A 288,358-nucleotide genomic window follows, 5' to 3' on the forward strand; every position below is an offset into this window, starting at 1 on the left:
GTTTTTTTTTCATTCCTTCTACACTTTGCCCCTCCCTGTAACCGTCAACACATCTGCATTTATGACCTCTGGATCATCCTTGAATTTAATCCCTCCACCATCAGTACCATGCCTTCAGTTGCCAAAGCCTATACTCTGGAATTTCTTCCTTAAACCTCTCCACATCTCTTTCCTCCTTTAAGAGGCTCCTTATATCCTACGTCTTTGACCAAGCTTTTTTGGTCCTCTGCTCTAATATCACCTCACGTGGCTTGATGTCAAACTTTGCTGGTTAATCTCTCCTGTGAAGTGCCTTGGGGCGTTGCACTGTTTTAAGGTCACGGTATAAATACACATTTTTGTTCCTTTAATCTAAATCACTTGCAGATTTTTTCCAGATGAGTTTTAAACAAAAGATTAGGAAGAAATGTAACTGGAAAGGCAATACCTTTTCTGACTGGCTGCTATAACATGTCAAAATATTGACAAATTATTCCAAGGCTGGAAGACCACTCAGAGGTCAGTTCATAAAATACTGGAGCTTTGGAAAATGGAAACTAAATCCTTTTAGCCACATTGTTTGGCTTTGGAGTGACTATTAAGTTTCTTGAGACCTGAACATTGAAAGGGCTGATATGTTCAGTTTAGTCCCCAGCATGTGCTGTGCTGTTGGATATGCCATCTTTCCACTGAGAAGTTGAACCGTGTTCCTTTCTATTCTCAAATTGACGTAAAAGATCCCACGGTCACTGTTATGAAGAGGACTAAGAGCATATGGGTCAACATTTTTCCTTTAATCAGATCACAAAAGCAGATTATTCGGTATGAGGAATTTTACAATGTGCAAGTTGATCATTGCTCTGCCTATATTAATACAGAGACTACAATTTTAAAAGTACCTTATTTGCTGTAAAGCATTATCATTTTGGGATATCCTAAGATTATAAAGGGTGCTAAAGAAATTTTTCCTGTTTTGACTGCTCCATGCAGACGTTACATCTGAGGAACAGGTTTGGAGGTACAAAAATGCAAGTTGTAGTGTTAATAGAGGGTAACTAGAAATAATGTGCCTTCATACAGTGGTTTACATGCCTAATGATTCACTCTAAATGGAAATGAGTGATAAATCTTGGCCCAGATTATCAAGATAAACTGAATAGTGCCACAATGCTTTCTGTTTACTCCTGAATGGATGGATGGGGCCTTGATTTAGCTTTCATCTGGAACACCACACCCCTGACAATGCAGCACTGCCCTGGATTTTATTCCCAGGCCTTTGGAATGAGTGTAAACTCAAAAAACCTTTGCCTTGGAGGAGACAGCTCTACCAACTGTGCAGTAACTGACATAGTTTGAAGCTCTTTACCAAGGGATATTAAAGCTACCACAAAATTAATGCACACCAGAATGCAGAAAGTAATTAATCAAATTTAGGATGAAGTAATGGTGTTACCTCAGCTGTGTGGTATGAATAACAGTGACTTATCAGGTTGTGATCATTCAATTTTGGATGCCCTGATTTAGTTTCTCCACAATATATTTTCACATACCTTTATTACTCATGCGTCAGACTGTTTGCATCAGGATTGACTTCGAGGAATGAATGGCAGGCTTTAACAGGCCAGGCTGGATTGAGCCAAGCCTTTTACTGAATGTGTACAGCCATGGTTCATTGGCAGCTGAGCTGAGATGTGTCAGATTTGGTTTGGATAATGCATTCTCCTCAGCAGCCCGGGACAGCTGACAGCCATTCCCAAGGTGAATATCTGACGTTGGAGGTTAACTGTCTCAAACTGTCTGCATACTGAACCAATGACCTCGATTAAAGGCGCAAAGCAAAGTCAATGGCAGGGTCTTTTTTTTGTGGAAATCGTCACTATTGCAAAATTTCATTGTAGGCTGGCTGGCTTACAGTTCATTCAGCACATTATGACATTTTTTGAAGCTTTATAAAGTATGAGCAACTTTGCCTGTCATGAATTGTGTAGAAAGGAACTGCGGCTGCTGGTTTGTGATGAGTTTAAGTGGACTGAATGGTGGCATGATTGGTACTGGTGTTCATTCAGAGCAGCCTAGGCCTTCCATGGCTTAGACACAAAATGCTGGAGTAACTCAGCGGGACAGGCAGCATCTCTGGAGAGAAGGAATTCGTCCCAGAGACGCTGCCTGTCCCGCTGAATTACTCCAGCATTTTGTGTCCATCTTCAGTTTAAACCGGCATCTGCAGTTCATTCCTTCTATCTGCCTCTGCTGTGCCAATACCACAGCATATGTCCGGAGTGTAATAGTGTTGTTTTTGCAAGGTTTTTGGGTGGCAGCGTGGTGCAGAGATATAGTTGCTGCTTTACAGTGCCAGTGACCTAGGTTCCATCCTGACTAGGGGTGCTGTGTGTATGGAGTTTGTACATTCTCCCTGTGACCACGTGGATTTTCTCCGGTACTGCGGTTTCCTCCCACACTGCAAAAGCATACAGTTTTGTAGGTTCATTCGCTTCTGTAAATTGTAAATTGTCCCTAGTGCATAGGATAGTGTTAGTGCATGGGGTGATCATTGGTTGGCACGGATTCAGTGGGCCGAAGGGCTTGTCTCCACATTGTCTCACTAAAGTCTAAAGTAAAGTAACAGCAGAGTATCACATTTCAGTCAGCTGGACTTTCTAAGTCCTTTACCTGAAGTGACTTTGTTGCTTACTGTTATACTCCGGACACTGTAGTTAGCCTTAGCATTTGTTTTAGTTTTAAAATGTGACCTTACTGTGGCACTCATGGAAAAATCGCTAAAACACAGGAGTCCTTAAGCTTCAGCAAGTGAAGCTGGAAAGACAAGGATACAATGAGTAATGCTGAACACTGATTCCAAGTGCACATATGGCTTGATTCCAAGATCAAATGGTTTCTGTTCACATGTCAAAAATGATCTATTTGTTAGGCAGCGAAATGTACCTTAATGTTTAACCAAACATTTTTTCTATTGGGTAACATTTTGTACTTTAATATAAAAATAGTTAAAGAATATTGTTTATTATAAAAATAGATCAGCTTGAAAAAGATTTAATTGTGCAATGGTAATTAGTTAGAGAATGTCTAAGTGTTCTGCTTTGATTGATTGTTTGATTGAAGATACAGCGTGGAAACAGATCCTTCAGCCCAATGAATCCACACCAGCCCATTGATTTGTTCAGACTAGTTCTATGATACCATGTTTTTGCATCCACTCACCACACACAAAGTGCAATTTACAGAAGCCAATTAACTTACAAGCCTGCAAACGTCACACAGAGAGGACGCAAGGTCATGATCAAACCCAGGTCTCTGGTGCTGTGAGATAGCAGCTCACCAGCTGCACCATTGTGCTACCCTTCATTGTATTTCTGGTGAATCCAGAGATGTTGCCTGTCCCACTCAATTATTCCAGCATTGTATGTCTATCTTATGTACTTTTCAAATGTAGTTGCTATCGTAATGTGGGAAACATGGCACCAACTGCAGTCTGCAAACTCCCATGGAATCCAACAATTCACATTCACGTTATGCCTGATGGATTTAGTCAACAATGGAGGGATTTAGAAACTGTGGAGATATTGAGCACCTTCTTGATTGGATACCACTCCTTACAGCATTGGGAGGTCCGTCTGTGGGCCAGATTATAAGCAGAATGCTTTGTATATAATGAACACTATTTTGAGATGTTGATGCAGCTAAAACCTTTGTGGTCTCACAAAATTGTCCTCCCTCTGTCCTCCAACACCATGTGATGGAACACACACAGAGGGATTTCCATCTTTGTTTTCTGCACAAGCAATGGAAGTGGCAAAAGCAAAGCCCAGCCCTGGCAATGGGGAGGGTTTTGTAAGCAAAAAGCAGGCAAATGAAACCGCTAAATGCAAAAGTGGTTGAATCTGCCCTGCCAACAAAAACCCACCTCCTCACCAACTCCATCAGCAGCTTCACAAAAAAGAACAATATTGTTGCTTGAAATAAGAATCATCTCACTCAGCAAATTAATAGGTCACAAAAACATGGTTGAAGTATGAACCAAGCAGAGGGTCAATTTTCCTACTTCTACAATATCCTTAACAATGTACCCTGCCCCAGTGGAGTGCCAATGACACAAACACATATCTAGAGTTTAGGAGCGTTGTCTTCTTGCAGCCCTTGCCAGTGGCAATAATATCCAGCATTGCACCGTTTGCCTGGGATATTCTGCCCTTAATGGATGAAAACCACAAAACATGACAATGGAAGGAGGCCACACAGCCTTTCGAGACCATATCATTTTTCTGCAAGAGTAACTCAGCTAATCTCACTTTCCCACCCTTACCCTAGAGTCCTGCTATTTTTTTCCCTTCAAATACAGATTCAATTCCCTTTTGATACCCTACAGCAAATCTTTCTCCACCATCTTGCCGATGAAAACATTACTGATTTATGTGTAAGGAAGTTGGTATAGTTGCCAATCATCTTAAATCTCTGTTGTATTGTTCATGACCCTTCCTTTAATATTTAATATTTAATAAATTTAATAATATTTAATAAATGGATAAATGTATTTAATAATTGGATTTGTCCTGGTCTTTTCTTTCTTCCAGTTTCCCCCCACCTCCCTCAATCAATCTGAAGAAGGGTCCCAACACAAAAAATAACCCATCAATTTTCTCCAGAGATTCTGCCTGACCTGCTGAGTTACTCCAGCATTTTGTGTCTAATTTAAGAATATATTCTAGGGACTATTTGGAACACCTTTGGAAGGTTGAAGCCATTGGTATCCTTTTCTTTTCAACCTTCTCTGCTCTAATGAGCACAATCCCCACTTTTCCAGACTTTCCCAATTTTGTAGGCCTCTTAGGCTGGGAACATTCTGATAAATCTTTTCTACAATCTCTGAAAAATATTCACATCCATCTTAAAATGCGGTACCTGAAGTGGACACAATCCAATGTTTTGAAAAGGTTCAACAAAATGGCAGCACAGTGGCAGTGTGACAGTCTGTAGAGCCACTGTCTCACTTGGACTTGGGCGGCACGGTAGCGCAGCGGTAGAGTTGCTGCTTTACAGCGAATGCAGCGCCGGAGACTCAGGTTCGATCCTGACTACGGGTGCTGCACTGTAAGGAGTTTGTACGTTCTCCCCGTGACCTGCGTGGGTTTTCTCCGAGATCTTCGGTTTCCTCCCACACTCCAAAGACGTACAGGTATGTAGGTTAATTGGCTGGGTAAATGTAAAAATTGTCCCTAGTGGGTGTAGGATAGTGTTAATGTACGGGGATCGCTGGGCGGCACGGACTTGGTGGGCCGAAAAGGCCTGTTTCCGGCTGTATATATATATATATGATGACTTGGGTTCAATCCTGACCTTGGGTGCTGTCTGTGTGGAGTTTGCACATTCTCCCTGTCACTGTGTGAGTTTTCTCCAGCAGCTCTTGTTTCCTCCCACATCCCATATACTTGTGGATTTGTAATTGATCTCTGTAAATTGCCCCTGTTATGTAGGGAATGGTAGAATTGATAACAGTGTGGAGAGAATAAAGTTGTATTAGATTAGTTTAGAAATAGTGTAAATGGATGATGGATGTTCAGCGGGACTTGATGGGCCGAAGATATGTGACCACGCTGTATCTCACTTCCTATCTCAAACTTCCATGTTTTTATTTATGAAGCACACAATCCCCCATGCTTTAATCAATTTCACAACTTGTCACCTGTATCATTGACAATTCAAAGCACACATTCTCCCCTTAAAATTTAAAGTTGTGTGCATAAATCCCCAAATGCAGACTTGACCATGAATACTGGCATACTGATCAATGTGTACTTAAGTATTGCAGATAAAGTTGCTGACTTTTCGATGAGTCACTAAACCAAGGTCTCAGACAACCTCGCAGGGCATTATTCCAAAGAAGATTGAAGGTCAATATTTATCCCTCACGCCACCACACATAAATGATCACCTGCACTTTTTATTCTATTATTGGGAGCTTGGGGGGGGGGGGGGGGGGGCATTTGACTGTCGATCTTCCAATGCTGCATATATCTAAATGTCTCACTGAATGTGAAACACTATTCTGAGAGAATGGAAAGCACTGTAGGAATTCTGACCCTTTCTTTTTGGCCCTGGCAACATTACTTTTCTTCTCAGCAATCAGCTATATTAGATTTTAGAGCAATGCTAGTGTTATTTTTTTGACTGAATGATATACAAGGCAGTTGTTTAAGATGCAAACGTGTGCAGCCTTTGTCATTTGAACCTTTACTATTTTGGGGGTTTTGACAATGAACTGCATTTTTGCAAAACTAGGGCCACAAATTACCCAGTCGGCTGAATCAGCAAATGCCATTGTTCTTGGGGTCTCACACATTTACTTTTCTTGAAATATGCATGGCAGGTTACTGCAGCTGTGGGGCAGAACCAGGGCAACACATTCCATGGGACCTTTACACGCAGGACAAACAGCTACATATCTCCTCAGCCCACCAGATTAAAATGTATTAACGGACAGAGTTTGAACCTGGGAACATCAGTTAGAGTAGTGAAGTCAATATCAACTCAGTCCAGAAGGCCAAATAACAAAAGCATTCACATTCATTTTGTTTAAATCTACAACAGAACACAAAAATTATGGAGCTGAGACTCCACATTTATAAAATTCTATTGTTTGAGAAAATGGGGTTTTAATGAAGACTTTCTACACTTCGAATGGGATCAACATGCACTAAGATTTTGTGGCACAGTCCTTGATTCTTTTTATTATTGATTTATTCACAAGATGAGTTCCATGCTGGCAAAGCTGGAATTCCATGTCCATCAGAAACGTCCCTTTGAATTGATGGGCTTACTCGATTATTTCAGTGGGCAATTAAGAGTTAACTGTATTGCCTTGGGTTCTGCATCGCATATGGACCAGATCAGGTAAGACTGGCAGGGTTCCTACCCCGAAGAGCATAAATTAACCAGATGGATTTTCATGACAAGCCAATAGTTTCAAGGTCATCATTACTGACAGTAGCTTCATTTTTTCATGTTATTTGACTAAGAATTTAAATTCCCCAGCTGCTGTAATGGGATTTGAACTCAAGCCTCTGGCCATTAGATCACACTTCTAACTAACCAGTCCATTTATTTAAGCACTCTGCTACTGCAGCATATTTACCACATTCACTCTGAAGCTTCACAATCTTCAGTTCATTTGAACAAACCTTTATGATGAGCACTGAGGATGAACATCCTCCTGAATTTTAGCCCACTAGATATATATTCACTGTTTTGCATTCTTTCCTAAATCAATGGCATGTAAATTCCCGTTCCAAAGCAACTAAAATCATTGACTTATAGAAATTTACAGCACACCGACTGGGCTGTCACTGAGTCCATCATGTTCATGATGTGCAACAATAAGATATTGGGGACACAAGAAACTGCAGATGTTGGAATCTTGAGCAAAACACAAAGTGCTGGAGTAACTCAGCAGCTTAGATAGGATCTGTGGAGGGAGTAGATAGGTGATGTTTCGGGTTGAGACCCTTCTTCAAACTCCAAAGAATGGTCCTGACCCAAAATGGTGGCCGTCCAATCCCTCCACAGATAAAGCATGACCCCCTAAGTTCCTCCAGCACTTTGTGTCTGGAATAAGATATGGAGACCTGTCCCACTCTTATCCTGCTGCTTTGTATTTTACAGTAAACATCTGTTCAGGTACAAAATCAAAATCTAACCCAACCGTGGCCAATGTGAATCGGACCACAGCATGAGTGCTTATAATCTTTTCCATATCCATCCAACCCAGAGGCATTTGTAGGAAAGATGAAAGGCTTGCTATACTGTGCACACATTGTTATGGTCGAGAGCAGAGTGCATACGGGATAATAATAAGCAACACTTCAAGAATGGGATGGTCTACTGAGTCAGACCAGCATGCCACAGCCTGACCCAACTCACTCAAATGTTCTGTCAGAATATATACCCAATCCGAAAGTCAGATAAAACAGTTAGACATAACAAATGCCATCGCTTCCTCTATTGAAATACATAATAAAATTGCAGCTCTCAAATATAAGTTAAATTATATCCTCTCAGCTCATATTTTAAGGCTTTTTCAATATACTAAACAAAAACATTTTGAATTTGGAGATAAACCACAGAAATTGCTAGCACGTCAACTCCGTAAATTAGAAGATGATTCTACAATTCATAAAATTAGATCAGAAAATGGAGATTTGCTTAAACTACCTAAGGATATTAATCAGAGATTTTTGCAATTTTATCAGTCATTATATTCATCAAAAATAACAGATACTTCTGCGCAGATGCAAATTTTTTTGCAGGAATGTAACCTTCCTGGTTTGAATGTGAGTGATAGAAATTTACTGGGCGCAGAAATAACTATGAAAAACGTTGAAGAGACCATTAAATCCATGAAAAATGGGAAGACTCCTGGCCCTGATGGCTTAAATAATGAATTTTATAAAAAAATTAGTGGTTTGATCTCACCACGTTTGCAAACTGTATATAGTCACGCCTTTAAACAACAGAGATTACCACAAACTCTGACTGAATCAACAATAATCCTCATTCCTAAAAAAGATAAGGATTCTGAAGACCCTGGTTCGTATAGGGCGATAGCTCTTTTAAATACTGATCAGAAGATATTAGCGAAAATCTTAGCTCAGAGATTAAGTCTAGTTATAGATAAATTGATACATCCCGATCAATCAGGCTTTATAGCCAAACGATATTCATTTTTCAACTTGAGACGCTTGTTTAATATAATTTATTCAAAAAGACTACTAAATGAAGACTTAGCAATCATCTCACTAGATGCTGAAAAAGCATTTGATCAAGTAGAATGGCCCTATCTTTTCTCAGTGATGGAAAAATTTCAACTAGGTGAAAATTTTTGTTCATGGGTGAAACTTTTATATACATCCCCAACAGCTAGAATATTAACTAATCAAATGCTGTCATCTAAATTTCATTTAACTAGGGGTTGTAGACAAGGATGTCCACTATCACCACTTCTATTTGCCCTTATTATAGAACCACTTGCTGAGAGTATTAGATCAAATTCAGATATTCATGGCTATAACACTAAACATACAACCAATAAAATTTCTTTATATGCGGATGATGTATTAATATATATTACAAAGCCAGAAATTAGCATTCCGAATTTATTAAATCTCATAACTCAATTTGGTTCATTTTCAGGTTATAGAATTAACTGGTATAAAAGTGAAATTATGCCAATAATGGAGCATAATCCGGCCATACTTCAACAATTTCCTTTTAAAATTGCCTATGAAAAGTTTAAATATCTTGGAATTTACGTGACTAGGAAATATACTTCTTTATTTAAATTAAATTTTCCTCCTTTACTCGCTAAATTACACAGAAATATCCAATTTTGGAAAATACTCCCTATATCATTAGTTGGTCGTAGTAATGCTATAAAGATGATCTTTCTTCCACAGCTACTATTTCAAGCAATTCCGATCTATCTTCCAAAAAAGTTTTTTTTTTAAATTGATTCAATTGTTACTAATTTTATTTGGGACTACAAGACTCATAGAATAAATAAAAGACATCTATGTAAGTCTAAAATTAATGGAGGAATTGCTTTACCTAACTTTTTATTTTATTATTGGGCGGTTAATATTAAAAATATAACCTGCTGGTTGGATGATTCTGATCAACAACCGGATTGGTTAAAGATGGAGAAAGAGGATTGTTTACCATTCGATATTGGTGCGATCCTCTTAGCTCCAATAAATTTAAATAAAAAAACATATGGAGGTAATCCCATTATACATAGTGTTATCCGTACCTGGAAACAATTAAAGCTTACGTTAAAATTGAGTAAATTATCTGTTTTCCTTCCTATTGCGAATAATCCTTCTTTTAAACCGTCTGTCTTAGATAGAGGCTTTGCTCAATGGAAAAGTTATGGAATCAAAAGGGTGGGAGATCTTTATCATAAGGGAACGTTTCTTTCTTTTCAGGATTTACAGCAGAAGTATGGATTACATGTTAATAATTATTTTAGATATTTACAACTTAGAGATTATGTAAAATCACACATGCAAGAATATAAGTTTAGAGGTCCAGAAACACTTGATGTATGCCTGAATCGACATTATAACTCAAATAAATTAATATCCTTTATTTACAATACTCTCCTTGACACTGACATTCCGTCATCAGAATCTTATAGACGAGCATGGGAGGACGAATTGAATCAATTTATAATGCAAGATATATGGGATGAAAGTTTACAACATGGCACGGTAGCGCAGCGGTAGAGTTGCTGCTTTACAGCGAATGCAGCGCCGGAGACTCAGGTTCGATCCTGACTACGGGTGCTGCACTGTAAGGAGTTTGTACGTTCTCCCCGTGACCTGCGTGGGTTTTCTCCGAGATCTTCGGTTTCCTCCCACACTCCAAAGACGTACAGGTATGTAGGTTAATTGGCTGGGTAAATGTAAAAATTGTCCCTAGTGGGTGTAGGATAGTGTTAATGTACGGGGATCGCTGGGCGGCACGGACTTGGAGGGCCGAAAAGGCCTGTTTCCGGCTGTATATATATGATATGATATGATATACATCAATGTTCATTGAATACTAGACATTCCTTAATACAATTTAAAATAATACATAGATTACATTATTCGAAGACGAAATTAAATAGGATTTTTCCTAGTATCTCTCCTATTTGTGATAAATGTCAATTTCAAGAAGCTAATTTAACTCATATTTTCGTAACTTGTATAAAAATGCAAAACTTCTGGTTGGAGATTTTTAAAATAGTTTCTAAAGTTATTAATAAAAAATTAGATATGGACCCAAAATTAATTATATTAGGATTATCAGAACATACTACAAATTTTACAGTAAGTCAGGTACATTTTCTTGATTACAGTCTAATAACCGCAAAAAAATTAATACTTAAATTTTGGAAAAAACCAATAACCCCCACAATTAAAATGTGGATTACGGAAATGACAGAGACCCTGCATTTGGAAAAAATAAGGTTTGCCTTAATCGACAAACCTGAGTTATTTTTAAAAATATGGTCTCCATTTATTGAATTTTTAGAAAAGTAAATGGGTTTGGCACAGGACTAAAATAATTTTTTTTAATTAAAAGTTGAAACTTGAGTTAGGGGTTGGATGTACAACTGTGGTTATTGTCTCCCGGATCTACTCCCGTTAATTTTTATTGTTAGATCCTTTTTTTTTTAACCCTCTTATTCTCTCTCCCCAAGGAAAAAAATTTTTTTAAAAAAAAATAAAAATAAAAAAAAAGAATATATACCCAATCCAACAAAAAATCAAGGTGTCTCGTGATGTACCACAAACATGGTCATGATGGTCCAGGCTCCATTGCATACCTCCTTACAGGGATGTAATGTTGAGGCTGAATAAGGTTCTGGTCGGACGGCATTTGGAGTATTGTGAGCAATTTTGGACCCCATATGTGAGGAAGGATATGCTGGCGCAGAGGACGTTTACGAGAATGGTCCCAGGAATGAGAGCTTTAACATATGATGAGCTTTTGATGGCACTGGGCTTCTTACTCACTGGAGATTAGAAGGATGAGGAGGACCTAATCGAAACTAACCGAATAGTGTGGATAGAGTTGATGTGAAGAGGATGTTTCCACTAGTGGGAGAGTCTAGGACCAGAGCCTTAGAATAAAAGGACGTTCCTTTGGGAAGGAGATGCGGAGGAATTTCTTTAGTCAGAGGGTGGTGAATCTGTGGAATTCATTGCCACAGAAGGCAGCAGAGGCCATGTCAATGGATATCTTTAAGGTGGAGATTGACAGATTCTTGATTAGTACGGGTGTTAGGGGTTGTGGGGAGAAGGCAGGAGAATGCGGTTGAGAGGGGAGAGAGAGATCAGCCATGATTGAATGGCAGAGTAGACTTGATGGGCTGCATGGCCTGATTCCACTCCCATCACTTATGAATTTGTGAACATAAGAAATGCTTGGCCAATTGCTTTTTAAATGCATTGAAGAGTTCTGTTTCCAGTATATTTTCTGACAGGGAATTTCAGATCTTCACTAGTCCCTGTGAAATAAAATTCCTCACCTCCCCTCTCTACCTTCTACCAATTACCCGAAATCTAACCTCTTAGTTTACTGATCTCAAGGGAATTTGGTCTTTCCTGTTAACTATGTCTCAGACTCACATATTTTTATGCATCTTAGATAAATCTCTTCCTGTTCTAAAAAATAAATAAACCCAACATAGCCATTTTCTGGTCACCATTAAAGTTCTCCAGACCTAGATACATCTTTGTAAATCTTCACCCTCTCCAGTACATGCAGTGATCAAAGATATTAAGATGAATTGTCTAAGCGAGTCTTACCCGTAAAAGGCAAAAACTTGCTGCAATCCGACAAGCTGAATTTGTCAACAGCAAAGTTGAGAGGAACTTGGCCGAAGACTGGGAGGATAGATGTGATAACTAAAATGTATGATTTCCTTTTAAACTGTCTTCTTGCAGTTTATTATGGCTTTTAATCCAATTCATCAGTTATGTCACTGATTCACGGCTGTATTTGTTATGTTTAACCATATTAAGCCATTTACTTTCTTTGCTTTCCAAGCATTTAATTCTGTGAAATTGTAACAATCACTCATTGCAATGATGCTCTGTTCTTTGTCCGCTGCCTACTAAGCACCATAACTAGGTGATTCCATATGAATTACTGTGACCAAACTTAACAGGATGTAAGAGCTTAATCTAAGTCAGTATCAAGTGCTCATCCAGAGGTCTCTGACTTTGCACCTGGTACTCAACTTCCTATATGGCTGAGTGGAAACTCTGAATGAGTCCATAGAAGGCCTAATGCATGTTGTGCTAATTAAAGATCATGCCAAGGGCGACGTACTTTAATTAGCCTGAGGTCCTGTATTTCAGCACCAAGCCAACAGATCATTCGTCGTATCCTTCAGTACACAAATCAGGGCCCAGAATATCAAGGATCACGAATATGAGGTAAATATCAAACATTCGAATCTGCGATTGAGAATGATGGCCTATCTGTTAGCATTTACTGCCTTTACATTGTGAAATTGGTACAACTTTTGAAGTACATACATGCACAGTTAATTATGGAAATCCAGAACATGCTGCCAATGATTTTCCATTCTCCACAGATAGCAACCTCTCCCAAGGCAATCATAGGACATCAGTGATCTGACAAGAACGTCCATGACAAATCTTGATGACGTGAACTTCAGGCATTTAGGAACTATTTAGAACATAAAGAAATGCCTGAAAATGGTATGTTCTAAGAGGTGTAACATAGTTTCTAATGGCAGTCTAAGCCATAATTACTATTTGGTAAACTCTGCAATCCCATGTAAAGTAATTCTATAATTGTACACTGTAATTCCCATAGACAAACATTGTGGATTTTATAATAATGAAGTTTATTATTTTACATAGGTTTGCTCATTATCTTTCACCAACTCCCTTCATATTAAATATGTTACGTGTTCTGTAAAATGTTTAGCGTTTGTTTCTGGAAACAGTCAGTGGGTCAGTTATTTGATGAAGGGGCTTCAACCTAAAAAACTTATTCTGTTTCTCTCTTCACAGATGCTGCCTGCACTGCTGGGTGTTTCCAGCATTTTCTGTTTTTGTTTCATATTTCCAGCACCTGCAGCTTCTAGATTTCCATGCTTATTTCTTCCTGGTTTTCTGCCTGCAAGAGTACTTCAATGTGTTGGGCCACTTGTGTGTTGACCTCACTGGGGAATGCCATTGAATTGATATCTGGTGGTGCTAGGTGGCAAGGAAAGGTCCATGTAACTGAGATGTCGGGAGCCCGACCACTCCGATGCGGGAGAAGACGGCAGGGAAGAGAGAAGACATTCTGGCCTTCCATCACAGTGAGGAGGTGACTGGAGGAGACTCACTGTGATGGATGTTTTTTTTGTTTTATCTTGGTTTTTGTGATTGTGTGTTTTATTGTGTTTTTTTTTATTGCCTCTCATTGTTGACCGTGGGTAACGTAATTTCGTCCAAAAACATGTTTTTGGATGACAATAAAGGTACTTTATACTTTATACTTTATGGCTAGGTCTGATTGGGAGGATTTCTTGAGATCTACATTGCGATTGCTTCAGCACTCTTCCCAAAATCTAACCTTGTTTTTAACTTTTAAATTTTGAGATTTTTTGAACTTTTGCTTACATCGGCCTACAATAATTTTGTTAGCGAGGCTTGATGGGTAGAGCTTGGAAATTATTCTCCACTCCAATCTTCCGTACGGCAATATAAGTTTGCCAGTCAATGCCCCAGGGGTGTTGTTATCCACCTGGCATCAGGGCGAGTGGTATCTTGAGGCAACAAGAGAGGTTTTTCTAGTGGTTCTTATTTTGTGACATAGAGGGAGGCTATTTGACGCATTGAGTCCCTACTGACTCTCAATAGTTTTCCAACAACCTCGATTTAAATTTGCCCATTTCCTTTGGCTATTTCAGCCCATCGCCTCTATGTCAACTCAGAGAGAACTCCCATTGCCCTGTTAGTTTTCGCTGTTAAGCAATTCTCCCCACTTTCTCATCAACTCCTCTCAGATTCCATCTCATCTGAACACTAAACAAAATTTACAATGGTCAATTAACCCACCAGCACATCTTGGGATGTGGAAGAAACCAGATCACTCAGACAAAACGCACAGGGGAACAAGCAAACTCCGCACAGACAGCAACGGAGGCCAGGATTGAACATGGGTCACTGTGAGACAGCAGCTCGACTGGCTGTGCACAGTGCAACCCACTGTTCTCCCTTTTACGCCATGCTCCTGAAAAACGTTTGGGGGTAATTCAATATTGGTGGATCCAAGGAGACGAACTTCCTGAAAGCTACCAAGAGATGGGCACTAATGTAGAAAGCATAAACTGAAGAGTAATCATCTGTGTGATGCAGTCGCAAACTAACACAGAACCAAAGAGGTCAGGCGACTGAATGGATGGTTAAAGAGTCCAGGTGCGAACAACACCTTCTCTTCCTCGCGTCGTTGGAAGTGATTCTGGACAAGAAGGAGATGGTAAGTGCAAGAAACCAGTATCATCACAATAAAAGTGAAATAAGGGAGAGGCAAAGGCTTAAAATGGCGATGGCAGGGATTGGAAGTACTTGGGGAGATTGTACAAGAAATGAAACAAGCTTCAATATGTAAGAAAGAGACAGGGAGTGCACGAGACAAACAAAAGGAAATGGGACTAAAAGTTAGAAGCACGCAACATCTTGTTGAATGGCAGACCATGTTAAGGAGCCACATGGCCTCCCCGTGCTTCTATTTATGACATTCGTCCAACAGGATTTATAGAGCTTGTGTAATAAGTTGGCTGATAGTACAGAGAGGAGAGCTGCTGTTGAGGATCTGCATGCAGTCTTTGCATTAAAACAGTGAAATTGGATGTACTAATATTCTGTGAGCAACCAGGTGCAGATGTCAGAGCAAGAAGAGCTGGGCATTAAACATTGCAGGATAGAACATACGTAGGAATATCAAGAAAGAAACAGGGTGGAGGAGAAGTCACTGCACATATCAGAGGAAACAGAACAGCAGTCTAAGAAAATGGGACAAAGCCATCAATGAGAGAGAAATAGAAAGCAGAGAGTAAGGTAAGAGTGTAGCTACAGGCTCAGTTCCAAGTTCCAAGTTCCAAGCAGATGACTCATCACAGGTTCCTCCTGAGATTACCACCATCAGGGAAGACAGTCTCCAGCTAATTGATTCATTCCACATGCTGCCAAAGGACTATTTATTGTAGAGTTAGCAGTGCCTAATGTCCTGCTGTCTGCAGCGCTGAAGACTTCTGCTCCAGCACTGAATGTACCTCCAGCCACACTGTTACAACATCATTAATCCCTGTGCAACGGGGGAAATTGTCCTGGGCAAGGTAGCATTCCAGTCAGAGGAGAACTTATTCCTTCTCCATGGTCTGTAGGTCCCAACACGAAAAATCACCTATCCATGTTCCCCTACATCTTATGTATAGAGACAGGGGGAACCCCATGATGGGGGGGGGGGGGCACTAAGGATGCCCAGGTAATGCAATGCCTTCAGAACTGCCCTGTTTTGTTTAGTTTAGCTTAGTTTATTATTGCTATGTACACTGAGGTACAGTGAAAGCTTTTAGCAGTTGAATGAGGGCAGTTGGAATGAGATAGGATGTATAAGACAATGTGGAACTCTTTTGTTTTTCTCTGCCAAAGAAAGAGAAGATTAAGCCCTATTAAGGTATTAAGCATCTCTATAATCAAAGGCAAACTGACAGATCAAAGGTTCTTCATTAATCAAGAACCTATCCCAACCGTGTCAGAGAAGCCAATCAAAAGTCTAGGAAGATGTTATGACTAAACTGAAGGACTCTGATCAGGCAAACGAGCTTTGGCAAGAAATCAGCAAAGGCCTGGCGAACATTGACCGATCCATGCTGCCTGGAAAGCTGAAAATCTGGTGCCTGCAGTTTGGGTTACTGCCTCGCCTTATGTGGCCACTAGCCATGTATGACATCACCCTCACAAGAGTTGAGAAGATGGAAAAAACAATCAGCTCTTTTGTGAGAAAATGGTTAGGTGTTCCTCGATGCCTGAGTAGCATAGACCTGTACGGTCAGGGAGTATTCCAGCTGCCTCTCTCTAGCCTCACAGAGGAGTTCAAGTGTACTAAAGTCAGACGACAGATGACCCTGGCAGAATCAAAGGACACTGTCATCCGAGCTGCTGCCCCAACCCTGGCAACAGGAAAGAAGTGGACAGCTAAGAATGCAACACAGCAGGCAAAATCTGCTCTCCGCCCAGAACAACGAACCCCGTTATGCCAATTGCCTTTGTTCGGGAGGGGGAACAAAGGCAACGGAAAATTCCACTAAGCACCAGGTTTGAATAGCTGGAGGCAGCCCAAGTCAAGTCAAGTCAATTTTATTTGTATAGCACATTTAACAACAACCCACGTTGACCAAAGTGCTGTACATCTGATTAGGTTCCAATGGGGAAAAAAAAGAAACATACAGTAGCACGCAAACAGTTCACAGCGCCTCCTCAATGAGCCTCAAACGCTAGGGAGTAGAAATAGGTTTTGAGCCTGGACTTAAAGGAGTCGATGGAGGGGGCAGTTCTGATGGGGAGAGGGATGCTGTTCCACGGTCTAGGAGCTGCAACCGCAAAAGCGCGGTCACCCCTGAGCTTAAGCCTAGACCGCGGGACTGGCAGATGTTGGTGGACATGGACCAACGGCTTACGGTTCCATCAGAGATAGCCATCACCAACTTGAGGCCTGATCTTGTCCTCTGGTTCAACTCTCAGCGCATGGTGTATTTTGTGGAGCTCACAGTCCCTGGGGAGGATGATGTGCAGGAAGCCTTCGAAAGAAAGAAACTGCGATATACAGAGCTTGCAGCGGAGGCAGAACAGCGGGTTGGAGAGCAAAGATCTGCCCGGTAGAAGTTGGATGTCGAGGATTTGTGGCAACATCAACTGTAAGACTGATGAAGGACCTGGGGATCAGCGGACAAGCCCTACGCCAGGCCATCAAGGAAACATCACAGGTGGCAGAGCGGAGTAGCCAGTGGCTCTGGCTGAAGAGGAAAGACCCCATCTGGTCTCCCAAATAAGCCGGCTAGGCTGATGCAGAGGGGGGTGCTTCTACCGTGTGGAACCTTATTAAAGGTCTTGCTGAAGTCTGCATAGACGATATCAAGGGCCTTATCTTCTTGGTTACTTCATTAAAAAACAATCAATTTCATGAGATACAATCTTTCACGTATAAACCTATGCTGACTATCCCTAATCCGCTTCTGTCTATCCAAATGCAAATATATCTTATCCGTCAAAGTCCTCTCCAGTTACTTACCTACCACAGATGTTAGGCTTACTAGTCTATAATTTCCAGGCTTTTCCTTGCAGCCTTTCTTAAATTGAGGCACAATATTAACCACCCTCCAGTCATCTGACGCCTCCCCCTGAATAATCCGTGGCCCATTTTCTATGTTCTAATGGGAACAAAGATAAATCTTCAGATTCATGAAATGGTTTGTGTGACTGTATATTGGACACTGCCACAGTGCTCTCAAAGATTACCTCACCATTTTGACTAACGGTGCTCTTGTGAAGTGTAATCACACTGCCATCTTGTGTTTTATTCTCACCATATTACAATATATTCAACTAAAAGCTTTGTTTAAGGAAAGTACAAGTGAAGAAATAAAAGGGTATTGCCAGAGCCTGATGGCTTTCAGCCCAAGGTTTTTAAAGAAATAATTGGGGAATACTTTACCAACAATCCTCCAAAGCTTTCTCAATTCAACGACTGCCCTCTTTAATTTGAAAGATTTACAAATGTAAAATCTACTGAAGAAAAATGTGAGAGAAAAATTAAACAACAGTCTATTATCCATAGTAGAAGGTCTATTACTAAAAGCATAGTGAACGAAGATTTCCAGAAATGTGAGCTATTCGTGAGAGCCACACGGATTTGTAAGGGGCAGGTCATGGCCGAATTACATTTTTGATGAAGTGACTAAAGTAGTGGACAGGGATGGTTGAGAGGTGTAAATTCCATAAAGCTCCAAACAGCATTCCATAAAGTTCCACTTAAGAAACTGTTTGCAGCGTTAAGCTTATGGAATTCATGGTAAATTATGGTGGTGTGGTGTGGTGTGGTGAAGAGACGACAGGTTTGCACTCCAGAGAAAAGGAACTAGCACAAACCCACAATTATCCCTGTTGGGGCCTCAACTATTCACTATATTGATTAATGGCTTTGATAGAGAATCATATATCCACTTCTGCTGATGACACAAAGAATGGTGATAGAATGTACAGTGCAGACACGGGAATGAAATAATAAAGACATAGACAGACTGAGTGTGCAAATCTCTGGTAGATGGATTTAATTGCTGGCAAATGTTAGGTCATCAACGCTGGTACAAGCGAAGGTAAATCCAAAACATCATTTAACTGGTGAAAAGCCAGGAGTGCTGGCGGATTTAGAGGGTATGTACACAGTTACTAAAATGGAATGGCCAGGTAAAATTGGACTATACAGAAGGGTAAATGGGAAAACTGTGGACCTAGAATATAAATGGAAGCTTTGTTTCAGCTGCCCTGCACTGAAGTATTTTTATATATTCATTCATGGCATGTGAGCATGTAGAGCTAACTCTACCTTAAACTGAGTGGTTTACTCTCAGAAGGTAGTGGAGACACAAGGAAGTGCAGCTATTGGTATCTTGAGGAAAACGGAGTAACTCAGCAGGTCAGGCAGAATCTCTGGAGAATATGGATGGATAGGTGATTTTTCGGGTTGGGACTCTTCTTCATGGATGTCCCAACATTCATGTCCTCCAGAGATGTTGGTTGACCCATGGAGTTACTCGTCCACTTAGTATTTCACTCTCAGAGGGTAGTTATGAGTCAGCTCGGGTTATATGGTCGCACATGTGGACCAGACCAAGGAGGGAAGCAGAAGAACACCAGTGCCGGGCCTTTTATGACAATCTAATATTTTCATGTTATACAAGATTTTTTCATCCATTTCTTTGAACATAAATGCTGAACGGTTAAAACCTCATAAGTTTATCCAGATACCAATAGTATGAAGTGATCACCCAATAGCTCTGGAACCTGCAATTGAGAAGGGATACTGTCTTTGGAAGGAGTATGAATTTCCCCTGCAACATGGCAATTTATTTGGGTCCTTTTATTTCTTCCCTCCCACCTTCCAAGGATCCAAACAACCTTTACAGGAGAAGCAGTAACTCAATTGACCTCCTTCCAACGTAGTGCATGGCCTTCGATGTCCACAATGTGGTCTCCTCCGCACTGAAGAAACAAAATGTGGAGTTGTGACCATGCAGAGAACCTGAGTTCAGTCTGTAGAGTGACCCCCTGAGCTTCCTGTTGCAAGCCATTTTAGTTCATCATCCCACTTTCACTCTGACCTATCTTCATTTGTTGTTGCAATGGGACCCAATATAAAGTTGCAGAACAGCACTTCATCTTTTATATAGTCACATTGAGCCTTTTGGTCTCAATTTGGATCTCTCCAACTTTAGGCAACTCACTCTTTCTTTCTGTATGAGAACTTCTGCCTGATATCATTTTGGCTCCGTTTTTCTCTTTCCATTGATGTAGACTGGATAGCTGGATGCATCCTTGAGCAACACATTGAGATAGTCCTTTCTTTTATCCATCCCTCACCCACCTTCTCTCTGACTGAAAACCAACTTTTTTGCTACATTTTCCAATTCTGATGAAAAATCCTCGAGCACTTTCTCGTTATGCAGAAGGGTCTGAGATTGAGTTTTTTGAGTATTTTCTGTTCTCATTTAGCTTCACAAGAGCGTCATCAGGGTTAATTAAAGCAGTATGAAGTAGGTTTTTAATTTATGGGATTCTAGACCAAGTGGACCCGTTGGGCCCAAACCTCTCCTGCATTGGTGCAGCACCCTCTCCTACCCCCCTCCCCTCCTCCCCTCCCCACTTCCCCTTCCCCCTCTCCATCCCCCTCAACCCCCCTTATCCACTCCTCCCCCCTCCCTCCCCCCCACCTCTCTCTCCCTCCCTCCCTCCCTCCCTCCCTCCCTCCCTCCCTCCTTCCCTCCCTAGGAGACAGATTTAAACTTTAAAATGTGAATAACTTTAAAAATATAATACCGATTTCAATAAAACTACTTGCTTTACCATTAAAGCGATGATGGTGAGTAAGGTGGGCCTAAAATTGTCACGCTATCATGTACCGTTTTGGCTGTAGTTCAATCACAAATAAACAAACAAACAAGTTTTAGTATATAGATAGAAGGCGAGAGGTAATTTGATTGGAGCAACTCCTCCACAGCGTCATCGTGGCACACATTATGGCATTATAGTCAGCATTATGTTCAGCATGCACATTGTGGACCAAGGGGCCGTGGTCTGTAGAGTTCTATGTACTAAGACTCATACAGCATGGATTTCAGTGCAAAACAGTAGACTACCAGTTAGTGATCAATGGTGAGGATATGTCTATTTTCCCTCTGTGATTCATTAATGATATCAGAAAGTATTTTTCCACCAGTGAAATATTTTCAATGTGTGGTCATAATTTAAAGTAGTAAAAGTCTCAGTCAATGGGCATATAGAAAACTCTGAACATCAATAGCAGGGAGAGAGAGGGAGGAAGAGAGAGAGAGGGAGGAGAGAGAGGGAGGAGAGAGAGGGAGGAGAGAGAGGGAGGAGAGAGAGGGAGGAGAGAGAGGGAGGAGAGAGAGGGAGGAGAGAGAGGGAGGAGAGAGAGGGAGGAGAGAGAGGGAGGAGAGAGAGAGAGAGGAGAGAGAGAGAGAGAAAGAGAGAGAGAGAGAGAGGAGAGGGAGAGAGGAGAGGGAGAGAGGAGGGAGAGAGAGGGAGAGAGGGAGAGAGAGAGAGAGGGAGAGAGAGAGAGAGAGGGAGAGAGAGAGAGAGAGAGAGAGAGAGAGAGAGAGAGAGAGAGAGAGAGAGAGAGAGAGAGAGAGAGAGAGAGAGAAAGAGAGAAAAAGAGAGAAAAAGAGAAACAAAATATGAGAGATAGTGGGCAAGGACGAGAAAAGGCAGAATTGAGCAGGAGAAACGGGATGCGGGAAAGTTACAAGAAATGTAACTATTTTCCATTCAATGGGACAAATTGCCTTTAATGTCAGGTTATAGCACACGTTGCTCCAGTTCTGCTCCGTCTTTATATATTATCTTTGTGCATTATGTTTATAGGCTGCTGCAAGTAATAGTTTAATTGTTACATTTTCTGTCCATATGACAATTAAACACTCTTGACTGTTAGTACTGAAATTTTGTACAGAGACTGATGTGCCACTAGATGGAGATACATCACACCAAAAGGATTAAGATGTAACGGTATGGATAATGGCAACACACCAAAGCAAATGGCAGCAGGGATTGTGCATCCATTGTAGAAACTACCCGATGTTCACGTCCTCAGTAATTATACAAAATGGTTCATTTGCACTGAAAATGCCAAAAAGCAGAGGTGGTTTTTGATGGTGATTTACCCCCATGACAGGTCCTGGCTCCACACATAGTACCCCTTTGGGCCCTGAGGGAACCCATTATTTCCCTCTTGCTCCTAATATACCTCCAGAATGACAGAATTCTCATTGAACTTACCTGCCACTTCATGGTTCATATTAGCCCTCCTAATTTCCCATTCTCCTAGATCCTTTATATGGGGGCGGCACGGTAGCGCAGCGGTAGAGTTGCTGCTTTACAGCGAATGCAGCGCCGGAGACTCAGGTTCGATCCTGACTACGGGTGCTGCACTGTAAGGAGTTTGTACGTTCTCCCCGTGACCTGCGTGGGTTTTCTCCGAGATCTTCGGTTTCCTCCCACACTCCAAAGACGTACAGGTATGTAGGTTAATTGGCTGGGTAAAATGTAAAAAATTGTCCCTTGTGGGTGTAGGATAGTGTTAATGTGCGGGGATCGCTGGGCGGCACGGACTTGGTGGGCCGAAAAGGCCTGTTTCCAGCTGTATATATATGATATGATATATGATGGGATTCGGGATATTGTAGTTGCCTACATCTGTCGTATGATTTATTTTCTTTCCAAACTAACCAATAACCTTTGTCAACCCAGCTTTTCTAAAGCTGCCATCTTTGTCTCACCCCCTACCTTCATCCTGAACTCTTGCTAAATCTTACTGTGCTGTAGGGGTCTTGCAGGGGTAAGCCATTTAGAACTGAGATGAGGAAAAACTTTTTCATTCAGAGAGTTGTGAATCTGTGAAATTCTCTGCCTCAGAAGGCAGTGGAGGCCAATTCTCTGAATGCATTCAAGAGGGAGCTGGATAGAGCTCTTAAGGATAGCGGAGTCAGGGGGGATGGGGAGAAGGCAGGAACGGGGTACTGATTGAGAATGATCAGCCATGATCACATTGAATGGCGGTGCTGGCTCGAAGGGCCTAATGGCCTCCTCCTGCACCTATTGTCTATTGTCTATTGTCCATCTGAAAGAATCAGCTTGATGTCCCATCTACTCCAGAGTGAAGGATGGAGTTTTATTCTTGGTCCTGCAGAGAACTCTTGCCCAAGGAGTATGATTACCTGGACCTCTTCCTCTGGTATGGAAATCAGGGGCTGTTGAAGTGGGTCTGAGTCTAACCCCTGAACTTGCAGTGTGACTGTAGGGTGCACTTGAAGAGGTCAGCCCAAAGACCATCGGAAACTACTCTCAGGTCCCTGGTAGAAATGCCAGGAGCTTTAGGGATAGGATTCTGCAGTTTAGAACCTGGGCAAGTGCAGGCCTGGCTACCGATTAAATTTAGGAATGAACCAGAGAGAAAAAGAGAGAATAGCATTTCAATCAAACATGACCCAAAAAGCTTTAGAGCTGATGAAAAATAAACATTTGAAGTGTAATTATTGCTGCAAAATGGAAAACAGTGGAGCTAGTATGTGCACAACCATCTCCCAGAGATGTAATGTAGTCATCAACACTGTAGGAGAGATGTCTGGGGATAACTATTGTCCAAGACACTGTGAAGAACTCTGCTTTTCAACTCAACCTCTGGGTTGTGTCCATCAGAGAGCACAGTTGAGTGCTGGGCTTAAGGTCTCGTGTACAGACAGCACTTCCTCAGCATTTCAGCGGATCCTTCTGCTCATGTGCTGAAGGTGGAACTTGAAACCTTAACTTACTGACCCAGAATAGTGAGTTACCCACTGAACTATGCAGACCATGACCGGAGGAACTCAGTGATGTCAGAAAGTATTCATCCAGATTAAGATTTGAGAGACTGAGACGGGACAAGACGATTGTCTGATTTCAAAAGAAGGATGGGAATTTCAGGACTCTCTCCACAGTTCTGCCTGTGTGGAATGTGGGATAAAGAGAGTGTGAAGTAAATGTTTGTTGGCCAGTTTCTGTATTAACCAACATGCTGGAAGATATTTAAAAGACAATCTATTTTAAGGTATTTTATTTGGTCAGGAGGATGACATTAAGCAACAGTACACTGTGTTCCCCTGTAAACAAAAAGAGCAGGTTTTGTTGTCCCTCGGGAGCAATAGCTTAGGTCTGTTGTAGCACAAGCATTTTGCTTACTCCCTGAGGACTAATGGCTCTGGAGAAAGACATTTGCCTTCTAAACTTTCAGCACTACAATCTTAAGATGAGCTACATTTGTGATCATTTCCAGGTAAAATCACAACCCTACCAACATTAGTCCGTGCAGGTTGGGCCCGGCAGTCTGAACGTCAATATCAGACTATAAGAAGATAACTGCAGATGCTGGTACAAATCGAAGGTATTTATTCATAAAGTGCTGGAGTAACTCAGCAGGTCGGGCAGCATCTCGGGAGAGAAGGAATGGGTGACGTTTCGGGTCGAGACCCTTCTTCAGACTGATCAGTCTGAAGAAGGGTCTTGACCCGAAACGTCACCCATTCCTTCTCTCCAGAGATGTTGCCTGTCCTGCTGAGTTACTCCAGCATTTTGTCGATTTAAACCCAGCTTCTGCAGTTCTTTCCTACACTTCCTGAACATCAATATGTTGTGCTTCGCACTATCGGCACCACATCTCTTGATTCCCTTCCAACTGATATTGGAATTTTCACATTGGACAAGCAACCATGCTCACAAGGAATGCAAGCGGCGGAATAACCAAAGACATATTAAAGGGACCACATTCTGTTTGGTTTCGATCAAAACATCTCATGGACGCATATACCAGTGGTCAAGGTATTTTCACAATCATCTTTCCTTGCTCCTTCATTGTTTGCAGCCTTTTTTATTTCATACCCCGTTGTTTTGTGGATCCTGCTGTGACCCCTCACTGTTCATACCACAACCTGCTGTGGCCTTTGGTGCACATGGTGCAGAGCAATGAGTCAGGTGCAGGACATGTGCTGATGGACTTCTTGTTCCAATAACAGGCAAAATAATGCTTTTCACTGTACCTCAGTCTACCTGCCAATAATAAGCAAGTACCAACTTCCTTCAGTGTGTGGCTAACCAAAGCACAATTTTATTGGCCATTCATCATTTTTCAGGGGGCTCAATCTGGTTCCAATCTTCAATGCAACAACTTTTGAGGTTCATTTTATTAGGTTCAATGCAACCTCTGGATGTGCTCATATTTTCTTACTACATCTGAGGCATCCAATTGTCACGTATGCTGAGATACGGTGAAAGACATTTTAAATAAGTATCTAAGGAGACAGGCTCCTTAGACACTTATTGAACTGCACTCTCTTCCTATTTCTTGCCCCACTAGCGCACAGTATGGGTAGTAATCCTGAGATTACATTATTAGAGGTCCTGTTTATTAACCTTCCACCTAACTCTCTAAACTCTCTTTCCAGGGCATCATCTCCTTTGCTGCCTATATCATTGGCACCAATGTGGACCATAACCTCAGGCTGCTCACCCTCCCCTCTCAGAATGGTTGAATTTTTAAAAAGCTCAAAGTATCAGATATGGTGAAGTTTTGCTCCACTGTATTGCACAGTGTATTGGACTGTGTGACCAAACATGGAATATTGTGAAGAAATCTGGTCTCTCTACCTAAAGCAGAATATAGCTGAGCTGTGAGAGAGGGAGTGCAGAGACATTTCACCAGAATAATTCATGGGGTGGCAAATTTGCTGAAAGGAAAAAGATTCAACAGACTGGTTGCATACTTCAACTCACCATACTTCAACAGATCCAACGTCTCTTGTGTTTATAAGAAGAGATCTCAACAACAAGGATAGATGTGAGACTGGTAGACACAAAATGCTGGAGTAACTCAGCGGGTCAGGCAGCATCTCAGGAGAGAAGGAATGGGTGATATTTCACATCGAGACCCTTCTTCAGACTGATGTCAGGGGAGGGGGCGGGCCGAAGATAGGATGTAGTCGGAGACAGGAAGACTAGTGGGAGAACTGGGAAGAGGGAGGGGATAGAGAGGGGAAGCAGGGACTAATGTTTTCCCTGTCCAGAATCCAGGGTGTCTGGAACCAAGGGTTACAGTCTCATAATAATGGATCGGCCATGCAAGACAAGGAGAAAAAAAATCCTTCAACCGAAAGTCAGTGAATATTTGGAATTCAATCATTAGGCAGGTACAGAAGCCTGAAGCCCATGTCTCTAGGTTCCGGAACAGCTACTTTCCTACAACTATCAGGTTCTTGGACCAACCTACACAACCTTAATCTTACCTCGACAACTGAACTTTATGGGTCACCTCTTGCACCACCATGGACTTGATTTTGTTTTCGTATTGGGTTTGGCATGAAGTGTTTTTGAGCCTAGTCTTTTCCTTTTCACTGTCTTGCAGTTTTTCTGTATCACTTATGGTTTTTGTTTTTTATTGTTTTAAAGATACAACATGGAAACAGCCCTTTGACCCACCGTCCACACCGACCGTTGATCACCCGTTCACACTAGTTCTATGTTATCCCACTATCTCATCCACTCCTTACCATTAGGGGAAGATTCCAGAGACTAATTAATTTACAAACCGGCATGTCTTTGGGATGTGGGAAGAAACTGGAGCACCCGGGTGGAACCCATGCAGTCACAGGGAAAACATGCAAACTCCACACAGACAGTAATTGAGGTCAGGATCGAACCCAGGGCTCAGGCGCTACGAGGCAGCAACTTTACTAGCTCTACTAACTACGCCCTATGTTTGTCAGAGTCTATGTGTCTTTAGTGCCGCTGCAAACAAGATTCTCATTGTATCTGTACCTCACCATGCGTACACATGACAATAAAATCAACTTTACTTATTGTAGTCAAGACAGAAATGGATAAATGATTAAATATTAAGGGAATCAAGGGATGTTGGGTTAATGTGAAAAGTTGTGCTCATGTAAATGAACATCCATAATCTTACTGAATGGGGGAACACGCTAGACGGTCTAAATAGCCAACGTCTGTTTCAATTGTTATGTTTTATGTCCCTTAATTGAGAAGAAAACTTCTCAAATTACACACTAAACAAAGCAGTTAAAGAGAAAAAGCTGATTCCCATCTGCTGAAAATTAATAATGAATTTCTTGTTATTTCCATGATTTTCATAAAATTTCTAATGCTCTCTGAGATTTATGTCATACAAACAGCATTCTCTATCCTCTGCTCCAATCATTATATGTGCATCTGAACAATTTTCCTTTGTGTTTAGAAGTGGATTCAGTGCAATCTGTTGTAATGAAATTTAATCAATGGGAAAATATGAGGCAGGCTATCCACTTAATGAACTCTTGGGATGAGATACTGCATTAAATCTACTCAGAATAAATTAGACATTTTCAGCCTTGGTCTAAAACAATCCCCACGTGATTTGTTCTGTTTCTTGTCTAACTGCAGATTAGCCAGGATGTGGTATATATACTAAACAACAGTTGTCAGTTTAAATTCCAAACTCCATGCCAACATGCTTTGATTTAGTAAAGGAAAGAGTTTTGAAGACAAAAATAGACAAATGAAAATGATATAAATCGCAGGATTTTGTGTACATTTTTAAATGAACATGGAAAATAGCTAAAAACTGCTTAACCGAGTAATTATTCGCTCCATGGCATTGATCTTAAAAGGACTAAGATAAAGTGAGGCATGAAAGACACAAAAACATTTTCATACAGAAGTTGGTACATATATGCTGTTGGAGGAAGTGGTTAAGACAGGTACAAAACCAAATATAAAAAATCTAACAGTCTTGAGCATTTGGACAGGTACATGAATAGGAAAGGTTTAGAGGGACATGGGTCAAATGCAGGCAGATGGTACTAATAGATGGACAGAATGGTCAGCATGTTCAAGATAGACAATAGATAATAGACAATAGGTGCAGGAGTAGGCCATTCGGCCCTTTGAGCTAGTACCGCCATTCAATGTGATCATGGCTGATCATTCACAATCAGTACCCTGTTCCTGCCTTCTCCCCATAGCCCCTGACTCCGCTATCATTAAGAGCTCTATCTATTCTCGTCCATGCCGGTTTTTCTTCTTCAAAAAGAGATGCAATGAATCTAAGTTGATTTGCTTTATAATAATTCTTAAAATTTGGAAGTTTCCATGTCAATTTTTCCAACGATATTCTTGACATCTTACCTTTCCAAAGAAATTTCCGCACACATTTATTTAACTCTTGAAAAAACTTCTGCGGTACTTGTATTGGTATTGTTTGAAATAAATATTGTAATTTCGGAAATATATTCATTTTTACAACATTAACTCTTCCTATTAATGTTATTGGTAACGTCATCCATTTATCAAGGTCTTCTTGAATTTTTTTTAGTAATAATAAATAATTTAATTTATATAAATTCCTCATATCATTATCAATTCTGATACCTAAATACTTTATACCAATTAATGGCCATCTAAATTGGGTTAGTAATCGACATTGAGTATAGTCTCCTTTAGTAAGGGGTAAAATTTCACTTTTATCCCAATTTATTTTATAACCTGATACTTTGCCATATTCTTCCAATCTAAAAGATAGTTTACGCAATGAGTCTAATGGCTTTGTTAAATATATCAAAACATCATCTGCAAATAAGTTAATCTTAAATTCTTCCTGGTTAACTTTAAAACCCTTAATATCTGAGTCAGTTCTGATTAGTTCGCCAGGACAAATAAAGCAGGTGATAATGGACATCCTTGTCTAGTTGACCTTTTTAATTGAAAGGGTGTTGAAGTTTGGCCATTTGTCACTACTTTGGCTTTTGGATTAGCATTTAGAGCTTTAATCCAATTTATAAAGGTTGTTCCTAACCCGTATTTTTCCAATACTTTATATAAAAAATCCCATTCTAACCTATTGAATGCTTTTTCTGCATCCAAAACTACTGCTACACTTATTTCATCCCTCTTTTGTGCCAAATGCATTATACTAAATAATCTAGTTACATTATCTGCAGAATGTCTATTTTTAATAAATCCAGTTTGATCCATATGTATTAATTTTGGTAGATATTTAGACAATCTACTAGATAAAATTTTTACTATTATTTTATAATCTGTATTCAACAAAGATATAGGTCTGTATGATGCTGGTTTTAAAGGGTCTCTATCTTTTTTTGGTATTACTGTTAGGATCGCTGTCGTAAAAGACTCTGGGAGATTATGCGTTCTTCCCAGGCCACCAGGGAACTCAAAGAGATGTGTGATGTGTTGCCTAATTTGTTGAAAGAAGGGGAACAAAATCTTAGTTCTGACTCATTAGAATCCTAAACCGTGGTTTCAAGTTCCATTCTGGAGACCTAATCACAAAGATTGGGCTGACACTCAAATGGAAAGTACTGAGGGAATGCTGCCTTCCCGATGTGCAATTAATCTAAAATAAAAGAGTCTGATGCACTATTTTGAAGAGCAGGGGTTCTCTCTGGTTGCCTAGTGAATATGTGCCCCTCAATCAACATCAGCTTAATTCAAATTATCTGGTCATTGTGACATTTCCATTCGTCACTCAGTCATCTAGTCATGTGGCACAGAAACAAGTCCTTCAGCTCATCATGTCCTTGACAACCATTGAGCACTCATCTATAATAATTCCCATTACCAGCACTTGGTCTTTGCCATTTTATGTGCTTGTCCAGTTACTTCTTCAATGTTATGGGAATACCTGTCTCCATTGCACTCTAATGGCATGCATTCCAGATACCAACCACCCTCTTCCTCCATTCCCTTCTTTTGTCTTCTACTCTGAAATTATTTCCTCTAGTTTTTGACACATTTAAAATGATAATAAGTTTCTGGCTATTTACATCAACCACGTTCCTCATAATTTTGAGTATTTCTATTAGGTCCTCCCTCTGCCTCCTCTACCTCAAGGCTCTACAGTCACTCCTTGTAACTTAAAAGTTCCGTCATAGGCAATCTCCTGGGAATCTCCACTGTACCCTCTACAGTGCGATCAGGCCCTTCGCTTGTGTGAGCATGCAATGTGTAAATTGGCTTTTGTGTTTCCAACAATGCAACAACTATTACATAAAATATGTCTTTGACACAAAAGCATCATAGATCATTCTGTAATCATGGTAGGTACCGTTCAAAAGAAAATCTTTCTATGTTTCAAGGATATATAATCTTTTGGCAACCAGCCATTGCAACTTTATAGAACAGATGCTGTAGGACATCTGCCAAGTTACACTTTTACATCAAGTATTTTTCAAACAACCTAATAATGTTCAAGCAAAAGAGAAACAAAAATAATAATCGTAACAGCAAAGTGAGTTGACACTGAAATGTCCTTACTGAGGGAGTGTTGCATTGGTAAAAGATTACTGATGAGTCAATGTTTTGGTGCAAATATTTTCTAGGATCCTCTGATAGGATCCTATGAACTGCAGGTTTCCATCTTTTTGTTCTACTTCTCTGAGAAGGTGATACCTTGATTACATGGGGTGCATCAATGTTCTCAATCTTCTTCTTTGCAAAGGTACAGTATTGCTTAATTAAAAGTAAAATACACACCCCCAGCTAAATTCCCTTTCCCCTGACTAGTCTGAAGAAGGGCCTCGACCTGAAACATCACCCATTCCTTCTCTCCAGACTTGCTGCCTGTCCCGCTGAGTTACTCAAGCATTTTGTGTATATGTTCAGTTTAAGCCAGCATCTGCAGTTCCTTCCAACACATAGAAATTGGGAAGTTATTTTACAGTGGTACATGATGTTGGTGAAGCCATATTTGGAGCATTGTGTTCAGTTTTGGTCATGCTGCTATAGGAGGAATGTAATTAAACTTGAAAGAGCACAGAGAAGGTTTACGAGGATCCAGCCAACACTGACAGCTCAGTAGGAGTCTGCATGATTCAGAGATCCACCAAAGCTTCTTCTTCAAAAGCTCCATCAAACTTTCTGATCCAGACCAACTAGGACAAGGCCAGTAGTCCCATGGAATATTATCATCCTCAAGTTCTCCTCTGATATCTATGCCACTCTGAAATAAATCTGTCACAAGTTCTTCATCACGGCTGGATCCAACTCCTAGAACTCAGTCTCAACAACTGTGTGGGAAGAGCATCACTGCAAGAAACGATAGGACTGGCACAGTTCACAGAGCCAGTTTACTATTAGCTTCCCTTGAGCAGTTTAGGATAACTAATAATTGCTGGCTTTACCAAAATCAGCTGTTACTCGGGCAATTGAATAAAACCTTTCGTAAAAATCCACTGCGTCACATCAAAGCCTGGAAACTTCAGTGAATTTCACTCCTTGACTGCATTTGACATGGCAATGCTAATGAATACATTAGTATTCACAGATGATATTGACGAAACAATCAGGGAGATATTTTGGGGCAGGACTGGTTTTGAGAAATGTTTCAATAGTTGACTGCATGCAATTATAATAATTTTAAGCTGTGTTTTTATCTTTGATCAAAACATATTTACTACATATGTTTATTTTGCACATGGTTCCAATTAAATGCAATATGTTCTTGCTTGTGATGGAGAGTTGTGGGCATGCATTCCTCTGGCCTGCATTAAGAATCGAAATAACATCATAAACGGGCAAGTGGGAGTTGAATGCTCTGCAGGTCATCATAAAGAATCAAAATGACACACTGGGAACTGTAAATATGCCAAGTGGGTGGCAGAGTGGCATCGCTAATATAGCTGCTGGCTCACAGCTCCAGGAACCCTGCAACCCAGTTGAATCTTAACTTCCAGTGGTGTGCGTGCGGGTTTTGCACATTCTTCCTGTGACTGCATGAGCTTCCACTGGATATTGGCAAATCCCAAAGAAGTGTAGATTTGTAGGTTGCCACTGTAAATTGCCTGCAGCATGCAGGTGAGTGCTAGAATAAAGGCAGGTTGATGGGATTGTGGAGAGCATAAAATGGGATTAGGAGTATTGCAAATGGCTGTCTGGAGGTCAGCACGGACCTGGTGGTCCGAAGGGTCTGTTCCCGTACTGCGTGACACGTTGACAACAAATTTGTAGATCAGCTGCTAGTAGATTAGCAAATGAGTTCCAAGAAGGGTCTCGACCCGAAACTTCACCCATTCCTTCTCCCCAGAGGTGCTGCCTGTCCTGCTGTGTTACTCCAGCATTTTGTGTCTACCTCCAATTTAAGTAAATTGGATGGCTCAGTTTGAAAGGAAGAATTAGGTTACAAGTAGTCTGGGGAATTATGGAGGATCGGAACCTGTGGATCTCGATGAGACTTTAATCCACATAAAGATAATGCAAACCAAATTAGAGGGAGCAGTGTTCAGAATGAATTCATGGAGTGTATCAGAGATAGTCAGAGAAATCAATGAAACTATGTTAGACCTGGTGCTGTGCAATGAGAGGTATTAATAAATAACCTGGTTCTTAATGGACTTGGGTGAAGATTGATCATATCATGGCAGAATTCAATATTAGGTTTGAAAGTGATTTTGTTCAAGGCTACAGATCTAACAAAGTAAGCTATGGGGATATAAGATCCAAGTTGGCTTTAGTGGATCAAGGAAATCTCATTAAAAAGTTATGTCAGTGAAAAGCGATGGCTAATCAATTTTTTTTAAATTATGCTTAACGTACACCAAATTACAGAATCAGACCAGAGGAATGAGATACAGACCAGCTGTGATCTAATTATATGGAGGTAGAGTCTGAATGGTCTCCTGTTCCTTCATATTGTCATTTTTAAATTGTCACAGGATGTTCAGGGTTGTGCTTACAGGAATGCAACACATTTTCATTCCTGCTGGAATACACTGACAATGTCAAGGACAGACTAAATAAATGGTCCTCTTGCAAAAGTACAGGCAGCATTCGAGTTCTGGAAACAGCAAGTTTGAGGCCCTGTGCCTCCACTGGGATGCCTGCTGGGTCCTACATCCTTGTTTTGTCAAAGTGACTTCCTCTCTGAACTGTAGGAAAGACAGACACAAAAAGCTGGAGTAACTCAGCGGGTAAGGCAGCATCTCTGGAGAGAAGGAATGTGTGACGTTTCGGGTCGAGACCCTTCCTCAGACTGATGTCAGGGGAGGGGGCGGGACAAAGATAGGATGTAGTCGGAGACAGGAAGACTAGTGGGAGAACTGGGAAGGGGAGGGGATTGAGAGGGAAAGCAGGGACTATCTGAAGTCAATGCTCATACCACTGGGGTGTAAACTACCCAAGCGAAATATGAGGTGCTGTGCGCTGGGCCTCAATCTGACAATGGAGGAGGCTCAGGACATAAAGGCCAGACTGGGAATGGAAGGGGGAGTTGAAGTGCTGAGCCACCAGGAGATCAGGTCGGTTAAGACTGAGCGGAGGTGTTGAGCGAAACGATCGCCGAGCCTGCCCTTGGTCTCGCCGATGTAGAGAAGTTGACACCTGGAACAGTGGATAGAATAGATGAGGTTGGAGGAGGTGCAGGTGAACCTCTGCCTCACCTCTCTGAACTGTGTGTGTTTAGCAAGAGAGACCCGCACTGTCATGAAAGTGTTCCAGACGGTCCATTGTCCTGTCCCTGTGCAGCCTCCACAGGGTTACAATCAGCAGAACATTACTGATTTGCAGAATTTTATGTGTGATTTATGTATAATTTATTTATTGTGTGTTTGAGTCTATGTGCCTGTGATGCTGCTGTAAGCAAGATTTCCATTGAACCTGTATCTCACCATATTGTGCATGGAGTCATAGAGCTGTACAGCAATAGAACAGGCCCTTCAGCCCCACACGTCCATGCCAACCAACTTGAAATTCTGGAATAGATTCAAAATGCTGGAGTCACTCAGCATTTCTGGAGAAAAGGAATAGGTGACGCTTCAGGTTAAGACCCTTCTTCAGACTGAGAGAAATTCTGGGCTAGTCCCTTTTGCTTGCATTTCTATCCATATATCTGTCCAAATGTATTTTGCAAGTCATAATTGTATCTGCTTCTAGAGTTTTCTCTGGCAGTTTATTCCAGATACGGACTTTCCTCTGAGTGAAAAAGTTTCCCAAAGTTTCTCTTAAATCTCTCCCCTCTAATCTCAAGCCTATACCTTTGGTTTTAGAATCCTCCCCTATGAGCATTCACTTTATCCATGGCCCTCAAAATATTGTACACCTCAATAAAGTCATCCCTCAGCCTCCTGCACGACAAAGAAAAAAGTCCATGCCAATCCAGCCTCTCCCTATAACTCAAGCCCACAAGGCTAAGTAACCTATAACAATAAACACGACTTGACTTGACTTGAGAACATTGATGGATGGTGAGAGGAGGGAGGGGTAAATATGTGCGAAGATTCAGAACGTTTGGAAACAAAAGCTCTTTCGAGTCACGCTTTAGGTAATAGATTATTCATCTGGAACTTGGGAAAACAGGGTGGGAGGGAAAGGAAGACTTTAAGCCTAATGCTTAGGAACTAATGCCTTCTGACTCAAAAGTCATTAGCTCCTTTATCCCCGGGAAAAAAAGAATAGACTCACAAGAATGTTTAAATGTTATGAGAGGTTTGATGGGGTGAAGACAGAAAGACCACATATTCTAATTAAAGTCATAGTCATAGTCATTAGACACAAAAACAGGTCCTCCGACCGATCACATCCACACAAGCCTTTGCACCCACATACATGAATCCATCTACCTAGCTTAGGTTCATAGCCTTGTATCCCTTTGTGATTCGTGCTACCTCAGTGATTCCAGTGGGATTCAAGTTGTTGAAGAATTGGTGATCCTTTACATAATGAAAAGCCAATTTAGCAACCAAAATGTTCAGATGTCAAAAAGTCAGAGTAAAATAAAATTATAGCACAGTGTAGCATGACTTTGCCTGCGCCTAATTCCTTGTTAACGTAATCCAAATCCAAATCACCCCATTGTAACCTTCTCTCCAGCAAGTCCTGTACATTCTCCACGGAACAAATATTCATCAAACTCTATTTTAAATAACCCAAAACAGTTGAATGTTTTTCAACAGAATTAACAAGGATAAGTTTGAAACATTTTATTCCCAAGGCACTAGTCTAGATGATGGATTAGCGTTTACAGAGGGATTGGGGCATTCCTCTGCTTCTCATTAAGCTGAGGGTTCTGTGGTCCTGGGCTGTCAGTGGAGAAATAGGGTACGCAGGGTCAGAATTAATTCAGGCAAGTCCAGAGATTAGAAGATATTTTGATCTAAGGGACTGGGAGAAACAACAGAAACTGGGCTGCAGAGATTCCGGCAAAGGTCAGGGAAAAATAATGTAATATCTAGTTGGGCTGAGAGGTTGAAGGCAAATATGGACTCAAATACATGACTGGCACTATAGCCCAGTGCTGTTTGGATGTGCGGTATGGATGTAGTTTGAGTCGGGGCATAGATACTTAGAATATGAACCATCCATCCACTACATCAGGATATCTTATTGTGCTTTACAATGAATGATGCCAATGAAGAAGGCATGGTGAAGTACAAGCTCCAATCAGCATCAATGGTGGCCAAAGTTGAAATGTTTGAGAGCTTCAAGTTCCTTGGCAACAATATGTTGTGGATCAGCCACATTGAAGAAAGAGCCAAAAAGACAAATCAATGCCTCTAACCCCATAGGAGACTGAGGAAATTCGGCATGTCTCCAATGACTCTTACAAACTTCTATAGATGCACCATAGTAAACATGCTGTTTGGTTATATCACATCTTGGTTTGGGGGGGTCTCTGCCTGAGACCACAAGAAATTGCAGAGAGTTCTGGATGTAGCCCAGTCCATCACACAGACCCGACTCCACACTAATGACCCCATCTACACTTCACGAAGCCTCGGAAAAGCAGCCAATATAATCAAAAACTTCCTGGACATTCCTTCTTCTCCCTGCTTCCATCAGGCAGAAGTTACAGAAACTCGAAAGTGTGCACCACCAAACTCATGAACAGTTTCCCTCCGTTATCAGGCTTTTGAACAGTTCCATCAATCAACAATCAAGGGAATTTTGGACTGAGTTGAATGATTTTTTTTGGAGATACAGTAAATATAGCTAAAGCAAGCAGGTCAGTGAGTGAGAAGAATAGTCTTTCCTGAGTCACAGGCTCCCTTTTCATTCCGAATAAGTCATAGGGCAGAAATAGGCCCTTCAGCCCACCAAGCCCATACTGACCATCAACCACCCACTAACCATAATACTATAGCAATTCCTTTTTAAAATTCTCTTCATGTTCTTATTGCAGAGTTAATGGTTTATTTACCTTTCAAAGTTTCTGGCATGAAGTCCAGAAATTCTTGACAAGGGCACTCTTTTAATACTTGAAACAAAGTAAAAATAAGATTAAGGTTATTGCATTGCACAAAAAAATCTTGCATATAATTCTTATAATTATACTGTAATGGGAATAACTCTCTGCCATGCCTCTTTTTTGGCAGTAATGGAGCATAGCCGCATATCGCAAAGGCAGAACAATGGTTGTGTGGATTTAATACAATGGGGAAGTAATCTAAACAGTCCTTTGTGGCTGTGTAGGAATGACAGAAATGTGTGTTTAAATACCATATACATGCTCAAAGCACAACCCCTGTAGATACTGCTCCTCTTTAAAAAGCAACAGGGCCAATTAAAACCAGATTGAAGAATGTCCCGGATCTTATGGTTACTTCCCTTTCCGAGCCTGTTTGTCTAAAGAGCTGAATTAATAATTTACACAATATGTCCAATATTGGCATGGTTCCAAGTACAGTACAATATACATTGCAGTTAAAAAAAACTATCAAATTTTGCAATGCTGAACCTTAATGCTACATGTCAAAAATATTCAAACTTCTGAATTCCATATAAAATTGTAATTAAATCCATTTTGACCTTAGTTTGCATCTTATTCTGCTTCTATATTTTTAGATGACATGTTTATAGTTTCAACTTTGCCATCCGGTTGAGACATTTAATTAAGGCCTTGTCTCCCATGTCAGGGGAAGTTAAACATGACACTATGATGTAGAGCATGGGAGATCTCTCACTAATAATTCCTGGCACATTAGTTGCACATCAATCAACACCACTAATCCAGATTAACACTTTGGTGTTTGGGACACATTGCTCTTTGCAAATTAGTTGTGAGTGTGCTACCTGAGTGATTACACTACATTGTGTAGGAAGGAACTGCAGATGCTAGTTTAAAGTGAAGATAGATGCAAAAAGCTGGAGTAACTCAATGGGTCAGACAGCATCTCTGAAGAAGGGTCTCAACCTGAAACATCACCTATTCCTTTTCTCCAGAGTTGCTCTCTGACCCACTGAGTTACTCCAGCCTTTTGTGTCTATCTTCAATGACACTACATTAGTTGATAAGGGATTTGAAGTCCTGCATATTTAAAGGGTATGAAAAGGAATGCACGTCTTTCTTTTCCTTGTATAGCTTCACCAGGTAGTCAGAGGGCAAAACCTCCTTGAAAGATGCATCCCCACAATCATCTGAGCATCCATGTCCCATTGCCACCCAGAAAGGGAACGATGCCATTAATCAAATCCATGCATCAGGAGCATACAGCGGCCAAATGTAAAAGGAAGAAGTGCACCACTCACAAACTACCCGCCCTCCCATCAAACATCGCTTGCTTCGCAGTGGGAAAATGTACAGGATCTCCACTGACCTCATCAGTCACTTCGGAACCTTCAGAATTCCACACCATAAACCAAAGAGATTTGTCATTATTCATTCTTGGGATGTGGGGTTTTGCTGGTAAAGCCAACATTATTGCCCTGTTTTTCCTTGAATTTATTCATCCTGAATCAACCACATCGGTATGGATCTTGTGGCAAACATTGGACAATCTGGGTAAAATTAGCAGATTTTCCTTTGCAATACAGTCGTGGACCAGATATGCTTTTAGAACATTCTAGTTGCTTCACTTACTGAATGAATTATTACAAAACAGATCAAGGTCATTTGGCCCACTGGGGTCATACTGGCTCCCAGCCGGGTAATCCCATCAGTCCCACTCTCCCTTCTTCTCAGGAGCCCTGCAATTTAATTCCTCTTGCATACCAATTAATACCTCTATGATATTGCTTTTCAAGGACAACTGATACTTGCCTATTTAAGTATCGATTTAGAAATGAAGAAAGTAATAAAGGGATGGTGAAGAAGTGGATTGAGTGAATCAGAGACAAAGCAGGGGCAGAAAAAGGAATGGGTAGAGGGAAAGGAATTTGGGGTGAAGGGAGGCACAAGACAAAGAGAAAGGTGAAAGAAAAGGTATGAAACGAAACATTAAAAGCTTCTCTGAAGGATTTCCACCTGTAGCAGTTTCAATTGTTCCGTCTCAGCGACTGAGTTTCATGTCAAGGTCATAAATCATTGCATTTAAAGTCTTTTTATACTGCTAGTCCTAGCATTGTGCAGCAGGTTTGATGTATATTTACTGCTGCTATTTTGCTGTTACTTGATATCCACAGGAAATCTGAAGGCAGGCCACTATTCTTGCAAAAGTAACAGCTACGGAGCATAAATTGACCAGTGATTAATGACGATACTCTATGATCTAATTCCCCCTCACCTCCACTAGCCAGGTGTTTTTTATTACTCTTTAAAAATGCAAGGTGAAATATAGAACTGGCTGCTATGTTTCTCTCAAATGCTAAACCATGTGCTTTACCACATGTGTTTCAGGAAATGTTTAACATTACTTTTCCATACAGCTGAAGCCAGGATCTGTTATCCTAATCAGGTCAACTCTTTTCATACAGCATTGAGATTGGTAACCCAAATGGCGAAGAAATTTGCAAGTATATAAATATTCGCTATGTTAAAGGCAATAGCATTTTGAGGTTGGTACTGATTCTTTTCACCACTGTCTGATGTTAAACAGAAGGTTGAGAAGATTGACCCTATGTATAATACATCTGATCTGTTTGGATAGCATGCAAAACAAAGCTTTTCATGTACCTTGGTACAGGTGACAAAAATAAACCTAAACCTAAACAGCCTTAGGATTAAAGGAACGTGGCTTTTTTAAACGTAAGTACTTTGAACAAGAATGCGCTCACATACAAATCAGCCAACAATCAACAACCAGTGTGTAGGAAGGAGCTGCAGACGCTGGTTTACACTGAAGATAGGCACAACATGCTAGAGTTATTCAGCAGGTCAGGCAGCATCTCTGGAGAAAAGGAATAGGTGATGTTTTGGGTCAAAACCCTTCTTTAGACTCCTTCAGTCAATGCATAACCTGACATAATATTTTATGGGCAACTCTTAAATGCCCTGAATGTGAGAACATAAATAGGAGTAAGTGGAGGGCTGTAGAGCCCCTCAGGACTAGTAGGTCATTCAACAAGATCACGTCTAATCCTGTACCCCAACTTCAGTTTCCCACCTTACACTCTGAACGTTCAACGTTGAAACGTCAATTTTTCTCAGTCTTGAACCCTCTTAATACTGAGCACTCTTAGCCCACTAACTGAAGAGAAAGCAAACACTCCATAAACCACAGAGTAAAAATGTTTGTTATTCTCCTCAGTCTTAAACACCTTTATCTTAAAACTCTGCTGCCCTGTTCTCCACATAGGGAAAGAAACTACTCAACATATTTTACACCTGCTGCTTTGTCCTAGGTGGTAGAGGGTGCAAGCTTATAAAGCAATATTGACAAAGCATTGGTATATCTTATACATCTTATACATCTTCAGTACATCTTATACATCGTGTGCACTGTGCCTAAGATGCACCAAAGAGGGAGAGAGTCAATGTTTAATATGGTGAATGAGTTGCCTGGCAAGTTGTCTTGGATGATGTTGAGTGTCCTGCACAGGGGGATGCACACAGCAGATCCTTGATCTGTGTCATGTAGACCATCCCTTTGTCATTTCTGGGTAAAGATGAGCATGAATGCTTTAGCCTTCTCTTTAGCTGTGTCCCCACCTTCTTTGAGAATGGGAATGTTTATGGAGTCTCCCCATCCCGTTAGTTGTTCTACCACCATTGCAGGGTCACAGGGCTTTGATCTGCTCTACTGATAGTGGGAATTCTTAGCTCCATCTCTGCATGTCTTTATTTAACATAAATAAATATGGACCTTGTAGCATCTCACTTTCAGGTGTTCCTGGTACAGATCCGGGTTCTCTGCTGCACTCCTGAAAATGCTAAGATCAGCTTAATGTTGTTAGTGAGGTGACGGATATACTGGACTATAAGATTATGGATTGCAGTGATTCGGAATTCAGTTCACAATTGTAACCCTTGGGACTTAATGGATTAATTAACCGTTTGGCACAAATGGAACTTGCCTGTTTTTCATCCGTTCCAAGTGTGGAATGTTCTTCAACTTCATTTTTCACATTCTATCCTTCTTCCTCTGCACGTCCAAAGATTTTTTTAGTCTCAATTACTGAGCACCCAAAGCCCTCTGTCTTAAGACAATTATAAAGATTCGTAAACATCAGAGCAAAGATGTTTCTCTTCATCGCTGTCCTGAATGTATTTTATACTGAACCTCTGGCCTCTATTCTCCTAATAGGGGACTGCCAAGCGAGGAATCTGCTGTGTGCCTTCCCCTGCAGGAAACTCAACATCATCCAAGGCTTCATTCCAAGCGAGGAATATGCAAAAGCCTTTGGGCCCTGTACACATTGGAAAGCAGTTACTGTCGGAGTGCCAAGCATGAAAGAAAGGGGCTAATCCTTGTAGTTATTGTGGTGGAGCTGACGTTCTTTAAGGGGAGAAACCATTAAAATGTGGTAAGAGGAAGATTTCTCTCAGGTTCCACCCCTCTGCAGCAAAGTTATCTCCAGGTTGATTCAGTCTATATGAGGCAGTGGTCTCTTCTTATAATTATTCTTTGATGCGTTAGGTATATAAAAGCTTCCCAGAGTAGAAATTAGTCCTCAATTGTAAGCACCAATGGCTCAATGCAATAACAGATGCACAAAGGACTCTACTTCTGAAATTTAGTTCTACTGAACTCAATGGGCGGAATGGCAATCTTCTGTGCTGCATTATTCCATGAGTTGCAGATCTGCCAAAACTCAGCGAGGGTCAGGCAAGAAGAGTTCAATTGTAGCAACAAAGAACTGCAGATGCTGGTTTATTCCAAAGATAGACACAAAGTGTTAGCATAACTCAGTGGGTCAGGTAGCATCATTGGAGAAAAAGGATAGGTGACGTTTTGGGTCGGAATCCTTCTGAAGACAGGTCTCAACCCAAAACATCACCCATCTTTTTTCTCCAGAGAATCTAAAGAAGAATCCTGACCCAAAATGTCACCCATACATTTGCTCCAGAGATGCTGCCAACCCCATTGAGGTGCGCCAGCACTTTGTGTCTATTTTAAGAGGCCAATTGGTTGCCAATGTCTCAGCTGTTACAGAACTACCCAAACCAGTGTCATCTGACAAGTTATTCGATCCAGATCAAAGACGTTAAAAGACAAGGACATGGATTTATGCAGTACATTTCACAGTGTCTCACTTCCAGTTCAAGTCACTGTTATAATGTAGAACTACCTCCAGTAGTGCACTAGTTATTCAGTCCAATGTTGCACATCAGGCTAGAACTTTTCACTCTGTCTCTGGCTGGGGATGGGGGAAAGCTTTGGTTTAATAGCTCTGAACGAAGGCAGTTCTAACAATGACATCCATTCAACACTGCTCTGATGTCAGTATAGTCTTTATGTTCACGTCTCCCGATTGAAGCTTGTTTTCATGTCTAGTCCCTGATAGCATTATTTTGAAGAACAATGGCCAATTTTCATCTCTTAACCAACTTCATAAAAACAGATGGTCTGGTCATTACCACATTACTGATTGTGGGAGCTTACTGTGTGTATACTGATTACGTACATTAAATCAGTAAACGCACTTCAGAACTACAAAACTGAGTGTAAAGGGCTGTGGGTCATGCTGAAAGAGAAGCAATAGAAGCAATTGCAATATATTGATTTGGAAAGATGCTGACTAAAATCCTTATGTGAGTAATAACATAGTGAGCACAAAGATTTTGGACGATTCTTGCCGAATGCTATGATTTAGCAGCTGATATGGCTTTTGCCCAACTCTTCCCTCATCCAGTCCCTGAAGCTGTCTGTTAATATGTGTTGAGTAAAAGTTATATTGAGAAATAAAGCCTGTTTTCAAAAGCCCATTTAAAGTGTCTGCATTTATGGAATGTGTCAATCTACTGTGTTCTGTATCCCCTTGATAGATTGGGGATTTGTAGACATGGGGGTGGGATTGGTGAAGGTATTCTGTTTGTTTATTGAGGCTAAATATAGTTTCAATCAAAGAATTATATACATTTACTTGCTTAGCTGAAATACTTTGGAAGAGATGCTACTGGTCAAAGGAAAATCGTGTCAATTAAACAACTGCATTTGAAAAGTGCCCAGAGTGTTTTCAATTAAAATGGCACTCCCGGTATCTGGTTTTGCCAGGCATATGGGATCAATCAGGAAGTTTGTGCTGATGTTTTCTTTGGGAAATGCTGATAGCTCGACGCATGTGTAGCAGCGACAAGGAATCTCAGTTACTCCAGCAGCACTTATTTTAAAAAAACCCGCCCTCTCCTTTACTGCTTCAGTGTCAGAGCCATAAAGACACTTAAAGTTTCATCCTATCAGGACCTGACTCCTCGTGCTGGTCTACAGAGAAAGTGCGGATATAAGAGACGATATCCAGAGGGAGGGAGAGATTATTTTGCCTGAATTTTTTTTTGCAGAAGGATCTGTACCTAAAGCCTGAGAAGACTGAACTACAACTCTTATCTGACACTTACCTGCTTTTATTCCTGTCGGACAATGCGGCAGGCTGCAACCCTCTCCTTACTACTGCATGTTGCCTGCTGTTTGGGTGCTTACGTCCCTTTCTCTTTCCAGAAGAGGTCTTTCTTGAGGAACACCTATGATCTGAAGGGACGCCGCAATGCCTTGGACACTGGAACCAACCGAGTGCTCAAGCTGGGCGCCGTCTTCAAACGAAACGTGCGTAAGCTGAGGGAGAAGAGCGGCAACCTGGACCTGGTCTTCCTCGTGGATGATTCTTCTAGTGTGGGCAATGCCAACTTCATCAATGAGCTGAAGTTCGTCAAGAAGCTGCTGTCAGACTTCCCGGTGGTGCCGTCTGCTACCCGGGTGGCGATAGTGACCTTCTCCTCCAAGAACAAAGTGGTGTCCAGGGTCGACTACATCTCTGCCCCTCAGTACCACCAGCACAAGTGCTCACTGCTCAATGAGGAAATCCCCGCCATCAACTACCAGGGAGGTGGGACCTTCACAAAGGGAGCATTCCAGCAAGCAGCAGTAAGGCATTCTCCAGTTTACCATTCATTCTCAGATAGGACATGGGAGCTAAGCAATTGATCAACCGACAAGAGGGAATTGTAAGGTTGTATAGTAGTTGGTTGAAATGTAATGAGTCTATCAGAGTTGTAGTGGATAAAAGAATGGCCTTTCCATTCAGCAGTTAAATATTTGTCCTAGTAGTTTGATGCTTTTAAGGTTCACATATGTAAAATATTTGAAATTGTGGTTTTTCTATTGTGGAAATATTTTAATTCCCATCTCAGAAGCTATATCCTAGCACATTCACAAACCGCTCATTGAGTTGAATTGGCTCCAGATCTCTACCTCTCTTTCTTCTCTTACCATCTCCCTCTGGCCAAATATTTGGTCACCCTGCCTTAATATCTTCTCATGTGTTCGACTTACTTTGATGACACTCCTAGGAAGTACTCGGGAGATTTTTGCTCTACATGTTGTTATTAATGTTGCCTTGTGTGAGCTGTTTGTGAAACAATTTAGTTTGTGTGTTCAGCAGAGTGGATGTCTGAAGTACCATTCTGCTCACAGAGACTGCACGAGGCTGAGACAGGAGAGTCTGATAACACAGGGTGTGAGTTGCCTCACAACCACAGATTATCTCTCATGCAGATCCAGAGTAAAATGTTGTACACAGTCAAGACCAACTCTTCAAGCAGTTGAATGCTTAAATTAAGTGGAATATAAGTCTAAATCTCTAATTGGGGCTTGTACCAAAGTCTGAAGAAGGGTCTTGCCCCGAAACACCACCCATTTCTTCTCTCCAGAGATGCTGCCTGTCCCACTGAGTTACTCCAGCATTTTGTATCTATCTTCGGTGTAAACCGGCATCTACAGTTCCTTCCTACACATGAAACTGAGGGAAACATTTTACCTACGGCCAAGGTGCAGCATGTTAAACTTTGCATTAGAAGTTTCAAGAGCCAAGTGTAAAGAGTGTTTAAATGTTATGTGCACCAGGACTAGAAAATTGCAATTCTTACTTTCCAGATAGATTAAATACAACAACATAACAGATAAATACACTATAAATAAATTATCAGTTATTCTAGGTAATCCAGATCATGATAGTGCAAGTCAAAGCACGCAGTGCAACCTTACTATTCCATTGTGTTTCATGCTGAGGTAATGTTGCAGTTAAGATTGTGCAGGATGGTTCAAGAGTCCGAGAGGGTCAGTGAGAAGAAGCTGTCTTGAGCCTGGAAGTAATGGTTCTCAAACTTCCTGGTGCTATCTGCCAGATGAGAGCATGGCCAAGGTGGTGTGGGTCTTTGATGATATTAGCTGTCTTCTTGAGCCAGCGCTTCCAGTAGATCTACTTTGATAGTGAGTGGGTCAATACCCATGATGGACTGAGCAATGTCCACCACTTTCTGCAGCCTGGGCATTCCTGGGCATTTGTATAACCAAACCAGACTAATGCGACCAATTAATATGCCTTCTACTGTACATCGGTAGAAGTTTGATGGAGCATTTGGCGACATGTTGGGTGCTCTGTCAACATTGTGCATCCAAGTCTCACAAGAGAGATCTGAGCTCAATATCTAGGCTGACAATAAGCACAGAGTAAGAGTTAATTGTCAGAGGTGTTGCTACTTGAATGCAATGTTAAATTGCTTCCTCCCTCAAATGGTTGAAAAAGATCCTCAAGTAGCAGGTAGTATAAGAAAATAACTGCAGATGCTGGTACAAATCGAAGGTATTTATTCACAAAATGCTGGAGTAACTCAGCAGGTCAGGCAGCATCTCGGGTGAGAAGGAATGGGTGACGTTTCGGGTCGAGACCCTTCTTCAAGTAGCAGGTGACCCTTCCAGGAATTTCACTGCCACCATTTGGATTTTAAATAGGAGAAACTGGCATTTTCAGCATTGTAACAATTGTGGTATTTCATTGATTAAGAAGAACTATAAAACTTTATGGTACTTTATGAGTGCATAGCTTTATTTTAACTAAAATTAATAGGTGGAAATCATGTCTGGCACATTAAATAAATTTGAAACTCCTTGAAATAGTGGCATGAGATCCTTGGTATCCTACACAGAGGGTAAAACAAGGTTTTCCTGAGTCCTTTCATACAGAACACAATGTTTCTAACATTGCAGAACATTCAGTATTGCATTGGACATCACCTTAGTTGTGTGGTCAAAGTGGGATTTGAACCAACTATATTCTTGGTCAAGGCAAAACACTATTCATTGACCTACAGCCAACATTGTTTATTTATATAAATTCATGGAAGGGAGAGGGAATAAGCATTAAAGATTACAATTTAACTATTATATAACAATATAATTGTGGCAATAATACAATATTTCAATAATGCAATTATATTATGGAGTTATATTATAACTAACTAGAACTTTGCACCGACAATTTACTGGTTTGAGCCACAATGAAAGGGTGCCACTTAGGATTGAACAGAGAACAGGACAAGGCCGTTCAGTCCGTCAGTCTATTTCTGCTATGCAATTAGATCAGTGTTTATCTTTAACAGAGTGCCAACTACCCACCTTGGTGCAGTTACCTGTAACATTCTCTCCTGACTTGAATCCATCATTGACCCAAGGTTTGACCAGATGGAGATCCAGATTTTCTTGACCCTTTGTATGAAGCAGAGCATCCCAACATCACTTTCAAATTGCACCCTCACAACCATAATTCTGAATTTCCCTTTACCATTTACAACTTCACCCATTGGGAATACTGTTCTCCACTGACTTTATTGAATGGCCATAACAAGAAGCATGGATTTATAAAACTTTCCCTGTATAAGCACCAATGTCAACATATCTGCAAAGGAGAGTATTTTTCAACCATCCATGAACACACGTAAGGGGGTGTAAGAAAATAACTGCAGATGCACGGTAGCGCAGCAGTAGAGTTGCTGCTTTACAGTGAATGCAGCGCCGGAGACTCAGGTTCGATCCTGACTACGGGTGCTGCACTGTAAGGAGTTTGTACGTTCTCCCCGTGACCTGCGTGGGTTTTCTCCGAGATCTTCGGTTTCCTCCCACACTCCAAAGACGTACAGGTATGTAGGTTGATTGGCTGGGTAAATGTAAAAATTGTCCCTAGTGGGTGTGGGATAGTGTTAATGTGTGGGGATCGCTGGGCGGCACGGACTTGGAGGGCCGAAAAGGCCTGTTTCCGGCTGTATATATATGATATGATATGATATGCTGGTACAAATCGAAGGTATTTATTCACAAAATGCTGGAGTGACTCAGCAGGTCAGGCAGCATCTCAGGAGAGAAGGAATGGGCGACGTTTCGGGTCGAGACCCTTCTTCAGACTCACGTAAGGGAGTGATAAGTAGCTCAAAAGCAGGGCTGCAGTGCTGCCGGAGTTCACTGGAGCGCCGCTCCGGCACCTCTGTAAAAAAAAAATCCAAAATAAACAGCGGGGAATTTTAACAACGGCCGCACCGGCACCAGTGACAGCTCCGGCACCTATAAAATTAGCACTGCAACACTGCTCAAAAGACAGGGAAAGGTTTTCTTTGCACTATACTTGCGAAAATCAATTAGTATTAAACCACAGCAAGAAAGGGATAGCCTTTAAATACATTTTAGGGCGTAATTTTATATTCCCTCATTTACAGGATTTAATATCACCAGTATAGCAAAGGGGATTACAGAGGCATGAGGCAGGAGCTGGCCAAAATTGACTGGAAGGAGGCCCTAGCAGGGAAGACGGTAGAACAGCAATGGCAGGTATTCCTGGGAATAATGCAGAGGTTGCAGGATCAATTTATTCCAAAGAGGTGGAAAGACTCTAAGGGGAGTAAGAGACACCTGTGGCTGACAAGGGAAGTCAGGGACAGCATAAAAATTAAGGAGAGGAAGTATAACATAGCAAAGAAGAGTGGGAAGACAGAGGATTGGGACTCTTTTAAAGAGCAACAAAAGTTAACTAAAAAGGCAATACGGGGAGAAAAGATGAGGTACGAGGGTAAACTAGCCAATAATATAAAGGAGGATAGCAAAAGTTTTTTTAGGTACGTGAAGAGGAAAAAAATAGTCAAGGCAAATGTGGGTCCCTTGAAGACAGAAGCAGGGGAATTTATTATGGGGAACAAAGAAATGGCAGACGAGTTAAACCGTTACTTTGGATCTGTCTTCACTGAGGAAGATACACACAATCTCCCAAATGTTCTAGGGGCCGGAGAACCTAGGGTGATGGAGGAACTGAAGGAAATCCACATTAGGCAGGAAATGGTTTTGGGTAGACTGATGGGACTGAAGGCTGATAAATCCCCAGGGCCTGCTGGTCTGCATCCCAAGGTACTTAAGGAGGTGGCTCTAGAAATAGTGGAAGCATTGGAGATCATTTTTCAATGTTCTATAGATTCAGGATCAGTTCCTGTGGATTGGAGGATAGCAAATGTTATCCCACTTTTTAAGAAAGGAGGGAGAGAGAAAACGGGTAACTATAGACCAGTTAGTCTGACATCAGTGGTGGGGAAGATGCTGGAGTCAATTATAAAAGACGAAATTGCTGAGCATTTGGATAGCAGTAACGGGATCATTCGGAGTCAGCATGGATTTACGAAGGGGAAATCATGCTTGACAAATCTACTGGAATTTTTTGAGGATGTAACTAAGAAAATTGACAGGGGAGAGTCAGTGGATGTGGTGTACCTCGACTTTCAGAAAGCCTTCGACAAGGTCCCACATAGGAGATTAGTGGGCAAAATTAGGGCACATGGTATTGGGGGTAGGGTACTGACATGGATAGAAAATTGGTTGACAGACAGAAAGCAAAGAGTGGGGATAAATGGGTCCCTTTCGGAATGGCAGGCAGTGACCAGTGGGGTACCGCAAGGTTCGGTGCTGGGACCCCAGCTATTTACGAAATACATTAATGACTTAGACGAAGGGATTAAAAGTACCATTAGCAAATTTGCAGATGATACTAAGCTGGGGGGTAGTGTGAATTGTGAGGAAGATGCAATAAGGCTGCAGGATGACTTGGACAGGTTGTGTGAGTGGGCGGATACATGGCAGATGCAGTTTAATGTAGATAAGTGTGAGGTTATTCACTTTGGAAGTAAGAATAGAAAGGCAGATTATTATCTGAATGGTGTCAAGTTAGGAGGAGGGGGAGTTCAACGAGATCTGGATGTCCTAGTGCATCAGTCAATGAAAGGAAGCATGCAGGTACAGCAGGCAGTGAAGAAAGCCAATGGAATGTTGGCCTTCGTAACAAGAGGAGTTGAGTATAGGAGCAAAGAGGTCCTTCTACAGTTGTACCGGGCCCTGGTGAGACCGCACCTGGAGTACTGTGTGCAGTTTTGGTCTCCAAATTTGAGGAAGGATATTCTTGCTATGGAGGGCGTGCAGCGTAGGTTCACTAGGTTAATTCCCGGAATGGCGGGACTGTCGTATGTTGAAAGGCTGGAGCGATTGGGCTTGTATACACTGGAATTTAGAAGGATGAGGGGGGATCTTATTGAAACATATAAGATAATTAGGGGATTGGACACATTAGAGGCAGGAAACATGTTCCCAATGTTGGGGGAGTCCAGAACAAGGAGCCACAGTTTAAGAATAAGGGGTAGGCCATTTAGAACGGAGATGAGGAAGAACTTTTTCAGTCAGAGAGTGGTGAAGGTGTGGAATTCTCTGCCTCAGAAGGCAGTGGAGGCCAGTTCGCTGGATGCATCCAAGAGAGAGCTGGATAGAGCTCTTAAGGATAGCGGAGTGAGGGGATATGGGGAGAAGGCAGGAACGGGGTACTGCCATGATCGCATTGAATGGCGGTGCTGGCTCGAAGGGCTGAATGGCCTACTCCTGCACCTATTGTCTATTGTCTATTGTCTATTGTCAAAGCCTTCACATTGATTTCATTGAAACATTTATTGTTCCTATGCGACTTAACAGGTTAGGTGTATCCTTGGTTTGGACCAGAGGTTGTGGTATGTAAAAGTGGTGTTAAGGTAAACGAACCACCAAAGTTTTATAGAATGATGGAGCAGGCACAACGTGCCAGATAAACCACACATTCTTCTATTTCCTATGCTCTTACATCATACCCGATGACCCGATAAAAGATAATATTGTGCTACACCATGAACACGATGAAGGTGCTTCCACAGTGCTATTGCGAGGCAGATCCAGAAGTTAAACCAGCAATGATAAAGGAATGGAGATGTTCATTCAAGTTAGGAAATTGAGCGACTGGGAAACAGTGATGTTCTCTTGCACACGTTACACATATCCGTCTAGATGGTTCAGTGCATGGGGTTTGGAAGATATGTTGGAATAGTTATTATTTTAACAGCTTTTGCTAAGTATCCTCTAAGTTCCCTGAGTGGGACTTATCCGGAAGAAATCAACAATTATGAGTCAAGAGTGTTCTATTGTCGTATGGCCCAAAATGGAACAATGAAATTCTTACTTGTAGCAGCACAACAGATATGTAAACATAGTATTCTGTAAATACCATTATATAAAAAAACAAAAGCCTGAGTGTGGAACACAATTAACAGTGCATTTCCCCCAGTTATTTGCTTGTTATGTGAAGGAAGAAACTGCAGATGCTGGTTTACATCAAAGATAGACACAAAATGCTGCAGAAACTCAGCGGGACTGGCAGCATCTCTGGAGAGGAGGAATGGGTGACATTTTGGGTTGACACCCTTCTTCAGATGAAGTCACTCACTCTTGCTCTCCAGAGATGCTGCCTGTCCCGCTGAGTTACTCCAGCATTTTGTGTCTATCTTCGGTGACAAGCAAATAACTGGGGGAAATGCACTAATTAAATTGTGTCTATTTGCTTGGTATGTCCTCCATGGACGGCCTTCTCATAGTTTTAATATATGGAGCTTCCAATTATATAATCAAGGAATCTCACAGTACATATTTAGCCCACTGTGACCATATTAACTCATTGAAAGAGTGACCCATTAATCAGAGGACTCATTCGTCCCACATGGTTCTGCAGACAATTTCTCTCCCAGTCGACTAAGAGTGTGCATTTCCATGTGTTGGGAAGAGGATAAACAGGTGTCATCAATACCAGAAAGTAACCAAGAAACCTTAAGGGGAATTGAGATGAAACCTCTTCACCTAGACAGTGGCGGAATCCAGAACTCTTTCCCACAGGGAATAATTGAGGCCAGTAGATACATGGAAAGTTTGGGCTGTAGATTTTCTGCAAAAATATTAGCACCCTTCTGAATGTTACTACTAATTCTGCTTCCACCATGCAATCCACTCTGGATGACAATAGCTCACTGCATTAAAATGAAAGGTTTTCACAAATTCCCTCGGGCTCCACATGGAATATTTAGATTCCATCTCGCCCATAGAACGAAACATCCACCTCATTGAGTCTGTTGATTTAACCAGACATGTTGCAATTACTTACAAGGTTTCAATGTAACTTATTCACTGAGGGTGAAATCTAGGCAATTATGATCTAAAGCAACCCAGCAGAAATATTGCTTCAATATCCCATTCTCGTTATTCATTTCTCACCCCTTGCATTTAATGATAGGGTCATACCTTCAACTTAAAGTTCATTTCATTCCGAGGATCGTTTTTGCTATTGTTATCCGTGAATCCCAATAATCATCGAACCTAAGTTTAACTCTCCCACTATGACAGGATGAAAACTTAATTTTAAAAGTGATATCATAGACTTAAGGTATTAGATAGCAAGCATCTATTAACCCTAAAGGATATAATAACATTTCTTCATAGTCTTGAGTCTAATGATGAGAATATTTTAGTTTAATTTTCACCATAAGACTAAACTGTGAGCTTAAAAGTCAGTGAACCAAATAAAGATTATCGTTCCAATAAGCTTATTGCTTGTTGAGAGATCGATCTTCCTCATCCTACATGTGTACACCCCAAATAATTCATGCTTTGAACTCACTCATTTGGTTTGTTTTAATTAATTTGGATGATGATATTTTCCTTTTATTACTGCTCCAAATTTTCTCATTTTCTACTATAATGAACGGCCTTCCTGGGCAATTTTTGTCCCTACGCTTCATAACCTCAATGCGTCAATCAGTGTTGACGCCAGAGCTTTTTGATTTTCAGTGGAGGTAACGATCTATCTCATCATCTCCAAGAAGGAGTGGGGGAAATGAGCAGAAACTGCTTCCCAGGAGAGGCTTAGTGACCAGGTAAGACAGTAAGAAGGTAAGTATCAGTCTGAAGAAGGGTCTCGACCGGAAACGTCACCTTTTCCTTCTCTCCAGAGATGCTGCCTGTCCCGCTGAGTTACTCCAGCATTTTGTGTCTATCTATGATTTAAACCAGCATCTGCAGTTCTTTCCTACACAGTAAGAAGGTAGCTGGGAACAGATCCAGATGGGTGATGAGACCATTTTTGTAAAGCAACTTGTTATGATCTGGACAGTGGAACCAGTTTCAATGGTAAGTTTTAAAAGGAAATTTAATAAAAATGTGCAGGGTAAGGGAAATAGGTAGGGGAGTGGAATTAATTGAAAAGCTGTAGGAAGGAACTGCAGATGCTGGTTTAAACTGAAGATAGATGCAAAAAGCTGGAGTAACTCAATGGGTCAGGCAGTATCTCTGGAGAGAAGGAAAAGGTGATGTTTCGGGTCGAGACCCTACTTCAGATCTCTTTGAAAGAGCCAGCACAGAGATGATGAGCTAAACATCTTGTAATATTATTCTATGCTTCCCTCAATTTGATTTTATAATGTCTATTCCTGGCACTTCTGCATTTTCGCTGTTTAGTTCTGCTCCCTCAGTGGGGAACCAAATGTAATTCCAAAATAGCTTCACTGACCATAAATCATGCAGTAGCGGATTCCATTACTAATTGAAGACTGACCATAGGTTATGTCATCACCAGTTTAGTTTATGATACAACAGTGGCCGGATTGCTAAATGCTCATTGACCATGAAATGCTTCAGGCTATTATGAGATGATCAACAGTGTTACACAGTTACAATTTCTCCTCGCACGCTTTGCTAATGCTTGCAGCGAGTTAAAGTTTAGCATTCATATTGTTCACCAATATCGCAGATGTACCTTAAATAAAACACTTGCAGCTACCAAAACATTGTCACACACTCCAACATGTGCCTCCCCGCTTTACCAACAAGTACCAGCTTATCATCAAACTAGCGGGATTTGGTGTCAGCATTCATCTCTGTAATTGGATCCTCGACTTCCTGACCAACTGACCCCAATCAGTGAGGATAGGGAACAAATCATCCTCTACGATAATCCTCAACACGGGGGCTCCATAAGGATGCATTCTCAGCCCCCTTCTTTACACCTTGGACACCCACGACTGTGCAGCCATGTACAAATCGAATTCAATTTTCAAATTCGCAGACGATACCACCGTTGTGGGCCGGATATCAAATAATGATGAAATGGAGTATAGGAAAGAGATTGAGAACCTCGTGTCCAGGTGTCGAGATAACAACCTTTCTCTCAATGTCAGCAAGGCAAAGGAGATAGTGATCGACTTCAGGAAGTGAAGCGGTACACATACCTCAGTTTGCATTGACGGGGCCGAAGTAGAGATGGTTGATAACCAAATTCCTAAGAGTCAATATCACCAACAACTTCTCCTGGACCACCCATATTGAAGCAACGACCAAGAAAGCGTACCAGCGCCTCTACTTCCTTAGAAGCCTTAGGAAGTTTGACATGTCCCTTACAACTCTCACCAACTTCTACAGATGCACTGTAGAAAGCATTTTATCAGGATGCATCACAGCTTGGTTTGGTTCAAGACCGCAAGAAATTGCAGTAAATTGTGGATGCATCCCAGACCATCACACAAACCAACCTCCCTTCTATTGATTCAATTTAAACCTAAGGCTGCCTCGGCAAGGCCAACAGTATGATCAAGGACGAGTCACACTCTGGCCACTCCCTCTTCTCCCCTCTCCCTTCAGGCAAAAGGTATAGAAGTGTGAAAACGCACACCTCCAGATTCGGGGACAGTTTTTTCTTGGTTGTTATCAGGCAACTGAATCATCCTACCACAACCAGAGAGCAGGGCTGAACTACTAACTACCTCTTTGAAGACCCTCGGACTACCCTTGAAAGAACTTTTGCTGGCTTTACCTTGCACTAAATGTTATTTCTTTATTGTGTATCAATACACTGTAAATTGATCGATTGTAATCATGTATTGTCTTTCTGCTCGCAACAAAAAAAGCTTTTCTCTGTATCTCGGTACACGTGACAATAAACTAAACTGAACTAAACTACATAAAGTTAAAGTTCACATGCCCTCACCATACAAATATAAGGAGACATTTCTATATTCAAATGGTTGGCCTCAGACGCTTGTAAAAGCTCCATTAATGAAGGTACACAATTCTGAAAATTACAGGTTTTTGGGTGTTGAAACAATTGTGGATTATGAGATCCGGGAAGGAAGATGGAGCTAAGCTTGAGGTCCTAATTGAATGGCAGATCATGTCGACCATAAGGCCTCTTCCTACACTTATTACTGATGTCCTGTTCTTGTTTATATTGACATTACATATCCAGCAAAGGCCATAATTGCAGTTGTCCACATCTGGATTACACAGCTGGTCTTTGCTACTCAAAGGTAAATTGGACAACACTTGCTATGGAGCAACAATGCACCTTGTGAAAGAGTAACAATGTGATTTGCGATCTGTATATGGACCAAGTTGTCTTTTTAGGTATTCTTTTCACTTAATGCAAACAATATGCTGATGGCTTTCTTTTCTATTGATATATTCCATGATTTTTCCAGTTAAAATACCTTCTAGGGTTTTCACTCTTCCTCTCACATTAATCATTTTACACTTTCCTGCATTGAAACCCATTGGCCCAATTGCTTAGTAGATTTCATCACTGAAAACCACACCAGTTTCTATTTACATAGTACCTTTAAGATGTCCAAAACACTCAAAGAACTAGACTGGAGCATTACCAGATTTAAAAACATTTGACTGAGCAACAATAGACAATAGACAATAGGTGCAGGAGTAGGCCATTCAGCCCTTCGAGCCAGCACCGCCATTCAATGCGATCATGGCTGATCACTCTCAATCAGTACCCCGTTCCTGCCTTCTCCCCATACCCCCTCACTCCGCTATCCTTAAGAGCTCTATCCAGCTCTCTCTTGAAAGCATCCAACGAACTGGCCTCCATTGCCTTCTGAGGCAGAGAATTCCACACCTTCACCACTCTCTGACTGAAAAAGTTCTTCCTCATCTCCGTTCTAAATGGCCTACCCCTTATTCTTAAACTGTGGCCCCTTGTTCTGGACTCCCCCAACATTGGGAACATGTTTCCTGCCTCTAATGTGTCCAATCCCCTAATTATCTTATATGTTTCAATAAGATCCCCCCTCATCCTTCTAAATTCCTCAAACAAAAATTCCAATAGAGCTCCAAACATGGAGCTCTATTGGAACAGAAGGCTAAAGGTTTGGTTAAAAAGTGACTATTTAAAAGAGAGATGAATATAAAGGGAAGGGTATGTTTAGACAAGATCTCCATACTTTATATATAAGCACACTTATATACTCTATAAGCATGGCCACTGAGTGAGCATTTACTAAGCCTAGGGTTAATGAAAAAGGTCAGAATCAGAGAGGCCCAGGTATCTTGAGCCTTATATAACTGTGAGTGGTTGGAAGGGGAGATTATGAAGGAATTGTCTGAAGAAGGGTCCCAATCCAAAACATCACCTGTTGGTGTTCTCCAGAAATGCTGCCTGACCTTCAGAGTTACATCTGCACATTGTGTGCTTTTGAGGAATTTTAATTGTTCTCATTTACATTGGCATTGATCCATAATTATAAGCAAGGAATTCCACATTCAATGACTCACGCCAGCTCTCAGTGCAACTACATCTCAACCTTTTAATTCTTAAATCTCTCACTGGTCTTGCATCTTCCTATATCTATGACTGCCAGTGGCATACCCCTTCGAAATACCTGCACTCCTCTAATCCGGCCTCTTGGCCATCAACTGTTTGATGGCCATGCATTCAGTTATTTAGACCTCAAACAAAAAGTCAACTTCTGAAAGAACTCAGGAGGTTCTGATGTTGGTCTCAACCCAAAATATCAACCATTCTTTTACCTCCACAGATGCTAGTTGATACACTGTTTTTCCTTGAGTTTGTGTTTTGCTCCACGTTCCAGCATCTGCAGTCTCTTGTGTCTTCACTGAGGTCCTAAAGTCAGGAAATCTGACCTTCTTAACCTTCCTGCCCCTCATTATTTACAATACTCCATAAAAACGATTTGTTCGATCAAGTTAGTGAAAACAGAGCAATAAGGAAACATTCAGCAGGTAAGGCAGTGTCTTGGAAAGAGAACCCCGGGTAACGCTGCCTCACAGCTACAGCAACGTGGGTTCAATCCTAACCTCCAGTGCTGTCTGGGTGAGGTTTGTAGGTTCTCCCTGTGACTGTGCAGGCTTCCTTTGAGTAATCTTGATCCCTCTCACATTCTAAAGGAAAGCTTGGTGGTTGATTGACTGCTGCTAATTACCTCCAATGTAAATAGTTGGGTGGCAGGAGAAGGCATATGAAAGAGAATGAACTAGTTGTGGGGAATGTGATGGATAAGGTTACTCTGAGAGAGAGCCAGCAAGGACTTGATAGCTCCATCTGCCTCCTGTGACATGCAATAATTTGCTAAAGTCCAATATATTGTGTGTTTGCACACTCTTCACCCGATCCAGAAACCAAACACTATTGGAATGAAATGACCCGGATAACCTATTTCATCCAAGCTTACTCATAATTCTCCCTGGAGTAATAGAAAGTAAGGCATGGAAAGTGGTGTGAAAGTAATCAGTGTTAGCATCAACTGATCATTTGATCATTGCCATAGTGATTTGTGTGGGGGTTTTGTGTACGATCATTGCCTACCCCATTTTCTACAATGACAATATTTCACAACTTATTTTTTAAACAATAAATCCTGGGATGATGAAGCGTGCAATACAACCGCAAGTCTTTCTTTCTCTTCGATGTCTGGCAGCTCTTGTTAGTGGTAATGTTAAACTGCTAGCAGACGAGATTGCACAGTGCTGGATACATGTAGGAAATGTGCTCCTGTGGGAATGTCTGGAAAAATAAATACTCTGAGAGGAAAAGGATCTCAAACCTCAAACATGTACAAGCCAGGCTCGCAGAATTTTGTTTTGAACCCACATCACTCTCAGTTTTCTTGCTACTTCTCTTTATTTGCATCCCTGTTACATGAATTCTCCTGTTGCCCACAGGAGCCAAATCTATATTAGATACTTCTGCCTCAGCCTCTGTTACTCTGAATTGCTAAGCTATCCTCATTACCTTTCCCCTTCAAAGGATCGATTCAACAGCTATCACCCTATCTCTGAACTCCCTTTCTTTTAAAGTCTCCACAAGTTGTGATCCCCAGTATAGTCAAGGCCAATCTGTCCCAAAGGATATTGTCTGCATTCCTTCTGTGCTGTCAAAATCATAAAGAACCGATGGTTACTGCAGTTCATAATCCCTTCTTGTTCCCCTGATTGCTGCACATTTTTCTACATTCCAGCAAGGGCTACACTTCACTTGCTGTGGAGTGGCTGAAAGGGGTTGTATGAACGCAAGGCTTTCTTAAAGATCACACAGGTAGGGCATTCTCTTTATTAGCAGTTCCACTTTTATTCAATGACAACAAGAAACTGTTCTGAGGGATAAGAGGATCGCTCACCACAGATTTACGGTCATTGGCAAAGGAAATGGAGGCAAAATCAGGAAAATGTTCTTCATCCAGTGAGCTATTGTGTTCTGGAATGCACTGCCTGAAAGAATGGTGGATGCAGTTTCACTAGCAATTTTTATAAGGGGAATTGGATAAATATTTAAGTGGAGAAACATTTTGTGGGGCTATGGGGAGTGGGATTAATTGGAGAGTCTTTCACAGGCACAAGTGCACAGATGGTCTTCCTCTCCGCTGTGAAGTAAATAAATCATAAAATCCAATCAGCGTCAACTTAAAACGGTCTGTCTTCTTGTCTAACATCATTCAACAATGATACTTGTGCATAGCCTAATGTGCCCTCCTAAACTGCACTGGTTGACATCCATTTCGAATGATTTTTGTACAGCAAAGTGTTGTCATTAAATCATTCTGATTTATTGTCAACCATTAATCTTCATAACATACCAAGCACTACACTCATGTTGTATTTCATTCCGAAAACATTTATGACTGTTGGTTCTGAAAGCAGTATTTGGAAAATGTGGTCTTGTTTACAAAGGGTCAATCTTGTCAATCACGGTGACAGCAAACTCAATGACTGATCAAGAAACACAGCACGGAATGCCATCAGGTTCACGGGTGACAGACAGCACCACTGACTGCAAATAAACAATCCAGTTCTGAAAATACCTATCCTCCAAGACAGAGTACAGGAACATTTAATGGCAGAGGGAAAAAAGGAAGGTTTGCAATTATTGGCGAGAAATGCCACTGAGCTGAATTGTGGAATACAATGCACTCTCGTTATTGAATAACGTTCAGTGCTACCCAAGGGAATGTGTTTCCAGAGAATGATATCTTTCACAAACTTTGGTTTCTCCTCATTTCCTTCCTAAAAGAACATCCTTTAATTCTGAGGCTCCCACTAATGGAAACAACCTCTTCACATATACTCTAGCCAAGCCTTTCACTATTTTCTTGTGGGCCAAAGGGCTTGTTCCTGTGCTGTACTGTTCCATGTTCTATGTTCATGTTCTATGTTCCGTGTTCTGTGTTCTGTTGTGTTCTGTGCTCTATGTTCAATGACATGGATGGGGTGAATTGAAGGACCAGTTTCCATGCTCCATTATTATGTGTCTATTCCTAAGGTATAATGCATGAAGGAATTTCTGTCCATTGTTCACAATAGGATTGCTTATTGTGCAAGGCAAGGGTATTCACATCTATGTAAATAAGTTTGCCTTCTACTGATCCATGAAATTTATCTTTGATCTTCCAGTTTTCAACTCCACATCCATCATCTAAAGCTATTTCGGGCAGGGCACAGGTGCTGACAACCTCTAGTCCTTGTACCACGAAAACTAAATTCATGGCTTTTATTACCTCACACTAACTTTGCGATTTGGCCTCCCTGGACATCAGCCCCAATTCAATGGAAAACCTCTTGTTCCTGGGACCATGAAGAAAATATTAAAACCAAAAAGCGGGACTGAGTTTTCACCAAAGGAGTATTGTAACAATTCACATGGTACAACTACAAAGAGGAATTATCTCTGACGTATGGTTAATGTTTATATTCCTGCTTACTTAAACATAACTAAAACAAAACAGGTTAGGACATTTTTTCAGACCTTTCAGAAGATGGATCCCAATCTGAAACATCACCTACTCGTGCTCTCCAGAGATGATGCCTGACCCATTGAGTTATTCCAACATTGTGTGTTGTATTGTTTTATGGTCTATGGAGGATTAGTGTAAAGGGGAGGCTGATGATGGACCCAATGGGATGAAGGACCTGTTTCCATGTTGAATGTTGCAATAACTCTATGACCTCGGAAATTGCTTGCTGTACCCTAACCTTGTGCTCTTCCTCCCAGCAAATCCTGCGGCATTCCCGGTGGAACTCCACCAAAGTGGTCTTCCTGATCACGGATGGTTACTCCAATGGCGGAGACCCGAGGCCCATCGCGGCAGCCTTGCGGGACCTGGGAGTGGAGATCTTCACGTTGGGCATCTGGCAGGGCAACATTCGGGAGCTGCAGGACATGGCGTCACACCCCAAGGAGGAGCACTGCTACATTCTGCACAGCTTCGCCGAGTTTGAAAGTCTGGCTCGAAGGGCTCTCCATGAAGGCAAGTGTCAACACCAACCTCAGTTCCCGTCTCTGCACAGAAACTCTCAGGCTGAATGATCTGCATCGCCACCAGAGACTCCTCAAACTCGGCTTCATCTCATCCTATTGGCAACCCCTCATATTCCTTTCTCTCTCATGTGTTCCTCCCACTTCCTCTTTAACCCAACACCTCAACCAGACTCCCCCTGTTCTTGTATGGATGTTTCTACCAAATTCCATCTGGTGGCCTCCATGCTTACTCAACAAACACTCTCACAGCCATGTCCCCTCACTTGGATTTAACTCTGAACACTTTCAGCTTCAATAACATCCCTCCAATGCGTGCTTGAGAGACTTATCCAACCAGCAGACAGTAATCTCACGTGAATTAGTGCTGTGTCCAGAGGCAAACCTCTCTCATTGCATTCAGTCCATAAAGTACTCCATATATGGGAACAAATTGCTGGGTTTGTTTTAGTAGTTCCTGCTTGTGGTTTTATGAGTTGTTAATTGACCACACATTGGGATGTCTATTTGTAAGGGCAGCAGGGTTGCACAGCAATTAGTCCTGCTGCTTCACAGCTTAAACGAACTGGATTCAATCCTGGCCTCGGCTGTCTGTGTGGAGTTTGGATGTTCTCCCTGTGCAAGTGTGTGTTTTCTCCTGGTGCTCTGATTTCCTCCTACAAGGGCGGCACAGTGGCGCAGCGGTAGAGTTGCTGCCTTACAGCGAATGCAGCGCCAGAGACTCAGGTTTGATCCTGGCTACGGGTGCTGTACTGTACGGAGTTTGTACGTTCTCCCCGTGACCTGCGTGGGTTTTCTCCGAGATCTTTTGTTTCCTCCCACACTCCAAAGACGTACAGGTTTGTAGGTTAATTGGCTGGGCAAATGGACCCGATGGGCTGAAGGGCCTGTTTCCACGCTGTATCTCTAAATCTAAATCTAAATCTACATGGAGTGTGATGCCATTTCTGACTTGATAAAATTGTAAATTGTCCCTACTGTGTGTAGGATAGTGTGCAGGGATCGCTGGTCAGCGTGGAATCGGTGGGCCAAAGCTGTATAACATACAACTAGTATGAACGGGTCAACATGTACTCGGTGGGCCAAAGGGCCTGTCTCCATGCTGCATCTCTAAACTAAACTAAACTAAACTAAACTAAAAGTTGCAAGGACTGCAACGAGATATATTGGAAGATCAATAAATTCATCCCTTGCATTTAAGAGATCCATTCAAGAAATTCTCCCTTGGAATGGAAAAAAAACTAACAAAATGTTCAGCTGCTTTTAGTTGTTGAAATAATGCGTGTTGCTCTCTGCAGATCTCCCCTCTGGGAACTACATCCAGGAATCCCAATCTCGCTGTTCATTCCTCTGTGAGCTGGACCAGGACTGCTGTGACGTGATGGCAAGCTGTAAGTGCGGCACAAACACGGGCCAGTATGAATGCATCTGCGAGAAAGGCTACTACGGGAAAGGCCTCCAGCATGAGTGCACAGGTAGGAATATCTGCAGCTTCATGGCTTCCAGTCCTCTTTCCAAATGTTTTGGGAAGCACTGGATGAATCTTTATGTCAGAAAATGTAACTTTTTTTGATATACTATTAGAATTAATCATTCAATCTCCTAAATATTAGGGTCATTTTTGGGATAATTTGTTTGAGGATTACTTAGAATTGCACAGGCCTTGACAGAGAGGAAATCTGCCAATGAAGCCAAGAGTGTTTATTTTTCATTTGTTCAGAAACAGAACAATTAAATTCTTACTTGCTGCAGCACAACAGGCTTGTAAACACAGTACACCACTGATAAAATAATAAACACAAAAACTGGTTTAATAAATAAAAAACCCAATCTAGTACAAAACAAAATAAAGTCCGAAGTTCCTAGTGCAACCAAGACAGTTCATAATTCAGAGTTTAGTTGGAGTTCGTAGTGTTCAATAGCTTGATGGTTTTAGGGAAGAAGCTATTCCTGAACCTGGATGTTACAGTTTTCAGATTCCTATACCTTCTTGTGTGAGGGGTCAATTGAGAGCGTGACCAGGGTGGTGTGGTCTCTGATGATGCCGGCTATCTTTTTGAGGCAGCACCCCCTGTAGATCCCTTCGATAGTGGGTAAATCAGTATCCATGATTGATCGGGTAGTGTTCACCGCTTTTTGTAATCTTCTTTGTTCCTGGGCATTTGAGTTGCTGAACCAGGCCGTGATGCTACCAGTCAACATGCACTCAGTCTGAAGAAGGGTCTCGACCCGAAACGTCACCCATTCCTTCTCTCCCGAGATGCTGCCTGACCTGCTGAGTTACTCCAGCACTTTGTGAATAAATCAACATGCACTCTAATGTACACCTGTAGAAGTTCAAGAGAGTATTTGTCGACCTACCGAATTTCGTCAATCTTCGAAGGAACTAGAGGCATTGATGGGCTTTCCTTATGATTGCATCAATGTGCTGGGTCCAGACCAGTCTTCAGAGGTATGCTCTCCCAGGAACTTCAAGTTGACTCTCTCCACCATCGACCTGTCGATGAAGACAGGTTTGCGGATCCTTGGCCTTCCTCTTCTAAAGTCAACAATCAATTCCTTGGTTTTACTGACGTTGAGAGCAAGGTTGTTATTCTGGCACCATTCAATCAGACGATCCATCTCCTTCCTATACTCTGACTCATCATTATCTGTAATTCATCCAGCAACAGTGGTGTATTCTGTGAATTTAAAGATGGGGTTGGAACTGTGACTGACTACACAGTTATGGGTACACAGTGAATAGAGAAGGGGCTGAGCACACAGCCTTGAGGTGGCTCTGTGATGATAGTTCTCAAGGAGAAAGTGTTGTTGCCAATTCGTTTCAATAGTTTTCTGGTGATGAGGAAGTTAAGGATCCAGTTTCAAAGAGAATAGAATTGCAATTATCAACATTTGCCTTGTAGTCAAACAAAATTAATTTTAAAAAGATGCTGTTCTAAAGGTGCTGTTGTATTAAAAAACAGAGATCAAGAACATTAGAATTAAAGGCATGGCTAATCTTTCACCACAATGCTTCCTCCTCTCCCAGTCCATGCATCCTTTGGCTGGTGCCCAATAATCAGCAGGGCTGCTGTAAGTCAAGGAGGCATTTACCACACCTTCTGAAGGGTAATAGAAATGGGTGTGAAATAGTGGTGTTCTTATCCCATGGAAGAGAACGGAAACATCAGGATTGGATATTCTCGTCAACTCAACATCCACTGAAATAGAAAATTGCAAAAATTCATAGCTCGCTACATAGAATTTTTCAACATCTCACTCCTAACTGTCCTTGGCAATGCCTCCTACATCTGGACAGTCTGGTTTAAAAAAGTTGGCATCGGCCTTGCAACTCTTGTTTGTGGTGTTCAGAGGGCACTGTTATGTGATCTACTTTGTGCGCCAGAGTTGACACAGCGCAATCTGATGGTCTTCCCATCCTGATCAAACATTATCCACAATCATTTGACATAAGCACTGGACAGATAAAGTGCTTCATGTTCTGTCAGTCTTTTCTCTGGGAAATATATTGGTTTGTATTTCAAAAATACCCGGGGACCAAACGTGTTTAACATTGAAGTCTGGTTAACATATAGTGTGCAATAAGCTGAATGAACCTGCTGGACCTACACAATAGGTTTAGTTGAATATTTACCATGTTTACAGCTGAGTCATGGAGATTTAAGGGTAGGTTTATTTGCATCCTGCATATAATACCAACAATATCTTCCATTTATATACAGTAGCGGCTTTGAAGTAGGAAAATGCCCCAAGGCACTTCACAGGAGAGTTATCAGTCAGAGACTGATGGTTAAACACATAAGGAGATATAGGGTCTTGCGATGGAAATCTTGGGCAAAGAGCGAGGTTCTAAAAAAGGGGAAAAAAGTGGAAAGAATTAAGGAGAACATTAATGGTTTAAATCCTTGATAGCTGATGGTATAAATGCAGTGGAGCCCAGAAATGTAGAGGTGTGAGGAACTCAGAGGGTTGGAGGGCTGGAGGTATAGGGCTGGATTCTAGAGTTAAGAATGGATGAGATGGGGAAAAAAAGATGAGAATTTTAAAGTCATGGTGTTGCTTAACCAGATGCCAGTGAAGAGCAATAAGCAGAGAAGTGATGGGTGAGCAGGACTCAATGTACATCAAGACAGAGGCTGCAGATTTCCTTGTCCCAATGTTTGCAGGTGGAATAATGGTCAGTCAGTAATGTGTTGGAATAGGCAGGTGTAAGGCAAGAACGAGGGCTTCAGCAGCAGATGAGATAAATCAATATTACGAAGGTGATGGCATGGATATGAAATCACAAGCTTATGTGGGTCAATTTTAACACCTAAAATTATGAACCTAAAGGCCCTGTCCAAGTTAGGCGTTTTTTAAGGCGACTGTCGTAGTCGTAGCAGGTCGCCGAAAAAACAGTGACTGGACCCCTCCTACGACAATGTCTACGACAAGCTACAAAAACCTACTACCTAGTCAACGTCAATCTACGGTAAGCTACCGAAAACCGGCGACCCAATCGTCGCAAGTAGAACGTCCACCTACGAACGCACCTACGACAACCTACCACCACAGAGACGACAACCGAAGTCAATCTACGTCCACCCGCGACAAGCTACAACAAGCTATGACCCTGAAGACTGAAGACAACTGAAAACAATTCACGTTTCACCCACTTTCCCTATAAAAGGGGGTCAACAGTAGGGTTTCCAATCATTCTGCATCATGACTATTTGAAAGTGATGCCATGAGAAACTACTCTGAAATACAATAACTTCATACATCAATTTTCCGTCAAAATGTCAAGAATTTCCTTTATTGATATACAAACAAATTTTTTTTGAAGGTTGCTAAGAACATACAACAGTGCATACAATAATATTGTAATAAACTTCAATAAATTTCAATAAACTTCAAACTTCAAACTTTAACATTCAAACTTTAAACAGAATACAAGTGCAAAAACATACAAAACCTAACATCATTTATGGACACGTTACACTGATGGATGATCAGATCAAGTCCACACTTGGAATTCGCCGAAGTCAGCACCGGCGACAACCTTAATCACCAGGCGACACTACGACAGCGCCCACATCAGGAGACGTCAAGCTACGCTCATTGGCGTCAAACCAACAGCCGCTGAAAAATTTAATGCCGTCACAAAATCCAGCGATGACCAGAAAAACGCTACAACTCTTTGGGGACTACTCACGACCATGCCCGCGACACCCCGGCGACCGTGCGACGACAGCCTCGTCGCCTGTAGTCGCCTAAAAATTCGCCGAACTGGGACAGGGCCGTTACGGTTAAAACAGTTTCAAACAGTTGCCAGAGAGAAGTTTGGAGTCAGTGCAAGGAAACAGGCTTGGTGATGGGAATGGATGACAACAGGTTTTATCTTCCATTATTCATTTGGAGAAAAAGTCTGCTCATTCAATATTGGTTGTCAAATCAAGAATCTAACAGGGTTAGTGAATGCTGCAACACAGGTCAAAGTAATATGAACGTGGTAAGTACTGAAAAGACTCATGTACAAATACGTCCAAATAAATTGAATTTTCATTTCAAAATTGTTGTCATCATTTAAAGAATACAGAAAAGAGCAAGGGCTAAGCCATTCAAAAAGGCAATACCAATTACAACGGCCTGCGCTTGGACTTTTCAGAGCGGAAGATGGTCCAAATATTACCAATGATTAATTTAGCATAGTTTGGGTACTCATTTGTTAATGGCGTAAAAGGGCAGCGAGTAGAACTCAGAGCTTCCTTTGAATTCTACTCAATTTTAGGGCCTTTCGTTGATTTGTGGATGTAATTATTATTTGGCGGCATCATGACCTTTTACAACTTTGTTTTCTTTCAAAACAAAAGGCTCTTCCTTAAAACTGAATGAATCCTTTGGGAAAGAATACTTGTGAATCCTTCTGCTGAATCAGCAATTGCTTGAGGACAGATGTTCAGGAAAACTAAACATCTGTCCAAATAATGAGGAGATCTCAACCTGCAAAAGCAATTCATGGAAATTCTGAATCAATGATAACAATGATAAAAATGATCCATGATTCAAACAATCACAGATTTAAAAAAATTATAAATCCTGGAAACACTCAATGGATGAGGAAGCATCTGTGGAAAGAGAAACAGAGTTAATAGTTCAGGTCAATTACTTTTCATCAGAACTGGGAAAGAGAGAAAACAAGTAGATTTAAGATGCAGAGAAGGTGGGGAGGGATGGCTGGGGCAAAAGAAATGTCAATGAAGGTAAGGTCATGGTTGTTCTGGGGATAAGTTATGTAGTTTAGTTTTAGTTTGGAGATGCAGCATTGAAACAGGACCTTTGACCCACTAAGTCCACACCAACCATTGATCACCCATGCACACTAGCTCTATGTTATCCCACTTTCTCATCCACTCCCTACACACGAGGGGCAATTTTACAGACGTCAATTAACCTACGATCACGCATGTCTTTGGGATGTGGGAGGAAACCGGAGCACCCGGAGAAAACCCACATGGTCACAGGCAGCAAACTCCGCACAGACAGCTCCCGAGGTCAAGATCGAATCTGGATCTCTGGCACTGTGAGGCAGAAGCCATACCAATTACGCCGTGGTGTCACCCAGTCATTTTGTGGCCGTCTCTGGATGCTCGGTTACTGGGGGCTGTGAGGGCAATATAAGAATAGGGCAATTAAAGAGTGAGAATACAGATTAAGGAAAGTGAAAAGGTGTAAAAATCAGGTTTGTGGTGTATGTCCAGTAGGGTAGATTCTACTGGAGAGAAAAAAAGAGTCATTGCAGATAGATGGCTTAAAAAAATGACAGAGGATATTCATGGAAAAAGTTTGGCATGCAATGAGAGATTTGAATTATTTTGGTCTTATTGTCCTGTGGCAAAGAAATGGGCGTTGAATGTGAAATATTTTCTCTCTATGCGATATAACACAATTCAGTCCTTCCTGGCACTTCATTCCACCTCATCCATCATCATCCATCATCCATCATCACCACGTCCTTACAACCCGCTGCCCCATTCTCCTCGCCCAATCCCACTGTTCCTCCTCCGCTGCCTCTGATCTGCAGATCCAACCCCATCCACCTCTGATCCACCTGAGAAAGCATTAACTGCAGTGGGACACAAAGTGCTGCAGTAACTCACCTAGTCAGGAGAACATGGACAAGTGACCTTATGGGTCGAGACCCTTCTTTGTTCCTTCCCCCACTGCAACCGATGCTCCCCTGACCCACACTACCCCTCACACTCACATCCCCTCTCTGCCACCATCTTTCTAAATAATAACCAGCATTAACCAGTTCCTTGTTTCTTTATTAACTGCAGTTACTGTGTTGTCAGGGAAGTGGATGAGTCAAGATGATCAGCCCTGTAGAGTTCACTCTGAGTTACAGATGAGATGTGTATAAAATCATGAGAGGAATAGATCGGGTAATAGACAATAGACAATAGGTGCAGGAGTAGGCCATTCAGCCCTTCGAGCCAGCACCGCCATTCAATGCGATCATGGCTGATCACTCTCAATCAGTACCCCGTTCCTGCCTTCTCCCCATACCCCCTCACTCCGCTATCCTTAAGAGCTCTATCCAGCTCTCTCTTGAAAGCATCCAACGAATTGGCCTCCACTGCCTTCTGAGGCAGAGAATTCCACACCTTCACCACTCTCTGACTGAAAAAGTTCTTCCTCATCTCCGTTCTAAATGGCCTACCCCTTATTCTTAAACTGTGGCCCCTTGTTCTGGACTCCCCCAACATTGGGAACATGTTATCTGCCTCTAATGTGTCCAATCCCCTAATTATCTTATATGTTTCAATAAGATCCCCCCTCATCCTTCTAAATTCCAGTGTATACAAGCCCAATCGCTCCAGCCTTTCAACATACGACAATCCCGACATTCCGGGAATTAACCTAGTGAACCTACGCTGCACTCCCTCCATAGCAAGAATATCCTTCCTCAAATTTGGAGACCAAAACTGCACACAGTACTCCAAGTGCGGTCTCACCAGGGCCCGGTACAACTGTAGAAGGACCTCTTTGCTCCTATACTCAACTCCTCTTGTTACGAAGGCCAACATTCCATTGGCTTTCTTCACTGCCTGCTGTACCTGCATGCTTCCTTTCATTGACTGATGCACTAGGACACCCAGATCTCGTTGAACTCCCCCTCCTCCTAACTTGACACCATTCAGATAATCAAGGACTGGAGGACATAGGTTTAAGGTGAAGGGGAAAATATTTAATAGGAATCTGAGGAGTAACTTTTTCACACAAAGGGTGATGGGTGTATGGAACAAGCTGCCAGAGGAGGTAGTTGAGGCAGGGACTATCCCAACGTTTAAGAAACAGTTTTGACAGGTACGTTGATAGGACAAGTTTGGAGGGATAGGGGCCAAACGCGGGTAGGTGGGACATGTGTAACTGGGACATGTTGGTGGGTGTGGGCTGGTTGAGCTGAAGGGCCTGTTTCCACATGGTATCATTCTATGACTGTAAATAACTGCCCATATCGCAATTTCCAATAATGCGGACTCTTAACAAAAAATAATTCTTCCACATTTCCTATGAAATTTGGTATTTTCACATAAATTCCATGAGCAAATTTTTATTTTGTTTCTCAAATGTTTTGGTAGTGAGTTGTGAATTCCATAAAGGTGCATTTCAGTCACCCTAACTGTTGTAAAGTTGGGATGCACTGCACTTTACTGTATTAAGTTTCACATCTCACATATGTACAGAGCACACTAACATCTTGAACTGACAACAGCTCAAACAACTATGGCGAGAAGATTTGAATACCAGCCAGCAGCAAATATCAAACGTTTGATTGCACAGTGTGAAGAAGTGAATGTTTTAACATTTAATGGGCTGCCTGCCCCTTTGTGGCTTTTAAGGAGGTGAGTTCTGTGCAGATCACCAATTATCAGATGTCCATTCCTATTGCACATTGCCTTTACAAATCTATTGCATGTCTGTGTTTTATTAAATCAATGGTTTGGAATTTTGCTGTTACAATTTATTATTTGGATGCTGGATCAGAATGATTTAGTTGTACTGCAACACTCTATAAAGAGACTTCTGGTTGATTGATTTACAGGCAGAGTACCTGCAGGCCATAAACATTTAAGCATGGATTACTGAGGCATTTTCCACTCAGTCATAGTCTCAGGAGAAAGATTTGTCCATTTCGAACTGAAATGGGGAAAAACTGATGTATCCACAGGGATATAAAACTTTGGAATTTTATACCCCAATTGTCCCGTGGCTGAGCATTTTCATGATGATATTTCTGAACTTGAATCAGAGAGAGAGTGAGCTGGAGAGTGGGATGAGGTGCAGGATTAGCCCTGGTCTTAACTAAAGGGATGGGGAGTGTGGAGCTGCTGTTTGGTACACTCCCGCTCCTCTTTCTAACATTCTTACATTCCTATACTTTATCATTTCCAGCTGTCTTGTCCTGATGCCATTCCCAATTTGAAAGATTTGCCTTCAATCTTAATAAATCATTAGCTAATTTTCTCCTATCCATTTTCTCCAGAGATGCTGCCTGACCCGTTGAGTTACTCCAGCATTTTGAATCTATCTTAAGTTGTTAGTTAAGTTCAGCTTTCAAGTGTCTACAAAACATTTCTGTTAATTTTAGTTTAGTTTAATTTAGTTTAGAGACACCATTCGAAAACAGGCCCTTCAGGCCACCGAGTCCGCAACGACCAGCAATCCCTGCACACTAACACTATCCTACGCACGCTAGGAACGATTTACCATTTTATCGAAGCCAATTAGCCGACAAACCTGTACATATTTGGAGTGCGGGAGTAAACCAGCGCACACGGAGAAAACCCACAGGGAGAACATACAAACTCCGTACGGCCATCACACTTAGTCAGGGTCGAACCCGGGTTTCTGACACTGTAGGGCAGCAACACTACCGCAGAGCCATTGTGCCACCCTTTTGGAGAAAAAACACAACAACGACTTCTGATGATGCCAGTAAATCCTGAAATATTAGATGAACAAGAACTCACAATGATGCTGTGTCTTTAATGTGGTACCCCACAAAATTTGGTACTGAGTTATATGAGAAATTATTGGGAACAGGCGGTAAAAGATTGAATTTGCTCAAAATTGCTCTCCTGTTGCCAAACGACAGGGAGCCAATGCCCAAGGCTGGCTTCTCCCTCATCTGGTGAAATAAACTAAAACAGTTAAGAGGGGTCAATCTACATATCAGTACATGATACCCTAATTTCCTGGGTTATGCTCTCAAATGGGAATCTCTTTATTCCCTGTATATCTAATGTGGATATCTACAAAACTATGACTGCCAACAAAAGTGCCTGGACAAAGTTCTGGAGAGCAAGAGTTCACTCAAAATCATTTCAATAGTATTCTACCTAGAAATAACAACTTTCATACATAGGGCTAGATAGAAGAGCCATATGTTTATCTATTACAAGCCAAGACCTCTTATTGGTTTTTGTTCCTCGCTGCTGTCATTGAGCAAAGGCTATTGAAGCTCAGTCAGAGAGGTCGAAGGATGCAGTGTCAGGACTTTCCAAACAATGTACCTATGTTTATTCTGAAAATACTCTGAACAAATCACCTTAAGTGGGAAAATATTCTGCACAGAAAAAGATGATCCAAGAAAGCAATTAATCAATTGATCAATCAATCAATCCATCAGTTCAGTAATAGATAGGCAGGCATGCAGACAAACAAACATACAACCAAATAAGGAAGGAAAAGAGAAAGAAAGCTTTGGATTTCTATAGGATAGTTCACCCCCTTGGTAGTTCAAAATACTTGCAGCCATTTAAATAAGACTGAAGTGCTGTTGTGATGTTGGAGAGAGACTTGGTAATTGTAATCACTCAATGGTTGGAGCCATACCTTGTACAAAGGAACATGGTTATGGAGGTCAGTCATTCCAGCCCAAAGAGAGCACTGTAGGAGTTCCTCAGGGCATTTTGAAGATGGTTGGACTTAGGATGGTAAGACGTAAGTGCAACTATATTCAGCTGCTTCATTAATGGCCTTCATTCCATCATTCTGTGAGAAGTGAGGAGGTTAATTGGCAATTGTTGAATGTTCAGTTCCATTTGCAAATCCTCAGCAAATGAAGCAGTTCATGCCTTCATGAAATAAGATCCAGACATAGTTCAGGCATGGGCTGATAAATGGCAAGGAACTTCCACATCATAAAATGATTAGCAATGACCATCTCCTACGAGAGAAAGCTTAACCATCTTCCATTAACATTTAATAACATTGCCTGCCGACTCTTCCACCATAAACATCCTGGGGGTCGTCATTGACCAGAAACTCCAATGGAATTTTAATAGTGTCTAAGAAACAAATCAGAAGTTAAATATCCTAAGATGAGTGACTCACCTCCTGATATCAAACTCTTTCCACCATGTTCAAGGCACTATTCAATATAATTCAAAGGAGAACAATGGACGTGTGCAGCAACAACAACTTACAAGAACCATCCAGGCCCTAGCAGTCCATTTGGTCGGCCCCCATCAATGACCCAAAACATTCACTTCCTCCACCACTCTTGTACAAGGGCTACATTTTAATTTCTCACCTGCATCACTCCAACAGCAGCTCCCAAATGCATGACTTCCACCACCAGGAGGAACAAGGGCAACGGGTTCACGGGTTCATCTTTATCTGCATGTTCCACTCCATGCTGCATAACCTGATTTAAATATCTTATAACTGGTGTTTCATCATTGCTGGCTCTGTCTAGGAAGTCCCTTCCCAATAAGACAGTGGGAATGCCTTCACCTGAGGACTGCAACAGTTCAAGAAGATGATTCACCCTCAGAGTGCAAATTAACCCAGATGATATGGTCCAAGGAATGAAAGAGGGGTGACCAGTTAGGTCATTTTATGGACTTAAATCCACATCCCAACACACAGCATAACACAGCCAAATGGCAGATACTTTTTTTTGTGATTTATTTAAACAAACTACCAATGCTTAATTGCTTTTGTTTTGTCAAAGCATTACCCTATCCTAACTCTCAGGAGACTGACTTCAGAATAGCACTAATATCAAACTCTATAGAAACTGCCATTACACTCTAATTGTAGTAGTAAATGAGAATAAACAATTATAATTCTGTTTATTGTACTCTTAAGGACCTGGCAAAACTAATGCAAACACAATTGCTTCCATTAGTAACTAATCTTCACGCATTCAGAATGCATAAAAATTGGGGTATTTTGTAAGAACATTTTTTTTTAAATTCTGAGATATTATCACAATTTATCTTTTTGTCATTAATTCTGAGGGACAGAATTTCATCCATGCTTATCCCTACAATTTCAATTCAATCATCAGCAATTATTATTGCCAAACAAATTCTTTGTTCCTGAAAATGTACTTTTGCATGCAATAAATCTAATTTATTTTAATATTAATTATGTCAGAGTTTGAAAAACATTTATTTTATACTTATTTTTCTTGACACCTTTTCTTCCCTCCTCACCATTTTGTTTCTATGTACAATTTCATATTAAATTAAATGTTCCAACATATGCCTTCTGGACTAAACTGCAAGGAGGAAAGTATCTTTGGTCAGCGGTGGAAAACCTGTACGAGCATTGATAGCTAACTATCCTCATTGCCTTCTAAATTCCAGTGTATGCAAGCCTAGTCGCTCCAGTCTTTCAACGTATGACAGTCCCGCCATTCCGGGAATTAACCTAGTAAACCTACACTGCACGCCCTCAATAGCAAGAATATCCTTCCTCAAATTTGGAGATCAAAATTAAGATTGTCAAGATTAAGACAGATAAATGTTTAGATTATAATCAAGGGATATGGAGATTGTGAGGAGAAAGTGGCAAGCTTTACAATCATGCATGACCTCATTGAATTGTGAGCAAGCTGAAATGCCACAAAGGCTATTCCTATTTTTATTAATACAGTAGGTTATTTGAACCCCTCCGAGTTCCTGGGCACCAGACTAAGCACAGGAATCTCCTAAGCATTAAGTAAGGGCTTGAAGGCATTGTTAGTATCATTATTATTTGCTTGAAGAGAAACAGGTTTGAGCCATATCTTGCATCATGTCTGGACTAACAAATTAAAGCTTACTTTTGTTCCTCTGATTCAAAGGAAGTATAGCCTTCCAGAGCCAAAGCATTGGGTGATGTAAACTTGCAAGTGTCCTGTTATGAACTTTCTTGCAATTATTGTTCACCACCCAGGTCAATACATATATAATTCCTCAAGATAGCAATAGACAGTAAATCCAACATGCATCATGCAGGGTTGAAACAATCTGTGCACGACAATATCAGCTACAGAACAGTGCAACCATTGCATTTGTGCTTGAGCTGGGATTATTGTTTATAAAGCAAGCTCAGCTGTAGCTTTATTTTCCTATTCCCCCAGCCACTCTCAGTTCATGTGCCTCAACTTCACTGTATTTCACTGAAATTGTCTGGCTTTGCCTTTGGCGGTACAAGCAATAGGTTCGAGTGCAACTTCCGCCAGATGTTTCCAATCCATACTGACGGCAGGACGATGTGTTTTGTCTTGGATTCCTGGAATATTGTGAAATGAGGCAGTACGCATTCCAAGGAGCATGATGATTATTTCATAACTAGAATTCTAGACTATGATTGTAAGTCTGGCAGCAGCACTCAGTGAATGCCGCTTAACCAAGGTGCTTATCAGTAACTTCATCTGAGACTGCTGCACTGAATGATGTTTGAAGCTTGATCAAAGAGGTGATTATCAGTGAACACTGCCTCTTTGGATGGCACAGTGGTGCTTCTCACAGCATTGCCTCACAGTGCCACGGACCCGGGTTCAATCAAGACCTCTGGTGGTTTACGCTTTCTCCTGTGACTGCATGGGTTGACTTTGGCTCCAGTTTCCTCCCATATCCCAAAGACGTATGGGTTTGCAATAATGTAAAGGAGGATAGCAAGTTAGTTATTCTTTATAAATTACCCCTCATGTGTGGAGAGTGAATGCAAAAGTGAGAAAACATAGAACCAGTGTGAATGGTGATGAATGGTCAACATGGACTTGGTGGACCATAGGGCTTCTTTCTATGTTGTATCTTTCAGTCAATCAATTAATCAATCAATACTTTAAAGAGGGAGAACATGAGTGAGGAAAAGGGGTGTTGAGAGGAAATTCCATAGCCTAGGAGCTCCCAACAGTTGAAGGTCTGGCTGCTAACGGTAAAAGAATGGAAATTGGAAATAGTCATGTTGCCAGCTTTGGAAAAGTGCAGAGATATTGGAGAGTAGCACAGGAAGTCATCAACTGAAATAGAGGAGAGTAGAATACATTATAAATTCTGACTTTAATTTCATCATTAATTGAGTACTGCTCTGACTTCATTAATTTGATTGGCCACAGAAGAGAATAGTGCATTTGATTAGAAGCTTAAAAGTAATTGGATTTACCTCTGTTTTCTTGCTTCACACATAATGACGCTAATTCATTTACAAGACATGGGTTTCAATGGCATTGACACTGTTTAACTTCCCATGCCAGATACTGCCATGGAGTTGTTGAATCATGAGTTCCAGTAAATACTCAGTAAAGATTAGTATTTGTGTTGATTTATTATTGTCACGTGTACCAAGATACTGAAAAACTTTGTTTTGCTATCCTGGTGGATCATACCATACATGAATACAGCAGATGATGTAAAAGAGAAAATAAACAGAATGTGGAATGTAATGTTACAGAGATAAAGAAATGCAGATAAAAAAGGTGGTGTGCTGTAGCGTGGTAGATGGAAAGATCAGGAATATAACCTTAGCACATGAATGTGATAACAGAGGGGGCGATGCTGTTCTTGAACCTGGTGTACATGCTATCTAGCTTTTGTATCTTCTGCTCAGCGGAGAGAGAAGAGACAATGACTGTAAGTGGTCCTTGATTATGGTGGCTGATAGATAAAAGAACAAAATTACATTTCCAATTCAGGATGGTCTGTGCCTTAGAGGGGAACTTCCAAGTGATTGCAATTCGATGAGCCTTCTACCTTATCTTCCCTGGTAGTCTTAGTCACATGTTTAAGAGGGACAGTCAAAGAACACTGTTTACAACACTGCCTGAGAGAGTATCTTGCAGGAGGCTGAATCAGCGATCCCATATGTATCGATTAATTTATAGCATTGAATATCCCGTAGTCCATTGTTGATGACCAGGAATGGGCATCACATCATCCAATACCCAGTGTAGTTGACATTATCACCTGCAATATTTTTCCATGCTACAATAATTAAGAACTGTAAATATCATTTCATAATGTTTTTGGGAAGAACCATAGAATCAGTAGATGTTGTGGAACACTATGAACAGAGTGTGGGATAGCACTGAAATGGAACTGTACAATGTCATCAATACTGCTGTTGATGGAAAAGGTACAATGTCATCAATACTGCTGTTGTGTCAAAGGAGCCATCTTTTTATTCAAGACCTTGAATTAACCAACACTCCCTTTGGTGAAAATTAAATTCTCAAATGCAAAGCAGAGCTGAGGAATAATCCCAGGTCTCTGGGCCAATGTTTATCTTTCCTTCATTCATACTAAAAATGGATTACCTGGTCATTTTCTAATTGCATTTTGTATTACTGTAACCTACAACAGCTGCTGCATTTCGAATAATGCTTCGCTGTCTGGAAAGCTGTTATCCTATGATGAGCGTTTGTCGGCACTGGGCCTGTACTCACTGGAGTTTAGAAGAATGAGGGGGACCGCATTGAAACATACAGAATAGAGAAAGGCTTGGATAGAGTGGATGTGGAGAGGATGTTTCCACCAGTGGGAGAGTCTAGGGCTAGGGGTCATAGCCTTAGAATTAAAGGGCGTTCATTTAGGAAGGAGATGAGAAATTTCTTTAGTCAGAGGGTGGTGAATCTGTGGAATTCTTTGCCACAGAAGGCTGTAGAGGCCGTCAGTGGATATTTTTAAGGCAGAGATAGATAGATTTTTGATTAGTACAGGTGTCAGAGGTTATAGGGAGAAGGCAGGTTAGGAGGGAGAGACAGATCAGCCATGATTGAATGGGCCGAATGGCCTAATTCTACTCCTATCATGTGACCTTATCAAAACAAGCCGATTCAGGTGCTATTTCAATTTGAGTCTTAATTTAATGCAAGTCCTTTGAAGGATCTCTGATACCCAACTGCATACAGGACAGGAGACTGCCCAGGCAAACTCATGATCATTGTGGCGGTAGCACTGCAGGGTCTTAATCTTGCATCTCCCGACTCTTCTTCATTGAAAGACCTCTCAGTTTCCTAAGCTCTTCAACGAGTTTGCTGTTCAACTGCTGCAATGTTGAAATATGAATTATTTCATGGTAAGAACAGGGAAATGGTTTGCACCCTGCTATCCCACTGTCCTGGAGGTGACACTTGGTCCTGGCTCCCTGGATCTGGGGGAAGGGGGGAGATGTTTGGAGTGCCCCACGTGTTGGATGAGCTGAGGATGGTGGGGATGGGTGGAGGGACAGTGCGTCCAACATGGTTGAGTGTGACTCATCCTGAGGAAGCTCTTTTCTTCTTCTTGTTGTTTGCATGTGATGGCATTGGACAGTTGTAAATGGCCAGGATGCGCCCATTACCTGAAAGGTGCGTGTGTAATAGGGAAGGGCAGAGAGGAAAGGTGGGGAGATTCCCTTTCGCCACCTGTGCTACTTGCAAAAGTAGTGGTTGTCATTTGTACTCGTCCCCATATATTCAGCCACTGCTGAATTCAGTGGAGTCCAAGCCTCAATAGTGGGTTGGGTCCAAACACTGTCAGATCATGTGGTTAGTACAGCTATGGAAGCATTTGTTTTAAAAGCGGAGAAGGGTGGCGGTAGATTTGCCAGAGTTCTTCATAGACCTGTTAGTCTTGTAGAGCAAATAGCGTAAAACAGTTTCCATTGGTAGCAATTCTGACAACCACAGGTTTAAAAATAATTGCAATGAAAACACTAAACAAATCGACAAAACATGTACATCAAGTTGTGATTGAGGAAAGCAAGCGGACGGTTGAAAAAAAATGCTGGGAGCTGATTCAATTGGAACATTCCAAGGGAAGTGGATAAATACTTGAGGAAGAGGAATTTGAAGGGCTGTGGAGGAGGATGGAGGAATTGGACAATGTTTTCAAAGAGTTGATACATGACCTCTTCCCATGCAGTACAAATTTGTTATACTTTGCACATGAGTTGAAAGCTGTCATTGTCTACTAAGAATGATTCTTTACTGACCTGTTTAATGATTGCTTCCTCTATCATCTGTCAGGCTGGAATGATATTAGTAACTGCCTTTCAAATCAATGGGCAATAATTGACACTGACTACTTAAAGTATGCACTTAAATGAGGAGTTGGTTGAAAACAGTCGCAAATGGAGAAATATGTGCAATCAATCAAGCTGATGAATAAAACATAGCTTGTTATTTGCTAAATAATGTAAAAGTTGAGAAAAATTTCTCCAACTATGTAAGATGTTGGGTAAACATGTTTATCTTAAAATATTGTAGGAATGTTAAGACAGTAGGAGTCTTTAAAATACTGAGCCGTGTAGGAAGGAACTGCAGATGCTGGTTTACACCAAAGACAGACACAAAGTGCTGGAGTAACTCAGCGGGACAGGCAGCATCTCTGGAGAGAAGGAATGGGTGACGTTGGGACAAGATCTCCAACATTTTGTGTCTATCTTAAATACTGAGCAACCTGAGGAGAATTAGACTTACCAGCAGGGGCAGGGTTTGCATCTTAAATTCAAAGCTCTGCAATAATTTGCAGAAGCTACTAGCATTAGAATCACAAATAATACAATTAAAATGAGAATGAAATAGTAGGAGAAAGTAGTTTTGGCAAAGTTGGGAAATAATAAAGAACATATGTAGGATGGAACTGCTGGTTCATACCGAAGATAGACACAAAGTACTGGAGTAACTCAGCGGGTCAGGCAACATCTCTGGAGAAAAAGGAAGGGTGACGTTTCGGCTCAGAACCCTTCTTCAGACTGAACGTAGAGGGGAGGGAGTTGGGGGTAGGAATTGAAGGTAGGAAAAGGCCAAAGTAATAAAGAACCTGGTGGATAAGAGGTGTCGGACCAGGAGATTATTCAGCTCCTTGAAAGTATTCCACAACTCAATAATGTCATGCATTGCGTGTGTTTTGATTTCATCTATCATTTTTGTTCCATATCTCTTAACACCCTTTACCTAACAGCAAAAATCCAGCCATCCCAGTTTTTACGTTTTTGTGTTTCAGGTCAATAATCTTTACATAGAGGTATTAGTCGTGTTTCTGTCTCTGCAGTTGCTGCCTGACCTGCCAAGTGTTTCCTGCATTCTCTGTTTCAGCAACAGCAGGTTTTTTTTTGCATTTCTGGCCAATTCTGAATCAGTGATGGATGCCTGACAGCTGGCAATGTCAGAAGGCTTGTCGCTGTTTCCAGATGTCTCCGTATGCAGCATTTGGAAACAGTTAAAACAATTTGTAAGATTAAATTAAAAAATTATTAGTACGAAATCCAAACATATTGAAATCACTTAAACATACATAACTGATGTAAATTATTTTTAAAGAGTAACTATTAGGTAATCAGAAGTTTGGAAATGGAAACTATTCCCCTTCACTTGTATTGTTAATGATGTGGCCGCACTAGCTGAGGTACAGAGCTGAGAGTCCAGAGGGTGTGAAATTAAAAAATGAATGTTGGTAAAACTCCTCGGCATCTGTGCAGAGAGAAGCAGGGTTCATGCTTCAGGTCAATAATCTTTCATTAGAACTGAGAAATCTAGAAATACGGAACAGCAGATGCTGGTTTACACAAAAGGACACAAAGTGCTGGAGTAACTCATCAGGTCAGACAGCATCTCTGTAGAACATAGATAAGTGTTTTGGCCAGGACTCTTCTTCAGACTGAAGAAGGATCTCGACCTGAAACGTCCCCTATCAATGTTCGCCAGAAATGCTGCCTGATCTGCTGAGCTACTCCAGCACTTTGTGTCTTAAAGTTGGAAATCCAGAGATCCAAATGTTCCTTCCAGGTGAAGCAATATTTCACTTGTTAAACCTCAAAGCCAGTTCTTTATTAATTTTGTAGCAAAGTCTTGGGACTGAAGATGATTTTTTTTCCATACCAGTAGTGTGGGTGAGAAAAATAGGGGAAGGAAATGGGCAAGATGTCTGTGTACACAGATATGAGATCATACACAGGCACCTTGCCCATTTCCTTTCCTCTCTGTTTAGTCCATACTTTATTTCTGCATCCCATTGACAATTACCTCCATTTTTGCCCACAAGACTGATTCAGTGAAACCCCGTGCAAATTTGAGGAATGGTATTTCATCATCCTACAAGGTCTCCTTGTTCTCAATAACGAATTTAGCAATTTCAGACTACCACCCTTTCCAGAATGTTTCAGAACTGGTCAGTTTTAATGAAAGCTATCAATTTGCAATCTCGTTCTCTCTGTACACATTCTTCAGACTCAATATTTCTAGCCATCTCTTTTTATTTTTGATTTCCAGTATGTTGGGTGCTTAAGCGATCCCATTCCCATACTAACCTTTCTGACCTGGCCTCACTCAGTGGAGGAACAGCACCTCATATTTCGCTTGGGCAGCTTGAAACCCAGCGGTATGAATATTGATTTTTCTAACTTCAATTAGCCCATGCTTTCCCTCTCTCTCTCTGTCCCTCCCCACCTTAGTTCTCTGGCTAGTTTCACAGTCCTTCTGATTAATTTTTCTGGTTGTATGCCTCCTAGTCACCTTCCCCTCAGCTAACAATAAACCATTCTACATTTCCTTATCATCGTCTGCTATGATCTGTTGTTTTCACACCTTACCCTCTAGATATCTAGAGGATATCTCTAGACTCCCTCTCCACTGACTCTCAGTCTGACAAAGGGTCTCGACCAGAAATGTCATTCACTCCTTCTCTCCAGAGATGCTGCCTGTCCTGTTGAGTTACTCCAACAATTTGAGTCTATCTTCAGTGTAAACCAGCATCTGCAGTTCCTTCTTACACTTTTAGTTCCAAAATTTCTTTAAGTTCCATTTTCTCTCCTGTCTTTATCTGTCTCCTCCTCATTCTACTTCCTCTGGACTGATAAGCAGCAATGGACAAGTCTTCATTCCCACTGTCTCAGCCAGTACCTCCGTTATTTATATCACCCAGAACCTTTTGCTCTCTACCCTATCATAGACATTCCCATTGCATTCTTTCCACCTGAAACTTTGGTTGATTTCTATCTATTCTCAGTTTTGATGAAGAATTGTTGATCTAAAATGCTAACATTAAATTCAACATTTCAAATAGCCAGCATTTCCAGTTTGTATCAGTATTACCTACATTAGCTACGCCTCTCTCCACAGATACTGCCTGACTTACTGAATATTTCCAGTATTTTCTGTTTTGTTTCAGATTTGGCACATCTGCAGTGTTTTGCACTTGGATGTGAAGTGTAACCTGACCCCTCAGTTCAGTAAGTGATAAAATGCTCCTCGACCAGATGGCAGGTCCAAGACAGAACTAGAGGTCCAATGCATCCCTGTTGCACTGGGACATTCGTGCAGAATTATATCAGATTTTATATCAGAGATCCTCCACTTGAGATACTTTTGAAGTATATTTCTAATCAGTTAATGCAGAGGGCAAAATACCTTTTATAGCTCCCATAAACAGCAGAGTGACCAAATGCCAACTAACCTGTTCCAGTAAATTGGTAACATAGTGGACAGTGAAGAAGAATATCTAAGATTACAATGCGATCTTTATCAACTAGGTCAATGGATCAAGAAATGTCAGATGTGGTTAAATTGTGATCAATTGGAGGGTAAAACAAACCAGAGAAGACATACACAGTAAATGGTAGAGCCCTGGAGAGTGTTATAGAACAGAAAGATCTTGGGGTGCATGTATGTAGCAACAAAGGTAGACGGGGTGGTGAAGAAAGCATTTGACTCACTTGCCTTCATCAGTCAGTGTTTTGAGTAGAGGGGTGGGACATCATGTTAGAGTATACATGACATTGGTATGGTCATATTTGGAGTACTGTGTACAGTTCTGGCTGCCCCTGCTACAGGAAGGATGTCATTAAACTGGTGCAGCGGAGATTTATGACGATGTTTCAAAGTTTGGGTATGAGTTACAAGGAAAGGCTGGATAGGTGGGGTAACTTTTCTCCCCGGGAGTGTAGGAGGCTGCACTTGTAGACATTTGTAAAATCATGAGGGGCATATATGAGGTGGCATATATGAGTCTCTTCTCCAGGGTAAAGGAGTCTAAAACCAGAAGGCTTGGTTTAAGGTGCGAGGGGAAAGGTTTAAAAGGGATCTAAGGGGCAACTGGTGGACATTTGGAAGGAACTGTCAGAGGAAGTGGTAAAGGCAGGTATAATTAGGGCATTAAGAAGGCACTTACATACCTACATGGATAGGAAAGGTTTAGAGGGATATGGGCCAGGCACAGGCAAGGGGGACTAGCTCGGTTAGGCAACTTGGTCAGCATAGATGAATTGGGCCAAAGGGCCTATCTCGGCCATGACTAAAAGGACAAATATTGGGAAGTTGATGGACATATTTGCAAGAAAATAGGTTACAGGTTAATAAATAAGATTGGGATTACTGTAAGAGCAGCTCAGACTTATTGGGTTGAATGGCATTGTTGAAAGTGGCAAAGAAATATGATCAAAAAATTGAAATCACAGCAGAATATGTGATGTGTGATATCACATGGTGTTAGTGCTTCTTTTGAACATTCCCAGCCATATTTGGACTCTTCCCCCTAACTTTCTCCTGCACTCCCACAGTAAATCCAATGATCCAACCTAGGGCCCAGAAGTGTATCAACATAGGACTCGGGGCTAATTTATTGCACCACTCCTCGACCATCAGATGGCCAGAAACAAGGGACGGAAATGTTCTCCTGAATCTGTGAAGCTGCTCAGCCTCAGCGAAGTGGGTAAATGTTTGGCCACATGTCCACTCGTGTGATGGAATAATGAAGTATAATTTGGTGTAGTTCAGATACTGGCCAAGCTGCTGTTCAACAGAGGGTCCCTAGAGCACCGGAAAATACACACCAGGACTATGACCACCCATGATCACCACTGTGGGACCTCTGCACATTTCTTTGTTTTGGACGATTTTATGTTTTTGCTGCATTGCTTTCCTTCGGTCACAGTGAATGAGCCCAAGATACAGATCTGTAATTTAGTGAAGTAACAGACCCTAAGATACTTAATGCTAGGTCTGTTCTGTCATTTATGTTTAGCAGGGATGCAGAGGAAATAAACAGAAGAAGTTCAGTGTTGACAGAGGATTGTTTGCTTTCCCCGTAGGAAAGTATTGAGCTTGGACCTGTTCCTGGAAATAAGAGGGAGCTATTGCGTGCAGATGTGGTCAACACTGACAAGAGGCATGGTTGATCTTGGCATGATAACTCTTGGCTTTGGCAAGGACATATTAAGCGAGGGATCGGCCAGGAGCAGTGCAGTGTGAACCCTAAGTGGCACATAAGACATGGAGGAACATTGTAGATTCAGCTGAGGACACTGCTCGCAAGGTGGAAAAGAAATGAGAAAGAGATGGGAAGGAAGTCATCCACCACTCTAAACATTTGTTCCTTCTGTCACCTGTAACTGCAGTGTACTTCAATTACAGATTCTCCACTTCAACTCACCAACCTATCCTTGCAGCTTAAAAGGAGAAGGCCAACAGTTTCCCTCCAGATCACTCATGATCCTTACTTGAAAATAGATTGTCATAGGGTCATAGAGCCATATGGAATGGAAACATGCCCTTTGGCACAACTTGCCCATGCTGACCAAGATGCATCTATGCTTCTATGCTATGCTTGTACCACATGCCTGCGTTCGGCCCATATCCTGCTGAACCTTTCCTATTCATATACTTGTCCATACATGTCTTTTAAATGTGGTTATAGTACCTGCTTTCACTACCTTCTCCGGCAGCTGTTTCCATATACCCATCACCCTCTGTGTGAAAAAGTTGCCCCTCAGGTACCATTACATTTTGCCCCTCTCACTTTAAACCCAGGTCCTTTGGTTCTTAATTCCTCTACTCTGGGTAAAAGATTCACCCTATCTATTCTCCTCGTGATCTTATATACCTCTATAAGATCATCCCTCAGACTCCTGTGCTCCTAGGAATAAAGTCTTCATCTGCCCAAGCTCTCCCTGTAACTCAGGCCCTTAAATCCAGGTAATATTCTCATGAATCATTGTGCTCTTTCCAGTTTACCGACATCATTCCTATAGCAGGGTGACTAAAACTGAAAACAATACTCCAAATTCAGCCTCACCAACGTGTTGTACAGCTTTAGCATAACATCCAAACTTCTATACTCAATACCCTGCCTAATGCACCAAAAACCTTCCTGACCAACCTATCTACCCATGACGTCAGTTTAATGGAACTATGTACCTGCACCCCCAGATCCTGGATCTCTCCAGCTTCCACCCTCTGCTTCCTTGCCAATAACTATACAGTCGGCTCGTTCTCCCTGGATCCCATGCCATCTAACCTTCCAGACCAGCCTACCACGTGGAACATGATGAAATGCCTTTCTGACATCCATGTAGGCTTTGCTCTCATCAACCTTTTTAGTTACTTCTTCAAAAAACTCAACCGGATTCATAAGACATGATCTCCCATGTACAAAACTATGTCCCCATATCAGCTCCTGTCTATCCAAATGCATATATATCTTATCCATCAGAATTATCTCCAGTACCTTACCTACTACAGATGTTAGGCTCACTGGTTCCTTAATCATTGTTCGGTCTTAAAATGGTACCTCCCTATCCTAATAGTACCGTGGAGCACCTACTCCAAATGGACTGTAATGTTTCAGGAAGAAGGCTCAGCACCATTTTCTCCAAGGCAGCTAGAGAAAGGCCTTATCCGTGACATTTTAATAAAAGAATCAAATGAGGCTGGCATCATTCTGTGCTGAGTGACAGATGTGGTAACCTTTTTTATGCCAGATGTCGCTGTTGCCTTGCAAGCTTGTGAAGACATTTCAGGAGACATCCACTAAGTTTGCATATTCCCTGAACTTTCTCCCACTTACCTGTTTGACCCTGTACTTTGGCATATATTTGGACCCCCTGCTTCTTTCCTCTTCAGTCGCTGATTGTCCCGGCACTGCCGCATTATTGATCTGGGGTTGTGGTAGTTGCTTTGTTATTCCCCTGAGTAGAGTGACAAAGTCATCATTATAGCAATAGGTCTTTGGGGATGTACAGATCTTTAAATTTACTACTTCAACATTGCGCTCAGTTTTGGTCACCCTGTTTTAGGAATGATGTTGTCAAACTGGAAAGAATGCAAACATTGTGGATTGAAGTACAAGGTGTTTCTGTGCTGCACTTTTCTAGGTTCTATGATAGCATCAGAGCAGGAAGAGGCCATTCAGTATCACTGGACTGAATGGTCTATCCCTGTTAGACAATAGACAATAGGTGCAGGAGTAGGCCATTCGGCCCTTCGAGCCAGCACCACCATTCAATGTGATCATGGCTGATCATTCTCAATCAGTACCCCATTCAGTACCCCGTTCCTGCCTTCTCCCCATACCCCCTGACTCCGCTATCCTTTAGAGCTCTATCTAGCTCTCTCTGTTAAACTACATCTTGACTTCATCAATCCACCTTGGTTCTCTAGCCCTCAATATTTAGATCCTTGAAGGTAACAAGAACCTGACTACACATTAATAACAAATTGCACGTGGTCTGGATATTTAGGTACAATTCATATAAATGTACTATTAATATCACATAATTTCAGGTGTATGCGTGTCTGCAAGTGGTCACCTACCTGGGGGTTATGCCCGCTTGAGTATGTTTAACAGCACAGTGGTGCAGCTGGTAGAGCTGCTGCCTCACACGTCAGAGACCCTGGTCCGATCTTGACCTCAAGTGCTGTCTGTGTGGAGTTCGCATGTTTTCCCTGTGAGCGTGTGGTTTTCCTCTGGGTGCTCCGGTTTCCTTCCACATCCCAAAGACGTGTGGGTTTATAGGTTAATTGGCCTCTATAAATTGCCCCAAGTGTGCAGGAAGTGGATGGGAAAGTGGAATAACATAGATTCATATAGAACTAGTGTGAATCGGTGATCAATGGTCAGCTTAGACTCGGTGGGCTGAAGGGCCCATTTCCCTGCTGTATCTCTAACCTAAACTATGGGTACATATGCATGGAAAACCATATACATCCACATACATGAACATATGGGAATACTGTGTGCGTGAAGTATGAGTGGGCATTTACGTGTTCATCGATGTGCATTTGTACCTATAGTTTCTGTGATCTGCTAGTCCAGGGAAGCTGTAAAGTTAGGTTTGCATTTGAACTGTTGCTTTTTATTCCACAGATGTTTGCTTTTACTGGCAATAAATTCCATCTCAAAACAGCCACTTTCCTTCCAGGAAAAGCAAAGTGCTCGTGGTTCTTTAATTTTCTGACGTATTTGCGCAATTAATCAAACTGATAGGATTATACAGATATTGTTGTTGCTGTTTCTGTTCCCTGATGACTTGAAATTCATATCTTACGGATGCTTTTGGGTCATTAATCTGAGATTGTTTTGCCCGAGAGATTTGTGATGGGGATCACCTAACTCTGCTCCCCTTCTTGCATTCAGCAAAACCTTTAATACACAGCAAACAGATGTCCTTGTCAAAGCATGAAAATTGTTGCCAGTAACTGTCACAGCCATAGAAACTTCCTTTTACCATGTCCCCATTATTCCACCGTCCTTTGGACATTTTCAACAGAGTCATATAATTTGGTAGGAAAAATTAAGACTGGCAACATAATATACAAGCACAATTCCAAATGAGTGCAGAACCAGGGAGAACTGTGTACATGTGCAAAACCGGTCCTCGGTTTTATCAACAAAGCTGTGGAGTACAAAACTAGGAGATTATATTCTACCTCTATAAAAAGACTAGCTCAGTTTTGTTCAGCACATCTTGGGAATTATGTGAATTCTGTGAATTCAGAAACAGTTCGGTAGAATAGTTCAGAGATGAGGAAGTTCCATTATAGGAAACGCCAGGATTTGTCTCGTTTGAGAAGGGAAGCTTAGATGTAATTTGATGGAAGTATTAGAAACATAGAAACATAGAAAATAGGTGCAGGAGTAGGCCATTCGGCCCTTCGAGCCTGCACCGCCATTCAATATGATCATGGCTGATCATCCAGCTCAGTAGCCTGTACCTGCCTTCTCTCCATACCCCCTGATCCCTTTAGCAAAAAGGGCCACATCTAACTCCCTCTTAAATATAGCCAATGAACTGGCCTCAACTACCTTCTGTGGCAGAGAATTCCACAGACTCACCACTCTCTGTGAGATCATGAAGTGTTTAGGCATAGCAAACAAGAAAAATTTCTATTGGCAGAAGGGTTGAGAGCAAGAGGATACAGATTTAAGGTATTTTCTTAATGAATTAGGCAACAAGCAGAGAGTTATCCTGACTTTGATTGAAAGTGTGGGGAAAGAGATTTGATTGTGGTTTTGAGAAATGTATGTGGATGGAAACCTGAGGGAAAAAACAATTGCAGGGATTATGTAGAAAAAGTCAGACAATAAAACTGAATGGATTACATCTGCAAGATGCTAGCTTGAGTTCCGCGAGCAGAATGGCAGCTTTTTCACTGTAACATTGTTTAGATATTCATGGGATGTGAACATCATTGGCAATGCCAGTATTTAATGCCCTCTCCTAAATGACCCTAATCCAAGGACGCAGTTAAGAGTCCACTCTACTTATAGGGCAAGTTTTGAATGTAATATCTTGAAAGTCATTAATGGAAGATATACATTTTTTATAATCTGTGCTTTACCATTACTGAGAGGCTTTTTTAAAATTTCATATTTTTTAATTACTTGAATTCAGAATTCCCTTGCTCTCCTGGTGGAATGCAAACTTGGCCCTCTGGACCTAATTTCCAAACTTTGGCTGCCAGTCCAGTAACATAATTACTGATCCATTCTATGAGGTACAATAGTACAGTGATTACCATGTGTTCCAAGTTATTAATGGAACACCGCACTACAATATCTGGATTCTGAGCGCAAATATCCAGCATGGTTTGAATCAAATTAGAACATTAGCATTGTACGTTTAATGAATCCATGTTCCAGTATGGAATACCTTTCCCATTGAAATGAAGATGAATAAATGAGTATCCTGTCAGGAAAACATATAAGGCTTGGAGCTTCTTTAATACAATTCTGCTTCACATTTCTGCAACGATATTCATCATCTCTTTCACCCAGATTATTTGTGCTGTTGTTGTTGTCCCCTTTCCAAATGGGCTGCACCAAGGCCTTGAAAGGGCTGCTGTTACTTGGCCTATGTGATACAATATATGTACCAACTGCGATCACTCTCGCTACATCCAGCAGTGTGAGGCGCCATCGAAGGGCTATCACAGAGGCTGAACGATTCTAGATAATAGTGGCCCCATTCTCTAAAAGTCTGCGAGCCTTGCTTGCAATATGGCCTTGGTAATGGAAAAGTTGGCTAATGAGACAGCCCAGTCGTTACAGGATACAAGCTAGGCTTTTAAGGGCATCACGACAGAGTTGGTAGCGATTCGTACGGTGGCACTTCAGAACCAGCTAGCATTAGACTTCCTGTTGGCTAAAGAAGGTGGTACTTGTGCCATCATTGGTCAGGAGTGTTGTACGTACATTCCTGAATTATCTGATCTCAGTGAAACCTCCAAGAAAAATGTTGGCGCCGATCGACTAGACTGACACCTTACATTTGTTTTCCAGACACATTTTATTTTGCGCAATCTCATTTCATTCATTCAATGTATAATTAATTAATTGATTGATTCATGCATTCATTCATTTGGAACTGTTAGCTTTTATACAGAATTTGATTCTTGCAATCGTGCACACTCTCTAATTTCTTAGCCGTAACAACAGCCCTGTCAACCGCACTGTGCAGCGGCGGGTGAAGAAGGGCTCGTTGGTGCAGACCAATGGCATCGGCATCTAGTTTATAAATGAAATGACACAAGGTGCTGGAGTAACTCAACAGACTGAATCAGTCTGAAGAAGGGTCCTGACCCAAAACTTCACCTATCCATGTTCTCCAGAGAGGCTGCCTTACGTTGAGTTTCTCCAGTACTTTGTGTATACTTGGATATTAACCAAATAGTTCTACTACAAACAAAGATAATACCTCACTCGGTTATAGTGGACAATCGGCAATAACGGACACCATTTCCCTCCCTATGGTCAGTTATAACAAGGCTTTACTCTATATGCACAAGTCCGGTGAGGTACAGGTACAATGAAAATCTTGCTCTAAGCTTTATCATGGGCACAGCACATAGAGTTAGACAGCACACAAAAACGTAAATTATACATCAATTACACAAATTCTACAAGAGGTGAAAAGAAAAAGGCAGCAAAAAAAAACAAGACATTAGTGCAAAGCATAATTAGAAAACAACTCCATGGTGGTGCAAGAGGCAGTCCATCGTGTTCTGTTGATGAGGTAGGATCAGGTCAGGTCGGTTCAAAAATTAGATGGAGTAGCTGTTACTGAAGTTGGTGGTTTGGGACTTCATGCTTCTTTACCCCCTGCCCAATGGTAGAGCGAGACGTGAGCACAGCCCAGATGGAGGGGAATCCTTGATGATAGATGCATCCACCTTGTGGCAGTGCCTCAGGTAGGTGCCCTTATCATTTGGGCATATGCTGTTCCCATGTTCCGCTGACCATTTCCGTTAACAACATAGCTTGAGTATTCTTAAATGTCCTGGTGCTATCTATTTCAATAGCTAACTATAAACATTATATATTCCACAGCCTTGCAAATGTGTGTAAAAGGGGTTCTCCTGCCCCCTCCTCCTCTCTCCCTCTCTCTCTTGCACTTCTTTATATATCTATATCCCATTGTTCCTGACCTCTCAGTCGTCAAAGTAAAATATGTCACTTTGTTCCACCCCTTCATTATTTTGTAATCAGTAATGTTCCAATGAAAAGTAGCACCAGTTACTGAGCTTTTCTCTGTTACCTAAAAACCTATCAGCTTGAATCCGCAGCCATCTGACTCAGAGGCAAGAGTGCAACGCAGTGAACCATGGCTGGCACTAATCTAAACCGGAGCAACTCATTAAATTCTGCCCAGGATCCATAATCAGCAAATTGAACGTACAGCTTTGCAAGATTGACAACAGTGGTGATTGCAAAATCCTCTCTCCATGGTGTTCCTCGTCAACTTTGCCATTTGGGATACAAGTTTAAAGGAAGTGAACGTAGAAAAGTCAGCCAAGATATTCAGAACCTGTTTAGCTTTCTTTCATTGAACACAACAGAACAAACATACATATACAGGCCAAGATTAGAATCAAACTTAAAAGGATGGCACAAGCCTTCAGATGAAACTGGTCTGGAACCAATTAAGCAGCAGCTTTGATCAACATGAGACTTTACTTTCAACCCAGAACACCCATGGCTTGACAGATCAACACTGAACGGGGCACTGGGAACATGAGTTATTTTTTAGAAAGCAATTGTGATTTGTTATTGAAGTTACACAATTTGAAGCAATCATCAACTTAATGTGATTTGGAGTTAATTGAACCGGAATACTTAACTCAGATATAAGTCTAAAATCTAAGTGATTTTCCAGATTAGTTCTGATGAATGTGTTTTATTAGTACAGGCTTTGTGCAATTTTGTTTAAAGGTTTACCAAAGTTTATTGAAGGAATGCAACAAAAGCGCAGGAGAATGGATTTTCATGTACATACCACATTTTATTTTTTTCTGGCTCTCCACATTTAAAAAGAACGAGAAGTAGAGACTTTGTTATTATTTAAGAATCATAGCAGGCATAGACACAGCAAGCTTCCACAAACTGCATTTAATAATGACCAAATAACTATTTTTTAATACACAGAGTACTGGAGAAACTTAGTGGGTCTGGCAGCTTCACTGGAGAACATGGATAGGCAACGTTTCAGGTCGGGACCCTTCTTCAGACTGGTGCTCCAGCACTTTGTATTCTGCGGGAGATTCCAGCATCTGCAGTTCCTGGTGCTAAATTGTTAATGATGTGCATTAAGGGAATAAAGAGATAAATATTGATCAGTCTGAAGAAGGGTCTCGACCCGAAACGTCACCCATTCCTTCTCTCCTGAGATGCTGCCTGACCCGCTGAGTTACTCCAGCATTTTGTGATACCTTCTAAATATTGATCATATCATTGCTTCAATATACAGCGGTATCATGTTTCCTTTCAAGTACACCGTGCAGAGAGGTTTCCAGATTGACATCACCATGTCTCAGTGGTCTGACTGCGTAGCACTTTGTTCTCTCTGTGATAAATTGTCAACCTCTTTTTATTGAACTCAGATTTCTAGAGAAGGACTTGAACTCACAACCCTCTGACTCAGTAGTGATTGTGTCATAATATTGAGCCAGAACTTACATTATGTATAATCATGTAATAAATACTTCTTTGGTATTTTGGATTTCAATTGATTCCTGTGATTTTCCACATAAAGATCAAGGTATATAGTGAAATATATCCTTTTAAAATTGAAATGTATTCATTTTTATTACTTCAAAATCCATTTTATTTGAAACATTAATGAGAAAAATTGTAATAGTGCAATATTAGTTTAGATTTTTTGTGTCACAGTTCATTAAGTTTAAATTGTAGTTAAGAACACAATGTTCACTCACACCTCAAACATAAAATGTTCAGAATAATTTACAACAGGATTAGATTTTAAAATTTTCAATTTGTCTGCAGACCAGTTTTCCCTTGCCTAAACTACAAACAATGCAACCTACAAAGGCGTGTTGAAAGATATGAGCGAAACGCAGGCAAATGGGATTAGCTTAGATGGGGGATATTGGTTAGCATAGATGAGTTGGGCCATAGGATCTGTTTCCGTGCTGTATGACTCTAATTTTGCCTGTGTATGTACATTCAATTCAACATTGATTTTTTTTTAATGAATACCAGCTGGTAACAATGAAAACAAAACAGGGATTCCAACTTGCCTAAGTTAACAGAAGTTAGAAGGATTGTTTTTTTGTAAATGTGCGGTTTGTATGTGAAGCAATTTACATTTACAATCTGTGTTTCTTTACTCCAGCCTGCCCTCCTGGGACCTACAAGCCGGAAGGGAAGCCGGGGGGCATTAGCACCTGCCTTAAATGTCCCGGCGAGCACGATACCTCCCTGCCTGGAAGCACCTCCATCGCGGACTGTGTCTGCAAGCAAGGGTACAGGCTTGTAGATCAGGTGTGCCAAGGTGGGTCATGGTGAGAACATGGCATGAAGCCTTTCATGAGAATAATCACCACAGCATCCATATAATCTTGTACATTGGGTCCAAGGTTGCCAGGTTTCCAGGCTGATCCTGGAATTGTCCTCTTGGGACACTGCTGCCAAACACACCTGGAGGGAAAAATCTAACTGAAACTGCAGAACATTGTGCTGTTATTTAATTTTCTATGAAGATTTTGATTTATGAGTAATTGAATTACTGTTAACTGCAGTATTGTGGCCCAACAAGCAATGGTGCTGTCTCACAGCTCCAGTGATCCAGGTTCAGTCCTGACTCCCTGTGCTCTCTTGTCTGGAGGCATGTTCTCCTCGTGACTGTGTGGGTTCCTTCTGGGTACTGCAGTTTCCGGGAATCTGGAGGTAGGAAAAGGCCAGAACAAAGCAAGGATGGCAATAAATGACCAAAGATGGGTGGAGCCCAAACTAACCTATTGTTGGCTGGGGAAGTGATGATAACGAAGGGATACGGGGATGCGAACAGTGGAATTAGTAGGACTACTAGGGTGGGGGTGGAGGTGGGGTTGTGAGGGGGGGGGGAGGAAGGGGGGAAGTGCGGGAATGCACAGGTTACTTAAAATCAGAGAAATAATTTCATACCGCTCGGTTGTAAGCTACCAAGTGATTCCCTTTCCAGTTGGTTGGGGGTAGTCAGTGTTCCTGCAGAATAAACCAGTGGTGCCTGTGAGTGTGTGGGGCAGTGAGAGCCAGGAGGTCATGCAATTAAACTTCCAGGAATATATTAAACCTTGACAGTACAATGTTGAATTGAAACACCATCAGAAATTATGTTGTTGTCTATAATTTTGCTGATTTTCAATCTGTTGTCTCGGTGTGAAACTATGAATGTGGATCCCAATAGGAAAATAGGTTCAGTTTCATTAATTTTGTCAACATTTTGATAACAATCCAGTAATCAGCAAACACCAGCAATGTTTTATTTGATGCTAACCGGTAGTGGATGGGTGAAATATGTTAACTTTTGTTTAACCAACAATGGATGAGGTAGAAAGGAACTGCAGATGATGGTTTAAACCAAAGATAGACACAAACTGCTGGAGTAACTCAGCGGGACAGGCAGCATCTCTAGAGAGAAGGATCGAGACCCTTCTTCAGACTGAAAGTCACGGGAAAGGGAAACGAGAGATATCAACGATTATGTAGAGAGATATAGAGCAAATGAATGAAAGATATGCAAAAAAGTAACAATGATGAAGGAAACAAGCCATTGAGCTTGAAAAGCTGGTGTGACTTGGGTGGGGGAGGGATGGAGAGAGAGGAAATGCAGGGGTTACTTGAAGTTAAAGAAATCAATCTTCATCCCCCTGGGTTGTAAACTGCCCAAGCGAAATATGAGATGTTGTTTCTTCAATTTGTGATGTGTTGCATTCCCCAGTGTTTAAGCAGTGATCGACGAGTTAATGTGTTCATTTATCTTTTGGACGGTGAGCAGTGGTCGAGTGCCCCATGTTACAGCCACCTCAGAATGGTTTCTTCATACAGAACACGTGCAATAACCTATACAATTCTGCATGTGGAATACGGTGCCGGCTAGGTTTTGATCTTGTGGGAAGCAGCATCCGCCTGTGTCAAACTAATGGCCTCTGGTCAGGTGCAGACCCCGAATGCAGAGGTAACTATTTAACTAAAGATCTTGCAATTAACTTTGCTTGTTATTATCATTTAGCACTGCACGGTTATTATTTGGTTTAAATTACAGGATATCTCCACCTAAAACATATCCGTGAGAGCGACTGAGAACCCCATTATATTACACCACAATAAAGAGAAAGTTTATACTCCAACATTATACTGTGTGTAAAGATCCAGTTCCTTAATCACGTGGCACAGAAGGAGGCCATTGGGCTCCCAGCGCCTGTGCTGGCTCTTCGAAAGAGCAATCTAACTAGTCCCAAACCCTACAAACTGTAGTTTTCAAGTTAAATCCAATTCTCCTTGAAAATCACTATTGAATCTGCTTCCACGGCACTTTCAGGCAGAGCTTTCAAAAATCTCTCAACAATATGCAGAAACCTGGAAATGCAGATGCTGGTTTATACACAAAAGGAGTGGTGGAGTGACTTGGCAGGTCAGGTCTCTGCAGAACATGGATAGGTGATGTTTCAGAGTGATACCAGTTTCTCTAGACTCGCCCCATGTAACTTCATCCCTAGTATTATCTGAACGAGTGTCTGCATCAGCCCTTGATGTCTATCCTAAAGTATGTTGTTTGGTGATGTGCCCAACACACTTTAGAATAGACATCAAGGGCCTGGTACTGATGGAGAGAATGATTAGGATAATACACTGCTGAACAGAATCAGTGATTCCTACAATAGTGATGCCTTTACTGTTGTACTTCATGCTTTATTTATCAAATGCTTTATATGTAATGAGAAAGCCGATGTGTCCCCCGTTCCTCTTTTAAAATGAGGTTAACCAGCATGTGCATATGTGAGTGTATGTGCCACAGATGTCAGCTGCATCTCAGTTTACGTCCCAGACTATCTCAGGGTCAGGAATTCTTGAGCACAAGCCACAATCTACTGCAATGCTGGACCTGACGCTGTTTTATGTGCAGTGATAAATTAGAATGCCAATTATCCTTCCAGGTAGTAAAAGGTGGTGGTAGAAGACTCCAGAGAACTTTTTAAAAAGAGAAATGTGGATTTCTTGATTATGTGCTCTCACATACCACTGAATTTGGTATTATTTGTATTATTTGGCTGTGTGAGGCCCTGCAAACATAAAAGCTAGGAGCAGAAGGAGATTCACACAAAAAGCTGGAGTAACTCAGCAGGACAGGCAGCATCTCTGGAGAGAAGGATGTTTCGGGTCAAGACCCTTCCTTAAGCTCCTTGGGCCCTTAACCTTGCTTGCTGACATGATATAGCTTTGTCTCTATATTCACATTGAGTCACAGAGTCAAATGGAGTTACTCCAGTATGTACTTTGTACATCATCATTTTTTAAATTTGGTTTCATTACTGACAATGGAATTAAATATTAGGTGCTGAATATAAGTGGCCATCAGTCTATTACTGATCATTTGATCCTACTATCCATAAAAATTGTCTAGCCCAACTCTTTTAGAAACTGCACCTTATTAAAGTAATCCTTTTTATTGCGGTTACCGTATTCATACAGTCTCTGGTTTATTTACTGACTCTCTCCTGCTTCTTGTACAGTTCGCACCTGCCCAAGACTACGTAATCCTGAGCATGGATTTATAAACTGCTCAACCCATGACACATCCTACAAGACCATCTGCCGTGTAACCTGTAAGAAGGGCTATGTGTTGGAAGGGAGGTCAAAGCTGACTTGTTTGGCCAACATGCTGTGGGATGGGAGAGAACCAAAATGTGCTGGTAAGTCCAGTGAACAGTGTGTGGTTGTTGCTGAGCAGAGCCATTACTTTTAAGTTTTCCAATTATCACCTGTACCGTCTGCAGATGTAACAGCAGAATTTTGATGAATATCTTTGTTAAAAGATAAAGCCTAGAAATCTCTTCAGAGATACTCAAAAACGAATTGCTAGGAAATTAAAAATTGGTGTAACTCAGTGAAACTATTTTTCTCACATTTCACCTGATCTGGACACCATTAAGGATATCACCTCCTGACCTCATAATGAGATTTGTTATTTGCCTACAAACTTTCATCCATGTATTTCCCCATCCCACTCCCCGCTCAATGTCATCAGAACTGCAACATGCAGATTTCCTATCAAGTGAGGGTATCACCTTTGTTGGCCTGCAAAATGAAAATCCACTAACTAACCACCAACTTATTTTTTTTCTGAAGTATTGAGTTAATGGGCCAATGTTCAAAATGGCTGCTTTGCTCTCATTGAGGTCTTTGATCTTTGCTGATATCTCGCACGAGCATGACTACTCTGCCTGTGGAGGTGGTGATCAACAAAATACGGGAAGGCATTAATAAACCCATCCCCATGTTTGTAAACATGTTTCTTCCTTTGTAGTAATAATTCAACTTAAGAAAGATGGGAAAATTCCGCAATGTGTTACTTCACATAATCATCAGAGTACTCAATGTTAATAAAACCCATGCCAAAACCAGGATCTAAGGGGCTGTGTGTACAGGGTGATTGCTGGTCGGTGCGGACTCGGTGGGCCATAAGAAGTGTTGCCAACTGTCCATTATTAGCCGGGACATCCCGTATATTGGGCTAAATTGGTTTGTCCCGTACGGGATCACCCTTGTCCCGTATTAGGACCGGGGAGCACTGTAGGCCCGGACATTGTAGGCCCGGGGGCCGCTGTAAGCCCGGCAGTATAGGCACAGGCAGCCTAGGCCTGGAGGTCCGGGCGCCGCCTAACGGAGGTTGCATAGCAACCCGCCTCCCGGCATTGGTGGAGCGGGAGCACCTGGCCGCTGCCTGGGTGAGGTGAAGTGGGGTGCGGGGTGGTGATGTCACCTTTTGTCCCTTATTTGGGAGTGAGAAAGTTGGCATCCCTAGCCATAAGGCCTGTTTCTGTGCTGTATTTCTAAACTCTAAAGGCCTGTACAATTTCAGAATATGGTTATTGATCATTAATCTTTTTATGCTAATAAGATTGATAAGCTTTTAACACTAGAGTCTGATAATTAATCTTTTTCCCCTGCGATGCTGCAGTTTAGTATCATTCTTACAAATTAATAGGTGACAAACATACATTTATACTGTCAGACCAGAATATGACATTTTGCATTCAATGCAACTGTATTTTCAAATTTTCGTTTGTTAAACTGTGCTGAAACTAATTGCAAGTTCTTAAACAGAATTGCCATAAGGTAAGCTAAACTCTTCCAGCTCTTTAGGACCATTGAATGAATGGGCACTGCCTTTATAGTGCTTTAAAGTGGTGTTGCTACTTTTTGTCATTTGCATCTCTGATTTGGAAATATATCTTTGTCCTTTTACTGCCATTGGATCTAATTGGTGGAAGGCTTGGGGGTAATTACACCACAAGGATTGCCATGGTTCGAGAAAGCAACTCACTATTCATTACCTTCTCCAGAAGGATTTCCATACCGGCAACTCCAATGTGCTATGTGACAATTTCAAAAAGATTTGTGTTTGTACATAGTACCAGATGGGAGATACAGGGGGAATTTGACAAAATCTAGAAAGATATAGTGTATAACTATCAAGTGAGCGTCAAGGAAGAGAAAGGTGCATTGTGCATTTTGTGCAAAAAAAATGGGAGACCACATATCAGAAAATGTTACTGAATGGGGCTGAGAAATCAAGGGATCAGAAAGAACAGAGATATAAATTACTAAAAGTAGCAACCCCATTTTAAAGGACTATAAAAGCATCACTCATTCATTCAGTAGTAACAGTTCTGAGGAGATGGAAGAACTTTGATAACCCTGTGGTGTTTTTCTTTAAGAATTTGCATTTAGTTTCAGCACAGCATTTAGTTTCAGCACAGCATTACGTAGGAAAAGCTGAAAATACAGTTCTGTGAACTTCACAATTTCTTTTTTTTTTTTGAATAAATTTTTTATTGGAGATAGGTACATCACCTGTTTACCTCTTTACAGTCATACATTTTTAAATTGATAATATTGTCAATTATTATTATATTGTCTCCAATACCTTTTGCCCCTTTTTTTTTTTTTAAACTAGATAGAACTAAAGAAATAGATGAAGTAAAGAAAGAAAAAAGAGAGAAGAAAAATAAAAACAAAAACAAAAACAGATTATAAAGATAAGGAAAAAGTTAGTTAAAGAAGAGTGGAGAAATTTATTAAAATAACAAAAACTTCATTCGAGATATATTCGTACATTTCAAAGTATAGCATTTCATCCATTCTTTAGTCCGAGTGCTAGTCAGGTTCCTGTGCTGAACCATTCTGACCCTTTAAGTAATCAATAAAAGGAGACCATATTCCAATAAATAATTCCTGTTTATCCAACAGGGAAAATCTGATTCTTTCCACGTTTAAGGTCTCCGTCATTTCTATAATCCACATTTTGATTGTGGGGGCCGTAGGGCCTTTCCAAAATTTTAGAATTAATTTTTTTCCTGTTATTAAACTATAATCCATAAAGTTTCTTTGTGTTGTTCTAAATGTTTGATTTAATTCTAATATTCCGAGTATAATTAATTTTGGATCTGGGTCCAATTGTGTGCTGGTTACTTTAGATATTATGCTAAAAATATTTACCCAGAATTTTTTAATTTTTATACAGTTTGCAAACATATGAAATAATGTAGCTTCTAAATGTTGACATTTATCACATTTAGGTGAGATATGTTGGAAAATTTTATGTAGTTTTGTTTTTGAATAGTGTAACCTATGTATTACTTTAAATTGTATTAGAGAATGTCTGGCGTTTAGTGAACACTGATGTATATGTTGCAAACTTTCTTCCCAAGTATCTTTCGTAATTACTTGGTTTAATTCTTTTTCCCATTTTTGTCTGTATAAGTCCGTTTCACAACTTACGTGAATAGCATTAAGGTTTTATCACTATTTTAAAAATCGATTTCCACCTTCCAGTTTCTATAAAATTAATTATATATAAGTTTATATATAATTAAAAAGGTTGTGGTTATTCCAGAAAATATCAACATCTATAGATTAGTGTGAATCTAAAGGGCAACATTTTCACTGAGTATATGGAATGAGCTACCAGAGGAGAGCCATAGATTGATACAGTGTGGAAACAGGCCCTTCGGTAACTGAGGCAGATAACATAACAGTATTTAAAAGACATGGACAGGTACATGAGTAGGAAAGGTTTAGAGGGATATTGGCCAAACTCAGGCAAATGGGACATCAGCTTAGATGGGGCATCTTGTTCAGCATGAATGAGTTGGGCTGAAGTGTTTGTTTCCAAGTTGCATGGCTCCATGACTGAAATGTATTTAAAAGAATTGCATGCATGATATCAGAAATTTAAATATATTCCTTCCAAGGAAGATTAAATGGGCTGGGGTTCCTTCCTCCAGAAAAGAGAAGATTGAGGGATGACCTGAAGATGTTACTAAGATTAATATGATAAATATATAGAAGATGCTGGTACTTTATTTCACAAGATTTCCTTATGTTTAAGGTTCCCGTTATTGTTCTGGTTATTGTTTATGTTAGTTGTTTCTGCATTTCAACAGAAATCCATTGTCCAGCCATACAAAAGACAGATGGTGTGATGGTAATCCCCCACCTCTGCAGGAAAGCTGCAGTCAAACCCGGGAGCGTGTGCCGTCTGAACTGTCGCCGTGGTTACAGGCTGTCAGGTGTCAAGGAAGAAGTGCAATGTATGAGTAATGGCAAATGGAGTCAGAAACTTCACAAAGCCATTTGTCAAGGTATCTGTATGGCATTTTCATGGTATTAAGATATAAGCTCGACTTTTGGAATTTTTAATTCACGTGGGTAACCCACATTGTCCTTTCTTGAATCTTAGATTATTGGTTTAAATCAATTGTTCCACAGATAATAGCACAAAATAGCAGCTCTCTTGAATCTCTAGTTTAGTTTAGTTTAGAGACACAGCATGGAAACGGGCCCTTCGGCTCATTAGTCCACGCCGACCAGCGATCCCCATACACTTTCACTATCCTACACATACTAGAGCCAATTTACAATTTTTACCGAAGCCAATTAACCTACAAACCTGTAGTCTCTGGAGTGTGGTAGGAAACCGGAGCTCCTGGAGAAAACCCACGCAGACACGGGGAGAACATACAAACTCCGTACAGACAAGACCCGTAGTCAGGATCAAACCTGGGTTTCTGGCGCTGTAAGGCAGCAAATCTACCGCTGCACCACTGTGCCACACTAGCCTCTTCACCTCACTTTCTCCCTGACCTAGCTTACGTCACTTTATGAGATTTGAGCCCAAATTTTCTTCAATGATGCTCCTTTGAAGTTTCCTGAGGGTACTTTGGTCTGTGAAACGCAAATTCTGGCTTTCAATTCTGATGAATAATGTTAATGTTTCTTTTATGAAAAGTGCTTGTTCGGGAGAAAATCTGGGTTTACATGGAAATGGCATGTAACAACTGCTAAACTTAAATCTGCACAGGTCTTGTAACTGCAACCTGGCAATCCTAATGACGGTCAGCATGGCTTTGTACACGGCAGATCATGTCTTACTAACTTGATCGAGTTTTTTGAGGAGGTGATCCATGATGATAGGGCGATGGATGTTGTTTATAGTTTTTATAGTTTTTAACAATTGTGTCACCTTCATTGTTATCCATTGCAAATCAAGGAATTAAGAAATCAAGAAATCAAAGGTCCAAATGGCCTCCTCCTGCACCTATTTTCTATGTTTCTATGTAATCCCAGTTTATGATCCTTTTCTTGGCTCAATTGGTATCGCACTAATCTTTAGGTCAAGCAGTTACAGACTCTCTGTCCCTCTCCAGGGAGTTGAGCATGATATCTGGGCTGACACTGCAGTACATTATCAAGAGAGCAATGTTGAAGATAATTAGATGAGAAGTTTAAACATTGCCCTGTTCACTCTTCTGGTTAATAGATTACTCTAGTTAATAAATGAAAGAGGGCAACTTGAAGCTTTCTAATGCTTTTGAAAGGTAGTTGTTCTTGCTTGGTGGGCTGTTCTAATAAATAGTTGCACAGTAAACATAGGTAGCATCAATAAACTATTGGTAAACAATATTGTGATGTGCTTCGGTTACACTATGTTATTCAAAAGATGGTGATTATTTTCAATTAAAATATTTTATTAATTAGATATCGAGCCACCCCAAATCAGTTGTCCCAAGGAAGTCAAGGTGCAAACTTTAGAACATCAGAAAATGGCAAATGCTATCTGGTTGATACCAGAAGCAAATGATAATTCCGAGGATCAGGTGAGTCCGTTTCTTTGTTTAGGACAAAAGTGTTGGTATCTAGTTAAAGCCATGGCTTCATGGATAACATTCTGGTCTTCAAGCCAGAGGGTCTGCAGTAGAAAGAACCTTTTGAGAGGAAAGAAATGCTGGGCATAAAATCTGAGCTGAGCATACTGAGGATACTCAGTCTGAAGAAGGGTCTCGACCCGAAACGTCGCCCATTCCTTCTCTCCTGAGATGCTGCCTGACCTGCTGAGTTATTCCAGCATTTTGTGAATAAATACCTTCGATTCGTACCAGCATCTGCAGTTATTTTCTTACACATACTGAGGAACACTGAGGAATGCTGTAGAATCTTTCACATCTTATATTGATCAAAGGACGTCTTTTAATATTGTTGTAAAAAATCCCACATTTGCCACTGCACAAATGTGTGATGGTTGAGGGCTTCCCTGAAAGCCACTTTAATCAGTGAAAGGGCAGATAAGAATGAAAAGCTGGAAACAAAAGAAGTTCAATGAGATAACTTCGTGGCGAACCTTGAGGTCTGTTGCCTCTTGGCTCCAGGGGCCCTGGTTTGATCCTAACCTTGGGTGCTATCTTTGTGCACTTTGTATGTTCTTCCTGCAACAATGCAGGTTTGCCAAAAGAACCCGAGGGGAATTGGTGGGCATTGATGATGAAAGAAAGTAAGTTGCTGGACCACAGTGAAAAAAGGAGAGGGGGAATTTGATCTGCTGGAATACTCTGCTGGGACCCTGCATAAACCCAATGGGCCAAATGGTCTCTTTTTGTGTTAGAATATGCAAATGTACAAGTATACATAAAATAATCTGATTAATCAAACGTTAACTGGCAGATAGGACTGCAAAGATCTCAAAGGAAAGATATATTGGTCTTGAAGGAAGTATCGTCTAAAGTACTTGGAATGATCACATCACACAACGTAGGGTTGTTTCTTGTGGAAATTCAAACATTTACTAGCGTCCTGAGAAAAGCTTTCAGATCCGTTGGACAGTCCAAGACTAGATGCACCATTGAAAAATTGAAACCATGCTGCTCAGAAGTGAACTTGGACACCTCTACACACAGTATTCCACAAATACAAGTTGATTTCATGTTACTTGGTAATTTCAATCTGAGATTGATTGTCCTGTTAGATAAAAGATACAAAGGCGTTTGAGTAAAAGGTGGGTGTGTTTAGCACAGTCACAAATTAGCTATCTCACGATACAAGAGGCTCAAGGGGCCAAGTGATCTTTTATTGTGCCTAGGTTCTTTATGAAATTAATTATTGAATTCATGTGCTCTGTTGCTCACATTAATCTTTTGTCTCAACTTCAAGGTATTGCTACAAGTCACTCCTGCCGTGATTCCACCCCACCTCTTCCCAATTGGAGAAATCACCATCACCTACACGGCAACAGACAAAACTGGGAACAAAGCAAATTGCTCCTTTAATATCAAGGTTATTGGTGAGTAGGCACTGGGCATGCTTATTGGTGAGTAGATGCTATTAGTGAATACTTACACTTGTGACATGACTCCCTTAGTCCTGCCTCTCAAGCTTCAACATTAGGGCAGCTTTCCTGGTCTCCAGTCTCCTTTCTCTTTCAGGTGACATGGCATTGCAAAGCATGCTAAATGATTGTGCATCATGGAAAGGTGACTGGTTTCCCCAATAAGCATTTGGACTGCAGCTTTGTTAAACAACACCATCTGCACTCCATGAGTTACACAGACATAGATTTGTATTCTCTGTCAATCCCGGGAACCTTCAAATTGAGCTGATAAACAAACATCAGCACATTTGACTGTATTTGGCAATACCATCAATGAAGGCAAATTCAAGTTTTTCTCTGGATCTATTGTAGGGATAACATTTGTGAGATCACAATAATTAATCTACATGCCAAGGACCAGAGAGAGATTTCAAACACAGTCAGGGTTGGAAATAGCAAATGCAGGGAAACACTTGTCACTGTCTGGTTTCCTCACCTTGAGCATCCATCCCCCCCTCCCAATTTACAGTATTTCTCACTGCTTTAATCATACTAAGATCAGCATTACACCCTGATCACATTGGCCTTTCTATGCTTCAACTCCATATTCTTTCAGCTGAGTTTTCATAAATTCACTCCATTTTGTCATCTAAAGGAGTAGGATCAATCCCGGGGAACAACCTCTAAAGCATAACAGAGATGTGCACAATCATGTCTGTAACTGTGCATGTGTATTAATGTCCATACAGCAGAACTAGACCTTCATTCATAGAACATACAAGAGTACAGCACAGGAACAAACCCCATGGCCCACAATGACTACATGAACATGATGGTGGTCATGTGCAAGCATTCACTAATAATTTACACAATGCCAAGATAAACTAATCTCATTGGCCAGTACTTGATCCTCATCCCTCCATTCCCTGTATATCCATGTGCCTATGTAAAAGCCTCTTAAACACCTCCATCATATCTGCCTCCACCAGCACTCCTGGCATTCCAGGCACCCACCACCCTCTGTATAAAAAGCTTGCCCTGCATATCTTCTTTCAGAAAAAAAAATCTCTCCAATCTCTCTTTCGAGCTGATACCCTCTAATCCAGGCAGCATTGTGGTAAACATCACCTGCACCCTCTGCAATGCCTGCGCATTCTTCCTGCTGCAAACTCTAAATGCAACTTAACCATAGTCCGAAAAAGCTGCATGATTCGTCATGATCCATTTTCTCATTTCCCAATTAATAAAGAAGCTTAAAACAAGAATCTGATACATTGTGGACTCCAGACCACAACCTTGTTTCAAAGACAAGAGCAGTTACCAATAGTGAGAAAGTGCTGCACTATTGGGGAAATATTAAAGTAAACGAAAAGCAAATAAATTGAGTAAAAACAACAAACACTGAATATATTCAGCAGATTTTACCCAGGATGTGGGAATCAAAAACCAGAGGACATAGGTTTAAGATGGGAGGGCAAGACTTAATACGAACCTGAGGGGCAATTTTTTCACTCACTGAATGGTATGGAACGAGCTGACAGAGGAGGTACTATAACATTTAAAAGACCCATGGTCCACTACATGGATAGAAAAGGTTTAGTGGGACATGGGTAAAAAATGGGCAAGTGGGACTAGCTTAGATGGGGCTTCTTGGTCAGCATGGACGAGTGGGCAGAAGGGCCTGTTTCTGTGCTGTGCGACTTGATATATTTTTGACTCAATAAGATTAGACAGCATCTGTGGAAAAGAAACGGAGTTAACACATCAGGTTATTGCACCTGAAGGAAACCCACACAGTCACAGGGAGAACGTGCAAACTTCACACAAAAGCCGCCGTGGTCAGGATTGAACCTTGGTCTGGCGCTGTGAGGCTGCAGTTCTACCAGCTGTGCCAACTGTGCTGCCCTTAAACAAGTAACATGAAAGTGGAAACATTCAATCACAATGTAATCAAACCATACGGGACTGGGATGGGTACCTCAATTGAGTGTATTCATTGAAACAGATGAACCTTGTCTCACTGGGACAGATCACTGGTGCGATAGCCCTCAGCTCATGAGCTCCATCTCCTGGATTGATATAGTAATGACTCATGGTAAGACTAATGGCACTGCTTTCATGATGCAGGGTAACCATTTCCCCAAACTATAAGCCTAAAATGCAGAACCAAAGTTGTATTGACAAAACCAAGGCAGTATAAAGAACATCCTGATGTAGGGTCCTTGACTTGACATGTTCACTCTGTCTCTCTCCACAGTTACAAGCCATTCTGCTGAGTTTTTCCAGCATCCTCTGATCTTATCACTTATCCTTTATGATTCACTGTTAGATCTCAATGGGAGTATTGCAGCAAGATTTATACTGTGTATTAGGAAAAGGCACTGAGATTTAATTGAGCGGTTCAAAAGCAGAATGGGTTTTAATATGGAAAATAAAGAGATATAGTTCTCGGTATCAGACAGGCTGGTGACTGGAGGAGTCAAGTGAGTTGAGGATGGGTATTTTAGTGCAGTGTTTTTAACATGATGCGTAATGCACTGGCTAACATTGTGGTGGAAGAAGGGTCAATAAGAACTGGAGATTCTGCTTAGTAACCTTCTTTTGTGCTTCATAAACCATGGCAGTTTCCACACAGCCCTCATTTCCAATGGAGAAACAGTTAGAAACTGAGCAGAGTTTACTTGGGGGCTGATTTGTTTCCATTTTGTTTAGATGCCGAACCCCCTGTTATTGACAGGTGTCGTTCACCACCACCCATCCTGACGCATGAGGAGACATATGCAGCCACCTGGGAAGAACCACAGTTTTCCGATAATTCAGGTAATGTGATGGCAGATCTCAGAAGTTAGGTCGGTTTTCTTAAAATTCATTATCCACTTATCCAATGTTAAAGAAGTGCTCCTTGATTCATGATGGCTTTGCATCAAAGTAGCTATTTCTTGGTCTGAAAGAAGTTGTTGGTGTTGAGCTGGGGGGAAAGGAAGCTGGAGTGGACAACACTTGCATCCGTTCATCCCCAAACGATGACACAGAAGTCAGCACCTCTGGCCCCTCACCTGCCCACTGTGCCAGGATTAGGGGATACACTAGGGCCAGGGCTGGAAGAGGTCAAAGGTCTCCGGTCTTAGGCCAGAGCTTATGGCCCAAAGCCCTTTCATCACAAATGTCTCTACCTAGACCAGCATGAGGTTCCTGGTCATCTCCCTGTCCCAGCCAAGCTATCCCTGCATGCCTGTAATTCTGTGAAGAGGGGATGATCCATTCTCCAAGGTTGCAGTCCAGATGATGAGGACAAATATCGATTCCAGGATAACATAATTAAACAGGAATCCTCAAATGGGCTGCCTTATCCCAAACAGTGAAATGCAGTGCTCTATGGATCAATACTTTCCTTTTACTAATAGGTGCTCCATTAACGATTAAGAAAACCCATTCGCTCGGAGATCTCCTCCCTCGGGGAGAGACAATTGTGCGTCACACCGCAACTGACCCTTCCGGCAATACGAGGACTTGTGATATCCACATCATCATCAGAGGTACATGGCATTGCTATAATTCACATTGTAAACATTTAAACATGTTATATTGCTGTGGTTACAGATTTAAGGTCATGCAGAAAACAGCCAAGGGGGAGATAAAGCGAGCTTTCTTCTGTAGCAGCAAGTTGCAGATTTTGCTTAAAATTGTAGTGGATGTAAGTTCAGTGAGGACTTTCAAAAGGGAATTGGGCAAATACTTAAACGAGAAAGAATTTGTGAGTTCAACTGAGGAAGAGAAGGGGGCAGTATGATTAAATGGTGAGCTGCCTTGAAGAGCCAGCGCAAGTCATGGTAGCCTCTGTCAGATTTCATGCTGATGAAATCTTATGTGTTCCAATTCATGTCCAGAAGCTTGAGATAAAGAAAAAGTGTGAAATTCAACTTTGATGATTGAGATGTTTCAGTAAGGAGTAGGATTTGGGTGGAGAGGATAATGGTGAACTTTGGGTACATGGCATTGGGGAACATTGCAAATAATATAATAGATCAATTATCTATGAAATTATTCACCCATTTTCATTTCCCATCATTGGCAAACTGACTGCTACTGAATGGTCCACAACTGTACAGTTTGTGTTGCTGCCAAACTTGAATTTTGCCCCATATTTAACGTTTTGTGTGCTACATGTTCAATGGATGAGCTGTGACATACTTAACGTGAGCTTACTGATTCATTCACATTAAAGAGGGATTTCCCTGTATTCCCTCGGATCCACTGGAACCATTTGGGCCCAGAAAATGTAAGAATGTTCAGAGGCCAATGCTCCAAACCACCTCAATTCTGCTTTGTACTTGAAACACATGAGACTGCAGATGCTTGAAAATTGAGCAAAAACAAAACCTTTGAGAGAACCTTTGTTGTGGGTTAGGCAGCATCATTGGAGTGAAACGGACAGACTATGTTTCAGAATGGGGCCCTTAATCAACACTGGAATAGAGGGGGAGATAGCTGGTAGAATAAGGTAAGGAATAGGTGGGACAAGAGCTAGCAAATGATAGGTGATCCAAATGAGTAGGGGCTAATTGGCAGATGAGACAAGTGGGGAAAGGTGAGGTGGAGATGGTCACAAAGGCTGGATGTGTTACGTGTGCAAAACAAAGAGCTACAGATGGTGGGGTCTGATAAGGAAGGAAAGTGAGGAGTGAAATGTAGAACCAGAGGGAGGGCTGATGTGTAGACGGGGATGGGGGGATGAGGTGGGGAGATGGGGTGGGGGAACTGGGTACACTCAGCCCTCCACTCACTCAACACCAATCCCAACTTCGTCATCATACGTGATGATAAGGCCAATGCCGTTTTAGTCTAACAGACTGAGCCCTGCCTGGCTGAGGCTGAATAACAACTCTTTGGCGCTTCCACATATCTACTGCATGGTTATTCTCCACCAATGAATCCCAAACCCATCACAGATCTCACCTCCACAACCTCCACCCAGATAGCTCCCTATCAACACTCTGCCCAAGATCCACAAACTGGACAGCCCTGCTAGGTCCATTTTTTTCTGTCTGTTCTTGCCTTAATGATCTAATTTCTTCATACCTTGGCTTTATCTTGTCCCCCTCTTGTCCAGTCCCTTCCTACTTACATCCAGGATACCTTGTGCACTGATCATCACTTGTTCCTTCTGCTCCACTTTATGTTGATTCGTGTTTGCTATCTGGGCATCATGGCCAGCATTTACTGCTGACCATAATTGCCCTGGATATTGGCGGCGAGCTGTTTTTATTTAACTGTTGCAGTCCTTCTAGCTAAGGTGATTGCTTAATGTTGTTGAACAAGAAATTACAGAAATTAAACCTAGCAACAATCAAGGAACAATTTGCGGCTAGAGGAAACTCCTTAGATGGTGGTGCTGCTTGCACCCAAGACCCTTAGCTTTCCTATTGGTGGAGGTCACATGTTTTGGAAGTGTTATTGAAGGTAGTGGACAACCCTCTGCATTGTTGTTCTTGGTAGTTATGCCACAGAACAGGGAGCTCCTGCCACCTTGTCCTTGCGTCATTGTGCATGATGTAAATTCTATATAGAGCGGCCACAATGAGTTACTGAATCCACTGGCAAGGGGTCTCATCAGTTAAACTATTCATCCCAATTGTGCCAAGCTTCTTGAGTCGTTGCAGTTGAATCCACCCAGGCAAGTGGTGTGAATCTTGCTAGGATACCAATAAGGTCAATCACCTATAATCTTGGTTGTTTTCCTCAATAGATACTGTATGTGGAGTACCTTTCACTCCTTTGAATGGAGGCTTCTCCTGTGCTGCAGATGACTTGCGCGTGAATTGCACATTGTACTGCTCTGATGGATATGGACTGGCTGACGAACCAAATGAAAGTTACTATTGTGCTCATGATGGCTTGTGGATTCCATCGTTCTCTTCTGCAAGGCCTGATTGCTCCTGTAAGTGACATTGACTAGGTAGGACCATGGCTTAGCTTCCGCCCATCACATTCCCTTTGAGATTGGTGACACAAATCCATAAAAATTGTCATTGTTATGAACCGCAGCAGTTTTGGTGGAGGATGCTGTTCTCATAAGTCTAATGCAAAGCTCGAATATCATCTGACAGGATGAGTTTTGTCATCAGCTCTGGGAACTGATATTTCTGGGATTGCAAGGGAATTAATCATCTTTTACTGCATTTCCACACAATTTATTGGACAGTGGCATTTGGGATTGATGCTGGGCAAAGTCAACAATCTCTAGATTTTGTGACCGGGGTTTGAAAAAACAAAGAGCATGATCTAAATAAATTCCGCATGAGCAGACTGAAGCTTGGATGGAATTTGGTGAGGAAGCAAGGAATGTAGGAAGGTCGGACAGAACTCCATGTCACTGGGACAGGCAGCATCTCTGGAGAGAAGGAATGGGTGACGTTTTGGGTCGAGACCCTTCTTCGACCCAAAACTTCTCTCCAGAGATTCTGCCTGTCCCGCTGAGTTACTCCAGCATTTTGTGTCTATCTTCGGTTTTAACCAGCATCTGCGGTTCCTTCCTGCACATCAGTGTCACTGGGTTCTGTTTCACTTCTATGCATAAACCTTCAGTCCAGATACAGGTACATCTGCCTGCTCCCTTCAGAATTCTGACAACATCTTAAAATCTTACATTTTCGCAATGCCTTTCACAACGACCCCAAAGTGTTTCACAGCCAATGAAGAGCAGTCATAAATTGTAAGGAAACACAGCAGTCGACTCTCAGACACCAAGCGCCTATGATCGACATCCAGCATAATCGATTAAGGAATGTTGGTCAGAACACTGGGGAGAATTTAAGCGCAGTTTATCACAATAGTGTGCAGCATCTTCTGTGTCGACCCAAGGGAGCAAGAGGTGCCTGCGTTTGTCAACTTAATGGAAGGATGGCACCTCTAACAATCCAGGGCTCCCTCACTTATGAGGGGGAGATGTAAGCCTATTTGTGCTCGTGTTTCTAAAGTGCATCTAGAACCCTCAGCTTTCCACTCTACAGGCCAGGATGCAACTTGCTTTGTCATAGGGGTGTTCCAGAAACTGCTTCTGGTTCATCCAATGTCCATTGATTCCTATTCCTGCTCTCAGGAATAGGAATAGGAAATGTGAGTAAAAATCCCAAAGAAGTAAATATGGGAATGTAATTGATCACCTGCTTCTTGCTGACCAAGATCTCATGCCTGAGATCTTTCAGCCAATTAAGGTCATTGACTTCCCCACCCTAGGTGGGACAGATTGCGTGACTGGCTGGGAAGACAGATAGTGAGACCAGCAATTCAACATGGGTCTGGTCCAATAGATTGTGAGTGCAAAAGTGAGTTTGCGATTGATACAATTAATTGTGAAAACAATAGTGGTGTGAAGAGTGTGCCAGTGACTGCAAATGTGACCTGGTTTGAGGGAGGATGAGCGAGAATTACTGAGTTACTGAGTCTGTAGCAATGGATCAGGAGTCTATATGTGGTATAACCAGCGGCATGGAGTATGAACGTAACTCCATGGATCCTTATACCATCAGTGATCTAGACCAGCTGTGAGGCTCTAGGTCAGTGGCTCCCAATTCTTTTGAGCTCAGGGAACATAGGTATAACAATAATATATTATTATCTCCATCTCCCCTCTCCCAAACACTCCCAGGTTCACCTCCACTCCCCTCACGGCCTCCTCTCCCTTTACGACCTTCCCTCCTCCCCTCTCACACTCTCCCCTCCCCTCTCGGGCTTCCCCACTTGCCCCCCCTGGCTCCTGCCCTCTCACGCTCTCCTCTCCCCTGACTAGCCTCTCGACCCTCATGGGCTCCTCCACTCACAGTCTTCACCCCCTCTTTAACCCTTCTGCTGCCCAGCTCCTGGGAATCTCTCTCTGTCATTTTTCCATCTCTTTCTCTCCATCCCCCCCATCTCTTCCCTTCCTCTCTTCTTCCCCTCTCTTCCCCAAAGTTTCTTATTGGAGAAGAGGGAGCATGAGAAGCTGGAGCAAAAGACAGAGCTGTCAGTGGGAGAATGTGCAGGCGTTGTAGAGCGTACAGAGGAGGTTTATGTGAATAACCCCAGGAATGATTGGGTTAACATATGATCAGCGTTTGAAGGCACTGAGTCTGTGTTCGCTGAAGTTTACAGGGATGAGGGGGGACCTCATTGAAACTTGCAGCACATGAAACACTCCTAAAAGTTTAGTTGTGGTGTAATATAGGAAACATGGCTGCCAAGCTCCTACAGAGAGGAAGGTAAAAACAAAGTAGCTGCCGAGAAGTTTGTCTCTGGTTGGTAGTGCATTGTATGCTTTGCAGTAGCAGCCTGGTTGTGAAATCTGAATCTCCCTCCCTGGTAGTTCATTCCTCTGGGTGATGAATAGATCCTGGAGGAACTCCATTTGGAACAGTTTGAATCTGTGCAGAAGTTGTCCCAGCAATGGTGATACAGGGAAATTCAACATGATTTGCCAATTTTTATATAATTCAATATGATGATCACATTCTATTCACAGCTAGGTTACTCCCAAGTTAAGGAGTATTGCTCATCATATTTCAAACCAGTTTGACAATGGTGATTTTCCCTCCAGCTTTCTCTTCTCATCTCCTGATGAGCTTATTTCCCTTTGGAACAGACCTCTGCCATCCCACAACCCTGACTCAACCAAGTGACTTTTTCCAGCTTGGCCAATATTAGTTCAGTGATTCTGCACGTGGGCTGGTTGGCGGTGAAAGGAATCATCCATGCACTTCATTTTCATCATTCATCCTCCTGGGTACTTTGAACAGATATCACTGGGTGGTGATCAGGAGCAGGACAGCTCAAGGCAATCTCAGTGGGACCTGCCAGTGTTACAGTAGCCCTGGGTTCCATTGTTGTCTCAAGAGACCAATTGCTTACTGGATATACTTGCTGAGCTATTAGGGGAATTATTTAAAGACACTTTTTGTACTGATGTGTTAGCATTTAACTAAATGTTTGACATTTTTGAACCTCTGCAGGGAAACGCCTTGGGAATAATGGCCACAAGAAATTTGAGGTGCAATACAATGTCAACCGATGTGAAGACTTTGCGCTGCTGAACAACTTTGCAAAGGTTTTCAACAACACTTTAGCTGAAATGGTAAAAATAAAAATAAAAATGTTATTGCTATGACTATGGATGCAGTGTGTTTGAGATTATTTTGTATTTCTACCACAGAAATGTTCAGTTGTTGATTGAGTATGTTAAAAGTGGACAGAGATGGATTTTTGGACACTTAAGAGAGTCAAAGAACTTGGAATGGGCACAAGAGCAGACTTATCATCATATACATACAGCCAGAAACAGGCCTTTTCGGCCCACCAAGTCCGTGCCGCCCAGCGATCCCCGTACATTAACACTATCCTACACCCACTAGGGACAATTAACCAGCCAATTAACCTACATACCTGTACGTCTTTGGAGTGTGGGAGGAAACCGAAGATCTCGGAGAAAACCCACGCAGGTCACGGGGAGAACGTACAAACTCCTTACAGTGCAGCACCCGTAGTCAGGATCGAACCTGAGTCTCCGGCGCTGCATTCGCTGTAAAGCAGCAACTCTACCGCTGCGCTACCGTGCCGCCCGGTACTTTAGGGCACAGGATCAACATGGTAGTAAATGACTTCTTCTTTCGTATGTCAACTACAGCAATCAAAAGTGGCTTCAGAGTACCGTAGTTGACGTTTTGCTGCAAATTTTGCCAGTTCTGTAAAGCAGCTCCCACCCTAGTAAATGACTGAATAGGTTAGATGGAATGCGTGGTCATCTTCTGTCTCCAGCCTCTGTATTCATATGTTTTCAAAAATACTTTCCATTGTTTGCAATTAAACAAAGTGGCACGTACCATTAAGCTACGGAGGTCATTTGTTCGACTAAACCTGGTAAGGAGGAACTAGGGCAGGTGAGATAGGTTCCAAGGAGTATCTTTAAAGAAGCGGCAGACTTGGTAAGTTTTCAGGAGGGAATACCAGATACTATAAGCCGAGGCAAATGAAAAAACAACCACAAATAGTGAAAGAAGTAAATCCATGATACATAAAACACATGAATTGGAGAAGGTCAGATTTCTGGGAGAGTTACTTTTTAGTCTAGTTTAGAGATACAGTGCGGAAACAGGCCCTTCGGCCCACAGAGTCTGCCCCGACCAGTGATCCCCATACACTAGCACTATCCTACACACTAGGGACAATTTACAATTTATACCAAAGCCAAATTAACCTACAAGCCTGTACTTCTTTGGAGTTACTGTGGTGGAGGAGATCATAACTACAGGGTAGTAGAAGGGGAAACAGGAGTCCATTGAGCTATTTGAGCACAAGGAAGTGACCTTTGAAAATGTGACTTTATCAGGGCTTTACTGTGCCACAACTGGTTTCCTATAGCCCAAGAAGCAAATTCACTACCCCTTTGTACATAACTAGACTTTTGTTCATGTGGACTGAATGTGACTGCCGAGAGAAACTGAAGCAGGTGTTGGCAGAATTTTTAACATTTCTGATTGCCAAAGTTCTGCAATAATTTTCTTCTCTCTTTAAATGCCCGTAGGTTCCATCCCTGTGTGGCGACAATAATGACATTCAGTGTGAAATAGAGGACTTACCCAAAGTGCAGTGCCTGGAGTACAATTACAATTATGAAAATGGTTTCGCCATCATAGGTATTGGGTTTGACTTTCATACCAATATGGCGCGGCATCTGGAAATTAATGTACGTTTCTGTCGAGTTTACTGCTCTCTCAGTTGTACAACATTAAAAGTTTGCTGGACTGATTTGACCGAGGAGTGTCGCTGATATGTATGGCTGCATATTGGAACAGATTGCTCAAGGAGATTACTGGGCAATGGTTGTGTTAGAATGGTCCAATGGACTGGTGAAAAATATGAATGGCTTGTTGATGTTCCTTAAGTTTATATTAATACACAAGTTCACAAGTTCACAAGTGATAAGAGCAGAATTCAGTCCATCAAGCCTACTCCGCGATTCAATCATGGCTGATCTATCTTCTCCTCTCAACCCCATTCTCCTGCCTTCTCCCCAATCCCTAACACTCAGACCAATCAAGAATCTCTGTCTTAAATATATACATTGACGGCCCCCACAGCCTCCTGTAGCAAAGAATTCCATAGATTCACCACAGATTCATCAGAAAACAGGCAGTTCTGCTATAATGTGTTTCTATAGGCTACTTGGATGTAACGGGACTGATGAATTAAGGAACACTTTGTATTTTGTGGGGCTAAATTGGATATAATGCAATTTTAATTGCAAACGAGAGAACCAATTAAATGTTAGTTTGGAAATTGAAAATTTGCACAAGCAAAAAAAACTGTCGGTAAAAAATAGTCCAGGTGATAAAATACTTTTTCCATGTAACCTCCCTGCAGTAATCAGATACCAATGTCTCTTTGGAATACAGGCTGCTAGTTTCCCCATGGGTGGTTATTGAGATTGGCAAATAATCACTTTTATTAACACTTGTGCAAGAATATATCAACTTAATAAAATAAACCTATTGTTATTAAAAATACCTTTATTTTTGAAAATCCTGTGGGGAAAAAAAACTTTATTTTGTGAGTTTGAAACTATCTCCTCCCTAACCCCCCCCCCCCCCCTTTTCTCCATCGACAAAAATAAATTTTATAACACAATTTTCTTGAGGTTTTCCAGGAACACATCTATTGCAATAAAGCCAAACCACATGTAGAACATAATAGTTTAGGTAATAATTAGTTGAGGATGTTTTCTGCTACATTAAGATTTTGCTTGCACAATGCATATATTCTTTGACTTCCTTTTCCTGTGTTATTAAGGACATTTATTGCACACTTGAAAAAATAACATACAGTTTCGTTGCATCTACTGGTGAATATCAAATGACACAAACAAGATACATGCTTTTGTCACCAGGGCCAGGATTATGGGGAGACAATTACGAGCCATTGAATGAAATGGATTACTCTTATGATGAACCGGACAATTCCCATCGATTACAAAAACGAGCTACCAAGCAGGAATATTTAACTGCACCTCCCAGGATGTCACCTCTGAAGACAAAGAGACAATCTAACAGGAAAATTAGCTTCAATGCTCAAGAAATCGACCAGAAGATCAATCTGGTATTTAACATCAGTGGTAAGTGCAGAGGTTTTATGATCTGCAACACTTGTACATTGTCAGTTCAAAGATCCAGAATAGCTCTAGAAAATCTCGATTTTTAGAAGAATGTGAGTCAAATCAAGAATAAACTAAATAACCCCTAACACCTGCTTTGCATCCTTGGCTGATCCGGAATCTGAAATCCTCTGATTCTTTGTTTTGAAAAAAAAGAGTTGATCACGGCCTTGGGCATGCACAAGCTCTGAAGTAAAGAACACAGAGGATTTATAACCATATGTGTCAGAGACATTATACAATATTGTTCCAGCACTATTTAACACTATCATACAAAATCACAGACAGACAAAATCACACAGCTCGTTGTGGAAAATCCTTGGCAGAGAATGAGTGCAAAGTGGAATGCCACCTGCCAGCAGGTTGTGCTGCTAACTCACAGCCCCTGCAACCAAGGTTTGATCCTGACCTCCAGTTCTTTTCCCGTGTAGTTTATTTCTGGGGTTCCTTCCACATTCTAAAGATGTGCTGGTTGGCAAGTTAAGTGGCGACTGTAAATTGCGCTTGTGTGGGCAGGTAGGAGGAAAATCAGGGCGCAATTGATAGGCGTACAGAGAGATTAGCCAACTGGGAGGGAAGTGAGGGAATGGGATAGATGGAAATGCTCTCAGAGTCAGCATTAATTCATCGGGGCCAATGCCCTTTTCCATAGGTTTGAGATACATTATCTCATACATTTGTAAGGATCGCACTAATAAAACTGGTATTTTTAGAGCACTTCTAATGCGTCTTTCAGGATGTCCCAAAGTATTTTGCAGCATTGAAAGATTGTTGCAATGTTGATACTTGTGTAATGCAGGAAGTGTGGCTGCAAATGGTTGGAACAAGCTGTCAGAGGAAGTGATAGAAGTGGGTATATTACCACATTTAAAAGATTTAGAGAAATACATGAATAGAAAAGATTTAACAGGATTTGGGCCAAACGGTTACAAATGGGACTAGCTCAGGCAGGCAACTGACATGGACCAGTTGGGTCAAATGGCCTTTTTTGGTGCAGTATAAATCTAACTTTAATTTGCTTTCAGTAAGATGTCACAGACAGCAAAGTAACCAAGGACTAAATATGGGTCAGGGCACCAACAATAACTTACTTGCTTCCATGGAGTGTTTCATCCAGGAGAGAGGAATAAACCTCTTTTTGGCCTCTCATCCAAATAACAAGTGTATAGCACTCGCTACACTGTTTGTACACATTTGATTTTTGTGCTAAAGTCCCTTAAATGAACCATCAGCCTCCTGACCCAATAGTGAGTGTTTTATTCACCAAGCCCAGCTACACAACCATGAAGGTGTCAAGAGTCACGGGTCAAGTCAAGAGTGACCAATTGTCATGTGCACCTAGACTTGAACAATGAAATCCTTAGTGTAGTAACAAAGAACTGCAGGTGCTGGTTAATCCTTACTTGCTGCAGCTTCACAGGCACATTAACAGAACAGTATATCAAATAAATATACAATAAAAGATCACTCATACTCGGTAAACCAGACCATGATAGTGCAAACGAAAGTACGTTGTGCAACTTTAGTTCACAGTAGTCCATAGTCATCCACTGTAGTCCAAGTAGTTCATAGTAGTCCATGGTAGTTCATAGTAGTCCATAGTACTTCACAGTGGTCCATAGTGGTCCATAGTGGTCCACAGTCGTCCATAGTATTTAACAGTAGTTCAGTGCTGAGGGAGGGTTGTGCAGGGTGGTTCAAGTACCTGATGGGTGAAAGGGAAGAAGTTGTTTTTTTCTTTCTCGTGTTAGCATCAGCAGTTATCGCCCAAGTAACATGTGAACAGGAGCAGGCCTTTTAGTCCCTCCGATGCACAGTGAGACCACATTTCTCTGAACAAGTAATACACTATTCAAGGGGAATCTGGGTATTTATGGGAAGATGGAGATTGTAAGAGGACCGGACAGGAATCATATCTGTGTTTTTTTGTGCCCAACCTCCAGCCAGTGTGGCAATGCCATCAGATCAAAACGACACGGTGGAATCTGTTAATCAAAAGCGACTTCTTAGCACCTTGGAACATGTGACAAGCCGACTGAAAAGAGCATTGGACAGAGAACCTCTGCGGCAGTTTTCCTTTGGGTCTGAGATGGCTCGATCAAACAGCAGGTCACTGGAGAGCGACAAAGCATCCTTATTCTGCAGACCGGGCTCTGTGTTAAAGGAACGCATGTGTGGTAAGAATTTTTAGAGTTTTAATTTGCAATATTTTCAAAATATTTTAACTTAAAAGATGTAAATACTCATTAAACCCTTGTGCACTTTCTGGACACAGCACAATTATAAGTGCAACTTCAAACCTTTCTCCTTATGACCTTTCATTCTCTTTCTTTTCTTCCCCCATTACCTTTCATCATTTTGATAAGACTCCCAACTCTTCCCAGTGTTAATTTTCTCCTTGTTCTGTATGTCTCTGTCTCCCATGTACACCGTTGCAGCCAAGGTGCCAACCTTTGCATATAGGCTGAGATCAAGACCTTGGCGACACAGGAAAATGCCGATGCTGGAATCATGAGCAAAAAGCAAATTTCCTGAGCTTCATTAGATCAGACAGCATCTGTGGAGGGAATGGTCAAACACAATTTGGAGTCATGACCCTTCTTCATATTGATCCGGACCAGGACCTTGCTCACTAAGGAATTACGAAGGTGCTATGTCATAAATATGGATAGCATATCCTATGAACTAAGGCACAGCGGCTGTGCTGACAAGATTATAGATCCATATGTTATTCCTGCATTGTGATTCTGAATTCACTTTATTTATAAGCACATAGGACGTGTACAACATTGGTAAGGGAGTGTTGGTTCCCAGGCCCAAATTAGCCTGATGGATTTTGTCTACTCCATTGCTAGAAATATGTCATAAATAGGGATGGTACATTCTCGTCACTAAAGTTCAAAGAAGCCCAGAGCTTCCACCACACTGAGTCTAATATTTTACATTTACCTTCCTCAGGTGAATCCCACTGTGAGAATCCACTCGATCTTCCATTGATCTAGCTCCAGTATCTGGTTACTTTTTCTTGCTCCCTTTGTAATAAGTTGGAATTCATCGCTCCATTATTGACAACTGTATTTTCAGCTAAAGTTAGGAATTCCCTACCAAAACTTTTCTGCCACTCCTCCTTCCTTTAAAATCCTCTTTACAGCCTACTGTAAAAAAAAGGGGGCGTGGCTGTGTTCTGCAGCTGCGGCTCACCGGCAGTCTCTCTGTTTTTTTTTGTTGTTTTTTTGTCATTGTCGTCGTTAAATGTACGTTTTGTTTTATTTTTAACTTTGTGTATGTGGGGGGGTGGTGGGGGGGTTGGGGGAAACCTTTTTTCAAATCTCCTCCTCAACGGAGATGCGACCTTTACCGTGTCGTATCTCCGTTCGCGCTACGGCCTAACATCGTGGAGTCGGCGGCCTCCAGCTGGGATCGACCTCAAAGACTCCGGTCGCAGGGCCTGGACTTACCATCTCGGAGGCTTCGGCCGTGGGCCCTGCAGACCGCAACATCGGGAGTTCGCAGGTCCCTGGCTGGCGACCGGCTTTTGGGAGCTCCAGCCGTAGCAGCTTCGACCGCCCCGAAGCGCGAGGTACGATCGACCCGCCCGCAGGCCCTTCATCGCCCTGCGTGGCTCAGCCGCAGCACTTTCCATCGCCCGGTGGGGGCTCAGGACTTTCATCGGCCTGCTCGGCTCGGCCCTGGGACTTTCCATCGCCCGGTGGGGGCTTCAAAAAGTTGGGAGCCTCGATCACCTCGTGGCACCACGGGAGAAGAATAAGGAGGAGATAAGACTTTGCCTTCCATCACAGTGAGGGTATGCCTAGAGCAATCACTGTGATGGCTGTTTGTGTAAAAAATTATATCTGTGTGTCTTGTGCTTTTTAATGTCTACTGCCGGACCCTGACGTGAGAGGACGCTGGCGTTGTGTATTCGCCGCTTTTCCGTCAGGATAGTTTGCCTGTTTGTTTCTATATTAATTGTTTTTGTAAAGCGCTTTGAGCATGCGATAAGGCGCTATATAAAATAAATGAATTATTATTATTATTATTATTACTTCTTTGATATCCTAATATCTCCCCAATTAGATTGGTAACAGGTTTTATTTGATCATGCTCCTGTGACAAACATTGGTGTTTTAATGTGGATGAGCTTCTATATAAATGCAGCTCTTAATTGTACACATGTAAAGAGAATCCCGAAAAATCAAATAGCTTAAAATCATGAGCCTTTTCTCAAACCTTTATATCAAGAATTTGTCTGTTTATAATTTGTTGCATCTTTATTAACGGAATCCCACAGCGTTCAGATAACAATAAGTAAATATTCTTAATTACTGAGATGTTTCATCTTCTGTGGGGGTTTTTTCTCCTTTAAATATGTCATAAAATGTTGACAGGTTTAGGATGAAACTATTTTGGAGATCTAGAAATCAATGCCAGATTCATGATCAACTCTAAATGTTAACTCTCTTTTCTTTCCTCAGCTGCTATCTGACTTGTTGATTACTTCCAGCATTTTCTGTTGCCATCACAGATTTCTAGCATCAGCATTTTGGGTTTTTGCTGATATAAATTAGAGAAGACGAACATAAATTTTCCCCCTATCTCTTATCAGCACACAAAGAACCCATGCAGATTTGGAAAGAGTTCTTTTAATTTGCATCAGCTCTCTTAGATTAAGGAGGAGACTTCATGGAAAAGTGGTCTAGATGTATGTTCTATAGAGAGCTGACAGAGGCTCCAGGCACACTTACTGTTTTATGGTGTCTTAGTACCTATGAACTGCTTCTGCCATCTAACAATAGCACCCTCAAAATAATAGGGAAGGAAATCATGACACTTGGTCATTCTCCTGGACCAATGTAATTGGGAAAAGTTTATTCACTCACATCTTCAGCTGACACAATGTTAGAGCTAATAATGACTTGGATTTACCTGAATAACACTGCCCACACTTGCTGCTTGCAGTCCCAGGCTGACCAGTGCCAGTCTTTTAGATCAAACTGACCCTGTCCTGCACCTGGGATATGGGACCATGAACAGTTGCAGAGTGTTAAGTGACAAAAGCAGTCATATCCCTCCTTTTTACCTTTCCTCCCTGTAGCCTTATTATTACCCCATTATTACTAGTTATTTGAATGGGCTCCGTGTGGCACAGGGCAAATGCTGTGTCACCTCAGCAGAACCCTGCACCATGACATCCAAAAAATCACTGCAGAACTCGGCCAGTGAGATTGGGACACCTGCATTTATGTGCTGAGTTCCAAATTTGTCTATTTACCAGGAAACATTCATTTGGAAAAAGAGGATTCACGATCAAATCCAATGTAATTTATCTGAAACAAATTGTGAGTTTGCAGGCACACAAACACGTACTGTTTTAGTTTGAACGGATATCATTTCAACAAAAACATCCAGTTCTGAATCTGGTGCAAAACTGGTTTAATATCCCACTCAAAATTCCCTCCTTTTGATGTTAAAGCTGAGCTTGGCTTGTAAGAGGATATAAAACCCAGAAATGCACTGATTTGCTCTAGTTCAGTGATGGCTAGGTTAAAATTGTTTTTGGTACTACATTTGAAATAAATTGAATAGGTGCCTTTTGAATGTTGTCTTAAGGTTTCTCTCTGCTCTGTGCAAAATCTTATAGTGAATTGCCCGGTGGGGACCTTTTACTCTCTGGAGCACATGGCATGTGAGAGTTGCTGGATCGGGTCTTATCAGAATCTGGAGGGACAACTGGAATGTAAGATGTGTCCCACTGGAACATCGACTGAGTACATGCACAGCAGGAGCACGGATGAATGCAAGGGTGAGCCAAACCGTTTACAGACACCACCGGCCTGGGTAAACTTTAATTACATAAAAATATAAAAGAACAGCATGGGAACAGGATCTTCAACCCACAATGTCCATGCCAAAAATGATGGCTAGATAAACTAATCTCATCTACCTCCACCACCAGTTCTGACAATGTATTCCAGGACCCACCGCCCCATTTGTAAAAAAACCTTGCCCCATACGTTTCCTTGAAACTTTGCCTCTCTTACCTTAAAGCTATGTGCTTTAGTCTCAGACATTTACACCCTGGGAGAAAGATTCTGACTGTCTAGCCTCTCATAATTTTATCTACTTCTAAATGGAACAAGAGAGCTTTTCCTCCATTACTGGGAGGCGGAAATTTGAACACATTGGTAATTCATGCACCTCACTGATTGTTTTTACGTTGGAAGTGTCACAAACCTTAATATAGGCACAAAGGTGGAGGAAACCACATTCCTGAGTTTTGGATCTTGCCATCCATAACCTCTGAGTGTTTGAACCCTATGTCAGTGCCCAAACTGTGGGGTTCTTTTAAATTCCAAATGTGCAGCCATCACCATGAATTATACCAAAACCTGCTAATATAAATCAGGTTAAAATAATATTATGATGCATTAACCTCGAAGTGCAGAAACCTGTCATCAATAAGTGAAATTCTGAACCCATTCTAACTCAAATGTGGTTTGCTTTGAACTCCCTCCAAATAATTAATAATTAAGTTCTTATTTTCCCTTTTGAATAACCACGCAAAGACTAAAATTGAACACGGATGTATAGATTCTTTGTAATGTATTCAGAAATAAGACTTTTTCGATTTACCTTTTGTTGCCCATTTTGAAATACCTTTGACTTTTTTTCATCTTCACTAGGTCAGTGTAAGCCTGGAACCTACTCTCCAAATGGTCTGGAAACTTGTGAATCATGCCCATTGGGAACCTTTCAGCCTGATTACAGTGCAAAGCAGTGCCTTCAGTGTCCTGATAAATTGACCACAGTGAAAAGAGGAGCTATTGAGGTTTCTGAATGTGGAGGTAGGTCTTGAGCAACATTAAAACATTAGCTCTGGTTCAATAAAAAGCATTTATTCAGCCCCGTCAGAAGCTTGTGGGCATAAGCCCCAGTCCAGTCATCAGTGTAACGGAAACTGAGCTGACTCCTCCTTGGAGGGTCAAAGGAATGTTGCACTATCAGAGCTGCCACCCTTCAGTTGAACTAACTGACCCTTCAAGTGGGTTTAATATATACCATGACATTATTTCATAGAAACACACAGAGCTGATCTATGGGCCAATGATGGTATATAAATCAACATCACAAAAATCTATTACTTGGTCTACCCTGTTGTTGATATTGAGAGCCTGCTGTGCACTAACTGCTGGCATGCTTCCTACATTGCAGCAGTGAATACCTTCATTAAAAGTACTTTAGGTTTATATTTACGTTTACTATTGTCACATGTATCAAGGTACATTGAAAAAAATTGTTTTGCATGCTATCCAATCAGATCAAATAATACTGTAATTAAATACAATCAAATCAATTTCAAGTACAATTGGTAGAGCAAAGAGCAGGATACAGAGTGCAGAATATAGTTGTCAGCAATGCAGTGCATAGATAAAGTCCAATGGGATAGAGACGAATCAGGCAATACCCTAACTTATGGAGGACCATTCAGAAGCCTGATAACAGAGGGAAAGAAGCTGTTCCTGAGTCTGGTGGTGTGCGCTTTCAAGCTTCTGTGTCTTCCACCAGACGGGAGCGGGAAGAAGAAAGAATGACCAGGGTCGGACAAGTCTTTGATATCATTGTAGATGGAGTCGATGGTAGGAAGTCTGGTCTGTGTGATGGACTGGGCTGCATTTGCTCTAATGTATTTGGAATGTCCCAAACTCATGGAAGTACAATGTTAATACAAGAGTTTATTTTTATACAGTCTACAGATTTTTATAGTCTATAAAGACAGTCTTTATACAGTCTAACTCAACCTAAAATGGACATTTCATTTGCCCTCTACCACCTTCCCTGCCTCTTAGACTAATTTAGTTCTGAAAACTGACCGGAATCATTGCTGGTTATTGCTTCCACAGTGATGCCTGACCTGCTGAGTTTTTCCAGTATTTTATGTTTTATTTCAGCTTTTCACATCTTTGATTTTTAAATGCTAATCACATCTGTAAAAGGCAAAATGTCAAATGTTATAAGAATTTGAAACTGCCTGAATTCATCCAGCAAGCGGGTTTAGAACAATAAAGTCATTAATACCCAAGTGACTAATGACAAAGAAAGACTTCGCTTTAATGACATATAATGTTAATTGTCCTTCGTAACTTTCATGTTCCCCTAGTGTTTCCAATGTCCCAGTAAATAATGACTACACAAAGTGAGCTGTTTCCCATCTTCTCTGTGCTCAAACTAGCCCAGTGATGAGAGCCTCTGGTACTGGACAGAGTTGTAACATTAAGAAGCTTCCCTAGGGGGGAGCAAGATTGCATGAAGAGAATATAGAACTCATGGTTTCTGTTCAATAAAGTGAGTGCATTGAATTTTGAAAGCTTACTTTTTCCCATATGCATAGTGCCGTGTGCTGCAGGTCATGTTTCCCGCTCTGGGATAATGCCTTGCTACCCTTGTCCCAGAGATTACTATCAACCCAACACAGGGAAGTCGTTCTGTCTAGCCTGTCTATTCTATGGGACAACCACTGCCACTGGCACCACCTCCAACACCGAATGCTCTGGTAAGGACAAGACGCACTTTTTTTTCCTAAGTTAAATGACAACAGTGACAGGCAACTAAAGTATCCAGTAAACAAACACAAAACAAGAACTTTTTTCTTTCCAAGGTTTCAATTCTGGACATGTACCAGAAACTGCCAGCCTACTAATACCAACACCTTTGGAGAGCAGACCAAAATCGAGAGTAAGTCAGGTGAGATCTGAATAAAAATATTCAAATGCAAGTCACCGCATTAATGTGCTACATTGCATATGATCAAATATGATATGATACCGGTGTTAACTGGATACGTTCTGAAGAAGTAACTTTGATTAACTCCATTTAGAATGGAGATGAGGAGGAATTTATTTAACCAGGGGGTGGCGAATCTGTGGAACTCATGCCACAGATGGCTGTGGAGGTCAAGACATTGGAGTATTTTTAATGCGGAGATTGATAGGTTCTTCATTAGGAAGGGCATCAAAGGTCAAGGTGAAAAGGCAGCCAATGGGGTTAAGAGGGAAAAATAAATCAACCATATTTGAATGGTGGAGTAGACTCGATGGACTGAGTGGCCTAATTCTGCTCTTAAGTTCTTATGATCTTACAGTTTTATGCAACATCTATTTGAACGCCAGAGAATAAAGATCTTTACACAGTAAGTTCTTAAGATCTGGAATGCACTGCCTGAAGGTATGGCGGATACAAATTATTTCATGATTTTATGATATATCGGGCAAAAAGATTTGAAGGTAAAATATTCGCAGGGCTCTGGATTAAAAGTGGGAGAACGCGACTGATTGGATTTTTCTGCAAAGAACTGGCACGGTCTCAACAGGCAAAATACTTTCTTTCTCTGATGTACCGATTCCATAAATCAATGGCTTTGCATCGTCATATTTCATTAAAATTCAATTATCTCTGAAAATATTTTCTCACAATATCAAAGATTGATATTTTGAATATGCCTGAGTGTTATTTGGATTTTGTTGATAAATCCACTTTTATTTCTGCAACCTGTGACCACATATGGCAACATTTCATCTCCTGGCTCTGATTGTCCCATGGGTGCAGGGCACAGGAATTGTTAGAGCTTGCTCCAGAGTCTAAATTCTACTTTTACAAGCTTCACGTTGGTTCATTAATCACTGCCACAAAGTTCTGCATCTATATTGTACCTATCAAAATGTCTGTACATTATAATTCATAGTCAACGCAAAATAGGAAAGAGGGCAGCCAAAGTATGCAAAAACAGGCATATGATAATCTCTAAAACGGGCATATGATAATTGCCAAATAATCTGTTTGTAAACATATTGACTGAGCAATACATCTGATAAGGAAAGCAAGGAGACTTCTTTGACCTTGGAAGGCAGACAGTGCCTCAGTTTAAAAGGCACTACCTCTGCAAGTGTAGCACTTCTAAAAGGCACTACCTCTGCAAGTGTAGCACTTCCTCAGTTCTGCACTTGACATGTCATCTTATGGCTGCCATAATATTCTGGATGCAACATATCCAACCATTATCAGGAGGGCCTATAACAAGACTACTGTCAAGACTAATTTGTTTTCCATATGAAACCAGAAATGTCAAATCCAACTTAGGTTCTTGTAGACAATTCCCATAAAAGCTTCAGGTGCAATCCCTAAATTTTAGAAAAGGAGGACAGATTAAGCAATTTGACCACATGGGAAATGGGGAGGGGGAGGAGGGGCTCGGTGATACAGCAGTTGGTGCTGCTGCCCCACAGCCTCAAGAACCTGTGTTCAATCCGAGCCATGGGTTTTGTGTGGAGTTTGTGTTCTCCCCAGAACCCTGTGGTCTCCTCGAGGTGCTCTGGTTTCCTCCCATGTCTCAACAATATGCTGGTTCATTAAATGGCGACTGTAAATTATCCCATGGTGTAGAATTGTATGGAATGGATGAGCAGGTTTAAGAGAAAATGAGGCACAGAGAAAAAAGGAGGGGGAATCAAACTCTGGGATTGCTCCCTGGGAGCCAGCATGGACATGATGGGCTGAAAGACCACATACTGATTGGCAGAGCCTTGGGCAATGTTGTAGAGCAAGGGATTAAGAAGTGTGGGGACACGGTTCCTTGAGGAATGTCTTTAGCAAGAGGGTGATGAATCAGTGGAATTCATTGCCACAGATGGCAGAGGAGCCCAAGTCATTGGATATTTGATAGGTTCCTGATTTGTAAGGGTGACCAAGGTTACAGGGAGAAGGTTGGAGAATGGCCTGAATCTCCTAATTCTACTCCAATGACCTATTATAAGATGTAAGTATGTATTGAAGACTTCATTTGGTGAATCGAGTACAATAGACAATAGACAATAGGTGCAGGAGGAGGCCATTCAGCCCTTCGAGCCAGCACCGCCATTCAATGTGATCATGACTGATCATTCATAATCAGTACCCCGTTCCTGCCTTCTCCCCATACCCCCTGATTGTTTTATTGTTTTATTTTCCTCTTTTCAATGAAGGAGTTCAATGATTGTTTCCTGCACCCATGTCAACATAATGGAAGCTGTAAAAGTATTGGATCTGGATATGTTTGTGTGTGTCAGCCTGGATTTACAGGTGGGTGCGATATTTCCACACTCCATTTTTCTGTGCACTGCAGACTGAGAAGTATCTCATTTATATGGTGTGTTGTGTGTTAGGTACCAATTGTGAAACAAATATCAACGAGTGTGCCTCAGACCCCTGCCAGAATAATGCAGCTTGCCAGGATGGAATTGGAAGGTTTGTGTGCTTGTGTCAGCCAGGTTTTATGGGTAAGTCACCTCTCATTAATTTCTACCGCTGACATAACAAGAAAGAGTAGATTCCCTGCACAGTTTCAGCCCTGTGCAGTATCTCTGCTGTAGTGGACTTGTTATGTCCTTAAGAAATCACGTGCCATAGAAAATAATGTTACAGGAATTGTTTGTTCAATGGGGAAAAGGGGGTGAGGAACTTTTTTTAATTGGGGAAAAAGACAAATATTTTTCCCAATAGAATTTTCAAAAATAAAAGTTATTTAGCTATAATAGTTATTTTTGTTGCCCCAAGCTAAAAATACTAAAGGCTATTTGCTTCATTTTTTAATAGACTATCATTGCACATGTATCAAGAGAAGCGATTGCTTGTCAATTTCAAAGGCCAATGGGTAAAACTGAAGGACTGTGCATTAAGAGAAAATTGTATCTGATTACTGCAGGGAGGATATGTGATACTGATTTTTTTTCCTAACCCAAGATGGCTTTTTTTTCCCCCTCAAGACAGCATTTTTTTCTGCTTGTCAATTTACAAAGTAACTTTTAAGTGGTTCTTTAGTTCCTGATCACAATCGCATTATGTCAAATTTGCGCTACAGAATCCTGCGTTATAGCAGAGCTACCTGCATTTAGGTTTAGTTTTTGACCAATACCATTGGAAACTATTTTAATGACAATAAATTGGCAGAGATGCAGCATTTATGGTGTATGAATGAATAATCCAGTCCTGTGGTGTCGCATCCCAAACCAAATCTCAAAATATCTCAGCGCAAATGGATACTTAACTCCAAAGATTCACTGCCATTGACAGTACTTGATGAAGCCTGTTCAGCATGCATGACACCAACCAGTCACTTCTTGGCATAATCTTTTTATAATCTTGCATTCTACATTTGCTCAATTCATTTACTACATTTTATTTAAAACATGTCATATTTTCTTAGTAATTGTCTTTGGCAAAGAATCCAATGGTCCAGGAAATCATCTCAGAAGAAAATTCCCGTCATGTTCCACAACATAAATCATAACCCTCCAACAAGAAAGAAACAGGGCTTTCTCCTTTTCTTCTTCTGATGGCTTCATTGTTACATTTAGCATTATATGAACTACTCCCTGCAAAATCCTTTGAAAATGTGAAGACATTGAACGCGGGATAACTGAATCTTTAAAATTTTATTACACTATATTATCAAGCAAACTCTTTGCAAGTAATAGTTTATATTTAAGTCGAGCATTATCCCCTCCATTCCATGATACAAATACTCTATTATTTTAAAATATTTCAATATAATTGAAAGCTATTTTGATATTTCATCTTCTGCTCTTATTTCAAAAGTATGTCCCAAGCTATACAGTATTTCACTGTAAAATATTAATTACAATCTTTAATTTTTATTTCCTTCTGAAGATTCTTCAGTCTGATGGGTTGCTCCATCTACTAATTAATTGTTCCTGGCTAATTTATTATTAAACAGCAATGTTGGAATAGAGGAAATTGGACGTGGGCATTCCACTAAATCTTTGTGAGCAGCTTTCTTTGAGATGATTGGCAAGCCAAAATGTACATGCCAAAAGCTTGTGATTGTGTTTTCCAGGTCAATTCTGTGAAGAAGAGCTGAATGAATGCATCTCCCAACCATGCCTTAACGAAGGAAAATGCATTGATGGGATTAATGCTTATTATTGCAAATGCACTCATGAGTTCAAAGGTAAAATTTAATTCAGTTCACTGCACCTTTTGGAAAATAATTCTTCTGTGGAGAAGTAAGTAACAGTCTATGGTTTATTCAATGATTGATCTGTTTGGTAGTATTCTAAGATCAATAGTGTGCAGAGAATTGCAGAAGCACCAATTATGGTACGTTATTGAAATGATTAGATAGAATATATAGATGACACACCCGATTAAGTTTTTAGATTTTAGTGTGAGAAGTGCAGCCCTTCGGCCCACTGAGCCTGTGATCACCCCATACATTAGCACTATCCTACTCACGAGGGATAACTTACAGAAGTCAATTAACCTACAAACCTGTACATCTTTGGAGTGTGGGAGGAACCCAGAGCACATACACACTTCATACAGACAGTTACGATCGAACCCGGGTCTGTCACACAGTAAGAAAGCAGCTCTATGGCTGCATCATTGTGCTGCCCAATCCAAGTTGGCCCTGCTTGTTTCCAGGCTCCACATTAACTTTTCTTCCACCCAGTGTACACTTCTATTCTTTTCTCCTTGATATATTTATTCAGTTGTTCCTTAAATGCATCTGTTATTCACCCCAGCCACTCCATGTGGGAATGATTTCCACATTCTCCCCATTCCATGAGCAATGTTTATTTTTCTATTGAATTCATTGGTGATTACCTTGTGTTTACAATTCCTAGTTTAATTTTAGTTTGAAATGTCTTCTTCATGTTATCCAACAAAAACCCTTGGCTTCTTTCCAGGGTAAGAAGCCTAACCTGGTCAATTCCATGGCTTTGCAAATCTGGTTTCATCCCTGTAAATCTTGTTTATGTCTGCAATGCTTCAATCTTAGATAACTTTCTGACTGGACAACTTGTACGTATCAGGCTGGCATGAATACGGAAGAACTGCTGACATGTTACCTTCTCTGTGGTTATATAATTCCTGTGCTCATTTTAATTAAGTAACAATATATTTTTACTTCATCACAGCCATTCCAGTTTGATCAGTAAAATACCTGAAAGTAAAATATACTATGTCCATAGAACTAGAATAATTGAAATTTGATTAAAAACTCAAATGGTTTCCTCAGTCCTTTTGAGATGGAAACCTGCCAACCTCACTCAGCCTGGTCCAGTGTGACTGAACCAGTTGACTCTTAACCTTTCAGAGCCCACTTCCTACCCAATGGTAAGTAGAAATGATCAGTATTCTCCACACCATGTAATAGAATAAATAAAAAGGGGCTTGTTTAGCCAACTGAGCTAATATGCTAATATTATGATGAAACGTCACCCATTCCTTCTCTCCAGAGATGCTGCCTGTCCCGTTGAGTGACTCCAGCATTTTGTGCCTATTTTTTGTTTAAGCCAGCTTCTGCAGTTCCTTCCTACACATGTTAATATATATGTTTAGTGTTTCAGAAAAAATGGCATCCTTATCAATGGAACACTCCCTTAAACAACTGAGATCTTTGTGGTCTGGTCCCAGGGGGGAATTTTAACCCACCAGTTTCTGAATTATAGATGACAGTGCAGCCCCCCAAAATGCAACCTATAATTAGAAAGATAAATAAATTCAGAAAGTAGGGATGATTTCTAGGCTCCATTAGGAGCGATTTAATGTTCTACTTTTAATTTCATAAATCGCATTCATTACATAGAAACATAGAGACATAGAAAATAGGTGCAGGAGTAGGCCATTCGGCCCTTCGAGCCTGCACCGCCATTCAATATGATCATGGCTGATCATCCAGCTCAGTAACCTGTACCTGCCTTCTCTCCGTACCCCCTGATCCCTTTAGCCACAAGGGCCACATCTAACTCCCTCTTAAATATAGCCAATGAACTGGCCTCAACTACCTTCTGTGGCAGAGAATTCCACAGACTCACCACTCTCTGTGTGAAGAAATGTTTTCTCATCTCGGTCCTAAAAGACTTCCCCCTTATCCTTAAGCTGTGACCCCTAGTTCTGGACTTCCCCAACATCGGGAACAATCTTCCCGCATCTAGCCTCTCCAACCCCTTAAGAATTTTATATGTTTCTATAAGATCCCCCCTCAGTCTTCTAAATGTGGTTGTTTAATTCTTCCCTATTCTTCCCAGGAGCCCACTGTGAACTGGATATCAATGAATGCCTGGCGACACCATGCCTCAACAATGGCACATGCCACAATGTGATTGGTGGATTTCAGTGTGCATGCCGGCCTGGTTTTCGGGGTGACACATGTGAGGTTAACATCAATGACTGCGCCAGCCTGCCTTGTCTGAATGGAGGGTCATGCATTGATGGTATCAATAACTTCAGGTGAGGATAATTGCCTCGCATGTGAGCTGTAAAGGATTCTGAAGATAGACACAAAAAGCTGGAGTAACTCAGCGGGACAGGCAGCATCTCTGGAGAGAAGGAATGCGTGACGTTTCGGGTCGAGACCCTTCTTCAGACTGATGTCAGGGAAGAGGGAGATACATAGATAAGGAAGTGTGAAGGTGTGAAAACAGGAAAAGGGAATGGAGATCAAGGAAAATGTAGAATAGATCATTGTTAGCTGGGAGAAGGTAACAACAAAGCAAACAGAGATAAAATGTAGTCAGAGGCAGTAAGCCTGGTCAGAGAACTGGGAAGGGGGAGGGATGGAGAGAGAGGGAAAGCAAGGGTTACTTGAAGTTCGAGGTCAATGTTCATACCACTAGGGTGTAAGCTGCCCAAGCGAAATACGAGGTGCTGTTCCTCCAATTTGCGCTGGGCCTCACTCTGACAATGGAGGAGGCCCAGGACGGAAAGGTCAGTGTGGGAATGGGAGGGTGAGTTAAAGTGTTTAGCAACCGGGAGATTAGGTAGGTTTAGGCGGACCAAGCGGAGGCGTTCAGCGAAACGATCGCCGAGCCTGCGCTTCATCTCGCCGATATATAGGTGATGTAAAGGATTCTGAGCGGTTAAATAGGCTGGATGATGAAGGTTTTTCTTTATCTGATGAGCACGAAGCTGGAGGAGTATAGATCAGGAGAATGGGTCAACCATTTTGGATTGAGATGGCTGGGAGGTGAAATATTATCAAAGCATTTTACTTACCTGACATGGGAGAGACCATGATCCGAAAGGCGGTTCTCCCAGGACGAGGCTATCCCATTGAACTGCGGGTGCACTGACGCCTGTGATATCTCCAAATGCTGATACTCGACTGCAAAATTAGTGGTAGCGAGGGACTACGTTCGCGCTCTGGGGCGGCACGGCGGCACAGTGGCGCAGCGGTGGAGTTGCTGTCTTACAGCGCTTGCAGTGCCAGAGAGTGCAGTGCAGTTCGATCCTGACTATGGGTGCTGTCTGTTCGGAGTCCGTACGTTCTCCCCGTGACCACGTGGGCTTTCTCTGAGATCTTCGGTTTCCTCCCACACTCTAAAGACGTTTTGATCACCTTGCCAAATATTCACTCCTGTCGCTCCCTGTTAAAAACAAAATGTGATAAACATTGCTGTAGTGCTTCCTGTGGTCTTAAACAGTGATACAGCAGTACTCAAGCAGTACTCAAGTTGTATATTGAGCTACAGCTGAAAATTTAAATTAACAAAAATAATCGAAGACCTTGTGGTTGGGTATTTCCAGATTTTCTCCTTGTCATCTTCACAGCCTCTCTGCTGCACATGCAGTAAGTAGCTACTGCAGACCACGGCTATTTCCACCACCCTTGCTGTTGCACCAATGGAACTGGAGTAGCTCATAAACTCACTATTTCCTGTTCTTCTTTCTCAGTCACAAATAAGATACGGCATTAGGAGAAAGGGAAGGTTGAAAGACAAAGTAACAAGCAGAGCAAATGGAAAATGCATGACTATCATTGGGATAAATGTGGCTTTAGCTGTGCTGATGTTGAATCCATCTCACGGATATCTTTGTTTCCATTCATAAATATTCGGGAAAAAAAGCTTCTGAGAGCTTTTAATTATTGATTTCTTTATTTAGATGTCAGTGTCCTGCAGGCTACAGTGGTGTGGTCTGTGAAACCGACGTGAATGAATGCGAGTCCAATCCATGCTTGAACCAGGGAGTGTGCACCGACACACTGGACTCATTCATCTGCAAGTGTCCACCCGGCTACAGTGGGACCCGATGCGAAATGGGTAATCTCTTGGGCAGCTCAATTTTATTCATAGTGCATTACGATATCTGACCAAAACTGAACGGTTGCTATGGTACAAAAGCCTCAGAGGTGGGGAGGGGGGGGGGGGGGGGGTGGAGGAGTGCATTGGGGACTGGAGAGATGGTGTTGACTCTGGATCACAAGAGTAGAGGGCACAATGTTGAGTTGACTGTCCATCCAAAGCTGCCTCCTCATCCGTCTTCTATTATTTCATGCCTCACAATTCATTGCCCTCTCAATGTAACTTTCAAAATAAAGAACGGGATTGCGGAGAGTTATGACGTGGAATGAGGCCGTTCTGCCCATTGTTTCTACTCACTGAGAAAGCGCAATGCAGCCTCATCCCATTTTGCAACCTTTGTTCCATACCCTTGTCAATCATGGCACATGTAATGCTCGAACTTTTTAAATATGACGAAGGTTTGTGTCTTCACAGCTCTTCCAAGTGGTGATCCGTCTTCTATCTTCGTCCTTTTACCAGTTACATAAATCTATACCTAATTACTGGTCTTCCCTGACTGGTGTTGTATAGGGTCATAACATAAACTTATTTGGTCTCGTATTCCACGCCAGAGGTGATGAGGAAAAGTATTCCATCAGAAATTGTTCTAGTTCTGAACGATGCAAAGAACAAATGTGTGTAATTGACATCCAACAGTCCCAAATTGGAGTTTCTCAATTTTATTTCTGTTTTAATTTAATTGAGTTGATCTGACTAGTTGGGTGCCGCAAGGCTCGCTGCTGGGACCCCAGTTATTTACAATATATATTAACGATTTAGACTAGGGAATTAAATGTAACATCTTCAACTTTGTGGATGACACAAAGCTTGGTGGTAGTGTGAGCTGCGGGGAGGATGCTGTGAGGCTGCAGGGTGACTTGGATAGGTTGGGTGAGTGGGGAGATGCATGGCAGATGCAATGTAATGTGGATAATGTAAGGTTATCCACTTTGGTGGCAAGAGCAGAAAAGCAGATTATTATCTGAATGGTGTCAGATTAGGAAAAGGGGAGGTGCAACGAGACCTGGGTGTGCTTGTACATCAGTCACTGAAAGTAAGCATGCAGGTACAGTAGGCAGTGAAGAAAGCTAATGGCATGTTGCCCTTCATTGCGAGAGGATTTGAGTTTAGGCCTTCTGCAGCTGTGCAGGACCCTGGTGAGCCCGCACCTGATATTGTGTGCAATTTTGGTCTCCTAGTTTGAGTAAGGACATTATTGCTATTGAGTGCAGTGTAGATTCACCAAGTTAATTCCCAGGATGGCGGGACTGACATTTGATGAAAGAATGGGTCGACTGGGCTTGTATTCACTGGAATTTAGAAGGATAAGAGCGGATCTTATAGAAACATATAAAATTCTTAAAGGATTGGGCAGGCTAGATGCAGGAAAAATGTTCCCGGTGTTGGGGGAGTCCAGAACCAGGGGTCACAGTTTAACAATAAGGGGTAGGCCATTTAGGACTGAAATTAGGAAAAATGTTTTCATCCAGAGAGTTGCGAATCTGTGGAATTCTCTGCCACAGAAGGCAGTGGAGGCTAATTCACTGGATGTTTTCAAGAGAGAGTTAGATTTAGCTCTTAGGGCTGAAGGAATCAAGAGATATGGGGAAAAAGCAGGAACGGGGTACTGATTTTAAATGATCAGCCATGATCATATTCAATGGCAATGCTGGCTCGAAAGGCCGAATGGCCTACTCCTGCACCAATTTTCCTTTGTTTCTATATTTCTATGTAGTTCTACATTGAAACAATAGCCAAATCACCTTTGCTTTCTCATTGCATGTCATCAGATAATTCTCTCATCTTTCTGTAGAGTTGTCCTCCAACTTTAACCTGGATTTTGATGTTTCGGGGATCTATGGCTATGTTCTATTGGATAATGTCTTGCCAACACTCAGTGCACTGACCTGTGCTTTCTGGATGAAATCTTCTGACACCACAAACTATGGGACTCCGATTTCTTATGCCTTGGATAATGGCTGTGACAATGCATTCTTGCTAACGGATTACAATGGGTAAATTCTTCTACATTAATAACAAATAATTGCTATTCTCATTGTTTTCCACCTGCTAGAGAAGGATCAAGGGCCTGTGATAAATCTTTTTATCCTCAAAGATGTGCGCTGTTTGCAATAAATCTGTTCCTAGACGCAAACGTTTTATTCCAAATGCAACCCTTATACAAATTGAATCTGAGACCGAGCCATGAATAAAAAGTTACTCTTGATGTATGATATTGATCACATGGAATGTCGATGCTTTACTCCTTTCAAAATGTGTAAAGTACCATGTAGAGGTTGAAACGATTAGCTGTATTTCTTCAATGGAAGCGGAATGCACAGAAATATGAATTACTGGAAGTACAATGGCAGAAACCAAATGCCACACCATAAAATATTGAAAACATCCTAAGAATTTTATAATATGATCCTTAAGGACTTGATAAATAAAATATTTCCAATCCCCAGCCTTTAAAATATCCAATAGCCTGTCTGTTCTGGCTAAAAAGCATCATATAACAGTGGCTACTGTGTTCCTAGAACTCCCATCTATTTTCATTGAAATCTTATTTTTTCTATGCTGATAATATGTTTTAACATTGTAATACCCATATTTAATTATTTAAATATAAAGTTGAATGACTATTGTCTGATATTAATGCTACTGAATAAAGTTTAGAATTTAGAGATACAGCATGGAAATAGGCCTTTCAGCCCACCAAGTCCACGCCGACCAGCGATCATCCATAGACTTGTTCTATGTTAGGTCACTTGAGCATCCTACACTCTAGTGGCAATTTAAGTAGCTAAAGAAAGCTAAAAGTTGGTGATATTATTGAGGAATGTTGATGATGAATCTGAGGGACAGCGGTGTGGCTTGGGAATAATAATATATTCCTTTATTCGTCCCACACCGGGGAAATTTACAGTGTTACAGCAGCAAAGTGGATAAATAAAAGATACATAAATTATCATCAGTTTATTTTCAGTCAGTGTGTTCTTAGTTGTTACTGTTGACTCGTCTGCTGGGAGCAGTGCTGGTTGTGCAGTCTCACAGCAGCGGGAAGGAAGGACCTCCTATATCACTCCTTCACGCACTTGGAGTCTGTCACTGAAGGAGCTACTCAGTGCAGTGACAATGTCCTGCATGGGGTGGGAGTCGTTGTCCAGCAGCGATGTTAGCTTTGCCATCATCCCCCTCTCTCCCACCACCTGCACTGAGTCGAGGGGGCAACCCAGAACAGAGCTGGCCTTCCTGACCAGCTTGTCTAGTCTCTTCTCTTCTGCCGCTGAGATGCTGCTGCTCCAGCAGACCACTCCATAGAAAATGGCCGATGCAACCACCGTGTTGTAGAAGGTCCTTAGGAGTGCCCCCTAACTCCAAAGGACCTGAGTCTCCTTAGCAGATAAAGTCTGCTCTGGCCCTTTCTGTATAGCGCATCAGTATTTTCAGTCCAGTCCAGTTTATTGTTGAGGAAGACACCCAGGTAATAAGTAATAAGAATCCACCCTCTCGATGTCCATTCCCTGGATGTTCATCGGTGTCGGGGGGACCTGGCCGCGCCTGCGGAAATCTACCACCATCTCCCTGGTTTTCCCCGCGTTGATCCGGAGGCAGTTCCGCTGGCACCAGTCCACAAACTCCTTGATCAGTTCTCTGTACGCCCTGTCCTCGTCGCCCGTGATGAGGCCGACGATGGCAGAATCGTCAGAGAACTTCTGTAGATAGGGGTCTGCAGAGCTGTGCCTGAAGTCCGCAGTGTAAAGGGTGAACAAGAATGGAGCTAGCTCTGTTCCCTGCGGAACCCCAGTGCTGCAGACAACCCTGCATATGCCCAGCAACCATGAAACAATAATTAATGGAGTATCAATAGAGTGGATTGCTTTGTCAATCTGCTTGTCAGCCCGACAAATGGGGAGCATTCTATCACACTCCTGATATGTCTTATAGATGGTGGATAGATTTTGGAAAGTTAGTAAATCAGTCACTAGGCACAGGATACCCATCCTCTGACCTGCTTCTGCTGTTTGTGCTGAATTTGATATGAATTGAACATAAACGATAGGATGTTAGATTCTATCTTGTTGGAAATACTGTGAGTGTAACTTTCCATGTTACCAGCCCTGGTTGAAACATTGTCCAGGTCTTTCTTTGTGCAGAAATGGGCAGCTTCCATATCTGAGGAGTTGTGAATAGAACTTAAAATTGTGCAATTATAAGTAGTTCTCCACTACTCCACTACTCCACTTCTGATGTTGTGATGAAGAGAAAGTTATTGATGAAGCAGCTAATGATGGTTGTGCTAAACACCTGCAATATTAAATGGATGGAATTAACAATTGATTTACAAAATAATTTCTTCACAGCATTCGTCTCAAATCTACCATGCCGATGATATGGTGGAGGCAGATTGGCACTGCCTAAGAGCTGAGCTAATAATTCTTTCCCTTTCTCCCAACCAGTTGGGTGTTTTACGTCAACGGTAAGGAAAAAGTAACTGATTGCCCATCAGTCAATGATGGCAATTGGCACCACATTTCAGTCACGTGGAATAGCACAGATGGAGGAGCATGGAAGGTTTACATTGATGGGAAAGTCTCTGACGGAGGCAAGGACCTTTCCACTGGACAAAGCATTCCAGGTAATATATTAACAGAGTTCCTGCGCAAATGTTTCATTAATAGCTGGTTGCCTTTAAGAGGTTTAATAAAGAAAATGCCCATCTTTATTTGTATACTAGACCAAGTGGACCCGGTCGGCCCAAACCTCTCCTGCATTGGTGCAGCACCCTCTCCTCCCCCCTCCCCTCTCTCCTCAACCCCCCCTCCCCTCTCCCTTCTCCCCCACTCCCCCCTCCCCTCCCCCTCCCCTCCTTTTAAACTTTAAAATGTGAATAACTTAAAAAATATAACACCGATTTCAATAAAACTACTTGCATTATCACTAAAGTGACAATGGTGAGTAAGATGGGCCTAAAATTGTCGCGCTATTGTGTACCATTTTGGCTGAAGTTCACTCACAAACAAGATAACAAACGAGAGTTTTAGTATATAGATGGTACAAGCTTGATAGTGACAAGCAATAGTGCCCATTAGAAATCTAAATGTTGAAATATTAAAATTGCATTAATTCATGTTCATTGCCAATCTTTTTTCAGTGGAAAAATTACATGGAAACATGTAATCGTCCCACAAAGTCCATGTTGACCATCAAACACCTATTCACACTAGCTCTATGTTATCTCACTTTCGCATCAACTCCCTACACACCAGGGACAATTTACATAGGCCAATTAACCAACAAACTTGCACATCCTTGGGATGTGGGAGGAAACACTGAGCACCCAGACAAATTCCACATGGTTACAAGGATAATTTGCAAACTCCACATTGACAGCACCCAAAGTCAGGATCAAGGCCAAGTCTCGAATGCTATGAGGCAGCAGCTCTACCATTTGCGCCAATGTGCTGCCCTTGTTTTTGATGTAAGTTCCATCTGGTTTATTTTTTAGATTTAGATTTAGAGATACAGCGCGGAAACAGGCCCTTCGGCCCACCGAGTCTGCGCCGCCCAGCGATCCCCGCACATTAACACTATCCTACACACCCTAGGGACAATTTTTACATTTACCCAGTCAATTAACCTACATACCTGTACGTCTTTGGAGTGTGGGAGGAAACCGAAGATCTCGGAGAAAACCCACGCAGGTCACGTGGAGAACGTACAAACTCCATACAGACGGCGCCCGTAATCAGGATCGAACCTGAGTCTCCGGCGCTGCATTCGCTGTAAGGCAGCAACTCTACCGCTGCGCCACCGTGCCTATTGTAACCCTACAAAATGATGATAAATTGATAAGTAAAAATTACAACCATTGCCATTCTGCCAGCTTGATCGAAGTTGTGTCCAAACCAGGCAAATCTCAATTTTGATTTAGATTTTTTGCAGAATCCCATAACACAGATTTGTAATTGCCGTCCCAGCCATGAAACTGAGGCTGGAGGTTTGTAACATCTTACTGAACTCTTCGCAATGGGTCACCATCTTGAGGGATATTTGCGGGTTTGGACAATTTTGATGAGAAAGCTACAGCTTTTTAATTTTCTAATGATTTTTAACTTACTACCAAAAAATGACTATCAGAAAGGATACTGGGGAATAACTCTGGGTGTCTTCAAAATAGACCCATGGGATATTTTGTGATCACCTGAGACAGGAGGCAGATCTTGGTTTAACATTCATGTGAAAGGCACCACAGCATTTTCTTGCAACTCAGCTGAAGCGAAAGCCTTGGTTTTGTGCTCAGCTCTCCAGAGTGGGATTTGAACCCACAACATTCTGTTGGGGATAAGAGAACAACATATTGAGCCACAGCTGACAGCATTTCATTGGCAAAGTAAAACATATACAGTGCGATACAACAGATTGTGAATGCGGTGGTTTCCAGCCACTTGGTGAAGCAACAACAATGAAATGCATTGAAACAAAGGGAGAGGTGGTTGGAAGGAGCTTGAAAGGGGTGAGTTTCAAGTGAAACTGTACCAGCCCACACAACAGGTGTGATTTCCCCAAGGTAGCTTCTTCAAGGACTCCAAATAAAGTGAAAACTTTAAATAATTTATTCCCAGCTATTGCCTAGTCCCTACATGAATTATAAGATGATTTGAGATGCCACATTTAGCGTACAGTCACCCTATTGCAGGAAGAATGTCATCAAATTGAAAGGGTGAAAACATTTTTTATACAAATGTTAGTGAGTTTGGAGGGTTTGAGTTATAGGGAGAGACTAGATCGGCTGTTTTCTTTTTCCTTGGTGTGTAGGAAGCTGAGAGGTGACATTATGGAGGTACAGTATATAAAATTATATGGAACATAGATAAGATGAATAGTTTTTCCCTCAGGTAAGGAAATCTAAAACAATGCACAGGTTTAAGATGAAAGGGGAAAAGGTCAAAAGGGACCCGAGGAGTAATGTTTTCACATAGCGAATAGTTTGTATATGGAACATGCTGCCAGGGAAAGTGGCAAAAGCAGGTACAATTATGACATTTAAAAGGCACTTGGGCAGGTACATGGATGGGAAAGATTTGGAGAGATATGGACCAGGTGCAGGCAAATGAGGCTAGCTCCATTAGGCAACTTGATCAGCATGGACTGGTTGGGCCAAAGTGCTTGTGTTTTGAGCTCTATAACTCTATGAAACTTTCTCCCAGAAATGTTGGAAGAACTCAGCCAGTCAAGCAGCATCTGTGGAAAGAGTAACCAATTACCATTTAGGGTCACTGACCCTTCCTTAGAACCTAAAATCTAGCTCCAGTTGAATTCTTTCAGCATTTGTTTATGTTCCAGATTCCTACACCTGAAGGTTTATTTGTTTTCCATGTATTTTGAATGCTGAATTTGTACAACAAGGAAACAAAAAGAACATGTGAAAGTTTTGGTGGCAAGTGTGCAAAAGGATTTAGAGTGGATTATATTGGATTAGCTAAAAACCTTTTTCATGAAATTGAATTGACAACTTCTGAAGACTAACAAATAATTCGTGCTCAATGAGTTGTGTGACCACCAGGGGAGTTCAAAGCATGGTTGTGCAGATTTTACAACAACAATGTACTTTCATGTCGTGTTTGATACAGTAAATATTCCTTTTAGGGGACATTATCAAATAAATGTTGGTAGGAGCCACAGAAGGTAGGTTTTAAGGAGCACCGTAAAGAAAGTGAAGAATTGAGAAGCTGCATGGCCTGGAGCGTTTGGAAAGGAGGAGGAGAAGGGAGTGGAACTCGAGAGCTTAGGGCTTGGACAGGGTAGTCAGAATGGGACCTAGGTGGGCCGGAAGAAGTTACAGCTAAAGAGAGGTGTGAGATCATGAAAGGATAAGTAATATATGATTGAGTACTTTAATAGCTTGACTGACTATTGTCATAAGTTGTTATTATCTCAAGGTGGTTCTTCGAGCAATCCTTCTTCCCTCAGGCTACGTTCAATGTTTTTCATTACCGACTCTTGAGTTGTTTTATCCTGGAGATTTTAACACATTGGTTCTCAACTCTCACTGCCTTGTCCCCATTCCTCCCCCCCACTGATCAACTAACACATGTAGAATTGCCATTTCTCTGAGGAGAGTCCTATGTTTTCCAGGAACCTCAGATTAACTTCCAGAGCCCTGATTTAAACAAAGTCATGGTTGGGGAATAATACTTTTGTGTGTAATTAACTTATCAGAGAGATGGGCTTGGGTTGTTTGGCAGGCTGCTGAGAGGGCTGTGCGATGATACCTCCAGAAACAGAGCAGGCAGGCAAACACTGACAGAGGGGGGTTAGCTCCTCTGGTCTGTATTGCTGTTGGTGATCCATGACCTGATCAGAATTGACATCTTGGTCTTTCCATATCCCTTTATACGTTGGATTATCCTTGATGTAACCTTTCCCTTTCCCTTTCCCTCCCACAAGGTGGTGGAGCGCTGGTACTCGGACAGGAGCAGGATCTAAAAGGAGAAGGCTTCAACCCTGCAGAGTCTTTTGTGGGCTCATTGAGCCAGTTAAATATTTGGGATTATGTTCTGACTCCAGAACAGGTAAGGTATGCTCTGCTGACGTATTTGAAAATTCTCACATTATTATAGCGTTTATCAACTTTAGGTGCCCCAGTGTTTGCTGCAGCCAACAAAGTACATCTGACCCGTGGCTGAATAGCAAGATGTTCTGTTCGATTTTGTAGATGTCCTTTTGAGTGATAAACAAGGGAGAAACACATAAAAGGTGCAGGAAATAGACGGAATATGCTGATATGGATGAAACGACAGGGGTAGGAGGAGGCCCGAAACGTCGCCCATTCCTTCTCTCCTGAGATGCTGCCTGATCTGCTGAGTTACTCCAGCATTTTGTGAATAATGAGCAGGCAGTTTAATCAGGTGCAGTTTACTGGGTATAATGAACGACTGAGTGAAGGGAACAATTGCTTTTGCTTCCCCTGTCCTCAGATAAAGTCGATGGCCACTGCCTGCCCTGAAGACCTTACAAAGGGCAACGTATTAGCTTGGCCTGATTTTGTGGCAGGAATTGTCGGAAGAGTGAAGAAGGATTCCACAAGTGTTTTCTGTGCTGGTAATTACTCTCATTACTCATGTAACACCTTAATTCCTGTTTCACACAAAGGGTTAAAACCCTCCATTCACATATTACCTGCAGCACTCTCGTCCCGCTTCTCTTCTCTTCCAGTTTTCTTCTCCCTTCATCCCCCCCACCTCCCTACAATCAGTCTGAAGATGGGTCCCGACCCGAAACACCACCTAGCCACGTTCTCCAGAGAATGCTGCCTGACCCGCTTAGTTACGGCGGCAATTTGTGTCCTGTGTGCATTAACCAGCATCTGCAAGCCCTTGCTTCTACGTTAAAACCCCTCCCCTATTTTTGCCCACTCCCACCAGCTCCAATTTTTGCAATGTTAAATTAATTCCTAACTAATCAGCTGAAATAAATACCGTGCTTCTTTTACTTGTCGTCATGGTCAATTAACTAACTGAATGCGTTTACTCTTTTTCAAATTACATTCAGATTGCCCTGTGCTTGAAGGATCGCAACCGAGTCTTCAGGTGTCCAGTACTGATTTGAAACCGGGGACAAGGGTTGAATTATCTTGTGAACGTGGCTACCATCTTATTGGTGACAGTCTGCTACATTGTCGGAACTTGGGAGCATGGAGCTATCCAATACCGTACTGTGAAAGTAAGTTGTCACTTACTGCAATGGTACACTAATGGGCAACAGTACGCAGCAGTGTGGCATACATAGATGGTGCCCAGTGACCTCGGTACAATCTTAACCTCGGACAATGTATATGTGGAGTTTTCTTGTTTTCCCTTTGACCACTTGGGTTTCTCCTGGGTTCTCTGGTTTCCTTCCACATCTGAAAGTCAGGTGAATTGATGGGTTATTTGGCCAGGTATGTACGTGAATGGTAAACTCTGGGGGCAGCAAAGGTGTTGGTGCGAATGTGGACAAACTAGATCATAGTGAAAATTAATGGGGAATGGGATTGCTCTGTGTGTTGCCATGGATACACAGACAGAAATATGGAACATTTTATATATTAACTCAAATGGTAGATGTATTACCCAAATGGAAAACTCAGAAGTAAAAAGAAATGGATGAAAATTCAACCGAGGCTACTCCATCCACCATCTGTCAGATGCCCTCCCAAATCACACACCATCCCGACTTGGAAATAAAGGATCGGTCCTATCCTTGTTATTGGGTTTGAATTGTGCAGCTCTCTCCCCAAAAATGTAGGACCATATTCACCTGAAGGATGGCAGCATTCCAAGAAGGCAGCTTCCACCAACTTCTCAACAGCAACTGGGCAAGGCCAATAAATCCCCACATCTCAAAAAGAACTTTTAAAAATTAATGTTTGTCTGACATCCAGTGGATAAAGTTATCTTCCAACTAAATATGAGAAATAATGAAATCTGGTCGCTAACACACGCAGTGCTCTCCAGTTACTGGGTCATTGCTCTCCCTCCCTGAAAAGGAACCATATCATTCACAGGCATTATGGCATGTTTGGCCCTGGGCTAACCTTCAGATAACATATCCGTGCCCCTACTTCCACTTTTGTAGCTCATCTGTTGTTAATCCTTACTCAACACTTTTTAGATCACTGCAACTCATTTCTACCCCCCCCACCCCCATAGTTCTAAATTCTCGGAATTAGATATCCTGCATTAGCTGGTTTTGACTTTCCTTGAATTTAACGTATTCTTTGTAGTGAAGTGACTTTTCCTTTTTGCTTTGTGTGTGGCTTCCAGGGATTAACTGTGGCTTGCCTCCAGCCCTTGACAATGGGAGCTTTACTGCTGAGGACCATCTTTTTGGCAGCGCTGTGTCTTACCTCTGCAACAATGGTTACTACCTGCTCGGAGATTACAAGCTATTCTGCACTGATGATGGAAACTGGTCTGGTGTTGTGCCTGTCTGCCTAGGTAGGTGTGGAATCATTAAATCTTTTAAAATGACAAAACTAATTCCAAGGACCAAATCTTAACTTATGCGCTTCGTGTACAAGAACACCCTGATACCATTGTTCTGCATCATTCAGTAGCCTCACTTCATATAAACAATATTTTGGTCTCCCTACCCAAGTGGGTAGCTTCATGTTTCTTACATTATCCTCCATCTGTCAATATTTTTGCATGCACTTAACCTATCTTTTGCATATTTTTTTGTGTTATCCCGATAACCAACATTTCAACCAACCTTTGTATCATTAACATGTTTTTTCTGCAAAAAAAATGTGGGTCTTTTTTTAAATTCATGAATCTAGCTTAGAAATTATTGATAACTCACGAGTTGCAGCTTTGGCCCATTTATCCCAAAATTTGATTTTTATTAGTGAGACAATCCTCAATTCATTCTAATATATTACTACCAATGCTTTGAGCTCTTACCTTGTGCAGTAACCTTTTGTATGATGCCAATGGATCAAGGACTTCCTGACCAACCGCCCCCAGACCGTCAAAATAGGCCCTCACCTCTCCTCCACCATTACACTGAGCACCGGCTCACCACAGGGCTGTGTGTTGAGCCCCATCCTTTACTCCCTCTACACTCATGACTGCGCCCCCACCCATCCCACCAACACCATCATCAAGTTCGCGGATGACACGACTGTGGTTGGACTCATCTCAGGAGGAGATGAGACAGCCTACAGGGATGAAATCCAAAGACTGGCAGCATGGTGTTCAGTGAACAATCTTGTCCTGAACTCCTCCAAAACAAAGGAACTGATAATAGACTTCAGGAAAACCAGGGCAGAACACGACCCACTCTACATCAATGGGGTCTGCGTGGAAAGGGTACCCGCTTTCAGGTTCCTGGGTACGCACATCGCAGAGGATCTTACCTGGTCTACCAACACCATCACCACAGTGAAGAAGGCACAGCAGAGACTCCACTTCCTGAGGATCCTCAGGAAAACCAACCTGCAGGAGAAGCTCATGATGTCCTTCTATCGCTGCTCCATCGAGAGTGTGCTGGCATACTGTATAACCACATGGTATGCCAGCTGCTCAGAAAAGGACAGGAAGGCCCTTCAGAGGGTCATCACGACGGCCCAGAAGATCATCGGCTGCTCACTGCCCTCCCTGGAGCACCTGTTCAGCCTACGCTGCCTCAGTAGAGCAGGCAAAATAATAAAAGATCCATCCCACCCCGGCCACCGTCTGTTTGTTCATCTGCCCTCTGGTCGACGTCTCAGGTCGATCAAATCCCGAACAAACAGACTTAAGAACAGTTTTTACCCCAGGGCCATACGAGAACTGAACACTACTTTCTGCACTAGGCAACACCGTTAAAACTTTTGTACTTAATATAATTGTATTTATTTGTTTGTGCATTTATTGCATATATGTTTTTACACACCGTCAGGATTGGCTATTTTTTAATTTCGTTGTACTCGTTGCAATGACAATAAATGAATATTATTATTATCCTTACTTCTGGAAATCCAAATGACTATATATACTGGTTCCCCTTTCCCCATCCTGTTGGTTAGAGCCTTAAAGAGCCCTAAAAAATATGTCAAATACAGTTTCCCTTTTATACACTGCCATTCAATCATGGCTGATTTTTCTCTCTCGGCCCCATTTCCCTCTCTACCCCATTCTGCTGCCTTCTCCTCATAACCTTTGAATACCTTCCTAATTAAGAACCTATCAATCTTCACTTTAAAATCACCCACTGTCTTGGCCTCCACAGCTATTTGTGGGAATGAATTCAATAGATGGCTAAATAAATTCCTTCTCATCTGCATTCTAAAGGTACATCCTTTTATTCTGAGGCTGGTCTAGGTTCTCCCATTACTGGAAACATCCTTTCCATGTCTACTCTATCTAGGCCTTTCATTATCTGGTAGGTTTCAATAAAATCCCTCCTCATCCTTCTGAACTCCAGCGAGTGTAGAACCTTCAAATACTCCTCATACATTCACCCAATTATCCCCGAGTTCATTCTCGTAAATCGTCTCTGGACCATCTCCAACACCGGAACATCCTTCCTCAGATATGGGGCTCAAAACTCCTCATAAAAATCCAAATGTGCCTCACCGGCACCTTACAGATCCTCCGTATTACATCCTTGCTTTTATATTCTAGCCCCCTTGAAATGAATGCCAGCATTGCATTTGCCTTCGTTACCGCTGGCCCAACCGGCATATTAACCTAAGATAGACACAAAGTGCTGGAGTAACTCAGTGGGTCAGGTAGCATTTCTGGAGAAAAAGGATGGGTGACGTTTTGGGTCAGGATCCTTCTTCAGACTGAAAGTGGGGGGTGGGGTTAAGAGCTGGAGGCGAGAAAAGACCAGGACCAATTAAGGCCGGACACTAATGACAGACAGGGTAAATTAACCTTTTGGATATCACCAGCACTCCCAAGTCCCTTTACACATCCAATTTCTCAATCCTCTCCCATTTAGAAAGTAGTCTATGTCTTTTTTTCTTCTACCAAAGTGCATGATTGTACATTTTGCAACGTTGTGTTGTATTTGCCATGTCTTTGTCCACTCTCCCAACCTGTCAACCTAGAACACCCAAAGCGGAGCTGAAAAAACTTCAGGGACATTTATTTTATTTTATTCTTCAGTCAGCTTCACATGGAAAGAGTATCAGTTCATTATCCCAGAGTGGTTTGCGCGATTTTGCATTGCATGATTTCCATATTGTGCCATACCACATTGTCATTTTTGATGCAGATTATATTAGGGCATTTTTTTACCCTTAAAGTGACTTTTGAACTCATAAGTTTGAAACTCAGTCATAGCGTCATAAAGCATGGACACAGACCCTTCAGCCCAACTCATCCATGCCAACCAAGTAGACCCATCTAAGGTAGTTCCAATTACCCTCATCCATGGATGCCAACCAAGTAGTCCCATCTAAGGTAGTTCCAATTCAGCCCATATTCCTCTGGATCTTTCCTATCCATGTACTGGTCATTGAGGGAGAGGTAGTTGTCCTTGGCTTCAGGTTACAAGGTTCTCAATTTCCTTCCTGTGCTCTGTCTCATCATTATCACTATGGTATCATCTGTGAGCTTGTAAATTGAGCTGGATTGGTATTTGGCTGTACAGACATGAATGTATAAGGAGTATAGTAGGGCAATGAGAACACATCATTGCGAGGCAGCAGTGTTGAGGATTATCGGTGAGGGTGATTTGTCACCTGCCCTCACTGATTGCAGTCTGGTAGTCAGGATGTAAAGGATCCAGTTACAGAGGGGAGTGCTGACTCCAAGTTCCATGAGTTTGGAGATGCTAGTGCCTTGTGCCTTGTGTCCCTTGTGCATCACCTCACTCTCAGCCGCTAAGTGTTAGTGTTTTCTGTTTCCAGATTTTGATGAATGTGCCCTTGGATCAGACTGCGATAAAAGATCTGACTGCATTAATACTATTGGATCCTACACCTGCACCTGCAGGCCACCGTACACCGGCCATGGAAAAAATTGCACTGGTATAGTTGTTACATGCCCAGTACATTTATTGCCTGTCAAACCTCTCCTGAAACAACAATGAAAATGAGGACCAGGAGCAGTAAATGGATCCTCTCCATTATAGACCATAGTGAACCAGTTGGGTTTTTAACTTTGAGATCTGATCCCACAGTTTGTTCCACAATTTACAAACTCGGTTCAATTGGTGTGATCACATCCTCTAAATTACTAACACCAAAACTACTTGATATTCCTATATATGCAATTTAATTTTGCTTGAATTAGTCAGCACGCACAAAAAGATCATATATTTCCTTAAAAGGCATGTGCAGGGAAAGATAAATATATTCTCACTCCCTGCACAACATGTATTGGATGTTAACAGTTGAAACACCTGACTTCATTAGTTAGAATAGTTAGAATAGTTACGGGCACGGTAGCGCAGCGGTAGAGTTGCTGCTTTACAGCGAATGCAGCGCCGGAGACTCAGGTTCGATCCTGACTACGGGTGCTGCACTGTAAGGAGTTTGTACGTTCTCCCCGTGACCTGCGTGGGTTTTCTCCGAGATCTTCGGTTTCCTCCCACACTCCAAAGACGTACAGGTATGTAGGTTAATTGGCTGGGTAAATGTAAAAAAAAAAAATTGTCCCTAGTGTGTGTAGGATAGTGTTAATGTGCGGGGATCGCTGGGCGGCACGGACTTGGTGGGCCGAAAAGGCCTGTTTCCGGCTGTATATATATGATATGATATGATTATAATAACTATTATGTACTATTTTTATTATTATTAACTATTATTACTGTACTATTTAACTAAACCCACAGTGGGTAATCAATGAACTGTAAATTCACTTCTTACTGAACATATGCAGTGATTCCATACTTTTACAGTACTATCCTAAGAATATTTCATTCCATTTGGAATAGTTGCAATGTCAGTCAATGCCAATGTAGAGTGGTAAGAATGTGGAGCTTGTTCCCACAGGGAGTGGTCGAAATGAACAGCAGAGATATATTATGTGTATCTGGAAAGCCGTGTGGAGGATCTACATTGTGTGAAATGAAGGTGGATGGGGAGGGGGCTCGTGTGGGCTAATGGGCTTTCTGAACTCCGGTAATCAATGCAGAAAGGGATGAGTTCCTCTCATGTTCTCCTTGTGCTATTGCTCAGATCCAGTCCAGTGCAGAGACCCTGGGAGACCTGCTCACGGACTAGCCGAGGGTGCTGAGCACTTTGTTGGTAGTCAGGTGACTTTCTCTTGTGAAGATGGCTACAAGTTGAACGGAACTGCAAATGTCACATGTCTGGAGGACGGCCGGTGGAGTGAGGCAGTGCCACGCTGCCAAGGTACGCAACCCTAGTGCCGATTTGGTAAATATCATTCAGAAAATAGGCTGTGGGTGGTCTGATGAAGGTCATCAAAATGATGAAAAGGTTTGATCGCCTTGACGGAGAGGTGATGACTCCACTTATAGGAAGCCCGCAGCAACATTTATAAATATGTTAACAATTGAAAATAAATTCCTGAGAGAATCAGGATTTCCCCTGCCCTGAATGCAGTGGAACGTGCCATTCATATTTTTCTTACTTCGTGGCTGGTTGATTCTTGAGGTGCTGAGATTTGGGGGATTGGGGATTGTTGGAGAGGATGTTGAACCAAGAATATGATATCAAATTGGCAACATATTTTACAAGCATCCGCCTCCCTGATTTCCTTTCTCTTAATGCCAATTGGAATAAAGAACTGGGTAAAGCTCATTTCACATTTCTAATTCACTCCACAGTCTGCTTCGTTAATCTCTATATTCCTGTATCAACATTACCTCCTGGAATTGTGACACTGCCAGTGGTTATTATTTTCAATTTACAGTCGTGTTATCTTTCTATCCTAGCTCGATCCTGTGGCATGCCTGGAGTCCCAGCAAATGGTACAACTGAAGGCACTGACTTCACCTATAGTATGAAGGTGGTATACAGGTAAAAAGTGTATTTCACTTCTTCATTCCCATCAACTCCTTGTTGCCCTTCGCCAAGTAGAAATTAGTAGGGAATCAAAGGAGAAAGGTCAATCAGTGGAGTCCTACAAAGCCCCGAAGAAGATGGCTGCGTCTCAGGTGCATTACCTCACTTGCAAAAGTTATGATAAAGTGTCAAATTTCCTACCGTTTGCCCCAGTGGTTGTGCATTTAAGTCAAATCCAGTTAAATAGATGAAGGGTTGGAGATGTGAAGGAGGCGGGAGGAAAATAAAAAATGGCATAGAGCTGTTTACAAGCTGTGCAGTTCTATACAATTCCAATGCCGTTGTATATAATGTTTACCAAAGATGTTTTTTTCTCCCCCTCCTTTTCTTCCTTTTTATAGTTGCAATAAGGGATATGTGTTGTCTGGAGCAGTGGAAATCTCTTGTTTAGCTAATGGTAGTTGGAGTCATCAAGCACCTACTTGTGAACCTCTGATGTGCCCGACTCCACAGGATTCAGACAATGGTAGATACATCGTGAATGGCATTTCCTATCTCTCCACCGTTACATATATCTGCAACAGCGGATATCAGTAAGTTAAGTCATGCATAGTAAATTACAATATTGCTCGTTATTAACACTGAGAATAACCTCCTCCAATCCTCCATTGTCTCCAACTTCAATACCCGGCTATTGCTTATTGCCTGTCACACATCAGTACTGTGCCTTCAACTCTGGAAGTCCCCACCAAAACTTCCCTGCTTATCTTACTTTTTCAGTGCTTCTTAAAATTTATCACTTTAACCCAGCTTTTGGTCATATGCCCTAATATCTCCCGATATTTAAACTGAAAATGCTGTAAATATTCATCACAGTGGCAGTGCTTCTGAAGAGCAGAATAGAGCTTGTTTGATCACTGCCCTGTGCCATTGAGTATTGCCAGCAATTTTTGTTTTTATTTCAGATTTCCAGCAGCTGCTGAATTTTACTTTAGTGCAGGTTGATATTAAATGTCGTCCACTAGCCTTCCTGTGAAACACCTCAGGATATTTTAGCATGCTAGAGGTGACTGATAAATATGAGTTGCTTTTTAGTTGTTGTGTTCTTCTCCATTGATATCCAGCCATCCCAAATGCATCACCGGGCTTCCTGAAGCATTATTTTGTGATTCTGCTTGCCGACCTATATTGTCTCCTGGATAGCAGTGCTTCAGTTTGAAATGTTCTCTTCCTTGATTTTCTATCCTTTCCCAGTTTCACAGCTCCCATTCTTGGTAACTTTCTCCAACCCTATATCTCTCTTCATTCTCAGAACGCCTAGAATTCTAGTGCATACATGTCCACAATTGTCATTGTTCTATCATTGGCGGTTGTTCCTTTAGTTCCCTAGGCCGTAAGTGCTGGTATTCTCTCTTTAAACATCTTAACCACCCTTGCCTCCGGTTAAGATCCTCACAATATTCTGGTCATTTGTCTTTTGTGGCCCTGGGTCAAATGTTGCTTAATGCCCTTGTACCTTGGAGATATTTTGCCATCTTTTAAGAAACTTATATAGTGCAGATTCTCAGAACCATTAGGAGATCTGATGCATTGTACTAATATCTCCTTTCGGCCATTTTTTAATCACTAAAGGTTGCATGGACCAGATATTTTAGTCTGCAACGGCACCGGTCAATGGAATGGCACCATCCCTGTGTGTGAGATCATATCATGTGGACCTCCACCATCACTTCCTAGTGCTAATGTTGTTGGAAGCAACTTTACCTTTGGAAGCACCATTGCTTACAGTTGCAAGAAAGGGTAAGACCTATACCTATCATTGTATGCTTCTGTTCAAAATTATATTATTTTCCATCAAAAGGAAGACCAGTTGGGATCATAGGAACAGGATACCATTTAGCTCCTGGAGTCTTTGTTTGGGATGGGCAATATGTATTGACTTTGGTAGCGATGCCCACATTTCATGAATATAAAATCATTTCTGTCACTTTAACAAAATGCAACCTAATGGGCAGGTGCAACTGTATCTTCCTGAAAGACAGTTAAGATGTTCTACCCAACAACTTTCAAATCGTCAATAATCTAAATAGGCTTTGGAAGAAAGCACTGGCATTTATATAGTACCTCAAGATCTCAAAGCAGAAGTTGTTAATCACTAAATTACAGATGTCAGCAGTTTGCTGTTATACATAGACCTAGAAATTCCTTCACACAACTCTGGAAAAACTAGAAACAAAGTACAAATGGGTGGAGTAACTCAGCGGGTCAGACAGCATTGCTGAGCGACATGGATAGGTGATGTTTCAGGTCGGTTCTCTTCAGACTGACTATAAAAGGAGAAATATGTAGGAAGGAACTGGAGATACTGGTTTACACAGAAGATAGACACAAAATGCTGGAGTAACTCAGCAGGACAGGCAGCATCTGTGGAGAGAAGAAATGGGTGCCGTTTCGGGTCAAGACCTTTCTTCAGTCTGAAGAAGGGTCCCGACCCAAAATGTCCTGAGATGCTGTCTGTCCCACTGAGTTACTCCAGCATTTTGTGTCTATAATATGAACAGGAGACCATTAAGCACCTGGAGTCTTCCCTTCAGGATAGTCAATATATGACTGAAGAGTCCCAACCCAAAAAGTAAGCTATTCATGTCCTCAAGAGATGCTGCCTAACCCGAGAGTTACTCCAGCATTTTGTGTTTATGTTTGTTAACCAGCATCCACAGTTCCTTATGTCTGGAAAAACTAGGCTACATGAAGATAGGCCGAATCTGGAGAAAAGCAATACATACCTCTCCTGATATGAAACTTAGCCCCTGACTTTCCAACAGGATTTTAAATCTTCATCAGCATAGGACTCCCCAAATGATGTCAACAATAGTGTAAGGTACAAAGGTCACCTCCAACATTATTTACAACCTCTCTATTCCAAAAAACAAGTATTTTCTTCTACTTTTACTAGCCCAGTTCCACTGAGATGGTGTTATTTACGGAGGCAGTGCTCAAACTATAATCCTTTTTATCACTGAACTCTGTGACCTCCTAGGGCCTCAGGCACAGACTGTCTTCTACTAGGACTGCTTTGTCAGTGGAGTTGAAGGTCACAGTTGCTCTTGGCTCCATGGCCTCAGAACAGGCAGAACAAGTACAAACTTTTACCTGCATTGCAAGCTTTGCCAGCATTTGGGCAATATCAAGCCTGACCTCGTGTACAGAGATTTTCCTGGCAAACCTTTTCCAGGAATACTTAATTGTGTATTTGACAACTGAACATGCCCCTTGCAGGTGCTGTCCTCATCCTGACCAACTCCTTGTGACATCCTTCTACTATCCCTTCTGTTGTTGCAACATGATTGTTCAACCTAAATCACTCTCCGTAGCTGGAAGAGTGCTGCTTCTACTGTACTTTGATCCATTAGAGCTGGCTGTCAAGATAGCAGTTGCAAAGTAAAGTGATGGCAACTGTGAGATTTTGCAATAGATCAATAGAGTATGATTGAGACTAACATAGTTGGGCATTACACAGAGAGACATCACAATGTTTATTGGAAACCTTACAATTGATGATCCCAAATTTTATTGGACATTTAAAAACAGTATTAAGGTGATACTCAACACTGCATGGCATCAATATATGGTAATGCAAATTCAAATCTGTTGTCCCTTGTTAGTGTCTAATTCAACCTCCTTTCTCTTCCTCTTGCTGCAGCTATACTTTGCTCGGTGTGGAGACCAAGCAGTGCCTGGCCAGTGGAGAGTGGAGCCACAGCACTGTGCAATGTGTCCCCATGTCATGTGGCCCAGCCCCAAACATTGACCACGCCTTTCCCGAAACGGGTCACCAGTTATATGGGGACATCGCGATCTACTACTGCACAGACGGGTACAGCATCTCAGGCAACTCTCGGCTCCTCTGTGACTCCACGGGAATGTGGACCCCTCCAGAAGGCCAGGCCACGCCGCACTGTGTGGCCGACTTCTGCAAGAAACCAACATTTGCTCCCCATGTGATTTTGGAGACGGTCGACAAAGAGAAGTTCCTGGCGGGCTCGCAGGTGGTGTACAAGTGTGATGAGGGCTTCATGCTGAACACCTCCATCGCCATTGAATGCACCCGCGGCGGCCTGTGGCTCCCCTCTCCCCTCAGTGTGCAGTGCATCCCCGTGCGCTGCGGGGAGCCGCCAGCCATTGAGCGAGGCCACGTGAGCGGCACCAACTACAGCTTCGGTGCCATCGTGGCCTACAGCTGCAGCAGGGGCTTTTATGTCAAGGGCGACAAGAAGCGAGCGTGCCAGGCAAATGGAGAGTGGGATGGCCGCCTGTCCAGCTGCCAGCCTGTGTCGTGCGGAGAACCGCCTCGCCTAGTCAACGGACTTGTCCAAGTGAGTTCTAGTCTCATTATTAGTTGTATAAAGGAACATGATGGAAAGGGTAGCGTCTGGAGAGAGAACAACAAGAGCTAACCTTTCTGATTAATGAAACTGTAACTCTCTTTCCACAGATGTTGCCCGATCTCTTATGTGTTTCCACCATTTTCTGGGTCCAATTTCCAGCATTTGTTGTATTTTGTGCAGGTGAAAATATTCAAAAGACTGATCTTTTAACATTAGATCTCAGAAGCTATGTAGACCCTGACCTCATTAGGACTTGTCTGGGACTCTTCCTGGGAATGCCAGGTATAGAGACTTTACCCGGAGATGAGAGATGTGGTGAATGCTCACTCAGCCTGAGAATCACCTCTGCTGCCGATCAGGTTGTCCAATCGAGCATGGTTGACTCGGGACATATTTTGTAATACTTAGACAATAGACAATAGGTGCAGTAGGAGGCCATCCGGCCCTTCGAGCCGGCACCGCCATTCAATGTGATCATGGCTGATCGTCCACAATCTGTACCCCATTCCTGCCCTCTCCCCATACCCCCTGACTCCGCTATCTTTAAGAGCTCTATCTAACTCGCTCTTGAAAGCATCCAGAGAATTGGCCTCCACTGCCTTCTGAGGCTGAGAATTCCACAGATTTACAACTCTCTGAGTGAAAAAGTTTTTCCTCATCTCCATTCTCAATGGGCCATGATCAGCCATGATTGAATGGCGGAGTAGACCCGGTAGGCCACATGGCCTAATTCTGCTCCTATCATAAAACATTAGATATGAGTAAACTTACATCAACTGTTCTTGCATGCATTAATTATGGAAGTTTAAAGGGTGTTTTTTTTGTATTTGCTGAAATGTTTTCATTTTCAGTTTGTGAGGAAGCCTAGAAGAAGGGAATGTAAATGTAAATACAAAGCAAGACCATTCAGATAAGAAGTTAACAAACACTTCAACACACAGATTGGCAGAAGTATGGAGAAAAGCATTGGATGTCACCTTGATCAATCATCTTAAATCTGTAGAAGCAATGGGTCTTTATCATCTCATGTATTCAGAGAGAAAATAAAAATGTGTCCATACTTACATTAATGTAATATCTGTTCTTTAACATTTGTCTTTGGAAGGGTCTAAAGAAGGGTCTCAATGCGAAACGTCACCTATCCATTTTCAGAAATCATAAGGTCATAAGTGATATGAGCAGAATTAGGCCTTTTGGCCCATCGAGTCATGGCTGATCTGTCTCTCCCTCCTAACCCCAATCTCCTGCCCTCTGACACCTGTACTAATCATGTTCTCTGGGGATGCTGCCGGACCTACTGAGTTGCTCCATCATTTTGTGTCCTTTAATGTAATAGGTATGCATGTCCATCTTTGCTTTTGAAATTGTTACCAGACACATATGTTTGCTTGCACAGCAGTACAACTTTCTAGCCCTCATAGAATCAGGTAAAGGTCAGGGAGGAACCTCTTGCCATTCCTATGTTTGCTTTCTCTGCCTTTCAAGAAGTTGTCTTTATATATTGCTTAGGAACTCTCAGATATCACTGCACAGTGAGTGATCTGTTTAAAACTAACGTCGCTACCAAAATGTAAGAAATGCAGCAAGTCAAATGTTGCACCTTCCAACTCCGGCTAACAGCAAATACTAATGGTGAAACAGTTTACGGATAATCCCAGGTTTATCACAGTAGTAATGATTTTTGAAGTCTCAACGACATTGCTCATTGTTGAAAGTAACTTCACACAGCTATAATGAGTACAATGTAGCAAAATATATCTCAATCGTACAGTGTAACATGACCAAAACAGTGACTGATTATCAGTAGTACCTTTTCAGAGTGAATTAAGAAATATGTAAAAGACAATAATTTCTAAGCAAAACATGAAGTGCTGGAGGAACTCAATGGTCAGGCAGGATCTGTGGAGAGAATGGCTAGTCAATGTTTCAGGTCCGGACCCTTCTTCAGACTTCAGCCAAGCTCTTATGTGACGAAGGTTATTTGGTCCCAGGAAAAGCAACAAGATTTTTGTAAATTGTGAAAAATAATTCATTAAAGTTATCATACAGGAAGGTCCTCACACTCTTAACAATTGCTAAATTGATAGTCAAAGGCACTGGTAAAAAAAAAAGAAATTGTTCTGCTTATATTTTAGAATGGTTCATGCCATTTTGCAGACAGTGTTAACCTTTGCTGCAATATAAATCATTCTGCAGACAATTTGTGCAGCGCAAGTTCCTAAAAATAGCAATGAAATAACGTTATTTTCTGTGAGATTGAGAGGTGAATATTGAAGAGGACATTAGGTAACTCTCTCAGTGTTTTATTTAAATATCCCTTTGGGTTTTTTTAAAATATCACCAGCCAGTGCTGACCAGTTCCTGCTCAATGCTTTGTCCAAAGCCTGGCACTCCTGACAGTAAAGTGGTGTCAAATTACCACATGGAGCCTTGCTTTTTGTGATCATGCCTGAAGACAGAAGATTGTGTGTTCAAGTCAGCTCGCAACCTTCTAACTTAAAGGCATTAAGTGCCATGATATGAGGGTCATTCACTGACCCAGGACTGGTGCTGTAAGTGATAACTGGGTAGATAATAAACCTTTTGCTCCTTTTCTTGAATTGCAGGTTAAGAATGGCACGCTGTTTCAGAGCAAAGTCAGGTATCATTGTCACCGTGGCTATCGATTGGTGGGGAGTCCCATTCGTACCTGCCAAGGCAATCGGCACTGGCACAGCGAATCGTACCCTTCCTGCATCGCCGTGGTCTGCGGGCCGCCTCCAGCCGTCAAACACGGACGCTTCATGGGCTCCGGGTTCACCTTCGACGCGCGGGTCGAGCTCCAGTGTGAGGAAGGGTATGTGGTGTCTGGAAAAGCAACGGCGGCCTGTCGAGAGGATGGCCTGTGGGATGTAACCCAGCTCCCTCGGTGCGTTCCGCTGAGGTGTCCGGAGCCAGCGTTGTTGGGGCGGGAGAGCAATCTGCTCGTCCACCAGACCAACACGGGTGGAGTCGTCCTGCTGGAGTGCACCGAGGGCCACGTCCTGGAGGGAGCGTCCAGCCTCAAGTGTCTGGCATCGCAGCAGTGGAATGACTCCTTCCCCGTTTGCCAACCTGTTATCTGTGGCAAGCCTCCGGAGGTTCAGTACGGTGATGCCTTGTATTCTGACCTTCACTTCGGCAGCACTGTCAACTACACCTGCACCGGTGGGTTTGTATTGCGGGGGCCGCCGTTCCTGACCTGCCGAGCCGACAAAACCTGGGGGGACGCCGTGCCGGAGTGCGTGCCGATCGAGTGCTCTCAGCCCGAGTTGATCGGGAACGGAATCGTGGACATCCAGGGGCTGACCTATCTCAGCCACGCCGTGTACACTTGCAAGCCCGGCTTTCATCTGAGGGGCAATGCCACCGTGACCTGCGGTGAGAACGGCGAATGGCTGGGAGGACGGCCCGTCTGCCAGCCAGTTGAATGCCCGCCTCCCCGGGAAATAACGCATGGAAGAGCCAACTTTGAGAAGTTGTACTACCGGGAAGCCGTGACTTATGGGTGCAATACAGGCTTTAAGCTGGAAGGCCAGGAAAGGCTGACTTGTTTGGAGACGGGCGAGTGGAACGCAGAGGCACCCGTCTGCAAGCCTTTCAGATGTGAGCCGCCTCAGCTTATTGAGAATGGCTTTGTCGAGGGCTCTGACTACAGCTACGGCGCTCTTATTTTCTACAGCTGCTTCCCTGGCTTCCATTTGGTTGGCAGTCCCATGCACATCTGTGAGGAATCCGCCTGGTCCGCCATGCCCCCGTATTGTGCACCTGTAGATTGTGGGCTGCCTCCCCACATAGATTTCGGAGGGTACTTGGTCACGCGGAATCAGGATGGAGAAGTTCATGGTGGACCCCCCGTACTCCACGCGGGTCCCGGTGGCTCTGACATCGCAACTAATCTCCTCCCATCAGACCTCGATCCAAAGAAAAGTGTTCCTGCTTCTAGCTCCGAGCGTGTCCCACATCCTAGGTTCAGCGACAATAAGCAAATGTGGAATAATCCAAACGTAGACCTTCTGCAGAGTCCTGAGTTCATGAGTGGAACAGTGATTCAGTATCACTGTTATAACAGCTATGAGCTGGTGGGATCCCAAGTGTTGGAATGCCAAGAAGATGGCACCTGGAATGGGAATGCACCCGTCTGCCTCCTAATTGAGTGTCAGCTCCCTGTGAAACCGGAAAATGGTTACATTAAGTTTTCCAGTAACTTGCTTGGCAGCAGGATAGAGTATGGGTGTGATCCTGGCCATGAGCTCATTGGCTCGGCCACCAGGTACTGCAGCTCCAACAGTGAGTGGAGGGGCGCACCTCCCACCTGTCAATTGGTCTCATGTGGCCTTCCCAGCCAAATCCAAAATGGCACCACAAGGGGTGATAACTACACTTACTCTAGCGTGATAACTTATGCCTGCAAATCTGGGTTTTTACTGGTGGGGCAAATGGAAAGGACTTGTCAGGGCAATGGGCAATGGAGCGGAGAAGTACCACAGTGCATCCCCATCTCATGTGGGACACCCCCCATTCCCGACAATGGAAATGTGACCGGACTGGATTATACTTTCCAGACTTTGGCAAATTATAGTTGCAACAATGGGTACCTGATTAAAGGAGGTTTGACTCGTACCTGCCTTGCCAATGGCAACTGGAGCGGGGAGATGCCGGAATGCATATTAACAACATGCCCACCGCTCACTGCATTGCTGAATGGCCAAATCACAGGATCTGAATTTACGGATGGGAAGAAGATACAATTCCATTGTATGGATGGTTACTTATTGCATGGTGCACCAAGCCTTGTGTGTCAGGGTGATGGAAGCTGGAGTGATGAGGCACCTCAATGTACCCCAATCAACTGTGGTCCTCCAGAAGATATCTCCCATGCATTAATTAATGGGTCTAACTTCAGCTTTGGGGACTCCGTGAAGTACATATGTTTTCTTGGATATGGACTGATAGGTACCTCGGTCAGACATTGTCTACAGAATGGGTCATGGAGTGGCAGTGTTCCAAAATGTGAGCCATGCACATGTCCACAACCGGACATCCACAACGGCTTTACTACAAATCAAGACACCAGCTGTGGAAACTTGGTATCCTTCCAGTGCATGGAGGGCTTTAAGTTACTGGGCCCTTCTCAAGTTCTGTGTGGAGCTGAAGGGAAGTGGAATTCAAGCCTTCCCTACTGCGGCCGAATTTCCTGTGGTGCTCCTCCGTTGATACGCAATGCATTTTTTAACGGGAGCAGCTCCGTGCCGGAGAACGCAGTCGTCTACAACTGCTTCCCTGGCTACATCATGAAGGGGAAGGCTGAAGTCTTCTGCACAGAGAGAGGCAAATGGAGTCAGCCCTTTCCAACCTGCGTACCCGTGACCTGCGGACCACCACCACCCTTACAGAATGCTGTTGTTATAGGTGAACAATACACCTTCAGGAGCAGAATACATTACAGGTTAGGACTTCGCTCACTCGGAAATTATTAATAACTTTCATATCAATCATATGGTGTCCGTTATTTTGTCTAGTACTGATCCAAGGTTTATGAACCAATGGTTGCTTTTGAATATAAAGTGGGTCAGCCAGCAAGTCTGGAGGACATGGAAAGACGACATTTCAGGTCAGGACCCTTCCTCAGCCACTTTGTAGAAGAAAGCTAGAAGAGTGGGGGGGGCAGGACAAAGTGTGGCAGGTAAAAAGTGAACACATGTGAGAGGGGAGGATAGGCAGTTGGTTGGGCAGAAGCCCAAGATTTAAAAAATGGTGTGGGACAAAAAGTTTGAAGAGTTGCGAATTGTGAAGCTAGAGGAAGGGATGCACGCGGGGAAGGGGGGGTGGAAGGGGGGGTGGAAGGGGGGGTGGAAGGGGAGAAATAGGTGTAAGTCCAGGTGGAGCACAGGGATAGGGTGGAAGGAAGGGGAGGTGTGGGGGTGAAAGGGGAGGGGGAGGGGGGTGTTGTTAGAGGTTACCTAAAATTGGATCAGAAATTGAAGCAGAAAGCTTCATCACATTTAGAAAGTAATCGATGTGCACTTGAAGACCCGCGACCTCCAAGAGTACCGTTTCTAAAGTCAGAATGTGTGAATATGCTTGAATATTCATAAGGCCAGTACCATAGATCTTCACTCATAATTTTCCAATGTTCATTTCCATGCACAACTCAGCAAATGAAAATCAAAAAAACTGCACACACAGAAAACCTGAACTAAAAATAGAAAGCGCTGGAAATGTTCAGCAGGTCATGAGTCAAGAGTGTTTTATTGTCATGTGTTCCAGATAGAACAATTAAATTCTTACTTGCTGCAGCACAACAGAATATGTAAACATTGTACACTGTAAACAATATGATAAATGAGAGAGAGAAAAGTTCAGTGTATATATATACACATACCCTCGTACACACATACACATATATATATATATCCATACACACATATATATATATATATATATATATATATATATATATATATATATATATACGCATATACATTTTTTTATATATACATACATACTCAAAAGAGCAAACAATAATAATAATAATAATAATAATAATAATAATAATAATAATAATAGTCTATTGTTCAGAACTTATTTGAGGTTGTAGTGCTGCACAACATGTGTGGTGTGGAGGTCTGGCAACATGTGGAAAGAGAAGCAATTAATTATTTGGATCAAAGACCCTTCGTCATATCTCTTGGTCCTGATGAAGGGTCTTCCATCTGAAACGTTAAATGGTTCACTTTTCACAATGCTGCCTGACCTGCTGTGTTTGCCAGCAATTCTATTTTTATTTCTACAAGTGAATCAGTCCATGTCTGCCTATGACAACATTGAGGTTATGGTTGATAAGTGGCGAGTATCGTTTGTACTGCACAGCTAAATTTGGCCAATTGGGTTTTTGTGCAGGATTTTAACAAAAAATATTGGCCTTTATGAGTGAGTACAGTGTAGATTTACCAGAATGATTCCTGGACTCCGAGGTTAAATCAGGAGAGCTTCCACAAACTAAAGGTGTGTTAATCTGAAACTTGGAAGATTACGGGATGAATTTGATTAAACTTTTCAACTGATTTTGGGGCAAATAACATAAATAGAAAATAAATATAAATATAAATAAAAATAAAAATAGAAACTTGTTCTGTTGCTAAGCATCTGGGATAGTAGTCCAGAAACTAGAAGGTGGACACAAAATACTGGAGTAACTCAGCGGGACAGGGAGCATCTCTGGAGAGAAGGAATGGGTGACGTTTCGGGTCAAGACCTTTCTTCAGACTGATCAAAAACTAACTAGATCTTGGAGGAGAGTTAAGAAGCAATTCTGCATTCAGTACACAATGCATATTTGGAATGTTCTTCTGCCAGCAGCAGTTTAGAGATATAGCTTGGAAGCAGGCCAGACGAGTCCCATTGATCGCCCGTTCACACTAGTTCCATGTTACCCCACTTTCGCATCCTTGGGGAAAATTTACAGAGGCCAATTAAACTACAAACCCACTCGTCTTTGGGATGTGGGACGGAACCAGGGCACTGGAGGAAACCCATGCAGCCTCGGGGTGAATGTGCCAAGCTCAATGCAGACAGCTCCCGAACATAAGTCTGATGTTGTGAGCTGCACCACATTATTTTAAATATTGTGATGTCTTGAGAGGTCGGGAGCTTTTCTCTTGAAGGTTGGGAGGTGTGGGTGCCGGAAATGAAGACAGAAACGTTCTTGTTTTCAAACTTAAATTCCATATATTTAGTCTTTTCCAAAAACAGGTACACAAAACCAAAACAGGTAGTTAAATCAAAACTGTAGCTTGCTGCCTTCAAACAAAATATAACTCAAACATCCCCGTCTCTCTCTTTAAATATACTGCCACCCCCTTTTAGCTCTCTCACGGAGGCAATCAGCTCATCTGGTTCAGCTGGGCAGCAATCAGTGTCAGCAGCAATCAGCAGCAATCAGTATCAGCAGCAATCAGTGTCAGCAGGGCAGGCAGCCCTGCTGACTATGGGTTTTGTAGTATTTTGCTGGCAGCCATGATGGTTTGTAGTCCTTGTTGCATCCACCGGGAGGAAATGTATCTCCCCTCTATGACTCTACCTCTCATGATATCACAATATCTATAGATTTTTGTGAAGAGAAATGAGAACAATGTATGTGGAATTAGATCAAAGATCTCATTGAATACTAGATGCTACCTCTCTGATCCTATGTGGTTGAGGCAGAATTCCTCACAACATTGAAGAAGTACCTGGAATTAAAATGCCTTGATCTGTAAACTTACTGTGGAAGTTTAGATTAGGTTGGGTAACTCTTTCTCGCCTGTTCTACATCGGTATTGGCTTATTGTTGTCATATGCACCAAGGTGCAGTGAAAAGTTTGATTTGCATGGCTATCCAGCCAAATTATTACCACACATTCGTACATTTAAATCATGCACAAATACACAAGGGCAATGCAAAAAGAGAAAGGAAACAGTGGGAAGGATATAATGTAACAGCTACAGAGAAGGGCTGCAATTAGGTAGGTTGGGAGATCGGCACTACTTTGTTACTTTGTGAGAGATCCATTCAATAGTCTCGTAACAGCGGGGAAGAACCTGTTCCTGAATCAGGTGCAACACGCATTCAAGCTTTTGTATCTTCTGCCTGACAGGAGACGGGAGAAGAGAGAACAATTAGTTCATGGGCTTCTACTTCAGAAATGTCATACATTTTCAAAATCATTATTCTTGGGCCCTATTAATGTCTACGCATAAGGCTAAACTTAATGTCGAATCTGAAATACCTACCTCCAACAAAGCACCCTCTCTCAATACCAGCCTAGTTTTATTTGAGTTTGAGGTTAGTGCTTGAATCCACAATATTGTGACCCAGGAGCAAGCGTGCTGCCCATTGAGCCAGGGCAGAGCCACTCGTGTGTGAAATCAAAACACCAACTTTGGTTTGCAAAACACCAACTTTGGTTTGCAAATGCTGAAAAGTAACATGCAAATTCATGATCTCTCCTGCAGATGCTCAGAGGGCTACGTCATGGAATCGGAGGGAGATGCACAGATATGTTTGGAAGATGGCTCATGGTCCACTCATAGTATCGCATGCAAACTCCAGAGCTGTCCCCTGCCATTCACCAGTCAGGCAAACGTTGTCTTCTCAGGAACCGTGTTTCCAGTGAATGAAAGTACTGTCATCTCCTGTGAAGAAGGATACAGACTGTCAGGAGCCAACTTATCTACCTGCCAGGTAAGTGTCCCGACAGGCTTATTTTAAAAAAAAGAATTCTGTAGGAATGCAATCTATTTCTTCTTTATCTTTGTCTAAACTTTTTAAAGCATGTGCATAAAGAATGTTGCACAGAATTACTATATTGTAAAGTAATCGTGTAACACTATTGTGTAATATAATTGTGTAATGGTTAGGACAAGTTTGGAGGGATATGGACCAAACGCAGGCAGGTGGGACTAGTGTAGCTGGGACATGTTGGCCAGTGTGGGCAAGTGGGGCCGAAGGGCCTGTTTCCACATGGTATCACTCTATGACTCTAACAACTTTGTAAAGAATGCTCTAGTAGTGGTATCTATGCAGGAATGGAAGGACGTGGCAAAGAGATGTGCAAGGACAATCATGAAGGACATGAATACCAGCATGGAAGACTTGGTTAGTAGATCCTTCTTCCGGTCGTCTTCTTCTGACGACCCGAAACATCACCCATTCCTTCTATCCAGAGATGCTGCTTGTCCCGCTGAGTTACTCCAGCATTTTGTGTCTATCTTCGGTGTAAACCAGCATCTGCAGTTCCTTCCCACACGGTGGGTCAATGTAATATGTGTTTCTTAGAACTACAGCAGTAGCTCTCAATTTACAGTTCAAATGTCTCGTTGATGGAATACTTGTAAAGCCAGGACAAACAACAGGAACATTACAGCCTTCACAAAGATACAAGTTGAGCAGTGCTCAACACCCTTGGGAATTAGCTCCTCCCCCAAAAGCTGAAATGACAAGGGCATCAGCTCCCACCACAGCTCCTTAATTCAACTCTATGGTCACTATCTAGGCCAAAGTTCTGCTGAGGTTTGGTGTCAAATGGCCATGGCAAACCGAAAATGTATGTTGGTGGGTGTGTTATTGATAAATAAGTGGCACCAGCTAACATTATCAATCTCACCCTTCCATCACTTAGCAGATAAGTAGACTGTTTGGGAGGTAATGAGCCAGATTGAATTGTTCCTGTTTTTCTGGTGGAGGTGGCTGCTTAGTGCCAGCCGTCCGGAGATTAAACATCAATTCCTGAAGACTCAGGAGAAATTACAGATGAATGACAAGTCCAGTGAGCAGAGATGCATCAGATGAGCTGGCAATTTTGCCCTCTATTGTCGACTGATCACTAAGATGGATTTCTAGAATCCAAAGTTGAACCTTAGCAATATGTGATAACTATTGCATAGCAGAAATATCCAGGGTGGCCTGCAGGGACATGATCAGACATAGACATCTAAACCCATTAGTTTTTTTTCAGCAGTCTGGATCTAGGATGACTTGGCTTTGTTCGTTCTGAGGTTACTGATGAAAGCAATGTGGGAATTATATGTTCTTCCACAGATGAGACAGGTGGTGGGTGACAGGATGGCCTTTGAGGCAGTGCACTCCTTTGACCATCTGCACAGGGCTTTATGTGCTTCTGTTGCACATATTTAATGCTCTCAATACCATCCCAAATGTTTTATCTCCGCTTTGAGCAATCAGGAACTGCTGATTCCCAGGAGTTTTATTTCTTCAAGGAATCATGAGCAGATCCTTGAATATTCTTGTCTGGTATCTCTTCCTAGGACTGTGCTCCGAACTGAGATAAGAGCAGGTGACTCAAAGTGAATAGCAGGCATGGATAATTTAATTAACCAGCACGAGAATGTTGATCTTTTGCTGAGTACCTTTGCATACAATGCTTTAACAAAATGTGCCACAGAAAAGAAATAATTCATTAAAGCCATTTAAAGCAAAAGAGCTTGGGGAAGGAGAGGGATTTTTTTTTGTTCTGAAATTCTTGGTGATCTGCAAAATGCTCTGGAAATGCAATGTCTTATTCAATTATAACATCTTGAAAAGCAATTTGATGAACACCTGAAGGTGAACATTTTGCAGAGCTGTGTGAAAAGATTAGATCATGGGACTAATTGGAGCACTTTTTCAACCAGTCAGCCACCACCTGCCTCATGTGGAAGAGTCTGCAGTTGTTGCATCCCATGCTGGCTGACTGGCTTTCATCAGTGCCAGTTTCATGTTTCAGTGGTTCTTGACCAAACTGTTTCCTTGTCGATGCAGTGATTGCCTCAGTGGCTGATGGATGGCTGGTGGTAAATTCACATTTCTTTATTTAACTCATACCAGGTTGTATCTTGCCACCTTAGAAGAGATGAAGTTGATGCAGGAGTAAACCTTTCAGCCCCCTGTGCCTGCTGTATCATTCAATAAGATCATAGCTGATCATTTACATCAGCACCTCTTTCCTGCACTAATCCCATAACTTTGACGTAGACACCTGTCATGATGACCAACAGAAAAATGCGCACATCAGACTTCTTGCTATATCAAGTAAAGCCACACATGCCACTGATCTCAGTATATTCATGGTCTTGATATCAGCTGGGCTGAGCTATATAAGATGAATGACAATTTTGTGAAGGCTCCCTCATATGCCATGATATTTAAACACTGCACTGTGTATCTATTGGCCCTGAAGGGTCCCTGCATGGAGTTAAATGTTTGACAGGCCCAACTACACATAAATATTATGATCAGTCTGAAGAAGGGTCTCGACCCGAAACGTTACCCATTCCTTCTCTCCTGAGATGCTGCCTGACCCGCTGAGTTACTCCAGCATTTTGTGTCTACCTTCAATTTGAACCAGCATCTGCAGTTATTTTCCTAAAAAATTATGAATAGTGTATTCCATGCCGTTGGAGTTAGAATAAGCACTCTTTGATCAAGTGTTCCTTAGGAAGTATTATTGACCCTAATTTCCGCTGTATCCAAGTTTCGCTGTTGGAAATATTACTGATTGAACCATGGCAAATACTTGTGTTAACATGTTAAAATATTAAAGTCTTCATTTTTTTTTAAGTTGCAGAAATATTTGGGCTGAGGTTGCAGTGAAATTCCTAAGTGTCATGCCATTGACAAAGCTAGTACAGTTGAAAAAATGAGGTTGTAGCCTCCTGGAGTGTTGGCAGCAAGTTTCTGCACTATTTTTGATTCAGTGGAGTAGTTTATTTTGCACACGCTTATAGCATTTTAATGATTAACAGTTTGTTTTATAGAAATGAGAAGTGGCTTAAATGAATTAGTCCTTGTACTGTATGGACTTCCACAGGTACTCACAGAGTAACAAAGGCCTGACATGTTTTATATGTTTCTATGTTTATGAGAAAAGGGCAGACAGCATCTTTTTTAGCACTTCATCATTCCAAGATATCTGAAAGTGTTTTGCAGCTAAATGAAGCACAGTCACTGCTATTAAGTCAGAAATGTGCTTGTTTATTCAATTATATAGCATTTGACAAGCAACTGACAGCATTTTGTGACTACGTTTTGAGCTTGCCAATTCGCATATTGCTTTCTGAGGTCGATGTATAGCATTTCCTATGTAAGTGTATTCTGGGCACATTGTTATGTGACTGGTTTGTTATGTTAAGTAACAGATTGAACCTCCCACATTACACGTAGAGAGATTCATGTAAAAGAGAAATTCTATTAAAATTATGAACATGCTTAAACCTGTTCATAATTTATAAGAATAGTGATAAATCAAAATGTAGGCACAGTTATTCTTGGGCCAAAAAGTTTATTTTTAACATAACCAACTTTCATTTGGATTCTGTATTTATCACTACTAATCTACTTTCTGATCTTTCAGATGAATGGGTCGTGGATTCCACCAATTTCTGATATTTTGTGTTCCCCTGTACCCTGTGAAGAACCACTTCCCCCTGTGCATGGCTCAGTTAAAGGAACAAGCTATCAATATAAAGCCAGCGTGATATATCAGTGTGACATCGGCTATAAATTACAGGTATCATTTAGTGCTGTGATCGTATAATATGTCTTTGTTCAAATTTTGTTGCTCCTCTTCCTAGTTTTAAGCAAGACCAATTCCTAAAGGATTATATTTTTCAATAGCCAAAAAAATTCACTTTACTCAGAAACTAAAGGAAACACCTTAACAAGTTAGGCCATACTTGCAGGCTTTTTGTTTAATTTTTATTCCTCTTTATACATCTAATTGAGACTAAAATTGAAGTACAGTCTTTAGGCATTTTGCACATTCTATGAGGATGCTATGAGGCTGCAGGGTGTCTTGGATAGGTTGGGTGAGTGGGCAAATGCATGGCAGATACTGTATAATGTGGATAAATGTGAAGTTATCCACTTTGGTGGCAAGAACAGGAAGGCCGATTATTATCTGAATGGTGTCAGATTAGGAAAAGGAGGTGCAACGAGACCTGGGGGTGCTTGTACATCAGTAACTGAAAGATAGCATGCAGGTACAGCAGGCAGTGAAGAAGACAAATGGAATGTTGGCCTTCATAGCAAGAGGATTTGAGTATAGGGGCAAAGAGGTCCTACTGCAGTTGTACAGAGCCCTGGTGAGACCACACCTGGAGTATTGTGTGCAATTTTGGTCTCCTAATTTGAGGAAGGACATTATTGCTATTGAGGGAGTGCAGCGTATGTTCACCAGGTTAATTCCCGGGATGGCTGGACTGACATATGATGAAAGAATGGATTGACTGGGCTTGTATTCACTGGAATTTAGAAGGATGAGAGGGGATCTTATAGAAACAAACACATTTTTTAAAGGATTGGACTGGCTAGATGCAGGAAAAAAAATCCCAATATTGGGGGAGTCCAGAACCAGGGGTCACAGTTTAAGAATAAGAATAAGGGGTAGGCCATTTAGGACTGAGATGAGGAAAATCTTCTTCACCCAGAGAGTTGTGAATCTGTGGAATTCTCTGCCACAGAAGGCAATGGAGGCCAATTCACTGGATGTTTTCAAGAGAGAGTTAGATTTAGTTTTAGGGCTAAAAGAATCAAGGGATATGGCGAAAAAGTAGGAACGGGGTATTGATTTTAGATGATCAGCCATGATCATATTGAATGGCAGTGCTGGCTCGAAGGGCCAAATGGCCTATTCCTGTACCTATTTTTCTATGTTTCTATGCCGCCAAGTTACAGCTAATGGGTGATTTAGATGAATAAATTCTTAGAGTTATACTGCATGCCCAAACTCACCCCTGCTGACCAAATTGCCTCTGTTCTAATCCCAGTTGCCTTCATTTGGCTCCGTAACACTCTCAATCTTGCCATGTACCTGTTCAATTGTTCTTTAAAGATTGTAATTGTACCTGCTTCTGTCACTCACCCGGAAGCTCGTTCTACATACCCACCACCCTCAGTGTGGAAAAGCTTGTCATTTTTATTCTTTCTCTAACAAAGAAAAACACATTAACCAATAGTTTATGGATTGAGATGTAAATCCTCTTGCAAGATTATTTCACCACTGTTTAATTGGTTTCTGCCTATCTCTGCACTGACTTCCCCACTCCTGTGCTGGACCCTCTGACCTGGAAAGATAAGAAAGTGATCAGGACCCTCGCTCTTCTATGTTGTTGCAACCCCACCCCCCACTCCCAGCAGTCTCACAACCCCAACATTCCCAGCTCCCCATCCATGTGACAAGACTGGAATGAATCACTCTGCAAGATCAATATTTGTGGAATCGAGGATGAAAACTCAAGCCATTACCATTGAGTTTAGTGCATAGATTGCTTGACCAGGCCACCCAACTATCTTCCAAGATGAAAAGACTTTGATTAAAAGCCTTTTATTTACATTACCCTTTTCACAACTTCAAGACATTCCAGTATTACTCCATGATAAGGTCAGTTACTCTATTGGTGCCACTCATGCACTTACAAAATTGATGGGCATGGAAAGACGGCAACAAGCATGTGCTGGCTGGTTAACCATAATGCTACTCTGGTCTGAAAAGATTCCCAACCCAAACCGTTACGTATACATGTTCTCCAGGGATGCTACCTGACCCACTGAGTTACTCCAGCATTTTGTGTCTTTCCTTGGTAAACCAGCATCTGCAGTTCTTTGTTTCAGTTATAATTCAATATTCTCCCTGTCACCTCCCTCCCACCTCTCTCTCAATAAGTGTTTACTTCCTGAGAAGCAAAGCACAGAGGAGAAAATACAGGCAGACAGGTCCTCCCCAACTTATGAATGCCTGACTAATGAACAGCCAAAAACATATGAGCAAGCATTTGGCAAACCTGCATGATGGATTTGACAGCTGATTCGGAAGTGCAGGCATCTTCTGCTGTGTGACTGCATTTTACTGATTTGTGCGAAGTTAGGTTAAAAATGGATACCCTATCATAACATAGGAAGGACCTGTAATCTCATGACTTTACAGTTACATTGTATTTTTAATATAATTTTTAAAATCTCAGAGCGTTTTACGGGCACACTATCGTCAGTAGTTGACAGCAAGCCTCAAAGAGAAAGGTATGGATGGGGCATCTCGGTCGGTGTGGACAAGTTGGGCCGAAGAGCCTGTTTCCACGCTGTATGACTCTCAGCATCCTCTCACTTTCTCCAAGTTAAAGTTGTAGCCATGGTCACTCGCATGGGCCCCAACAAGACCTGCCTTTTTGTTGGTTATGTCGAACAGTCTTAGTTCCAGATGTATACCACCCCTGTCCCCTAACTCTTTCTCTGCTACATCAATGACTGCATCGGGACTGCCTCCTGCACCCATGCAGAATTCGTGGACTTCATTAACTTCACCACTAACTTTCACACTGCCCTCAAATTCATCAGCAATTTGTCCTGGACCCACCACATTGAATCAATGAACAATAAAGCACACCAATGCCTCTACTTCCTTAGAAGGCTGAGGAAGTTTGGCATGTCCCTAACAACCCTCACGAACCTCTGCAGGTGTGCCCGAGAAAGCATTTAACGGGATGCATCACAGCATGGATTGGGAGCAGCTCCATCCAAGACCGCAAGAAATTGTGGAGGTTCGTGGACACAGCCCCAACCACCCCACAAACCAACCTCCCTTCCATTGACTCCATCAACACTTCACGCTGCCTCAACAAGGCCAGCAGCATAATCAAGGATGAGTCTCACCCCAATCACCCGCTCTCCTCCCCTCTCCCATCAGGCAAGAGGTACAGAAGTTTGAAAACGCATTTCTCCAGTTTCAGAGACCGTTTCTTCCCAGCTGTTATCAGGCGATTGAACCATCCTCTCTCCAACTAGAGAGGGGTCCTGACCTAATCTACCTAATTGGAGACCTTCGAATTATTGGACTTTACTGGACTTTATCCCGCAATAAACCTCATACCCTTTATCCTTTATCTGAACACTGTGAAGGGCTTGTTTGCATCATCTATAGTCTTTACTCTGACTGGATGCTATGGTTAAAACAAAAGCTTTTCACTGTACCTTGGCACACATCACAATAATAAAATAAACTAAAGATCGGGACAGGTTATCAGAACCAGGGCCGTCTTAACGCATGGGCCTGATGGGCACTTGCCCGGGGCCCCACGAGCATAGGGGCCCCATGCTGATCTGTGTATGTTAAGTGACCTGCAATAAATAAATACTACTTTAAAAATGTAGGTTCAATAAGTGCTTTTTTCGCAACATTTTCGGTCCCTAAGTGCTTCTCACAGCGATCTGTTTCGCAACAATTAGCTCCCTAAGTGCTTTGCTTTTCCATCCCTAAGTGCTTCTCACAGCGATCTGTAAGTGCTTTTCGCAACAATGTAGCACCCTAAGTCCATCGCTAAGTGCTTTTCGGTAAGTGCTTTTCGCCGGCACGACAGGGGGGGCTGGTAGGGAAAGGGGGGTGGGGAGGGTAACGGTAGGGGCCCCAGTACACTGCTTTGCCCGGGGGCCTATAATGCTGTAAAAATGGCCCTGATCAGAACCCTGATTAGGAATTTTTAAATGGTGCCTTTAAAGAAAGAGTTAAAAATATGAATCTGGGAGGGACTATTGCAGTAATGGAAAGTAATAGTTTGGAAATGCTCCACTGACATACCTTACTCCACAGGATTGTCACAAAGAATCCAGGTGGTCACAGGGGCACTGACTTGAGACTGCAGAAACAAATTAGGCATCAGCAAAGAGTGTCAATTCCAGAGGTGCAGGATATTGCTTCTGGGTCCCTCATTTTTCCAGTTATTGCTCTTTCTTTTCACCTTAGGGCAGCTTGGAGAGATTCTGCCAGAAGGACGGGACATGGAATGGTACCCAGGTTTCCTGTGGGAGTAAGTAATTCCGATCAATAAACTCCCAGTGGGTGACTCTTTCAGGGCAGCTCGCTCATCCACTATGCAACTTTGAGGTAGAATGCAGGACATGAGATAGAATGTACAAGAAATTAAATGATATATGAAGCAATGATTCAAGGTGAAAGAAGTTAGCAATAGGATAAGTAAGGAACCAAAACACACGTCTTCACATGAGAATAGCTGAATCGTTCTTTAAAATTATTGATTGCATGAAACAATGTGCCCAATCGAGGCATGAAGTGCTGTTTCTTGAGTTTGGATTAAGCTTCATGAAAACTGGAAAGGAAGCTGAGGAGAGAGATGATAGTGTGAGGCAGACAGAGAACTGTGAGGCCAGCAGAACCTCACGGTCAATTTGGTAGAGATATTCTTCAGATAGTGCGGCATAGTGGCACGGCTAGTGGAACTGATGCCACACTGCCACAGAGGCCCAGGTTCGATCCTGACCTCAGGTGCTGGCTAGGTGAAGTTTGCATGTTCTCCCTGTAACTGCTTGGGTTTCGTTTAGGTGCTCCAGTTTCCTCCCACATCCCTAAGACGTACGAGTTTGTAGGTAAAGTGTCCTCTGTAAATTGACCCTAGTGTTTGGGGTGCAGATGAGAACGTGGGATAACATAGAGCTAGTGCAAACAGGAATCGATGGTTGGCGTGGTCTCAGTGGGCCGAATGGCTTGTTTCTATGTTGTATTTCTGAAACTAAAAAATAATCTAACCCATATTTGGCCTGTCATGTTCTGAGGAGACTATGTTGTGAGGAGTGAATAGAGTTTACTAACTTGGAAATGGGGCAGACTGTTATTACATGGTTATTCCATGATAATTTCAGACAAAGTCTGAATAGATGTAGCAGGCCAGTCTTCTGCTGTGCTATATTATTCAGGATAGATTCAATTCACTAATGCAATGTAACGGATTCACCTCTGTCAGCCAATTAGTCATGCATCTACTGCAAGGAGTAGAGCATAGGATCGTGAGTGAGCATAATGCGATGAGGAGATGGAAAAGTATTTTATACGTGACAAGGTTTGGGAGAACATAGGAGATTCAGCAATCACATTGGTAGCCATATTGTGGTCTGGTACTGAGGGAACTGGGTACCTGCTATATGGAGAGTTTGCCTATAGATTTTTCTTGGTGAAGAAAGTGAGCCAGACTGGAAACAAATACAGAAAATGGTGGATATGCTCAGCAGGTCTGTCAGCATCTGTGGAGAGAGGATGAGATTTGATGTTTTGGTCAGTGATCTTTCATCAGAACTTGAAAGTTATGAAAACAAGCATTTTAAATTGCAGAGAATAGGAAGAGCTGGAGAAAACAAGGAGAATGTATGTAATAATGTAGAGAGAAAGGAAAATGGACATACAAATAGTGGTTGAGAGTGGTGGAGGTTTGTTCATATCATATCATATCATATATATACAGCGCGGAAACAGGCCTTTTCGGCCCACCAAGTCCGCGCCGCCAGCGATCCCCGCACATTAACACTATCCTACACCCACTAGGGACAATTTTTTACATTTACCCAGTCAAATTAACCTACATACCTGTACGTCTTTGGAGTGTGGGAGGAAACCGAAGATCTCGGAGAAAACCCACGCAGGTCACGGGGAGAACGTACAAACTCCTTACATTGCAGCACCCGTAGTCAGGATCGAACCTGAGTCTCCGGCGCTGCATTCGCTGTAAAGCAGCAACTCTACCGCTGCGCTACCGTGCCGCCCATCATAGCTGTCTTGTCTGGAGGATGTGAAGAAGGATATCTGGATTGTTTTCTCTGGAGCACTAGAGGCTGAGGGGAGACCTGATAGAAGTGTACACAATTATGAGAGGCATAGATGGGGTAGAGAGCCTTTTTCACAGGGTGGAAATGTCAAAAACTAGAGGGCAAAGCTTTAAGGTGAGAGGGGCAATGTCAGGGAAACATTTTGCACAGAGAGTGCTGGGTGCCTGGACTTTCCATCTGTGATGGTGGTGAAGGCAGGTACAATAGCAGCATTTATGAAGCTTTTGGATTGGCACATGGATATACGGGGAATGGTGGGATCTTGATCACATGCAGGCAGGAGATTGGTTTAGCTTGGCAAATGTCAGAGGCATCAGAGCAAGGCAGTAGGTGGGTTTGGTGGAGAAGAAATAGTGTCAGTTGGGGGCAGAAAGGAAACGTATGACATGCAGTATATGTAATTGTAGTCTGTGCAAGTGTATCCCAGTCTTATGCAAGAGTGATGTTTCATGATGTATCAGATTTGTTCCCTCTTTGTTTGTAGTTCTGTTGAATACATACTGGCGGATTGCATTGACTGTCGCTATGACTATCAATGCAACCATTGCATTTTCTGTTGAGAATGCCTTTGGCTCCATTCTGGTCCCAGTCCTTTCAATAGGCCTGTCACCAAACCCTTCTCACTTGCAACCCTGTAGAACCAGTCTAAACAACACGTTCCAGGTCATCTGACAGTGGAAGATTGTAATTCAGAGGAAATACAAAAATGCTGGAAAACTCAGTAGGTCAAAGACCTGAAACATTACCTCTCGTTTCTTTCCACCAATAAAGCCTCACCTACTGAGTATTTCCAAAACTTTCTGTTTATAATTTTGAGATTGCAACAGAGCAGTTCCTTATTTGTTTTGTGTTTTGCAATCCAAGTTACGCAATGGAATCCATATATTAGGCTATGCCAGTTAACTAAAAAACACAAATAAAATGACTTGCCTTTATAAAGCAGCTTTTACAGCATCTCTGAGACAACTTTGAGAAGAGTGTTGATTTTGAAGTGTTGTCAAAGCAGTAGATGTATAGGCAACCAAGTGAAGTACAGTAGAATCCCACCAAACAGCAGCAAGGTAAGTGCATGTTGAAACCGCTAACACCATATGTGTGTGAGGTGTTCCCCTAGCATTAGTCATGTCTACAAATGCACCTCAAAGTCTAGCATGCTGAATCTCCAAGCAGATCTGTTCATCCAAGACTGGACCACGATAAATATATTCTTTGAAGTGAGGGCATGGGCATAGAGAGTGCAATAATCATTGAGCTACATTTTTCTGCATTGCAGCTATTTTGCAATAAAGTATTTTGAAAAAATTTCGGTGTTCATGAAAGACACTGTAAAAATGCGTTGTTTTACTCCTCAAGATGTTACATGTAATTATTATCCTTTTCTCTTCCTTTACAAATAAACTAGAGATATCCTGTGGAGACCCAGTACAAATTCTGAATGGGTTTGTGCGTGGAATGCAACACCACATGGGAGATGTAGCAACATACTCCTGTTACAATGGATACATGCTCGATGGGCCCAGAACAAGTAGCTGCCTGCAGAACGGAACATGGAGCACTCCACCCATTTGCCGAGGTTGTGAAAGTTTCTGTTCCGAACTGCCCAGTGCTTGGTGGTTGCAATTCATTATTTAACAGTTGCATCTCTCTCTCACTCTCTCTTTCTTCCTACTACCTCTTTCTTTCTTCCTTCCCAGCCACCACCTCCCTCTCTCTTTCTCATATCCAGAAGTTGGATTGAACCATTTTATGGTGCACTAAATATACATTGAGATTCGTACCGACGCCAAATTTGGTGTCTCCAAAAGAAAATCAAAATTTGGAGATCCTTGTTTTATGAAAGTGTGATTTCGATGTACCTCCTCTAAGAGATGTTAAAACCAAACCTGCACAATTTACAGGGTCAGGCAGCATTTCTGGAGTACATGGAGCAGAAACATCATCTATCCATGTCCTTCAGGGCTGCTGCCACTTGCTGGGTTACTCCAGCACTTTGTGTCTTTTTTTGTTAACTAGCTTCTGCAGTTCCTTGTGTCTGCACATTTTACACATTGGCTGCTGCCCACAAACCAGCACAACATTCACACGCTGATCCATGGGATCAGTGCCATCAAAGCAGTCTCTCTCTATTGGCAGCCTGTGTCACGACATCAGGAGCTTTCATTTTTGGTTTCTGGATTAAGTCACAGTGGTCACACGATAGACAGGGAGACCATTATTAGGTCCAAATCCTTTATTCCCCATCCAAAACCATATGCAATGAGTGGTGCCAGGAGATGGTGCAGTGAGAAAGACAGAAAAGAGGACCTTGCTTTCTGCTAGCACCCTTCATAAACCCAGAATATCTCTTTTTGTCTTTACATCTCTGGTCTTTGTCCAAAACTACTGCCAACCACCCCCCCCCCCCCCCCCAACCCCACCTGTATCCACAGCCTCTACCCCTCCTCCAGCTCTCTCTCCCCCCTCATCCTTCCCACCACAATCAGTCCAACACACCTATTCATTTTCTCTAAGGATGTTGCCAGACCTGCTGAGATATTCCAGCACTCTGTGTCTTTTTTGGCAAAGCAGCATCTGCAGTTCCTTGTTTCTACATTGTACTTTATTACAGAGTAATATAGAGTAAATGCTTTAATTTATGCTTTAATTACAATTTTCATAAGCTGCTCCCAATTACAGCAAGTGAAAGCCACTGTTTCATGTTAATAACATTGTTTGTGAGATACATATTGGCTGGAGCACCTCAACTTACCTGTGACTCTTTGAAGGGACATTTTTTCACCTAAAAGAACATTGTTTTAACTTAGCTGTCGTTATTAGATTCACACACTTCATCATAAGGTAGTTATCTACTGAAGCTAGTGTTCTATAAATGAATGTACGTCCTTACCATTTCCAGTACTACCCAGAACAGTGGAATAATGAGTTAACTGGAGTGTAACCAATTCATAATTTCTCCGAGCTTCACGTTAATTGCTGTTTCTGTTCTTCCAGCGGTTTGCAGGTTTCCTTGCCAGAATGGTGGAATTTGCAGCAGACCAAACACCTGCACCTGCTCAGAAGGATGGATGGGGCGATTCTGTGAAACACGTAGGTATTGCCTGAATGACTCATTCTCTTGCACGAGGGAGCGATGCACCAAATGCAAGACTGCACTGTTGCAGCCAGGGCCATATCATCAGTTTGAAGAATGGTCCAGGCATGAAACCTTTTCTGTCCATCTCCCTCCACAGCTGCTGCGTGGCCTGCTGAGTTCTTCCATCACTTTGTTTTTTTACTCACGATTCCAACATCTGCAGCCTCTTGGGTCTCCAATTCAACTGTCTGTCAATTTAGAGGTCACATATAAAATGCAGTTAACTCTAATAATGGTCACATGCAGACTGCCCATCTTTCTCCTTCCAATCAACTGTTAATGCTGGAACTAATCAGTAGCTCAGGTGTCTGTGGGCAGAGAAGTAGAATTAACATTTCAGGTGGGTGGCCTTTCCCAGGTTTACTTTAGTTTTAGATATAGTGTGGAAACAGGCCTTTCGACACTGCTGACCATTGATTACATATTCACCGTAGTTCTATGTTATCCCACTTTCTCATCCACTCCATACGCACCAGGGCAATTTACAGAAACCAATGACCAATTAACCTACAAACCATTAGGTGTTTGCTCATGGTGTTTTGTTTCTTTTTACCTTCCCGTGAGTGCTGTCCCATTTGCTCAGTGGTTTCAGATTGCCTGAGTATTCCAGTCCCCACACTGAGTTTGGTTTTACACTTGCCCACCATGGACATATCACAGGCATATCCTGCAAACTCTCCAGGTTTGACCCAGAGTCTCTCTCATTGTGGACATTGCTGCCTCTCTGAGGCCTTCAGAGTGAACTCTGAGTCGTCTGATCTCACCCCATACTTGGGTCTTTCTGGCTGCATCAGGACTTTCCACGTAACTTCACTGGCAGAGAATTGGTCCTTTAGCAAGTACTGAGAATGATGTCACCAGGTGACTGGGCTCACATTCGCCCAAACATAGTGCCCCATGGTTAAGAACCTTGCTGCCTGGTGGGACATTGTGTCAAGCTAATGTTTTGTTAATGGGTTTATTGACCAAAAAGTGAGTGGAAAGTGAAGAGAGACTGGGTCCTTAATTTCAGCCAGCATAACAATGTCACAGGCGGAATGCTGACCAGGTGACCAGATGAGGGAAGTCTAGACCCAATGGGGGAGGAACAGAGACGATCAAGAAAGTGACTGGGTCTACGCAGAGAGTGGAGGGCATCGCTTGCTTTCCCATCTGGATCACATTCATTCCTGCACCCACCTGCCGTTTCTTGCTTGCTCTCTTACTATCTCCTCTCTCCACTCCCTTCAAACACCCTGTCCTCTAGCCCCTAACTCTTGTCCCTAATATCTCCCCCACTTTAATCCCCTGTCCTCTCTCACCCCATCTCTCCAAGCTACCAACTACTGTAGCTACCTTAAGCAAATGTTTGATAAGAAAAAAATATGCTTCTTTGAAGAAATGCACGCGTGGCACTTTGTCAATTTTCAGATGCCTGTCTGTCTGACATACTGTGTCAGGAATCACACCCAAAATTGGTCGTGAATCATTCCAGTAGCACAAATTGAAAAGCACAGTTCCTCTTTTGAGAACCATTACTCTTTTCTGTGATTTACTAGTCATAGATTTCATTGTGCTGTACATTTCAGCATGTCCTGTCTCCAACCTTCCTTGTATCGTGTCTGACAAAGTAACTTAACTAATTTTCTCTGTGACATGCAGTAAAAAGGATGTGTATTTCTGTGGCTTCTTTCAGGGCACCTTGAATTGAGTTTCCGCCAAGGAAATACATTTCAAACGTGTTGTAAGGATGGAACCATAATGGGCAATTCTTGCACAGCAGTATGAAAGTGACCAGATAACTTGTGTTTGAATCGATGGTGATCATAAATCTAGATTAACACACCAGGCCTAGTACAGATTCCTGCTTGCCTTAGAAGTAGTGGTAGATGAAATTTATCCCACCGAGGGGTAACTTGCCTATTTCTGATTATGTTGATTCAGAAGAAATACTTGCCTAAATCAATTGGGCTTGGAGAGTTAGTCCAACTTTTTGATGCACCACCATGAGCTGAATGAACCAGTGCTCTCAAATTTGATGTAAACAATTCTTTTGAAAAACGTCAAAGCAGATTTTTTTTAAACTAAAACTTCTTGAATGTAAAATCCTCCGGACCGTCTTTGATTTATTTTTCGTGACCTGGAGAATACTGGCAAGCCAAAATTTAGCCAGTTGCAGTCCTTCTGGTGAAGGTATTCCCACAAGGCTGTTGGGCAAACGGGGTTTAGTCCCAGTGAAGGTGATTTTAATAAAGAGCTCTCTTATACCTGCATTAAGGAGGCAATTAAACACACCTGAGCAATTACAAACACCTGTGAAACCATGTGTCACAAACATTATGGTGCCCGGAAATGGGGGGACTATGTATAAACACAGTTGTAATTTCTACATGGTGAAACCAAAGTGTATAAAAATGGCCTTTAATAAAATATGACAATGGGCACTTTAACCACATGTGGTTTTTTTCCATTACAAATCTCAAATAGTGGAGTACAGAGGCAAATAAATAAATGATGGGTCTTTGTCCCAAACATTATGGAGGGCACTGTATGTTTCCCATTCTGGATGATCTGACAATGTGCAGGTAGGGATGTACCTCTGCAGCTCCAATATACTTGTTCTATTTGGAGGAGGAGGTCTTTGCATAGAATATACTGTAGAAACAGTCTAGACTATTAACTGCATGTTAGGGTGATAGATCTGACTCTCAGTGGAGATGATCAAGACCTGGTACTTGTGCAAATGCAAATATCACTTGCTATTTATCAGCCCTGATTTGCACAATCCTTATCTTTTTAAAAAATGAAGTCTAACACACAACAACAGGGATGTAAGACTTCAGTTATACAAGCAGATCAAAAATGTTAGGCCTCTTAGGTGAGAGAATATTTAAAGAAAATTAGATTAAAAGACTTGATATTTAAACTTATGACATGATATGGTTAGAGAGATTGCAGATTTCAGGTTAAATCGAGGTTAATCGGAGTGACAAAAGACAAGAGCGGGTTTGCGCAGTGAGCTGTTGTGACCTGAAATGAAATGCCTGAAAATAGCAATGAAAATGGAATTCAATAGTACCTGTCAAGAGATAATGGATAAATAGTTCAAAAGGAAGACCAATTGCTGTGGGGAACAAGTAGTGAGCGAGTTATCTGATAGTTACTTTAAAGGGCTGTCTTTGGCATGGCCAATTCACTGGTCTCGACATTAAGAATCTATTAGCTCCTACTCTGCTGTCAGCCAGATGCAGTGGTGGTAAGAGGGCAGGCTGCCAGGTCCCTGAATTCCCATCTTTCCACTCCTGTTATCAGTGTTTTCTGATATGCTAGGGACTCCGAAACATTTTCCCACCTTTTCCACCTATCAGCTCTTAATCATGACTTCTATTGCAGTTCATTACAGCAATTCTAAGAAACAAGGCATGTTATATCGAGAAATACACTCTAATTTTATTTCTTAGAGTTGTCTGGATGAAAAGGATGCTTGGGCTGCTGTGTCCTGGCAGGTTTCTGTATATTTGTGATGTCAACCGTGCATTTGTTTCCTCTTTCCAGCTATTTGCATTCTGCCTTGTTTGAATGGAGGCCTGTGTTCAGGACCATACCAATGTGATTGCCCACAGGGGTGGATTGGCTCACGATGCCATCTCGGTAAGATTGCTCTAAGCTCTAACTTATTGCATTGCAAATTAATTTTAAATGAAACTCGAGGCACAGAAGAACACTGGCTGGTGCATGGGTTCTTTGAAAGAGCTACCTGATGGAAAGTTGATCCATCTCTCCTGCTCTTCCCGACAATTTCTTTCATTTTCAAGTATTAATCCATGCCACATTGAAAGTCTATATAGAATCTGCTTCCACTCTTGTCTCAGGCAGCACACTACAGATCCTAAGCACATTTCTCATTCCCCCACATTTATACTTTGATGATCACTTGTAACTGGTTATCAGTTTCCTACAATTGCAAGCAATATCGACATTTTTGGTCTATCAAAACTCATCCTAATTTTGAACTCCTCTCCTGAACATCCTTGTGCAGGCTTGTCCATTAGCCCAAGGCAGTTCCTACAAAATGGCCAATGATTGGCAAACTTTATTTCACCAACATTTGCTTGGGTCAAGTCAAAGTTCTCTGTGGTGTTACTAAACTGGTGCGAACCAAGCAGCACCAGTTGCTTACCATTTATCAGTTTGCGTTTTGTTGTCAAATGTATTCTTCATGTAGTTTAACTGTTGTCACTTCTGCCTTCTGCTTAGCGGTGTGTCAGACTCCCTGTTTAAACGGTGGCAGATGCATTCGACCAAACCGGTGTCAGTGTTTCTCGATTTGGAGTGGCAGTGACTGTTCCAGGTGAGACAAGTTACTTTGATTGTAATCTTCCATTAAGAGATTTGGTGGAAACTCCAGTTGATGAATCAGGTCACATACCAGCCATGATGAAGGTAAACACAAAATGCTGGAGTAACTCAGCGGGTCAGGCAGCATCTCAGGAGAGAAGGAATGGGTGACGTTTCGGGTCGAGACCCTTCTTCAGTCTGAACCTGGGTCTCTGGTGCTGTGAGGCAGCAGCTCCACCAGCTGCGCCACAAGTTGATTCACAAATATTTCATCTCCCTGCAGCCTTCAGCTCTTGCTTTCTTACCCTGCCTTGTAGCTTTTTAATGTAGTGTTTGAAGTTTTCACCTCACACCACCGTCATCATTTGATAAATATGCTGGTGGCAAGATTAAAAGAAGGATTGATTTGTTTGATCCCAGCTCTCATCAATATTTATTGGATCAGTAGTGAAGAATATTTTAAAGAGAAAGTTCACTTACAAGCATTGTGTGCAGATGCTTGTGCATAGAGAATGTAGACACAAAATGCTAGAGTAACTTAGCGGGTCAGGCAGCATCTCAGGAGAGAAGTAATGAGACATTTTGGGTTGGAACTCAAATTCAGATTCAGTCTGAAGAAAGGTTCCGATCTGAAACGCCACCTATTCTTTTCTCCAGAGATGCTGCCTCACCCGCTGAGTTACTTCCAGCATTTGATCTTTACTCAGAAGCATTGTTGCCTGGAAATTCCTGTTGGCTTTTACAAGCAGGGATGGGTAATGTGTTCAGTTCGATAACAGGAACAGAATGTAACAACTGAGGTGGAAAATGTCCATGAGGCAGCCTGCCCTGTTGAGTAGCTTCGCCTCACACCGCCCATTGTGTTGAAATACAATTGCAGTAACTGTTGCAAGAGCACATCCAGAAAATAGATGAAATTCTCAAAACAATGGAGGTGTTGAAATCACATCTTCCTTCCTGAGGCTGATTGGCCGCAGTGTCCTCGGTTTTGAATCAAAACCTCACATTGCTGCACATTCAGCAGCAATGTGCACAGAAAACACGTGGATGAGGAGGGAACGGCACATATGGAGCCGCTGAGAGACCAGATACCACCACACCCATTAGTCAACTTGGCCACTTATCCGCAGTTGCTGCCTCAGGGTGCTGTGCTTCTGGTTGAGTAATTCTAAATCATTCTTACCTTCAACACCCTTGGTCAGTTCACTCATTTTCATACATTCAAGGCATTCCAAGGATTAACTTTCTCCGGAATGAATAAAGGAAAGATTTGTCTTCCCTCACATCCGAGTTGAATGGATTGGAAAGGTTTAACAGATAGGCTCCCGTACTGTCAGCCTGGGTTTTTATGCTCAAGCATCTGTAGTCGGACTTGAATCCACAATGTCCAGTCCATTTGCGGCTTCACACAGTTGCAGCTGGCATCGTTGCAGTGAGCCGTGTATCTAAATCGGTGTTTCTGTTTTCCAGGAGGAGAAAGTTTACCTACATTTCCTTCGCCTAAAGGGATATCCTGCAAAGAATCTGCATTAACCAAACTACTATGAAACCCAACACCAGCATAACATTTAACTAAACTGTTCATTTAATTGTTTAAAATCCTGATATATGTTGATATTTTGCTGTGAAACAAAGCTGTATTTTTTCATAGGGTAATATACTGTAAATGTTTTAAGAAAATTGTATAATGTGGTAAGGCCTCATTGATTGACAAGTCATGATTTTGAGCTTGTTTTTATACCCGTGAGTGCTTCAGCTGTCAGGCTGGACTTCACGTAGAGTGGATTTATTTTAAGAAAGTGGCACTTGTAAAATTTTAATTCTTGCTGTTTTCAATGTTTTTAAAATCAGAACATTTCTGGCTGACTTGGCCTTTGCAAGTGCAGCTGCACCTGTACCAAACCTCTTTATATATTCAGATCAAAACATGAGCTAATTTAGTCCACAAGTGGGTCTAGATCTCACAAAAGAAATTACTGAAACTGCCCCCGTCTGCATCTGTTTGATACGAAGTCAGTGAGCTCCAGACCCAGTAATAGTAAGACCACAAGTAGCCATTTTTATTTTTACTTAATATGTATATATGGATTCAGTAAGTAAAAAAAGATCCCGTATGAACAATGTCTTTCATGCATCATCATTTAATTCTATAAATAAAACCAATAAAGACATAACGTTGTGGTTGTGTTGCAATGTTATTTTGTGCTTTCCACAGCTGGTTGACTTTCGTAGAACCCTGCATTTATTTAGCACCTCTAATTTACCTTTTTTTCAATCTTAAGACAGTCCTTAGAAGCATTCTCAGGTAAAAGTTAACACCAGGATGCACACGGAGATGCTGGGCTGAGTCTGGCCATTTGCACTGAGGCCTGGTACATACAGAAGGACAGATAGTGCCACGTCTGTCACTGTGCTGGATACACAACGTGCAAATGACTGAATGCTTGGCTAAAGAGATAGCTTATAAGGAGCATATTAAAGTATGGAGGAATCAAGAGTTTAGATCCTTGGTAGCTGAAGGCGCTTGTGCCAAAATTGGAGCCATTGAACTCTGGGATGATCAAGGGGCCATTCCCCTGGAGAGACAAGGGTGGGAGTGGGAAATGGGCAAACTCATCCTACTCACATGCTCTCAACTATAACCAGTGTCCATTACCACCATTATCTTTTTTATTCATTTTGTTTTGGAGTTCTAGGAAGGGCAATGTTATTTCCCATCACCAATAGACCCGCGAAAAGCTGCTGGTAATGGTGAGCAACCTTCAAGTTTCAACACAGTCGTAACGGTACATCTAAGCATTGCTCAGCCCTATCAGAGAGCATTGAAGTGTCAGCCATATGGGGTGAACCTGGAGTCAAATGTAGGCTAGACCAGATAGGCATGGCAGTTTTCCTCCCCTTCAGCACATAAACTGTACTAAACTAACTAAACATTAGTGAACCAGATGGGATTTTACAATGATATGATAGTTTTTGAGATCATAACTATTAAAATTAGATATTAATTTACAAATTGTGAACTGATTTTAAATTCAACACCTGCCATGGCAAACTAGGGTTCTTGGATTGTTTGTCTGAGCCTCTTGATTACCAGTACTCTAGGCTCCTCTTCCAGCTACCCTGCCTCCTCTATGTACTGCACCAGGGATTGTCCAAATTCCACTAGCTCCACCATTTCTGTTCCAATGGTGATACTTTCTACTTGCATGCTTCCAAGGTACCTTTCTTTTTCTTCATTCACAGCTTTGCCTCCACCACAGGGCTCTCAACCATATCTGCTCCACATCCCAAACCTCTGCTCTTATCTCCAATCTTTCCTTCTCAGAGTAGGGATAGGTTTCTCTTTCCACCCCGTCTGCCTGCACATTCAGTAGATCATCCAAGATAATTTTCAATAGGATGCCTCCATCAGACATATCTTGCCCATTGCTCCCTTTCAGAATTCAGGAGCAATCATTCCCTCCACAGCTCCCTGGACTTATCATATCATATCATATATATACAGCCGGAAACAGGCCTTTTCGGCCCACCAAGTCCGTGCCGCCCAGCGATCCCCATACATTAACACTATCCCACACCCACTAGGGACAATTTTTACATTTACCCAGCCAATTAACCTACATACCTGTACGTCTTTGGAGTGTGGGAGGAAACCGAAGATCTCGGAGAAAACCCACGCAGGTCACGGGGAGAACGTACAAACTCCTTACAGTGCAGCACCCGTAGTCAGGATCGAACCTGAGTCTCCGGCGCTGCATTCGCTGTAAAGCAGCAACTCTACCTTATTCTGCCACCTCCAGAAGCTCCCTTTCCCTGGAAACCACAGGAGATGCAACACCTCCCCTTTGACCCACCATCCAGGAACCAGGAGAAGCTGCAATTCACGTGGAACTCCTTCCTCGCCGGACACGAGGAGCAAGGGCTGCTGGGAGGGTGAACCGGGGCAATGCCTCTAGCACCCCCAAGGTGCACAAAAGTGGCCGGGAGAGGAGAGGGACGTCAGGACATTGAGTGCATGAGCCAACAGGACTTTGTACTTTGATTAATGGCGCCAAAACATGGCGGCGCCAGCATGTGTAATATATGCAAAATGAATTTCACTGTGCAGTGACATATGTGATAAATAAAGCACTATTGAACTATCGTACTATCTATAAGACAACAACTGCAGTTATTGTCTTATACTACCTGTTGCTCCACTGCGATTTCTCCTCAAGGTATGTCCACTTTGAAGAAGTTCTCCTCCTCTCTTCGACGAGAGTTTAGCAACATGCTCTCTCGCTGCTCCCCCTCTGTGATCTGGCCATATCTTCCCATCCACTCCCCTCTCTGCGTTCCACAGAGACCGTTCCCTCCGTAACTCCCTGGTCCACTCGTCCCTTCCTACCCAAACCATCCCATCCCCGGGCACTTTCCCCTGCAACCACACGAGATTCAACACCTGTCCCTTTACCTCCCCCCTCAACTCCATTCAAGGACCCAAACAGTCTTTCCAGGTGAGACAGAGGTTCACCTGCACCTCCTCCAACCTCATCTATTGCATCCGCTGCCCCAGATGTCAATTTATTTACATCGGCGAAACCAAGCGCAGACTCGGCGATCGTTTCGCTCAACACCTGTGCTCAGTCCGCGTTGGCCAAACTGGTCTCCCGGTGGCCGAGCACTTCAACTCCCCCTCCCATTCCCAGTCTGACCTTTCTGTCATGGGCCTCCTCCAGTGCCATAGTGAGGCCCACCGGAAATTGGAGGAACAGCACCTCATATTTCACCTGGGCAGCTTGCAGCCCAGTGGTATGAACATCGACTTCTCCCACTTTAGATAGTTCCTCTGTCCCTCTCTTCCCCTCCCTTTCCCAGATCTCCCTCTATCTTCCTGTCTCCACCTATATCCTTCCTTTGTCCCGCCCCCCTGACATCAGTCTGAAGAAGGGTCTCGACCCGAAACGTCACCCATTCCTTCTCTCCTGAGATGCTGCCTGACCTGCTGAGTTACTCCAGCATTTTGTGAATAAATACCTTCGAATCGTACTATCAATGCACTGTATGCTTTCAATTTTGTTCATGTGGTCTCGCCCACATTGTGGAAACCAAATGCTGGTTGTATGACCATTTGCAGAACACCTTCACCCAGTATCCAGGTAACCGTGGACTGTTTGTTGCTTGTCACTTCGTCTTACCATTCCAGTCAAACCTGTCTTTGCTCTCTACATTGTTGTAATGAAGGCAGGTGTAAACTTCAGAAACAACATTCTTCCAACCAGGCCCCTTACAATCTTAAGAACTCAAGAATGAATTCACTAATTTCAGATTGCCTTCCTTTACAGTTTGCATCCAAACTCATTGATCTGTACTGTTAACTTCATTTTCCTTTCTTCATAGATGCTGCTGAGTATTTCTTATATTCTTTTTTCTTTCATATTTGCAGTAACTATTCACACCTTCAACATTGTTTCAACATTTCAGCCACTACCATTCATTCGTTCAGTCTCTCCCAGTCTTCACTCTATCACTGACATTCCCTTTGTTGTCTCTCCACCCCACCTGCTCTCTACAACTTTTAAATAATGATCGTTTTCTAACTTTTACCAGATCTGATGAAAGATAATGACCTGAAATGTCACCTTTTTTTCCCCTCTCTGCAGATACTTCATTTTATTTTCAGATTGCCCGCAGATTTTCAGATTGATCTTTTTAGTTTAGTTTAGACATACAGCGCGGAAACTGGCCCTTCAGGTCACCGAGTCCACGCCGACCAATGATCCCCCCACATTAACTCTACCCTACACACACTAGGGACAATTTACACTGATACCAAACCAATTAACCTACAAACCTGGTATTTATTCATAAAATGCTGGAGTAACTCAGCAGGTCAGGCAGCACCTCAAGAGAGAGGGAATGGGTGACGTTTCGGGTCGAGACTCTTCTTCAGTCTGAAGAAGGGTCTCGACCTGAAACGTCACCCATTCCTTCTCTCCTGAGATGCTGCCTGACCTGCTGAGTTACTCCAGCATTTTGTGAATAAATACCTTCGATTTGTTCCAGCATCTGCAGTTATTTTCTTACACAACCAACAAACCTGTACGTCTTTGGAGTGTGTGAGGAAACCGAAGATCTCGGAGAAAACCCACACAGTCATGAGGAGAATGTACAAACTCCGCACAGACAGCACCCGTAGTCGGGATCGATCCTGGGTCTCTGGCACCACAAGCACTGTAAGGCAGCAACTCTACCACTGCGCCACAGTGCCGCCCAGGTTTACTTGAGGAAGTAACCAGCAGGATAGACAAAGGAGAGTCAGGGCATGCAGTTTACTTGAAAGAACACCACAAATGCTGGAGATACACAGTAGGTCAGGTTGAATCTATGGGAAGAAAATCAGATTTAACATTTAAGGTCAAAGATCCTTCATCCAAAGTGTGAAGGAGATAAAAGCACCCTTCAATCTAACGGGGATATCCACATCCTGAGCTTTCTTCAGTACACTTTTAAAAATATCCCACTTGGCCGATGTTCTTTCCCCCGCTAATAACCTGCTCCAGTCAACTTGAGCAAGACCTTCTCTCATACCTTCAAAGTTGGCCTTACCCAAGTTGAGCATTTTAACACGTGGACCCTCTCCATTCCTATCCATAACTATCTTAAACGTAATCGAACTGTGGTCACTGGTCCCAAAAGGCTCCTCCATACACACTTCATTAACTTGCCCTTCCCAATATTAGATCCAGCGTTGCCCTCTCACGTGTGGGGGTCTCCACACACTGCTTAAGAAAATTCTCCTGAACACTTTTGGGGAATTGCACCCCATCTACACCCTTCATGCTATGATTTCCCCATTCTATATTGGGAAAATTAAAATCCCCTGCTACAACAACCTTATTTGACCTGCAACTGTCTGCAATCTCCCAGCACATTTGTTTTTCTAATTCCTGTTAACTATTCTGGGGTCTGTAGTAAGCCCCCAACAAGGTGATCATCCCTTTCTTGTTCCTCAGCTCCACCCATATAGCCTCATTAGATGAACCATTCGTAATGTCACCTCTGAACACAGCTGTAACATCCTCCTGAACCAACAATGCAACCCACCGTCCTCTTTTTCCTTCCCCCCTGTCCCTCCTGAAGCTCCTGTACCCCAGAACATTGAACTGCCTGTCCTGCCCGTCCCTTAACCAGGTTTCAGTTATGGCTACAACGTCCCAGTCGCTCGTACCTATCCATGCCCTAAGCTCATCTGCTTTACCCATCAGGTCCCTTGCATTAAAATACATGCAGTTTAAACCAACCAACCTTCCTCGCTTTCTGCCTTTCACCTGCCTATTCTGTCCACTAACCTTTCCCACACCACCCTCCATACCAACTTCTGGCCTCTCACGTGCCTCTGTCCTGCACGAGATCCCACCCCCCTGCCAATCTAGTTTAAACCCTCCCGTGTAGCACTAATAAACCTTCCTGCTAGAATGTTGGTCCCCCCCAGTTTAGATGCAACCCGTCCCTTTTACACAGGTCACCCCTGCCCCAGAAGAGATCCCAATGATCCAGAAATCTGAATCCCTGTACCCTGCACCAATTCCTAAGCCACACAATCATTTCCCCTGTCTTCCTATTCTTACCTTCACTAGCACGAGGTACTGGAAGCAATCCTGAGATCACTACCCTGCAGGTCCTGCTTTTCAGTCTTCTACCCAATTCCATAAATTCGTGTTGTGGAACCTCCTTCCTCTTCCTACCTACATCATTTGTGCCAACATGCACAACAACCTCCGGCTGCTCCCCCTCACTCTTGAGGATGCCGTGCAGCTGCTCCGAGACGTCCTGGACCCTGGCACCAGGGAGGTAACACACCATCCTGGAGTCTCGCCCGCTGCCGCAGAATCTCCTATCCGCACCTCTGAAGATGGAGTCTCCCACCACGAGGGGAGGAGTTACTCAAATTGCAAAATGTAGGAGTGTATGTAAGAAATAACTACGTCAAGAAACACAAAAGGATCCATGGGAAGAAGAGAACATCATCCAATTGGAACAATAGCAGATGCAAACAGCATTCCCAGCGTCTGCTCTTTCAGATCAGGAATCACCGTCCGCTGGCACTCCAAATCCATCGAATTTGAGCGGAGCTGCGTCTATTGGGATATTGGGTTGAGAAAGGGGAGTTAAATGTTCCATGGGCCTTGTGCCGGAGGCTACCTGACTAGTCATTTGCCAAACTTTACCCAGCCACTGCGCCCTTCACCTGACATGGTTTCCAGGTTGCAGTGAACCCAACTCATCAACAAGTGAGGAGTGCCTTTCCTAAAAGGCCTGTGCCCCAAGATTAACTGTTGCCTGTCAAACACACACTGCCCCAATCTGATCACTGCTAAGTTCTGTATTTCTATTGTACATTCCATTACTTCAGGGTGGCTTTGGCGAATGTAATGCCAATAAGGTCCCTATCAACGGTAAAAACTGTTGCATTGAAGTGAAAGCCATCTTGTGCCCAACAATATATAGAACTGCACTCTGAATTCCACATTGTATCTACCTCTAAGACTAATAATTTCCAACTCCACCACATTGCCCAATATTATGCTACCTCAGTCCTTCCTGCATCCAACTCTTTACATCACCTTTTGACACGGCATGGCATCTCGAATGGTTGGCTAACTGGCCTTCATTCCTCAACTATACAACAATGCCATCTTGTCTATAGTCTACTTCACCCAAATCCCTGCATAATTGCTTTAGTCCCAAAGCTTTCAACAGATCACACGCTCTTTGCTTTTTCATTGTCTATGCAGAGTCTAAGCCCACTTTAGTTTTAGTTTAGTGGCCCTTCGGCCCACCGGGTCCATGCCGACCAGCGATCCCCGCATTAACACTATCCTACACCCACTAGGGACAATTTACATTTTATACCAAGCCAATTAACCTTTGGAGTGTGGGAGGAAACCAAAGATCTCAGAGAAAACCCACACGGGTCACGGGGAGAACATACAAACTCCGTACAGACAGCGCCTGTAGTCGGGATCAAACCCAGGTGTCCGGTGCTGCATTCGCTGTAAGGCAGCAATTCCACCGCTGTGTCACCGTGACCACCCCTATGTCTCCTAAATATCCCTCACTGTCCTATCTTTTGTCATACTCCGGTTATCAGCGGGGCTTCCCCATCTTCTATCTCACCAGCTTCAGATACTTCAGTCCGTTCCTGAAGCCATCCTTTCTCTCTCAAAATCAGAGCATTTTTGGGTCACTGCTCTTACTCCACGCACTCTTGTCTCAGGCGTTATGCATGGGGACCTTTATTATGTTAGATGTTTAATGCAACCTGTTGTTGACAAAACAAATGATCTCACAAAATCAGAACTGTAGCATGCACAGTGGATTTCCTTTACATTACAACCATTGCAGATATGTTTCCCATTTGCCTCTGGTACAGACCAATGGTTCTGCATTATGGCTGACCAGTTCAATTTGAGTCCAAATCCCACCCTAACTAGTGGGGAACTGCAATTCTATTTCTGCAATTAATTAAACCTGCAGTTAAAAACTTAGTATCGGTGATGGAAATCACAAAACAGAAAGATTATCATGAAATCTATTCTGGTTCACTGTTGCCATTTTAGGGAGGGGAATCTGTTGTCACCATTTGCTTTGCTCTCTTTGTGACACCAAACCATTGTGATGAGTTGGCTTTCAGTTCTCCCCTGAAATGGTCCAGCAACCAACAAAAGCACCACGTGATTCAAAAGGCAGCTCATCAACACTGTCTTATGGCAATAATCGTTGGGCTTCAATGCCCACATCCAATCCGCTAATATAAAAAGGAAATAATTTCTTGATTATGTAGCAGATTAGTGGCAATATTAGAAATCAAGAAGAGCAGGGATTGGACACACCAGATGCAGGAAATAAATTCCTGATGTTGGGGGAGTCCAGAACCAGGGTCCACATTTTAAGAATAAGGGGTAGACCATTTAGAACTGAGATGAGGAAAAACTTTTTCACCCAGAGAGTTGTGAATTTTTGGAATTCTCTGCCTCAGAAGGCAGTGGAGGCTGATTCAGTTGATGCATTCAAAAGAGAGTTTGATAGAGCTCATGGGGCTAGTGGAATCAAGGGATAAGGAGAGAAGGCTGGAACAGGTACTGATTGTGGATGATCAGCCATGATCACAATGAATGGCGCTGCTGGCTCGAAGGGTCGAAACGCCTATTCCTGCACCTATTTGCTATGTATCTATGTAACATAAATACAAAACATGTGAACAATGAATGCGGAGCAGGGTGGGACATTCAGCCCATTATACTTTGCATTAAATAAGATTACGATGGATAAAAACTTCATGTCTGTCTTAAATGGGCAAGTATTTATTTTTAAACAGTGACCATATAGTCTAGATTTTCTCACAAGAACATAGAACAATACAATCAACCCTCGTTACAACGGACCACTATATAATGGATTTGGGTTGTAGCGACCGGGCCCACCGGCGGCTGCCTCCCTTGGAGCTCGCAGCACCGATCTCCCGCACCATCCCCGGCTCACACCATCGCCCCTGCCCTCACATTGCCGGCCGCTCCATAGTCCTTAGATCGCAGCTCCGGCCGCCCCCGGCTCACGTCGCTTCCAGGCCAGACCTTCTGCCACCACTGCCTGCCGATAGCTGCGAAGCCGTGCCTGGCTCTGCCAACGCCGATCCTTACCTGCACGCGTATTGCCTTGTTTAGAATGCCTTTGGCTCTTTCTGGTCCCACTCCTTTTAATTATCCTGTCACCGCCCAATACCTATCCTTCTCACTTGCTCTACCAGTAGAACCAGTCTAAACACCACGTTCCAGGACATCTGACAGTGGAAGATTGTAGTTTCGAGAAATACAAAAATGCTGTAAAACTCAGTAGGTTAAAGACCTGCGACCTCACCTTTATTTTTCTTTCCACCAGTAAAGACTAACCTGCTGAGTATTTCCAAACCTCACTGTTTATATTTTTCAGCTTGAAACAGGGAGTTTTTTTGTTTTGTGTTTCGCAATCCAAGTTATGCAATGCAATGGAACTGTTCCAGTTAACAAAAAAATAAAACAGCTTGCCTTTATGGCACAGTGGCAGAGTTGCTGCCAAACAGCACCAGAGACCCGAGTTTGATCCTGACTATGGGTGCTCCCTGTATGGAGTTTATACTCATGACACGTGTGCGTTTTCTACAGGATCTCCGGTTTCCTCTCACATTCAAAGACGTACAGGTTTGCAGGCTAATTGGCTTGGTAAAATTGCAAATTGTCCCAAGTGTGTGTAGGATAGTATAATTGTGCTCTCGGCGGGGACTCAGTGGGCCGAAGGGCCTGTTTCCGCGCTGTATCTCTAAACTATACTAAAACAACTTTGAAAAGAGTGTTGCATTTGAAGTGTTGTCAAAGCAGTAGAAGGATAGGCAACCATGTGAAATACAGTCGAATCCCACCAAACGGCAGCAAGGTAAGTAGTGCATGTTGAGGCTGCCAACACCAGACGTGTGAGGCATTCCCCTAGCATTAGTCATGTCTACAAATTCACCTCAAAGCCTAGCATGTTGAATCTCCAAGCAGATCTGATCATCCAAGACTGGACCACGATAAATATATTCTTTGGAAGTGAGGGCATGGGCATAGAGAGTGCAATAATCATTGGGCTACATTTTTCTGCATTGCAGCTACTTTGCGATAAAGTATTTTGAAACTTCCGGGGTTCACGAAAGAAACTGTAAAAATATGTTGTTTTACTCCTCAAGACGTTACATATAATTACTATCATTTTTACTTCCTTTAAAATAAACCGAGATATCCTGTGGCGACCCAGTAATAGTTCAGAGTGGGTTTGTGCGTGGAGTGGGAGATGTAGCAACGTACTCCTGTTACAATGGATACATGCTCGATGGGCCCAGAACAAGTAGCTGCCTGCAGTACTCCACCCATTTGCCGAGGTTGTGAAAGTTTCCGTCCCGAACTGCCCAGTGCTTGGTGGTTGCAATTAATTATTTAACAGTTGCATCTCTCTCTCTCTCCCTCTTTCTTCCTACTACATATTTTTCTCTTCTTTCTAGCCACCTCCTCCCTCGCTCTCTCTCATATCCAGAAGTTGGATTGAACCCTTTTGGTGGTGGTGGCCCATCGTAGTCTATGATAGCGTTGTTGTGCAGTCTCATGTCTTGTGGGATCGAGTGTAGTTCACGAGTCCGATGCGTGAGCCACACACGCGGGAGTAGTGGGGGCAAAAGAAGGACACTGAGGGAGGATTTAGGGCTGCAGCCTTCCTCCTGTCTCTGGCACTCACGAGTCTGCTTTGGCGATTCTCTTCGAAACTGCTGACCCCCTTCCTAGTAGTTGTACGCCAGCCAGTCCTGTCCAATGAAGCTGGGCCTTTATGATCAATGCTTCGATGCTTGTGAAGCTAGCACTTCCACGTTAGTCACCCTGTCTTGCCAGCGAATGCCCATGATGGACCGCGGAGAGCACATGTGGAAATTCCCAAGCTGGCGAATGTGTTTCAAGGTCCATGTTTCACATCCATGCAGCAGGCCAGAGAGTACTACAGCTTTGTAGACTTTCAGCCTAGCTAACAGCTTGATGTTGTGGTGGTTTAACACTCCTGCCCTTTATGGTGTGCTAAACATACATTGAGGTTCGTACCGACACCAAATTTGGTGTCACCAACAGAAAACCACAATTTGGTTATCCATGGTTTATGAAAGTGTTATTTCAATTTTCATCCTCTAAAAGATGTTAAAACCAAACGTGCACATTTTACAGGGTCAGGCAGTATTTGTGGAGTACATGGAGCAGAAACATCATCTGTCCATGTCCTCCAGGGCCACTGCCACTTGCTGGGTTACTCCAGCACTTTGCATCCTTTTTTATAAACCAGCTTCTGCAGTTCCTTGTGTCTGCACATTTTACACATTGGCTGCTGCCCACAAACCAGTGCAACATTCACACGCTGATCCATGGGATCAGTGCCATCAAAGCAATCTCTCTCTATTGGCAGCCTGTTGGTTCCATTCATCCCCTTCCCCCAACCCCTCCCCTCAAACACTACCCTCAATCACACTTTCAGTCAATGTGTTCAAGCATTTTCCACTGTCCTTTATTTTTCTTTTAAGCAGCATTATTCAATTATTTGTCATCACAAGGTCTAAATGAAACTTGCCTGTGGCTATTTTATAGATAATTCAGCTTAAATAAGATATCTTCTGGCTTCATGCCCACCCTCAATTTGCTTTGTTGGTTACTAGGATGTTACCAGGATTAGAGAGCTCGAAATATAAGGAGAGGCTGGATGGGCTGGAACATTTTCCCTGAGGCGTAGGAGGCTGAGAGGGGACATAAAAGTATACAAAACAACGAGTGTCATATATAAGGTGGTTAGTCATAGTCTTTTTCCCAGGTAGAGGAGTCTAGAACTAGAGGGTTCAAGTTTGGGGTGAGAGGGGAAAGATTTAAAAGAACCCTGAGAAACAATTTCTTCACACAGAGAAAGTGAGAATATGCAAGGAGTTGCTGTAAGAAGCCGTGGAAATGGATACAAAGTGACATTTTAAAGACATTTAGACAGGTAGCTGGACAGGAAAGGCATATATATGCCCCCTGTATACTGGAGCAAACACGGGCTAATGGGACAAGCTCAGTTACAAAACTTGGTCAGCATGGAGGCAGTGAGCCGAAGTGCTTCTTCCCCTGCTATATGACTCTATGGCCAGGCTTTCAGCTGCCAAGCCTCCAACATCTGGAGTTTTATTTCTTAATCTGAACACCTCTCTGTTTTTTGTGAACTACAAAATAGGAAAATAGGATTAGGAGTTAACCTTAATGTATTTCAAGCTTGTTCTGCCAATCAATAAAATCATGTCTGATCATGTCTGCTCTGATGTTGCCCACAGCTCCACTCTCTTGCCTCTTTCCCCATTGCTGTCAATTCCACTCCAATAAAAAAATAAATCTGTGTCGAATATCTGTAGTGACTCATTTCTCTATTATGTATCTTACACGGTACACATTTAAGTAAGCTTTTGCTCTAATACTTCCTTCAATGACCAATTGCCTAACATCTTTCTGATAAATACTCCCATGAAACTCCCTTGAAAGATCACTCCTCTAACAATGATATAATAAAACATGCTGTTGTCCCTAGGCAAGCTTTGTTTATCAGTCACTGAAATTAAATTTAAGCAGGTATCTCAAGTAACAAATACATGGAGCAGAACAGTGGAAAAGAACTACCTGCCCAGCACACTCTTTCAATCATTTTTCCTTTTGTATTAAGCTACAAACAAACTTGTATTAAAAATGAACTAATAATAACAAGGATGTTCTGCCCTGCAGTTTTGTGTTCATTGTGCTTATTGCGAGGGATATCTCTATGTGAGCATGGAGGGTGTTTCCACCCTCTACCCTGAAGTGTCATGACATCGGGAGCTTTCACTGTTAGTTTCTGGATTAAGTCACAGTGGTCACACTATAGACAGGGAGACCATTATTAGGTCCAAATCCTTTATTCCCCATCCAAAACCATATGCAATGAGTGGTGCCATCTGCCACTTCTCTGCTCACTCTCCCAACCTATCAAACAACCCCACCCGTATACACCCATCACAAGCCAGGATTTCTCCTGTCCTTAGCTCTCTCCCAGCTTCCACCCCCTCCCCATTACAATCAGTCTGAAGAAGGGTCCGACACAAAACATCACCTATGCATATTCTCCCGGGATGCTGCCTGACCTGCTCAAATACTCCAGTACTTTGTTTTTGGTAAATCGGCCTCTGCAGTTCCTTGTTTCTACATAGTATTTAAATGTATAATAGTCATTGTTTTAGTGCAAGAAACTCAAAATTACAATTTGCAAACAGCTGCTCCATCACTTTGTTTTTTTACTCAAGGTTCCAATGTCGGCAGCCTCTTGGGTCAACTGCTTGTCAATTCAGAAGTCACATATAAAATGCAGTTAACTCTAATAATGGTCACATGCAGACTGCCCATCTTTCTCCTTCCAATCAACTGTTAATGCTGGAACTAATCAGCAGCTTAGGTGTCTGTGGGCCGAGAAGTAGAATTAACATTGGTTTTACACTTGCCCAACATGGACATATCACAGGCATATTCTGCAAACTCTCCAGGTTTGACCCAGAGTCTCTCTCATTGTGAACATTGCTGCCTCTCTGAGGCCTTCAGAGTGAACTCTGTGTCGTCTGATCTCACCTCATCCTTGGGTCTTTCTGGCTGCAGGATTTGCTTGGCCAACTGAGTGGATCCATGCCTGAGCAAGGATTGCCATCGGCCCTAGAGTCCTTCTGCTGAACTCCCTGTGGAATTTTCAAGGGGAACGTTGTTCAGCTCAGCTCCAGCTATTCCGTGTAGATGCCGGTGGAAGAGTGTGCAAATTGGGAGAAAAGAACACAAAGTGCTGGAGTAACTCAATCTTCAGAAATGCTGTAGGTCAGGCAGCATCTCTGAAGAACATGAATAGGTGATGTTTTGGATTAAGACCCTTCCTCAAATTGATTGTCGGCTGCATGGGGAAAAAAGCTGGGAGAGAGGGGAGGCAGGATCAATTTTGGGAGAGCCATTTCCATGAGAAATTAGTTTAGTCACACCACATGATCGAGTGAGAACTAGTGAGATCATCAGGTCTTTCCACGTAACTTCACTGGCAGGGAATTGGCCCTTTAGTATGTACTGAGAATGATGTCACCAGGTGGCTGGGCTCATGCCCGAATGGTATGTTGGCATTCATAGCAAGAGGATTTGAGTTTAGGAGCAGGGAGGTTCTGCTGCAGTTGTACAGGGCCTTGGTGAGACCGCACCTGGAGTATTGTGTGCAGTTTTGGTCTCCTAACCTGAGGAAAGACGTTCTTGCCTTAGAGGGAGTACAGAGAAGGTTCACCAGATTAATCCCTGGGATGGCGGGACTTGCATATGAGGAAAGACTGGATAGACTGGGCTTGTACTCGCTGGAATTTAGAAGACTGAGGGGGGATCTTATAGAAACATATAAAATTCTTAAGGGGTTGGAGAGGCTAGATGCGGGAAGATTGTTCCCGATGTTGGGGGAGTCCAGAACCAGGGGTCACAGCTTAAGGATAAGGGGGAAGTCTTTTAGGACCGAGATGAGAAAACATTTCTTCACACAGAGAGTGGTGAGTCTGTGGAATTCTCTGCCACAGAAGGTAGTTGAGGCCAGTTCATTGGCTATATTTAAGAGAGAGTTAGATGTGGCCCTTTTTGCTAAAGGGATCAGGGGGTATGGAGAGAAGGCAGGTACAGGCTACTGAGCTGGATGATCAGCCATGATCATATTGAATGGCGGTGCAGGCTCGAAGGGCCGAATGGCCTATTCCTGCACCTATTTTCTATGTTTCTATGTTTCTATGCCGACTGATATCAGAGGTCGGCCAAACATCACAGTTTCCCAAACATAGTGCCCCATGGTTAAGAACCTTGCTGCCTGGTGGGACGTTACGTCATGCTAATGGCTTGTTAATGGGTTTATTGACCAGAAAATGAGTGGAAAGTGAAGAGACTGGGTCCTGAATTTCAGCATAACAATGTCACAGGTGGAATGCTGACCATGTGACCAGATGAGGGAAGTCTAGACCCAATGGGGGAGGAGCAGAGACGATCAAGAAAGTGACTGGGTCTATTTAGAGAATGGAGGGCATCGCTTGTTTTCCCATCCGGATCATGTTCATTCCTGCACCCGCCTGCTTTTTCCTTGCTCGCTCTCCTCTTATCTCCTTCCTCCCCTCCTTTCAAACACCCAGTCCTCCAGCCCCCAACTCTTTCCCCTAATATCTCCCCCACTTTAATCCCCTGCCTTATCTCACCCAGTCTGATCTCTAAACTACCAACTAGGTACCTTAAGCAAACGTTTGAAATATGCTTCTTTAAAGAAATGTACACGTGGCACTGTGTCAATTACCAGAAGCAAGGCTGTCTGACGTACTGTGTCAGGAATCACACCCAAAATAGACAGTAAATCATTCCAGTAGCACAAATTGAAAACAAGTACCTCTTTTGAGAACTATTACTCTTTTCTGTCTGTAACTAATCATAGACTTCATTATGCTGTACATTTCAGCATGTCCTGTTTTTATTTCGGATTTCCAGTCCTTTACGTTTAAATCTGGTCTGTGAGCTTGCCTGGTTAGAGTGCCGGGGGATGCATATAGTGACGTCTCATATTTCATGGTGGATGAAGGTGACAGCAGGGACCACAGCAATAGCCTGCTTTGGAACGTGGAACCTTCCCTGCCCTGATGAACCACATTGACCCAAAACATCAACAATCCCTCCGCCTCCACAGATGCTGGCTGACCCCCCGATTTCTTCCAGCAGACGGTTTTGCATTCACAACCACTTATGTCTCCAACCCTCCCTGTGTCCTGTCTGACAAAGCAACTTAACTCATTCTCTCTGTGGTGCGCCATGTGAAAGACGTGCATTTGTGTGGCTTCTTTCAGAGCACCCTGAATAGAGTTACTGCCAAAGAAATACATTTCAAACGTGTTGTCCGGATGGAACCATAATGGACAATTCTTGAACAGCAGTATGAGAGCTTGCTTCTTTTTGGTGTATGGGTCTCGACTCGAAATGTCACCTATTCCTTTTCTCCAGAAATGCTGCCTGACCCACTGAGTTACTCCAGCATTTCGTGTTCAGCTGATGTAAGCAGATTGTACACACAAATTTCCTCAAAGCTCAGTATCAAGATTCACTGCTTAATATTTAACTGCTGTAGAGCTCACTTTAATTTTCAGCTGCTTAACACAATGAGACCACATTTCCGATAATTTGACTCATACCATGTGAACACAGTGTGCTGAGACTGCATGACTAAGCAAAAACTCTTTCACTGCTCCGCCTTCAGCTTGCTGCCCACAACTGCCAGCATTCTGTCTCTCCGTAAACCTCCCGACGTCATCTATCTGGTCATACTTTCAGTCACATGCCCCATTATCTCAGCACTACGATGATGTTTTATTTTGTTTTCAAATATTTTAAGGAGCTTTAACGTTGCTTTACAAAGAAAGCTTTTAATTGATAAAAGTGGAGTGTTTGCTGTGTGTTTCAGACTGAAAGAACTAGTACAGGTAGCCAGGCAGCAAACTGCGGTCAAAAGACAGGGTGGCACAGAGGCGTAGCGATAGAATTGCTACATTACAGCACCAGTGGTCGCTGGTCCTCACGGACTCGGTGGGCTGTAGGGCCTGCATCTTCCAGGCTGCATCTCTAAATGTAGGTCTAAGTCTAAACTGGTGCAATTTTTGGTCCATAGTGCCCTCCATAATGTTTGGGACAAAGACCCATCATGGTTCCACCATGTAGATATTACAGCAGTATTTATACATAGTCCCCCCATTTCGGGGCACCATAATGTTTGGGACACAGCAATGTCATGAAAAAGAAAGAAGTCATGTTTAGTATTTTGTTGCACATCCTTTGCATTTAACCACTCAAGAAATTACCATTTTTTAGCTTTGAAAAACTCCTTTGTTGCTTTAGCAGTACATTTGGGATCATCTTGCCGGGAATGAACCGCCGACCAATGAGTTTTGAGGTATTTGTTTGAAGTTGAGCAGATAGGATGTGTCTATGCACTTCAGAATTCATTATACTACTACCATCAGCAGTTGTATCATCAATGAAGATAAGTGAGCCAGTACCTTCAGCAGCCATACATGCCCAGGCCATAACACCCCCACCATCGTGTTTCACAGATGAGGTGGTATGCTTTGGATGTTGGGCAGTTCCTTCTCTCCTCCATACTTTGCTCTTGTCATCACTCTGATATAAGTTAATCTTCATTTCATCTGCCCACAAGACCTTTTTCCAGAACTCTGGTTGTTCTTTTAAGTACTTCTTGGCAAAGTGTAACATTCTTACTCTCTGACTGCTCCCTTGGCCAGATAACAACAGTCACCCTGATTATACCCCATCAGAACAATTCTCCTCACCCATCCTCTCTGCATCTTTACAAGCTTCATTTGATTTATTCCCAGTTCCAAATAAGGGTGTATGACCTGAAATTTTAACTCCCTTTTTCTTCCCTCAGATGTTTAGAGCGACACTAGTAGACCCGCTGCCTCACAGCTCACTGACCTGGGTTCAGAGTCAAGTTAGTCTATTGTTATTTACATCAGAATGCAATGAAATTCCTTGGAAATTCCTCTGCATGGTTCACAGAGTAAACAGTATACATAGAGTATTGATAAATATAACAAAATAAACATGTGGATTGCAAACCAGCAGAAGAGTGCAAAAAAACCCAACTAAAGGACAATAATGGAATTTCAAAATGAGGTATAGTTAAGAGTAAGAGTATGTAGCAGTACCTCTGTTAAGGGGGTGCGAAAGAGGTGATTTGTTCAGGAGTCCGATGGCAGTGGGGAAGAAATTGTTACATTAGGCATCTGGGCTACTGAGCTCCAGTATCTCTTCTCGGAAGGTAGACAAGAGAAAAGGGAAAGGCCAGGGTGGCATCATCCTTGATACTTCCAGCCTTCCTGCAGATGCATCGTGAAGATGGACTGCATGGAAGTAAGTGGCGACCCTGTGGTGGGCTGCCTTGTGTTCACCACTCATTGCAGGTTCAGGCGGCGAAGAGCAGAGCAGTTGCAATACCAGGCTGAGATGAATCCGGTCAGAATGCTTGCAATGGTGCATTTGTAGACATTTGAGAGAAACCTCATAGACATGCCAGATCTTCGCAGAGTCCCAGGAAAGTAAAAACATTGATGCAGTTTCATGATAACCACATCAGTTTGAAAAGAGCAAATTAGGCTACTGGTGATAAGGATGCCTGATAGAATGTAGGGAGAATGGGATTCATGTAGGTTTAGTGTAAATGGGTGGTGGATGGTCAGTGTAGATTCAATGGACCGAAAGGACTATCTCTCCAGGAATGTGGAGAGATTGTAACAAAATGCTGGAGTAACTCAGTATAAACCAGCATCTGCAGTTCCTCTCTACACGTGTAGAGATAGTGGATAGGGGATGACATTACTCTGTGAGCCGGCATAGACCTGAGGGGCTGAATGGCCTCTGTCTAAGTCCCGAGGAAACAAGATCAGTCTGTAGAAAGATCCCGATCAGAAAAGGTCACCTATCCATGTTCTCCAGAATTGCTGCTCAGCACTTGTGTCTTTATTTTTAACCCAGCTTCTGCAGTTCCTTATTTCTATGTCATATACAAAATGCTTCAAACAAATTGGGAAGTAGTGTTATTATTCGTGCTCTGTGGCAACAGCCATGAGCTAAAGTGGAAAAGGCACAACTTCCAATGAGAAACAGTTCCCTTATCTTTCCTGAGTATAAAAATACGGGGTCCTTGCTAGGTAACGTGCTCTGTGACTCTGCAAGAGGAGAACAGACACGATGGTTGTGCTCAAACTCTGCTCCAAGGTACGCTTGAAAGCAACTTTTCAGTCCCGGTGTTTTTACTGTGTGTGATTTTCTGTATTATTTTACTCTGGTGATCTTGAGTAGCTCGGACATTTCCTTATACCCGCGCGGCCGTGTTACAAATCGCGCAAAGCAATTTCTGCAAACGCAAGAGACGGCAGATGCCGGAATTTTGCCCAAAATGCAGAGTGCTGGTGAAACCCAGCAGGTCAGGGTCGGGCAGCATCTGAGGGGGGAGCGGGACAAACCGCATATCGGGGTCGGGACCGCTTCTTCAGACTCCCAAAACTGTAGTGAATACAGAGTGTGACATAGTTTTTTCACTGAAATATTAAGTCACAGCATGTTGCATGTTTACGTTGTTTCAATGATAACTGAGAAAGTGTGGAAGAAAGTAGAAATAAGGATCTCCTGGTGCTGAGTTACTACTCCAGCACTTTGTGTCCCAAAACTGTAGAGAAAGCCTGTCTGCCACTTTATTTCTGAATCAACTTCCTGTTGCTCTCAGACTGAGCGCGTTTTCTTCAAACCTGTTTGAACTAGGTTGTTTTTAATCTCAATCAGCCCAGTAACTTCCTCCCGCCTTCCAACCCTCAAATGTGCGTTTACCTCTCCGGGGCATCTTGATCATCCTTAATCTTCATTACTCCACTGTTTGTTGTCGGGAGCGCGACCTCTGGGATATCTGACACCCTCGCCCGTCTTTTCGTCCTCAAATCTGCCTTTTTGACCCTACATTTGATGTTCTGTTACCTCCTTGCTTGACTCAATCACACCCTTGCTCTGATGGCACTCGTGTTAAGCACCTTTTATAATGTTGAAGACGCGTCACTCGGAAAAAAAGGTTCCCCACCCGAAATGGCGACTGTGTATTCCTTCCACCTGCTGTCTGGCCCGTTGAGTTTCCCCAGCACTTTGTATCTTGTTTGTGAACAGAAGTGCTGTTGTGATGAATGAATTCCTCACCTTTCCTTCCCTGCGCTGCACCCGAGGATTTGTGTTCGGCTCTGCGTTTAAAAACTGCTGTGCCTTTTTGTTTTGAATGTGTATCTACTGCACTTTCTTTCATCCTCCATTGAAACACTTTGGGTTTGAACCAGAAGTGAAAATAACTTGCATTAGCTCTTCAGCAAAGTTTCACAAGTTCATCTTTAACAAAAGAATGGAAGTTACATTTGCATAGTCGCTTTAATGAGACAAAACTTCTCAAGCAATTATCCGGGAGTGTTACTAAACAAAAACTGACAGCAAGATGTACAGGGATATAATGAGTGTAAGAAAATAACTGCAGATGCTGGTACAAATCGAAGGTATTTATTTCATAAAATGCTGGAGTAACTCAGCAGGTCAGGCAGCATCTCAGGAGAGAAGGAATGGGTGACGTTTCGGGTCGAGACCCTTCTTCCTTATCTCCTGAGATGCTGCCTGACCTGCTGAGTTACTCCAGCATTTTGTGAAATAAAGACCAGGGATATAATTAGGACAGATGAACTGAAGTTGAGCTGTAGGTTTAAAAACGAAAGAGATGCTTCTTTGAAAACAACATCTCATGTTTTGTTACCATCTGGCAAGTTTTGTCACATTCTTATTTTCACATGCACTCTTTACAGTGTATTGGATGAGCGAGGTGTAGTCCAGAAAGGTTCTGCGGCTGATTATGGTGCAAAAATCTGACCTACGTGTAGTTGCTTTCGCACAGCAAAATGGCCTCTGACAGGAATGACTGGATCCTTCTTCTTTGCTGGAGTGGGAGGTGATTCAGTGCGTCTACTTACTTGTTTTTCTAATGGACCACGCCCTGTCAGTCTGCCAGATTGGGAAGTCTTTGGGAAAGAGGAAACAAAGCAGATATTTGGGAATCCCAAGACTTAAAAATAAACCCGACTTCCTTACTGACTGGAACCTTTCCATTTACTTTAAAGAGGATATTCCAAACAGCTCGAGGAAATACAGCAGAATCGGCACAAGCCTTTCATTATATTCGGTGTCATCCAGTTAATACATTCATCGTCCATACACCGCCACCTCCAGTTTAAATTCCATTTGGAATATTTTAGAGGACCAAGAAACCAAGAATCGTGTTCTTATAAACTGTTGCAATGAAAACACCGTTTGCAGGGGCGGAGCAAAGGATGACAGGGCACGTTTTGCTAACTGAGTAGACGTGTTATTAAAGTGGGTCTGCCTACTCTTAAGGAGGCAAGATTTTTCTTTCAAATTTTCTCCGAGATCACACTCACTGATGAATAAGTGGTGTCTCCAACGCATTACTCTTTCGGGTATTATAGACCCAAGTGAATAGTTCCCTTCTAAAAAGGAAGTGCAACACCCATAGAAGTTCACAGGTTGCACAGAGCCTGAGAGGCTTAACAAGTGACAGTGCTAATTTTTGAGTTATTTGATTTTTAAAGCACAATTAATTTAACTGAACTAACCTGCTTTATTTTCATCTTTCAGGATGAGTTGAGCACCAAGCTGAAGGAAGCTGGCAATAAGTTAGTTATTGTTGATTTCTCTGCGACTTGGTGCAATCCATGTAAAAGGATAGCACCAATATTCGAAGTGAGTATTGGCAGATGCAAAAATTTGTGATCTGTGGTTTTGAATATTTTGACTGCTGCATGACAAAGATTGAGCTTTGTATCCACAAACCTTCCTGATTATGATTAGCCTGCAGCATCTCAATTTGGTTCCCTGTGACCTCTGAAGAATTAGTTAGTCATACAGCACTGAAACAGACCCTTCCGACCAACTTGTCATGCCGACCAAGATACTGCTTCTTTGATGGAAACATAGAAACATAGAAAATAGGTGCAGGAGTAGGCCATTCGGCCCTTCGAGCCTGCACCGCCATTCAATATGATCATGGCTGACCATTCAGCTCAGTAGCCTGTACCTGCCTTCTCTCCATACCCCCTGATCCCTTTAGCAAAAAGGGCCACATCTAACTCCCTCTTAAATATAGCCAATGAACTGGCCTCAACTACCTTCTGCGCAGAGAATTCCACAGACTCACCACTCTCTGAAGAAATGTTTTCTCATCTCGGTCCCAAAAGACTTCCCCCTTATCCTTAAGCTGTGACCCCTGGTTCTGGACTCCCCCAACATCGGGAACAATCTTCCCACATCTAGCCTCTCCAACCCCTTAAGAATTTTATATGTTTCTATAAGATCCCCCCTCAGTCTTCTAAATTCCAGCGAGTACAAGCCCAGTCTATCCAGTCTTTCCTCATATGTAAGTCCCGCCATCCCAGGGATCAATCTGGTGAACCTTCTCTGTACTCCCTCTAAGGCAAGAACGTCTTTCCTCAGGTTAGGAGACCAAAACTGCACACAATACTCCAGGTGCGGTCTCACCAAGGCCCTGTACAACTGCAGCAGAACCTCCCTGCTCCTAAACTCAAATCCTCTTGCTATGAATGCCAACATACCATTCGCTTTCTTCACTGCCTGCTGCACCTGCATGCTTGCTTTCAATGACTGGTGCACCATGACACCCAGGTCACCTTGCATCTCCCCTTCTCCCAATCGGTCACCATTTAGGTAATACTCTGCTTTCCTGTTCTTGCCGCCAAAGTGGATAACCTCACATTTATCCACATTATATTGCATCTGCCATACATTTGCCCACTCTCCTAATCTATCCAAGTCATTCTGCAGCCTCCTAGCATCCTCCTCGCAGCTAACACTGCCACCCAGCTTCGTGTCATCCGCAAACTTAGAGATGTTGCATTCAATTCCCTCGTCCAAATCATTAATATGCACTGTAAATAACTGGGGTCCCAGCACTGAGCCTTGTGATACCCCACTAGTCACTGCCTGCCATTCCGAAAAGGACCCGTTTATTCCTACTCTTTGCTTCCTGTCCGCCAACCAATTTTCTATCCACCTCAACACTGAACCCTCAATACCGTGTGCTTTAAGTTTGTACACCAATCTCCTATGTGGGACCTTGTCGAAGGCCTTCTGAAAGTCCAGATATAACACATCGACTGGTTCTCCCTTATCCACTCTACTAGTTACATCCTCGAAAAATTCTATAAGATTCGTCAGACATGATTTGCCTTTGGTAAATCCATGCTGACTTTGTCCGATGATTTCACCACTTTCCAAATGTAATGCTATCACATCTTTAATAACTGACTCTAGCATTTTCCCCACTACCGATGTTAGTCCCACCTACCTGTGTTTTGCGTCTATTTTCTATCCATTTACCTGTCCAAATGTATTTTAAATGTTGTTATAGAAGGTCTTCAATGACTTCCTCTGGCAGCTCATTCCATATGCACACCAACCTCTGTGTGGTTAAAAACTTCCCCTCAGGTTTCCCCTCATTGATTTTATAAATACATAAGGGGGAAAAGGATGATTAGAAAGAGAGTCGGATCCCTCAGGATCAAAGCGGCCAACTCTGTGGAGCTGCAGGAGATGTGCAAGGTGCTCAATGAGTATTTCTCCTCTGTATTTACTGAGGAGAAAGACAGTAGGACGGAGGTACTTGGGGCAGTCAATGGAAGTGGCTTGAGAGCAGTCAGTGTTACAATCAAATAGGTGCTGAAGGTACTATCGTGTATGAAGGTGGACAAATCTCCAGGGTCTGATTAGATATATCCGAGGACATTGTGGGAAACTAGAGAGGAAGTTTCTGGAGCCCTGGTTGAAAGTTGCTGGAAGGCAGGAGGGTGGCAAATGTTGTGCCTCTATACACGAAGGGCTGCAGGGAAAATGCTGAGAAGTATAGGCTAGTGAGCTCCATCCGTGGAAGCCTCCATCTGTGCTGTATAATTCTGTAAGCATTGGTTGTAGGTTTGTGCTGAGCTTAATCTGAAATGGTATTCCTGCTGTATTTCCACTGGGTGATGGTGCCTCGAACTGAGTGATCTGCTGGGCTATTGCAGAAGGCCTTGGGTGTGAAGTGCTGGAGTAATTCGTTTGCGCAGGTTTGGCCAGCATGGGATTCCAAACGCACAAATTATATCATTAGCTGCCTCATCTATTCAAAGCCAATGCCATTACCTGGGAGAGTTGAACAAAATGGTTCTTATAGACAATAGATAGACAATGGACAATAGGTGCAGGAGTAGGCCATTCAGCCCTTCGAGCCAGCACCGTCATTCAGTGCGATCACGGCTGATCACTCTCAATCAGTACCCCGTTCCTGCCTTCTCCCCATACCCCCTCACTCCGCTATCCTTAAGAGCTCTATCCAGCTCTCTCTTGAAAGCATCCAACGAACTGGCCTCCACTGCCTTCTGAGGCAGAGAATTCCACACCTTCACCACTCTCTGACTGAAAAAGTTCTTCCTCATCTCCGTTCTAAATGGCCTACCCCTTATTCTTAAACTGTGGCCCCTTGTTCTTCACAACTATTTGGTAATCACTGGGAAACTACAACCAATATTGCATTTTAATTGCAGATTAATTTATGTCAATGACTGAATTTAAGTCTTTAATGTATTTCAAGTTTGATTAAATTAACATTTTTAATGTAAATTGAAATGAGGAGAACATTATTTGCTGTATGAGGAATACATTTTATTTTTATTTTCTCCGCAGGTATTTTCTAACAATTATACAGATGCGTTTTTCTATAAAGTGGATGAGGGTGAAGCTGCCGTAAGTTGGGAATCCCTGCAAAAACACCTATACTTAGAAACACATCACAAACATTAGAAATGAAGACAAATTCCTGCAACTCGATTCTTGGAGGATAGAACAATAAAGAGAGGAATTCTGAATGTCTCACTCCTGGGAACACTACGGTTAGGTGCTCTGTGCACTCCTGGTCTTTGCATTTTGATGGATAGACATAGTGTGGTTCTGTAGGTAACACCTTTCATTCCAAGTTCAGATTCCATTGTGTGGTCAAGAAGAAAATCCAGGCCAATACTCCAATCTACTCCTCAGGGGGTGCTACTTTTCAAATGTTAAATCAAAGCCCTGAATATTTAATTACCCTGCTTGGTGTCAAAGATTCTGTGGCACAAGTACACAGACGACAAGAGGTGTTCTCGGGGTATCTTGGTAAATATCATTCAATCAACATTACTGAAACAGATTATTTGGTCATTTCCACGTTGCTGTTTATGAGAGTGCATATTCTGGTTGCTGTGTTCTGTACCCCATTAGCAACTGCACTTCACAGGAACTCACTGGGTATAAAGCACTCAGATCTCCTGAAGACACAAGTGCTTATATAAATGCAAGTATTTATATAAAACCAATTATAATTTTCATCGATTGGTATTTGAGGCCACATCTGAACCAGTAGATGACTGACAGGTGGAGTGTCCTGTTGCCGTGCTGTAAACTATAATTCCATTAATATGTGTCTTTCAGGAATTATGTGAAGCATACGCTATCAGTGCTTTTCCAACATTCATCTTTTTCAAGGATGGAAAACAGGTAAATTGATGTTTCACTACTTGAAGCATATTCTCCTAATTTTACAAGAATGGCCACATCCCATTCACATAGAGGCATTTAGAAAGTAGAGGGTAAACTTCAAGTACATAAAATCATGAGAGTCGGAGACAGGGGAGACGGTCAGAACCTTTATCCCAAGGAGGAAATGTCAAGAATTAGAGGGCACTGTTTTAAGATCAGAGAAGGAAGGTTTAAAGGAGATGTACATAGAAACATAGAAAATAGGTGCAGGAGTAGGCTGTTCAGACCTTTGAGCCAGCACTGTCATTCAATAAAATCATGACTTATCTAAAATCAGTACATTGTTCCTGCTTTCTCCCCAGATTCCTTGATTCTGTTAGACCAAAAAGCCATATCTAACTCTCTCTTGAAAACATCCACTGCCTTCTGTGGCAGAGAATTCCACCGATTCACAACTCTCTGGGTGAAAAGGTTTTTCCACATCTCAGTCCTAAATGGCCTACACCATATTCTTAAACTGTGACCCCTGGTTCTGGACGCCCCCAACATCGGGAACATTTTTTCTGCATCTCGCCTGTCCAATCCCTTAAAAAAATTATGTTTTTCTATAAGATCCCTTCTCATCCTTCTAAATTCCAGTGAATATAAGCCCAGTCGATCTATTCTTTCATCATATGTCAGTCCCATCATCCCGGGAATTAACCTGATGAACCTACGCTGCACTCCCTCAATAGCAAAAATGTCCTTCCTCAAATTAGGAGACCAAAACTGCACGCCATACTCCAGGTGTGGTCCCATCAGGGCCCTGTACAACTGCAGTAGGACCTCCTTGCTCCCCAGACGCAAATCCGCTCAATATGGCCAACATGTCTTTTGCTTTCTTCACTGCCTACTGTATCTGCATGCTAACTTTCAGTAACTGATGTACAAGCACACCCAGGTTTCATTGCACCTTCCCTTTTCCTAATCTGACACCATTCACATAATAATCTGTCTTCTTGTTCTTGCCACCAGAGTGGATAACTTCACATTTATCCACATTATACTGTATCTGCCCACTCACCCAACCTATCCAAGTCAGCCTGCAGCCTCATAGCATCCTCCTCGCAGCTCACACTGCCACCCAGCTTTGTGTCATCTACAAACTTGGAGATGTCACATTTAATTCCCTAATCTAAATCGTTAATATATATTGTAAATAACTGGGGTCCCAGCACTGAACCTTGTAGCACCCCACTAGACACTGTCTGCCATTCTGAAAAGGACCCGTTAATTCCTACTCTTTGCTTCCTGCCAACCAGTTCTCTATCCATGTCAATACCCTACCCCCCAATACCATGTGCTCTAATTTTGCACACCAATCTCTTATGTGGGACCATGTCAAAGGGTTATTGAAAGTCCAGATACACCACATCCACTGGCACTCCCTTATCCATTCTACTTGTAACATCCTCAAAAGAATTCCAGTAGATTAGTCAAGCATGATTTCCCCTTCATAAATCCATGCTGACTTAGACCGATCCTGTCACTGCTTTCCAAATACACTGCTACTACATCTTTAATAATCAAATCTAGCATCTTCCCCACTACCTGATGTCAGGCTAACTGGTCTGTACTTCCCTGTTTTCACTTACCCTCCTTTCTTAAAAAGTGGGGTTACATTAGCTACCCTCCAGTCAGGAACTGATCCAGAATCTATAGAACATTGGAAAATGATCACCTATGCACCCATGACATGTCGTGACATGTTTTTTTACAGAGTGGTGGAAGCAGATACAATAGTCATGTTGTAGATATACACCAATTTGCAGGGAATGGAGGCACAAACAATATAGGCTGTGGGCCTGTTCCTGTGTTGTACTGTTCTATGTTCCCAGTGGAGGTGGGGTGCAGGGGCTTTGTAGCCAGTTCCACTGCAAGGCTCCTGAGGGAAGTTGGAGTCAGAGGGCAGCCCCAAAGGAGGGCAATCAAAGAACTTGCAAATGCCGCCGAACGGAGCAGTCACTGGCTGATGCTGAAAAGAAAAGATACTGTCTGGGCTGCCACGTGACCATCTAGAGGCTAACCATAAGACACACACCCAGGTCTGATCACCCTATGGTGGGCCTGCCTCGACTGAGGGTGTCTTGTGATAAAAAGCCGAAACACCCAGTGACGTTGAGGTACACAACTGAAGAGGTGTCTGAATGGTAGCAACATTACCTAGTGGTCACCCCCAAGAACAACACCAGTCAATTGTAGTGCAAACCTTGGGGATTGTAACATCTAGTCCAACTAATCAATCTAATTAACACATTGGTCATCCTGCTGGCTTGGAACAGCTGGACTGAAAGATTGCATCCACACAAGCTATTGTCTAGCTGAACACTGTCACAATGATTTCTGAAAACAATGGGATTAGATTCCATTCAGGATACCCAAGCATAAAGTGTATGCTGATAATATACCCATACCCTCTACCATACAAAACAAGAAATCATACACTTTGAAATTTCAAGTATAAGAGGCTTTAGCAAACAGGCAGAAAAATGGAGAGGAGTATTAAGGTTGATAACTCGGATTAGAAAAAGGCTGGAAATGGCATTCCGCAAGGAATGGTGCCTGATCGCCAGCATACACTTTGCACAAATGACTTGATCTTTGGAATTGGAAGTACGATGTCAAAGGTTTGTGGCGAAGCGGAGGTGAATGACAAGTACAGGCAACATATTTTTAAATTGCTGAATAAATCAGGAACTGCCATATATAAAAGTAAATATTTCTTTGGAAAATGCAAGCAAATTATGGCCCATGACAACGTTTGGATGAAGGCCTCTGAGACCTTGCACCAGTGTGGAGATTACAGTGGAAGTGAGTTGGGGAGAGGATCACACAGGGGAGAGATCACGAGTGGGATACAGTCTGAGAACATTAGGAATGAGGGAATGGTGGATGCACAAAATAACGATGGAATGTTAAAGGAGGTAACATGGAGGAGAATGGTCCTTGAATCTCGGGTGGTGGCCCAGGTTGGGCATTGTGACCACTTTGAGGCGATGCAAGACTTTTTTTCACAGGTACTTTGGTCTTTCCAACCAGCTGATCCATCAATGTTACATTTTCAGGTAACTACTATTGTTGGAGGAAATGACGGTGCGATTGAGGAAAAAATCAAGGAACTGACAGTGATGCAACAGCAGTGAATCTTTGGCGATGCCCTGTCGTAAATTCTTTCAGCACCTGTCCTTGCTGTGAAATGGCTGGAACAAAATGAAAGCTATTAATGCACTGTGATCCAGGATGTAAAATAAAAAAAGTGCTGCACATGATGGTCTTGTGAACACTGTTATTTAAAGTTATATGGTTAGATCCTTCATGGTTTGGCTCTCCTCACTTTACCCAACAATGAGGGGAGAGGATAATATCTATCCATGTAAATGAGATTGGAAGCACTAGATAGATTTACTCTGATTATTCACTGTGGAACAGAACATTTTCCTTCCCTTGTGCATCTTAATTTTGTCTTAGAAAATCTATTCTATGCTGTTTTCAATGGTATGTACCTTAATGGGGAAAGTGTAAACACAATTGCAGGTCCAACCAGTGGCTAAGAATGGCACTGAATTGCCTTCAGTGAATGAGGTTTTAAGCACAGAAGCAAGGATATCATGCTGCAATCATACAAGGCCAGAGTGAGTCACTTAAGGTATTTTGGTCTCATTACCTGAGAAAGGATAACCTTGCCACAAAGGGAGTGCAACAAAAGTTCATCAAATTGACTCTTAGGACTGTGCTATTCCTGTGTGAAGAGAGATTAGAGTCAACTTGGCCGGGCATTAAAGGTTAGAAGAATGAGAGGGGATGTAAATGAGATGTACAAAATTCAACATTGCAACAGGTTGGATTACCAGGAGGATAATTCCTTGTGCTGGATGGTCTAGATCAAGGAGTCATTCTTGGGTTGCAGGGAAAGAGAGATAGAACTGAGATGAAGAGATACAAAGCTGAGGCTCTATCAGGCACTGGTCAGGCTACATTTATAACAGTATAACAGTATAACAGAGCTTTATTTGTCGTTCGGTACCGAAGTACCGAACGAAACTACATAGCAGTCATAGAAAGAAAAAAAAAGAACACAAGACACATAACCCCAACACAAACGTCCATCACAGTGACTCCAAACACCCCCTCACTGTGATGGAGGCAACAAAACTTCCCCTCTCTTCCCCATGCCCACGGACAGACAGCTCGTCCCCGACCAACCCGCACAGTCCCCGCACCGGGCGCTGAAACGTCCCGCGGCCGAACCGGGCGATGAAAGGCCCGCGACCTTTATTGTGAGTAATTTTGTGCACCTTATCTGAGGTAGGATGTGCTGGCTCTGAAGAGAGTCCAGAGAAGGTTAACAAGAATGATCCCAGGAATGAGTGGGTTAACATATGATAAGCATTTGATGGCAATGGCCCTGTACTTGCTGGAGTTTAGAAGGACGACGTGGGACCTCATTGAAACTTACCGAATAGTGAAAGGCTTGGATAGAGTGGATGTGGAGAGGATGTTCCCACTGGTGGGAGAGACTAAGACCAAAGCTAAGCCTCAAAATTAAAGGGCATTCCTTTAGGAAGATTTCTTTAGTCAAGGGGGTGGTGAATCTGCGGAATTCTTTGTCACAGGCGGCTGTGGAGGCTAATTCAATGGATATTTTTAAGGCTGAAATAGATAGAATCTTGATTAGTCTGGGGTTCTGGAGAGAAGAATGGGGTTAGGAGGGAAAGATAAATCAGCCATAATTAAATGGCGGAGTATACTTGACGGGCCAAATGTCCTAATTCTACAATACAATACAATACAATATATCTTTATTGTCATTGTACCCAGGGGTACAACGAGATTGGGAATGCGCCTCCCATACGATGCAATAATTTAAGTAATTAACAGCAACCCAATGAAACGAAACAATTGTAACAGTTTTTAGACAGGGTAAAGTGCAAGTTAATCTATGCGTTGTGGCCATCCGGCTCAGCAGGACCGGTTCATAGCAGCTATGGCCCTGGGGATGAAGCTGTTCCTGAGTCTGGAGGTGCGGGCGTAGAAGGCCTTGTATCGTCTGCCCGATGGAAGGAGTTCGAACAGACTGTTGCAGGGGTGTGAAGAGTCTTTGTGGATGCTGGTGGCTTTTCTGAGGCATCGTGTGTTGTAGATGCCCTCCAAGTCTGGTAGCTGTGTTCCGATGGCCCTCTGAGCTCTATGGACTACCCGCTGTAGAGCTTTCCTTTCTGCCTCCGTGCAGCTGAGGTACCACACAGGGATGCCATGCGTTAGGATGCTCTCTATGGTGCAGCGGTAGAAGGTCATCAGCAGCTGTTGGGGTAGACCAGACTTTTTCAGTGTTCTTAAGTAGAACAGTCTTTGTTGTGCCTTCTTGACCAGCGCAGCAGTGTTATTGGACCATGTTAGGTCCTCCGAAATGTGAGTGCCCAGAAACTTGAAGCTGGACACTCTCCACACTGTCCCCGTTGATAGAGATCGGGGCATATTCCCCGTTATGTGACCTACGGAAGTTGATGATCAGCTCCTTGGTCTTGGTGGTATTTAGGGACAGGTTGTTATCCGAGCACCAGTCCGCCAGGTTCTGCTCTATAGTTTGTTTTGTCCCCGTTGGTGATAAGCCCGATCACCGTTGTGTCGTCTGCAAACTTGACAATGGTGTTGGTGTCGAATGCAGGAACACAGTCGTGTGTGAAGAGGGAGTAGAGCATGGGGCTCAGAACACAGCCCTGTGGTGTGCCGGTACTCAGGGTGATAGTGGAGGACAGGTGCGGGCCCATTCTCACTGCCTGCGGTCGTTCCAGCAGGAAGTCCAGGATCCAGTCACATAATGACGAGCTGAGGCCTAGCTGATGGAGTTTGGTGATAAGCTTGGTGGGGATGACCGTGTTGAAGGCGGAGCTATAGTCTATGAATAGCATCCTCACGTACGTGCCCTGTCTCTCTAGGTGAGTCAGGACAGTGTGAAGAGCCAGAGAGATGGCGTCCTCTGTGGATCTATTTGCTCCTATCACATGAACTTATAAAGATAAATTTCTTGACCCAGATAGTGATGACCCTGTTGAATTCTCTTCTAAGAGGGCTGTGGTGGCTACATTGCCAAATTTGCTTCTGGATGCAAAAGATATCTAGAACTGTGGTGAAGAGCAGGAATAACGTACAAGGATAATACGATCACAGTTGATTAGCTGAATGGTGCAACAGGCTTGAAATGCGAACTAGCATGCAACTGTTAACATTTTCTATGTTTTTAATTTTCCGTTGAAAATGTTTTATTCATTCACAGAATCCAGATGCCCACTGGCAAGGCTGTTATTTAATGCCTATCACGTAATTGTCTGAGTAAGTCATTGTGAGCTGTCACTTTCAACTGCTGAGGTTTGTGCAGTGGACATGCTGCAGAGTGTTAGAAAGTTCAGACACCTTGTTGATGAAGAATGGTGCAAGTCAGGATGATATTTGACTTGGAGAGGAACTTGCACATGGCATTCCTATCTCTGGTTAGAAACACTGTAATTGTTGCTCCACAGGAGGCCTTTGGGCCTGTTGCATCTATGCTAATTTTCCACAAAGAAATCCTGTCAGTTCCATTCCTCTTGAAGAAGAATTTCTGGGGCTTTGGAGAATTACCGCTCATCCCATATGGTGACTCTGACTAATTCTTCTCCCACCACCCACATGGTGAAGAGTTAATGTATCGGGAGATGAATGAGGGAATAATCACATGGACTATTTTAACCTGGATAGTGCCATGCTTCTTGAGTGTTGTTGGAGCTTCACTCATCTAGACAAGTGGAGAGTCTTCTGAGTTTATGCCTAGGAGATGGCAGGAAGGCTTCTGATGATTCATGGGAGAAGTTACTCAAATTGTGAAAAGTGGGAGTGTAAATAAGAAATAACTAAGTCAAGAAACACCAAAGGTTCCATGGGAAGAAGAGAACATCATCCAGTTGGAACAATAGCAGATGCAAACAGCATTCCCAGCGTCTGCTCTTTCAGATCAGGAATTACTGCCTGCTGGCATTGATACCATTGCCACGGATTGGAGTGGAGCTGTGTCTATTGAGATATTGGGTTGAGATGGGGGAGTTAAATGTTCCATGGGCCTTGTGCCGGAGGCTACCTGACTAGTCATTTGCCTCAACTGTACCCAGCCACTGTGCCCTGCCCTTCATTTCCTTCACCTCACATGGTTTCCAGGTTGCAGTGAACCCAACTCATCAACAAGTGAGGAGTGCCTTTCCTAAAAGGCCTGTCCCTCAAGATTAACCGAGTTGCCTGTCAGAACACACACTGCCTCAATCTGATCACTGCTAAGGTGCTTGCTTGTTCTGAGCTAACAACATGCCGCTCGATCGTTCCCCTCAGTTCCATCCCAAGCCCGAGAGCAGGGTAACAGATTGGCTACTTGGGTTGTGCTGAAGTGCCAGAGTGTAGAGAAACACTTGTCATTTATGAAGAAAGGTCTGTATTTCTATTGTACCTTCCATTACTTAAGGTGGCTTTGATGAATTTAAAGCCAATAAGATTCTTTTCACAGGTAACTACTGTGCAACAAAGTGCCAGCCATCTAGTGGCCAACAAGATCGCACCAACAGAAATGAGATCGGCTGAATTGCATTTCAGTAATGTCAGTTGACTGATAACTATTGCTCCTCCACCACCCTCTCTCCCCAGGCAACAGAGAGAACGCATCGCCGTTCTTTAAAAAAGTGGGCTTTTTCAGTATTAACCTGGGAGAGCACCTGACCCTTCATCTCTTCTGTTGACCGTTCATTACTACAGTAGGTGTGCCAGCTGGACTACCAGCTTGGTCCTGGGCATGTAGGTGGCACGTTCCAAGATCCAGTGCGATAAGGTTTTGCAATGGGAGGATAAAGGCCTGGTCTCAGGGCTGGTCCTGAGAGATGTCAGTGTCCAATGGGCTCTGGCTTCATCCATGTCACTGTCATCATCGTATATATTTACTAGATAGGTGAGGGTGGGAGCTGCCTCTCACCTTCGCTCCATCACATTAATGGTGAACTTGACCTCTCCAGGTAATGTACAACTGGTCAACAAGCGAAGACTACCTTTCCTCAATGTTCTGTCCCTCAAGAATAACAGTCCTACCTGAGAGGACATGCTCTGTCTCAACCTGATCACTGCTATGGTGCTTGCTTGTCCTTAGCGAACAACGTGCCCACTCTGGACAGTCTCACAGGGCCAGTACAACCCAATGTCTTCTTGACAGTTTATCACACTTACAATAATAGACAATAGGTGCAGGAGTAGGCCATTCGGCCCTTCGAGCCAACACCACCATTCAATGTGATCATGGCTGATCATTCTCAATCAGTACCCCGTTCCTGCCTTCTCCCCATACCCCCGGACTCCGCTATCCTTAAGTGCTCTATCTAGCTCTCTCTTGAATGCATTCAGAGAATTGGCCTCCACTGCCTTCTGAGGCAGTGAATTCCACAGATTTACAACGTACAAATGGATTGCAAATACCACAAAACAGTTATTACTTGAAAGACCACAAAATCAAAGTAATCACAGATATACAAAAGGACTACAAAATATTAAACTAACATTCTGTAATAAACACACTGAATTATATTTGGTTCACTCTTGTTAATTCTGAATTGAATTCACTCTGGTGATTGACCAGAAAATTGATTCTGTTCATTCCTGCCCACTGTTCCCTTACTAGTTGTCAAAGTTTGACTACATTCACCCATTTTTAAAATACAACAGTCTAAACACCACGTTCCAGGACATCTGACAGTGGAAGATTGTAATTCAGAGGAAATACAAAAAATGCTGTAAAACTCAGTAGGTTGAAGACCTGAAACCATACCTTTATTTTTCTTTCCACCAGTAAAGACTAACCTGCTGAGTATTTCCAAACCTCACTCTTTATAATTTTCTGCTTGAAACAGTGAGTTTTTTTTGTTTTGAGTTTTGCAATCCAAGTTTTGCAATGCAATGGAACTGTTCCAGTTAACAAAAAAATAAAACAGCTTGCCTTTATAAAACACCTTTTACAGCATCTTTAAAATGGCACGGTGGCGCAGTGGCTGAGTTGCTGCCAGACAGCACCAGAGACCCGAGTTCGATCCTGACTATGGGTGCTCCCTGTATGATGTTTATACTCATGACTTGCGTGCGTTTTCTACAGGATCATCGGTTTCCTCCCACACTCAAAGACGTACAGGTTTGCAGGCTAATTGGCTTGGCACTTACCTCTGGAAGGCGACTCTGGACTGTCAAAGCGGTCACAGCCAGAAATAAAAAACAGCTTTTTTCCACGATTGATAGTTCTACTCAATAACCAATGTCTGTAGTCTCTTTTTTGCTCTGGTTTATTTTCACCCACATGTTTAGACCGTAATGGTGTATCCTTATTGTTTTGATGTGTTATGCTTTATTCTTAATTGTTAACTGTATGTTTGTATTGTCATTTGTGAGCAGAGCACCAAGGCACATTCCTTGTATATGCACATACTTGGCCAATAAACTTATTCATTCATTCATTCATTCATTCATTCATTTATTCATTCATTCATTCATTCAGAAGAGTGTTGCATTTGAGGTGTAGTCAATGCAGGAGAAGGAAAGGCAACCAAGTGAAATACAGTTGAATCCCACCGAACAGCAGGAAGGTAAGTGAATGTTGAGACTGCCAACACCAGACGTGTGAGGCGTTCCCCTAGCATTAGTCATGTCTACAAATACACCCCAAAGCCTAGCAGGCTGAATCTCCAAGCAGATGTTCATCCAAGACTGGACCACGATAAATATACTCTTTGGCAGGGAGGGCATGGGCATAGAGAGTGCAATATGTGTATCCTTATTGTTTTGATGTGGTTATGCTTTATTCTTAATTGTTAACTGTATGTTTGTGTTGCCATTTGTGAGCGGTGCACCAAGGCACATTCCTTGTATATGCACATACTTGGCCAATAAACATATTCATTCATTCAATAATCATTGGGCGACATTTTTCTGCATTGCAGCTATTTTGTGATAAAGTATTTTGAAACTTCCGGCGTTCATGAAAGACACTGTAAAAATGTGTTGTTTTACTCCTCAAGACATTACATATAATTACTGTAATTTTTACTTCCTTTAAATAAAAAACGAGAGATATCCTGTGGAGACCCAGTACAAATTCCGAATGGGTTTGTGCGTGGAGTGCAACACCACATGGGAGATGTAGCAACATACTCCTGTTACAGTGGATACATGCTCGATAGGCCCAGAACAAGTAGCTGCCTGCACAATGGAACATGGAGCACTCCACCCATTTGCCGAGGTTGTGAAAGTTTCTGCCCCGATCTGCCCAGTGCTTGGTGGTTGCAATTCATTACTTAACAGTTGCATCTCTCTCTCCCTCTCTCTTTCTTCCTACTAGATTTTTCCACCTTCTTTCTAGCCACCTCCTCCCTCTCTCTCATATCCAGAAGTGGATTGAACCCTTTTGGTGGTGGTGGCCCGTCGTAGACAATGATAGAGTGGTTGTGCAGTCTCATGTCTTGTGGGATCGAGTGTAGTTCATGAGTCCCATGCGTGAGCCACACACGCGGGAGTAGTGGGGGCAAATTAAGGTCGCTGTGGAGGGATTTCGAGCTGCAGCCTTCCTCCTGTCTCTGGCACTAACGAGTCTGTTTGACGTTTATCTTCAAAACTGCTGACCGCCTTCCTAGTGGTTGTACGCCAGCCAGTCCTGTCACTGGCAGTTCTATTGGGGCTAGGCCTGCATGCTGGAGATGGTCCTTGATGAAGTCTTTGAACCGTTTCGCCGGGCGCCTGGGTTCCTTTGACCTGGTGACAGAACTCCATACAGGAGTTAACGAACCATGTGGGATTCATCCATCAGGATCACATGGCCTGTCCATCGAAGCTGGGCCTTTATGATCATTGCTTTGATGCTTGTGAAGCCAGACTGGTCCAGCACTTCCACGTTAGTCACCCTGTCTTGCCAGCGAATGCCCATGATGGACCGCAGAGAGCACATGTGGAAATTCACAAGCTGGCGAATGTGTTTCAAGGTCCATGTTTCACATCCATGCAGCAGGCCAGAGAGTACTACAGCTTTGTAGACTTTCAGCCTAGTTGACAGCTTGATGTTGTGGTGGTTTAACACTCCTGCCCTTTATGGTGCGCTAAGCATACATTGAGGTTCGTACCAACACCAAATTTGGTGTCACCAACAGAAAACCAAAATTTGGAGACTCTTGTTTTATGAAAGTGCTATTTCAATTTACCTCCTCTATCATATCATATCATATCATATATATACAGCCGGAAACAGGCCTTTTCGGCCCTCCATGTCCGTGCCGCCCAGTGATCCCCGTACATTAACACTATCCTACACCCACAAGGGACAATTTTTACATTTACATTTACCCAGCCAATTAACCTACATCCTCTAAGAGATGTTAAAACCAAAAGTGCATATTTTACAGGGTCAGGCAGCATTTCTGGAGTTCATAGAGGAGAACCATCATCTGTCCATGTCCTCCAGGGCTGCTGCCACTTGCTGGGTTACTCCAGCACTTTGCATCTTTTTTTATAAACCAGCTTCTGCAGTTCCTTGTGTCTGCACATTTTACACATTGGCTGCTGCCCACAAACCAGTGCAACATTCACACGCTGATCCATGGGATCAGTGCCATCAAAGCAATCTCTCTCTAGTGGCAGCCTGTTGGTTCCATTCATCCCCTTCCCCCAACCCCTCCCCTCAAACACTACCCTCAATCACACTTTCAGTCAATGTGTTCAAGCATTTTTCACTGTCCTTTATTTTTCTTTTAAGCAGCATTATTCAATTATTTGTCATCATAAGGTCTAAATGAAACTTGCCTGTGGCTATTTCATAGATAATTGCAACTTACTGAAACTAACATAAGGAAGTGGATCGGCCCTTCAGCTTAAATAAGACATCTTCTGGCTTCATGCCCATCCGCAATTTGCTTTGTTGGTTACTAGAATGTTACCAGGACTAGAGAGCTCGAAATATAAGGAGAGGCTGGATGGGCTGGAACATTTTCCCTGAGGCGTAGGAGGCTGAGAGGGGACATAAAAGTATACAAAACAATGAGTGTCATATATAAGGTGGTTAGTCATAGTCTTTTTCCCAGGTAGAGGAGTCTAGAACTAGAGGGTTCAAGTTTGGGGTGAGAGGGGAAAGATTTAAAAGAACCCTGAGAAACAATTTCTTCACACAGAGAAAGTGAGAATATGCAAGGAGTTGCTGTAAGAAGCCGTGGAAATGGATACAAAGTGACATTTTAAAGACATTTAGACAGGTAGCTGGACAGGAAAGGCATATATATGCCCCCTGTATACTGGAGCAAACACGGGCTAATGGGACAAGCTCAGTTACAAAACTTGGTCAGCATGGAGTCAGTGAGCCGAAGTGCTTCTTCCCCTGCTATATGACTATGGCCAGGCTTTCAGCTGCCCAGCCGCCAACATCTGGATTTTTATCTCTTAACCTGAACACCTCTCTATTTTGCTATCAAGCTCCTATCTACAGAAGTTCTCTGATGACTCTGCCATCGACAGCCTCATCACGGGAAATGAGGACAGGGCGTACAGAGAATTGATCAATGAGTTTGTGGACTGGTGCCAGCGGAACTGCCTCCGGATCAACGCGGGGAAAACCAGGGAGATGATGGTAGATTTCCGCAGGCGCAGCCAGGTCCCCCCGACACCGGTGAACATCCAGGGAATGGACATCGGGAGGGTGGACTCTTATAAGTACCTGGGTGTTTACCTCAATAATAAATTGGACTGGACTAGCCCTTTTGTGCTATACAAAAAGGGCCGGAGCAGACTTTATCTGCTAAGGAGACTCAGGTCGTTTGGAGTGCAGGGGGCACTCCTAAGGACCTTCTACAACACGGTGGCTGCATCAGCCATTTTCTATGGAGTGGTCTGCTGGAGCAGCAGCATCTCAGCGGTGGAAGGGAAGAGACTTGACAAGCTGGTCAGGAAGGCCAGCTCTGTCCTGGGTTGCTCCCTCGACTCAGTGCAGGAAGTGGGAGAGAGGAGGATGATGGCAAAGTTAACATCGCTGCTGGACAACGACTCCCACCCCATGCAGGACACTGTCACTGCACTGAGTAGCTCCTTCAGTGGCAGACTCCATCACCCCAAGTGCGTGAAGGAGAGATATAGGTGGTCCTTCCTTCCCGCTGCTGTGAGACTGCACAACCAGCACTGCTCCCAGCAGACGAGTCGACAGTAACAGCTAAGGAATACAATTTATCCTTGTCTTTACTTTTATTTATAATGAATGATCTCTTGCTATCCACTTTGCTGCTGTAACACTGTAAATTTCCCCGGTGTGGGACGAATAAAGGAATATATTATTATTATTTTTCATGAACTACAAAATTGGAAAATTGGATTAGGAGTTAGTCTTAATGTATTTCAAGCTTGTTCTGCCATTCATTAAAAGCATGTCTGATCTGATGTAGTCCACAGCTCCATTCTCGTGCCTCTTTCCCCATTGCTGTCAATTCCCCTCCAATGAAAAAAAAATCGGTCACAATGTAGAGTATTTGTAGTGACTCATTTCTCAATTATGCATCTTACACGGGACATCTTGAAGTAAGCTTTTGATGTCTTGCTCTAATACTTCCTCCAATGATGAATTGCCTAACATTTGTCTGATGAATACTCCCATGAAACTCCCTTGAAAGATCACTCCTCTAACAATTATATAATAAATCATGCTGTTGTCGCTAGGCAAGCTTTGTTTAGCCGTCACTGAAATTAAATTTAAGCAGGTATCTCAGGTAACAAATACATGGAGCAGAACAGTGGAAAAGAGCTACCTGCCCAGCACACTCTTTCAATCATTTTTCCTTTTGTATTAAGCTACAAACAAAAAAACTTGTATTAAAAATGAATTAAAAATAACAAGGATGTTCTGCCCTGCAGTTTTGTGTTCATTGTGCTTATTGCGAGGGATATCTCTATGTGAGCACTGGGGGTGTTTCCACCCTCTACCCTGAAGTGTCACGACATCGGGAGCTTTCACTGTTAGTTTCTGGATTAAGTCACAGTGGTCACACTATAGACAGGGAGACCATTATTAGGTCCAAATCCTTTAATCCCCATCCAAAACCATATGCAATGAGTGGTGCCATCTGCCACTTCTCTGCTCACTCTCCCAACCTATCAAACAACCCCACCCGTATACACCCATCACAAGCCAGGATTTCTCCTGTCCTTAGCTCTCTCCCAGCTTCCACCCCCTCCCCACTACAATCAGTCTGAAGAAGGGTCCGACACAAAACATCACCTATGCATATTCTCCCGGGATGCTCAAATACGCCAGCATTTTATGCCTTTTTTTGGTAAATCGGCATCTGCAATTCCTGTGTCTACATCCATATACTAAAACTCATTTGTCTGTTTGTTTGTTCCTGAACTGCAGCCAAAACGGTACACGATAGCGCGGCAATTTTAGGCCCACCTTACTCACCTTTGTCACTTTGGTGCTAATGGAAGAGGTTTCATTGAAATCGGTGTTATATTTTTTAAGTTATTCACATTTTAAAGTTTAAATCTATTTCTTAGGGAGGGAGGGGGAGGTAGGGAAAGGGGGTTGGAGTGGGGGGGGGGAAGGGGGAGGAGGGGGGAAGGGAGGGGAGGGGAGGGGGAGGGAAGGTAATAGGGGAAGGGAGTAGGGGAAGGGAGTAGGGGGGGAGGGGGAGGGGGAGGGGGAGGGGGAGGGGGAGGGGGAGGGGGGGGGGAGGGGAGGGAGGGGGGGGAGGGGAGGGAGGAGGAGGTGGAGAGGGGAGCGGGGGAGGAGAGGATGCTGCACCCATACAGGAGAGGATTGGGCCCAATGGGTCCACTTGGTCTAGTAGTACTTAAATGTATAATAGTCATTGTTTTAGTACAAGAAACTCAAAATTACAATTTGCAAACAGCTGCTCCATTACTTTGTTTTTTTACTCAAGGTTCTAATGTCAGCAGCTTCTTGGGTCTCCATATCAACTGTCCGTCAATTTAGAGGTCACATATAAAATGCAGTTAACTCTCATAATGGTCACATGCAGACTGCCCATCTTTCTCCTTCCAATCAACTGTTAATGTTGGAACTAATCAGCAGTTCAGGTGTCTGTGGGCAGAGAAGTAGAATTAACATTTCGGGTGGGTGGCTTTTCCCAGGTTTACTTTAGTTTAGAGAAACAGTGTGGAAACAGGCCTTTCGACCCATCAAGACCCTGCTGACCATTGATTACTTATTCACAGTAGTTCTATGTTATCCCACTTTCTCATCCACTCCCTACACACCAGGGCAATTTACAGAAACCAATGACCAATTAACCTACAAACCCAAACGTGTTTGCTCATGGTGCTTTGTTTCTTTTTACCTTCCTGTGAGCGCTGTCTCATTTGCTCAGTGGTATCAGATTGCCTGACTATTCCAGTCCCCACAAAGAGTTTGGTTTTACACTTGCCCAACATGGACATATCACAGGCACATTCCGCAAATTCTCCAGGTTTGACCCAGAGTCTCTCTCATTGTGGACGTTGCTGCCTCTCTGGGGCCTTTAGTGAACTCTGATCTCAGGACCATCCTTGGGTCTTTCTGGCTGCAGCATCTGCATGGCCAACTGAGCAGATCCTTGGCTGAGCAAGCATTGCCATCGGCCCGAGAGTCCTTCCGCGAAACTCCCTGTGGAATTTCCCTGGGGATCGTTGTTCATCTCAGCTCCGGCTATTCCGTGAAGATGCCGGTGGGAGAGTGTGCATATTGGGAGAAAAGAACACAGAGTGCCAGAGTAACTCAGCGGGTCAGGCAGCATCTCTGAAGAACATGGATAGGTGATGTTTTGGATTGAGACCCTTCCTCAAATTGATTGTAGGTTGCATGGGGGAAAGCTGGGAGAGAGAAGAGACAGGATCAATATTGGGAGAACCATTTCCATGAGACTGAATGTAACTCTGACTTGATTTGAGCAGCAAATTAGTTTAGTCACACCACATGATCGAGTGAGAACTAGTGAGATCATCAGGTCTTTCCATGTAACTTCACTGGCAGGGAATTGGCCCTTTAGTATGTACTGAGAATGATGGCACCAGGTGGCTGGGCTCATACCGACTGATATCAGAGGTTGAGCAAAAATCAAATTCGCCCAAACCTAGTGCCCCATGGTTAAGAACCTTGCTGCCTGGTGGGACATTGCGTCATGTTTAGTTAATGGGTTTATTGACCAGAAAGTGAGTGGAAAGTGAAGAGACTGGGTCCTGAATTTCAGCCAGCATAACAATGTCACAGGCAGAATGCTGACCAGGTGACCAGATGAGGGAAGTCTAGACCCAATGGGGGAGGAGCAGAGACGATCAGGAAAGTGACTGGGCCTACGTAGAGAATGGAGGACATCGCTTGCTTTCCCATCCGGATCATGTTCATTCCTGCACCCGCCTGCTTTTTCCTTGCTCGCTCTCCTCTTATCTCCTTCCTCCTCTCCTTTCAAACACCCAGTCCTCCAGCCCCCAACTCTTTTCCCTAATATCTCCCCCACTTTAATCCCCTGCCTTATCTCACCCAGTCTGATCTCTAAACTACCAACTAGGTACCTTAAGCAAACGTTTGAAATATGCTTCTTTAAAGAAATTACACGTGGCACTGTGTCAATTACCAGAAGCCTGTCTATCGAACTGTCTATGCTTTCAATTCTGTTCATCTACATTGTGAAAACCAAATGCTGGTTGTATGACGATTTGCAGAACACCTTCACCCAGTATCCAGGTAACCCTGGACTGTTTGTTGCTTGTCACTTTGTCTTACCATTCCAGTCAATCCTGTCTTGGTTCTCTACATTGATGTAATGAAGGCAGGTGTAAACTTGAGAAACAACATTCATCTTCCAACCAGGCCCCTTACAACCACAAGAACTCAAAAATTAATTCACTAATTTCAGATTGCCTTCCTTTACAGTTTGCATCCAAAATCATTACTGTTAACTTCAATTTCCTCTCTTCATAGATGCTCCATGGCCTGCTGAGTATTTCTCATATTCTTTTTTCTTTCATATTTGCAGTAACTACTCACACCTTCAACGTTGTTTCAACATTTCAGCCACTACCATTCATTCATTCAGTCTCTCCCAGTCTTCACTCTATCACTGACATTCCCTTTTTTGTCTCTCCACCCCACCTGCTCTCTACAACTTTAAAATAATGATCATTTTCTAACCTTTACTAGTTCTGATGAAAGATAATGACCTGAAATGTCAACTTTTTTCTCTCTCTCTCTCTCTCTCTCTCTCTGCAGATACTTCATTTTATTTTCAGATTCCCTGCGCCTGTAGGTCCATTGATCTTTTTGAGGAAGTAACCAGCAGGATAGACAAAGGAGAGCCAAGGCATGTAGTTTACTTGAAGGCCTTTGATAAAGTGCCACACGTGAGGCCGCTAAACAAGAAAGGAGCCCGTGATATCAGATAAAAGGTACAAGCATGAATAGAGGTTTGGCTGACTGACAGAAGGCAAAGAGAGGGAATAAAAGGAGCCTTTTCTGGTTGGCTGCCATTCACTCATTGACCCTATAACCTTGTTTACAGCTTGTCCTCTTGGTCACCCTGGTTTTACCATCTAGTAGACATCTCCCACCTTAGCAAACTGCTTTTATCTTCCCACTTTGGATGAAGGATCTTTGACCTTAAATGTCAACTTTGTTTTTCTTCCCAAAGATTCGACCTGACCTGTCATCAAGCAATTTCTCCAGAGATGCTGTTGGACCCGCTGTTACTCCAGCAATTTGTATCAATCTTCAGAGTAAGCCAGCGTCCGCAGTTCCTTCCTGCACGTGTAGAGATAGTTTTCAGGAAAAAAATAAAGGTGGGATGACATTACTCTGTGAGCCGGCATAGACCCGATGGGCTGAATGGCCTCGGTCTATGTCCTGAGGAAACAAGATCTGTCTGAAGAAAGATCCCGATCGGAAACGTCACCTATCCATGTTCTCCAGAGATGCTGCCCGAGCCGCTGAGTTACTCCAGCACGTTGTGTCTTTATTTTTAACCCAGCTTCTGCAGTTCCTTAGTTCGATGTGTCAAACCAATAAGGAGGTAGTGTTATTATTTATGCTCTGTGGCAATAGGAAAAAGCATAACTTCCTGTGACTTAAAAACAGGTGTGTTCCTCTTGTCTTTCCTGAGTATAAAATATGGGGCACTTGACAGATAACAGCTCTGTGAATCTGCAAGAGGAGAACAGACACGATGGTTGTGCACGAGCTCTGCTCCAAGGTACGCTTGAAAGCAACGTTTCAGTCCCGGTGTTTTTACTGTGTGTGGTTTTCTGCATTATTTTACTCTGATGATCTTGAGTAGCTCGGACATTTCCTTATACCCGCGCGGCCGTTACAAATCGCGCAAAGCAATTTCAGGAATAGCTGCAGACACAAGAGACGGCAGCTACTGGCATCTTGACCAAAATACAGAGTGCTGGTGAAACCCAGCAGTTCAGGGTCAGGCAGCATCTGAGGGGGGAGCGGGACAAACCGCATATCGGGGTCGGGACCGCTTCTTCAGACTCCCAAAACTGTAAGGGAATAACAGGGTGTGACATGTTGTTTTTTCCCTGAAGTATTAAGTCACAGCATGTTGCATGTTTACGTTGTTTCAATGATAACTGAGAAAGTGTGGAAGAAAGTAGAAATAAGGATCTCCTGGTGCTCGTTAATAGACAAAAGGACACAAAGTGCTGGGGTCATTCAGCTGGTCAGGCAGCAGGTCTGGAGTTTAAGGGTTGCGACCAGAAGCGTCACCTCTCCATGTTCTCCAGACGCTGCCTGACCCACTGAGTTACTACTCCAGCACTTTGTGTCCTAAAACTGTAGAGAAAGCCTGTCTGCCACTTTATTTCTGAATCATCTCTAAACTTCCTGTTGCTCTCAGACTGAGCGCGTTTTCTTCAAACTTGTTTGAACTAGGTTGTTTTTAATCTCAATCAGCCCAGTAACTTCCTCCCGCCTTCCAACCCTCAAAGGTGCGTTTACTTCTCCGGGGCATCTTGATCATCCTTAATCTTCATTACTCCACTGTTTGTTGTCGGGAGCGCGACCTCTGGGATTCCTTCTCCAACCCCCCCCCCCCCCCCGCGGTCTTTTCGTCCTCTCAAATCTACCTTTATGACCCTACATTTGATGCTCTAGAAACATGGACAAATTGGCTACAGGAATAGGCCATTCGACCCTTCCAGCCAGCACCACCATTCAATATGATCATGGCTGATCATCTAAAATCAGTACCCTGTTCCTGCTTTTCCCCAGATCCCTTGATTCCTTTAGTCCTAAGAGCTAAATCTTACTCTCTCCTGAAAACATCCAATGAATTGGCCTCCACTGCCTTCTGTGGCAGAGAATTCCACAGATTCACAACTCTCTGGGGGAAGAATTTTTTCCTGATCTCGGTCTTAAATGGCCTACCACTTATTCTTAAACTGTGACCCCTGGTTCTGGATTCCCTCAACATCAGGAACATTTTTCCTGCATGTCGCCTGTCCAATCCTTTAAGAATTTTATATGTTTCTCTAAGATCCCCTCTCATCCTTCTAAATTCCAGTGAATACAAGCCCCTGTTGACACATTCTTTCATCATTTGTCAGTCCCGTCATCCCGGGAATTACCTGGTGAATCTGTTATCTCCTTGCTTGACTCAATCACACCCTTGCTCTGATGGCACTCGTGTTAAGCACCTTTTATAATGTTGAAGACGTGTCACTCGGAAAAAGGTTCCCGACCCGAAATGGCGACTGTTTATTTCCTTCCACCTGCTGTCTGGCCCGTTGAGTTTCCCCAGCACTTTGTATCTTGTTTATGAACAGAAGTGCTGTTGTGATGAATGAATTCCTCACCTTTCTGTTGTTTCATTCCCTGCGCTGCACCCGAGGATTTGTGTCCGGCTCTGCTGTGCCTTTTTGTTTTGAATGTGTATCTACTGCACTTTCTTTCTTCCTCCATTGAAACACTTTGGGTTTGAACCAGAATTGAAAATAACTTACATTAGCTCTTCAGCAAAGTTTCATAAGTTCATCTTTAACAAAATAATGGAAGTTACATTTATATAAACTAGATGCAGGAACAATGAATGAGCGAGTCTGGGTTAAAACGTAGTCGTAGAATCGGAAATCAGAAGGAATCACAGAGGGGAAGCAGCGAGAGAGGATGTGGCAGAACTCTCGTCAGAGAGAGGAGAACGTCTTCAAAGGCAGTGCCTTCCTGCACATTTCGTCTGCTCCATTGCAAAATCTCTTCAAGGAATGTCTACTTTGAAGATGTTCTCCTCCTCTCTCCGACGAGAGTTCTGCAACGTCCTCTCTCGCTGTGATTCATCCTGCTCTCTGACTCTACGACCACGTTTTATCCCAGACTCGCTCAATCATTGATCTTTATCTCTCTGCATCAGCGTCTATATCTCTCATTTCCCTTATCCCCAATTAGTCCGAATAAGGGTCTCGACCCGAAACGTCACCCATTCTTTCTCTCCAGAGATGCTGCCTGTCCTGCTGAGTTACTCCAAGTTTTTGTTACTGAGTAGACGTGTTATTAAAGTGGCTCTGCCTACTCTTAAGGAGGCAAGATTTTCCTTTCAAATTTTCTCCAAGATCACATAAGTGGTGCCGACAACGCATTGTTTGCAGCAGGAAAACCCTGTTCTCTTTCTGGTATTATCGTCACAAGTGAATAGTTCCCTTCTAAAAGGGAAGTGCAACAGCCATAGTTCCCAGGTTGTACAGAGCCTGAGAGGCTTAACAAGTGCCAGTGCTAATTTTGAGTTATTTGTTTTTAAAGAACAATTAACTGAACTGAAATAACCTGTTTTCTTTTCATCTTTCAGGATGAGTTGAGCACCAAGCTGAAGGAAGCTGGCAATAAGTTAGTTGTTGTTGATTTCTCCGCAACTTGGTGCCAGCCGTGTGTCGGTATAAAGCAATCATTTGACGTGAGTATTGGCAGCTGCAAAAAATTGTAAATTAGTCTTATGAATATTTTGACTACTGAATGACTAAGTCTGAGCTTTGTTATCCACAAAACTTTCCGATTATGATTAGCCTGAAGCATCTCAATTTGGTTCCCTGTGTGAGTCATACAGCACAGAAACAGTCCCTTCTGAACAACTTGTCTATGCCGACCAAGATGCCTCTTCTTTGCTAGTTCCACCTGCCCGTGTTGACCCATACCTCTCTAAACCTTTCCTATCCAGTCCAAATGTATTTTAAATGTTGTTATCGTACTTCTTCAATTACTTCCTCTGGTAGCTCATTCTATATGTACACCAGCCTCTTCGTGGGAAAAAATCCCTTTAGGTTTCTCCTCTTTGATTTTAGAAATACGTAAAGGGGGGGGGAAGGGGAACTAGAAAGAGAGAGGGATTCCTCAGGAATCAAAGCGGTCAACTCTGTGTGCAGCCACAAGAGATGCGCAAGGTCCTCAATGAGTATTTCTCCTCTGTATTTATCGAGGGGAAAGACAGGAGGACGGAGGAACTTCAGGCTGTCAATGGAAGTGGCTTGAGAGCAGTCAGTGTTATGATCAAAGAGGTGCTGAAGGTACTATCGTGCATGAAGGTAGACAAATCTCCAGGACCTGATCAGATATATCCGAGGACATTGTGGGAAATAGAGAGGAAATTGCGGAAGACCTGATTGAAATTTATGAGTCGTCTTTAAATATAGGAGAGGTGCCGGAAGACTGGAGGGTTGCAAATGTTGTGTCTCTATTCAAGAAGGGCTGCAGGGAAAATGTTGGGAACTAAAGGCCGGTGAGTTTAACATCTGTGGTTGGAAAGTTACAAGAGAGTATTCTGAGGGATAGGATATACAGGCATTTAGACAGACAAGGGCCAATTAGGGATAGTCAGCATGGGTTTGTACATGGGAGGTCTTGTCCCACAAATCTGATTGAGTTTTTGAAGATGTGACCAAAAAGGTCAATGAGGGCAGAGCTGTACATGCTGTACATGTGGACTTCAGCAAAGCATTCGACAAGGTTTCACCTGGTAGGCTGCTCTGCAAGGTTAGATCGCCTGGGATCCAAGGAGAGTTAGCTGAATGGGTAAAAAATTGGCTTCATGGAAGAAACCAGAGGGTGATGGTGGAAGTGTGCTGCTCGGACTGGAGGTCTGTGACCAGTGGTGTGCCTCAGGGTTCGGTGCTGGGCCCATTACTGTTTGTCATCTACATCAATGATTAGATGAGAACATACACGGCAAAATTAGCAAGTTTGCAGATGATACAAAAGTGGGTGGTTTTGCAGATAGTGAAGATGGTTATGAAAAATTGCAGCAGGATCTTGATCAATTTGCCAGGTGGGCCAAGGAATAGTTGATGAAATGTAATGCAGAGAAATGTGATGTGTTGCATTTTGGGAAGTCTAACATGGGCAGGACCTAAACAGTGAATAGTCGGGATCTGGGTAGTGTTGTCAAGCAGAGGGACCTCGCAGTGTAGATGTATAGTTCCTTGAAGGTGGAGTCGCAGGTAGATCAGGTGATCAAAAAAGCTGTTGGCACACTGGCCTTCATCAGCCAGAGTATTGAGTATAGAAGTTGGGTCATGTTGCAGTTGTATAAGACGATGGTGAGGCTACATTTAGAGTATTTTGTTCAGTTGTGGACACCAAGTTATAGGAAAGATATTGTCAAGCTGGAAAGGGTACAGAGAAGAATTACGAGGATGTTGACAGGACTAGGAGGTCTGTGCTATAGGGAGAGATTGAGTAGGCTGGGACACTATTCCTTGGAACACAGGAGGATGAGGGGTAATCTTATTGAGGTGTATAGGATCATGAGAGAAATAGATCAGGTAGATGCAGAGTCTCGTGCCCAGACTAGGTGAATCGAGGACCAGAGGTCAGAGGTTTAAGGTGAAGGGGAAAAGATTTAATAGTAATCTGAGGGGTAACTTTTTCACACAAAGGGTGGTGGGTGTATGGAACAAGTGGCCAGAGGAGGTAGTTGAGGCAGGGACTATCCCATCATTTCAGAAACAGTTAGACAGGAACATGGATAGGATAGGTTTGGAAGGATATGGACCAATGTCATTACCTGAGAATATTGGTGAACAAAATGTTTTTTCACAACTATTTAGTAATCGCAGTGAAACCACAACCAATACTGCACTTTAACTGCAGATGTAAATGACTGAATTTCAGTCTTTAAAAAGTAATTCAAGTTTTATAAAGGAGAACATTATTTGCTGTAAAAGGAATACATTTAATTTTTATTTTCTCCCTAGGATCTTTCTACAAAATATACAGATGTGATTTTCTGTTTAATGGACGTGGATGAAGTCAGTGTAAGTTGGGAAATCTCTGCAAAAACACATCTTTACTTCGAAACACATTACAAACATTAAAAATGAAGACAAATTGCTGCAGTTCAATTCTTGGATGATAGAACAAGAGAGGAATTCTGGAAGTCTCAATAGACAATAGGTGCAGGAGGAGGCCATTCGGCCCTTCGATCCAGCACCGCCATTCAATGTGATCATGGCTGGTCATTCTCAATCAGTATCCCGTTCCTGCCTTCTCCCCATACCCCCTGACTCCGCTATCATTAAGAGCTCTATCTAGCTCTCTCTTGAATGCACTCAGAGATTTGGCCTCCACTGCCTTCTGTGGCAGTTAATTCCACAGATTTACAACTCTCTGACTGTCTTCTCCGTTCGACAGTCCCACCATTCCAGGAATTAACCTAGTTATTCAATCCTGGGCACACCATGATGTTCTGTGTATTCCTGGTCTTTGCATTTTGAAAGGTCGGGGTCTGGGGAGGGGCTGATACCAAAATTGAGAGGTTGTGATAGACAGGAAGATTTGAATTTGCTGGATCTCTTGCTTTAGATGAAACATAGAAAATAGGTGCAGGAGTAGGCCATTCAGCCATTCGAGCCAGCACCAGGAGAAGGGGGGGACAGGGAAGGGGAGAGGGTGCCACTCATCTCGGCCCCGTGGCACCAGCGCTGCAGCCAGAGCGATCCGTGGACCCAAAGCCTCTCCTGTATTGGGCTAGCATCCTCATCCTCATCCCCCATCCACCCCCACCCCCCCCCCCCCAACCCCACCCCACCCACCCTTTCTTTAAAATAAATTGCTTTTTAAAAAAAGAGATGAATCTCAAGGAAATAAAGATCCGATGTAAAATAAAGAGGTCGAGTGGGAAGTTGTAGCCCATCAATGGACTCCACGTGGGGGTGAATGGCAGGAGCAAATCAGGATGCCCAGGCGACCAATCAGGGCGGGTCCCCCCACATCGGACCCGGACCAATTGGGGGTCGAGTGTGTGGTCAGAGCTGAACACAAAATGGCAACCCTCCCCCAACTGCGCACACGCTGAGCAGGCGGACATACATTGGGCCCAAAGCTCTCCTGCATTGGTGTAGCACCCTCCGCTCCCCGACCTCCCCTCCCCCTCACCCACTCCATCCCCCCTCCCTCCCCCTCACACTCCACCCCCCCACTCACCCACCCCACCCCCCCTCCCTCCCTCACCCACTCCATCCCCCCTCCCTCCCCCCTCCCTCCCCCTACTCCTTACCCCCCTCACCCCTCCATCCCCCCCTCACCCACTCCACCCCCCTCCTTTCCACCCACTCACCCACTCCATCCCCCTCCCTGCACACCCCTCACCCACTCCACCGCCCCTCCCTCACCCACCATCCCCCTCCCCCACACACCCACTCCATCCCCCCCTCCCTCCCCTACTCAACCACTCCTTCCCCCTTCCCCTCCCCCACTCACCTACTCCATCCCCTCTATTCCCCCCTCCCTCCCCACCCAACTGACCCACTCCACCCCCTCCCTCACCCACTCCATTCCCCCCTCCCCACTCACACTCCATCCCCCCTCCCTCCACTCACTCTTTTGCCCCTCACCTCTCCATTCTCACCCCCCTCACCCAACTCCGTCCCCCCCACTCATCCACTCCATCCCCCTTTTCCCCACCCACTCCATCCCACCACTTCCCTCACCCGCTCCATCCCCGCCTCCCCCCCAATCATCCACTGCATCCCTCCTCCCCCCACCCACTCCATCCCACCCCTTCCCTTACCCACTCCATCCCCGCCTCCCTCCCCCCCACTCACCCACTCCACTGGGGGTTGTAGTCCGATGATGGTCCAGGGCGCTGGGCCCGAGCGGGAGCGGGAACTCAACTACGCCGTCGGCTGAAGCGGGCGCTGGAGGAGACGGAGGGGAATGATGAGATGGCGGGTCAACGACCATTTTCCTCCTGCTTGGAATCTCCCCCAGGGCTGGGTGCGGGCGAGGGGGGAGAGGAAAGGGGAAAGGGAGCCACTCACCCCGGCCCCAGGCGGCCATCGCATTGGGCAGCAGCAGGAGAGCGGCCGTCCTGGCAGCAGCCATCTTATTTCACCGTCTCTCTGGGGGGCGCTCCTCTGGGTGGGGGGCACAATTGCTTCCACAAGCTGAAGACCTTTAAGAAGTCGGTTTGAAAGGTATTTGAGGCCACCAGGGATTGGATGATGATGTTCATCTAAGCAGGACACTAGCTGAAGACTGACAGGTGGCCTGTTGTTGTGCACTATACTATAATTCTAATAATATATGTCTTTCTTTCAGGAATTAACTGCAGAATACGAGATCAAAAAAGTTCCAACATTCATCTTTATCAGGGATGGAGAAAAGGTACAATTATATTTCACTACGAAGCATATTCTACCAACTTTACAAGAATGGCCACTTCCCTTTCACATGGAGATATTTAGAAAGTTGAGAAACCTAAAAAAGTATAATAAAATTATGAGAGTCATAGATAGGGGAGACAGTCAGAACCTTTCTCCCAGGTGGAAATGTCAAGGATTAGAGGCCACAGCTTTAAGGTCAGAAAAGGAAGGGTTAAAGGAAATGTGCAGAACAAGTTAGTTTTTTTTACACAGAGAGTGGTGGGCACCTGGAAAGTGTCAGGGCTGGTGCTGGAAGCAGATGCAATAGTTGCGTGGTGGATAGGCGCCAATTTGCAGGGAATGGAGGCACAAATATTATGGGTTGTAAGGGCCTGTTCCAGTGCTGTACTATTCTATGTTCTAATTAACACATTGGTCATCCTGCTAGCTTGGAACAGGTGGACTGAAAGGTTGCATCCATTCAAGTTACTGTGAAGCAGAACACTGTGTCACAATGATTTCTGAAGACAATGAGATTAGATCCCATTCAGATTACCCAAGCATAAAGTGTATGCTGACAATACACCCATAACCTCTACCGTACAAAACAAAGGAATCATAAACTGTGGAATTTCAAGTGTCAGAGGCGTTAGCATCAGGCAGAAATCGGAGAGGAGTATTAAAGGTGATAACCCGAATTAGAAAAAGGCTGGAAATGGCATTCCGCGTGGAATGGTGCCTGATCGGAAGCATGCACTTTGCACAAATGAATTAATCTTTGGAATTGGAAGTACTATGTCAAAGGTTTGTGGAGAAGGGGAGGTGAATGACAGGTACGGGCAACATATTTTGAAATTGTTAAATGTCAATAATTGTCAAATGTAAATGTAAACATTTCTTTGGAAAATATAAACAAATAATGGCCCATGACAATGTTTGGATGAAGGCCTCCGAGACCTTGCACCAGTGTAGAGATTACGGTGAAAGTGAGTTGGGGAGAGGATCACACAGGGGAGAGATCACGAGTGGGAAACAGGCTGAGAACATTAGGAATGAGAGGGAATGGTGGATGCACAAAATAACGATGGAATATTAAAGGAGGTAACATGGAGGAGAATGGTCCTTGAATCTCAGGTGGTGGCCCAGGTTGGGCATTGTAACAACTTTGAGGCGATGCAAGGCTTTTTTTCACAGGTGCAAGGCTTTTTTCCAACTAGCTGATTCTTCAATGTTGCATTTTCAGGTAACTTCACTTGAAGGAGCAAAGGTGGCTCCGATTGAAAAAAAAATCCAAGAACTGACAATGATGGAACAGGCGTGACTCTTTGGCGAATTCTTTCAGCACCTGTCCTTGCTGTGAAATGGCTGGACAAAATGAAAGCTATTAATGCACAGTGAAGTGATCTAGGATGTAAAATAATAAAAGTTCTGCACATGATGGTCTTGTGAACACTGATATTTAAAGTTATATGGTTAGATCCTTCATGGTTTGGCTCTCCTCCCTTTACCCATCAATGAGGGGAGAGGATAAGATCTATCCATGTAAATGAGATTGGAAGCACTAGAGGGATTTACTGTGATTATTCACTGTGGAACAGGACATTTTCCTTCCCTTGTGCATCTTAATTATGCCTTTGAAAATCTATTCTAAGTTGTTGTCAATAGTATGTACAGTGCATTCAGAAAGTATTCAGACCCCTTCACTTTTTCCACATTTTGCTACGTTGCAGCCTTATTTTAAAATGGAATAAATTCTTTTTTTATAATCATTAATCTACACACAATACCCCATATTAAAAAAGCGAGAACAGGTGTTTAGAAATTTTTGCAAAGCAATTAAAAAGAAATAACTGAAATATCACATTCACATAAGTATTCAGACCCTTTGCTATGACACTCAAAATTGAGCTTATGTTCATTCTGTTTCCATTGATTATCCTTGAGATGTTTCTACAACTTGCTTGGAGTCCACCAGTGGTAACCTAAATTGATTGGACATGATTTGGAAAGGCGCACACGTGTCCATATAAGGTCCCACAGTTGACAGTGCATGTCAGAGCAAAAACCAAGCCATGAAGACGAAGTAATTGTCCGTAGACCTCCGAGACACGATTGTGTCGAGACACAGATCTGAGGAAGGGTATAAAACAATTTCTGCAGCATTGCAGGTCCCGAAGAGCACAGTGGCCTCCGTCATTCTTAAATAGAAGAACTTTGGAACCACCAGGACTCTTCATAGACCAAGAACCCGATGGTCACTCTGACAGAGCTCCAGAGTTCCTCTGTGAAGATGGAACAACCTTCCAGAAGGACAACTATATCTGCAGCCCTCCACCAATCAGGTCTTTATGGTAGAGTGGCCAGACGGAAGTTGATCCTCAGTAAAAGGCACATGGCAGCCCGCTTGGAGTTTGCCAAAAGGCACCTAAAGGACTCAGACCATGAGAAACAAGATTCTCTGGTCTGATGAAACCGAGATTGAACTCTTTGGCCTGAATGCCAAGCGGCACTGCTCATCACCTGTCTAATCCCATACCTACGGTGAAGCATGGTGGTGGCAGCATCATGCTGTGGGGATATTTTTCAGCAGCAGGAACTGGGAGACTAGTCAGTATTGAGGGAAAGATGAAAGGAGCAAAGTACAGAGAGATCCCTGATGAAAACCTGCTCCAGAGCATTCTGGACCTCAGTCTCGGGCGGAGGTTCACCTTCCAACAGGACAACGACCTAAGCACACAGCCAAGACAACGCAGGAGTGGCTTCGAGACAAGTCTGAATGTCCTTGAGTGGCCCAGCCAGAGCCCGGACTTGAACCCAATCGAACATCTCTGGAGGGGCCTGAAAATAGACAATAGGTGAAGGAGTAGGCCATTCGGCCCTTCGAGCCATTCAATATGATCATGGCTGATCATTCACAATCAGTACCCCGTCCCTGCCATCTCCCCATACCCCCTGACTCTGCTATCTTTAAGAGCTCTATCTAGCTCTCTCTTGAAAGCATCCAGAGAATTGGCCTCCACTGCCATCTGAGGCAGAGAATTCCACAGATTTACAACTCTGACTGAAAAAGTTTTCCCTCATCTCCATTCTAAATGGCTTACCCCTTATTCTTAAACTGTGGCCCCTGGTACTGGACACCCCCAACATTGGGAAAATAGCTGTTCATCATCACTCCCCATCCAACCTGATAGAGCTTGAGAGGATCTGCAGAGAAGAATGGGAGAAATTATCCAAATACAGGTGAGCCAAGCTTGTAACGTCATACCCAAGAAGACTTGAGGCTGTAATCGCTGCCAAAGGTGCCTCAACAAAGTATTGAGTAAATGGTCTGAATATTTATGTAAATATGATATTTCAGTTATTTCTTTTTAATTACATTGCAAACGTTTCTAAACACCCATTTTTGCTTTTTTATTATGGGGTATTGTGTGTAGATTGATGATAAAAAAATAATAATTTAATCTATTTTAAAATAAGGCTCTAACATAGCTAAATGTAGAAAAAGTGAAGGGATATGAATACTTTCTCAATGAACTGTACCTTAATGGGGATAGTGCAATTGCAGGTCCAGCCAGCGGCTAAGAATGGGACTGATTGTTTGCCTTCAGTGAAGTCAAGTCGTCTACTTTATTTGTCACATACACATACAAGATGTGCAGTGAAATGAAAGTGGCAACGCCTGCCGATTGTGCTAAAACTACAAACAGAATAGAATTATTATATATTTTTTAAAGACATCTCATCTGCAGGAAGATATAGATGAGATGGTCAGATGGGCGGAGCAGTGGCAGATGGAATTTAATCCTGAAAAGTGCGAGGTGATGCACTTTGGCAGAAATAACTTGGAGAGGGAGTACACCATGAATGGAAGGACCCTAGGGAAGACAGGGGTACAGAGGGACCTTGGAGTACAGGTACACAAGTCCTTGAAGGCAGCAGGACAGGTGGACAGGGTGGTCAAAATGGCATATGGGTTACTGGCCTTCATTAGCTGGGGCATCGAATATAAAAGTAGGGGGGTAATGATGGAATTGTACAGAACATTGGTGAGGCCACAGCTGGAGTATTGTGTACAGTTCTGGTCACCACATTATAGAAAGGATGTGATAGCTTTGGAGAGGGTGCAGAGGAGATTCACCAGGATGCTGCCAGGGATGAAGGGCCTCGGCTATGAGGAGAGACTGAGCAGACTGGGGTTGTTTTCCCTGGAGCAGAGAAGGCTGAGAGGGGACATGATCGAGGTGTACAAGATCATGAGGGGCATAGATAAGGTAGATGGCGGGGAACTTCTTCCACTGGTGGAAGGTTCAACAACGAGGGGACATAGATACAGGGTAAGGGGAGGGAGGTTTCGGGGGGATGTGAGAAATAACTTTTTCACCCAGAGGGTGGTTGGAGTCTGGAACTCACTGCCTGGGGTGGTGGTGGAGGCGGGAACACTCACAACGTTTAAGAGGCATTTGGATGGGCACTTGAAATGCTACAACATTCAGGGCTACGATCCAAATGCGGGAAAATGGGATTAAAATTAGACTATGTTTGATAACGGGCGGCGCGGACACGATGGGCCGAAGGGCCTCTTTCTGTGCTGTAGGACTCTATGACTCTATGACACAACACAAAAACTAAATTAATACTGTAAATTAGTCCCTGGTGATACGAGTTAACAGTCCTGATGGCCTGTGGAAAGAAACTCCGTCTCATCCTCTCTGTTTTCACAGCGTGACAGCGGTGGCGTTTGCCTGACCGCAGCAGCTGGAATAGTCCATTGCTGGGGTGGTAGGGGTCCCCCATAATGTTGCTGGCTCTGGATCTGCACCTCCTGAAGTATAGGTCCTGCGGGGGGGCAAGTGTAGTTCCCATAGTGTGTTCAGCCGAAAGCACTACTCTCCACAGAGCCTTCCTGTCCTGGGCAGAGCTGTTCCCAAACCAGATTGAGATGTTGCCGGACAAGCTGCTTTCTACAGCCCCAGAGTAGAAGCACTGAAGGATCCTCAGAGAGACTCTGAATTTCCTCAGCTGTCTGAGGTGGTAAAGGCGCTGCCTTGCCTTACTCACCAGTGCGGCAATGTGTGTTGTCCATGTCAGATCCTCTGTGATGTGGACTCCCAGGTATTTAAAGCTGCTCACCCTATCCACAGTAATCCCATTTATCTCCAGTGGCGTGTACGTCCTCGGATGTTGAGCCCTTCTAAAGTCCACAATCAGCTCCTTAGTTTTTGTGACATTCAAGAGGAGGCTGCTGTCCTGACAACAGAGTGCCAGATCAGCCACCTCCTCCCGGTAGGCCTTCTCATCGTTATCGGAGATCAGGCCCACCACCACAGTGTCATCAGCAAACTTGATGATGGAGATGGAGTTGAACCTGGCCACACAGTCATGTGTGTACAGGGAGTACAGTAGGGGGCTAAGGATGCAACCCTGGGGGGATCCTGTGTTCAGGGTGAGGGGGTTAGATGTATGTCTCCCCATCTTGACCACTTGGGGCCTGGCGGTGATAAATTCCAGGACCCAGGCACACAGGGGAGTGTTAAGCCCCAGTTTCAGCAGCTTCTCAGCAAGTCTGGTGGGGACTATTGTATTGAAAGCTGAACTAAAATCAGTGAACAGCATCCTTAGCCCCCATTCTGGCTGTCAAGATGAGAGAGAGCGGTGTGCAGAACCTGGGAGACCGCATCATCCGTGGATCTGTTCAGACGGTATGCGAACTGCAGCCGGTCCATATTATGAGGGAGGAGGGCACAGATGTGGTTCTTGATCAGCCTCTCGAAGCATTTCACGACCACCGAGGTGAGGGCCACCGGTCGGTAGTCATTCAAACACGCTGGAGAGGCATTCTTTGGCACTGGTACGATGATGGATCTTTTGAAGCATGCAGGGACCAAGAACTTGGCCAAGGAGAGGTTGAATATTGTGGTGAGCACTGGAGCAAGCTGAGTAGCACAAGACTTTAGTACTCACCCAGATATGCCATCTGGGCCTACAGCTTTCCTCGTGTTCACACGCGTCAGAGCCCTCCTCACATCGTGCTCGGACACCGAGAATGTGTGCATATCCCCAGCGATGGATCCCCCTCCAGCCTCGCTGGCCAGCACGCTGGTGGTGTTGTTTTTAGATGGCGAGCTAGGGGTAATGTTGTCCATCTCAAATCGTGCGTAGAAGGAGTTCAAGTCATCAGCTAGGGAGGTGCCGGCACTTCCGGTTGAGGGGGGGGGATAGTCCGTAGCCCCTGCCAAAGGCGTCTGGTGTCCTGCTGCTCCATCTGCGACTCCATCCTGTCCCTGTACCTCCTTTTTGCGTCCTTCACCATCCTTCGCAGTCGGTAGGACTCTACCTTGTAGTCGTCCATATTGCCGAATGCCAGGCCAGAGTTGTAAGCAGCGGTGCGAGCATTCAAGGCACGCGAATAGACCTGTCCACCCAGGGTTTTGGATTAGGAAAGATACTAACCCTTATCGTGGGGACGATGTTATCGGCTATTGTTGCAATGAAGCCCGTAACCGCTTCCGCGAACTCACTGACGTCTCTGGAACTTGCTCGGAACATATTCCAGTCAACATCGCTCAGTGCATCGTGCAGCATGGCCTCTGAATGGTCAGACCACCACTTTACGTCCCTCGTTACTGCCGTTTCCCGTACTATCCGTTGTTTATACTCCGGCAGCAGGAAAATGGCAGCGTGGTCAGATTTTCCAAGAGGAGGGAGAGAAACGGCCTCATATGAGGTTTAAAGCACAGAATGAGGTTTAAAGCACAGAAGCAAGGATATCTTGCTGCAATCGTACAAGGCCAGAGCGAGTCCACACTTAAGGTATTTTGGTCTTGTTACCTAAGAAAGGATACGTTTGCCACAAAGGGAGTGTGACAAAAGTTCATCAGATTGACCCTTAGGACTGTGCAACTCCTGTGTGAAGAGAGATTAGACTCATCTCGGCCGGGCGTTGAAGATTAGAAGAATGAGAGGGGATGTAAATGAGATGTACAAAATTCTGATATTGCAGCGGGCTGGATTACCAGGAGGATACTTCCTTGTGCTGGGGGGTCTAGATCAAGGGCTCATTCTTGGGTTGCAGGGAAAGAGAGATAGAACTGAGATGAAGAGATGTGAATCTGAGGCTCTATAAAGCGTTTGCCAGGCTGCATTTGGAGCATTGTGAGTAATTTTGGGCACCTTATCTGAGGAAGGATGTGCTGGCTCTGGAGAGAGTCCAGAGAAGGTTAACAAGAATGATCCCAGGAATGAGTGGGTTAACATATGATGAGCGTTTGATGGCACTGGCCCTGTACTTGCTGGAGTTTAGAAGGATGATGGGGGACCTCATTGAAACGTACCGAATAGTGAAAGGCTTGGATAGAGTGGATGTGGAGAGGGCATTCCTTTAGGAAGGAGATTTCTTAAGTCAAGGGGCTGGTGAATCTGCGGAATTCTTTGTCACAGGCGGTTATGGCCAAATCAATGGATATTTTTAAGGCTGAAATAGATAGAATCTTGATTAGTATGTTTAGGGTTCTGGAGAGAAGGCAGGAGAATGGGGTTAGGAGGGAAAGATTGATAAGCCATGATTAAATGGCGGAGTATACTTGACGGGCCGAATGGCCTAATTCTACTCCTATCACATGATCTTATGAAGATACATTTCTTGACCCAGATAGTGATGACCCTGGTGAATTCTCTTCTAAGAGGGCTGTGGTGGCTACATTGCCAAATTTGCTTCTGGATGCAAAAGATATCTAGAACTGTGGTGAAGAGCAGGAATAATGTACTAGGATAATTGATCACAGTTGATTAGCTGAATGGTGCAATAGGTTTGAAATGCAAACTACCATACAACTGTAAACATTTTCTATGTTTTTTAATTTTCATTGCGTCTATTGGGATATTGGGTTGAGATGGGGGAGTTAAATGTTCCATGGGCCTTGTGCCGGAGGCTACCTGACTAGTCATTTGCCTCAACTGTACCCAGCCACTGTGCCCTGCCTTTCATTCCCTTCACCTCATATGATTTCCAGGTTGCAGTGAACCCAACTCATCAACAAGTGAGGAGTGCCTTTCCTAAAAGGCCTGTCCCTCAAAATTAACCGAGTTGCCTGTCAGAACACACACTGCCTCAATCTGATCACTGCTAAGGTGCTTGCTTGTCCTGAGCTAACAACGTGCCACTCTAGAGTTCCCCTTCAGTGTCACCCAAAGCCTGAGAGCAGGGTAACAGATTGGCTACTTGGGTTGTGCTAAAGTATCAAAGGGTAGAGAAACAACTTGTCATATACTGCCGGACCCTGACGTGAGGGGACGCTGGCGTTGTTTATTCGCCGCTTCTCCGTTAGGATAGTTTGTCTGTTTGTTTCTATGTTATAATTGTATTTGTAAAGCGCTTTGAGCTTCTGGTAAGGCGCTATATAAAATAAATGCTTATTATTATTATTATTATTATATTTATGAAGAAAGGTCTGCATTTCTATTGTACCTTCCATTGCTTTAGGGTGGCTTTGGTGAATTTAATGCCAATAAGGTAGCCAATCATCAGTAAATACTGTTGAACTGAAGTGCCAGCCATCTTGTGCCCAACAGGATCCCACCAACAGAAATGAGATCAGCTGAATTTATTTTCAGTAATGTAGTTGACTGATAATTATTGCTCCCCCACCACCCTTCCTCCCAAGAAAACAGAGAGAATTCATCGTCCTTCTTTAAAAAAGTGGCTGGGATCTTTCAGTATTAACCTGGGAGAGCACCTGAGCATTCATATCTTCTGAAAGCAAGTACCTCTCTCCGTTGGCCGTCCATTACTACTACAGTAGGTGTGCCAGCTGGACAACCAGCTTGGTCCTGGGCATGTAGGTGGTACATTCCAGGTTTCTATGCTGTAAGGTTTTGTAAAGGAAAGATAAAGGCCTCAGGGCCGGTCCTGAGATGCCAGTGTCCTACCTTGGGCTGGCTTCATCCATGTCACTGTCATCATCCTATTTAATTACTAGATAGGCGAGGGTGGGAGCTGCCTCTCACCTTCGCTCCATCACATTAATGGTGAGCTTGACCTCTCCACGTAATGTACAACTGGTCAACAAGCAAAGACTACCTTTCTTCAATGTCCTGTCCCTCAAGAATAACAGTGTTACCTGTCAGGACATGCTCTGTCTCAACCTGATCACTGCTATGGTGCTTGCTTGTCCTTAGCTAACAATATGCCCACTCTGGACAGTCTCACAGGGCCAGTACAACCCAATGTCTTCTTGGCAGATTATCACACTTACAAATGGAATGCAAATACCACAAACCAATTATTACTTGAAAGACCACGGAATTAAAGTAATCACAGATAACATAGAAACATAGAAACATAGAAAATAGGTGCAGGAGTAGGCCATAAAGGACTACAAAATATAAAACTAACATTCTGTAATAAACACACTGAATTATATTTGGTTCACTCTTGTTAATTCTGAATTGAATTCACTGTGGTGATTGACCAGAAAATTGATTCTGTACATTCCTGCTGTTCCCTTACTAGTTGCCAAAGTTTGACCATGTTCACCCATTTTTTAAACACAAAAGTCACATCTGTGACATTTTGATTCATGCAAACTGTTTCCCTTTGGTGGTATCATGTCTGTCCTCTCTGTTTCTTAGAAGATCAAGAGGTAAACAATTTAACAAGCCCTCATCATCAACTTCCAGAGGGAAGATATTTTGACAGGGTGAATTCAACCGTACATCAGCGCCATCTTGTGTCCACAAAGTCTACTTCACCCAAATCCTCATGCCTGCACAATTACATTAGTTCCCAGTTTTCAACAGATCATACATTATTTGCTTTATCAATGTCTATACATAAACTAAGCCCACTTTGTCTCTTAAATATTCCTCACTGTCCTATCTTTTGTCATACTCCAGTTATCAACAACATAAGATGTTCTTCCACCTGTGAACGTTTACCTCTTGACTAGAAAAGTCCATGGAGAATTGTACCACTGGATCTCTGTGCAGAAAGCATATTGGCAAACTATTTTCTTGGCTTAGTTTTGTTGGTATCTCTATATGAATAACTTTTCATTCAATAGTCTTTCAAACATCAGTTTAAAATATATATATTTTTTTTTTTAATCGATCAAAGGTTTTTCATGATATTCTGGGTGGAGACATTTGGTCGGTTTTAAGTGTGTTTTTGCAGACTACAAGTATGAAATAAAATTTGGACTTATTTCCCTCCAAATCGCCACATATATATGACAGCATAATAAACTATTTGTAAGATCTGGCCAACATTTAATGGGCCCAGGGCTGTCTGGTGATGATCTTCAGTTGGACCAGAGATGTTAAGTGTCTCTCGGCATTGCCCCGTTTAACTAATCAATGCTGTACGCGGAACTCCATCCCAGTCCTTCCTTAATGAGCAATAAACTGGCCCTCCAGTACTTTCCAGTACTGAAAAACTGGTCCCTGCAAAAATTCCGCAGAGGCTTTCACAATATTGGGTATAACCACCCTTAGCCAGCAGATAGCAAACATGAAAATCCAGGACAAATGAAATCCTGATCAGGGGCTTGGTCAAAGGAGCTAATATAGAAACATAGAAACATAGAAAATAGGCGCAGGAGGAGGCCATTCGGCCCTTCAAGCCAGCACCGCCATTCATTGTGATCATGGCTGATCGTCCACAATCATATCTAGACAATCCAGATATTATTGGAATGTCAGGTCACTCAATCCATCAAGAGGATGGAAAGACGGAAGCTCATTGTGGTATTCTTAGAACAGCTTGTACTGGAGCCTACCAGGGAGAAGGCAATTCTGGATTTAGTGTTGTGTAATGATCCTGATCTGATAAGGGGACTAGAGGTAAAAGAGCCATTAGGAGGCAGTGATCACAACATGATAAGTTTTACTCTGCAAATGGAAAGGCAGAAGGGAAAATCGGAAGTGTCGGTATTACAGTATAGCAAAGGGGATTACAGAGGCATGAAGCGGGAGCTGGCCAAAATTGATTGGAAGGAGGCCCTAGCAGGGAAGACGGTAGAACAGCAATGGCAGGTATTCCTGGGAATAATGCAGAGGTTGCAGGATCAATTTATTCCAAAGAGGTGGAAAGACTCTAAGGGGAGTAAGAGACACCTGTGGCTGACAAGGGAAGTCAGGGACAGCATAAAAATTAAGGAGAGGAAGTATAACATAGCAAAGAAGAGTGGGAAGACAGAGGATTGGGACTCTTTTAAAAAGCAACAAAAGTTAACTAAAAAGGCAATACGAGGAGAAAAGATGAGGTACGAGGGTAAACTAGCCAATAATATAAAGGAGGATAGCAAAAGTTTTTTTAGGTACGTGAAGAGGAAAAAAATAGTCAAGGCAAATGTGGGTCCCTTGAAGACAGAAGCAGGGGAATTTATTATGGGGAACAAAGAAATGGCAGACGAGTTAAACCGTTACTTTGGATCTGTCTTCACTGAGGAAGATACACACAATCTCCCAAATGTTCTAGGGGCCGGAGAACCTAGGGTGATGGAGGAACTGAAGGAAATCCACATTAGGCAGGAAATGGTTTTGGGTAGACTGATGGGACTGAAGGCTGATAAATCCCCAGGGCCTGATGGTCTGCATCCCAGGGTACTTAAGGAGGTGGCTCTAGAAATAGTGGAAGCATTGGAGATCATTTTTCAATGTTCTATAGATTCAGGATCAGTTCCTGTGGATTGGAGAATAGCAAATGTTATCCCACTTTTTAAGAAAGGAGGGAGAGAGAAAACGGGTAATTATAGACCAGTTAGTCTGACATCAGTGGTGGGGAAAATGCTGGAGTCAATTATAAAAGACGAAATTGCTGAGCATTTGGATAGCAGTAACGGGATCATTCCGAGTCAGCATGGATTTACGAAGGGGAAATCATGCTTGACAAATCTACTGGAATTTTTTGAGGATGTAACTAGGAAAATTGACAGGGGAGAGTCAGTGGATGTGGTGTACCTCGACTTTCAGAAAGCCTTCGACAAGGTCCCACATAGGAGATTAGTGGGCAAAATTAGGGCACATGGTATTGGGGGTAGGGTACTGACATGGATAGAAAATTGGTTAACAGACAGAAAGCAAAGAGTGGGGATAAATGGGTCCCTTTCGGAATGGCAGGCAGTGACCAGTGGGGTACCGCAAGGTTCGGTGCTGGGACCCCAGCTATTTACGATATACATTAATGACTTAGACGAAGGGATTAAAAGTACCATTAGCAAATTTGCAGATGATACTAAGTTGGGGGGTAGTGTGAATTGTGAGGAAGATGCAATAAGGCTGCAGGGTGACTTGGACAGGTTGTGTGAGTGGGCGGATACATGGCAGATGCAGTTTAATGTAGATAAGTGTGAGGTTATTCACTTTGGAAGTAAGAATAGAAAGGCAGATTATTATCTGAATGGTGTCAAGTTAGGAGGAGGGGGAGTTCAACGAGATCTGGGTGTCCTAGTGCATCAGTCAATGAAAGGAAGCATGCAGGTTCAGCAGGCAGTGAAGAAAGCCAATGGAATGTTGGCCTTCGTAACAAGAGGAGTTGAGTATAGGAGCAAAGAGGTCCTTCTACAGTTGTACCGGGCCCTGGTGAGACCGCACCTGGAGTACTGTGTGCAGTTTTGGTCTCCAAATTTGAGGAAGGATATTCTTGCTATGGAGGGCGTGCAGCGTAGGTTCACTAGATTAATTCCCGGAATGGCGGGATTGTCGTATGTTGAAAGGCTGGAGCGATTGGGCTTGTATACACTGGAATTTAGAAGGATGAGGGGGGATCTTATTGAAACATATAAGATAATTAGGGGATTGGACACATTAGAGGCAGATAACATGTTCCCAATGTTGGGGGAGTCCAGAACAAGGGGCCACAGTTTGAGAATAAGGGGTAGGCCATTTAAAACGGAGATGAGGAAGAACTTTTTCAGTCAGAGGGTGGTGAAGGTGTGGAATTCTCTGCCTCAGAAGGCAGTGGAGGCCAGTTCGTTGGATGCTTTCAAGAGAGAGCTGGATAGAGCTCTTAAGGATAGCGGAGTGAGGGGGTATGGGGAGAAGGCAGGAACGGGGTACTGATTGATAGTGATCAGCCATGATCGCATTGAATGGCGGTGCTGGCTCGAAGGGCTGAATGGCCTACTCCTGCACCTATTGTCTATTGTCTATTGTCTATTGTCTATTGTCTATTAAGGAGACAGAGTTAAGCTGGAAGGCTAATACTTTGAGACATGATAGCATTCTGCTGATACCTGGGAGCCGTCAAGATGCCTTTAACTTGCCACCTTCCCATATTAGACAATAGACAATAGGTGCAGGAGTAGGCCACTCAGCCCTTCGAGCCAGCACTGCCATTCACTGTGATCATGGCTGATCACCCACAATCAGTACCCCGTTCCTGCCTTCTCCCCCTATCTCTTGACTCCGCTATCTTAAAGAGCTCTATCTAACTCTTGAAAGAATCCAGTGAATCGGATCCACTGCCTTCTGAGGCAGAGAATTCCACAGATTCACAACTCTCTGACTGAAAAAGTTTTTCCTCATCTCCGTTCTAAATAGCCTACCCCTTATTCTTAAACTGTGGCCCCTGGTTCAGGACTCCCCCAACATCGGGAATATGTTTCCTGCCTCTAGCGTGTCCAATCCCTTAATAATCTTATATGTTTCAATAAGATCCCCTCTCATCCTTCTAAATTTCAGAGTATACAAGCCCAGTCGCTCCAGTAGAAGCGCGCGGCAAGCCCAGCTCAGCTGGTGTTCAGGGACTGCGTTGCCGCGATCTCTGTCTGTCCCCGAGCCGAGACCGCTCTCTTGATCGGACTTATCATCGGCGGAGCCGGCCGTCTTCGGAGGCTGCGGGAGCGGCTGCGACTCGCCTTAGGCTCGGCCCGCTGCGGACCGTCCGGCGCGGCCTGCAACCACAACAACCTGACCGCGGGAGAGGACGGCAGGAGAAGGGAAAAGACATTGTGGCCTTCCATCACAGTGAGGAGAGGACTGGAGGAGACTCACTGTGATGGATGTTTTCTTGATGGATGTTTCTTCTTTTGTGTGTTTTTGGGGTTGTGTAGTTTTAATGCCTATTTCGATGCTTTTGTTGTTGGACTGTGGGTGACTGAATTTCGTCCAATTTGGATGACAATAAAGCTATCTTGAATCTCTTGAATCTTGAATCTTGAATCTTGATCTATAACCAGGCAATGCGCGGCCCTGAGGCCCAGACACGCTCACAATGGGATTTTTTGTTGAACATGGAATAAAAGATTCCACAGATATTTCAAAGGCATGAGCGGCACGGTAGCGCAGCGGTAGAGTTGCTGCTTTACAGCGAATGCAGCGCCGGAGACTCAGGTTCGATCCTGACTACGGGTGCTGCACTGTAAGGAGTTTGTACGTTCTCCCCGTGACCTGCGTGGGTTTTCTCCAAGATCTTCGGTTTCCTCCCACACTCCAAAGACGTACAGGTATGTAGGTTAATTGGCTGGGTAAATGTAAATATTGTCCCTAGTGGGTGTAGGATAGTGTTAATGTACGGGGATCACTGGGTGGCACGGACTTGGAGGGCCGAAAAGGCCTGTTTCCGGCTGTATATATATGATATGATATAACATATGACAGTCCCGCCATCCCAGGAGTTAACCTCGTGAACCAACGCTGCACTCCCTCAATATAGCAAGAATGTTCTTCCTCAAATTTGGAGACCAAAACTGCACACAATACTCCAAGTGTGGTCTCACCAGGGCCCTGTACCACTACAGGACCTCTTTGCTCTAATACTCAACTCCTCTAGTTATGAAGCCCAACATGCCATTAGCTTTCAACACTGCCTGCTGTACCTGCATGCTTACTTTCAGTGTCTGATGTACAAGGACACCCAGATCTCATTGTACTTCCGCTTTTCCTAACTTGACACCATTCAGATAATAATCTGCCTTCCTGTTCTTGCCACCAAAGTGGATAACCTCACATTTATCCACATTAAACTGCATCTGCCATGCATGTGCCCACTCACTCACCTGTCCGTCACCCTGCATCCTCATAGCATCCTTCTCACAGTTCACACTGCCACCCAGCTTTGTGCCATCTGCAAATTTGCTAATGTTACTTTTAATCCCTTCATCTAAATTATTAATGTATATTGTAAATAGCTGTGGTCTCAGCACCGAGCCTTGTGGTACCCCATTCGTCACTGCCTGCCATTCTGAAAGGGACCGTTAATGCTTTGAAACTCTTTGTTTCCTGTCTGCTAGAGACACTATCTGGAAATAATTAATTCTCTTCAGAAATGGACATGCTCAGATTTATGCAGATTTAAACAATTTCCAGGGATCACCACTCACACTTAAAATTTTCATTTAAGACCATTACCACTGCAAATCACACCAGAAAAACTGAACATTAATATCAATAAATTGCAAAGACAGATTTCCAAAAGAATTGTTGGTTAACTACTTCAGTTGCAGGAGTTATGATGGAATTGTGTACAAAGGCACTAAGATACTCCTATTACAAACAGGTACACCCTCTTGGGAACTGTCGGGGCAGAAGACGCTTCCAGTCCGAGCGGCAGACATGCTGGCAGATCTAACCCAGTCAAGGAGACTCGACCGGGGAGACCGAAGTCAGGAAGAGCCATAGTAGTGGGTGACTCCATTGTCCGAGGTTCGGACAGTAGATTCTGTGGCAACAGGCGGGACTCGAGGGTGGTCTGTTGCCTCCCTGGTGCTAGGGTTTAAGACATCACGGAGCGGCTTCAGAACATCCTAGCGAGGGAAGGCGATCAACCGGAAGTAGTTGTGCACGTGGGCACAAACCACGTCGGGAGGAAGAGGAAGGAGATACTGCAACGCGAGTTTAGAGAGTTAGGAAGAAGACTGAGAAGTAGGACGTTGAGGGTGGTTATCTCTGGACTGCTGCCTGTACCTCGTGCTGGTGAGGGCAGGAACAGAGAGATCGGGGATATGAATGTATGGCTGAGGGGCTGGTGCAGGGAGCAGGGATTTAGATTTCTAGACCACTGGGATCTCTTCTGGGGTAGGGGTGACCTGTACAAAAGGGACGGGTTACACCTTAACAGCAGGGGGACCAACATTCTGGCGGGCAGTTTTGCTAGTGCTACAAATGTGGCTTTCAACTAAGTAGTGGGAGGGAGGGGTTGACAAACTGGGATTATGAAGATGGAGTTAAAGGGGAAGCGAATACAGGAGAAATTGCAAAGGACTCTCGAATGAATGGGAAGGGAAGTTCTAGAAGGGATAAGAGAGTAAGGTCAGGGCCAATTGTGACCGGTGTGAGAGGGGAGGTGAATACCAAAATTAAAGTGTTGTATTTAAATGCGCGAAGTATAAAAAATAAAGTGGATGAGCTTGAGGCTCAGTTAGACATTGGCAGGTATGATGTTGTGGGAATCACTGAGACATGGCTACAAGAGGACCAGGGCTGGGAACTGAATATTCAGGGGTAAACAACATATAAAAAAGACAGACAGGTGGGCAGAGGGGGTGGGGTCGCTCTGTTGGTGAGGAATGATATTCACTCCCTTGCAAGGGGTGACATAGAATCAGGAGATGTAGAATCAGTATGGATAGAAATGAGGAATTGTAAGGGTAAAAAGACCCTAATGGGAGTTATCTACAGGCCCCCAAACAGTAGTCTCGACATAGGGTGCAAGTTGAATCAGGAGCTAAAATTGGTATGTCGCAAATGTAATGCTACGGTGGTCATGGGAGATTTCAACATGCAGGTAGACAGGGAAAATCAGGTTGGTAAAGAGAGTTGTGGAGTGTCTCCGAGATGGATTCTTAGAACAGCTTGTACTGGAGCCTACTAGGGAGAAGGCAATTCTGGATTTAGTGTTGTGTAATGAACCTGGTCTGATAAGGGGACTCGAGGTAAAAGAGCCATTAGGAGGCAGTGATCATAATATGATAAGTTTTACTACAAATTGAGAGGGAGAAGGGAAAATCTGAAGTGTCAGTATTACTGTATAGCAAAGGGGATTACAGAGGCATGAGGCAGGAGCTGGCCAGAATTGACTGGAAGGAGGCCCTAGCAGGGAAGACGGTAGAACAGCAATGGCAGGTATTCCTGGGAATAATGCAGAAGTTGCAGGATCAATTTATCCCAAAGAGGAGGAAAGATTCTAAGGGGAGTAAGAGGCACCCGTGGCTGACAAGGGAAGTCAAGGACAGCATAAAAATAAAAGAGAAGTACAATAAAGCAAAGAAGAGTGGGAAGCTAGAGGATTGGGACTCTTTTAAAGAACAACAGAAGATGACTAAGAAGGCAATGCGGGGAGAAAAGATGAGGTACGAGGGTAAACTAGCCAATAATATAAAGGAGGATAGTAAAAGCTTTTTTAGGTATGTAAAGAGGAAAAAATAGTCAAGGCAAATGTGGGTCCCTTGAAGACAGAAGCAGGGGAATTTATTATGGGGAACAAGGAAATGGCAGACGAGTTGAACCGGTACTTTGGATCTGTCTTCACTAAGGAAGATACAAGCAATCTCCCAGATGTTCTAGTGGCAAGAGATCCTAGGGTGACAGAGGAACTGAAGGAAATCTACATTAGGCAGGAAATGGTGTTGGGTAGACTGATGGGACTGAAGGCTGATAAATCCCATGGGCCTGATGGTCTGCATCCCAGAGTACTTAAGGAGGTGGCGCTAGAAATTGTGGACGCATTGGTGATCATTTTCCAATGATTTATAGATTCAGGATCAGTTCCTGTGGATTGGAGGGTAGCTAATGTTGTTCCACTTTTTAAGAAAGGAGGGAGAGAGAAAACGGGAAATTATAGACCAGTTCGTCTTACATCAGTGGTGGGGAAGATGCTGGAGTCACTTATAAAAGACGAAATTGCAGAGCATTTGGATAGTAGTAACAGGATTGCTCTGAGTCAACATGGGTTTACGAAGGGGAAATCATGCTTGACTAATCTTCTGGAATTCTTTGAGGATGTAACTAGGAAAATTGACAGGGGAGAGCCGGTGGATGTGGTGTACCTTGACTTTCAGAAAGCCTTCGACAAGGTTCCACATAGGAGATTTGTGGGCGAAATTAGAGCACATGGTATTGGAGGTAGGGTACTGACATGGATAGAAAATTGGTTGACAGGAAGCAAAGAGTAGGAATTAACGGGTCCTTTTCAGAATGGCAGACAGTGTCTAGTGGGGTCCCGCAAGGCTCAGTGCTGGGATCGCAGCTATTTACAATATATATTAATGACTTGGATGAAGGGATTAAAAGTACCATTAGCAAATTTGCAGATGATACAAAGCTGGGTGGTAGTGTGAACTGTGAGGAAGATGCTATGAGGTTGCAGGGTGACTTGGACAGGTTGTGTGAGTGGGCGGATGCATGGCAGATGCAGTTTAATGTGGATAAGTGTGAGGTTATCCACATTGGTGGTAAGAATAGGAAGGCAGAGTATTATCTGAATGGTGTCAAGTTAGGAAAGGGGGACATACAACGAGATCTGGGTGTCCTAGTGCATCAGTCACTGAAAGGAAGCATGCAGGTACAGCAGGCAGTGAAGAAAGCCAATGGAATGTTGGCCTTCATAACAAGAGGAGTTGAGTATAGGAGCAAAGAGGTCCTTCTGCAGTTGTACAGGGCCCTAGTGAGACCGCACCTGGAGTACTGTGTGCACTTTTGGTCTCCAAATTTGAGGAAGGATATTCTTGCTATTGAGGGCGTGCAGCGTAATTCCCGGAATGGCAGGACTTTCATATGTTGAAAGACTGGAGCGACTAGGCTTGTACACACTGGAATTTAGAAGGATGAGAGGAGATCTTATCAAAACGTATAAGATTATTAAGGGGTTGGACACGTTAGAGGCAGGAAACATGTTCCCAATGTTGGGGGAGTCCAGAACAAGGGACCACAGTTTAAGAATAAGGGGTAGTGCATTTAGAACTGAGATGAGGAAAAACCTTTTCAGTCAGAGAGTTGTGAATCTGTGGAATTCTCTGCCTCAGAAGGCAGTGGAGGCCAATTCTCTGAATGCATTCAAGAGAGAGCTAGATCGAGCTCTTAAGGATAGCGGAGTCAGGGGGTATGGGGAGAAGGCAGGAACGGGGTACTGATTGAGAATGATCAGCCATGATCACATTGAATGGCGGCGCTGGCTCGAAGGGCCGAATGGACTCCTCCTGCACCTATTGTCTATTGTCTATAATATTTCCCCCAATAAAGCTGGAAATGTCTCTTTTCTCACCTCAAGGAAATATAATAGATTCATACACGGTTTATTACACAGAAAGAAGCCATTTGGCACATCATGCTGGTCAATAAAGAGCTATTCAACCTGATCAGCACCTGGCCCTAACCCCCTGCAGGCCACAGCTCTTGAAGTGCACATACAGGCACCTTTAATGTTCCTTTAAATGGAACTTTATAAATGTTCCAGATCATGACCAACCCCTTCAGTTTTTACATTCATTCTTCACCTTCCCTCCAGACATTTTACGTACTACTTTATAGTTTGCCCTAAGGGTTTTTACTTGACAACTCTATTTATATCGACCTTCCACCTACATTCCTTTCTCCGGCTTCACAATTCACAACTCTTCAATCCTTTTGTCTTGCACATTCTGTTTTTGCAATAAATAATCAGTCCAATCACCCCTATATTCAGTCCGAAGAAGGGTCCTGACCCGAAATGTCACCTATCCATATTTTCCAGGGATGTAGCCTGACCCACTGAGTTACTCCAGCACTTTGTGTCATTCTGTATCCTGGTTTCCTGAAATTAGGTCATCCTTCTCAATTGCATTAAATCTATAATTAAAGGAACAACTCCCCCATCTTTTCTTTCCTCTCTGACCTTTCTCCATGGCATCCACTCTTCACTAATTAGTTCCCATTCCACATGTCCCCCAATCATATCTCCACAACAGTTATTAAATCATATTCAGATCATATCACATCATTCTGTTTTATTTTTAATATACATTCAGAAACACAGGCTTTACCTTTGCCCCTTTAGTATATTTTGGAATGTACTGCTTCCTGTATGTGAATGAGAGCCACTCATGTTTATTTTATTACCTCAATAAAACACACTTTAATTTCTTGATTTCTACTCTACTCTTTATTACCATCACTGTTTGAGGCCTCCCACAGACAACTTCTATCGATGTCTTCTACCCCTTGCTGTTTCTTAGATTCACCCAAACTGAATCCACCTCTTGATTTTCTGAGCCAAGATTCCTTCTCTCTTCTGCCCTTATTCCATCATTGATCTACAGGGTTAGTTTTCGTTTCATTTTGCCTGTCTCTTTATAAAGTTCAATTGTTAATATATATTGTAAATAACTGGGGTCCCAGCACTGAGCCTTGTGGCACCCCACTAGTTACTACCTGCCAATCTCAAAAGGATCCATTAATTCCTACGCCTTGCTTCCTGTCTAACCAGTACTCCATCCATGTCAATACCCTACTCCCAATACCCTGTGCTCTAATTTTGCACACAAATCTTGTGTGGGACCTTATCAAAGACTTTGATCGATCCTGTCACTGCTTTCCAATTGCACTGCTATTACATCTTTAATACTCGACTCGAGCATCTTCCCCACTACCAACGTCTGGCTAACTGGTCTATAATTCCCCCTTTTCTCTCTCCCTCCTTCCTTAAAAAGTGGGGTTACATTAGCTACCCTCCAGTCCACAGGAACTAATACAGAATCTACAGAACATTGGAAAATGATCACCAATGCATCCACAATTTCTATGGCCACCTCCTTGAGTACACTGGGATGCAAACTATCAGGCCCTGATTTATTAGCCTTAAGTCCCAACAGTTTAACTAACACTATTTCCTGACTGATGTGGATTCCCTTCAGTTCCTCCCTCCCACTAGATCCTCAGTCCCCTAGTATTTCTGGGAATTCATTTTGTCTTCCTTAGTGAAGACAGATCCAAAGTACTTGTTTAACTGGTCTGCCATTTCCTTGTTCCCCATTATAAATTCACCTGTTTCTGACTAAGGGACCTACATTTGTCTTCACTAATCTTTTCCTCTTTATATATCTAAAGAAGCTTTTACAGTCAGTTTTTATATTCCCCACAAGCTTTCTTTCATGCTCTACTTCCTCCCCCCCTTAATTAACCCCTTTGTCTGTTGAATTCAAAATTTCCCCCAGTCCTCTGGTTTGCTACTTCCTCTGGCCAATTTATATGCCTCTTCCTTGGATTTAACACTACCATTAATTTCCCTCATTAGCCACGTTGAGCCGCCTTCCGTTTTATTTTTTACGCCAGACAGTGATGAACAAATGTAATTCATCCTTGCAATCTTTAAATCTTTGCCATTGCATATCCACCATCAAACCTTTAAGTATCATTTGCCAGTCTATCCTAACCAATTCTCATCTCATAATATTGTAGTGGCCTGGCGGAGGCCAGAGAAAAGGCAAGACGCCAGACAGTTTTAAGTAAGGTTCTTTATTAGGCTGTGAGCTCCTGCCCACAGCGTAGTCCACCTAGGGATGAGCCACGCCTCCCCATGGGCTGGCTTTTAACCCCTTACGCCTGTCCGTCACGTAACGAGGGGGCTGACCCAAGGAGTGGCCTGATCCGCCACAGGACCCCCCCCCCCCCCCAAGAACCGGAGGTACAATTAAGGGGGGGGGGAAGTAGAGCATGAAAGAAAGCTTGTGGGGAATATAAAAACTGACTGTAAAAGCTTCTTTAGATATATAAAGAGGAAAAGATTAGTGATATATCTTTATATATCTAAAGAAGCTTTTACAGTCAGTTTTTATAATAATATATTCCTTTATTTGTCCCACACCGGGGAAATTTAAAGTGTTATAGCAGCAAAGTGGATAGCAAGAGATCATTCATTATAAATAAAAGATACATAAATTGTCATCAGTTTTCTGTGTGTTCTTAGCTGTTATTGTTGACTCGTCTGCTGGGAGCAGTGCTGGTTGTGCAGTCTCACAGCATGGGGAAGGAAGGACTTCCTATATCTCTCCTTCACGCATTTGAGGTGAAGGAGTCTGTCACTGAAGGAGCTACTCAGTGCACTGATAGTGTCCTGCATGGGGTAGGAGTCGTTGTCCAGCAGCGATGTTAGCTTTGCCATCATCCTCCTCTCTCCCACCACCTGCACTGAGTCGAGGGGGCAACCCAGGACAGAGCTGGCCTTCCTGACCAGCTTGTCGAGTCTCTTCCCTTCCACCGCTGAGATGCAGCCATCAAAGTTACCTTTCTTTAAGTTCAGGATTCTTGTCTCTGAATTAACCGTGTCACTCTCCATCTTAGTGCCTAATTCTACCATATTATGGTCACTGTTGCCCAATGGGTTTTGCACAAGATTGCACGCTAATCCTTCCTCATTGCACAATACCCAGCCTAGGATGGCCTGCCCTCTAGTTGGTTCCTCGACATACTGGCTTAAAAAACCATCCTGTATACATTCCAGGAAATCCTCCTCCTCAGTGTTGTTACCAATTTGGTTGGCCCAATCTCTATGTAGATTAAAGTCATCCATGATAACTGCTGTACCTTTGCTACACGTATCCCTAATTTCCCAATTGATGCTATCCCCAACCTCACTACTGCAGTTTGGTGGTCTGTACACAACTCCAACGAGCGTTTTCTGCCCTTGACTATTTCACAGTTCTACCCATACAGATTCTATAGCAGCCAAGCTAATGTCTCCTCATTAATCTCCTCTTTAACCAGCAATGCCACCCCACCTCCTCTTCCTTTATGTTTGTCCTTCCTGAATATTGAATACCCCTGCACATTGAGCTCCCAGCCTTGGTCACCCTGGAGCCATGTCTCCTTAATCCCAACTATATCATATCCATTAACAACTAACTGCACATTCAATTCATCCACTTTATTACGAATGCTCCTCGCATTGAGGCACAAAGCTTTCAGGTATGTTTTAACATTCTTAGCTCTTCCACTTTTACTTTTTCTCCCTTCTACCTTTTGCTTCTGCCCTCATTTTATGACCCTCTGTCTCCCTACATTGGTTCCCATCCCCCTGCCTTAATAGTTTAAACTCTTCTCAACAGCACTCGCAAACACTCCCCCGAGGACATCAGTTGCAGTCCAGCCCAGGTGAAGACCGTCCGGTTTGTACTGGTCCCACCTCTCCCAGAACCAGTTCCAATGCCCCAAGAATATGAATCCCTCCTCCTTGCGCCATCTCTCAAGCCACATATTCATCTGAAATATCGTGTAGGAAAATAACTGCAGATGCTGGTACAAATCGAAGGTATCACAAAATGCTGGAGTAACTCAGCGGGTCAGGCAGCATCTAGGAGAGAGGGAATGGGTGACGTTTCGGGTTGAGACCCTTCTGCAGTCTGAAGAAGGGTCTCGACCCGAAACGTCACCCATTCCCTCTCTCCTCGATGCTGCCTGACCTGCTGAGTTACTCCAGCATTTTGTGATACATCCGAAATATCCTGTAATTTCTACTCTTGACGTGACACTGGTAGTAATACAGAGATTATTACCTTTGATGTCCTACTTTTTAAATTTACCTCCTAACTCGCTTTGTAGGACCTCATCCTGTTTTCTACCTATGTTGTTGATGCCAATGTGCACCACAACAACTGGCTGCTTGCCGTCCCCCTCCAGAATGCCCTGCAGCTGCTCAGAGACATTCCATGAGCCGTGCACCAGGGAGGCAACATACCATCCTGGAGTCTCTTTTGTGACCGCAGAAACACCTATCAATTCCCTTAACAATGGAATCCCCCATCACTATAGCTCCCACTCTTTTTATTGCCCACCTGTGCAGCAGAGCCCTCCATGGTGCCATGAACTTGGCTGCTGCTGCCCCAAAAGTATCCAAAAGGGTATATCTGTTTTGGAGGGAGATGGCTGCAGGGGATTCCTGCACTATCTGCTGCCTCATCCAGAAGTATGAATCAATATTTGAAGGAGGGATTAAATGAGTAGTTTTATCTTGACCGATACAGACATGACAGAACTATTGCGTCAAAGGTTTTCTATGAGTTATCCTTATTTAATAGGGATACCACCTAATATCAGTGATGAACAGCATTCAATTTTAGTTACCCGTATAATATACAATCTTAGTTATAATATATACTATTTATTCTTGGTTATTGTGTGCACATTCAGTCTTGATTATTTGTATACATTTAGTTTTGTTATTTATAGCATTATTGATCCACTAAAGCATTAAAACAGAACCTGAAGCTTGTGGATAACCAACAATCTCACTGTAAATTCTTTGCACTGTAATATAGAACAAGTTGCTACAGAAGATTAACAGGCTTTAAACAAATTGTCAAATTATTCTAGTTTGTTATCAAAATATCATGTTGGATTCAATTAATTCAATTCAGTTCATCCAAATATTGTTAATTCACCATGCCTGAAAGGCAGGCTTGAATTAATCCTTCATCTCCAAGTGGCTTGTTTCTATAGAGACAGGCATTTTAGAGCTAGGTCCCCATTGTCCCAGGGAACATCTGCACCTAATGAAGTGTATGTAAATAAGGTTATTTTGATTAGTTGGTGGACAAGCTATGCTAATAAAGTCCATGGATAAAACTTCAAAGCCTTGACTGATCATTCACACTGTTTAATCACCATGGCTGCATGGAGACCATTGCAACATGCATATAAGTAGAGCGTAATCTAAAGGATATTTATGATCACAAATCTAAATTAATACTCCTTTCCTTTCCTGTTTTGTATTTCTGTTAATTATATAAGTTGCTTGTTGTTATTGCTCAACGTTCTGATTTTGTCTCCTACTTAGTGATTTGTTAAGACTGCTACTGAGACATTTAAGTAAGTAACACTGACTTTTATCAGCAATTGCAAGTTGGCATTACCTAGGGTGAAATATGATAGTAATCATTTACAAATTAGTTTACATTACTCAGGATGTATGAGTCAGCATTGAAACCTTGGCATAATTCCCATATAATGCTCCGTTTGGACCACTGCAGTAAAATTTGGACCACGTTCTCCAGGAGTCATCAGTTTCCAACATTCCTGGGACAATATGGATTTGCAAAGAACTGAAAAAGGACAACTCAAAACCAACTGGCAATTTTCCTCCACTCCTCGAACACCAACCACGGGTCCTCATCTTCCCCCTTCCCATCATTGTTCAATCTCTGGTCTTCCCCAGAACCAACTCCATCTGCCCTTAAGCCTAAATGTTGTGTAACTACATTCCTCCCCAAAAATCCAATTTTTAGTCTCACTCCAAATCCCAATTCCCAACTTCTTATGTTACCACACTCAATATCAGCTGCTGACTCTTTACCCAACTCCAAAGAGCAAAGGATGGTTTTATCAACTACCAAATACCCTAATGGTGTTGCCCCGACTGATCACCACCAACTGGACCTACCCTCTCACCTCCAAGCCCCACCTGCTTGCTTTAGCCCACCACTGTAAAAAAAAAAAACAATTGTTGGTCTCATCATCCTCCACCCACCCCAAATTCCAACTACCAATCTTACCCTACACCCGCAGACAATGCTTGCGATCTCAACCAAAAAAATACTCCAACAGCGTACACTTGGAAACAGACTGAACTGAAAGATATTTCACAATGAGCAAAATCCTGAGTTTTATTCAGACACTTGTCACAGGTAACACCAACATTCAAGGAGTGCAAGGACTCCTAAGCTTTAAATCCTCTAACATTAGATACATTTTGTTTTGCAGGATTAGTCTAATCTAATTCTAGTTAACAGAAAAAGAGAGAGGAGGCTGGGAGAGAGGGAAAAGAGAGAAAATATGAGAAAGAGAGAGAAATAAAAAAATCAGAGTGAGAAAAAAGGAGGGAGAGAGAAAATTAAATGCCTAGAGAGAGGGAGAGAGAAAATTGAGTGTGTAGTTATCCCACAGAAGTTACAGATCACAAACACAACTACCCCCACCCTTCAGAAATTGGGCTCTGCAGCAGTCATGATTGCCCCAGTCCTTGTCCAGAGCATGGGCTCAATTGGTGAACAGTTTCCTCACCTAAAGAAAGGAGTGGTAGACAGCACTTTCAGCAGGATCCTCAGATGCAGTAAAAGTTTCCACTGGACACCTAATGACCAAATTGATTACTGGTGCCCCACTAATGTGCCACTCTTGTACACCGCTAGAATTCTAAGTGCAGGTCCTCCCCAGATTTTGGCAGTGTCTATTCCTGAGAGCTATTCGTAACAGTTTGCAGGTCGGATATGTGGCCGAAAACAAAGTTCCTATTTCAGTGAGTCCCTCAGCACTCCTGCAGTCTGGAATGGGGCAGTCAGCAACATTCCCTGACAGACATCTCACTGTGCTGGGAGAACGAATGTATCCCTAGGAGCAGCCCGTAAATTAGAGTCCTCTGTAATGGAGCTGTTCAGGATCCGAAATCAGTACCCCATTCCTGCTTTTTCCTCAAATCCCTTTATTCATTTAGCCCTAAGAGCTAAATCTAACTCTCTCTTGAAAACATCCAGCGAATTGGTAACTCTGGGTGAAAACGTTTTTCCTCATCCTTCTTTTGAGCCAGAAGTTATTCCTCAAGAGGAACCTTGTTGAACAAAATGGCATGAGGAATAGGTTACTCAAAATGTGATTAGAGTCCTGAGGGAAAACCTATTTGGCAAAATGTCTCTTTGCCAACCCATCCAGTTTTTGTGGGTTGAATGGTGGTCAGGTAGGTGTGCAGTCCTATTGAAGTACTTGAAACCTCAGTACCACCAGATGAAGCTGTGGCAGAGAGAATAGCAAGCAGCCAACTCCCTTCTCACCAAGCATTGCGCGAGATTGGTTGGGAGACGAACTTGTTCATTTTCAACTGCCTGATGGCACAGGATCCAGTCCACACGCTGTTTACTAGGATATACATCACAACATACATCACCTGCAGCTGGAAAATAATGGACTCACCAAAAGAAGCCCCTGGGTCCACCTTTTTGGACCTATTTGTCTTTCAACTGAAAGAACTGTCCACAACTGACCCATGCAAATTAAAATGCAGAAATCGAGGAATATATGTCAGGGATATTCTGAAGCAAGATACATGCTTTATGAGATAATCTACCGTCTAAAATTAACATATAATCCTCTGCACTATGTTAAAGCTTATAGAATATGTTTGATCTAGTGTAGGAAAACTGCAGATGCTGGTTTAAATCGAAGGTAGATCACAAAATGGTGGAGTAACTCAGCGGGACAGGCAGCATCTCTGAAGGGAAGGGACGTTTGATCGAGTTACGGGGAGTTTTGTGTTTATTGGAGTGCTGCTGGCTGCAATTTCTCTCATATCGTTTGTGCATCGGTGTGTATATCTTCTAAGAGATAAAGCAATTATAATTATTATTGCATTAAACAAACGGATTCGCATTTCGGAAAGGGAAATTTGGAATAGGATAAACGGAACCTGCGTAAATTGAAGTTGAAGCAGCTTCTCCCGTTACGTTGGAAGGCGACGTCCTGTATGCCAAGGTTCAAGTCCACACGCCCACTCTCAGCAACCAAGGATCATTGAGAGAGCTGGTCTCGTCGGGGTGAGCACGCTGAGGTTTGCTCCTGACATTATTCAAGTACCCGGTGTGAAGATGGGAGTCCGCAAGCTGGAGAGTCAGGTTGGTGTATGTTCGAGTGCGCCGGTCTTGGCGGACAAAATGTCCAGGCTTCGTGTAGATGTGAAGTACTTAGTGGATGTGCTGCAGCTCCCGGGTCAAGATGCGGTCCGGCACACACGTGTAGTGTGGTCACATCCATCATCCTGACCCAGCGGCTGCGATACCGGGCCGGCTGTGAGCCGCTACAAACCCCCCGTTATAACAGTGACAAACATCACTTTCCACCCTCGCCGGCCATTACACCAGCAGCCCCCTACCCTTCATTACAACCCCGCTTGCCCCGCGGTGCCGGCCGATGTAACCCCAACCATGCCGGCCATTACCCCCCCCTCTCCTCCCCTCCCGGTGCCGGCCATTACCCCCCCCTCTCCTCCCCTCCCGGTGCCGGCCATTACCCCCCCCTCTCCTCCCCTCCCGGTGCCGGCCATTACCCCTCTCCCCTCCCCTCCCGGTGCCGGCCATTACCTCCCCCTCCCCTCTCCTCCCGGTGCCGGCCATTACCCCCCCTCTCCTCCCCTCCCGGTGCCGGCCATTACCTCCCCCTCCCCTCTCCTCCCCTCCCGGTGCCAGCCATTACCCCCCCTCTCCTCCCCTCCCAATGCCGGCCATTACCCCTCTCCCCTCCCGGTGCCGGCCATTACCCCTCTCCCCTCCCGGTGCCGGCCATTACGACCCACGCTGGCGGTGCAGACCCCGGGGACGTAGCGCGGTGGCCCTCCCTCCCTCCACCATGTGCTGCAGCCTCCCCCTCCCCGGGGCCGTGTCGGGCCTGTAGTACCTTGGAGGCCTGGATTCCCGCCCACCCAGGCAGGTGGGGAAGGGTGGAGAAATACATGATGAAATCCCGCGTGGATCAAAGTGTAAATGTGATCACTTCAATAAAAATTAGAGGCTAACTGTGTTCATACATTGTCTGAGCTTGATTGCTGAAAGCAGGCGAATGAAAATTAGGTGAGGTTATGTAGCCTACGTTTACAATTTACAATAAGTCTACATTTGTGTCTGCTAATGTTCGATTTCAAATGGGTTATTAATGGAAAGGGTGTTGCTCCCGAAACAATCTTAGCCAAAATAGCATCTTTTTTCTCTCTCTTTCATCACAACTTTCTTGAAACCTACGACTAAGTTAATATCTCCTTCCCTCCCTCCCTCCCTCCTTCCCTCCCCGCACGATAATACTGTTGCCGGGAGCTCAGTGAGCGCAGGTAACGGCGGATAAAATGTCACCGGCTGAGCGGGCGGCGGCCCTGTAGGTGGTGGTGGTGGTGCGGCCCGGTAGGTGTTGGTGGTGCGGCCCGGTAGGTGTTGGTGGTGCGGCCCGGTAGGTGTTGGTGGTGCGGCCCGGTAGGTGGTGGTGGTGGTGTGTCGGTAGGTGGTGGTGGTGCGGCGGCCCGTTATCCCGCAGGCCGAGCCCGGAGCCAGGCCTCCCACTGCCTGGCCGTGCCAGATTAAAAACCGGCCCCAATGTCCTAGAGCGCCTTAACATTAAAGTAGTTTGGGTTTTGTTTTGAAAGTAAGTCGTGGTTACATTGGTCATGGTGGTAAAGCAGAGAAAGGGGCCCACCGTGTCCATACCGACCCTCGTCCACATTATTATAATCTGCATTCGCCTGCAATAGGACTGTGTGTTCTGTGCCCCCCACTTCTCGCCTAGCCTATTTAAGTGTCTAAATCCTCCTTTGCGCGCAGAAAGATCCCATACAGCCAAGTCATTGTGACTAGATTATCTGTTCTATTACTTTTAATTGATAGTCTTCTCCGAAAACTACAAGTTCTTTCTCCAATCCATTGCCTGTTGTGTCTTTTGCACGTACTGGGAAGTAACTCTTGTATTGTAGAGAGACAACCCCGATTTTGTTGCAGAAGCTTCGAGACAAAAACACTTTCTTTTACTCTGCGTCAGGACCTAACGAACAAAGCAAATTTGGTAGTTGACCGTGCGTTTTTAAGTGGGAATGAAAGATTTTGAAGAAATGGGGAGAAGAGGAAATATGTCTAGAAATCTAGAATTTTCTGCCTTGGGGGGGGAGCCCGAGGCATTAAGGACATGCAGAACTGGGCTGCAATCTAGTAGTGGGAGTTGGGATTAATGTGTGTAACTCAGTTTCGTTCAACTAGGAGTTGCCAGCCCGGAAATTGTATGTGATTCTTCTGCAAAGGATCAGTAACTTCCTTTTTAGTAGGTTCTCGTGCTCCTAAACTTGTCTGTTTTAGATACACTACCTTGCCACGGTGGACTCTTAATTGATTGGTGTTTTGGAAATCCACAATTCTCTAGTTCACATAGAGAACCTAGAGCATAGGAAAGTACACTGCAGGAATAGGCCCCATGGCCCACATTGTCTGTGCTGAACGTGTATCCTTGTTTTTAAATCCTGGTCTTCATCTAATCCCCTCGTCCTGCACTATTATAAATTATCCCCGCCAATAACCACCACCTACACTCCCAAACTCCCCAAGCTTCTAACTCCAACATATATCCTTCTCCCTTCAATCCCATGGCTTAGGTACATTGCCCTAGTAAGATTATGTCGTGTCCAGCCTGTATTTTAGGCATTCAAATGCATTTATAAAATTATTACAGCAACAGAGGAAGCTACCTGAATGTGCACAGCCTTTTCATGGAGCAGTTCAGTCAGTCTCAGTCTGCAGCCAAATACCTACAGCTTTACACTGGAGGCCTTTCATTTATACAGGACCTTCACTGTTGGGCAGTGGAGTTCATTATTTCTCTGCCACTTCCTCCCCCTAATCAAGGAGTGTCAAACTACCGGCCCGCGGACCGCATCCGACCCGCGAAGGGGTCCAATACAGTCCGCGGGGTGATTTGGGGAGGGGGGGGAGCTGCGTTGTCAATCGTCGTGTGGAGGGCGGGCGGCATTTGTGCGGCATGTCGGGAGTTGTAGTTCGGGGCACGCATGAGTGGTAGCCGGGAGGAAGGTTGTGGACTACAGTTGCCGCCCGGCAGGCAGCGCAACGGGAGGGAGGGTGTGGGCGGGCGGGCGCAGTGCCAGTTGGAGTACCATCCTGCTTGGCGACGAGAGCTGCGAGTCCGCGGCTGGAGCGGAGCTGTGTGACGCACTGGAGTGGACTGGAAGCACCAATAACCCCAAGGAAGAAAAAACCCCACCACAGAAGTCTGTTGCATTTCACCAAAGGAAAACAGGTGAAGAAAACAAACCATTTCATTTCCTCTTTTACACATTAGATGTTTCAACCGAGATGTCGGCTGGTTCTTTATTTCTTCTGGGAGGTTGGAATCGGAATTAAAGAGAACTTATTTTCCAACGTATAACTAACATACATCGGGTACCTGATGTTTAGGAAAAAACCTGCAGATGCTGGTTAAAATGGAAGGTAGAATAAAATGCTGGAGTATCTCAGCAGGTCAGGCAGCATCTTGGAAGGGAAAGAATGTGTGACGCTTCAGGTCGAGACCCTTTTTTAAACTTCAGAAGGGTCTCAACGCGAAATGTCACTCATTCCTTCTCTCCCGAGATGCTGCCTGACCCTCTGAGTTACTCCAGCATTTTGTGTCTCCCTAGGTCCCTGTTGACAGGCTGGTTAAAGCCAAGAGATGTCAGGATGCAGCAAGTGAAAAGTGAGTGACTGTTCGATGCACTGCGACATTTAAGCAAAATGCATTATGAAATATTGAGTGTCATAATATTATGATTCATTCATTTTCTGACTATATTATTGTAAATCTGATCACTTCAATAAAAATTAGAGGCTAACTGTGTTCATTGAGCTTGATTGCTGAAAGTAGGCAAATGAAAATTAGGTGCAGTTATGTAGCCTACATTTACAATTTGTTTTGTTAGGTCTACATTTGTGTCTGCTAATGTTCGATTTCAAATGGTTTATTAATGGAAAGGGTGTTGCTCCCGAAACAATCTTAGCCAAAATAGTATCTTTTTTTTCTCTCTCTCTCATCACAACTTTCTTGAAGCCTACGACTAAGTTAATACCAATCATAAAAGTGATGCTTGCTAGGAAATCTTCATAAGAAACAAAATTTGCAAAGTGAAACATTTTGTAGTTATAGCAGAGACTGAGACACATGAGAGCAGGTTGAAAAAACGAAGGCAACGAAAGCTGTGGGAGCATGCGCGCGTGCGTTTGCGCGTGCACAACTGATCCGGCCTGCATGAAGTCGCATTTTTCCCATTCCGGCCCGTGACCTAAAATAAGTTTGACACCCCTGTTCTAATCCATGCAAATATTGTTTGGATTTTTGTGCTTTGGTTACTTAACACCAAGTGTTGAAGTACATTTTCCACTATTATAACCAGAACAAAACATTCCTTCCTTTTTTTGGCAAAGCAGACCTGTTCTGTGCATGTATAAAAGATACTGTAGAAAGCATCTTTTTTGAGATCTTGGGTAGTGCAAGGAGTGTTTAAAAGACCATGAGTAGTGAGTGGCTCATGTTGCACCCTGCATTCCTCTTAGATCACTCAGTTGTAACAATAATGTTCAATTTGAGAAATACGATAAAAACATTGTTGCTCCGGTATTTTACACAATAGAAGGACTCAAATGCCTGAAGCAATTGCAAACATTAACAAACCTAATCAGTGCAAGGAATGTTGCTCTGCTCAACTGTGTCTGCAATGGCTATTGTGAGCGTCTAGTTGCAACACCTGTCCCTTTACCTCCCCCCTCGACTCCATCCAAGGAACCACCCTCTCCCCAGGTACTTTCCCCCGCAACCGTAGGAGATGCAATACCTGTCCCTTTACCTCCCCCCTTGACTCCATCCAAGTACCCCAAAGGAACAGCAACTCATATTTCACTTGGGTCGCTTACACCCCAACGGTATGAACATTGACCTCTCTAACTTCAAATAACCCTTGCTTTCCCTCTCTCTCCATCCCCTCCCTCTTCCAGTTCTCCCACCAGTCTTACTGTCTCCGACTACATTCTATCTCTGTCCCGCCCACTCCCCTGACATCAGCCTGAAGGTCTCGACCCGAAACGTCACCCATTCCTTCTCTCCAGAGATGCTGCTTGTCCTGCTGTTACTCCAGCATTTTGTGTCTACCTTAGATTTAAACCAGCATCTGCAATTCTTTGCTACACAGTATAAACACTGAATTTTCTAATTTTAGATATCTCATTCCCAATGTTCCTTTTCTGCTCCTCTTAGTCCACTCTGTTCTTATATCATATCATATCATATATATACAGCCGGAAACAGGCCTTTTCGGCCCACCAAGTCCGTGCCGCCTAGCGATCCCCGTACATTAACACTATCCTAAACAACACCTGTCCTAGGGACAATTTTTTTAAACATTTACCCAGCCAATTAACCTACATACCTGTACGTCTTTGGAGACGTACGTCTCTCCCCATTTGTTCTACCTCTTCCCCTTATTACCCTCCCCCACCTGGTGTGCTAAGTTTAAAAAAATCACACATGTCTCCTTTAAACTTTGACCCTCTCGCTTTAAAGCTGTGCTCTCCGGTCCTTGATATTTCCACCCTGTGAAAAAAGGTTCTTATTGTTTATCCTATCTATGCCTTCATAAACTTTTGTGTAGTTGCATCGGGTCTTCCCTCAATCTCCAATTACTTCTCTAGTTCACATAAAATAGCACATAAATCTTTAGGTTACAAAAGATGTCACATTTTGGGGGTGTTGTGTGGAAGTCTGCACAGTAGCAGCTAATATGATGATATCCAGCTCCTCATCTCCAACAAGTCAATCTCCCCCACCACACACTCTACACTGACAAACTGCATCACTGAAATAAAATCTTGGCTTCAATCAAATTTCCTCAAACTCAATTGCAACAAATCTGAAATCATCATCATTGGTCCAAAAACGCTCACCAAATCCACCCAAAACTTCATCCTCAACATTGATGGTCTCCCAGTATCCACCTCACCTCACATCCGGAATTTTTGAATCATCTTTGATCAAGCCCTCTCCTTCGACAAACACATAACAAAGACAGCCTTCTTCCACCTCAAAAACATTGCCCGCCTCCGTCCATCCCTCTCCTCCACAGCTGCAGAAACCCTCATCCACGCCTTCATCACCTCCCGTCTGGACCACTGCAACAGCCTCCTCTATGGCGCACCCTCAAAAATCATCAGTAAACTTCAATACATTCAAAACTCCGCTGCCCGTCTACTCACCCACACCCCGATCCGTGACCATATCACCCCCGTCCTTTATAAACCACTGGCTCCCCATCCCCCAGAGAATCCAGTACAAAATCCTCATAACCTACAAAGCCCTCCATAACCTGGCCCCATCCTACCTGACCGACCTCCTCCACAGGCACACTCCCACCTGCACCCTCCGCTCTGCTGCTGCCAATCTCCTATCCCCCCACATCCGGACCAAACTCAGATCCTGGGGGGACAGGGCTTTCTCCATCGCTGCTCCCACCCTATGGAACTCACTACCCCAAAACGTTAGAGACTCCTCCACACTCACCACATTCAAAACATCGCTGAAGTCTCACCTGTTCAGTACTGCCTTCAACCACTGAAGGTCACCTCACCTCTCTCCTTTCTCTGTTCGTTTATTTATTTACTTATTTATCTATTTATTAATTTCCCTATGTTCTCTAAATCTCTGTAAAGCGTCTTTGAGTATATGAAAAGCGCTATATAAATAAAATACATTATTAAAATACATTATATCCCTTTATCACATGAAGAGTGCCAAGGTCAAAGCAAAGCTCTGAAATTCCTGAAATCTATCCTGATCCCAAACAAAAAGGACGATAGCAGCAGTGGCCAACATCACCAATGCTTCAAAGTTCGGACTATATCCACATATTTAAGAGACGATTTAAAAAAAATAATTGGGTGTTTTATTTTCTTGTTATCATTACCATGCTTCTCCCCATGCAATATCTGAATTGGAGTGCTGCTTAATCTTCTGCAGTGTTTGGGGAATTGGATATATTTACAGCATCGCAACTTGTTAATAAGCGCAAGGGACTGCAGATTCTGGTTTACCTAAAAAGACACAAAGTCCGGGAGTAATTCAGCTGGAGCTGGAAAGGAACACTGGAAATGAGTTATCTAAAATGGGAAAGTTCGGTGTTCATACAGTCGGGCTGGAGGCACCCGATACGAGGTGTAGTTCTGTTTTAATGCTTGACCTTGCCCTGACAATGGAGAATGCCACGGACTGGCAGGTCAAAATAGAAGGGTGGTTGAAATGACATGCAGCTCAAGATGGCCGTTGCAGCCAGAGCAGCAGTCCTCGCACTTAATAGGCTTGCTAATATTTGCGACAGCTGCAGGTGTCTGAGTCCTTGTATTGTGTATTACAGGTACAAGGTTACTTTTATTTGATTTCTCAATTTGAACAAGGTGGCTGTAATTATTGTTACAGCTGATTTGATCACTTTTTAGCAACTGCATTTGCGTATTCAACATTAAACCAATAATTAAATGTCTCGTCTTTCCACTGACTGGATAGCACGCAACAAAAACATCTCGCTGTACAACTACATTGAATTAATGCATTGCAACTTTTGCAAGAATGAATAAATTTGGAAGTCAGGAACACACTTGTTCCGTATAATGTGAATTGTACATCGTGAAGATTTTAACACACAGAAGCCACCCATTCATGTTGGGTGACCAAACAACTTTGCTAAATTGAACGGGATCTGAACAGGTCTGGAATCTCAAAACTTGGCATCAGTGAGGCAATTTGAACAATTAGCAGCAGCAGAAATACACTGTTACAATCCGCAACGCATCCCTGCATATCCCTCATTGTGTCATCACTATTGAACCTGGGCTGATTCCCTGAGTGAATGAGTACAGAAAACTGCTTTGTCATGACTCCTCCCATCATGAAGTCAGAAATAGTGATGTTTGTTGTTGATTGCACCAATTTCACTTCTATTTGTTACTGTTCAGTACATGTTAGCTTGCAGCAAGATCAAGGCAACAATCAGGCCAGGGCTAATAAGCGGGATATAATCACAATACAGATGTGCCAGGTAGACGTCCAACAAGTATAAACATAAACCTGTGGAATTCAATAATATTAGTGTTGAGTCTCCCACCATCCCGTAGGTAAACCATCAATCTGAAACTTAGTTAGACTGTCTCTAAGAACATCAGTGGGTATTCTGCAGCAACATATTTCTCGTCTCACAGCTTTTCCACCATCTTTTAGATATGTCACGAGTGCCTGGGTGAGTGCAGATTCAACAGTACTCAAGGAACTGGGTAAAGTTACCTGCTTGATTGTCAGCCTGCCCACCCAAACATGAATTTGCTCTCCACCACTGTCACACCATGGTTGTAATGCATGCCACCTGCAAAATAAATTGCAGTTACGTATCTAGGCAACGACAACTCTCCAACCTCTTATCAATAAAAGGGATAGGGTATTGTCACCTGAAACTCTCTTTGAATTTACAACTGTCCCATGGCTTATAAATGTGATGTCATTGTTTAATTCCTGGGTCGAGGTCATGACATTTTCTGCTTGAGTGTTATGGGAATTAATATGTTCACTGGAAGGGCTGCAGGTGTACATGAGCTACTTTCACCATCTTCAGGAATAATGATGGAGAAAATCGTTTTATACATTTTTCCAAAGAATCAATGAAGAAAGCAAATGTGCTTGAATCATATCCTACAAATCCTTGGTACATAGAGTTTAGTTTAGCGATATAGCATGGAAACAGGCCTTTCGGCCCACCAAGTCCACATCGAACATCCATTTAACCTAGTTCTATATTCCACTTTTGCATCCATACCCTACGCACTAGGGGCAATTTACAGAGGCCAATTTCCAATACTTTTTCAACACTTTGTGTTTGTCGCAAAATGATTCTTGGGGCACCTAAATCTCTCCTATTGCCAGTGATATTCAAATAATCAGAAATTTAAGTGAAGTTGATCGTCAGTGTTTTGTTAGTGCCAGTTACACTGCTGGATGTACATTGAATGGTAAAATCAATTGCTCATTTTGTACTTGACAGCTTTTGAATCTAAAATCTTGAATTGCTTAACAAATTCCAAGAATGCAATGAAGTGACTAGGTATATAATGTGATACACTGATCAATGTTTGGTTAGAAAATATGAAGGAAAAAAAAAAAGTACACTGTTCAGTTGCTGACATCTTATCTACTATTTAGTTTAATAATTGATCAGCTTCCCTCATAAACCCTGTGTTTCTTGATTTTTGTTCCTGGAAATTAAAATATCTATTGATCTGCCTGAATTTTATTTAACAACAGGGCATTCCGAGTCAAAAATCACAATGTTGCTGAGCCAAAATCTCTGGCTTAATTGAGCATTGTAAAATGCCCTAACTATGTAGGTGTATTGAATCTTTGTGGCAGTGGAGGGAGGGGTGCGCTGGAGAGGAAAGTGGGGAGAATAATGGTTTTGAGTACGATTAGTGTAAAAGCAAGTGGTCAAGATAGACTCAGTGGCCCCAAGGGTCTGTTTCTGTGTTGTATGTCTCCAAATCTGCTCTAAGACCAGCCCTGGTTCTAGACTTACAGGTGTTAAAGGTGGAATGCATCTAACACACTCTTGAGAATTGCCTTTTCTGGGTACTATACGTAAACTGCATTTTGTTTTCATTGAACACAACAAGGAGATGACAGTTTTAGTGTTTCGATTTGGCCTTTCTCCTTGCAGTTGCATTTTACAACCACTGCATACAAAGCATTAATTAAATATTGTGAACACTTTGAACTCTACAATGAATTCATCTGAACTCAAATGGCAGTGAGTGTTTGTTAATAAATCCCTATTATTCCAATTATGTATTCTGCTTGAGTGCTGACATTTCTAATCTATGGCAAAACAAACTGCTGGAGAACCTCAGCAGGCCAGTCAGCATCTTTGGAGGAAAATGGATAGTGAAGTTTGGGGTTGAGTCCCTTCAGTTGATTCCAGCCCAGCTAAGTGGCTCAACATGAAATGTTGACTGTCCATTTCTCTCCACAGATGTTACTCGACCCACTGAGTTCCTCCAACAGTTTGCAGGTCCCAGCTTTTGCAATCTTGTCTCCATATTCTGATCTTAAGATCACCAGGTGTTGGCTTTGTATTTCCTTGTTTGCATGGGATTTAGATTGCAAGATGTGTGCAAGCCGGATCTTTCCTCTACAAACAGGTTAAGTTTAGAGTTAATACGAGTTATATTAAGTGTAGGAAAATAACTGCAGATGCTGGTACAAATCGAAGGTATTTATTCACAAAATGCTGGAGTAACTCAGCGGGCCAGGCAGCATCTCAGAAGAGAAGGAATGAGTAACGTTTCGGGTCGAGACCCTTCTTCAGTCTGAAGAAGGGTCTCGACCCAAAAAATTACCCATTCCTTGTCTCCTGAGATGCTGCCTGACCCGCTGAGTTACTCCAGCATTTTGTGAATAAATGAGTTAATATTAAGATCTCTCTCTTTCTGGAAGCTGCCAGAACCTGCTGAGTATTTCTAGTGTAGACACAAAATGCTGGAGTAACTCAACGGGTCAGGCAGTATCTCTGGAGAAGGAATGGGTGAAGTTTTGGGTCGAGACCTTTCTTCAGACTACTATTTCTCATACTACCCACTTTTAGATCAGATTTCCAGTTTCCATGCAAAAAATTTTTTGCTTTCTTTAGATTGTCTATTGCCATATGTATTAGAATTTGGCACTGTTGTTTTTTGTAGATTATCTCTTTGGCAAATGACAAATGTTGACCTTTTGAAGAAATACATTGAGGGGCTTTCAGTTTTGTGAAGCTGTCATGCATTTAGACCTAATTGGGTAATTTTAGAATCTTGCATTTGCACTTTCCTGCAGACCAGCTTTTTATTGTTGCCAGTATCTTTACCAGCTTTTTGTCATTAACATAGAAACATACATAGAAACATAGAAAATAGGTGGAGGAGTAGGCCATTCGGCCCTTCGAGCCTGCACCGCCATTCAATATGATCATGGCTGATCATCCAGCTCAGTAACCTGTACCTGCCTTCTCTCCATACCCCCTGATCCCTTTAGCCATAAGGACCACATCTAACTCCCTCTTAAATATAGCCAATGAACTGGCCTCAACTACCTTCTGTGGCAGAGAATTCCACAGACTCACCACTCTCTGTGTGAAGAAATGTTTTCTCATCTCGGTCCTAAAAGACTTCCCCCTTATCCTTAAGCCGTGACCCCTGGTTCTGGACTTCCCCAACATCGGGAACAATCTTCCCGCATCTTGCCTCTCCAACCCCTTAAGAATTTTATATGTTTCAATAAGATCCCCCCTCAGTCTTCTAAATTCCAGCGAGTATAAGCCTAGTCTATCCAGTCTTTCTTCATATGAAAGTCCTGCCATCCCAGGGATCAATCTGGTGAACCTTCTCTGTACTCCCTCTAAGGCTAGAATGTCTTTCCTCAGATTAGGAGACACCTTTCCTGCCATCCACCTGATTGTGGGTATTGTACTTGATCAATCCAGTCCCACATGGAGTGGTCTTGTGTTATGTTGTGTCTTTGCCTGTTCAGTTTATCCCATGCTCCTTCCTAAATTTGGGTGGAAAAGAGAGAATGTGGGTACATTATAACGAATTAAAAACAAGGGTAAAATTGTATTTACAATGGCGAAGGAGACATTAATGTTTAATAAACATTTGATGGAATAGTGTAATGTGTTGTCTTTTGAATGTCACTGAATCAATCCTGTGATGCTTTTCAGAAAGATTTTGAAATGCTGCTAAGGGATGCAGGATGCAAATTGGTCGTCATTGACTTCTCCGCAACATGGTGTGGGCCTTGTAAAATAATTTCTCCCACCTTCCATGTAAGTATTAATAAAATCATAATGTTTCCAGAAAGCCTTAATAAAAATGTTGAGGTTGATGCATCATGAGCTCTGTTTTACAATAAACAATTGGTCTTAAATTTGGGATTAGAGTCATAATCATAGCTATGCAGCACAGCAACAAGCCCATCAACCCAACTTGTATATGCCAGCAAAGATGTCTATCTGAGCTGATTTGCATTTGCCTGTGTTTGAGCCATATCCCTCTAAACCATTGCTATTTATTTACTTGCCTTTTTTAAACATTTTTGTAGCCCCCTTTACAGCTTTTTCTGGCAGCTTGTCCCTTGGGTCCCCTTTAAAATATTTATCTTCTTGGAACTACGCTCTCTAGTTTTAGACTCCTCTACCCAGGGAAAAAGACAGTGACCATTCCCTTTGTCTATGACCCCAATGATTTAATAAGCTTCTACGGTCACCCCTTAACCTCCAACGCTCCAGAGGGAAGAAAAATACCCCGCCTATTCAGTCTCTCCTTGTAACTCTAGTTATAGTAACATCCTCATTAATCTTTTCCGCACCCTTTCTAGCTTAATGATACCCTTCCTATAGCTGGGTGACCAGAACTGCACACAAATTCCCAATTGTGATCTCACCAACAACTCTTACTATTGCAACATGATGACATCTCAACGCCTGTGCTCAGTGTTCATGCCAAATGCCTTTCACCAGCTTCTCTCCCTATGTGGCCACTTTCAATGATCTATGTACCTGTATCCTTGTGTCTCTCTGTTCCACAGCACTCTCCAGGGCCTTAACATTTACCGTGCAAGTCCTGCCCTGGTTTAACTTGGCAAAATGCAACACTTCACACTTATCCATGTTAAAATACCGTGCCATTTCTTGGCTTGCATCCCCAGTTCATTTAGATCCTGTTGTAATCTTGGGTAACTAACTTCACTGTCCACTGTACCACCAATTCTAATGTCATCTGCAAACTTACTGACCATGTAGTCAATTAATATAGAGGACAAACAGTGAACCTAGCAGTGATCCCTGCCCAACACCAGAGGTCACAGGCTTCCAATCTGAATAAAAGCCGAAGATGGATAGAAAAGGTTGGAGTACCTCAGCGGGTCAGGCAGCATCTTTAGTGAAAAGGAATAGGTGGCGTTTTGCGTTGAGCCGCTTCTTACCTCCAGCACTGCCCTCTGTGGCCAATTTACTTTTAGCACAGCCTAGATCCCATGTGATCTAATCTTCTGGATTTGCTTACCTTGCTAAAGTCTATGCAGCCAACATGCTACCTTGCCTTTCTCAATCTTAATCACTCTTCAAAAAAAGCCGCTTATTGCAACCTTATTATTCCTAAAGATATTTGTAATTCCCCTACTTAATTCCTCCTCTAATTTCCTTGTCTATAGAGGGGACCTTTAATATAATTCCCAAAAAGTGATCATCCCAAAAGTGTTCCACCCATCTAGCCTCATTAGACAATTCCCAAGAATATTGTCTATGTATTGCCATGATGTTCTCCCTAATTAAAATTATAACTCTTTTCTCCTCTCTTCCCTTTTTCTCCCATTTGTCTGTGACATCTTTACCTGCCAGTTCTGCCCCTCCCATACCATGTTTCTGTTATGGCTTTTAAAACCCTTTCCCATTTACCAATCCATACCCTGAGTTCATCTGCCTTGCCTGCCAAGCTGTTTGCATTAAAATGCAGTTTAGTCTAACAGACCTTCCGCTCTCTGTCTTGCCCTGCCACTTTTGTCCACTGAACTTGCTTTAGCATTTTATATTTGCCTCAAATTTCCCACCTGCCAAGCTATTACTTTGGGTCCCACTCCACTGCCAGAATAGTATAAACACTATGTAGTATAAGAAAATAACTGCAGATGCTGGTACAAATCGATTTATTCACAAAATGCTGGAGTAACTCAGCAGGTCAGGCAGCATCTCGGGAGAGAAGGAATGGGTGACGTTTCGGGTCGAGACTCTTCTTCAGACTGAAGAAGGGTCTCGACCCGAAACATCACCCATTCCTTCTCTCCCGAGATGCTGCCTGACCTGCTGAGTTACTCCAGCTTTTGTGAATAAATAGTATAAACACTCCTGTGTAGCACTGGCAAATTTCCTAGCCAGGATATTTGTTCCTCTCTAGTTCAGTTGCAACCAGTCACAGTTGCTCTGGAAGAGAGCCCAATAATCCATACACCTGAAACCCTTGTGAGGCAGATCCTTACCCACACATTTAAATGACCTATCTTTCTGGTTCTTGCCTCAGTAGATTGTGGCACGGGATATAATCCTGTGATTACAACTGAGTTCTTAAATGTGCGACCTAACTTCATTGATTCTCTTGCAGGATCTCATCGTGCATCTTGCCTATGTCATTGGTACAAACATGAAGCATGACCTCTGGCTGGTCACCTCTTTCAGAATGTCCCATGGCTGCTCAGAGGTATCCTTGACCCTGGCACCAGAAAGGCAACATATCATTCTGGAGTCTGACTTGCGGCCACAGAAACAACTGTGTGCCCCTGATTAAAGAGTCCCCTATCACTATTGCTAACCTGATAAACCTTTGGTGTTACCACCTCCGTGAAACTACTATCTATGAAACACACTGCCTCTTGTAGAGGTTAATAAAATAACGTGCTTATCATAACAACTGTCGTCCCATGAGTCCCTCCACTTGCTGACTTGCTGTTCCAGTTTCCTGTTCTAATTGTAGAGGGGTAAAGGAAAAAAGCGACAGAACCAGAATGGACAGGAAAATAAATGGGATCACCCATTGCATATGATATTTGATATCTTCTTTGTTCATTGTGTTACAACTTTTGGCTTTGGGTTATGGACTGAGAATCATCCTGTCTGTTGAAAGCACTGCATTTAAGGGTACAATTTATTTGTTCTGAGAAAGAGAGAACCTATTGATGGTTCAGAAGAAGCACGTTAAAAAAATTGAATCGGTTGGTGTTTGACTCATTGCTTTTCACATGCATTTTAACCACTTTTCACATGCATTTTAACCACTGTCACAGGTGCCAGTTGAAAAAACGTGATAAAAATTCTATGTAAATCCCAAATGTGGTGGAATGCATAGTGGTTGAATATTTGAAGCAGACAAGTAGGACTAATGTATAGATCATTGGGAAATTGTTTTACCGTGTATATTCAAAAGATAATTTTTCAGTGTAGTAAGTGGTTAATAGAGGTTCAAAGATTGAGGTGTTAAGAATCAAAGTATGACACAATGGAGGAATTGTGATATTGGGGACAGGAGTATCTCTTTACTTTCCTCCATTTGGTTGGATCAAAGTCCATCTGCATTTGAATTCTTTGCAGGCCTTAGTTACATAACTTGCATTGCTCTTGCTGAACACAAATCTACCTTTCTCAACAGCTTATCAGTGCTTGAGCAGAGTAACCTCTTCCCATGCTTCATTGGTCTTGCTTTTGTCTTTCTGCCCAATGCAGTGAGCCTATATAAAATAGCTAGTAGTAAGGGAGTTGGGGGTGGGATAGGCGAAAGAGTTGTCTTCACTTCTATGTATTCCCAGCAAATATGTGGTTAACTGAAAATATTTTATTTCTACAGAAACTGGCAGAAGGCAATCCAGGTGTCATTTTCTGTGAAGTTGATGTGGATGATGCAGCTGTAAGTAGGAGAATACTATACTGGATATTTCAAATATTTTGAATTTAGATGTACAGAATACTACGATGAAAAGATTCATTGTCAAATGTTGGGGGTGTGGTATGGAAGGCCACATAACAACAGCTAATACCCCTTTACTGCAGTAAGTGTGTCAGAGTCCCTGTAAATCCTGATCCCAAACTATAATAATAGCAGCAATGGCCAACATCACCAGCGCTTCAAAGTTCGAACTGTACTTGTATATTTAAGACTATGCCAAACAAAAGTAAATTATGCAGGTTTTTTTTTTGCTTATTAGTTTGACTTGCAATATCTGAATTAGAATGCTGCTTAATCTTCTGCACTGTTTGGGGATTGGATACATTTACAGCATCACAACTTGTTAGTAGATGCAAGGAACTGTAGATGCTAGCTTACCAAAAAAGATTCAAACTGCAAGAGTAATTCAGCAGGTCAGGGAGCATCTTTGGAGGACATGGACAGGTGACGTTTCAGGTTGGAACCCTTCGTCAGACGGGTGTTCAGTGCAAGACCTTAAACTAAAGTAGACAATTGTATCAAGCTCTGGAGACGCAAAAAACTGCAGATACTTGAATTTGGAGCAGAAAAAAATGTTGGAAGGACTTTGCAAGTCAAGCAGCAACTATGAAGACCTTGTATCACAACTGAGTTTAGAGGGAAGACTGGACCAAGTGGACCCGTTGGGCCCAAACCTTTCCTGCATTGGTGCAGCACCCCCTCTCCTCCCTCCCTCCTCTCGCCCCCCTCCCCTCTCCACCCCTCTTCCTCCCTCTCCCCCTCCTCCCTCTCCCCTCCCCTCTCTCCCCCTCCCTCCCCCCTCCACTCTCTCCCCCCTCCTCTCTCCCCCTCCCCTCTCTTCCCCCGCCCTCCTCCACCCCCCTCCCTCCAGAGGAGATAGATTTAACCTTTAAAATGTGAATAACCTTAAAAATACAACACCAATTTCAATGAAACTTCTTCTATTAGTACCAAAGGGACAACGGTGAGGAAGATGGGCCTAAAATTGTCGCACTATCGTGTACCGTTTTGGCTGTAGTTCAGGAACAAACAAATGAGATTTTTAGGATATAGATAGATGACCAGTATATCGAAGTGAGAGGGAGTTGACACCTAGTCTCATCTGCCTATCATTTCATTCCCTGTCCCCCACAACCTTATCTGGTTCCACCTATCACCCACCAGCCTCTGACTCACTCAGGGAGAGTGGATCCCTCTCACTTGCACGTACTGGCTATCTTCACTCTTGTCTTTGCAGGCACTTGACCTGAAACATCAACCATCCCTTTGCCTCCACAGATACTGCTTGATCCGATTGAGTTTCACCCAGTAGATTTTTTTGTATTAAGTTCTGTTGAATTAATGTGTGCTTTGTTCTTTTCAGGATATTGCCGAACACTGTGGAATAACCTGTATGCCAACGTTCCTTTACTACAAGAATGGAGAGAAGGTAACTGAAATTTGAGTGGAGTAGTTAAAATTATCATAATTGTCACTTGGAATTTGCTCATAACTTGAGCACTAATATATAGATGAGTTGGACATAAACATCAGTCTGAAGAAGAGTCTCGACCCGAAACGTCACCCATTCCCATCAATCTGAAGAAGGGTCTCGACCCGAAACATCACCCATTCCTTCTCTCCAGAGATGCTGCCTGTCCCGTTGAGTTATTCCAGCATTTTGTGTCTACCTTGGACATAAACATAGATGGGTTGGTTTAGTTTAGTGCAGAGTTACAGCTTTGAAACAGGCCCTTCGTCCCACCGAGTCCACGCTGACCTGTAATCACCCTGTACACTAGCTCTATCCTACACACTAGGGACAATTTACAGAGGTCAATTAACCTACTAACCCATGCAATTTTGGGATGTGAGAGGAAAACTCAGCACTTGGCGGAAACCCACACAGTATTTGGGCAACCCATGCCTGTACTGGGTCTATCTGATGCAAAAATCCCAACAAACTCCACTCCAACAGGAATCCAATCAGTTTACCATGGGTTTGGCTTTGCAAACTTAACCAGAAACTTTTATGTCTGGCTCCACTGAAGGTTTATCACTGACCCTTTTGATGCTATTAATTCTGTTCCCCTGACTTTTTTAACAACAGACTCCACCAAAATGATAGTTGAGAATTTTGAGAGCTTCCATAGTGCAGTTTAGTAACCCTTAAAGTGAAAGTAGCACTGTCAAATGCTACGGCCCTGAATATCTTAAGATTAAATCATATTAAGGTTATCGAAATGCAGTCTTTTAATGATAGTTTTATTTTCTCTATTTCTTTAGTTGTTCGCATTTTCTGGAGCAAATAGCACAACATTGGAACAAAAAATTAAAGAGTTGCAGTAATGGTCATGGCCGCAAGGTGAAAATGTTTCAGTTGAGTTTCCAAGTGCAAAAGATTTGCTTCCTCTTTGCAAGAAATGATTGTAAAATCGGATTTATTTGTCTAGATTTTTCCTTCAGAATATATGATCATACAGTCACAACTAATCTGATACAAAAAGTTCCAGGTGTGCATAAGCATAAAATACCAGCCCACCAAGTTGAATGCAGAAGGAAAAAACACACCTGCCTAACATTAGTGCCTACGCATGTCTTTAAATTGGATCACCCAGTAATTTGTTTTGAACTGAAACATTTCAAATTTCTCTTTAAATGTGCATTGATAACCAATTGGGTTAAGCTAATTGATAAGAACCAGGGGCTTGTAAACAGATCAATTAACTGTAGTCTATTTGTTTGAGGCTTTTTAAAAAGTATAAATTGGTTCCTGAGGTATTTGCTAAACACGTAATATAACAGTGGCCGTGTATAGTGCACTGGATCTGAAATTGTTCTATTGACTTCCATGGAACTAAATTTGAGATGTGGAGTAGTAGCCTTTGTTATGTTAAATGTTTTGTATGTGCAATGGAAGACCAATTTCTCTCCAGCTTACACACACTCCTTTTTTAAGGAATTACCTTCTGTTCTATAAATTTGATAAATCACCAATCTAATTTTGAAGAGTCCAGTCTTGCAAATCACAGCTGATCTTTTGCTTTTTTGTGCATTTTCCCCCAACAACACACTATTTCACCTAGTTTCTATTTAATGTAAAAGTGTCTTGAAGGATAGTCAACTGCAAGAACAAATCAATATAATAGTTGATAGCCTGGCTGCTGTTTCTACCTGTTTTAATTTAAAAATATTGAGTTGGTTGCCATTTACTGTTTCAACATTAAATTATTTCTCTGTGAAACAATTTGTATTTTGTTATATTGTGTGCTGCTTTCTGGCAAATGCAGAGATGCTGACAGAATTTTCCCTTTCTTTAGTTGGCTCATGCACAAACTGATATTTAATGTAAATTTGATGTGCAAAATCTGCACGTATATTCAATTAACTCAGTGTCTCCCGAGAATTCCACCAGATACCACAGTTGTTGAAGATTATGATAATCAGTGCCTGCAGCAAATGGATAAAATAGTTGATTTAAATGTTGTTTCCTGCCTCATTCTCTATGTTGTAGTTTTGTGTTTATATACATAATTTATTAAAGAATGCAAGCATCACCTCAGAACTTCAATAAATTAAACAGTAATCATTGAATGAGGCTCTTCGCCATTCAGTGTCTTGTTATGGTCAAATATAATTGTCATTGCCATTTTTACCTAAGCCTGTGCCTTCTGAATGTAGCCAGCTTATTGGTAAGTACATTTAGGACCAGTTGTTGAATTTGCCCATTGCATTTAATATGTATTCTATTAAACAGAAACTTGATTCACATTGTGTGGTTCTTTAAATTTTAAAATTGAATACTGCTGTATATATTAAAGGATATTTAGAGCATTTTGAAAAGTGTTTTCAAATTCCCTGCACTGCCATTCATAAGTTCAGGATTCATTGTCTGCACCTTTTCCTCCACTCTAGCTTCAAGTGTGAACTAATTTTTTGATATCCATCTTGTGGTGTGCTGTCAAGTTTTGTTCAAGTTCTGTGGGTTGGTTTGTACCAAATGTCAAATCTAGCTTGCATTAATATAATGAGAGTCAAATTAAGCCATTTTGGGAGTCAAATGAAACAATTTTGGGAATCAAATGAAACCATTAGCTTAAGCCAACACCATATACCCTGATTAAGTCCCCATACAAGCAGTTTGCTTGTCTGTCCCTTTTTAATAATAATGATAGTGTGTCAAAGATTTAACTTACAATTAACACAAAATCCGTAATGATGCAAGCCTGAGTGCTTGGCTTTTTATGAAGCTGGAAACAACATGCTTCTGGGTCTGGGTTGGATACTGCTCTCATCTATTATTCCACCACCAATGTTCTTTGGTTCACGATTGCAGCCAAATAGCAGGAACAGCCATTAAAAATGCTGTGGCTATATGCAGGTGAGAGATTGTAAATCCTGGAGTGTCTTGCTCTCCTGAACCTATTTACCACAGGCATGCCCAGTACATTCATTTCGGCTGTTTTTTCCTAAAGCTTTTAACACAACAACACCAAGATCTAACATAAAACAGTTGCAGCACACCTGCTTGATCTGCAGCCGTTATCCTCGGCTTCCAGTCATCTATTGCGATCCATTGCACCCCCACCTTTGTGTTGGGCTGCTAAATTGTTCCACAAAGCATTTTGAAACTTTTCTGTTTCAAGAATAATCAGAATCCCCTTCATTTTTATTTCAGTTTTTCCATACCCAAGATATTTTTGCTTGGAAACTTCAGTAATGGTTCTATTTCATTCAGATCAATTTTAAATTTAGATTTATTATTGTCCTGTGTACTGACGCACAGTGGGAAGCTTTGCATGCTATCCAATCAGATCAGATACTGTGCATCAATATACTCAAGTCAAACACGTACGATAGGTATAGCAAAGGGGAAGATACAGAATGAAAAACATAATTCTCAGCATTGTAGCACACCAGTTCCATAGATAAACGTCCAATGTCTGTAAAGGGGTACTACCCCAACTTACAGAAGAATATTTCAGAAGCCTGATAGAGGCAGATGCTGCTTCTGAGTCTGGTGCTGCGTGCTTTCAAGTTTCAATAACCTCCACCCAATGGGAGCAGGATGAAGAAGGCTGACGGGTGGGACAGGTCATTTTGTACCATCTTTTCTTTTTGTCATTTGGCCTCTACACCTTCCTTTCTATTGCTGATATTACCACATCAGGAAACCTGAGTGTGTTTGGCTTCTTGAATCGAGGACTAACCAGAGCCCTCAATCCTCCTTTCCCAGTCTAAATTCATTCTCACTTTTATACAATTTCTCCTTTAACCACTCACTTCCTCTGAAAGGCATAAGTAAAGTAAGCAAAAGGTAGACACAAAATGCTGGAGTAACTCAGCGGGACTGGCAACATCTCTGGAGGGAAGGAATGGGTGACGCTTTGGGTCAAGATCCTCCTTCAGTTCAGTCTGAAGGGTCTTGATCCAAAACGTCACCCATTCCTTCTCTCCAGAAATGCTACCTGTCCCGCTGAGTTACTCCAGCGTTTTGTGTCTACCTTTGATTTAAACTAGCATCTGCAGCTCTTTCCTGCACACTAAAGTAAGTCACATGGCATGAAGTTCTGCCTTTGACCCTGTGGGGTATTTTCAACAGTTTCAGTTGTCTTGGTCCCATATCTTCATTTATTTTTCTGGTGTACTGACAATGACTGCTGCTTCCAGCTTTCATACAGAATTCAGAAGTTTCATTGCTTGCTGCCATTTTCCAGCTATAGTTTGATCAGGCGCTTGACTGTATTTGTTGCATCTCATACATCTGTCCCCCACCTCTCAAATGGATCAGGATAGATTTCCTCCTTGTCCTCCTCTTCCAATTCATTGGTCTCCATCTTCAACACACATCATATCATCTCTGCTCGTAATGTGTTAATACCAGCAGACATATTTTCTCCTCTGATTTCAGTAGGGAATTCCCTGGTTCTCTGTCACTGGCACCAATACCCACTCCTCATCTCAATATCTTCCTTGCAACCTCAGAGGATGCAACCACCGCTTCCCTTCACACCACACGGACCTAAATGGTCCTTCCAGGACAAGCAGCCATTTTGGTGCTCACTGTGGCAGTCTCTGTTGAGGAGATCCTAAAGGCAAATTGAGTAACTGCTTCACAGGCCACCTATTCGGTTTGAGTTTCCACCCCCAGCCACATTTCAGGAAATCTGATCACCTTGTTGTGCTTTTACCCTCTGTCTACAAACAAAACTGAAGCGGTAAGATCGAGTACAGAAAATCCTTCAGTGCTGGTCTGCAGAAACAGATGACATCTATGGGACTGCTTAGTGTCAGTGGACTGGTGCATAGTCAGGTAATCTGCCACCAACCCAAATGAGTACTACACTGCCATGACTGACTTCACCAGTAAGTAAATAGGAGAATGCATGCTGATGAAGACAATCTGAGCGTTCCCCAATTGGAAATCTTGGATGAACCATGAGATCCATTGCCAAGTGAAGGCTGCGACTGTTGCGTACAAGTCAAATTATCCTGAGAGGTACAATAAATCCCGCTATGACCTTTGCAAAGCCACCAGGCATGCCAAGAGACAATACTGGGACAATCTTGAGTATAAACACTCATTGACACCTATCAACTGGCATAGCCTGAATACTATAACTGGCTGCAAAGTTAAGTCAGGCAGTATCGCTGGCGATAGTGTGGCTCTGCCTGATGAACGTATGTGGATAAGGGGGGTTGAGGGGGTAGGAGAGGTTTGGGGCCAACTTGGTCTATTCACTAAAACTGAGTTCATATTTACTTTGGTTGGGCCATTTCAATGCCATAGAAGGTTTGCAGTTTGGATTGGAACAATTTCAAGGAGTGGCAGGGCAAATTCTGAGATGGCGACACCCTAACCATATTTCAATAGCACTTAATTGTCTCTGGCTATGTTTTTAGGGTGGTTTGAAAGGTGCCACATAAACACGTGCATTTAGGTTCACACAAACTTACAACAGGGTTAACTACAAAGTTGCTGCTTCATTCTTCAGAGTTTTAACAGATGTGAACAGAAAGTACAGTACAGGAACAGACCCTTCAGCCCACAATGTCTGTGCTGAACATAACGCCAAGATAAACTTACTTCATCTGCCTTTACATGATCCATAGTCCTCCGGTATATCCATGCGCTTATATGAAAGCCTCGTAAACGCTACTATTGTATCCCACTCCACCACCACCCCTGGGTTCAAAACTTTGACTCACTTTTAAGCTATATACCTTATAGTTTTTGAAACGCAGATCCTGGGGAAAAGGATCTGATTGTCCGCCCTATCTATGTCCACGTCATTTTATATACTCCTATCAGGTCTCCCCTCAGGCCCTGGCGTTTCTCGAGAAAATCCAAGTTTATCCACATCTTATAGTTTACACCACCTAATCCAGGCACCATTCTGGTGAACCTCCTGAACCCTCTCCAACGCCTCCACATCTTTCCTCTAATGAAGTGATTCAAATTTTAAACGATATTTTGACCTGTATTTTAATCAATAAAAATGATTCGATTTAATCAATTGACATACATGCTATTTTTAGACATTGGCACCAACCAGCCATTTATAACTGATGTTCAACCATCAACAGACTTCATGTATGCATTTTTTTGTCAGATTTTGCTGGTTACAATGTTTCAATATTGCAACACCCAAATTATTAACAGTGGGAGTGCGCCTCTAAAGATTAAAGATTGCCAGCTGTGATAAAAGTATGTGAATTCAGTAAAGTCTGCCCAATGGTTTTAAACTTTGGCCACATTCCTGGAGGTTTCATCATGGGTTCCAGCATTAATCCACTCCTGCCGCTGGTTGACTGGTGTGTGTCCATTTTCATGGTGTGTGTGTGTGTGTCCCCACCACTCCCGGACAATGAAAGCGCTGCTTTCCTAATCGGATATTTGTTGACATATCAGTCAAAGTTCCCCCTGCCCCGCTTCTTCACTCCAATGAATTTTAAATCTAAACAAATAAAAGCATTTGAAACTGTAAAAAACTTTGTTTTCATATAAAAGTCCCTGCATTTAATTATCTCCTAAGTTTGCCGTGAACATGACCTGGACTTTCGCCTTAATTTCATGAGCACAGAGATCGCTAGCTGCAGAGTGCAACCCAGGCAAACATTTCACGGATGGTTATAAATCTTGTAATGCAATATAGTTTTGTACACCTTGCTTGTACATCTCACTCGTGTTTGGGATTTTGCAGCTCGCTCTCCTTTCCTCTAAATCTAAATTCCTTCAATTCCACCGTGCCTCGCCTTCGCAATAAAGAAGGAAATTATTGCTGGGTCATTCTCGGGTCTTGTTGCACCGCGCATATCCTGTTTGCATCACATGATCAGCGACCAAACCACATGTAGGTCAAGTTCCAGTCATCGAAAGGGATCGGCAGAATAAATGAATTTCCCTGCCAACCAAAGGTCAGTAACCGCAACTGCAGGCAAAACGATGCCCCGTGCTTTTGAAGCATTAGAGCACGCTGAAACTATAGAGTATTGGAGAAATCCCCTCTAAAAACTGAAGAGCCGGATATCATTGACTTTTCCTTTCGTCAAAAGCCTCATGGGTACCACCATCAGTCTGAAGAAGGGTCTCGACCCGAAACATCACCCATTCCTTCTCTCCTGAGTTACTGCCTGACCTGCTGAGTTACTCCAGCATTTCGTGAATAAATACCTTCGATTTGTACCAGCATCTGCAGTTATTTTCTTACAATACATGACCCTTGATTGAACAGTTGGCGCCACGCATTATTTTAATATCAGCAATTTGAGAAACAGAATTGCCAGTGTTGCCAGGCTCTGGTGCCAACTTGCATATTAAACCTTTTTATAGATACAGCGTGGAAACAGGCCCTTCGACCCACCGAGTCCGTGCCGACCAGCGATCCCGTACACTACAACACACTACACACCGGGGACAATTTACAATCTTTACCGAAGCCAATTAACTCACTGGGTCAGGCAGCGTCTCTGAAGAACATGTATAGGTGACATTTTGGGTCGGCACCCATCTTCCAGTTAATTGGGGTAGGGGGGTGGGAAGAAAGCTGGAAAGGGGAAGGGAGCAGGTTTACGCCTGGCAGTGCTCAGTGGAGGGGGTTTTGATAGGCAGATGGGTGGACAAAGGGCAGAGATAAAAAAATAAGACAAGAAAGCTGTAGGATAAGGAAGTAGAGGAGTAAAATGTGAAGCAGAGGAAGAGACATAGGCAGTGTGGGATGGGGGGAGGGGAAAGGTGGGGAGGGATAGTGGGAGAAATGGGTCCTCATGGGACACTGGGGAGAAGTGGGGGGTTGTGTTGATACCAAAAATTGGAAATGTCAATGCTCATACCATTGGGTTGAAAACAACCCAAGCGGAATATGAAGTGCTGTTCCTCCAGATTGCATCTGGCCTCACTCTAGCAATGGAGGAGGTCCAGGGCAGAAAGGTCAGTATGGGAATAGGAAGGGGACTTTAAATGGTTAGCAGCACAGGAGATCCAGCAGATCTAGGCAAACTGAGTGCATCTTCAGGAAAAAGGTCGCCTACTCTGCACCTGGTCTGGTCAATATAAATTAGGCCACATCAGAAGCAACAAATGCAGTAGCTGAGTTTTGACAAGGTGCACGCGAATGGCAGTTTCACCTGGTTTGGGTTAAACGCAAAATTAACTGCCAATTGTGTGAGCAATTCATTATATTTTCCGTTTCACATCGTGGCACTCACTGCGGAAGCATGAGAGGTTTTTTTTATCTGAAAAATTACGGAGGGAATGGTGACCTGCCCACATGGACCTGTGATTATTTCCAGTTGCCCCAAAATAGCTGTAACTTTGGCAAAGGATAAGATTGAAGCTTTAATTTTTACATATCAATAAATAGTAAATATGTAGAACATAGAATATTGACTTCTCTAACTTCAAATAGCCCTTGCTTTCCCCCTCTATCCCCTCCTCCTTCCCAGTTCTCCCATCAATCTTACTGTCTCCGACTACATTCTATCTTTGTCCCGTCCACTCCCCTGATATCAGTCTGAAGAAGGGTCTCACACGGAAAACATCACCCATTCCTTCTCTCCAGAGATGCTGCCTGTCCCGCTGAGTTACTCCAGCATTTTGTGTCTACCATAGAACAGTACAGCACAGGATAAGGCCCTTCGGCCCACAGTGTCTGTGCTGAACATGAAATGCCATGGCAAACTCTTGTCTTACTGCTCGTAGATCATATCCCTCCATTCCCTGCACTTCCATGGGCTCTTAAATCCCATCATTGTATCTGCCTCCACCACCATCCCTGGCACCCACCATCCTCTATGTAAAAAACTTGCCCCGCACATCTCCGTTAAACTATGCTTCTTTCATCTTAAAGCTATGCCCTCTTCTGTTGGGCATTTTCATCCTGGGTAAAATGTTCTGGCGGCCTAGTTTTCCAAGACTTTGTGTGCAATATTCGGGCTTGGACGCTGTTTAGTTGTTTTTGTTTTAAAGGAGTTTAGTGAAGTCTGAATGTCAGTTTCCTACAATGTGCTGTCGGACAAAAGGATTTCATAATATCTCAAGGACACTCAGTTATCCCTTCTCTTATCAGCTGTTGTGAGCAATATATGATAACTCCTCAAAGTTCCTCCAATGCTTCTCTTGGAATGATCCAAGTTCCACGGGGACTTGAAACCACCTTCTTTGTATAAATGCCTTCCACTCTGAAGCTGGGTTATAGTGATGTATAGGTCTATCTGTGAATTTGTGGGTTTTGGTATTGGTTTATTATTGTCACCTGTACTGAGATACAGTGAGAAATAGATTTTTGTGTCCTATCCAGGCAAATCATACCATACAAGAGTACATTAGGTAGTGCAAAAGAGAAAATAAACAGAGCACAGCATATAGTGTTATGGCTACAGAGAAATTGTAGATTAAAAGCAAGTGCAACAGTCACAATGAGGTAGATTAGAAGATCAGGGTGTACATCCCATTTTACTATGTTGAAGTTGTTCAATAAAATGTTTTAAAAAAATTCTGCCCAGTGCAATCGGAACGATGCAGGAGATGTTGGAAGTTTATTATGTACTAGCCGGGCGTGGAACCATTGGGCCCAAACCTCACCTCCGGGCCCAGGAACCCTCCCCAACTGACAACACTCACCCACTCCATTCCCCCTCAACCCCCCTTAAAACTCCCCCGGGGGCGGGCGAGGGGGCAGAGGAAAGGGGAGAGGGAGCCACTCACTCTCCTCCCCCCCCCCTCTTCATTGGCCGCCATCCCCATCACTCGGGCGGGTCATAGAAACATAGAAACATAGAAAATAGGTGCAGGAGTAGGCCATTCGGCTCTTCGAGCCTGCACCGCCATTCAATATGATCATGGCTGATCATTCAGCTCAGTAGCCTGTACCTGCCTTCTCTCCATACCCCCTGATCCCTTTAGCAAAAAGGGCCACATCTAACTCCCTCTTAAATATAGCCAATGAACTATCCTCAACTACCTTCTGTGGCAGAGAATTCCACAGACTCACCACTCTGTGTGAAGAAATGTTTTCTCATCTCGGTCCTAAAAGACTTCCCCCTTATCCTTAAGCTGTGACCCCTGGTTCTGGACTCCCCCAACATTGGGAACAATCTTCCCGCATCTAGCCTCTCCAACCCCTTAAGAATTTTATATGTTTCTATAAGATCCCCCCTCAGTCTTCTAAATTCCAGCGAGTACAAGCCCAGTCTATCTAGTCTTTCCTCATATGTAAGTCCCGCCATCCCAGGGATCAATCTGGTGAACCTTCTCTGTACTCCCTCTAAGGCAAGAACGTATTTCCTCAGATTAGGAGACCAAAACTGCACACAATACTCCAGGTGCGGTCTCACCAAGGCCCTGTACAACTGCAGCAGAACCTCCCTGCTCCTAAACTCAAATCCTCTTGCTATGAATGCCAACATACCATTCGCTTTCTTCACTGCCTGCTGCACCTGCATGCTTGCTTTCAATGACTGGTGCACCATGACACCCAGGTCACGTTGCATCTCCCCTTCTCCCAATCGGTCACCATTCAAGTAATACTCTGCTTTCCTGTTCTTGCCGCCAAAGTGGATAACCTCACATTTATCCACATTATATTGCATCTGCCATGCATTTGCCCACTCGCCTAATCTATCCAAGTCACTCTGCAGCCTCCTAGCATCCTCCTCGCAGCCAACACTGCCACCCAGCTTCGTGTCATCCGCAAACTTAGAGATGTTGCATTCAATTCCCTCGTCCAAATCATTAATATACACTGTAAATAACTGGGGTCCCAGCACTGAGCCTTGCGGTACCCCACTAGTCACTGCCTGCCATTCCGAAAACGACCCGTTTATTCCTACTCTTTGCTTCATCCCCCTCTGAGCGGCAGCCCTCCCCCAACTGCGCACGCGTGGATCCGGCGGCCATGTTACGTAAGCATTAGATCAACATGTCCAAACTGCGCAACACGGACCTGTTGGGTTCTCATTGTGATGTCAAACATGGAGATAGCCAATCAGGACGCGCCGGACCTCACGTGGGGGGGGGGGGGGGGGGGGGGAGGTGGTAGAGGCAATCAAATTTATTAAAGTTTAAAAAGTGTTTTTTAATGTAACAACCATTTGAACTGCAGGCCAATGATGAGTAAGGTGGGCCTAAAATTGTTGCGCTATCATGTGCCGTTTTGGCTATATTTCGGGAACAAATATATATATTAACAAGATGAGAGTTTTAGAGACAGACAGACAGACAGACAGACAGACAGACAGACAGACAGACAGACAGACAGACAGACAGACAGACAGACAGACAGACAGACAGACAGATAGATAGATAGAAGATAGATAGATAGATAGATAGATAGATAGATAGATAGATAGATAGATAGATAGATAGATAGATAGATAGATAGATAGATAGATAGATAGATAGATAGATAGATAGATAGATAGATAGATAGATAGATAGATAAGCTTGTACCCTATCAATTTCAAATGGAGACGGCATTTGACGACACTGGGCCTGTACTCGCTGGAGTTTAGAAGAATGAGGGGGGACCTCATTAAAACGTACCAAATAGTGAAAGGCTTGGATAGAGTGGGTGTGGAGAAGATGTTTCCACTAGTGGGAGAGTCTAGGACTAGAGAACACAGACTCAAAATTAAAGGACACTCCTTTCGGAAGGAGATAAGGATGAACTTATTTAGTCAGAGGGTGGTGAATCTGTGGAATTCTTTGCCACAGAAGGCTGTGGAGGCCAAATCAATGGATATTTTTAAGGCTGAGATAGATTCTTGATTAGTACGGGTGTCAGGAGTTATGGGGAGAAGGCAGGAAAATGGAGTTGGGAGAGAGAGATAGATCAGCCATGATTAAATGACGGAGTAGACGATGAGCCGAATGGCCTAATTCTGCTCCTGTCACTTGTGACCTTATGAAACAGAAGATGCTCATATAATGACTGGAAAAAGCCTAATAAGTGAGAGATGATGGTAGTGATTGAACCACCACCAGCATGATGGACAGGTCTCCACAGTAGCTTTAGTCACTGCCAATGTCTTTTTATGTTTTTCCATCATAGAATTCACCTCAGTAAAGGCACATTTGTAATTTAAACCATACATAGAAACATAGAAAATAGGTGCAGGGGTAGGTCATTCGGCCCTTTGAGCCAGCACCGCCATTTAAAATGATTATGGCTGGTCATCCAAAATCAGTATCCCGTATCCCCTGATTCCCTTAGTCCTAAGAGTTAAATCTAACTCTCTCTTGAAAGCAATGCAGATTGACTCGATCACTGTGCTGTTTTTTGGTGTAACTGGAGGTTTAAAAAGGCTGCTCTTTCCACAAATGCTGCTTAAGCTGATCATGAGCATTTCCAGCACTCTTACTTTTTGTGTCAAATTTCCAGAATCTGCAGTTTTTTTAATTTTCATGTACTGTTATTGGAATAGGTTTATGTGAATTTTAGTCCAGAATTAAAAGTGAATGAACTGCAGGTAACATCTTGGAAATGAAATTGATTTGTAGATATCTTCCTGTTGAGCCAATTTATGACATTTTGGAGATACAGGGTTGGGTGAGAAAACTTAAAGCGATTTCTTGGATGTCATTTAGCAAGATGACAATAATACAAAGAAGGAGGCAATGTGAGGAGGGTGCAAGGAGACCTCAGACGAACATACACAAGATAAGTGAATAGGAAAGGAGATGGTGGATGGAATTTAAAATGGGAACATGCAAGGCCATCCATTTTGGGAGGGAAAAATGGAAGGGTTGAGTATTACTTTTAAAACGAGGGATTGAAAAATATCGCTGTTCAGAAGACCCGGGTATCTTTGTACTCGAATCATCAAGAATTATCATACAAATTAATCTTTGATTCAAAGTTATTTTCTTGTCACATGTACCTAGGTGCAGCAAAAAGCTTTGGTATACAACCTGGTAAAATCAGCCTCACCTAGACAGTACATAAGAGTCGCCGTTTCCGGTGCTGACAAAGTTACAAAAGTTGACCTGTCAAGCTCGAATGTAGCAAGCTTTGAGGAAGGCATATGTCATACTAAGACAAATAAATATCATTAAAAATATAATGTTTTCCGTTTTAGTTTTGGCAGTCTAATCTTATGTTACTGAAATGCAAATTCGCACATTTTTCTTAGAAGTTCCCGTAGTTCATTACCGTATTAAATACGCTCAATATAGTTAAAACAATCATCAGTCAAGATTTTGAAAACATTTGGTATATATGTGTACTTTGTGATTACTGAAACTAATACAAATTAACAGTTTAAAAAACTGCATACATGAATAAATATTATTGCATACATGCATTTCTTAATATTTATATAAAATTTTTGTAACAAAATGTTTATGTAACAATAAAAACGTATGTGTAAATTTTGTTCATGTCTTGCGGCTCTCAAACATCTGAACTTTATCGTATGTGGCTCTTACATTAAGCAAGTTTGGCCACCCCTGGCATATGACATGTTGGCACTATGAGAATTTGAGCACAAGAGTAGAACTGTGATCCCAAATATAAATTGGGCCCCAGTGAAATCATATCTGGAATATTGTGTATAGATCTGATCTTTATATCTAAGACATACTTGTGATAGAAGGAGTAAAGCAAAGGTTCACAGATTGATTCCATGCAGGTCTGGTTATATGAGGAGAGAGATGGAAGGCTGGACCCACTATTCTGAGGTTGGAAGAATGAGAGATACAGCGCGGAAACAGGCCCTTCGGCCCACCGGGTCCGCGCCGCCCAGCGATCCCCACACATTAACACTATCCTACACACATTTGCCCAGCCAATTAACCTACATACCTGTACGTCTTTTTGAGGCAGCGTCTCCTATAGATCCCTTCAATGGTGGGGAGGTCAGTACTATGATGTTTATGTTTATGTTTAGCGATACAGTGTGGAAACAGGCCCTTCAGCCCACCTAGTCCAAGCCGACCTACGATCACCCTTATGGTAGTATCACTGGTTTCCCTGGACACGAGGGATAATTTACAGAAACCAATTAACCTACAAACTCCCACATCCTTGGAATATGAA

At 42.9% G+C, this 288,358-nt stretch overlaps 4 protein-coding genes and 1 non-coding gene across 6 annotated transcripts; all 5 read left to right on the forward strand.

The window, feature by feature from the left end:
• The first annotated feature begins 42,625 nt into the window (after positions 1 to 42,625).
• Positions 42,626 to 179,504, forward strand: svep1 (sushi, von Willebrand factor type A, EGF and pentraxin domain containing 1). Of its 2 annotated transcripts, XM_078395097.1 has the most exons (46): positions 42,626 to 43,126; positions 58,695 to 58,950; positions 60,257 to 60,433; positions 90,111 to 90,269; positions 91,755 to 91,934; positions 93,490 to 93,669; positions 97,426 to 97,623; positions 99,020 to 99,138; positions 100,466 to 100,595; positions 103,335 to 103,442; positions 104,027 to 104,158; positions 106,369 to 106,560; positions 109,607 to 109,728; positions 111,175 to 111,286; positions 112,537 to 112,761; positions 114,744 to 114,977; positions 118,442 to 118,603; positions 119,484 to 119,645; positions 121,190 to 121,351; positions 121,457 to 121,542; positions 123,816 to 123,912; positions 123,996 to 124,109; positions 125,687 to 125,800; positions 127,884 to 128,085; positions 129,739 to 129,896; positions 131,731 to 131,932; positions 134,381 to 134,559; positions 138,372 to 138,496; positions 138,902 to 139,025; positions 139,476 to 139,646; positions 140,729 to 140,902; positions 144,307 to 144,426; positions 145,579 to 145,755; positions 146,301 to 146,385; positions 146,772 to 146,963; positions 148,003 to 148,170; positions 150,074 to 150,746; positions 153,365 to 156,225; positions 159,774 to 160,002; positions 163,670 to 163,825; positions 168,050 to 168,113; positions 171,323 to 171,493; positions 172,912 to 173,007; positions 176,588 to 176,683; positions 177,290 to 177,383; positions 178,841 to 179,504. In XM_078395097.1, exons 1-46 carry the CDS (start codon positions 42,626 to 42,628, stop codon positions 178,872 to 178,874), a joined length of 10,473 nt encoding a protein of 3,490 aa, XP_078251223.1. In that variant the 3' UTR covers positions 178,875 to 179,504. The 2 variants fall into 2 exon arrangements, with proteins under 2 accessions (XP_078251223.1, XP_078251218.1); XM_078395092.1 differs by lacking the exons at positions 42,626 to 43,126; positions 58,695 to 58,950; positions 60,257 to 60,433; positions 106,369 to 106,560 and having other exon boundaries at positions 90,140 to 90,269.
• LOC144592510 (U1 spliceosomal RNA) lies at positions 128,843 to 129,001 on the forward strand. Its single transcript, XR_013547137.1, has one exon. It is a non-coding gene; the product is annotated as a U1 spliceosomal RNA (small nuclear RNA).
• Positions 179,505 to 197,668: 18,164 nt separating the features above from the next.
• Positions 197,669 to 207,470, forward strand: LOC144592346 (uncharacterized). The gene is made up of 5 exons (XM_078396891.1): positions 197,669 to 197,775; positions 200,233 to 200,337; positions 203,332 to 203,391; positions 204,115 to 204,180; positions 207,267 to 207,470. The coding sequence occupies exons 1-5, from the start codon at positions 197,749 to 197,751 to the stop codon at positions 207,342 to 207,344; spliced, it is 336 nt and encodes a 111-aa protein (XP_078253017.1). The 5' UTR covers positions 197,669 to 197,748; the 3' UTR covers positions 207,345 to 207,470.
• Positions 207,471 to 222,367: 14,897 nt separating this feature from the next.
• Positions 222,368 to 231,174, forward strand: LOC144590585 (thioredoxin-like). Its single transcript, XM_078395103.1, has 5 exons — positions 222,368 to 222,455; positions 225,048 to 225,152; positions 227,446 to 227,505; positions 229,790 to 229,855; positions 231,077 to 231,174. The coding sequence occupies exons 1-5, from the start codon at positions 222,429 to 222,431 to the stop codon at positions 231,152 to 231,154; spliced, it is 336 nt and encodes a 111-aa protein (XP_078251229.1). The 5' UTR covers positions 222,368 to 222,428; the 3' UTR covers positions 231,155 to 231,174.
• Positions 231,175 to 256,996: 25,822 nt separating this feature from the next.
• On the forward strand, positions 256,997 to 276,591 carry LOC144590601 (thioredoxin-like). The gene is made up of 5 exons (XM_078395104.1): positions 256,997 to 257,396; positions 269,075 to 269,179; positions 272,745 to 272,804; positions 274,207 to 274,272; positions 275,109 to 276,591. The coding sequence occupies exons 1-5, from the start codon at positions 257,370 to 257,372 to the stop codon at positions 275,169 to 275,171; spliced, it is 321 nt and encodes a 106-aa protein (XP_078251230.1). The 5' UTR covers positions 256,997 to 257,369; the 3' UTR covers positions 275,172 to 276,591.
• Positions 276,592 to 288,358: the final 11,767 nt, after the last annotated feature.

The sequence above is a fragment of the Rhinoraja longicauda genome, chromosome 3, assembly GCF_053455715.1.
Source record: "Rhinoraja longicauda isolate Sanriku21f chromosome 3, sRhiLon1.1, whole genome shotgun sequence".
In the NCBI taxonomy this organism is placed as follows: Eukaryota; Metazoa; Chordata; class Chondrichthyes; order Rajiformes; family Arhynchobatidae; genus Rhinoraja; species Rhinoraja longicauda.

Bases quoted from the DNA above. Each gene is read 5' to 3' on its own strand.
- svep1 (XM_078395097.1), top strand. From the start codon at position 42,626: ATGCGGCAGGCTGCAACCCTCTCCTTACTACTGCATGTTGCCTGCTGT. The intron at 104,159-106,368 runs GTACATGGCATT...TTTCCTCAATAG, and splicing joins TATCCACATCATCATCAGAG to ATACTGTATGTGGAGTACCT. The intron at 148,171-150,073 runs GTAAGACCTATA...CTCTTGCTGCAG, and splicing joins GCTTACAGTTGCAAGAAAGG to CTATACTTTGCTCGGTGTGG.
- LOC144592346 (XM_078396891.1), top strand. From the start codon at position 197,749: ATGGTTGTGCTCAAACTCTGCTCCAAG. The intron at 203,392-204,114 runs GTAAGTTGGGAA...TGTGTCTTTCAG, and splicing joins TGGATGAGGGTGAAGCTGCC to GAATTATGTGAAGCATACGC. The intron at 204,181-207,266 runs GTAAATTGATGT...TTACATTTTCAG, and splicing joins TTTTCAAGGATGGAAAACAG to GTAACTACTATTGTTGGAGG.
- LOC144590585 (XM_078395103.1), top strand. From the start codon at position 222,429: ATGGTTGTGCACGAGCTCTGCTCCAAG. The intron at 225,153-227,445 runs GTGAGTATTGGC...TTTTCTCCCTAG, and splicing joins GTATAAAGCAATCATTTGAC to GATCTTTCTACAAAATATAC. The intron at 229,856-231,076 runs GTACAATTATAT...TTGCATTTTCAG, and splicing joins TTATCAGGGATGGAGAAAAG to GTAACTTCACTTGAAGGAGC.
- LOC144590601 (XM_078395104.1), top strand. From the start codon at position 257,370: ATGGGAGTCCGCAAGCTGGAGAGTCAG. The intron at 269,180-272,744 runs GTAAGTATTAAT...TTATTTCTACAG, and splicing joins TAATTTCTCCCACCTTCCAT to AAACTGGCAGAAGGCAATCC. The intron at 272,805-274,206 runs GTAAGTAGGAGA...TGTTCTTTTCAG, and splicing joins TTGATGTGGATGATGCAGCT to GATATTGCCGAACACTGTGG.